General features: G+C 43.8%; 4 protein-coding genes across 9 annotated transcripts; 2 read left to right on the forward strand and 2 right to left on the reverse strand.

Moving 5' to 3' along the window:
• The first annotated feature begins 5,715 nt into the window (after positions 1-5,715).
• On the forward strand, positions 5,716-61,940 carry WIPF3 (WAS/WASL interacting protein family member 3). 5 transcript variants are annotated; one of them, XM_077268838.1, is made up of 9 exons: positions 5,716-5,733; positions 5,866-5,900; positions 24,368-24,460; positions 42,724-42,862; positions 48,107-48,223; positions 51,342-52,100; positions 53,079-53,237; positions 53,878-53,979; positions 55,763-60,777. In XM_077268838.1, the coding sequence occupies exons 3-9, from the start codon at positions 24,392-24,394 to the stop codon at positions 55,801-55,803; spliced, it is 1,386 nt and encodes a 461-aa protein (XP_077124953.1). In that variant the 5' UTR covers positions 5,716-5,733; positions 5,866-5,900; positions 24,368-24,391; the 3' UTR covers positions 55,804-60,777. The 5 variants fall into 5 exon arrangements, with proteins under 5 accessions (XP_077124953.1, XP_077124956.1, XP_077124954.1 ...); XM_077268839.1 differs by lacking the exons at positions 5,716-5,733; positions 5,866-5,900 and adding exons at positions 5,966-6,162; positions 19,830-19,910; XM_077268841.1 differs by lacking the exons at positions 5,716-5,733; positions 5,866-5,900 and adding an exon at positions 5,964-6,162 and having other exon boundaries at positions 53,881-53,979; positions 55,763-61,940.
• Positions 61,941-66,635: 4,695 nt separating this feature from the next.
• On the reverse strand, positions 66,636-143,499 carry SCRN1 (secernin 1). Its single transcript, XM_077268843.1, has 10 exons — positions 143,342-143,499; positions 97,697-97,856; positions 97,197-97,378; positions 95,576-95,772; positions 93,788-93,979; positions 91,876-92,041; positions 84,311-84,473; positions 80,153-80,312; positions 73,805-75,036; positions 66,636-67,431 (listed from the first exon to the last, which is right to left on the reverse strand). Exons 2-8 carry the CDS (start codon positions 97,853-97,855, stop codon positions 80,154-80,156), a joined length of 1,218 nt encoding a protein of 405 aa, XP_077124958.1. The 5' UTR covers position 97,856; positions 143,342-143,499; the 3' UTR covers positions 66,636-67,431; positions 73,805-75,036; position 80,153.
• A 10,896-nt stretch (positions 143,500-154,395) lies between these two features.
• FKBP14 (FKBP prolyl isomerase 14) lies at positions 154,396-164,785 on the reverse strand. Its single transcript, XM_077268846.1, has 4 exons — positions 164,489-164,785; positions 161,633-161,784; positions 158,119-158,246; positions 154,396-155,639 (listed from the first exon to the last, which is right to left on the reverse strand). Exons 1-4 carry the CDS (start codon positions 164,674-164,676, stop codon positions 155,481-155,483), a joined length of 627 nt encoding a protein of 208 aa, XP_077124961.1. The 5' UTR covers positions 164,677-164,785; the 3' UTR covers positions 154,396-155,480.
• A 130-nt stretch (positions 164,786-164,915) lies between these two features.
• Positions 164,916-237,492, forward strand: PLEKHA8 (pleckstrin homology domain containing A8). 2 transcript variants are annotated; one of them, XM_077268844.1, is made up of 14 exons: positions 164,916-165,174; positions 170,998-171,114; positions 172,344-172,499; positions 176,429-176,553; positions 177,085-177,243; positions 179,002-179,042; positions 179,371-179,519; positions 185,851-186,040; positions 189,064-189,149; positions 197,229-197,287; positions 197,731-197,861; positions 200,089-200,159; positions 203,574-203,635; positions 206,932-207,711. In XM_077268844.1, exons 1-14 carry the CDS (start codon positions 165,099-165,101, stop codon positions 207,127-207,129), a joined length of 1,620 nt encoding a protein of 539 aa, XP_077124959.1. In that variant the 5' UTR covers positions 164,916-165,098; the 3' UTR covers positions 207,130-207,711. The 2 variants fall into 2 exon arrangements, with proteins under 2 accessions (XP_077124959.1, XP_077124960.1); XM_077268845.1 differs by lacking the exon at positions 206,932-207,711 and adding an exon at positions 237,276-237,492 and having other exon boundaries at positions 164,952-165,174.
• The last annotated feature ends 13,404 nt before the right edge of the window (positions 237,493-250,896 follow it).

Below are 250,896 nucleotides of genomic sequence, written 5' to 3' on the forward strand. Positions count from 1 at the left end.
TCCCATTTCTCGTGTTGTTGACTGCTCGCGAATGGTGGAAGCTATCTAGCGCCCAACAGTGCTATCTTCACACTAAGCACACGTTGCAGTGCCTGTCTCTATGGCACTGTGCGCCATCAGTGCGCTCTCCTGACAACCGTCAGTAAAGGGTGGGTATTCCCGCTTGGTCTGTGCATCTGACTCGGGGCGTCCTCAGGCGCGGGCTCAAAAGCCGAGGGTCAGAGCCAGTTCAATCACCAGATTAGTGGGGGTGATTCTTAGGGATCCCACTAGTGTCTTGCAGCTGCACCCTGTGACTGCTAACAGGGTGCAGCGTATTGGGCGACTATGTGAAGCAACAGAGCTCGCTACCATTTCACACGGGGTGAAGTCTAACCCACGTGTGAGCTAAGTGTCCACAGCAGCAGGTACCACCTCTGCACGGTGGACCCCGGGCTGCGAACGCACTTCATATTAATCTCTTTATTATTTTGTGTATTTCGCTCACCCCCCCCCTGGCGTTTTTAAGTAAAAGAGCCACTTTGTGCAGCACTAAGGCTGCATTCTGTCAAGGTGGCTCTTCTTTTTGTGCTCCCTTTTAACGCTGCAATATTAATTTTTATAATTTATTTAATTTAACCTCCTCCCAGCCACCAGTCAGCCCCTCACTGCACCGGGCACCGCCTCCTCTATCCTCAGTCACGTAACCGTTTGCGCTGCCCTTTGACTCAAAACACCTGATGTATTCATCACGCTCCTGTGTGTTCCCGAGGCCCGAGATCCCGACCCTCAGTGTGTTCTTATTCACCCGGCGCACTGAGGGGCTGACTGATGGCTTGGAGGCAGTGGTATCCGGGGGAAAAGACCTGTCCCCCAGACAGACTAACGGTATGGTGCGAAAATTATAAAAATTAATATTGCAGCGTTAGAAGGGAGCACAAAAAGAAGAGCCACCTTGACAGAATGCAGCCTTAGTGCTGCACAAGGTGGCTCTTTTACTTAAAAACGCCAGGGGGGTGACAGGTTCCCTTTAACCTTGTGATGTGTACAACTCTGAACATCGTCAGGAACATCCAGCTCAAAAAGATGCTAATTATGGCACAGAATAGGTTTGTGAGGAGGCCATGTGGCAGTGTTTTCCTTATTTAGAGGTTTTTGGGAATGTTTACAGATTGTTTCTGAAATTTCATGAACCATGATAAATCTTTAAAGGAATTGTCTGATATAAACCAAACGTGAAAATGGCAAAGATGTTTTAAAAAACGGAGGCACGTTGAGGCTGAAATGATGGTGTCCCTTTCTTCAGTCACTTGATCAAATACACTGTGTGCAGAATTATTAGGCAACTTGTATTTTGATCACATGATACTTTTTATACATGTTGTCCTACTCCAAGCTGTTCAGGCTTGAGAGCCAACTACCAATTAAGTAAATCAGGCGATTTACATATCTGTAATGAGGAGGGGTGTTGTCTAATGACATCAAAACCCTATATAAGGTGTGCTTAATTATTAGACAACTTCCTTTACTTTGGCAAAATGGGTCAGAAGAGAGATTTGACAGGCTCTGAAAAGTCCAAATTGTGAGATGTCTTGCAGAGGGATGCGGCAGTCTTGAAATTGCCAAACTTTTGAAGTGTGATCACTGAACAATCAAGCGTTTCATGGCAAATAGCCAACAGGGTCGCAAGAAGCGTGTTGGGCAAAAAAGGCACAAAATAACTGCCCATGAATTGAGGAAAGTCAAGCGTGAAGCTGCCAAGATGCCATTTGCCACCAGTTTTGCCATATTTCAGAGCTGCAACGTTACTGAAGTAACAAAAAGCACAAGGTGTGCGATACTCAGGGACATGGCCAAGGTAAGGAAGGCTGAAAAACAACCACCTTTGAACAAGAAACATAAGATAAAACGTCAAGACTGGGCCAAGAAATATCTTAAGACTGACTTTTCAACGTTTTTATGGACTAATGAAATGAGAGTGACTCTTGATGGGCCAAAGGCTGGATCAGTAAAGGGCAGAGAGCTCCACTCCGACTCAGATGCCAGCAAGGTGGAGGTGGGGTACTAGTATGGGCTGGTATAGTCAAAGATGAATTTGAGGGACCTTTTTGGGTTGAGGATGGAGTGAAGCTCAACTCCCAGACCTACTGCCAGTTTCTGGAAGACAACTTCTTCAAGCAGCGGTACAGGAAGAAGTCAGTATCGTTTAAGAAAAACATGATTTTCATGCTCCACCATCACATCCATCGCATTCACAATGCTCCATCACCTGCCTCCAACTACTCCACAGCGTGGCTGGCCAGTAAAGGTCTCAAAGAAGAAAAAATAATTACATGGCCCCTTGTTCATCTGATCTGAACCCCATAGAGAACCTGTGGTCCCTCATAAAATGTGAGATCTACAGGGAGGGAAAACATGCCACCTCTTGGAACAGTGTCTGGGAGGCTGTGGTGGCTGCTGCACGCAATGTTGATTGTAAACAGATCAAGCAACTGACAGAATCTATGGATGGAAGGCTGTTGAGTGTCATCATAAAGAAAGGTGACTACATTGGTCACTATTTTGGGGGGGTTTTGTTTTTGCATGTCAGAAATCTTGATTTCTAAATTTTGTGCAGTTATATTGGTTTACCTGGTGAAAACAAACAAGTGAGATGGGACTATATTTAGTTTTTATTAAGTTGCCTAATAATTCTGCACAGTAATAGTTACCTGCACAAACAGATATCCTCCCAAGATAGCAAAATCTAAAAAAAAAAACACTCCAACTTCCAAAAATATTAAGCTTTGATATTTATGAGTCTTTTGGGTTGATTGAGAACGTAGTTGTTGATCAATAATAAAAATAATCCTCTAAAATACAACTTGCCTAATAATTCTGCACACAGTGTAGTGCAAAGCTGCAGAGGTTAGGTAACTGGAATGGCGCATTATAGGATGTGCCCCTGAGGTTGCGCCATTCACCAGACATGTGCAGCCAATCTCAGGCCATCGCTCCCATTTCTGGCTCAGAACACTAGAGCACCCAGCACTGGATCTATGGAGGTGAGGGTGGGTGACTAAGGCCTCTTTCACACTAGCATCGTGCACTGCACGTCGCAATGCGTCGTTGTGGATAAAAAACGCATCCTTCAAAGTTGTCTGCAGGATGCAAAGTCTGCAGACAAAGTATGCAGTCAAAGTTGTCTGCAGGATGCGTTTTTTCCCCATAGACTTTAATTAGCGACGCATTGCGACACAGTGCCACACGTCGCAACCATCGTGCGACGGTTGCGCCGTGTTTTGGCGCACCGCCGCCACAAAAAAAGTTACATGTAACTTTTTTTGTGCGTCGGGACCGCCATTTTCGACCGTGCATGCGTGGCCGAAACTCCGCCCCCTCCTCCCCGTACCTTACAATGAAGCAGCGGAAGCGTCTTAAGACTGCTTCCGCTGCCAACGTCGGGCATTTTCTTCACAGTATGCGTCGGTACGTCGGGCCGACGCAGCGCGACGGCCCCGTACTGACGCTAGTGTGAAAGTAGCCTAAGCTTCAATTTGTTGTTTCAAAACCATCTCCAGAATTTTATTTTATTTTTATAATGTTGAACAATCCCTTTAAGGCTATAAGCAATATATGTCTGCAGTTTAGAACACTGATATGATGACATCAGCAGCAGTTATGTAAAATTAGAATCACAACAATCTATGCAAACTCCTGCAACTTAAAAAATCATACGTATTATTTTTTTTATAGACACAGGAAAGTAGTGACATATTTTTACAAATTGTCCAGAATTATCTAAACAGTTAACAATACAGTGTGAGACTCCTGTATACCGAGAACTTTGCTCAACCAGATGGTAACTAGAGAGCTACAGAATGCTGATTGTAGGGCACTTTGTGGCTGATTGTCTATTGTAGCACTTGCCACCTGAACGCCTTACAGATTCTTTGTTATCGGGGCATATTCTAGCTGTAACTGTCCTTTGGTTTTGTTAGTTATCTATGGCTCACATTGGTAATGGGGCACACCATCCAGGGGCAGACATATCATTGGTGCCACCTGTGCAGCCACACAGGGGCACAAAAGGTAAGGGGGCCGCAAACACCTTCAAAGCAACAACCAGCTTCTATCGCACACCCAAAGAGGGGCCATATAGTGTTCTTACAAAGGGGCCACTTCAGTTTGTGTCCTCTCCTGATCACTGTTACCGGTGAGGCACTCACATCGTTTATAAGGATAGTCCCGACCCTACCTCATACACTGGAGTGGGGGCACTCTCTTGTACTGTTTGTGAGAGCTGCCACTATTCACTGGTTGTGCTAACTCTACATGCCTGGTCATTGGCAGAGTGTAGATTATTTTTTTTACCACATCAGTTCTTATGGGGGACACTCTTTTCTTCCTCTAGCTGTTTATGTGGGCACTCTCTTCTTTTTGTAGCTGTTTATGTGGGCAATCTCTTCTTATGTCACCAATTATGTGGGCACTCACTATTCATAAAGACACTCTGTTCCTGACACTAATGTCACACCCCTGCCTGCCACTCTAAGGAGGCACGTTTTATGGCACAGTTTACAGCTGCCACCACTAGCAGTTACGGTAGTCCTCTCTGCCTGACCTCCGGACATTTCTACTGGGGACTGTCTTGTTTACTTAGGGCACTGTAACGTGGGCACTCTTCGGTTAGCCGGGGCACTGTAACCTGGGCACTCTTACTGGTGACTGTCTCGGTTAGCCGGGGCACTGTAACCTGGGCACTTACTGGTGACTGTCGCGGTTAGCCGGGGCACTGTAACCTGGGCACTTACTGGTGACTGTCTCGGTTAGCCGGGGCACTGTAACCTGGGCACTCTTACTGGTGACTGTCGCGGTTAGCCGGGGCACTGTAACCTGGGCACTCTTACTGGTGACTGTCGCGGTTAGCCGGGGCACTGTAACCTGGGCACTTACTGGTGACTGTCTCGGTTATCTGAGGCACTGTAACCTGGGCACTCTTACTGGTGACTGTCGCGGTTAGCCGGGGCACTGTAACCTGGGCACTCTTACTGGTGACTGTCTCGGTTAGCCGGGGCACTGTAACCTGGGCACTTACTGGTGACTGTCGCGGTTAGCCGGGGCACTGTAACCTGGGCACTCTTACTGGTGACTGTCTCGGTTATCTGGGGCACTGTAACCTGGGCACTCTTACTGGTGACTGTCGCGGTTAGCCGGGGCACTGTAACCTGGGCACTCTTACTGGTGACTGTCTCAGTTATCTGGGGCACTGTAACCTGGGCACTCTTACTGGTGACTGTCTCGGTTATCTGGGGCACTGTAACCTGGGCACTCTTACTGGTGACTGTCGCGGTTATTTGGGGCACTGTAACCTGGGCACTCTTACTGGTGACTGTCGCGGTTATCTGGGGCACTGTAACCTGGGCACTCTTACTGGTGACTGTCGCGGTTATCTGGGGCACTGTAACCTGGGCACTTACTGGTGACTGTCTCGGTTATCTGGGGCACTGTAACCTGGGCACTTACTGGTGACTGTCTCGGTTATCTGAGGCACTGTAACCTGGGCACTCTTACTGGTGACTGTCTCGGTTATCTGAGGCACTATAACCTGGGCACTCTTACTGGTGACTGTCTCGGTTAGCCGGGGCACTGTAACGTGGGCATTCTGGTGACTGTGTCGGTTAGCCGGGGCACTGTAACGTGGGCATTCTGGTGACTGTCTCGGTCAGCCGTGGCACTGTAACGTGGGCATTCTGGTGACTGTCTCGGTTAGCCGGGCACTGTAACGTGGGCATTCTGGTGACTGTCTCGGTCAGCCGGGGCACTGTAACGTGGGCATTCTGGTGACTGTCTCGGTCAGCCGGGGCACTGTAACGTGGGCATTCTGGTGACTGTCTCGGTCAGCCGGGGCACTGTAACGTGGGCCCTCTCTGGCACATGAGGTAAGATCCTGTACGCTATGTCACTCCTGCCCGTGTGACAGTCATAGAGGAGGGAAGGTGCAGCTGGCGTGTCACTCTCTGCTGTCCCTGTGCTGTGGCAGGGAGTGACCGCGCCGCCATACAGCAGGTGTCCCGTCCCCTCCCCCGGAGAGAGGAGTTATCCCCGCCCTGTCCCGGAGCTCGGCCAGCGCCGCCCGGGAGCTCGTCCTGCAGGTGACCGTGCGCGGAGAGCCGGACAGTGCGGAGAGGAGCCGTGTGGCCGGTGAGTTCTGGGCTTATTGCCGGGCACGTCCTGTCCTCATGCTGTGCTGATAACAAGGGCAGGACATGGCACGAAGTCCCCATGACAAGCCCCGGCAGCACACATGATGTGGTCGCGACACAGCTGACACTTGACGACTGTGTTTCTGGCAGCGATTGTTACACTGGTAACTTCAGGGGCTGCAGGGATCTGCGCCATTCACAGTAATGGGGGCTCCCGGCTTGGAAAGAACTCATTCCTGCACCTCCTCAATGACCTTTTTTGTGTTTTACTTTATTATTTTCAATTTGTGGTTTTTTTGTTTGTTTTATTTTTGTTTGTGGCAAGGTTTGTTACATGGAGCGTCCCCGAGAGGTTTTACCAGGACGTGCACGCGTTATCATTTTATAATTTGTAATTTTACATTGAACCCATGGCACTGACCTGACCTGTGACCATTAAGATGAGCTGGGTTTGTTAAGACCAAGCAACTCTGCTATGTCAGGAGGGCGCCCGGCAATCAGGAGATGCTGCGTCCATTACAGCCTTAGCTATCTTTCCACGGTCAGGAAACGCTGCGGACTGGATGCTGTGTACAGCCGCAGCCTGCAACCCGCAGCGTTCAGATGTTACAGCATAGTGGAGGGCATTTTATGAAATCCCATCTCCACACTGCATACAAAGACGCAGGTGGCAGACTTGTGTATACGCACATGCGGCCCGTCTTTATAGACTGCAGCATGTCTGTTTATCTTGCGGAGATGCTCAGTCTCCACAAGATAAATTACACAGTCTATGTATAGGATGCGCTGATTCCGCATGGTTCAATGAGCACAAGCGGGATCACCGTGCGTACAAAAGCCGGGTATCTGCTGCGTCCAAAGTGCTGCCATGACCGCCTTATGTAGGACAGAGAAGACCGCAGAGATGTGATCAGCTCCTCTGATCTGCGAGTCCTGTGTCTCTGACAGCCGGGCATCCCACCTGCTCCTCCTACGTTGTGTGGTGGAAACCTTAGGGTACGTGCCCACAATCAGGAATATCAGCGTTTTGGACTCCGTGCACTTGCGCTGCTTTTGAAACGCTGCATTGTACAGTACAAGCACAGTGGATGGGATTTATAAAAATCCCATGCCCACTGTGCTTCTATGTACCGCTGCAGAAACTCACCCGTGGCGCGGGTTTACGAGCCACAGCATGTCAATTTCTGTTGTGGAGACGTTAAGCTCTGCAACAGAAATTTCCACAATAGAATGTATTGGATGCGGTAAAACTGCACGGTTCAGTGACCACATGTGGATTTACCTGCGTGATTAGAATGCAGCGCTTTGGACGCAGCAACAATACACTGTGTCCAAAGCACTGCTACTTCCTGATCGTGAGAACGTAGCCTTAGGGCGAGACAGACGGCCGTATTTCTCATGCGAGAATCGCATCGTAAGCCTCGTACTGGCTGTCGGCTCTCCTGACCTGAGCTTGACAGCTGCATAGAAATACATCATACTGTCTCGCTCAGGTCAGGAGAGGTGCCAGGCCAGTGCGTGCAGTGCGATGCGATTCTCGCACGGGAAATACGGCAGTCTGGCTCTGCCCTTAGATCCATGTCTGCCAGACAATCCTTGTGTTTTGGGTCTAGAGCTTTATGATCACGTGGTCCTGAACAGGTTACATGGAGCGCCAACCGTTCCCTAGTTCTCACTGGTCTTACATCAGAGCTGAAATGATTTATCATCCAGCCAAATAATGGAGACAGACAAGTAACAGAGACAGATAAATAACCGCAACATATAAGTAACAGCGACAAATAAACAATGGAAATGGATAAATAACAAAGATGGATAAATTACGAAGATGGATAAATAATGTAGACAAATAAATAACAGAGACAGATAAATAACGGAGACAGATAAATAATGGAGTTGGTGACAGCCGACCTCACTGACATACCCTCTGTGGCCTAGGATTGCGCACCATGTGGGAAGAGACATAGTCGGTAACCAGGACTGTTGTGCAGCTGTAGTGTTTCCTTATAGTAAAAATAGTCACAACTGGGAAATATTTAAGTTGTCATATGTTGAACTGCTTTTACTGTGGTATTGAGACCAAGAAGTCGCAGTAGTCTTAATAATTCATACAATAATGCACCTGTATGTCATATTAACAGATATTGGCATCTATAGGCCGCAGCTCCAAAAATGTTCTGCAATCGTGCAGTCAAGAGTCACCATAGAGTCACCACCTTAAAGGGAACCTGTCATCAGAAACAACGCTATTAACCTGAAGATATGGGGTTAATGTGCAGGTTAATAGCATTATACTGCTACCCTGAAAAAATGAACTTCATTCCCTACGGCAGCGATCCCGTTTCAGTCACGGGGCGGCACCAGCGCTGATTCAGTCACTGCTTGGAGAATACAGCTGTAACCGCCCCCCGCCGCTGACTGACAGGCGACCCAATACAGAGCCAGTGTCAGTCAGGGCTGGGGGTGAGGTTTCAGTCACGGGGGGCGGCACCAGCGCTGCTTCAGTCACTGCTCGGAGAATTCAGATCGGCTGTAACCGCGCCCTTGGCCCTAATGTTGGGGGTATGGATACAGACTCCTCGCTGTACACTCAGAGTGGTGACTGAACCAGTACTGGAGACGCCCCTGTAACTGAAACCTCACCCCCAGCCCAGACTGACACTCCCTCTGCATTAGGGGCAGCTGTCAATCAGCATTAGGGGCAGCTGTCAATCAGGGCCGGGGGAGCCGTTACAGTGGCCGCTCTGATTGAACTCGCGCAGGCATTGCCCCCATGACTGAAACCTGAACGCTGCCAGGGAGAATAAAGTTCATTTTCTCCCTGGAGCGTTCGGCTACATCAGGGGTGGGGAATCTTTTTTTCTGCCAAGGGCTATTTGGATATTTATACCATCCTTCGGGGGCCGTACAAACTCCGCCCACAAAGTGCATCCTGACTGTGGCACTGGTGTCAGGACGTAATCTTCCATTGCATGCCCTTCAGTGTCCAGTAGTGAACACTGTATGTGTGTGCTAACAGAGCAAGAAGAAATTAATGAGCTGGTTGTAATCAAAATACAGCTCCCTGCCAAAGCACTGTGGTCCCTGAGAATCTGCCCGATAGCTGGATAAAAGGTCATCGAGGGCCGTAAATGGCTCGTGGGCCTGAGGTTCCCCACTCCTGGGCTACATGCAAGTGCCGGGCAGCATTATACCCATATCTGCAGAATAATAGCGTTTGTTTTGGTGACACGTTTTCTGTAAATAGTGTGTAGTCAACTAGCCATAGACATGGGATTTTTCTCCTCACACATGGCCTCCTAACCACAAGGGAAAATGAGGGTCAGGACTCCATGCTATCCTATTGTTTATCCAATGATTGCACTTCATCATAGAACATTCATGCATGTTCCCCTTAATCCAGTCTGGTACGTTTGTGGGGAAAGTGAATGTGTTTACGGATGAGCACCTTGGTACAATTTATATCAAGACTTCAACATATGCCGATAATGGGAAATGAAAGTTAATAAGAATCTCTTTCTCCAGACCTATCGTCCTCTCTAAACAGACCTGCAAACAGCCGACGAACAAGCAAAATGCTCCTTTGTCGGATGTGATTATTTTTAAGCAGGTTTAAAAATGTTTTGCTTTTGCCAACAGCACATTGTGACTTGTAAACAGGTGATGTACTGCCGATAACATGCCATTCTATGGGCACCGAACAATCAAATTAATGATCGTTATGTGCACAAAGTTTCACAGTATTAAGGTTGAAGGTAGACATAGTCCATCGAGTACAATACAACCTAAAACCTAAGATGCTGATACAGAGGAAGGAAAAATCCCATGAGGAAGATGCTAGGTGGCCCATGGTATTGGAAGTGTGGTCAGCCAGTCTACCGGCTATTAAACGACCACAGAGCGGCTTACCTGTAGCCGATTGGTGTTCGTGATCGGCTTTAGAAGTAGCTACTAAAACGTTTAGCTTTTACTGATCCGGAGATGCGACCTATGTTATATTGCGGAGCTGTATGCACAATGTTGGAAATAGCCAGAAAGCTTGTTATCTCTACAGCTTAGATGAGCTCTTGCAACACACAAGATCAGATAGAGAGGGCAGTTTTGTCTCTTATTTCTTACCTGCTGTTCCCCTGAGAATTCTATTACAGAGATCTGGGCCTTTTATTAACTGCTAATCTTTGGTCTTTACCAAGGGGGCATTGCTCATAGGATTCTCTGGGGGCTCCTCTGCATAACTACACCATTGAGCAACACCCCCTTAGTAAAGACCATAAAAATCAGCACCTTGTATGTTGCCGTCTTGTATTAAATCGCCTGTCTAAATGGACTTTTAGTTTCCTGGGGTAAAGTGCAAAATTGTCACAACTAGCTCTGCGCAGGAAACCATGGAAAATTATTCTGGGAGATTTCAGCTCTGAGGTGTACAGACTTCTGAATGTATCTCTGGGCTATAATACGAGATATAACTGAGGAGCAAAGGAACGCTTGTGGTTACATTTTTACTGGGGTTTCAGAACTCAAGTTTAAAAACACCACGAATTTTTAATAATATTCTCAAAAATTTCATAGAGAGAATTTATGCCACACTGCTGTATGTGGAACAATTGTCCATATTTTACTATAGGATAAACTAGTATCTGCCTCCAAAGTTTTTGACAATCCCTCTCCCTCCAAAAAAGGAAACAAAAAATAATCAAAGAAAAAATAGTGTATGTATATTACAGAAGCTTGTGTAGGAAACACCCTGTTTGATTTTAGACTGCTTTATAGAGATTCATTTTGGTAGCAGAACCAGTGATAGTAATTTATGTAACACATCCATGTTACTATACATGATGTATGGCCAAATATGCGATGGGCACAGACGAATAATACTTATAGTGATCTCCAGATTCTGTAGAACCTGAATACCGTACATAGTGCATATATTGTTTATCAGCGCTGTCGCTCATTTATGGCATTTGAGTCACCGTCTAAGTCGTCATTCAGGGTGATATAGAGGGATCACTGATGTACTTTGTGCCTTACACTGTTGTTCATTCTGCTGTTTCCAAAGATTACATTATTACTGTGTTGTAGTTATAGATTGTCTGATCGGATTGTTTATTAGTGGTTGGTGCAGATATTTTGAGCTTCAATGGGGTTTTCCAGACTTCTAATATTGAGGATCCTTAAGCAGAGATCCTTTAACACTGTAACTGTATCTGTTAGGCTGCCGTCTCACTATTAGTATTTGGTCAGTATTTTACATCAGTATTTGTAAGCCAAAACCAGGAGTGGAGCAGAGGAAAAGTATAATAGAAACATATGCACCACTTCTGCATTTATCACCCAGTCCTGGTTTTGGCTTACACATCTTGATGTAAAATACTGACCAAATACTGCTAGTTTAACATTTATAAGGAGTTTATGTTCTGGGGGGTTTCCACTGGGTACCCTTCTGTCCCTCTTGTGAACACATTTTTGAACTGATAACCCCTTTGCTAGACTTGGCTGAAGCTCGTAGGAAAGGCTGAATATTCTCAATGGAAGACACCTGCCGTGCAGATAGTAAATCTCTGGGACATGTAGTCCGCTGTGCATTGTGCAGTCATCCTAGCACTTGCTCTATGCCTGCCCAGTTTTGCTGCGAGTAGAAACAATCATCTATTAGGATTTTTACAAGTTTGTGGTGAAACCCTTTAATAGGGGTCATGCCACAATGGATATTTATCACCTATCCTTAACTCTAGAGCCCCCTCCTCAAATACACGTGTGCCCCGTAGTTTGAATTGATCATGCACTGTGCTGCTCTATTCAATGTCTATGGCACTGATGGAAGCTGTGGAGAGCAAGGCTCTGCCGCCCATAGACATTCAATAAAGTAGCAGATTATTCTACTGTATACACAGTATATTTATCAGTATACAAAATATAGAACAAACAATAAAATGTGGCCACTGGGCAGTTATTGTAATAAAGTTATGATCAAGCATAATAATTGCCCAAGGAAATTATCTAATGGACCAATGGTAATTATTTATTTCCGCGGTGATTTGCATACATTAGATTGTGCCGAGCTGAGCATTATTAGCTTTGGCAGCGCATATTGATATGTACAATACATGTGCCAGCCGAGTGCATTGATCTCTCAAAGGCAAATGTGCCAATCAGAGAATACACTGTAATAGCCGTTGTGTAATTATCCGGATGATTATGACACAGTAGAGTCTATGAGACACTGTAATGTGATGCAACGGGTAAGTATTCTGGCCTGCTGGTGCCATCAGTCATTGCTCTGTATGGAGTCAGTGCGGCCTCCCTGCAGGGCAGCCTTTCAGTGTGCAGGGACGAAGTAGATATTACTGGAGTAGTAAGTTATATCAAGCTTTGCTATGTACTGATGCATTGTTATAGTGAGTTGCTATACCCTCCCCCATGCTGCTTTCTCATAGATTGTACAATCTGGGCCTATACTCGACCTCTGCTCACTTCAGCGCTTGGTAATTCCATTCTTTAGCAACATCATAGGAGCAGAATAATTAACCTAACAGAAAAGATGGACACTAGCGCTACTCGATGGATCCCTTTGACTATAGTTGGGCCTGTCTATCTCAAAGCCACCAATTCTCGTAAAAAAATAGCCTTAGCTAGATATTCCTCCCAACCCCCCAAAACACCTCCATACGCAGTTTCATGGAGTGTGTGTGTGTTCTCAATAGAGAAGGCAGGGGATAGGATAGAGGATACTGATCGAGTGGGGGATCATTCCTGGGACCCCCACCGCATAGGACAGAGGTTGAGCATTCGCTCCTCCTCTCCATTCATTCTATATGGGACTGACGGCGATTAGATACAAATGACCGCTAGCTGCTCATCTATGATATAGTTCTCTATAGTGCCGCCTGTGAACTTTTTTTCACTTAGGGCTCACACCAGCGAGAAACTCAGATGAGTCTCGCATGTTAATACCCGGCACTCAGGAGCGGAGAGTGCGGCCGCATAGGAATACATGGAACCGCACGCTCCGCTCCTGAGTGCCGGCAGCAGCGCCGAGTATTGACGTGCGAGACTCATCCGAGTTTCTCGCAGGGGAGTATGAGCCCAAACCTGTGTATATGTGCATGCACTGTAGTGTCAGTGTGTTAATATACTCACCTACCGCTGCCTTCTCCGAGATCCAGCGACGTCCCGCTCCTCTTCTCAGTGACATCACCACACTTCAGTCTCTGCGGATCACTCTAGACACTATGCGTGAGCCGGAAGTCTCTTTTACAATGTAAGGAGCCTCGTGTGATCGGCCACTTCTGGGTCACACAGAGCGCAGTGTGACCTGAGGAGTCTGAAGAGCGGTGACGTTACATTTTCTGGTTAGACAGCATATCTTTCATCTGTGGAGTCAATGCTCCAGGGTTACATGTAGGCACCATACTAGTGTAATAAAGCCTGCCCTGTGCACTTAGTAGAGAAAGTGCAGAGTGGGATTACACAAGTCTGTTGCTTCTCATGCAGACGCATACTGTATGTTAATTACATTTGCCGTTCATCATGCACCAACACGTTTTACCTAAAGCATACAGTGCTGTGCAAATTAATTGGGACAAAGCAAAAAAATAAAATGTTATAATGCACTGTTACATACTAATTCTAAAAATTACCTTTTTCCACTGGCTAGTTGACCAAGATTTATTATATATGAAAACTGGTTTGAATCACTGACTGTAACCAACTTACGATTTTACTTAAAAAATGCTTTGTCCCAATTAATTTGCACAGCACTGTATGTAAGAACAACATTAATTGGCTTAACCCAAGAAAGTGGAAAAGAAGACCAGTTATCGTCGTACCATGTACCTCCCAAACATTGCAGTTATCATTATGTGGATGAAGCTTTACCGGACCTGACCATGGAGTGACTAGTTTGTGCTAGATCATACAGGTCACAATCGCTAACGAAGTTGTAGTCATGCCGTGACTTCACCTGGACAGTCTTCACCCCTGGCTGCAAGCTTTACACATGGTGACGTTGTCTAAACATTATCTGTGTGCATTGCAATGGGTGAAATCCGTGCTGACAGTCACTGCTGAAGGTCTAAATCGTCATCTCCAGCCAGTTTATACTGTAGATTCTCTCTGCAGCGTGAAAATGTGATTTTGTGAAATCTAATTCACAATGCTGCTACTGTAGTACAAAGCAGATTTTCGGCTTGTGAACCGCCATCGGAAAATCCTCTGCATATTTGTCCCGTGGGAGCTTAGCCGAAAAGTTCTGGACAATTTCTTTAATTAAAGTTGGTTGACAAGTGATACGGCTCACGTTACAGCTGTAACATTGGTTGTCATTCACACTTTCTGAATCCTAAACATCAAAGTTCTACATATAGAGTAACGATTTCCTTCAGATGATCATACTATACAGTGTGCTGTCCTTAGTTATATCGGATAGCACGCTGGCCTATGTTATTCAGTAGGGGTGTGAAGAGGAACACGAACCAAGTGTCCGTGAGAAAAAATGGCCGCATGCGCCATTCTCTTCTGTATTTTGGATGAGACTCGCCCATTAAAATCAATGAATGACAAATAAAATGGATCCCATATTCATTAAGTGTATAGCATCTGATAGACATGGATATATTGCCATTTTTAACATGGTAAACTGTATCTGATCATGTACAATATGATGAATGTAAAAAACAGACACACAGATGCGATACGGATCTAACAATGGACACACAGAACAAATATACCTGGAATACACATGACAATATGAATGAAAATCGTCCAGGTTTTCGGACTGAAAATCAAGTGATTTTTCATATGCTCACCTGGACCTGGACCCGTGTTGTTCAGTATGGCTGTGCAGATGACCAAATGTCCATGTGAAAAAAAAAATGCAGAATGCGACGTCTTCTCCATATTTCAAATGAGAGTTGACTGTTCAAGTCTGTGTGTGCACAAGAAAATCATATCCCACACCGATCAGCCACATAGCATCCTATTCTTACAGATAAATTGCAATTGTTACCATGGGAAACTGTATTTGGTCTTGGAAATTTAACAGCTGATGTATAAAAATGAATTCCACATGCATGCCATACGGATGATGATGCAGATTATAAATAGTCCTTTTTTCTTTATGAAAATTGGATAATTTTTTTATATGCCCATGTGAACTATAGATTTTTCAGTTGATTGGCCTACAGAAAAGCATAATGCTGGTGGCATAAGAGCATATTTGCTGTCTGAGTGCTATCCAACAAAACATAAGATTGCACTCGGAACGATGTTAGCATTTGGGGTCACGCACATGTCTGATTTTTTTTTTCCTCGGACTGAGATTGTCTGAGAAAAAAAAGGCCACGTGCTCGAGTTTGATCCAATATTCGGATCGCACTTGGTCATGCAAGTGAATTAGTGCTTGGCCGTCTGCATCTACCCTTAGACTCACATGGAAACAGCCAAGTATAATGCATAATTAAATCTTCCAAACTTTTGAATACGGGGGACACCGGGAAAATGGCGGCATCTGCATTCTTTGTGTAGATTCTGCAATTAATAGTTGCAGATTTTGCTAATAAATATTCAATGTCTCTGAGCTGTGGGACAATGTGTGTGTATAGATATACAAATTGGCTACAGAAATCAATGGTGAAATTAAAAATGTTCACACTGAGTTTTTCATCTGGCTGTCAAAAACTAGTGCAAACTGCTTCAGTTCATCAGTCTTGTCCAATTGAAAACCTCACATGAGAAATCTGGTTTTCTATTGGAGGAGACTGATGGGCCGGCCTGGTCACATGTGGCCGTTGTATGGACCGGAGAAGCTGTGCAGTTTGTTAGGAAAGCTGCACTAACAAATGCTGGAGGAGAACATGTCATACCTATATTCTAGTAAGTGCCGCAAATCATGTCCCCAACACATCTGTTGAAATAAATTAATGTGGCCAACCTCGTTAACTCATTCTGCAACCACCACTAGACAATGTATTACAGAGGCTATGGTAAACGAAACGTGCAAAATGTTTAATGAAATCCAACTGAAACTATTTTAGCCCCAATTCCATGCAGTTACATAAGAAAAAAATATATTTATTTAAATATTGTGTTCACATCACAATTGGCTAAAACAATAAAGTTAGCACTGTGTTTAATAAAAGAACTCAAATGCAGGAAGAAAACATCCCGAGTGCCTGATATTGTAATGAAGTCATGGGTGTCCCAACTTCCACATGGAATAGGAGGAGGGTGCACTGCGTGTCCTCAACATTCCTCTGTAGGGAGATCCTTGCCAAAAGTGATGTAATGTCCAGCATCTATTAGATTACACTTCTCTATGATCAACATGACTGCTGGGAGAGAAAAATAGCTAGATGTAAAAAATAATATATATACAGGTCCTTCTCAAAAAATTAGCATATAGTGTTAAATTTCATTATTTACCATAATGTAATGATTACAATTAAACTTTCATATACTATAGATTCATTATCCACCAACTGAAATTTGTCAGGTCTTTTATTGTTTTAATACTGATGATTTTGGCATACAACTCCTGATAACCCAAAAAACCTGTCTCAATAAATTAGCATATTTCACCCGACCAATCAAATAAAAGTGTTTTTTAATACCAAACAAAAAAACCATCAAATAATAATGTTCAGTTATGCACTCAATACTTGGTCGGGAATCCTTTGGCAGAAATGACTGCTTCAATGCGGCGTGGCATGGAGGCAATCAGCCTGTGACACTGCTGAGATGTTATGGAGGCCCAGGATGCTTCAATAGCGGCCTTAAGCTCATCCAGAGTGTTGGGTCTTGCGTCTCTCAACTTTCTCTTCACAATATCCCACAGATTCTCTATGGGGTTCAGGTCAGGAGAGTTGGCAGGCCAATTGAGCACAGTAATACCATGGTCAGTAAACCATTTACCAGTGGTTTTGGCACTGTGAGCAGGTGCCAGGTCGTGCTGAAAAATGAAATCTTCATCTCCATAAAGCATTTCAGCCGATGGAAGCATGAAGTGCTCCAAAATCTCCTGATAGCTAGCTGCATTGACCCTGCCCTTGATGAAACACAGTGGACCAACACCAGCAGCTGACATGGCACCCCACACCATCACTGACTGTGGGTACTTGACACTGGACTTCAGGCATTTTGGCATTTCCTTCTCCCCAGTCTTCCTCCAGACTCTGGCACCTTGATTTCCGAATGACATGCAAAATTTGCTTTCATCAGAAAAAAGTACTTGGGACCACTTAGCAACAGTCCAGTGCTGCTTCTCTGTAGCCCAGGTCAGGCGCTTCTGCCGCTGTTTATGGTTCAAAAGTGGCTTTACCTGGGGAATGCGGCACCTGTAGCCCATTTCCTGCACACGCCTGTGCACGGTGGCTCTGGATGTTTCCACACCAGACTCAGTCCACTGCTTCCTCAGGTTCCGGTCACCTCTTCTCGTTGTACAGCGTTTTCTGCCACATTGTTTCCTTCCAACAGACTTACCATTGAGGTGCCTTGATACAGCACTCTGGGAACAGCCTATTTGTTGAGAAATTTCTTTCTGGGTCTTACCCTCTTGCTTGAGGGTGTCAATGATGGCCTTCTTGACATCTGTCAGGTCGCTAGTCTTACCCATGATGGGGGTTTTGAGTAATGAACCAGGCAGGGAGTTTTTAAAAGCCTCAGGTATCTTTTGCATGTGTTTAGAGTTAATTAGTTGATTCAGAAGATTAGGGTAATAGGTCATTTAGAGAACCTTTTCTTGATATGCTAATTTATTGAGACAGGTTTTTTGGGTTATCAGGAGTTGTATGCCAAAATCATCAGTATTAAAACAATAAAAGACCTGACAAATTTCAGTTGGTGGATAATGAATCTATAGTATATGAAAGTTTAATTGTAATCATTACATTATGGTAAATAATGAAATTTAACACTATATGCTAATTTTTTGAGAAGGACCTGTATATACCGTACATATTAATATTTAAGATATATAAAGACATAATTCTAGAAGCTTAATAAGTAATGAGTGTCAATTATTGAATAGAGTAACCATGTTCATTATCACTGCAAATAGCAGAATGATGGGATATTACAATTCTGGGGCTCCAACTGTAAAACATTTTTGTGTTTACACACATAGTTGTGTGAAAAAGTGTTTGCCCCCTGCCTTCCTGATTTCATATTGTTTTGCATGTTTGTCACACTTAAATGTTTGATATTACCAAACAAATTTAAATATTACACATACCACAAGTAAACACAAAATGCAGTTTTTAAATGAAGGTCTTTATTATTAAGGGAAAAAAATCCAAATCCACACCGGGCCCTGTGTGAAAAAGTGATTTCTCCCAATCTTAAAACATAAATTAACTGTGGTTTATCACATCTTTGGGAAGCTGAGTTCAAATTCCCTACCCACACCCAGGCCTGATTACTGCCACACCTGTTCTCAATCAAGAAATGACTTAAATACCGTAGGACCTGCCTGACAAAGTGAAGTAGACCAAAAGGTACTCAAAAGCTAGACATCATGCCAAGATCTCAAAAAATTCTGGAAGAAATGAAAAACAAAGTAAGTGATTAGGCTGAAAACTTTTATAAAGCCATTTCTAAAGCTTTAGGACTCCAGCGAACCAAAGTGAGAGCTATTATCCACAAATGGCGAAAACATGAAACAGTGGTGATCCTTCCCAGGAGTGGCTGGCCGACCAAAATAACCCCAAGAGTGCAGCGATGACTTATCCCAGAGGCCACCAAAGACCCCTCGGCAGAGTTGCAATACGAAAACCACTGAGCAATTTTGCCAGGAAGCATCTAGATGATACCCAAGACTTTTGGGAGAATACTCTGTGTTACTGCCATTACACCTGGCTTAAAAGTAGCACATTATTTTAGAAAAGGAACATCATACCAACAGTAAAATATGATGGTAGTGTGATGGTCTGGGGCTGTTTTGCTGCTTCAGGAGCTGGAAAGCTTGCTGTGGTAAATGGAATCATGAATTCTGCTGAATCGTAAAGGAGAATAGTCAGCCATCTATTCGTGACCTCAAGATGAAGCGCACTTGGGTTATGCGGCAGGACAAGGATCCAAAACACGCCTGCAAGTCCACCTCTGAATGGCTTAAGAAAAACAAAATTAAGACTTTGGAGTGGCCTAGTCAATGTCTTGATCGTAATCCAATTGATTTGCTGGGGCATGACCTTAAGAAGGCGGTTCATGCTTGGAAACCTTCCAGTGTGGCTGAATTACAACAATTCTGCAAAGATGAGTGGACCAAAATTCCTCCAGAGCGTTGTAAAAGACTCATTGCCAGTTATCACAAATGCTTGAGTGCTGTTGTTGCTGCTAAGGGTGGTCCATCTAGTTTTTAGGTTTAGGTGTAAATCACTATTTCCCACAGGACCCTGTAAGTTTGGATTTATTTTTCCCTTAATAAAGACCTTCATTTAAAAACTGTATTTTGTGTTTACTTATGTTATCTCTGTCTAATATTTACATTTGTTGGGTGATCTGAAACATTTTAGTGACAAACATGCAAAAGAATAGAAAATGAGGAAGGGGCAAACACTTTTTCACACAAATATATATATAGATACAGTCTGATTGTTTGATGCTAGGAATATATATTGCGTTTGGAATCTACCTAAATATCTGCACTAAAACTAATTTATGTACAAATTCCAGTGACATGGGTGCAGTGATTCGATTGACATGGGTGCAGTGATTTGGTTTTCACCCTTGTGTCTCTACGTCTGCCAATGACAGGTGCGTTATGCTGCTTTTCTGTATATTCAGCTGCTCCATATGACAGGACACATAAACAACAGATGTAAATTTACAGATGTAAATGTAACTCTGTAGCAACTGCAAACATTTGCATATTGGCCAGTAGATTCTAAAAAAAAAGCCCTAACAAGTTTAACCCCTTGGTGACCACCAATCACCCTTTTCATATAAGTCATGTTTTCTACACCGACATATTTTTTATGCTGCTCAAGAATAATCGCTGCGTGGGTGTCCATTATGTATTTTGTAATAGACTGTTTATCTCCAACAGTTTAAAACGATAATCAAATAGCACAGTTTATGTAATAGGGCTGAGAGCATGTTAAAGTACTGCTCTCACCACACGCAAGAGGGTAAAATCATAGTAGTGGAGTACCTCAAAACGTTCAACACCAAAGGGAAAATGGAGTAAGCCATGACCCACCGCAAGGAGGGCTACAGTGGTCCAGACTTATTATGGGAAAGCAGATGTGATTTTATGGCAGCTCATGCATTTGGTGATATGGTGCACTCTATAACTAGTAGCTGAGACCTAGTAATGTTCTGGGGAAACTCACTCGTCGCTATTTAGGTGCTGCCCTCATATGTCCTGGTGACTCTCCTGATTTTGGTTTCCATTGTCCTATAGGACCACTATCCTCTCCTTGCCTACTTGTCTCCTCCACAGTTTCTGATTTTTCTCATTTATTTTGTATTCAGTATATTTTTAATGTAAAGTTCCAATAAAATGTATCTTTATATATATAGCATTTTCTGGTGGTTCATGGCTTACTCCATTTTCTCTTTGGTGTTGTATCTCCAACAGTTGTTTACACAGTGCATGGAGCAGTGTAATGAATGGGCAGACACTACTCCATTTTAAGAGGCATTTCAGTGGCATGTTCCTGAGATTAGTGGGGGTCCCAGGAGTTGGAACTCCAGGGTCGTCACAATCCTATAGATAACATGCCAAAATGGAACAAGCCCTTTAAACAGCCATGTACTTGATGTGATTGGGCAAATGTGACTTCAGTGTCTGTCCAGCTTTCGACAGAAGCGATCATAATACTCAGTATGAATATCCTGCATTGTTCCTAAGTATCGACCCCTTCACATGATTGTACAAATCACAGCAGTTGTTAATTAATTGGTGTCTCCTGGAAAGGACATCAGATAATGCAGGAAGAATCGTGGGGCAAATGGGGTTGGTAGGTTTGTGCCGATAGCTCAGGACACTTCACAGACAAAGGAACGCCTGGCCTAGTGATTACTTAGTATCTAGTTCATTTTCCCAGGTAAGCTTGATTCAGTGTATAACCTGTGGATATTTACCCCCCGATATAAAACAGAGCCCACTACAGGTTTGTATGTGAGGCCTAAAGCAATGAGCTGATGACATTGCCCCCTGACCAACCAGGCTGTGCAATCATGGTAAATGGCTATTGGAATCAAATCTTATGTACGGTAGTTTGTGTCCTACTGCACTGATATCTATAATATGAACCCTGCATATACATACCGTAAATCATTTAGCCTTGAATGAACAACATAAAAATGTTTTTCACAATGTGCAAATGACAGCAATTATAGGCAAACATATAATTTATCTTAATTACTGCAAACAGCACAGTAATTTCTGCTAATCATGCCCTGACATTGCCGGCCGCTCACATGTAGGTTCATACTTTTCAATATGTAATTAATAACGAGGAATAATTAGCGAAACCTATGTTTAGTAGAATGAAAAGTTATGACAATGATTTGTATAAAGAGCTCATTTATAGGTGATATATTTACTTTCTCTGAAATATGCACATAGTGCAAGATATACATCGAGAGTACACATATTTGTTGGAAATTGGAAATATGGTGTAAAATTTTAGCAGGAATTCCGCCAGATAATACCTTAGCAAATTTATAACAAATTGTGCAGATTTTGGAGAAGATTTGACTGTGCTTTTGCTGCTTTGTTCGTGGTAAAATGACGGTAAAACACCAAACTCACCTCTTATACTGGCCTCCCATGATGACGACTTGTCCCATGTGGCCATGGCAGTATGTAACTGAGGTGAGACATCCAGGCAAAGGAGCCACGGGAACGCCAGGTGAGATGAGCATATAGGTTTTTATTTTATTTTTAATTTTAAACTTTGTGGCGTTTTTTTTCCCTGGAGTTGCAGATTTTGCTGTGGACTTGTAGGTAATCTGCAGTAATATTCATAACTGATGGAGTATGTTGCAGATTGTGAGTACTCATTAAAGGGAAACACAGGCAACATGAATCAAGAGACTATCAGAGCTAATACATCCATGTACAAGTGCTTCTCACAAAATTAAAATATCATCAGAAAGTTAATTTACTTCAGTCCTTCAATACAAAAAGTGAAACTCATATATTATATAGAGTCATTACAAACAGAGTGATCTATTTCAAGTGGTTATTTCTGTTAATGTTGATGATTATGTCTTACAGCCAATGAAAACCCAAAAGCCCTTGTCTCAGTAAATTAGAATAATTAGTAAAAAACACCTGCAAAGGCTTCCTAATGTAGAGCATGCTGCTGTGCTCTATGGGTGACACATGCCAAAGTGTCATATTGGCATATTTTTGTGCCAATTGTAGGACAATGCTTTTATGCTGGGCAACGACGTAGAGATTTTCACTAAAAAAGTAAATGCTTAAGATAAATATATTTTAGAATAAACGTTAGTGAGGTTATTTACATACAATGCTGTGATAGGAAACACAATTTTTGCCCCTGGTGAAGGGAAGTAAGTAATGTTTGTTCTGTAGGAGCAGCTTATCATATAGCTGTTGATATAGTCATTGACTCCTATAACTGGTAACTAATGAGACCGTTAAAACGTCTGCTACTGTTAGGCCCCTTTCACACACCAGTTTTTTGCCTACAGTCGAATTTTGAAAAAAAAAACGGATCCGGCGACTGATGCTGCCGGATCCATTTTTTTCTCATAGACTTGTACTAGCGACGGATTTTGTCGAATGGCCTCACGTTTAATCCGTCGTTCGCCGGATCCGTCGAAAATTGTTTGTCCGGCGGCCGGAGACAATGGACAAAGTACAGTTTTTTGTGTACGTTGAAAAATCGGACAGCGACAAATCCATTGCCGTCCGTCATTTGCTCGAATGGAAGCCTATGGGCGCCGGATCCATCAAATGACGGAATCCAGCGACGGATTCCGTTTTTTTTAAACTGAGCATGCTCCGATTTATTTAGGATCCAATTAGCCAGATCCGCTAGTTGGATCCGTCGAAAAAACGAATCCGTTGCATCAGTTTTTCACAATCTGCGATGGATCCGTCGAGCCAACAGATTGTGACTGACGGCAAAAAACTGATGTGTGAAAGGGGCCTTAGACTGCTTCATTTGTTACACCACATGGACTATTGGACAGATTGTTCCTGCAAATGGCATGACCTTGAAATTCCCTTGGTGACATTTTTATGGTTTGTACATTGTTTTAAGTTCCTTTCCCCAGACAGTGGCACCATGGTAAATGCTCTCTAATGTCTCCATCACGTATTGTGTATACTTTACGGTGTTACTTGGCCTTTGAAACAACAGTCGTGCTTCAAAGCAGACTTAACTAATGCATACATTTCACAGAATATTGGCAGCGGGAAGTAACAGTTCATGTGACAGATGGGTGCGCACAGCACATCAGGCGGAAGGTAACACTAATAACGTAGAGATGATGTACTGCAACATCTGGGAAGACTGAACATTGCATTAGGCATCAGCAGTGACACAGGAGCCCTGTGTATAATAGGGGCAATAAGAATGGACTTCAAAAAATACAAGCCTGTTACTGATTGCCTGGGGTAGCACCAATGTTTGTTTCTGGCATTATAGAGAGTCTGCCAGCACAAAACGAATGTTCAAAACAAGCACAGGCGCTCAGTGTACCCTTGGCTAAACAGTTCAATACAACATCCCACCTACTTGTTTTCTATCTACCTTGATCCCGCACGATCTCCTGTAAAGTCAGACCTTTCAGTCAAGGAAGAAATAGATGCATAACAAGTAGGGTATGGTGCACTAAACTGCTTGGCCACACCAAGGATACACCGAGTGCCTGTGCTTGGTTTGAACAGTCATTTTGTGCTGACAAACTCCTCTTATATGCTTGTACATATTACACAAACATTTTTTTGTTTAAAGCAAGGTATACACCCCAACCCTCACCCCCATCGCTGCAGTGCAGGCCGTTCTAGGGATCTCAGAGACATGGAGTGATGACGATCCATTCATTGGTCACCTGACCACTGTAGCTTGTGATTGGTGCCACGATCAGGTGACTAACTTTATGGGAATCGCCATTAATCCCATAGTATATCACATACACAGTTTCCTCTGTCATTGCCCCATAGAAGATGTACACGATATTCTGACATTACACTTTGTAATAATAAATGCTCTTATGTTATCTTCTAGGAGTGACAAGAAGTATCGTGAACCATGCCAGTCCCTCCTCCACCTCCAGCACCGCCGCCACCTGCACCCCCTCCGCCACTTGCTTCCTCCCAGGTATTGCTTTTCCATCAAATGTAGACTATATTCACATTCCTGTGTTATCATTAGAGGGGTTTTCTGTAATTGATCCTGCAATAACATAGTATTATATATTTGTGGCTGGTCCTCCAACATGAGAGAAGTTTGTTATAATGTCTAATGGAGGGATAACCCTTTCTATGATATCCACAGGCTCTAGTGTTTCTGCAGGACACCACTCTTATGTGGATACAGGGCCGGTGTTAGGGGCAGGCAGTCCAGGCAGCTGTGTAGAGCCTCTGTTCCTCCAGGGGCCCCCAGCTGAGCCAGTGGACAATAATAATAGTACTATTATATATATACTATAATATATACTACTATAATAATAATACTAATAGTGGCACACCACTCGTCCGCTGAAGGGCCTGGCACTGCCCCCCCACCACACTGCGGATTCAACGCTGCTGTGCCAGCAGTGGAGCCGATGAGACCGAAGCAGAAGAGCCTGGAGCAGTGCGGGGAGCAAGGAGGAGGGGTGAGTATTGTGCAAGTGTGTGTGTATGCATTGTTGTGTGTGTGACTGCACTATACTATGTGTTGGGGGGAGCTGCACTATACTGTGGGTTGGGGGAGCTGCACTATACTGTGTGTTGGGAGGTGCACTATACTGTGTGTTGGGAGGTGCACTATACTGTGTGTTTGGGGAGATGCACTATACTGTGTGTGGAGTGGGGCTGCATTATACCAAAAATAAAAGGAACAAGTATAACCTCCCAGAAACGCAAACAGTCTGCAGGAATACAGCTGGAGTTTACGAAGCAAGGTAAACCCTTTAGCTGAAGAGCTGGAACTCTTGAACACAAATCCACCAAGAGGTATAGCCAGCAAGGAAGTGCAGTGAGTGTGAACATATAAAATCCCACACAGAATGTGATAAGGCAAACTAAAAACGGGAAAATGAGGAACAATAGGAGAGGATCAAACCAAGAAAGGAAAACAACGACAATGGAAACCATCAGCATTTGGATAGGGAAGAAAGGGCAGAAGCTCAGCAGATAGAGGAACCGACCAAGCAGCAACAGGCAACGGGATCAGATCCCCAAACTGGGCCATGACACTATCCTTCCCTACTCCTCCATACACATAAGTGCTTAAGTGTTCATGTGTTTTCAGTGGGGAGGGAGGAAAGAGCAGCTGACAGAGCTTATCTTACCCTGAAAACAATAAAAGATCGGAATCGAAAGTTCAGCTGACTGATCCTTTCTCCCCCCAGTCACCACAATTATGCCTATTGTGCTCAGGGCAATTTGTAATCGTTCTGCAGTGAGTTCAGAGCAGAAGTATCCCACAACAGACAGACTGTTCCTATGTGATATAATGACAGCTCCAATCTCTACAAGATGCGTGAGCACAACCGATATAAGTGTGATTACACCTCACACTGAGAAACCTGCTCTAACCTATTGTGGGAGCATGCTCTTTTTCTGCTGTGCCTTGCTGCCTGCTTTTCATAGGTAAGCTCATATAAGAAGAAGTACACACCCCCAATGAAATCTGTCGTATAACACCAACTCGGACTTTAAAAAAAGTTATCTCATTGGGTGCCAAATACTTTGATTGCTAATAACCATGCAGCAGGCGAAAAAACCTCCGCCCAAAAAATAACCATTTTATTCCACTGTACAGCCACTATTACATCCTGTGTCCAGTTCAACGTGGAAAATTTAGTGGAAAGTCCTCTTGAAACGGAACAACTTCTTGAAATAACACTGAAAAATAACATATGACCTTTCATGATCTTGGAAATTACTTTTCCATCAGAGGCAGTTGCTGCAGTTAGTAAAAACAATGACTTTAGCACAGGGCGTCTTGTGTAACAGAGGAATGTGACAGCTGGGTTTGTTCCTGCTCCAGTTGTCTTCTGCTGTGATGGCCTGAGAGCAGATTTACTACTTCTTGCTGTATTATTGGTGCATACAATGCACAGCTGTCCACAAGACCATATGGAAGACTAATTTAGACCATAAGTCTCGTTATGGCATTTAGATCTAATGGATTGTAAAGGAGCGTGTCATCTGGTGGCTCTTTCACTAATAATAGTACCATTTCTACTTGGGTCCATGTTAGAAAATGTACAAGAAAAGAAGAAAACTGTAGCTTTCATGTTGAAAACTGGACCAATAAAAAGTTCCTTTTTAGTTGATAAAATGTAGTGTAAAATCCTTCATTGTAAAGTCTTGTTAATGTTCCCTTCAGCGCAATGCCAATCTAGTGTGGGTCAGTGTCAATCTGTAGCATCATGTGTTTTAGTTTGATATGATTATTGTTAGGATTTTACGTTACACTCCAGACAAAAAGATCCAAACTGAAATGTAGAATTTATCTTTCCTTACACTTATGGCATAAAATTACTAATATTTATTTTTAAAATTGGCAGATACTCCAGTGCAGTCCATCATGTGGTCCTCTGCCTATATCTGTGCATTACTGCAGTAATGTCAGCAATTACATGACCTACATCCTGACTTCACCACTGCAGCTAGTGATTGGTTTCAGTGGTCAGATAGAAGAAAAGCAGGTTGGGTGTCCATCTTCAGGCTACAATTGTGGAAGTCTGTGCCGCCTCCTAACTGCTCCCTTGGAGTTCCTTATTGGCAGGCCTGCAGCAGTGACTTCCCGTATAAAGCACGTGACCGCTGCAGCCAATCCCTGACCCTGAGTTTTGTGGTGTCTTTCTCCGCGTCATCGCCAATTTGGCCTAAACATAAGCAGCCCATCTAAGACCCGTAGCATTGTCTCATTATGGCAGCCGTTATCTGGATGTCTTGTTATGGCATCTGGATATCATTGGTTATTTGTCAGAATGGACAGCTGCTCAATTTCATTTTAGAGGAGCTTGGCTTTTAATTGAGCACATTTATAGACTTTTATTCACTACTGCTTTTTGTTTTAGATTGACTAGTCATGAGAAAAATGAAGTACACCATCTTTGAATTCTATTGTTTTGTGTATCAGGATGTAATAAAAGACATCTGGTCCTTATAAGGTCTACAAATAAGAACAAACTTAAAACAATCTCAGATGAACAACACAATAGAAATTTCACTGTCATTTATTTATCAAAAAGTAGGACAAAATAGAGAAACAGTGGGGGAAAAATTAAGTGCACCCCATGAATCAATAGTCTGTAGAACCACCATTAGCAGCAATAAGTTGAAGTAATAATTTTCTTTGTGATTTTATCAGTCTCTGGGGACTTCTCGGTCATTCTAGGGGATGCTTTTCCCACTCTTCTTTAGAATGTTGCTTGAGTTTACAGAGGATTGTGGGCTTTGGTCTACAGTATGCACAGCTTCCCCTGCCACACCATTTTAATTGGGCTGAGGTCTGGACTGGACCATTGCAACACCTTGATTCTGTTCTTTTTTAGTCATTCTGATACTGATTTGCTGTTTGCTTGCAGTTGCATCCAGTTGCATTACCCATTTTCAAACAAGCTTTAGATTTTGGATAGATGGCCTTACTTTTGCATCTGGAATGCTTTGGTATACAGAGGAGGTAATTGCCGATTCTATAACTACAAGGTGCTCAGGTCCCGTGGCTTTAAAACAAGCTCAAATCATCTCCCCTCAACCACCACGCAAAGCAGTTGGTATGAGGTGTTTGTGCCGATATTCTGTATTTAGTTTTCATCCAAATGTGGTGCAGATCCTTGTGGCCAAACATCTCCACTTTGACCTCATGTGTCCACAGGACATTGTACCACAAGTTTTGTGGTTTGTTTAGATAAAATTTTGCAAGCTTTAACCCTGCTGCCATTTTTATTTTAAACAAGAGGTTTTATACTAACAACTCGTCCAAACAAGCCATACCTGTCAAGAGTTTTTCTAATTATACTGCCTTGGTAACTGAAGCCTTTTGAGTCTGATCTGTACCTTTTTTGAGTTTTTTGCACTCTGGGGTGAATTTGCTGGGAAGTCCACAGCTGAGAAAATGATCAAATGTCTTTTAAAGGGGTTGTTCATTAATAGGACAACTTCTTCTTAAACTAAATGTTCGGCCTCGATAAAATAATAGTCTATACTCAACTCCCGTGTCGGCGCCGTTCCCACGGTGTCGTCACTCGCTCTCCCCGGGGCTGTGATACGCGCTGGCATCACTGTCTCCACCTTCAGACAAACTGAACATGAAGTGGAAGCCAGGAATCCGCTAGTGCCGGCACCGTTGGAATGGAGCTGGCATTGGAGGCGAGTATAGGCTTTATTATGTTATCGGGGCAGAACATGTAGTTTAACAATGAGTTGTCCTAGTAGTGGACAACCCGTTTAAATGTTTTCCACTTTCTCACTGTAGAATGATAGACTCAAAATAGTTTGGAAATGGCTTTTAGCCTTGTCAGAGTGATGTCCAGCAATGATAGCTTCTCTAAGATCATTGTTTGTGATTTTCATCCTTGGCAGTGTGGTAGCGCATATCTATTGGCCCCAGACCAGCATTCTGCATTTTCTCCTATGCTTCATTGGGGGACACAGGATCATGGGTGTTATGCTGCTTGCCACTAGGAGGACACTAAGTAAACACATAAAAAATTAACTCCTCCTCTGCAGTATACACTTCCTCTCTGGCCAGTAATGACCCAGTTCTTGCTTAGTGTCTGTAGGAGGCACTTGGGTCTGTTTTCAGACCCCAACGCTTTTTTTCCCCATTTTTTATTCTTATTTTTCTTTAACGGAGTGAAGGGGGCGACGGATTCCTTTTAGGGTCCGCTCTCCCCCGAAACATCAACAGGCGAGATCGTGGAGTATACCTCCCCGTATCCTCTCCTGCGACGCACGGGGCACGCTCCCCATTCCTGTATCACGGCGAACACATGTTGGCCCAACTTCATGTTCATCTCCGGGGCCACGACAGCTGAGGATGGACTGCTTATGGTGTTACAGTCTTGGACGCAGGACGCACAGCAGCGCAGGCCCACCAATGGTGTCAATAGCCCCACTATTGCAGAGGGTACTCTCCATCTTCCGCTTAGGGACGATGGATTGGGCATTTACCCTCAGGATCCAGAGCGCACAGCAGCGGCAGCGTCCGTGAGTATGAAGCCATGCGCTCCTGCCGTTCGTGTCCCCGTGCTATGGAGGTGCGGGTCCTGGTCCCTGGGGAGAAGTAGCCGCTGGCTTGTTACCAGCGGCGGTTGGCCGGCGCATGTCCGCTGCACGGGAGGCGCCGCTCGTTACTCACTTTCAGCCGGCGCCCATCGCCGGCAGGGTCCAGGAAATTTAGCCCCCGGCTTTCTGCCGGACTAGGCCCTATTTCCTTGGCACCGCCAGAGATCCGCCCACGCTCCTGGCGCTTCTCGGCCTGAACGAGAGGCGCCACTGGTAATCTCGGGGGACATATTGCCTGCCAGCATCTGCAGTGGACTCACAGCTAAAAAAGCCTCTCCTAGTGGTCTTCCTTCTGCAGCCCCTCATCTATTACAGAAGTGCCAAGCCTAGCCTTTTTCTTCCCTTGGGACACAGGCACAAAACCGTGGGTAAGCTGCTTCACCGCTAGTAAAAAGCTTAACCGCTTCTCTGCACTCATAGCCCGGCTATCGCAGTTTATTGGAGAGAATAGACATACACTATGTCTCAATCTAAGGAGGCAAAAAGGAGCAACAAAAAACACACTGTGTTTTTTACTTCATGTGCCACTTGCAATTCTACTTTGCCACGTGCCCACAATACTCCTTTGTGCACGAACTGTGACCCGGCCTGAGCGCAGCCACCTTCCGCCACCACCTCCAATGTCCCCCCCGACCCCGCCAAGCCTATCCCTCCGGAGTGGGCCGCTTCCTTGTCACGATCTATGGATTCCTTGGCTGAGGCATTTGACTCTCTCTGGGGATCCTCCCTAAGTAAGATCCCCCCCCGTCGACCGCGGCGGAATCTGGCGCCGATACGGAGCCGTCCAACCACAGGAGGCGTACTACATCACGGGAGGCTCGGGGTTCCAGGAAAAGAACCCATGCCTCGCCCCCGTACACGCTCGAGCTTTGGCATCTGCGAGCTCAACCTCTCACTCCTCTTCCCCTGAGGGTCGCAGCGCACATGACTCGGAATACGAGTCGGAGGAATCCTTAACCCAAGCCTCCTCGATCGGTCAGGAGATGCTTGACTCCCTTATTGAGGCAGTCAACAAGACGCTGATGGTGGACGAGGAATCCGTATCCACTCAGGAACACGTCGTGTCTTTTAAGAAGACTAAACGCATCCAAAAGATATTTGCCAATCACCCTGAGTTTAAGGACATTGTCCAAAAACACAGGGAACACCCAGATAAGCGATTTACGGCTCAAAAACTACGGAAGCCAAATATCCTTTCGCCATGGACCTAATGAAGGAGTTGCTGCACTCTCCTTCTGTGGATCCTGCCGTATCGCGACTCGCATCCAAAACAATCCTGTCTTTGTCCGACGGTTCATCAGCCAAAAACCCTACTGACCGTCAAATTGACTACCTGGCTCGCTCACTCTTTGAGGCCTCAGGAGCAGCACTCCTTCCATGTTTCGCCGCTACCTGGGTGGCTAAGTCAATGGTTGCCTGGGCAGAGGTGTTAACCTCTACCGTCCATGACAGTAATCTTCCCCCGGAAGCAGCCAGATTCGCTAACCAGATAGCTCAGGCCGGGGACTTTGTAGTTAACGCTTCCGTAGATGCGGCTAATTGCGCAACGCAAGTGGCCGCAAACGCAGTCTCCATCAGGAGCGCCCTGTGGCTCCGGGATTGGCGAGCAGATTCTGCTTCTAAGAAGTCGCTGACTTCTTTACCTTACCAAGCTGGTCGTTTATTTGAAGAGAAACTAGACCAAATCATTTCTGACGCTACCGGAGGGAAGAGTAAATTTCTTCCCCAGCAAAGACCTACCTGGCCTTTTCGGAATCAACAACAGTCTCGATTCCGGCCCTTTCGTAACAACTCTAGTTGGTCCTCCACTTCCTTTGCTTCCGGTTCGGGACAGCGGGGAGACAGAATCTCCCAGGTGTCATACAGACCTAACCGTTCCTGGAAACCCAGACCGAGGCCTTCTGTCCCTAAGGGACCCAGATCCCTTAAACTTTCTACGCAGTGACTCATCGATGTGTCCGGCGGACACTGACACAGTAGGTGGACGTCTTTTTTCGTTCCGTCAAGCTTGGCTCTCGGTCGTTCACGACGAGTGGGTCAGAGAGCTCGTGTCCTCCGGATACAAGATCGAGTTTTCTTCCCTTCCCCCCACACATTTCTTCCAGTCCTCTCCCCCCAAATCAAGGGCATCAGGTTTTCTTCAGGCCATACAGGCGCTTCGAAGGGACGGTGTTATTATTCCGGTCCCTCAAGACCAAAGGTTCAGGGGGTTTACTCGAACCTATTCGTGGTTCCAAAGAAGGAAGTGACTCTACGGCCCATACTAGACCTCAAGCTGTTAAACAAGTTCGTACGGGTTCGACACTTCAGGATGGACTCGCTCTGTTCCCTTGTCGCGTTCCTGGAAAAAGGAGAGTTCATAGCATCCATAGACATCAAGGATGCTTATCTCCACATCCCGATTTTTCCCTCTCATCAGTAGTTCCTGCGCTTCGCATTCCGGGATGAACACTTGCAGTTTGTGGCCTTGCCCTTCGGCCTCGCCACCGCCCCCAGAGTTTTCACCAAGGTCATGGCAGCTGTCATGGCCATTCTTCACGCTCGGGGAGTGGTAGTTATTCCGTATCTGGACGACCTATTAATCAAAGGTCCGTCCCATTCTGCCTACGAGGAGTCTGTAAGTATCACCGTGGATTCTCTTTCTCGCCTGGGCTAGAAAATCAACTTCGAGAAATCATCTCCAGTGCCGACTCAGCAAATTTCCTTCCTGGGCATGATCCTGGACTCTTCCCGCGGTTAGTCGTTCTCCCTCCAGAGAAGATCTTGTCCTTACAACAGGGAGCGCGCAGGCTCTCCTGCCCAGTCCCTCACTCCATTCGTTTCACTATGCGCATCCTCAGGAAAATGGTTGCAGCGATGGAAGCCTTTCCATTTACGCAGTTCCATCTCCGTCCCTTGCAACAGGCCCTGCTGTTGGCCTGGGACAGGAGCCCGTTCTCACAATTCAGGCAGACCCTCAGGTGGTGGACGCTGAAAGCTTCTCTGAACCATGGGAAATCCTTCCTCCCGGTGCGCTAGTTAGTGGTGACCACCGATGCCAGCCTTTTGGGCTGGGGCGCAGTTTTCAACCACCACACGGCACAGGGTCGTTGGTCCACACGAGAGTCGCGTCTCCCAATCAATGTCTTGGAAATTCGAGCGATCCGATTTGCCTTACGCAATTTTCACCACCTTCTCGCAGGCTATCCCATTAGGATCCAATCCGACCACGCCACATCGGTGGCGTACATCAACCGGCATGGGGGAACCCGCAGCAGGGCGGCCAGGCGCGAAGTCTGTCACATCCTACATTGGGCTGAGACCAACCATTCGCTCTTCTCGACGATCCACATACCAGGTGTGGAGAATTGGGTGGCGGACTTCCTCAGTTGCCAAGGTCTCGCCGCGGGCGAGTGGTCCCTCCATCCTGAAGTCTTCCAGCAAATTTGCCTTCGATGGGGGACTCCGGATGTGGATCTCATGGCCTCAAGGCTTAACAACCAGGTTCCCCAGTTCATTGCTCGATCCCGCGATCCACGCACCATCGGAGCAGATGCTTTGGTTCTGTCATGGCATCGGTTCCAGATGCCGTACATCTTTCCTCCTCTTCCCCTGCTCCCGAGGGTCATCAAGAAGATCAGGGCAAATGGGGTTACCGGTGATCCTTGTTGCGCCGGACTGGCCGCGCCGAGCATGGTACGCAGAACTCATCCAAATGGTCGCCGACACCCCCCGGCGGCTTACAGATCGCATGGATCTTCTCTCACAGGGCCCGATTTACCACCAGAACTCCGGGGCCCTGTCTTTGACGGCGTGGCCATTGAATCCTGGATTTTAGCCCAAGCCGGATTCTCTCCAGGGGTGTCTTCTACCATGATTAGTGCTAGGTTCTATTCCAGCAAAAAATCGCTTCCAGACTGCAGGTTAAGACGTTCATTCAAGGAGTCTCCCGGGTGGCTCCTCCCTACAGAATGCCATTGGCTTCATGGGATCTGAACTTAGTTCTCGGAGTTCTTCAAGAGGCCCCTTTCAAACCATTGCAGGAAATCTCGCTGACCCTTCTTTCATGGAAAGTGGTCTTTCTAGTGGCGATTACGTCAATTAGGCGAGTGTCGGAGTTTGCGGCACTCTCCTGCCGACCCCCTTTTCTGATTTTTCACCCAGACAAGACAGTTTTGAGGACTTCCCCCTCTTTCCTGCCTAAAGTTGTTTCCTCTTTTCACCTAAATGAGGACATTGTCTTGCCTTCATTCTGCCCGGCACCAACCCATCGTATCGAGAAAGCTCTCCATACTCTTGATGCAGTTAGGGCTCTTCGGCGGTACATATCTCGGACAGCTCCCTTCCGTAAGTCGGACGTCCTCTTCGTGCTCCGGAGGGACATAGGAAAGGTCTAGCTGCCTCCAAGGCCACTCTAGCCAAGTGGATTCGCTCAGCTATCCAGGAATCCCACTGCGACAGGAACACTCCTGTCCCAGCGGGGATTAAGGCGCATTCGACTCGGTCAGTGGGCATCTCTTGGGCCATTCTTGGGCCATTTGACACCAGGCGTCAGCACAACAGCTTTGCAAAGCTGCGACTTTGTCCAGTCTGCATACTTTTACGAAGCACTATCACATTCATACCCAATCTTTGGCAGACGCCGCCGTTGGCAGGCGCATTCTTGCAGCTGGCGGTATCTCAGTAAGCCAGTGGTACTTGGGGTTTTAGCAGTTCAATTGCTCCCCACCAAGGGACTGCTTTAGGACGTCCCATGGTCCTGTGTCCCCCAATGAGGCGTAGGAGAAAAGGAGATTTTTGTTTACTCACCGTAAAATCTTTTTCTCCGAGCCAATCATTGGGGGACACAGCACCCCACCCTGTTAGCCTATTGGCTTGTTGCTTGTTCTTTAAGTTTTGACATAGTTTATTTGTCTTGGTTTTTCAAACTCCTACTGCTTTGCTACCGAATTGGGTCATTACTGGCCAGAGAGGTGTATACTGCAGAGGAGGAGTTAATTTTTTATGTGTTTACTTAGTGTCCTCCTAGTGGCAAGCAGCATAACACCCATGGTCCTGTGTCCCCTAATGAGGCGTAGGAGAAAATGCAGAATGCTGGTCTGGGGCCAATAGATATGCGCTACCACACTGCCAAGGAAGAAAATCACAAGCAATGATCTTAGAGAAGCTATCATTTCTGGACATCACTCTGACAAGGCTAATAAAGCCATTTCCAAACTATTTGGAGTCTATCATTCTACAGTGAGAAAGTGGAAAACATTTAAACGGGTTGTCCACTATTAGGACAACTCATTGTTAAACTACATGTTCTGCCCCGATAACATAATAAAGCCTATACTCACCTCCAATGCCAGCTCCATTCCAACTGTGCCAACACTAGCGGATTCCTGGCTTCCACTTCATGTTCAGTTTGTCCGAAGGTGGAGACAGTGATGCCAGCGCGTGTCACAGCCCCGGGGAGAGCGTGTGACGACACCGTGGGAACGGCGCCGACACGGGAGTTGAGTATAGACTATTATTTTATCGGGGCCAAACATTTAGTTTAAGAAGAAGTTGTCCTATTAATGAACAACCCCTTTAAAAGACATTTGATCATTTTCTCAGCTGTGGACTTCCCAGCAAATTCACCCCAGAGTGCAAAAAACTCAAAAAAGGTACAGATCATTGGCTCGGAGAAAAAGATTTTAAGGTGAGTACACAAAAATCTCCTTTTTGTCTAGTTTTTGTTAAATAAATAATGACGCAGTGTAATTTATCTTGTTGTTCATCAAAGGTTGCATTCACCTAATTTTAAGATTTCTTTAATTATGTCCTGATTAGTGTTGAGCATTCCGATGCTGCAAGTATCGGGTATCGGCCGATACTTGCTGTATCGGAATTCCGATACCGGGATTCCGATACTCTTGTGGTATCGGGTATCGGGTATCGCAACAACATTAATGTTAAAATGTGTAAAAGAGAGAATTAAAATAAATATCGCTATACTCACCTCTCCGACGCAGCCGGGACTTCAGCGAGGGAACCGGCAGCGTTGTTTGTTTAAAATTCGCGCTATTACTTGGTTACGTGAATTCCCGGCTTGTGATTGGTCAGGTCGGCCACGTTGCCGGGACGCGGACCAATCACAGCAAGCCGTGACGAAATTACGTCACGGCTTGCTGTGATTGGTCCGCGTCCCGGCAATATGGCCGCCCTGACCAATCACAAGCCGTGACGTCACGGGAGGCTGGACACGCGCCCATTTTAAAATGAGCGCGTCCAGCCTCCCGGCTTGTGATTGGTTGACCGCGGCGCAACCAATCACAAGCCGTGACGTCACGGGAGGCTGGACACGCGCCCATTTTAAAATGAGCGCGTCCAGCCTCCCGGCTTGTGATTGGTTGACCGCGGCGCAACCAATCACAAGCCGTGACGTCACGGGAGGCTGGACACGCGCCCATTTTAAAATGAGCGCGTCCAGCCTCCCGGCTTGTGATTGGTTGACCGCGGCGCAACCAATCACAAGCCGTGACGTCACGGGAGGCTGGACACGCGCCAATTTTAAAGTGAGCGCGTGTCCAGCCTCCCGTGACGTCACGGCTTGTGATTGGTCAGGGCGGCCATATTGCCGGGACGCGGACCAATCACAGCAAGCCGTGACGTAATTTCGTCACGGCTTGCTGTGATTGGTCCGCGTCCCGGCAACATGGCCGACCTGACCAATCACAAGCCGGGAATTCACGTAACCAAGTAATAGCGCGAATTTTAAACAAACAACGCTGCCGGTTCCCTCGCTGAAGTCCCGGCTGCGTCGGAGAGGTGAGTATAGCGATATTTTTTATTTTAATTCTTTCTTTTACACATTTATATGGTTCCCAGGGCCTGAAGGAGAGTTTCCTCTCCTTCAGACCCTGGGAACCATCAGGAATACCGTCCGATACTTGAGTCCCATTGACTTGTATTGGTATCGGGTATCGGTATCGGATTGGATCCGATATTTTGCCGGTATCGGCCGATACTTTCCGATACCGATACTTTCAAGTATCGGACGGTATCGCTCAACACTAGTCCTGATAAGTAAAATCATAGAATTTTAAAGTTTTAGGTTATAGGTGTTTCTCATGATTATACTAGTCATGATTGGCCGCAGACAATCAAGCTTTGGTCTAGTAATCCTGTTTTTGCAGGAAAAGCCTCCTCTGGTTTTATCGGCATTAAACATGACCTAATTTCTCATTTTTTCACTTACTGATCAGTAACTAGCATTGATTTATCCTCATTCTCTGTTTGAACATGCACTTGCTTTACAGTGAAGACAAAAGTACTATTTTTGGAACAAGAACTGGCAAAGGCTTTGTCCCATGATAGCTATGCAGCGCTTATCTCTGCGGGAACAGCAAGGGAAGAGGAAGAGTGATGGTCTAATAGTATAATAGTGGAATCTATTGCTGAGCAGGGACTATGGGGAAGTCCAAAGTGTGAAAAGGTCAAATCCTGATGTTTTTTCCATGCTTATTTTCCGCATATCATTTATCTGTACACAGTATAACAATACCAGTTCAGAGTTTACTCTCTCATTATGTTGTCAGCATATCTGTAACTATGAAACACACTTTAGTATGCAGTGGTAGTTATTTCTTTTATGTGCAGGCCTGAGTGCTCTCTAATACTGAGAAAAGCCCAGAGCCCCTGCACTTACATGGTTTGCTATGCGGTGGGCTACGGGAAAATGGCTGCCGGGGGCGGCGCATGTGCAGATGCAGGTCTCTGCACCAAGATCTTGAACAGTGGAGGTTAAGATAAGGTCTGGAAGACCAAATTTCAGTGAGGGCTGCTCAAAGGATTGCTAGAGAGGAAAATCAGAACCCCGCTTGACTGCAAAACACCTTCAGACAGATTTAGCAGACTCTGGAGTTGTAGTACATTGATCTACTATCCAGAGACACCTGCACAGATAATGCTCTTCATGGAAAAGTCATCAAAAGAAGATCTCTCTTCTCATGCTCACCATAAAATTCAGCATCAGAAGTATGCAAAAGAACATTTAAATAAGCCTGATGCATTTTTTTGGAAACAAGTCCTGTGGGCCAATGAGGTTAAAATAGAACTCTTTGGCCACAATGATCAAAGGTATGTGCAGAGAAAAAAGGACACAGAATTTCATCTCGCCAACCATTAAGCATAGGAGTGGATCAATCATGCTTTGGGATTGTGCTGCAGCCAATGGCACAGGGAACATTTCACGGGTAGAGGGAAGAAAGGATTCAATGAAATTTCAACAAATTCTTGATGCAAACATAACATAATCTGTTAAAAACCTGATGTTGAAAAGAGAATGGCTTCTACAATTGGATAATGATATTAAACACACATCAAAATCCACAATAGATGCAAGCTGAAGGTTTTACAATGGCCCTCACAGTCCCCTGATCTGAACAACATTGAAAGATGACCCAGGAATCCCACAGAACTGGAAGAATTTTTCAAGGAAGAATGGATGAAAATCACTCAAACAATATTTGAAAGACTTTTGGCTGGCTACAATGATCCTAAACACACGCCAAAATCCACGATAGACTACCTCAAAAGCCACAAGCTGAAGGTTTTACAATGGCCCTCACAGTCCCCTGGTCTGAACATCATTGAAAATCAGTGGCAAGACCTCAAAATAGCAGTGCATGCAAGATGCCCCAGGAATCTCACAGAATTGGAACAATTTTCTAAGGAAGAATGAATGAAAATCCCTCAAACAAGAATTGAAAGTCCTTTAGTTGGCTTCAAAAAGCATTTACAAGCTGCGATACTTGCAAAAGGGGATACTACAAAGTACTAACGATGCAGGCTAAAATACAAAATGTGTCATCTTTAACTTAAGGCCTTTTAGAGACCATTTTATTTTAAACTTGCTTAACTGTTCACAATAACAGTAATTTTGACCAGGGGTGCCCAAACTTTTACATACCACTGTATATTATCGCTACTTTTTTGTCTCTCATGTAAATAATGCAACCACTGCCCAGGCCATGCATTTAGCCCCCTTCTCTGTACCGCAGGAGGTCACTTGGCTGCTAGCAATAATAGTTTTAGTAATAGTACAAATATATATGACAAGGAGGTGTCGCTGTACAGAGTGTACGGAGATAAAAGAGGGAGGCAATGTACAGGTTGAGCTGCGGGAGCATTGGCGGCAGCCCAGGAGTTTATAAAGACAGAAGCCTAGACATCTCCTTTAAGTGTGTATCTTATTGATAGCACAACCATTATGTACCACCACCCTTCTGAATCATAAGGCGTCTTCACCTTTGCTCCCTGCTGCAGGTTAGTTACAAGCGGAGCACATTAGTCACCTCCTCACGTATGCAGCGCTGCACATATACCAGGAGATATAGCAGGGAGCATGTATTATTTATTTGTGGATCTGTTTCCGCGCAGAACATGAGCTGTGTAATCAGACTGTTCTTCTCCTTCCTCCCACCATTCTCAGTTGACATTCCTTGTCATGCCCCCACTCTTTGTCAGCGGAAATGTGCTGGCACTGTCCCTCATAACACATACATGCTGCCATGAAAACCGCCAGTCCTTAAAGGGGAATGTACCCATATCCTCACATTACTGGATGTGTGCAATTCTCAGCAAATAATAATACTGTTATAGTACAAAGAGAAGATGGTTATCTGCATTAAGACTGCTACTTTCTACTCTGGTACTTGTAGTTCCACATAACACAGTTTTTTTCAAGTAAGTGTTTATAATTTTATACATCAGGTAGCTATGTACACACACTAGTCTGTATATTGTTCCCAAGAGATCTCAGGTTGTATTTGTTAACATCGGGTGTGTATGCGTGCGTGGATGGCAGTTTCCATGTCAATGACCATAGGACATACATGGTGTACACAGTCCCATTTACATGTTCAGATTTCTGAATATTGATAATATAATTGGTCATTTAAAGGGAATCTATCAGCAGGCTTTTGCTATGTAATCTGAGGGCAGACTGAGGTAGAGGCCGAGACAGAGATTTCAGAGATGTGTCACTTATTAGGCTGCGCGCTGTTGTTTCCATACAATTAATATTTTATCATCTGGAGATTATCGATGCAGCACTAGGTGCCCACATGCCAAGTGGTTCACTCACACTCTTTTCTTGGCTATATTACTTTTTTTTTCTGTAAAACATGTTTTCATTGCGTAAAAGTAAAAACTTAAATCGTAACCGTATTTTAAAAATCAGTACTACACATGAAAATAAGTAACTTTGTAATATATGTTATCAGAGAAAACGGCTTCTTTCTTTGCCAGAGTTGATCAGTCATTATCAAAATGCTCAATTTTTGTGTAAAATCTGTATTCAGGTAAGACTTTCCCATTACTGAGAGAGGAGATGGCGGCTGCTCCTGGGGAGAGTCTATGTAGAAGGAGGAGGGAGGAGCTAGAGGCAGATTTTACACAAGAATTGAGAATTTTGATTAATGACTGATCAAAAAAAGTTACCAATTTTCATATATACTATGGATTTCTGTAATAAAAATTAAAACAACGGTAACACTTTTTAAAAAAAAAATAGAAAATTCAGTAAATGGTGACATAAAAATGCTGGGCACAGTGGGTGAATGGTGGGTTATTGTTGCATAAAACCCAAAATATTAATAAAAGCTAATACATATGTACCACAAAATGCTGCTATTAAAAAATAACTCATCCTACAAGGCAAAACTATTTTCAGTGAAGTGAGTGACAGAAGACTTGGTAGATAACAGAAAAACTGTACTATCACAAGTATGGAATATATTAAAAAGTTAAAGGGAGTCTGTCACCCCCGAATTGCAAACTGAGCTAATTACACAGTTATGTGGGGGACTTAGCCTATATAAAAATCATATTAGCAGTATACATTTCACTTGTCGTTAGTTTGAAAACTGTTTCTATGCCATATGTAAATGAGGGGCTCTGCTGCACCCTTGGTGTGGCCACAAGCTCGGTGCACCATTAGGCCACCCTCAGTTTGCATACTGAGCAGCTCCCTGACTCTGATTGGCACACTATCATATAGTACTATCTATGAAGCATCTTCCATTGTGTTCAGTGCTGCCATCTTGTGGATTAATTAAGTCATTTAGTAAATATAATTTTGTTCAATTTACTTATCTAATGTATTTCTGGGTGTTTTAGGTTATTTTATAATTAAAGGGGTTTTCCACATTCATCTTTTTACTAATTCATTGAAACAGTGTTAAAAATAATCAAATCATCCGTACTCACCCTCCCCAGGTCCAGATCTGTGTCTACACATCTACTCTGGTGAATATTTACCAGCAACAACACTGCAGCCAATCACTGGGCTGACACAAAACGCTGAGCTGAGTGATTGGCTGCAGCACTGCTGATGTGATGTCACTGCTAGAGCCAGTAAACAATCACTTGAGAGGAGTTAAATAAAAACAGCGTTATATACTGAACTACTTAATGCCAAACTAAGGCATTTCTGGATCCATCAGGATGTGTCTGGTTTTTATTAGCCAGGATGGTAGCAAATACTTGTCGTATTAAAGAGGTTAAAAAAACAGTCCTATTGGTCCTTGTGACATGTCCTGCAGCAATGATATCCTGACCATGTGTATGTGACTGCTACAGCCAATCACTGGTCATATTCTGGCAATGTTATCATAACCACTGAGGCCAGTGATTGGCTGCAGCGGTCATATGGTAAACACACAAGGCCCGATTCATTAAGACTGGTCTTGTGCTCGCCAGTCTTATTGTAGGAAGCGCTGGCGTAAAACACTTTGAATTCATTAGGTGGCGCTCACCACTTAGACACGTGTTACATCTGCCGAACTCGGCTATGTTACTTCCAAAAGAGTCTGACGTTCATTTCTGGCATAATTTACGCCATTAAAATGGCGTAAAATGTGATGAATTTTTCGGGCGTGCTACGTCGCGCCCCTGGTCCATTACACTCCTGTGTATGGGAAAATAGGCTGAGATGGCTGGTGGCGGACTGGTCGGTCGAAGCACCGTTTGCCTGACAGCCATCTACTGTGTATGGCCACCTTTAAACTTCTTAAAAATCTGATAAAAACAGGTTTCACTCACCCCGTCCATTTTAGGGACTTACTAGGGTTCAGTCAAATAGCTTTTTCATTTGGTTTCCCACTGCAAACAAAGCAGAGACTCACGGATATACTAAGACCAACAGATCTAATGCCAGTCTAAATAAAAGAAGTATCGTTTCTCCTTGTGGAGATCGACATGCTAAGCATGACGAGATGAGGAGACTTAAAGCCGCAATGCTCCTCTGGGTAATATGCTAATTATGCAAATTGTATCTTTTGAGAGGAAGAGAGCTAGAACTCTAGTGCCACCTATTGGAAGGTAGCAATCCTACAAGCCAATGCTGACCCTTTAACGAGCCTTGTCACATGACTTAGGATAATAGCCAAACCAGAATCTCAGTTTGCAGACACTGTGTTTCGGGGTACTGCCCCTCGTCAGTGCAAAGTGGAGATCTGGTTTGGCTGTGTGAGAGGCATCAGACCGTTATCCAAGAAGTATCGTTTCTCTTTGCGGAGATTGACATGCTAAGCATGCCGAGATGCGGAGACTTAAAGCCGCAATGCTCCTCTGGGTAATATGCTAATTATGCATTGACTTGTAGGATTGCTACCTTCCAGTAGGCGGCACTAGAGTTCTAGCTCTCTTCCTCTCTGAACAGTCTAAATAAAAACATACTGATTTGTGCCAAATTTGATAAAAGTCGCACACTCCAGCTAATTGGGAAAATCACATTTACACCTGATCTGAGCTCCGTATAGTTTCACCATCTTCAGTCTTTTCCTTAATAAATGCGACTAAAACTTCGTCTTACAGACCTCGCCACTTTTCAGTTTTGTCAAGTGCAGAGAAGTGCTGCCAATTTGTTTCAGATAATCATTTGTGACTTATGAGCACCGTTGATGCCAAAAATGTATGTGCACTGCTTGAATGGTTTGTGTAAACTGAGGGCAGGGAAAACTGGGGTGGATTACAATATGGGTCAGAGAAAAGGATATCAGATACTTCTGTCCCATTTAATGTTATAAACTACTGAAAATAAGATAACTTTTCAATGTTAATAAAAATAAGTACAATTATATAATTTACATCTGTGATTTTAATTTTTTTTTTATATGACAGGGCCGATCAGCGCCTCCAAAACTGAAACAGGAGACCGGAGGAGGAGGAGGGAGATCTGCATTACTATCAGACATTCAGAAAGGGGCGCGCTTAAAGAAAGTCACGGAAGTCAATGACCGGAGTGCTCCAGTAATAGAGAGTGAGTGCTTTCATCCCACTCCATTATGGCAGAGGATTTCAGTTTTTATGTATCTCTAATGCACACTCCTATCTATCAGATCAGCACAATGTGCCACTTATCTGGCCAAAATTAGCTAATACGCTTTGCTAAAAGCTGCTTTACTTGAAAATCTGGATTTCAGCTACAGAGAGCAGGGTTTACAGCATGACTGAGCAAATACAGCTGATCTGTAAAATATTTATTTTTGTTTATTATGATGGGAAAGAAAAAAAACCCCTACAACTTTTTTTTATAGGCGTGAATAAAAAGCTGTCTGACTAAAGTGAAAACATTATAATAGATGAATGTGGATAAAATCCGCGCTGCTGTGACAAATAATGGATCCAGATATAGTTGTAAGGTGTTCGGGTGGTTTATTCAAAGCGTTTCGAAGCTCATGGCTTCTTCTTCAGGAAGTTTCCACACAAAGATATCTTTGTGTGGAAACTTCCTGAAGAAGAAGCCATGAGCTTCGAAACGCGTTGAATAAACCACCCGAACACCTTACAACTATATCTGGATCCATTATTTGTCACAGCAGCGCGGATTTTATCCACATTCATCTATTATAACGTCTCTAAGAGGTCGCAGCGCCGACCTGTGGATCTGCAGCAGCTGACAAACTACACGCCTTTACTTTGTGCCACCAGGTGAGCAGTTCTCTCATAATTGATTAGAAGCAATCCTGAGGATAAGACCCTATTTGCGCTTTTTTTGTCTCCTATTCTTCTATACTAGTAAAGTGAAAACATGATTGTGGTTAGTACATGGATTTGTTGAGTAATACACCACAGAAATACAGGCATGGGGAAAACAAAAGGAGATTCTGTCTGGTCCGATAGAGGAAATTCATTCTGTAAAATCAGAACTTTAGACCTTTGACGGGTCTACTAAACTGCACAATACCTTCTTCATCTTACGTCAAAGGGGTGGTCTGAAACTAACATTGATTTAATCCTAACTGATCTATTTAATGTAATAATCTAAAAGCTTTTCTAATATACCTTGATTGAAAAGTCCATCTCTGCTCTATGTAACTGCTTTATTTATTTTTTCTTTACTAACTTCCGGTATGATGACATTTCGTTTGAGAATCCCCAGTGGATGCTGGGACACTCAAACAAGATATCATTGCCTCTGTCCCCACCCTGAAATGAAGGATGCCAGTGACATGTTTCAGTGGCTGGGCTAGTCCCATCTCTACGGAGCATGCGTTGCTTGTCAATTCTTAGTACAAGCTCCCTTTTCACTGTGTGATATCCTTTTTAATGCACAGTGACAGTGCGCTCTCTTGCCGACTCTGCTGAATAGTAATAAGCATTGCAAGGAGAGCAGAGACCAGCCAAACGTCCAAAAGTGACGTCACTTTCAGGGGCAGGACTGGTGTCTGCTGTTCCTGCTCGCTGGGTTCTCTTCGGCACAGTGACAAAGGAGCTCATACTGCACATATTTTGGAATTCACTACCAATAGAGCTAGGACTAGCCCAGCAACTGATAACACTTCATTTCAAGATGGGGGACAGAGGCTGAGATTATTACATTAAATTGATAAACATTTAGAATTAAAATTAAGGTTAGTTTTGGACCACCGCTTTAATGCTCTATAAATAGAGGTGAATAATAGCAACTGGTCAATATATTTACTAGAACTTGTCAATCTATGAATTAACGTCTTAAGACTAAAAAGGGCTGCCATTACTTTACAAGTCCCTTTTATGTGAGCTGCCACCAATAAGCTCTTTTGCAAATACATTGCTTTCCCAAATCCTTCTGTAACGTGGTCACATGATTTCTGGCTGAAAATCATCTGACTTCCTGTGATGTCACATCAGATTTTCCCTGACTTCCGGGTTTTGGGATCTGGCATGACATCAGTGTCATGTGAGGTTCATGCTATGTAGGTGGCCGGGGCTCTGTTCAGCAGAGCCCACTCACTACGTCTCTGCATAAGGCTACAGACACAGCTCTCCCATCTCTGCACTTTTCTCCCACCAGAGCTCTCTTGTATCTCGGACAGCACATTATACTGAAGCTGTGTGTTTAGGCAGAATTACAATGGGGTGCTCACTGGTGGCTTGTAGCCCTGCACAAGGAATGATGGGACTTGTAGTCAGAAGAGACAAGAGGACTTTGAAAAGGAAGTGATGCCAGGGCACAGGAAGTGAAACAGAAAGGCAAAAACATGAAAATTGTCAGAAAAGTATGGCAAAACCAGTAATTGAGTTAGAGTAGCGGACATCTTCTTACATATGTACAGGAGAGTCAAAAAGTAACGCACTCCGGTTATATTAAAACCTATGTTGGCCGCACTTATCAGCAATTTCTGTACAATGTGGCTGACTCCCCAGTCAATGCTGTGCAAGTTTGAACATATTATGTCAGTTCATTTTTGACTGAGGTGCAAGAAACAATGTCTGACCCCCTGTGATATGCATGTGTGCAGTGATTTGTTTTTGTGGTCTGAGGGTGTGTATTTATCGAAGTCTTTGTGTACAGTATGCAGAAAGTGTTTTGTTATGAAGAAGTGTATATTAAAAGGAACCAGTCAGCAGGATTGTGCACAGTATCTGCACACAATGTCAGGTCGGCACCGTTATATTGATTAAAATGATACCTTGGTTAATGAAATCCGTCTTGTGGTTGTTTAATCTTTATTTTCAGTTTGTAGATAATGATATGCTCGTGCAGCGGGGCCGCCTGTGGGGGTCTGCATGTGGTGTTCTGATTAGGTATTCATAATGCAGACTGCTGACAGGTCAATTATCCCTCACTGACCTGCCCCCTAGTTTACATAATTAATATTCTATATATATTTTGAAAAAAAAAAAACCCTTCTGTAGGAAGGCACCAGTGGTGGCGCCTGCGCTGCAGCATGATCGCATATATAAAGTGTATGTAATCCTTTTTTTTTTTCAGGTTATCCATAAATTCTTAAAAAAAAAACTAAATCAGTTTGAAAATGGCACCAGCCGCGCCTGCTCAGTAGCAGCTATCGGCAATCCGATAGTTGCTGCTGTGCAGGCGCCGGCTGTGCCATCTCACTAGAGAAAAAAAATAGTCTCCACTAAAATGGCGTTGCCTGTGCCGTAGCAGCTATCGGCGATCCAATAGATGCTACTGCCAGCTGCACCATGTTGCTAGAGGGAAAAAACAAATTGCTTCCTCCAAGATGGCGGCGCCTGTGCAGTAGCATCTATCGGATCACCGACAGCTGCTACTGCGTAGGTGCCGATGGCGCCATCTTAGGCGAGATAATTTTTTTCTCTAACAAGACGGCGCCGCCTATGCAGTACCATCTGTTGGATCGCCAATAGCTGCTACTGCGCAGGCACGTCCAGCGCCATTTTCAAACTTTGTTTGTTTTTTTTTATAGCAATTTATGGATAACCTGAAAGAAAAGAATTACATACACAGTATATATGCGATTAATCTGCATTGAATCTGTTTGAAGCACAGAGAGCATCATGAAGACCAAGGAACACAACAGGCAGGTCCGTGATACTGTTGTGGAGAAATTTAAAGCTGGATTTGGATACAAAATGATTTCCAAAACTTTAAACATCCCAAGGAGCACTGTGCAAGCGATCATATTGAAATGGAAGGAGTATCATACCACTGCAAATTTACCAAGACCCGACCGTCCCTCTAAACTTTCATCTCAAACAAGGAGAAGACTGATCAGAGAAGCAGCCAAGAGGCCCATGATCACTCTGGATGAACTGCAGAGATCTACAGCTGAGGTGGAACAGTCTGTCCATAGAACAACAATCAGTCGTACACTGCACAAATCTGGCCTTTATGGAAGAGTGGCAAGAAGAAAGCCATTTCTCAAAGATATCCATAAAAAGTGTTGTTTAAAGTTTGCAACAAGCCACCTGGGAGACACACCAAACATGTGGAAGAAGGTGCTCTGGTCAGATGAAACCAAAATCGAACTTTTTGGCAACAATGCCAAACGGTATGTTTGGCATAAAGGCAACACAGCTCATCACCCTGAACACACCATCCCCATTGTCAAACATGGTGGTGGCAGCATCATGGTTTGGGCCTGCTTTTCTTCAGCAGGGACAGGGAAGATGGTTAAAATTGGTGGGAAGATGGATGGAGCCAAATACAGGACCATTCTTGAAGAAAACCTGTTGAGGAGTCTGCAAAAGACCTGAGACTGGGATGGAGATTTGTCTTCCAAGGAGACAATGATCAAAAACATGAAGCAAAATCTACAATGGAATGGTTCACAAATAAACGTATCCAGGTGTTAGAATGGCCAAGTCAAAGTCCAGACCTCAATCCAATCGAGAATCTGTGGAAAGAGCTGAAAACTGCTGTTCACAAACGATCTCCATCAAACCTCACTGAGCTCGAGCTGTTTGCCAAGGAAGAATGAGCAAGAATTTCAGTCTCTCGATGTACAAAACTGATAGAGACATACACCAAGTGACTTGCAGCTGTAATTGCAGCAAAAGGTGGCACAACAAAACTATTAAGTTAAAGGGGCCGAATAATATTGTACGCCCCACTTTTCAGTTTTTGAATTTCCACAAAAATTTAAAATAACCAATAAATTTCGTTCAACTTCACAATTGTGTTCCACTTGTTGTTGATTCTTCACCAAAAATTTACATTTGGTATCTTTATGTTTGAAGCGTGATATGTGGGAATACTTTCGAAGGCACTGTATCTTTGGAGTGTGGGCGAAAGCTGGAGAACCCTGAGGAAGCCCACGCAAACACGGGAAGAACATATAAACTCCTTGCAGATGTCATCAATGCTAACCACTGAGCCACCGTGTTGCCCCTTAATGCACATGAACTGATTCTGTTGAATATACGAGATACAGTGGATTATGTGGCAAATCATTTCCAAATCAGTTTCACATCTGATAAAGAGATGAAGACAGCGGTGCATTTGTGGGTCGCAACCTAAAATATCCTTTAATGAGAGACTACAAAAGCTTGCTGACAGATGGACAAAGTATATTGAAAAGCAAGGAGATTATGTCTAAAAGTTATATTTTTTCTGAAAGCTGAATAAAATAGATTCCACAGCGAGGGTACAGATAATTTTTGACTCACCTTTGGATTTTTGAACTTGCAATTTGCAGTATCAAGTGATCTGGTGTAATGATATAACACTGCATGAGGGCTATATTAGCTGCTTGGGAATAATCTAATTCACATAGTGTGGTTATGAATATTTAATTGTATTTTCTTTTTTGTACAGATGCCAAGAAAAATGGTGGCACAGGAAATAATAGGAGTGCAGTGGCTCCACCTACTGGCGGTCTTTTTGCTGGAGGATTTCCAGTTCTTAAGCCTTCAAACCAAAGGGATGCAACAGGTAACAAGACAAATATATACGGTAATATTAACTTAACTTAGGGGTTGTCCTCTTTGAAAAATATTTACTTCATTAAAAGAACCTGTCACCAGCTTCTCAGTAAACTAAAAGCACTACCTTTAAGCCCTCTAACATAGCAGTCCAACAACATGTGTATAAACCCACAGACACCCTGCTCATCAAAGAAGAAACCATATATAATTCCCCTGCGGTTGTATGGATTTCAGTCCAATGGGCGTCACTAGTCTGTTCTCGGTGCTTCCTCTTTCTCCAGAATAGCTGGCCTTCCTGCTTTTAGTTCTTTTTAAGGGCTATGACCATATTTGCACTGAAAATGTTTTTTTGTACATTTCCTTCTTTTATGTAAGTTTAAGGACCTTTCTTATGAGTCTTCATTAACAATTAACTACAATTTTTCTATTTTAGACTCTGTGCAACCCTTTCACATAATTGGTTATCCTGCTACTTGTGACATAGATTTAGTATTCAAGATATCACTAGGGAGAAGGAGGAGGTTATAAATGACAGAAGGGAAAGAAAAACTTCAGGGTTCATAGATCACACAAACTGAACATTAGAAATCTACACCATGTTCCAAATTATTATGCAAATGACATTTTTATCGGATCTTCCTAAATGGCTGGTGCAAATGAAGGTCAGTCTAATAAAAGTCATCACCCGTTAGAGTATACATCGAATTTTATTGAAGAAACCTCCCAATGATAACAGTATAATCTCCAAAATGAATAAAAAATCAAAATGCACTGTTCCAAATTATTAGGCACAGTAGAATTTCTAAACATTTGATATGTTTTAAAGAACTGAAAATGCTAATTTGTGGAATTTGTAGCATTAGGAGGTCACATTCACTGAACAAAAAAGCTATTTAACTCCAAAACATCCTAACAGGCCAAGTTACATGTTAACATAGGACCCCTTCTTTGATACCACCTTCACAATTCTTGGATCCATTGAACGTGTGAGTTTTTGGAGAGTTTCTGCTTTTATTTCTTTGCATGAAGTCAGAATAGCCTCCCAGAGCTGCTGTTTTGATGTGAACTGCCTCCCACCATCATAGATCTTTTGCTTGATGATACTCCAAAGGTTCTCTATAGGGTTGAGGTCAGGGGAAGATGGTGGCCACACCATGAGTTTATCTCCTTTTATGCCCATAGCAGTCAATGACTCAGAGGTATTCTTCGCTGCATGAGATGGTGCATTGTCATGCATGAAGATGATTTTGCTCCTGAAGGCACGTTTCTGCTTTTTTATACCATGTTAGAAAGTTGTCAGTCAGAAACTCTATATACTTTGCAGAGGTCATTTTCACACTTTCAGGAACCTTAAAGCACCCTACCAGCTGTTTCCCCATGATTCTGGCCCAAAACATGACTCCTCCACCTCCTTGCTGATGTCACAGCCTTGTTGGGATATGATTGCCATCCATCAGCCATCCACTAATCCATCCATCTGGACCATCCAGGGTTGATCGACACTCATCAGTAAACAAGACAGTTTACAAATTAGTCTTCATGTATGTCTGGGCCCACAGCAACTGTTTCTGCTTTGTGAACACTGTTTAGGGGTGGGCGAATAGTGAGTTTATGAATCAAAGCAAGACTTTGAAGGATCCTACACCTTGAGGTTCGAGGGACTCCAGAGGCACCAGCAGCTTCAAATATCTGTTTGCTAGTTTGTAATGGCTTTTTAGCAGCTGCTCTCTTAATCCGATGAACTTGCCTGGCAGAAACCTTCCTCATTATGCCTTTATCAGCACGAACACGTCTGTGCTCAAATTGAGCCACAAATCTCTTAACAGTACGATGTTCACGCTTAAGTTTTCGGAAAATATCTAATGTTTTCATTCCTTGACCAAGGAATTGCACTATTTGATACTTTTTGGCAGCAGAGAGATCCTTTTTCTTTCCCATGTTACTTAAAAACTGTGGCCTGCTTAATAATGTGGAACATCATTTTTAAGTAGTTTTACTTTAATTAGAATCACCTGAAAAACTAATTATCCCATGTGATTAAGATTGATTTCAGTGATCCATTGAGCCCTGAGACACAATATCATCCATGAGTTTATTTGAAAAACAAAACAATTAAATCTTTATGACACTTAAATCCAATTTGCATAATAATTTGGAACACGGTGTAGATAGGAAGTCTGCAGTGGTATCTCGCAGGCTATCAGGAGAGTACCGGTACTTGACTTTGCCAAAGAAGGGAGAGGGAATCATATAGCAGTGCTCAGCATTATTGCTTTTTAGTATAAGGAATCCCTTATGGGACATAGAAGCAAAAATCAATACAGTAATGAAGCTGCACTTACGATAGCTAGTTTGCAGCATCTTGGAAACACAGACCTTACATCAAGCATATCTTATTAGGAGGGACACATCCAGACTAGAAAAGTCAATTAGGAGCAGGTTGCAGGTTCTTGGGATCTGTGTGCAAAAAAAGAAAGGGAATTGCAGCCTGAAATTTAAGCTGCATTTACACTACAATGGTGCCTCATTCTGTGTAAATATTGCACTTCCGAGAACTATGGCAGCCTATGCAGATTGAGGGATCTAGTTTAGATTGCTTGGTGCATATCGTTTAATTTTGTCTACTTGTGTAAACAGGCATGTACATGACCGCCAATCGGTAAAATGTGCCAACAATCGTTGTATAACCTTTAAGTCCATGTAAATGGACCTTATAGGGGTATTCCCATCTCCAAGGTCCTATCCCAATATGTAGTAGGTGTAATAATAATAATAGCAAATACCTCCAATTAGAAATGTAGGATAGTTTTTCTGATTCACTATGTGTTTTTCCTCATGTGCAGGCATTGCAGCACTGTAGGTATCCATGGGTATGACCATTAGCAACTGGCTAACTAACTGTCACTATATCAGTCGTCATACCCATGGATACCTAAGGTCCTGCAATGCCTGCACATGAGGAAAGATACATAGCTAATCAGAAAAACTCTAGTACATTTCTAATTGGAGGTATTTGCTAATATTATTATTATTACACCTACTACATATTGGGATGGGATCTTGGAGATGGGAATACACCTTTAGAATAGCTCAGATTTTTTACACTGTTGATATTGTACTTTCAGGTAACAAAAGCGCTTTACAGCTTCCGGGAATGAAAGGAAGTGTTCCTAAACTACCAGATCAAGTACCTCCTAAAACTGATCACCCCAAGCCTATTCCACACACAGTGGCAGCTAGACCTCCTCCACCACGTCCAACTATCCTTGGCCGTTTATCACCAGTGCCTCCTCCAATACCACAAGCACCTCCTCCAATACCACAAGTGCCTCCTCCAATACCACCATCAAGCAGCAAACCTCAGCTGATGCCATCTTCACCTATTCCCTCTACTTTTAAAGAGAGACCTGCAAAACCAACTGGAGGATCAAATGGTCCACCATCGCCAGTGAATTCTCAAGACAAGTCTAAACTTCAAAGACCTCAATCCCAGTTTTTTCCATCTACTCCACCACCACCACTTCCTCCTTATCCTCCACCTACATTACCACCAGGCTATCCTGGTAGGAGAAGCCCTTCCCCTTCAGTACCAGATGGCAGGGATCATTCAGGACTTCCACCCCCTCCTTTACCATCTGTGCCATCCCGGTTAGAAGACTTCATCCCACCACCACCTGATATAAGGGATCTTCCTCCTCCTCCACCACCTCCTCCCCTTCATCCAATGTCAATGTCTACCAAGCGCAGATTATCTGAGCCATTGCCACCTCCACCTGTATTTGGTAATGAATGCACTAATGTTCCACCACGACCACAAAAGGGGCCTTCTGGACGACCTGCGGTTCCACCAGTACCTGTATATGGAAGGCCTAACAAACCTGCTGGTAAGATTTTATTTGTATGACAAGCTTTGGTTGATTTAATACATCGGCTATCACAGTCATTATTCCTTTTTTATAAATATCCCTCAATTATAAATGATGCTTTATCATGTGTTTACTCCACTATATTTTGTGAATCCGCAATGTCTTAAGTCTTCTCTGCAGGAGACTGTGCCATTTATTCTTTTATAATTGCATTAAGTTTGCAAAATGTGATGTTTATTTTTTGCCCATGAGTGCAGGACTTCTGACAACATTCTGACTAGACATGTCTAGGTCTCGCTCAGTTCAGTTGTCTAGTTGGCACATGACTGCATGTATGCAAATCACATACTTGCGATCACACGCCCCTCTGCTGCTGGTACCAGAAAATTCTGACAGCACGCACTGTGAGGATTCACAAGACTTAAGCCCAAAACCTGGAAAACCCCTTAACTAGTGGGTTCACATTACAGCTCCAGAGTAGTTATACTGTTCCTATGAACCCCAAGTCTGGACAACCCCTTTAAAAAATATCAATTAAGAATCCTAAGGGTAAGTGTCCACGGTCTGTAATCACGGCGCTTTGGACGGAGCGGAAAACCCGCTCCGCCCAAAGCACCGCCCCCTATGTACGTGCGGTGATCCGGATGTGCTCATAGATACACACATACATAAGGACCCTGTGATTTACCTTGCGGCGACGGAGCGTCGCTGCAAGCTAAACAGACATGCTGCGGTCTAAAGAGATGCGCCGCATGTCCATTAACGCAGGGCTGCCGGATGCGTCTTCGCACGCATAGTGGAGACGGGATTTCATAAAATCCCCTCCACTATGCTGTAACATCTGGACGCTGCGGGTTGAACGCTGCAGTTGTACGCAGCGTTTAATCCGCAGCTAATCCAGATGTAATACTGAACGTGGACACATACCCTTACAATGAAAATTATTTAAATTAAAAACCAACAATCTTAACGCCGATTAACTTTTTTTTCACTCAGGGAACAATGGAGGCCGATTGGCTCCTCCACCACCGCCTCCTGCACGATCACCATCTACAGAGCTTTCTAGCAGGCAGCCGGGTAATCAGCAAGCTCCAAACCGAAGCTCAGCACAGCCGGGATATCGCCCTCCTAGTCCAAGAAATGTGCACTCATTAGGTAATGTTTTCACATTTAAGGCCTAATTTGTCAAAATTCGCTAACAGAAAATGTGTCCTTTTTGCCCATAACAACCAATCAAAACGCAGTTTACATTTTCCCTATGCATTTTACAAAATGAAAGCTGAGCTGTGAATGGCTGTTATGGTCAACAACCAAATTTTCCTACTAGACAGTTTGGTAAATTAGGCCTTTACTCTTCATATGTATAAAATATTCATGGCAGCCACAAAACTGTTTTGTGGACCCAGATTAGTCTTGGTTACTTAAAAAAAACAATCAGGCCAAAATAGACAATGTTATTGGCGAGGAGATGTTTTATTGGGGCATGGACACGGTTGAGCTAGAAGAGTAGCATGCCATGTGAGCTCCCCACAGCTTGAGAAACTTCTCCGGAATTTGACATTGATGGTCTACCCTTTGGATCGATGGGGTCTACTACCTAAGATAAAGAAGGGACCATTCACTGCCATAGTGCTGTGTATCTGTGCCTGGCACTGCAGATCTGCTATATTTCAGTGGCCAGACACATAGACAAGAGCAGTGCTCTGATAATACTACACTCATAGTTAGGTCAGTAATGATTAATATTAAAAGCCAATTTTCTGCAATACCTGACTGTTCTTCTATTTTTTTGCAGAAGACTTTGAATCTAAATTCCCCTTTCATCCAGTAGAAGACTTGCCTCCACCAGAAGTGTATGAACCATTTGAAAAGGTGTACCCCAGCAAATGCAATTACGGTACGTCCTTCACTGCAAATATACATTGAAGGATAGAGGCAATTATTTATGTACTTCTGCTTATGAACCCAGTGTACATCCGAATTCTAGCTTGGGGGTCGTGAAAACGAAACTTCATGTGTCTTGCGTTTTGTATCTATATTGAAGCTTATTGCATCCTCCTTACAAGACCCTGTTCACACCTTTGTTGTTGAATTCAGTTTCCAAGTTCCGTTTTAGGAATGTAAGAAATGGAATTAACTGCCTCAGACCAGATTAATGTCCATTATTTTACCGAAACAAATAGTGCAACATTGTGATGCTGCCTTGCTGTTGTTTGGTCACCATATAATAAATAATAATAATAATCTTTATATAGCGCTAACATATTCCGCAGTGCTTTACAGGTTGCACACTTTATCCTCGCTGTCCCCGTTGGGGCTCACAATCTAGGTTTCCTATCAGTATGTCTTTGGAATGTGGGAGGAAACCGGAGAACCCGGAGGAAACCCACGCAAACACTGGAAAAACATACAAACTCTTTGCAGATGTTGCCCTTGGTGGGGTGTGAACCCAGGACTCCAGCACTGCAAGGCTGCTGTGCTAACCACTGCGCCACCGTGCTGCCATATATTTTAGAGGGAACCTGTCAGGTCATCCTAGCCTCTTTAAATGTTTTTTAATAGTTTCAGGCTACAGTAAGATGGCCGTAGATTCTCTCATTTGAGAAATGTAGCACGCTGTGAGGAGAAGATGGAGAACAATATTTCTCCATCTTCTCCATTCTGTGAAATCAGAGAAATCAGACTGCATTTGGATGTCATCTGAGTGCAGCTCGATGTTTCCCACGCATCTATAGACTTGAATGGGTGAGTGGCATCCGTTTTCACTTTGTAGTGTGCTGCGGTTTTTTCATTGACAGATTCTGAAATGTAGATAGAATTCGCATAGCCCTCATCCAGTGTATTTACTGGTGTGAGCGAGCCCTTAAAGGGTTTATTCTCCCTCTAAATGCAAATTAAGCTAATTAAACAGTTAGCTCCTAAACAAATCATATTTGCAGTATATACTTCATTGCTGTAATTACTTTTAAAACTTGTTTTATGCGGGTCCGCTGCAGTTTCCCATGCGTTTACAGTACAATGTAAACCTATGGGAAACGCAATCCGCAGTGCACATGGTGCGGAAAAAAACGCGCGGAAACGCAGCGGTTTACATTCTTCAGCATGTCAATTCTTTGTGCAGAATCCGCAGTGGTTTTACACCTGCTCCATAATAGAAAACCGCAGGTGTAAAACCGCAGTGGTTTCCGCACAAAAACCGCGGTAATTCTGCGGTAATTCCGCAGGTAAAACGCAGCACCTTTTACCTGCAGTTTTCACAAATCTGCTGCTGAAAAATCCGCAGACCTCAAGAATACGTGTGCACGTACCCTCACTGTCCCTTTGCATACTGAGCAGTACCGACTCTGCGCTCGCTTGGTCAGAGCAGGCACTACCTGACCCCTAACCGCGGTGCTGTGCGTGCACACTGACTGTAAGGGGGTCACCGTACAGGGGTCCCCCCTTTCATCATTGCCTCCCGACAGCGACCACTGCGTCCTACACCCTGAAGTGTAGCGAGCGGCTTCAGAAGAGGAGAGGATTAGTGATGTGCTTCAATACAACAGAGAATCAGGCGATATCAGCGCTGATTCATGCAAGTGATTCATCTTCTATAATCCAATCCTTTACTGTATATGGCATGTCTTGCGTTTCTCATACAATCCCTTTAAGTGTTAATGCTACATTTTATATCTTGTTAGCACCCTCCGCACCGAAGCTCCAGTTTCCACAGATGAGATGAGAAAATTTTCATTACAACTGAAGCACAAAAAGGACTTACTGAAGATTGAAGCTTTCCTGAAAATAAATGCTATAAATGGACATAAAGCACAGAGTAGACAATATTTATGTATTTTTGAAAGCTACGATGAAGAAATCTGCATAGACTGGATGAAAATGTATCCGCCAGACCCTTTGAACGGGGCATCAACATCACTGTGACGCTGCCTATATCATATATGTCATATGGATGCCACTTATTCTAGAGCTTTATCTGGGCAGCGAGGGTTGATGCGAGACGAGTGCCTTGTTAATGGTTTCACTGGGAACGCTTTGGGCCAGACTCAAAGCTTTTAGTATAAATTGGTTTTTAAAGTCACAAAGTTTTTGCACAACATGGAATTACACCAGAAATTTAGGGATTTTTGACGCTAAGTTTTGCCCAGATCCGCCGCAAAGTGTGGCAACACCCGCTTATCAAATTCATGATGAGCAGCAGCGTTTACTACATCACAACTCTTTCTTCAGTCCCCGACTTAAGGCCGGAGTCCCACACAACGTATAAAAAATCGGTCCATTTTACATGGACCAGAATCGCATACTGTAAATGTTCCCTGAACAGTGATCCGTATGTCATCCGTGTGCAATGCGAGGATGAGATTTTCTCTCATGTAAGCATCCGTATGGTGAGATTTTCTCGCCGGCTTGCAAAATGGACATATAATGGATCCATGGGCTCAAATATTCGTGAAAACATATATACAGTCTATATATACAGTATATCTATATGTATATGTCAGTGACACACATATATATAACTTTATATTTCATACAGAGCTAGGCAGCAGAATAGCCGATAATTCAATTGTCGGCATCTGTAAAATCATTACAGAACCCTACAGGATATAAGACATGGTTTACATACAGTAAACCATTTCCGTTAGTTTTTTATATGTCCCTCACTAATAATGTTAGTCGTGTGTGTGTGAGTAAAATTTTGGAGCTGTGTTAAATTAAAGGATTAATTCACGGAAAAAACTGGCGTGGGCTCCCGTGCAATTTTCTCCGCCAGAGTGGGAAAGCCAGTGACTGAGGGCAGATATTAATAGCCAGGAGAGGGTCCATGGTTATTGGCCGTCCCCTGGCTAAAAACATCTGCCCCCAGCCACCCCAGAAAAGGCGCATCTGTAAGTGGTGCAGTACTAATGCTACCGGCCGGGCTGTAAACCATGGAGGAAAAGCTGCCTACGCAGCCTCCCCGGACATGAACTCATTAGCGTGGGAAAGTTTCGGAACATTTTCCCACGCTGTCACGTTCACCGCGTCAGGCAGGGAGTCTGTGCAGCCTAAGTGACATATAGGTAAATGTACCTATACTATGTGTAGACATTTATTTTATCTATTCTATTCTAACCTGTCAGTGTGATTTTACTGTACACCGCACTGAATTGCCGGCTTTTCTAAAGGACACCGGTGCGTATTTCTCGCAAGTCACACTGATGGTCCGTGTGGTGTGCGAGTTTTTCTCGCACCCATAGACTTTCATTGGCGAGTTTCTTGGCGGATATACAGTGCAAATCGCAGCATGCTCAGATTTCCCTTGCACATATAATGCGGACGAGAAAACAACGGATGATGGGAGCTGGCCAATAGAGTAACATTGGTCTGATTTTTTTATCGCATAGCACTCATCCGTATTACGCTCTAGTATGACTCCGGCCTAAGTAAGATTATGGCGATGCGTACGCCACTTAACGCCTCAACTTATTCATTGAAAGGCATGCGCCTCTTAATGACTCGGGAGCCTTGCACTCCACTACGCTCCCTTGGCAAGTCCGGAGTGAAAGATGCTCCGCTTGACTAATCGCGGCATTTGTCTTTTATGTATTATTATCACATTCTTGCTCCTTGAGAAGGAAAAAGAGCTGAGCTGCCCCATGTAATGTGAGTGGATATCCTGCGTTTGCTGACCTTCCTGTATTATACCTCTGTTATGCTAGGGTCTCAAGATCGTTTTTCTCTTATCCAAGAGCTAACCACACTTTGATAAAACTTTTATAAGAGTTTGATCAGTGTGGGATCTGATTTTTTTTTGGGAGGTGGATAATAAAAAAATTCTCCACCTTCTCCATTCTGTCTGTGAAAATTGGGCCGCACTAAGATGTCATCCGAGTGTAGTCTGATTTATTTCTACAGATATGAGTGGCCAAGTGTGATCCGATGAGATGCAACTCTTGCATGCTGCAATTTTTTTTCCTCGGACCACTCAGTCCGAGCAAAAAAATGTGACATGTGCATGGCTCCATAGAATAAACATGGGGGTGAGTGGTATCTGTCAAAACAATGGATCGCACTCGTCTGACTTTTACAGTCGTCTGCACGAGCCCATACTCTGTTATATCCAGGGAGAACTTATACATATATACAAAATGTACAATATAGCAAATATTAGGATCAAGTAGCAAAGCGTAACTCAAAATTTATCAAATAGATAAAAGTTTAAACCCATTTTTAGCTCTGCCTCTAAAAAGTAGAGTCAAAGATCTCTGCCTACCTTCCCTATATTATAAATATAGAAACAGTGCCATGACTGTGCATGGTTGTGTCAGGTATTGCAGGTCATCTCATTTCAAGTAAATGGAGCTGAACCGCAATTATTATTTTGGAAAACCCCATTATTATGGTTACATAATATTTTTCCCACAAAAATAATGTTTGTTATTTATTGCTGTAGATTTGTGTCTATAATCATATTTATCAGCTAAATATTATTATAATTGTAGCAAAATTCATCGGTTTGATCCCCTTGATTTCCTAGTAATTGATATCTGATGATGTAATTAATATGGGTTCCATATTTACGTTGACATCAATCAGCTTGAGCCCTGTTCACTTTATGTTATGGATCCACACTTGGGGTCCGATTCATCATTTGCATTTTTTTAAGTCACTTTTCTTTTTTAATTTGTGGTTTTCTCTGACTTTTTTTGTGTCAAATTCATTAAAATGGCACACGCGATTCATGAATTTTGCAGAAAACCCCAAAATTGTCTTTTTTTTCCCTGTCTTTAACTGGTTTGTTTTGCAACCTTTTAACTGGAAAAGTGGCATGTTTCGCAAAATGTCAAAAACAAATGCGCCAAAATACTTGGTATACATAAAATCACTCCAAAGGGACTGGAGAAGAGTTGCGTTAAATTTTATGACTTTTTTAATGTAAAAAGTTGCATTTCATGTATCTGTCTAAATCATCTGGAAAAGCCACACTGACATAAAAATCAGAAAACTAACCAAATCACAAAAGACAACTTGGAAAAAAGACACAAATCGATTGATGAATTTGTGGCAGATCAAAAAGTCACTAAGGCCGGATTCACACGTCAGTGTCTCCAGTACATGTAGTGAGAGTTTTCTCACGTACCGGAGACACTGACACATGTAGACCCATTCAAATGAATGGGTCTATGCACATGTCAGCGTGTTTTCACAGACCGCGTGTCCGTGTGCAAAACACGCTGACCAGTCCGTTTTTGAGCAACAGCACTGATCACACAGACCCATACAAGTCAATGGGTCAGTGTAAACACGTACTGCACACGGATGCCATAGGGTTAAAATTGAAACACATTATTTCAGTACATGGAGACAGATACACGGACAGCACATGGATGCTACACGGATGGGACAAACGGACACGGATATCTCCGGTACCGGAAATATCAGGACGTGTGAAACCGGCCTAATTGAGAGTTATTCACGCCAATAAACTGGCGGAAATGCAATGATGAATAGGGACCCTTAGTGTGTATGTCAGGGGGCATCCATCCATAGGGCTCAATGCACCCAACAGATCTGCAGGAATAGTGGGCTCTGCTATTTCATACATACATACACAGTACAATATTTATACTGTTTTAGGTAACCCTAAAGGTTTTCCCAACATATTCATCAAGCAATGACTGAAAACATAATGCAAGCATAGCATTAAATACATTTTCTGTCATGTCAAATTTTTTTTCTCTAAAATCCTACAATACATGATTGACAACTTTCTCCCTAGACTATACATAAGGAGGTAATTATTAATCAGTGGCGGGTGGGGCAGAGAAGCCACATCTCATGGACACTGGCTGTATGAGCACATAGAAGGACGTCAGCATGGTGGCAGATAACTGGAGACGTCATGGAAATGACCGGCAAGAATAAAAGTAAGGAATATAGCGCTGGAATTAGGGTCTCTGTCCCTATGTAATGCTCTGCTCATACAGGACAGCATAATAATAGTGACAGATTTCCTTCAAGGTAGCAGATGTATGTTGGCTAAGTCCTCCGATTTTGCCAGGAATGGCCAACCATTTGGTGCTTATGGTGTTGTCCCAACACTTCACCGATGACAAATCTCGGGGGAAAGAGGGATCAGGCATGTGGAATTTTAACATGTCTGATCCTTATGCTCTTAAGTGAAATTAACTGAAGTCACAGATGTCCGACAGCCACATATTTCCCTTTCTATTCTGAACAAAGATATAAGGGAAAAACAAGATGACACCTATTTTTCCTCTTTGAGAGCTCGGAGAGAGGGTTGCAAGCCACATGCAGAGTCCACCCAAGTAGTGACATCCAGCTCGCACCACCCCCCCATATTAGTAACACCCAGAACCCCAATTATCAGTATAATGACAGGTAAAGCTTCCTCGCAGGAATAACACTGAGGCAGTATACTTTCATCCAGGGGTCCCCCCCTTACCCCCATTAGGTACTCTCGCATCAAGCACTCCCATCACATTATTACATGCAGCCTCAATCACCTTCTCTATCTGGCGACATCATCATATCTCTGGCTCAGTATTTACTTAATTTATCTCACCAATACCAAAATATGCTTATCCAGATCTGCTATCATTTGAGGGCTACTCACAAAAGTCACTATATGGAAAGCTACTCTTCATAGCTGTGGTATAAAGAAGAAGTCCAGCACTCCTTGGTCACAGTAGGCGCTCGGATAGGACCCTAAACCAAATAGCAAAAGAAATCCAGCACTCGTAGGTATGGTGAAAAAAAGTCAATTTTAACAATGTGGTCCACAGAACAGTGTAATGTTTCGGTGAAAACCTTTATCAAGCGTACACATGTAGGATAGACCATTTGAGAAAAGGTACAGGAAAGGCTGCGCTTAGGGAGACGTGACTGCGTTGCTCAGTGCTTTACCTCTCAGCGGTGTAGTTGCGTTTCCCCAAGCACAGCCTCTTTTATCTTTTCTTAGGTAGTCTTCCCTACATATGTATGTTTGATAAAGGTCGGTTTTCATAGAAACATGCACACTGCGGACCACATTAAAAATCAACTTTTTTCAACATACTTAACTTACCTTTGAGTGCCGGATTTCTTATGCTATTTGCTCTTCATAGCTGCTTGCTAAACGTAGTGCTAATGCACCAAGCTGGAAGACAGCCACGAGCCACATATCATGGGTTTGTGAGCCACATAAGGCTACCGAGCCATAGATTTGGGATCCCTGGTCCAGAGACTGGCAAAGGGGAATGAAGCTTCATGGGAATCTAAACATTGAAGTGCGAATAGGAGAAACTCTGGGACACCCAGCCTTGTTTTATTGTTTGTCTTCTAGAATGTGAGATGACCACTGTGAAGAGCCAATAATCGAGGAGATTTCACCAATTTGGCTTGTGTGGATCTTCAGGAACTTGTGTAAAACATGCAGGCATTCACTCGATGAACAACCAAAACATTCATCGTGTGACTGTAACAATGTTGGCACTAAAATAGTTTTCACCTTCACATCGTTCTACCTAAACAGGAGATCTTGCCAGCCTCTCGCTTGTATCTAGCCCATAGGCGATCATTTAACAACCATGGTTGGAAGCAATGATAGATCTTTTTTTAGTTACTGTCCACTTAATTTTTTACCAGAAGAAATCTTGTATCATCCAACTATTTGTTAAAAAGTAAATTTTTGTCTTCGATAATATCTGATGAATAAACACAATAATACACTTATCAGGTAAACTGATAAAACCTGGAACTTGGTTACTCCATTGTGTATAGTTTTGTAAATTGTTTTCTAAAAATCTCAATTTCCATTGTCATAAATCTGTATGTAACTATAATTTTTTAATAATAAATTCTAACACTTCCGTACAAGGCACCGTGAATGTGCTGTATCATTTACACATTAATCCCTCATTTGCTGATCAAATGACTCGAAGGATATATAGCTGACAGAAATAAGACATGAAGGCTCTATGGGGGGAGATATTATTTTTTGCTTTTTAGTATTTATCATTGATGTAGCCACTAGATTAGTAATTTATTCCTAAACAGACCATAAATTATTGTATTCATGTTCAGATAAAAGTTGTTGTCCACTACTTATACACTGATGGCTTATCGTTTGGGGTAGAGTTCGTGAAGGTCCAACACCCCCCACCTATCAGCAATTTGCAGCTTCGGCCGGAGGTAAGCAGAATACAGAGCTGGGATACTGTTTAGTTTAGGCTAGATGATCAATATGTGGATGGTAAAGAAGCCCTTTAAACTTTTTATGCCTGTAAGGTCACTTTCAAGTGGCCAAAGTTTCCAACCAGCATCATCATCCAAGAGAGTTGTTTGGAAATGTCAGTGTCCAGACTCCACATGGAAGAACCAGATGCAGTTGTGGAGAATTTTTAAATGATGTGATTAAGACTTTATTAAATAACCAACAGTCTAATACACAATTCAGGAGAAAAAATATACTAAAATATTTAACGATGCTGTATGCAGATTATATTATTTTAGCATGAAAAGTATAATACTATCTGATAATCTTGCCTACTCTGATCACTTAGGTGTTGAACAATCAAAACTTCTTCTTGGAAGCTGAAGTCAATTCAAAGTATGGAAGCATGACTGCTAAGCTGCTTTACAGTGGATACGGAAAGTATTCATACCCCTTTAACTTTTTCACTCTTTGCTTCATTGCAGCCATTTGGTAAATTCAAAAAAGTTCATTTTTTTCTCAGTAATACACTCTGCATGCCATCTTGACTGAACAAAAAAAGAAATGTAGAATTTTTTGCATATGTATTAAAAAAGAAAAACTGAAATATCACATGGTCCTAAGTATTCAGACCCTTTGCTCAGACACTCATATTTAAGTCACATGCTGTCCATTTCCTTGTGATCCTCCTTGAGATGGTTCTACTCCTACATTGGAGTCCAGCTGCGTTTAATTAAACTGATAGGACTTGATTTGTAAAGGCACACACCTGTCTATATAAGACCTCACAGCTCACAGTGCATGTCAGACCAAATGAGAATCATGAGGTCAAAGGAACTGGCCAAGGAGCTCAGAGACAGAATTGTGGCAAGGCACAGATCTGGCCAAGGTTACAATAGAATTTCTGCAGTACTCAAGGTTTCTAAGAGCACAGTGGCCTCCATAATCCTTAAATTGAAGAAGTTTCCTAGACCTGGTCGTCCAGCCAAACTAAGCAATCGTGGGAGAAGAGCCTTGATGAGAGGTAAAGAAGAACCCCAAGACCACTGTGGCTGAGCTCCAGAGATGCAATAGGGAGATAGGAGAAAGTTCCACAAAGTCAACTATCACTGCAGCCCTCCACCAGTTGTGCCTTTATGGCATAGTGGCTTGACGGAAGCCTCTCCTCAGTGCAAGACATATGAAAGCCTGCACAGAGTTTGCTAAAAATACATGAAGGACTCCCAGACTATGAGAAATGAGATTCTCTGGTCTGATGAGACAAAGATAGACCTTTTTGGTGATAATTCTAAGCGGCATGTGTGGAGAAAACCAGGCACTGCTCATCACCTGCCCAATACAATCCCAACAGTGAAACATAGTGCATCATGCTGGGGGGGGGGTGTTTTCCAGCTGCAGGGACAGGACGACTGGTTGTCATTGAAGGAAGCATGAATGCGGCCAAGTATTGAGATATCCTGAATGAAAACCTTTTCCAGAGTGCTCTGGACCTCAGACTTGGCTGAAGGTTCACGTCCAATAAGACAATGACCCTAAGCACACAACTAAAATAACAAAGGAGTGGTTTCAGAACAACTCTGTGACCATTCTTGACTGCCCCAGCCTGAGCCCTGACCTAAACCCAATGGAGCATCTCTGGAGAGACCTGAAAATGGCTGTTCACCAACGTTCACCATCCAACCTGACGAAACTGAAGAGGATCTGCAAGGAAGAATGGCAGAGGATCCCCAAATCCCAGGTGTGAAAAATCTTGTTGCATCATTCCCAAGAAGACTCATGGCTGTACTAGTTCAAAAGGGTGCTTCTACTCAATACTGAGCAAAGGGTCTGAATACTGATGACCATGTGATATTTCAGTTTTTCTTTTTTAATAAATTTGCAAAAATGTCTACATTTGTTTTTTTTTCAGTCAAGATGTGGTGCAGAGTGTATATTAAAGTGAAAAAATAAACTTTTTTGAATTTACCAAATGGCTGCATGAAACAAAAAGTGAAAAATTTAAAGGGGCCTGAATACTTTCCGTACGCACTGTATATGTGCAGCTTCCTAATATACTTAGGCCCCGATTCATCAACGGTTTTACACTAGAGTTCTGGTGTAACAAGCTTTTAAAAGTTTAAAAAATGTTGATGCAACGAGAGGCTGCACTAAAATTTTGCAACTTTTGGCAGTCTCACACCATTTTTGCTCAGCTCCGACAAAGTGTGCAGAACGTTGACAAGTCAACCACCACTCGTCAAATTTATGACAAGTGGCAGTGTTCCTTACACCACAAATCTTACTCCAGTCCCCAAGTAGAGTAAGATTTGTGACAAGGTGCAGACAAAAAAGTACACCACTTTTCAGATGTGCCAGATTTATTTTAAGAGGCATGCGTTTCTTAATGAATCAAGATCATCTGTTTCCAGCACATGTCTCATTCAGGACCAACATGAAAAACACTGTTCTTAATGAATTAGGGTATTTGTACTTTAATTCAACATTTTCCACATCTCCGCTTACTGTTGCTGAATTGGAGAGCCCCATAACCATGCAGCAGCAGAAGCAAATATCCAGTTCTGATATTTACCATCATGGTTCAGCTTAGCTGTAATGTGGGATCCAGAGTGCAGGTGGTTTACAGTCCAGAGCGGGTAGATGTAGCAGACTCTCACATGTGAAGGCTGATTGTAAGCATCTGTATTTAGAAGGAATATTTCCATCTTCCAACAGCAGACATGTTGAAAAAGAAAGTTTCTATAAAGACTGTCTTTGATACTTGTCTATAATATCAACAATCACCATAATTTATGGACCAAGTACCGTATTTTCCGGCGTATAAGACGACTTTTTAACCCCTCAAAATCTTCTTAATAGTCGGGGGTCGTCTTATACGCCGGGTACAGATAAAATGTGCATATGGTGGGTGGGGGGGGAGTGGTCCCGATAACTAAGACAGGGGGCGTCTCACAGTAAAGTGTGAGTGGAGTATATCCCCCTATTACCTCATTGCGGCAGCGTGGGGGTCTCTGTGCTGGGAGCGGCAGCTCCTCTTCGTGCCGTGGGTGCTCTGTGCTGTGGGGCGGCGGCGCATCTTCGTGCCGTGGGTGCTGTGGGGCGGCGGCGGCGACGCATCTTCTTGCAGCGTCGGGGCTTCTCCGGCATCTCCTCCAGGCCCGGAGGCACCGCCAGCCCCATTGCTTTGATGCGGTGGCCTCTGGGAAAATGGCCGCTGCTCAGATTCAGATCTCGTCTCCCGAGGTCTCAGGAGACGAGATCTGAATCTGAGCATGCGCCGCCCTCAGCGGCCATTTTCCCGGAGGCCACCGCATCGCAGCCTCTGGGAAAATGGCCGCTGCTCAGATTCAGATCTCGTCTCCCGAGATATCGGGAGACGAGATCTGAATCTGAGCAGCGGCCATTTTCCCGGAGGCCACCGCATCACAGCAATGGGGCTGCCAGACTGCCTCCGGGCCTGGAGGAGATGCCGGAGAAGCCCCGACGCTGCAAGAAGATGCGCCGCCGCCCCACAGCACAGAGCACCCACGGCACAGAGCACCCACGGCACGAAGAGGAGCTGCCGCTCCCAGCACAGAGACCCCCACGCTGCCGCATTGAGGTAATAGGGGGATATACTCCACTCACACTTTAATGTGAGACGCCCCCTGTCTTAGTCATCGGGACCACTCCCCACGCCAAAAGGCACATATTCACCGGCCCTATAAGATGACATACGGTGTATAAGAAGACGCCTGACTTTTAAGAAGATTTTATATTTTAACTGGAAAAGTTGGGGGGTCGTCTTATACGCCCAGTCGTCTTATATGCCGGAAAATACGGTAATACTAGGATTGTACTAAGCACTATGTAAAAGAAATTAAGTGTTTAAAACGTACAGATCCAGACCCATGAAAAGGCAACAGACCAGACCACATGGCCCCGAAAGAAAAAACCTACACTTACATAATGAGTAAGATAATGACACAACACATTCACAAACCTCTTACTTCCAGGGATATAGTACTCAATGTGACTGTGGACCTCTACAAAAACGTAAAAATGACATTTAAATAGTATCTTTGCCCCTCAAGATTGCACTTAATTTTCAACAATGTATCTGAGATGTGTTGGCGTTGGCGCTGTGGAACAGCGGGACAGAGGGACAACATCTCACATTTGGTGGCATTGCCCTAGAATTCAGCCTTTTTGGAGTACAGATTTTCAGGTTAGAATCTCTCTTAGACAGTGCCAAAAACTCCCAAAATTGCCCTACTTTCCATTTTCCCAGGATCTATTAAGGCTTAGAAAAATATACCATAAAAGAAGATGTGGATTTCATATGCGCTGCTGATTCCAAAAAAGATCTGAAGACGTGTTTTGAAGAATCGTGGTTTATTGTCAACGTGTTTCAAAGTCAAACTGACTCCTTCCTCAGATCAGCCACCTGTACTTGTAGTATATCCTTCACACATCCATGGATGATGCAGAAGCTGACAATTGTGCAATAATAGTGGTGGTGTCACACACTCACAGCCGTATCAGGTGAGCAATTTACCATTACTCACCAACTATTACTTGGATAAGACCCTATTGCGCTTTGCAATCCCTTTCAAGGCTTAGCAAAAACATTTTGAGAAACCGTCTTATGGCTGCCAGGAAACTTATCCCATTGTCATTTCTCTATTGGATGGAAAAGCTATAGGCTGAGAACCCCTGGTGATTATGATCATCCGTGGAAGAAATTTAAAGATTCTGATAATTTTCATATTCTTAAAGAGGTATTCCCAACTCCAAGATTCTAACCCAATATGTAATAGGTGTAATAATAATATGAAAAAGAAAAAAAAATAATATTAATATTAGCAAATACCTCCAATTAGAAATGTAGTATAGGTTTTCTGATTTCGCCATCTCTCTTTCCTCATGTGCAGGTCCTGCAGTTCCTGCACATGAGGAAAGAGACATAGTGAATCAGAAAAACTATACATTTCTAATTGATGGTATCTGCTAATATTAATAATATTATTACACCTATTACATATCGGGATAGGATCTTGAAGATCGGAATACCCCTATACGATAAGATTTTATGTGTGCTATTGTGGCCCCGACCCCTTTTTTTTCTTCTTCTTCCCTTCTTCTTCCATTCTGCCTTCTTTCTCTCTTTTCCTCTTTCTTAATATTCTGACTCATGGATATGTAGAACGCAGTGGTGCCTGGATAGACCTATTCTTTTGGGCGCTTCCGTATTGACCTGTACTCACGTTCATACCGATTTATCAGATAGCTTAACTCAGCCACGTTCTCATGTAAGAAGACTCCAGGAAAAGAGGATTGCTTTAACCGAAATTCTTGTATTATGATGAAAGTAGCAGGTAAAAAGGAATATTCAACAGAGGACATGTAGAAGATGCATACAGATATGGTGATGATGACAAAATGGAGAATAAGGGCGTGAACAAACATACATCACAGGACTACAGTGAGAGAGTTGGGACAAAATAAAGGGAAAGGCAAACTTCTGCCTAGAAAGAAAGGATGGAACACAAACAATGCAAACATTAAATGATTTCTCAAGTCGTGGGACATGACACTCCCCGTCTGAAATCCTTGGATTTCACGATGTCCGTAATTTTTCGAAGTCGTTCGAACCTGAAAAAACAAGAGGAAGAAAACATGCATGCAATAATAAACATAAAAGATTTTTAAGTCCAACTCGTTGTTGTTGACCCGTAGATCACACCGAAAGATAAGTTCAAGTATATAAAACCCATCTTCAGATTGAGGAAGCCGCAAACATGCAAACTCTTCCACCAACCCAGAATCCAATGGGAATGTTAAGGGTTCAATCCAATGGAAAATGTCAACATTCAATAAACTGAGGAATGAGGAGGAATGCTCCCCGCCGTGAACAACGTCCAGTAGCATGTTCAGTTCATGTGATGTCCTCCTTTCGTAGAAGCAACACGAGTTCAGTGACCGGGCGGAAGAAGGTTCGGGTAGAGCCCCCTTTTGTCACCTTAACTTCTATCTTACGAGTCTTTCCGTCCTCACTGGGTAGGACCTTGGTGATAAGTCCCATTGGCCAGTCATTACGATGAGCCTCTGTATCCTTTAAGAGAACAAGGTCTCCTTCTTGGAGATTGGGTCTGGGCGTCTGCCATTTGTGACGGTTTTGAAGCAAGTGTAAATATTTGGTCTTCCATCGATGCCAAAACACGTTAGCCAGGTGTTGTACTTGCCTCCACTGACGTCTGTAAATGTCCTTATTATCGAAGTTCCCAGGCGGAACTGTAGCAGCTCCAATCTTCTGTGTGAGAAGTGTGGCTGGAGAAACATCAGAACCCAAGTTGAGGTCCTTTAGGTTTGTGGCGTGGTCCTCAGATGGAAACGCGTTCATTACGTCTTGTACAACTTCAGCAATTTCTACTGCCAATACCGCAGCGCAAAGCTCGAGTCTGGGTACAGAGTGTGCAGGCTTTGGAGTTAACTTGGCTTTACCCAGGATGAAACCACAGTGTACCTTGTTAGCTCCTAAGGTCATCAGATAAGCTACTGCGGCTATGGCTTCTGTAGATGCGTCAGAGAAAATATGAACTTCTCTTCTGATTGCAGTCAAAGGTGATCTTGGAGAATAACAACGTGGGACTTGGAGTTGCTCTAAGAACTTCAGAGACTTCTTCCACGCCTCCCACCTTTGCTGTTTCTGAGTTGGGAGCGGGGTGTCCCAATCCGTGTTCTCGGCCGTAAGCTGTCTTAACAGTATCTTGCCTTGAATAGTGATGGGTGCTACGAACCCGAGAGGATCATAGATGCTATTTATGACAGATAGGACTCCTCGTTTGGTAAAGGGTTTGTCATAGGGTGACACTTGGAAAGTGAAGGTGTCCCGTTTGATATCCCACAGTAGACCAAGGCTGCGCTGTGTTGGAGGAACATCGGAACCCAAGTTGAGGTCCTTTAGGTTTGTGGCATGGTCCTCAGATGGAAACGCGTTCATTACCTCTTGACTGTTAGAGATAATCTTGTGGAGTCTGAGGTTTGATGTGGATAGCATTTCCTGTGTTCTGGAGAGTAGGTCAATTGCATCTTCGCTTGTGGGCAAGGACTTGAGCCCATCGTCCACGTAGAAGTTCTTCTCTACAAATTGCCGAGCATCGGAACCGTACTCTCTCTCACCTTCCTGGGCTGTCCGTCTCAGTCCATAGATCGCCACAGCAGGTGAGGGACTGTTGCCGAAGACATGGACCTTCATCCGGTAGTCTATGACCTGATTGTTGACGTTGTTGTCCTTGTGCCATAGGAACCTAAGATAGTTTCTGTTGTCTTCTTTCACAATGAAGCAATGAAACATCTGCTGAATGTCGGCCATTATGGCAACAGGTTCTTGTCTGAAGCGGATCAATACTCCAAGGAGGCTGTTGTTCAGGTTGGGCCCAGTTAGGAGCAGGTTATTGAGAGAGAGGCCTTCAAACTGAGCACTGGAGTCAAACACCACTCTGATCTGATTAGGCTTGCGAGGGTGATAGACACCAAAGGATGGAAGATACCAACATTCTTCTCCCTCCCTCAGTGGTGGCGCAGGTTCAGCATGATTTCTGTCAAAGATGTTCTGCATAAAGTCAATGAAATGCTTCTCCATCTCTGGTTTCCTCTTTAGGGTACGCTTTAAGGATGAGAACCTTGCAGTTGCTTGCTGCAGGTTGTTCGGCAACCTCACTCTTGGGAAACGAAAGGGTAAAGGAGCTACCCAACTGTTGGAGTCGTCTTGAACAAATTCTTTATCCATAACCTTTATAAATTCTTTATCTTCCCTTGTGGGTGCCAACTTGTTGTCATTACTTGTGGAATCGAACACTGATGACCCGAGGTTTTCTTCCCAGGACTGGAGTGTGTTCATGTTGTTGAAGGATTCCTGTTGCCACTTGGTGTTGCTCACTTTCTCTTTCACCCAGTAGTGATGTGGGCATGGTTGGAAATGGGTGCTGCGACCATTTGACAAAATGTGTGTCTTGTAAGAGGAGATGTTGTTAGGTCTCTTCATCTTGTGTATGCAAACATTGCCTATGATTACCCAGCCTAGATCTAAGCGTTGGGCAAATGGTGCATCGTGTGGTCCATTAATTTGCTGACGCACCTTGTGCAGCCGGAGGATGTCTCTGCCTAGCAGAATCAGGATATCTGCACTGTTGTTGAGGGCTGGTATCTTGTTTGCTATCCCCTTGAGATGTTGGTGATGAAGAGCAGCCTCTGGCGTTGGGATCTCTTCTCGATTGGATGGAATCTGGTTGCACTCGACCAGTGTAGGTAACGGTATCTCGACGGTGTTCTCGAGAGATGTCGCTGTAAGACCACTGGCCCTTCTCCCATAAACCTCTGTAACACCACTGCAGGTACCTAAGGTGTAAGGGTAGGCATTTCCCTTTAAGTTAAACATATCAAAGAGTTCTGACCTTGCAAGTGATCGGTTGCTCTGATCATCCAGAAGGACGTACACCTTCACGGCTTTCTCTGGGTGACCGTTGGGATATACGTTCACCAGGCAAATCTTCGCACAGGACTTGTCCCAGAGGTCTTCTCCGCAGACTTCTGTGCATGAAGAAGATATTGTGGTATGGCTTGCAGTTTGAGCTGCGTCCTCCCCGCCATGGCTCGTGGTGGGGGAAGGAGTAAGTGTAGAGTCAGGACGGAATGGGTGGAGTGCTTGTACGTGGTCCTCACTGTCACACTCCATGCACTTAATTGTAGTTTTACAGTCTTTAGCAAGGTGTTCAGTAGAAGCACAACATCTGTAGCATACCCCGAACCTCTTTAGAAGCTCCTTGCGTTCCTGGAGCGGTTTCTTCCTGAAGCCGATGCACTTTTTTAAGGGATGTGGCTTCTTGTGGATGGGACATTCACGATTTGGGTTCTCTATCTTTTCACCTTTGTTACTCTTGTCTGGGGCTGGTGTTGGTAAGGGAAGAATATCCGTCTTCTTCACTGACACTGGACCTCTGCGGTTTCTGTCGTTCGAGCGTGCGCTGACGTATTTAGAAGGAGGTGAAGCTGGGCCACTGGATTCTTGGTAAGAAAAGCTTGGGTCGTTCTTGCGCTCTGCCACGTCTTTTATAAACTCACAGAAGTAGGAGAATGGAGGAAATGACACTTGATGGTCTTTCTTGTATTTTGACCCTAGTGTAGTCCACCTTTCTTGCACGTTGTACGGTAGCTTGGAGATAATGGGATTTACTCCACGAGCAGTGTCCAGGTAGCTGAGGCCAGGTAGGTGGGTGTCTGCCTTGGCCAGCTGGAGCTCTAACAGCAAGTCACTGAGCTCTAGGAACTTTGAACTGTCCTTGCTTGCTATCTTTGGAAAACTCTGTAGACGCTTGAACAGTGCATCCTCTATGGCTTCTGGACTGCCAAAGTTTTTCTCTAGTCTTTCCCATGCAGCCATGAGACCAGCCATTGGATTACTGATATGTACAGACCTGAGTCTCTTGACACGCTCTGTGGATTGTGGTCCTAGCCATCTGATTAGCAGGTCCAGCTCTTCGGCAGCAGTGATGCCGAGGTCACTAGTTACGGTTCTAAAGGCATTTTTCCAACCTCTGTAATTTTCAGGTTAGTCGTCAAACCTTGTGAGACCGGTTTTAGTAAGTTCGCGGCGAATCATGTACCTTGCGAAGTCAGACATGTCTGTTCTTTCTGACTTAGGATGCACGAATGTGGGCTGAGCGGTGTTGTACATAGGAGTGGAGACGTCTTGGCCTTGAAACGTGGGTAAGTATGGAGTGGCATATGCATTTAGTCCAGCAACCGGTTTGGTGGGTATAGTCTCTGCTACATGCGGAGCTGGCACTATGCGGTTGTCGAGAGTATAATGACCTGCCGGTATATTGGGTTGCGTGTAGATAATAGCCTGTGGAGTTTGATGAGATGCAGGGTCTTGGCGCATACCGGAATACGAAGGAAGTTCAAGTTCGGGAGCATTGTACTGACCTTGAGTGTAGGGTTCTGTAAGTGGATAGGCATCCTGGTGCCCTGGAGAAGCATGAACGCCATCAGGAGTGTTAGTGATGATCTGCGGTTCGCCATTTTGGCTTAGCACGTAGTCTCTTGTGCGTTCAATAGGGTCCTCTGCCTCCACTTCACACAAACTGATGCTGTCTCTTTGACTCCCACTGATAGCTCGCTCCAGGATCCTTAACTCCGCCATGGCTGTTGCGTGCTCACATTCCTTCTCCAGAGCTTCCTTGCGTGCTGCATCCGCATCCATGTCTGCTCTCCTTTGTGCTGCATCCATTTCTGCTCTCTTTTGTGCTGCATCCATTTCTGCTCTCTTTTGTGCTGTGGCTGCGTCCATATCTGCTCTCCTTTGCGCAAAGGCTGCTTGTATCTTAGACGTTTCTGCCTTAGCACGTGCCCTTATAAGCTGCTGGCTGAGAGTGGAATATTTTGATGAACTTGACCTAGATGAGCGTTTTGAGTGCTTAGACGATTTGGATGAGCGAGATGATGCATCTGGTGTCCGTGCAATTTTAGCCTCTATCTTTGTCTTAATGTCGCGTACGGTGTAGTCCCTTTCAGAATTAAGTTGCTGGAAACTTTGCAATTCTTTTAAAGTCTCTGGCAGATTCAGTTTTTTCAGGAGAGTAATGTATTGGTCAGTCTTCTCCATATACCTTTGGTATGCTGTGCATAATTGTTCTAGGACTCCCTCTAGTGGTAACTCATGAGAAGCAGGCCTTGATACAGTGTCTATGTGACTCAGCACTTTCTCCCATAGTGAAGACACATCACGATATACAACACCTTTTTCAGTCTCTAAATTCTCCATGACTTTCCATGTAGGTTTAACTGTACGTTTTCCCCTTTCACTAGCTGGTGGATGGGGATCTAGGTCTCTTTCCTGTGTCTGTAAGTCTGGTAGGGACATTGTATTCCTTGCTTCAGACATGATTTGCTTGCAGGCAGGAAGAGTGGATGATGAGGGTTATACTTCTCACTGTTTATCTGCAGTGTGTGCTTCTATGCACGCTGGGGTCTGGCTGGGAACTGGGTTACTGTGTATCTGGGAAATGTCCTTTTCCACTGAGGTTCAGCACAGACCTTGAGTTACTGTCTCTGAAGGCAGGATATTCCTTTTTACTATTCTGACTCATGGGTATGTAGAACGCAGTGGTGCCTGGATAGACCTATTCTTTTGGGCGCTTCCGTATTGACCTGTACTCACGTTCATACCGATTTATCAGATAGCTTAACTCAGCCACGTTCTCATGTAAGAAGACTCCAGGAAAAGAGGATTGCTTTAACCGAAATTCTTGTATTATGATGAAAGTAGCAGGTAAAAAGGAATATTCAACAGAGGACATGTAGAAGATGCATACAGATATGGTGATGATGACAAAATGGAGAATAAGGGCGTGAACAAACATACATCACAGGACTACAGTGAGAGAGTTGGGACAAAATAAAGGGAAAGGCAAACTTCTGCCTAGAAAGAAAGGATGGAACACAAACAATGCAAACATTAAATGATTTCTCAAGTCGTGGGACATGACACTTAACTTCCATTGTCTTCCCCTCTTCTTTTCTTATTTTTCAGGTTTAGACATGCAACAACCTTTGTACAAATTATTGGATTTGCAACTGTACTGGGACATAATCTATGTTCTTGTTTTATTGTGTGTAGATTTTAATTGTCCCGCGTGACCAATAAATGTTTGTTTATGTTTTCAAAAACTTAATAAAAATCAATTCAGCATACATTTTGGATATTTATTGAGTAGAATAACAAATTAATGTAAAATGTATGGACTTTCAAAAATTAAATTGGTTCCCCATCTCATAAAGCAATAGGACATCGCTATACCATCACTTTGTCGGAGCTGTACAACTCAATGGTTGATATCGCCATTGTGTAGGTAAAGTTTAGATGGAAATATGGCGCTACATAAATATTATGTCCCAGAGGTCGACCCCCGATGTTCATAAAGCGATGGCATCTCCTTGTGATTTATTATCATTACTTTCTGAGATGGCAAAACCACTAATATGTCAAAAACTAGTATTAATATGTGAACTTCACAACAATAAAACCTGATATAATGGAATAGTGCATGTGCAGGAGGTGGCTATATATTGTTTTTATATTTTATGAGGCCCTGAACTGATAAAGCGGGAATTGTCCAGTAGTGGACCACCCCTTTAAGGAGGTCATCCAGCACCACTCACTTCTACATTAGGAAGTGAAAATTAGTGCTAATGTGGTATCTGTCAGCAGCCGGGCAAGTACCCTGCACCTGCACAAGTGATTAGAATTAGACGCATGCACAATATAGAAGGATGCCGACAGATGTCAAATCAGCACTGTTTCTCACCTGAAGAGGCGCAGGTGAGAGGCGCAGGAGAATCCCTTTAAATTTTTTCCAATAACATTGTCTAGGTGATGGCGCGGGCTAATTCCTTTCTGGATGCCTAGGGTCATACTAATACTCTACAAACGTCTGACAATATTCTACTCATATAAGTTGCCCCTCTGTGTAGATGTTCTAATGACAGCACCTTTACCGCCTATGATCGTCTAATGTGGTCTAGTGTATGTTAGAACATGGTCGTTTCTGTAATCTACATGCACAGGGCCTCTGGAGCCGAATCTGTGCCCTGTACATACATACAACATCACGGCGAAACACGGAGCTAAACAGGGCGCAGAAAATCATCAGGTAGCCACATGGAGAGGTCTTGATAGCCACATGCTCTTATTTCTTGGGAGCAATATATCTTCCATGGTTTCTAAAAGAAATAAGTTGAAGGGATTTTGTCAGAATTTATTTGGTCATATTGTGCTTTGGAAGATAATGTCATCCACACATTTACTTATACAATCCGACTGAAAAAAAAGTTGAAATTCATATGCAAATGAGGCTTAAGTGCTATGGAGGTGGCAAAGCACTTCCCAAACTTCTGCCTCCCCGGATCTATTTCCCGCCCATCCCCACCATACTCTCCTGTACAGAGAGCTCACTGGCTATGTAATGAAGGCATCTGAAGCTGCAAAACATCCTTAGGCCGAGTGCTATTTGTCCTCTCTGCTTTTATCCCTACATTGCACATTGGATATCATTAAGCCAAGGATTTTTTATCATCTGATGAGTGCCGTGACTCTACCTCTGTGCTTGGACTACTGTGGACAGCTGGTTACAGGGCACCACCATGCCATTCAGCATCTGCTGCGCTGCACCCCCGAGTTGCTGGTACCAAGGAGTAGTGCCCACCATTTGTCTTGATCCTTTTGCTTCTGAGGATAGGCTTTAGGGTACGGCATCAGGAAAAGAGATTTATTTCCAGAAATTGGCGTAAAATATAGTGCACATTTATGCCTCATGGCAGACATAGATTTTGATGCAAGACACGACAAATTTGATAAAAGTTTTGAGCTTTTTTGGGCATCTTACTCCAGGGTAAATGAGTTAAAAAATGTTTTCCAGAAATAATTTTTCCTCTCCCCATCAGCTTTCACTACGATAAAATAATAAAGTCAGGCGCTATTTTACTCCGTCCGGGAGCAGCACTGCATCTCCACTGCTGCATCGGGCATAGCTGAAAGGCTACAAGTGATGTAATGATGAAAGCACACGGGACCAATACAGCCAGTTACTGGGCTAAGTGGCTCTGTGGATGTAGACAACAAGGGCTGTTAAGTGCAGATGTCACTGCTGCAGTCAGTCACAGAAGACTGGTGCAGGGGTACAGTTATTATTTTAACACTTACTGGAAGCTGATGGAAATGGAAAAGTTTTTACTGGAAAACTTCTTTAACAGTGACATTTAGAAATGCCAGTATACAACCCCTGGCAAAAATTATGGAATCACCGGCCTTGGAGGATGTTCATTCAGTTGTTTAATTTTGTAGAAAAAAAGCAGATCACAGACATGGCACAAAACTAAAGTCATTTCAAATGGCAACTTTCTGGCTTTAAGAAACACTAAAAGAAATCAAGAACAAAAAATGTGGTAGTCAGTAATGGTTACTTTTTTTAACCAACCATAGGGTAAAAATTATGGAGTCATGAAAAACAAACAAGCAAAAAAAACACTCCAAAACATCACTAGTATTTTGTTGCACCACCTCTGGCTTTTATAACAGCTTAACAGCACTTTAGGCTTTTTACTTCTGGCTTTTAGGGAGTGTGGTGTGTATGCCATACTATTCATTTACTGAGTGACATGTCTTTTGACAATTACCATATACCTTAGCCATTTACATATGGTTTTTATGAGACCTTTTTCCTACAGTATATTCAGACATGTGTGGTTATTTAACTTAATATTTTGATTGGGAATTTTTTTGGTCTACCAGTATGTTTGCCTTTAACAACCTTCCCATGTTGTTTGTATTTGGTCCAGATTTTAGACACAGCTGACTGTGAACAACCAACATCTTTTGCAACATTGCGTGATGATTTACCCTCTTTTAAGAGTTTGATAATCCTCTCCTTTGTTTCAATTGACATCTCTCCTGCTGGAGCCATGATTCATGTCAGTCCACTTGGTGCAACAGCTCTCCAAGGTGTGATCACTCCTTTTTAGATGCAAACTAACGAGCAGATCTAATTTGATGCAGGTGTTAGTTTTGGGAATTAAAATTTACAGGGTGATTCCACAATTTTTTCTTTCTTCTATGCTTGGTTAAAAAAAGTAACCATTACTGACTACCACATTTTTTGTTCTTGATTTCTTTTAGTGTTTCTTAAAGCCAGAAAGTTGCCATTTGAAATGACTTTAGTTTTATGCCATGTCTGTGATCTGCTTTCTTTCTACAAAATTAAACAACTGAATGAACATCCTCCAAGGCCGGTGATTCCATAATTTTTGCCAGGGGTTGTAAGTAACGCTCCCTCAGAGTCTATATATGAGCTTTACATTTATTTTTTCCAATGTTAACTTGTATTTTTACATGTAAATGCAAATCACACATTGTAACACAACTGTGAATGTTTGCACAACTTTTAAAAAGTGACAAGAATTTTCTTTTGGGTATACTGATCAGCTACTGGTATGCAGTAACTCAGGAGCTGGCTTATGTGGCTGTCCTAGGGGATGTTTACATCTACTTTCAAACCACCTCCCAATTAATGGGAAAAGTACACGTTCCACTATGGAACTGATATTCGTGTAGTAGAAGACAACAGTCACCTATTGTTGCGATTTAAGTGCAGGCTTTATGGATTGAGCTATGGAGGCTAAAATCTGCACCAAATCTACAATGAAATATGCAGGTAAACTTGTAGATTTGTGATGTGGATTTTCCTTAAAGTGGTATCTGGGACCAAAAAACAAAAATGTTTCTAAGCACTAACAGGCAGATAATTGCTCCTTACCTGCCTGTTGTGCACGGAGCCGTTGTCCCTGGCACAGATCAGTCACAGACACTCCTGCCGGGGATTCTGCTGCCTCTGCTGATGTCACGTCTACAGACTGGAGGCTTCTTTCCCAGTCTGCTGTGCAGCCGGGGTGGGACTTCCAAGGTCAATCTGATTGACAGCCAGATCCTCACTGCCTAACTGGATGATCCGGCTGTCAGACTCAGAATGACGTCAGAAGTCCCGCCCGGTCACGTCAGCAGATGCAGCTGAATCCCCAGCAGGAGCGTCTGTGCCTGCTGTGTGCCGGGGACGAACAGCGCCGTGCACAACAGGCAGGTAGGTTGCAATTTCCTGCCTGTTAGTGCTTAGGTACATTTTTTTGTAATGTCCCATATATCCTTTAAAGAGAATCTGTCAGCAAGTTTTTATTCCAGCGATATGTCACTTAGTTTACTGGGTGCAGCAGTTGTGATAGAAGGCTGAGCTGTATATAAACCGATTCACATGACTGACTGGCATAATTCTCTGCACAACGAATATTGATAGAATGCTGCAAATTAGTGGTGGGGTCGGAGTTACACAGGAGGCACAAGACATCTAGTCCTGTAGTGATAATCTCCTGCTGATAAAACATTGATATTATTGAAACAGAAAAGCACAGCCTAGTAAGTGACACATTGCTGGAATCATAAAATGAAAAAGCAAATGGATAGTTCTGCGCTGCCAAGAAAGAATGAAGGATTCATTCCTTTTAATATTGCTACCCAGATAAGACCCTATTTTGTGCTTTGGCTCTTTCCAGTGCCTCCTTTAGTATTTACATTGCTGGAATCGGTGTCTCTGCCCCTTTATCATGCAGATGTCACAACACAAGAGTAAAACCATACTGGCAGATTAATTTTAAAATCCATATTGGATATTTCTGCCTCTAGATTTTGTTGTGTGTTCATAACCTAAGTCCAGTTTACTTTACAATTCCTTTGTAGTCAGCCGGGCACCTTAGATATACACTGCACTAAGCATTTCCTTAATGCAAACTGTTACGCACATACTGAATGCTAGCACACATGTGTGGTGTCATGAGGTTTTCAATATATGGTGTGGAAATTTCCACCTCAGATCTGTCCCAAAATGCACATTGAAATCTGAATGTACTACATGCAAATTTTGTGATGGATTTTTCTACAGATTTCGTCTTACCGTATTACCAAGCATTTCATATTGTGAGATACGTGGTGACAATCCACACAAGAATAAGCATGCTGCAGATTTGTAAATCCCCAGCATTGCTCATATTTTCAAACATGAAAAGACTGACAGTCACTTCCAAACAGAAAACAGGTGTGAACAGGTGCATTCTAAGAGTAGCCATCTGCTTACATAACTAACAAAGTTGGACTCTGTAGCGATAGAGCATGAATATATCAAATATATGAAATTTGAATTGCATTACTGCTCCAGAAAATAGGAAAAAAACAAGAAACTTAGCACATAATTTGGCCAATTCATGCGTGTCCAGCAGCAAAGGTAAGGTGATCTTCATTGCTGGGAACCTATCCTAATGTGAATTATTTATATACATAGGCGCTCTGAGTGAGAATTCCACCCATCAGCCCGTGGCGGTTTTAATTATAGCAGGATCCTACCTACCCATACAAATGTAGGCATCAACCTAGGAGAGGATTCACATTAGTCAGGTTCCCAGCAATTTAGATCACCTTGTCGCGGCTGCTAGGCACGCATGAATTGAACAAATTATGTGCTAAGTATCTTCATTTTTCCTATGTTCTAGAGGAGGAATGCAATTCATATTTCCTATATTTCATGTTTAGGCTGCTTTCACACTAGCGTCGGCACGGAGCCGTTGCTATGCGTCGGCCCGACGTGCCAACGTGCGTTGTGAAAGAAATGCCCGATGTGGGCAGCGGAAGCAGTCTTACGAAGCTTCCGCTGCCCCATTGTAGGGTCCGGGGAGGAGGGGGCGGAGTTTCGGCCACGCATGCGCGGTCGAAAATGGAGGACTCGACGCACAAAAAAAGTTACATGTAACTTTTTTGTGCCGAAGGTCCGCCAAAACACGACGCAACGTCGCACGGCGGTTGCGACGTGTGGCCATACGTCACAATGCGTCGCTAATGTTAGTCTATGGGGAAAAAACGCATCGTGCGGGCAACTTTGCAGGATGCGTTTTTTCTCCTAAACGACGCATTGCGACGTACAGCCAACAACGCTAGTGTGAAAGTAGCCTTACATGCTATAGCGCTACAGAGAGCAACTTATTTGTGAGTTGCTCATATTCTCAGGCACATTTCATCTGCATTGAAAACCTCACTCACTTACATTGTACTGTAAATTGGTGTAGGTCTGCTGGGCAGAGTCCACAGCAAAAATCCACAGCAAATCCTGAAGGGGTAAATACGTGCCAAGTAAAAAAGTTTCATTGATAGTATGGAAATAATGAATTCAAGTTTTCCTTCTTGTATATGTAATACTGTACACTGTAATTCCTTTTGCATTTTACAAGCATGACAAGGACAATTTACCTCACTTGTAGAATTTAATTTCAGTATCAACACAGTCATAGAAAAGGTCCACTACTACAGCAGGGTCTAGTGGATTTGAGCTACTGAGTAAATCTTCCATAGCATCCAAGCCTTGTTTCTCCAGATCTAATAATATGGTAAGAAGTTGGTCTCCTTCCTCCTACACAGAAATAGTAAAGAAGAAAAGTGTTATCTTGTTACAGGGAATCTGTGTTTGCTGCCCCATCTATGAGCGGCATGATGTAGGGCAGAGACCCTAATGCAGTTTTTGATAAAATCACTGATTATTCTGACGCAGATCTACCAATTCTCTGAACCCCGCCCACACCACTGATTGGCAGCTTTCCGTGTACACTGTGGTGGGGGCGGGGTTAGGCACAGCTCATGAATATGGAGGACTACCTGTCAGCAGGATTACTAGTCCTTTAGTGATAATCTACTGCTAAAACTGTGATTTTATCAAAAGAACTGCAAGCAGCTCAGTAATTGACACATCACCGGAATCAGACCTTCTGTCTCTATATTATGCTGCTCTCAGATTGGGTAGCACAATCTTGTGACAGATTCCCTTCCTTTAAAGGGAATCTCCAGCAGTCAGATGAAATCACCCCTATAACCCACAAACCTAGGCCACATTATAACTCTCCAACACCATCTCTAACCTGCTTTTAGAATAGAATAATCAAGCTCATGCCCGCCATCCTAACCGCAGGTAACCACATGCCCCACTAATCCCTATCAGAGCATCATGTAGTCAGATAAAGCCAGATAACAGCTACAAGAACTACTGCTTCTCTGCACTGTCTTCATAAGTCATATCTGACCTAGCAAACAAATGTGTATGTCCTTTCTCTTGGCTTTCCTCTTAAACTCCAAAAGTATGCTGCACGGTTAGTTTCTTTCCTGTAAAGGTGGTCCTTGTCTGTGTGAGTTTTAGATGGGACAGGCACTGGCCTAAACAATAAGAATCGCTGTACAGTACTGCAGAACATGTTGGTGATATAAAAGCAGCTTTACATCTTGTATAGGTAACAGAAAGCAGCCTCAAGGACACTCAGTATGTACGACATATTGTGACCTTTTATTTTTCAAAAACCTCTAGTAGACCAATGACACCAGACATTGTGATTCCAGTTGTGAAATTCAAAGACTTAAAAAAAAAAAAGAAACTCTGTACAGCTGGGTACAAATGAACATTTTACTTTTCTTTTATTATATTTAACACTATACATTATATTTTCAAAATAAAGACTTCTAGCTAAAGATTAGATAGCTGTTCGACTGATAGGTATCTCTCCTGACTTCCCCGTACACAGGGACGCACAGCTTGGCCTTGAGCTCCTTAGTTCTGTATGAGACTCCTCACCAAGGCCAAGGATAGTCCCCTGTAATTCAGGATAGAAATGACCACCCCTCCGAGAGACATCATCATCTGTCGGAGATAGTCAGTAGACCCCATACACATTAGACTGTTAGACAATCCCGACGATATCAGCTGGCTCAGACAACATTAATTCAACAGGTATTCGAGCCGTAAAGTGTAGTTTTTATTTAATAAATAATAGTAAACATAAACGTAAGAAAACTTTATCATATATCTTATCAGAGAAATGTGCTTCTTTCTCAGTCAGGGATGATCAATCATTTTCAGAAGTCTCAATTCACAGGTGAAATCTGTATTCAATGAAGACAGAGTGTTACATCATTGCTAGAGAATCATTATCAGTAGAACCTGCCATCGCCTATGTAGAATGGGAGGGAGAAGAGGAGGGAGAAGCCCTGCCTCTATTGCTCCCTCCAACATACAATCCTATCAGAATACACAGAATATTACAGTGGCATGTAAAAGTTTGGGCACCCCTGGTCAAATTTACTGTCATTTCAACAGTTAAAAATGAAATAATCTCTAAAAGGCCTAAAGTTAAATATATATGTTTTTATCTTTTGCATTTTAAAAATTACAAAAAGGAAAAATGGGACGATGCAAAAGTTTGGCCACTCATGGAGATTTGTGTGCTCAGATAACTTTGACCAAGGTTTCAGACTTTAATTAGCCTGCTAGGGTTATGGCTTGTTCACTATCATCGTTAGGAAAGGCCAGCTGATTTAAATTTCCCAGCTTTATAAAAACCAAGAGTATGCAAAAGAACATCTAAACAAGCCTGATGCATTTTGGAAACAAGTCCTGTGGACCGATGAGGCTAAAATAGAACTCTTTGGCCACAAAGATCAAAGGGAACGTGTGGAGAAAAAGGGCACAGAATTTCAGGAAAAGAACATCTTGCCAACCGTTAAGCATGGGGGTGAATCAATCAAGATTTGGGGTTGTGTTGCAGCTAATGGCACAGGGAACATTTCACGGGTAGAGGGAAGAATGTGTTCAGTGAAATTTCAACAAATTCTTGATGCAAATGCAGCGCCCCAGAGTCCTGGTCGTTGCAGTACTGTGGCTCCGCCACTAAGGGGGGCTATGGTACGTCTGATGGCACTGAAGGAGTTCATCTGACCAGGTATCACAGATACCAATACATTTCACAGTCTGGCCTCCAGGGGGAGCTAAGGGCACTATTCATTAGGCCACTCCTCACAGTCTGGTAAAACTGGGGGTTAGGCAGGAAGTTAGAAGAGAAAGCTGACTGGGTTGGAACCAGGCAACACCTTGTGGCAGGGGGTGTTGTAGGGGAAGATTCAGAGGGGTCCCTGTCAGGGGTGGGATCCTGACAGAGGCCTAGCGAACAGAGAGAACGTTACGGGACCGCGCCTGCACGAAATAGCGGCGGTACCCCAAGAAAGGATAAGAAGCGAAGTTTATTGTGCTGAGTGAGAAACGAGATCAACGCAACAAGGAGAATACCAGTAGGAGTCATGCTGTAAGACGAGGCAACATCCTATTGAGGCGCATAACCGGTGGCCGGAACGCCGAGGAAGTATAGAGCTCCAAGCCAAACTTCAGACCTACGGCAGGACAGTCAGTTACAGGTGGGCTGTCTCACCCAGACCCAGGAAGACACAGGGGGGTAACAACAGGAGTGGGGCGACGCTGGAGTCCCGGAAAAGCTCCGAGCCTCCCCGTCATACGGGTGCGTCCTAACCGTAAGATCAGGGGGACGTAGAGGGAGAACATCAGAATCGAGTTGTGAGGGAACACGAGAAACAGACACAACAGTTGTGGGTACTATCCCGTAAGCACAGCAGGGGAGGACCACAACACACAAGCGCAGGAAGGTAGGCACAGATTTCCACCTGCAAAGGGAACTCTGGAGGTGCCATCGGACCGACCGGACTTGCGCAGCCCTGTTAACCGTATTCCGGATTGAGGACTCAGAAGCCTTCAGTAAAGAGGTAAAGAGACTGCAACCTGGTGTCCTCGTTATTTACTGCACTGCACCTCCACCACCATCCACATCTATTATTGTACGCCCCTCAGCAGGGTCACGGACCGGGTCTAGCCACCGTGACAACCCCAGAGCAGAGACTCAGAAGCCCGGTACCGGGTACCCCTCGGCCCTGCGGCAGTGGGGGCGCTACACAAACTTTACACCATCTGTAAAAAAGCTGAAGTTAAAAAGAGAAATGGCTTCAACAAATGGATAATGATATTAAATACATGTCAAAATTCACAATGGACGCAAGCTGAAGGTTTTACAATGGCCCTCACAGTCCCCTGATCTCAACAACATTGAAAGAAGACACCAGAATCTCACACAACTGGAAGAATTTTCCAAGGAAGAATGGATGGCAATCACTCAAACAAGATTTGAAAGACTCTTGGCTGGCTACAAAAAGCATTTACAAGCTGTGATATTTGCAAATGGGGGTGCTACTAGGTAACATGCAGGCTTCCCAAACTTTTCCATTGGCCCATTTTCCTTTTTGCAATTTTTAAACTATAAAAAATGAAAATATATATACATTTTGCCTAAAATACAAAGGAAATGTGTCATCTTTAACTTTAGCCCTTTTAAAGATCATTTCATCTTCAACTTGCTTAACTGTTCACAATAACAGATATTTTGACCAGGGGTGCCCAAACATTTACATGCCACTCTACTGCAAAGTTTATTATTTTCATGTGTAGTATTGATTTAAGAAGTAAAATTTAAAATGATGGTTACTCTTTAAGAATTAACATAATGAGCTCTGAAAGATGCCACTCACCTTATCTTTATCCATTAAGGAGAGCGCACATTGATGGGCTTCATAGAGCTCATGTTTCCATTGTGAATGATCATGTTCACAAGTATTATCTCTTACACAAGAGGACTGCACCATAGGGACAGCTTTTATATCTTCCACAAAGATAAAGGGTTTAAATATAGACCTAAAAAATAAAACAACCAAGTTATAGCAAGGATAAAAAAAGATAACTGGCCTGCGCCATCCTAACCAATGTGTACACTTATGTCTTCTAGTCAGCATGGTGTAGTTCAGGAACTATACATCATTAACACTTTAAGATTACAACTGGTAGTGCTGTATATCGGTACTATAAAAGTACTACATGGCACCGTTATTGGTTTGTATAGGGCTAATTCTAGTTTCTATATTACTCTATTTAGAAAAAAATGGACCTCGACAAATTCTGATCCAATCGTGTGCAGAATGTATAAAAAAAACATTAGAGACCACAGTATTTTAGAGGTAGTACGGTATATTGTGGCCTCTCTATGGCCAGTATGGCGTTTGTGATCCATGCTAAGTTTAGCCCAAACAAATGCCGCAGCTTCCCATGTGTATGTTTCTGTCTTCAGTCAGAGTATGTCCACACGGCGTTTTTTCAGGTGGATTCCGCCTGAACAAGCGTTTCAAAAAGTGAAAATAATGCAAAGGGACGTCAAAACTATCTTTAAACCGTGAAGTGGTTTAAAGAAGTAGCATAGTTACTCTATAGGCGGCTTCCGCTAAAAAAACCTCAGCATGTGCGCCGGTGTCGTAAAAAGGAGATTTTTGTGTACTCACCGTAAAATCCTTTTCTCCGAGCCAATCATTGGGGGACACAGGACCATGGGGTGTTATGCTGCTGCCACTAGGAGGACACTAAGTAAACACAAAAAGAATAGCTCCTCCCCTGCAGTATACACCCTCCTGCTGGCTCTCAGTGAACCAGTTCGGTAACAAAGCAGTAGGAGCTTAATATTTAACAAGGATGAACTATGTCAAAAACCAAGTTAACTCAACAAAAACCAAAGCCAATAGGCTAACAGGGTGGGTTCTGTGTCCCCCAATGATTGGCTCGGAGAAAAGGATTTTACGGTGAGTACACAAAAATCTCCTTTTCTCCTACGCCTTATTGGGGGGACACAGGACCATGGGACGTCCTAAAGCAGTCCCTGGGTGGGAAACAATTAACTGCAATTGCTACTTGCACCCACAAGTTACAGATGCGGCACAGCCGCCTGCAAAATTCGTCTGCCGACGGTCGCATCTGCCGAGGCCTGAGAGTGAATATGGTAATGTTTTGTAAAGGTATGCAGGCTGGACCAAGTCGCAGCCTTACAAATGTGTGCTGCCGAAGCTTGGTTCCGGATGGCCCAAGACGCACCCACTGACCGAGTGGAGTGAGCCTTAATCCCTGCTGGGACAGGAAGACCTCTGACTCGGTAGGACTCCTGAATAGCCAAACGGATCCATTTGGCTATTGTCGCCTTGGAAGCGGGAAACCCTTTCCTCGGTCCTTCCGGGAGCACGAATAGGGCACCTGACTTGCGGAAAGACGCTGTCCGCGAGATATATCTCCTAAGAGCTCTCACTAAATCCAGTGTGTGAAGGGCCTTCTCGATGCGATGGACTGGTGCCGGACAGAGTGAGGGTAAGACAATCTCCTCATTGAGATGAAAAGAGGATACAACTTTAGCTAGAAAAGATGGGGATGTCCTCAAAACCACCTTATCGTGATGAAAATTCAGGAACGGAACTTGAGAGGACAGAGCCGCCAGCTCAGAGACTCGTCTTATAGAGGTGACCGCAACTAGAAAAGCAACTTTCCATGAAAGAAGAGACAGGGAAACCTCCTGTAGAGGTTCGAAAGGAGTCCGTTGCAAAACTCTGAGGACCAGATTAAGATCCCATGGTTCCAACGGCATCCTACAGGGGGCGCCCGATGGGAGACTCCCTGAATAAACGTCTTGACCTGTAATCTGTTGGCAATCCTGTGTTGGAAGAGAACAGACAGGGCTGAGATCTGTCCCTTGAGAGAACTAAGGGCGAGACCCAAGTCCAAACCCGTTTGTAAGAACTCGAGAATGGAAGGGATGGAAAAATGTAGAGGAGAACGTCCTCGGTCGCTACACCATGAAAAGAAAGTCTTCCAAGTGCGATGATAGATACGCATAGACGTAGGCTTTCTAGCGCTGATCATGGTAGCTATGACTTCTGGAGAGAAACCTGCCTGGGTTAGCACCCAGGTCTCAACGGCCATGCCGTCAAACACAAGGCCTCTGAGTTCTGGTGGTAAAAGGGGCCTTGAGATAGCAGATCTGCGAGAATCGTTAATCGCCAGGGAACGTTGGCAACTATTTGAACTAGTTCCGCGTACCACGCCCGGCGCGGCCAATCTGGCGCAATCAGGATTACCGGTACCCTCTCCGCTCATTTTCTTGATGACACTCGGCAGGAGAGGAAGCGGGGGAAATATGTACGGAAGCCGAAAATGATGCCACGGGAGTACAAGAGCGTCTGCCCCGATGGCTGCCGGATCGTGGGATCGAGCCATGAGGTCGGGAACCTTGGAATTCAGCCGTGAGGCCATCAGATCCACGTCCGGGGTTCCCCAACGACAGCAGATCTGGTGAAAGATCTCCGGATGGAGAGACCACTCCCCGGAGTCGAGGCATTGCCGACTGAGGAAGTCTGCCTCCCAATTGTCCACTCCCCGGATGTGAACCGCAGAGATCATTGAGCGGTTTTCCTCGGCCCATCGGAGGATGTGGCCTACTTCTGACATGGCCGCCCTGCTGTGGGTTCCCCCTTGGTGGTTGATGTTTGCCACTGCAGTGGCATTGTCGGACTGAATCCTGATTGGGCGACCTGCTAGGAAGGGACGAAACTGGAGAAGTGCCAGCCTGATCGCCCGGGTTTCCAAGATGTTGATCGGAAGGTGTGATTCCTGGGGGGACCAGCGGCCCTGAGCAGTGTGATGAAGGAACACCGCTCCCCAGCCTAGAAGACTGGCGTCTGTCGTCACAACCAGCCAGTGTACTGGAAGAAAAGACTTCCCTTGATTCAGGGAGGATTTCAATGTCCACCACCTGAGAGACTGTCTGACTCGCTGGGGAAGGAGGAACCGACGGTCTAGGGAGAACGGGTTCCTGTCCCAAACAGCCAGGAGGGCAAGCTGTAGAGGACGGAGGTGTAGTTGGGCAAATGGAACCGCCTCCATAGCTGCTACCATCCTGCTGAGGACTCTCATACTGAAGCGCAGAGAGTGAGAGTGAGGCTGAGAGAGCTTCTGAGCTTCTCGCTGTAAGACTGAGATCTTTTCCGGGGGAAGAAGAACCAACCCCCGAGACGAGTCGAGTATCATTCCTAGAAAGGAAATTCACTGAGCCGGCACTGGGGAAGATTTTTTGAAGTTTATCTTCCAACACAGGTGAGAAAGGGTATCTATTGTGATGGGCACGGCTTCCATGCAGGAGCGGAAAGAGGGGCCTTTGATGAGGATATCGTCTAAATACGGGAGCGCCACCACTCCTCGGGTCGGTGGCGAGGCCGAAGGGCAGAGCAACGAATTGGAAGTGATCTTCCTGAACTGCGAAGTGAAGAAACCTTTGGTGAGAAGGTAAAACAGGAATGTGGAGGTATGCGTCCTGGATGTCTATAGACACCAGGAACTCACCTTTTTCCATGTAGGCGATGACAGAACAAAGCGATTCCATCTGGAACCGTCGTACCCTGACGAACTTGTTCAGCAGTTTTAGGTCCGGTATGGGCCGTACTGTACCGTCCTTCTTTGGAACAATGAAGATGTTTGAATAAAAACCTTGAAACTTTTCGCTTTGAGGGACCGGAATAATAACTCCGTCTTTTCTCGGAGAGCTTATAGCTTTGAAGAACTCTGATGCCTTTGCCTTTGTAGGAGAAGACAGGAAAAAACGGTTTGGAGGACGAGATAAGAGATCTATCTTGTATCCGGAGGACACTAGATCGCGGACCCACTCGTCGAGAACGACCGAGAGCCACGCGGCACTGAAGGAAAGCAGGCGGCCGCCTACTTTGAGGGTGTCCCCTGGATACCGCAGAGTCATTGTGTGGAAGGTCTGCCCGTTCTGGTGCCTCTGGATCCCGGCTGCCTTGGCCTGCCTCTCCAGGAAGGGGAAGGCTTAAAAGAGGCCTGTGAACCTCTGTCTCCACGTTGTGCCCGGCCGGAACCGAGAGATGTGGAAGTAGAGGACCAGTTTGAGTTATAACGGAAAAATCGGGACCGAGCCTGTGGTTGCAGGTTCCAAAAAGGCCGAGAGGGTCTCTGTTGTGGAAGAAATTTACTCTTCCCTCCAGTGGCGTCAGAAATTAACTGGTCGAGCTTTTCGCCAAAAAGGCGACCGCTCTGATATGGGAGAGAAGTCAATGACTTTTTGGAAGTAGAATCCGCACGCCAGTCCCTGAGCCATAAGGACCTCCGGATGGTGATGGCATTTGCTGCTGCTTGAGAAGCACAGTCAGCGACATCCAGGGATGCGGTCACTACAAAATCTCCAGCTCTGGCTATCTGAGTAGCGAGGTCTGCTATCTCGGGGGGAAGATTGGTATCCAGTACTGCTGAAGACAAGACCTCAGCCCAGTGGGTCATAGCCTTAGCCACCCACGTAGCGGCAAAAGATGGAAAGAGTGCAGCCGCTGAGGCTTCAAAAGTTGAACGCGCCATATTGTCGATCTGACGATCAGTTGGATTTTTAATAGAGGCGCCCTCCGAGGAGGACAAAACAGTTTTCGTAGCCAGGCGCGATACCGGAGGATCTACTGGGGGAGATTGTGACCAATCTTTTCTTAGATCCTGGGCAAAGGGATATTTGGACTCCATGGGCTTCTGCCCTGTGAATCGTTTATCTGGACAGATCCTGTGAGATTCAACAATTTGCTTAAACTCGGGATGAGTGGCGAACACTCTGTGAGCTCTTTTGGTCCTCTTAAAGGACACGGCATGATCCATTTTAGATAAAGGTTCCTCCTCAAGTCTCAAAGCCTTATTCACTGACTCAATTAGAGAGTCGAGAGTCTCCTGATCGTGATGAAATTCCTGATTCAGGGACGTGTCAGAATCATCCTCTGAAACAGGTTCTCTACTAGCCCCGATGGAAGGGGAGTGAGAAATGGAGCTCTCAGAACCCGAAAACCGTTGACGGTCTGGGGATATGGCATGAGTCCTTTTCCTGGAAGAGTGAGAACTCCTTGGCAAGGTACGACCCCTGGAGTACGAGGGGTTCTGACCATCTGAAGCGTCGTCCGTATTAGTGCCCTGGTTAGAGGAAGGGTCTCGGAACGAGTCTAACGCTTTTGCCAGGGATGCCATAGACCGGGAAAGGGAGGTAGCCCACTCAGGGGGACTAGGCTCACTGGGTTCAGTATCAGCAACAGGTGGTTCCTGAGCCGTCACCGGTTCACAAGCTGTGCATAATGCAGTATTGTGAGCCCGGGGTAATGATACCTTACAAGAGGTACATGAGGCGAAAAATACAGAGTGGGTTTTCCCAGACTTTTTGTGAGGCTTTGGTTGAGACATAGTAAAGCCTGGAGGCAAGCGCTTACTAGCAGGGGAAGGGTTAAGCTATGTTTCTGGAGCTTACCCATGGTCCTGTGTCTTGAGTCCCCAGGGGAGGTCCGCAGTGTGATGCCACGGGAGCTATGCACAGGAATCGCTAATCCTGAAGGCTGTGATTGAAAAGGCTGGAGCAGCGCTGCAGCATCAGCCCTGTGGGTGTACCAAGATGGCCGCCGAGATCAGGAAGTGAGAGTGTCTCTCAGAGAACGAGAAGCACCAGAAAGAGTGGGCGGCGGTAACTGCCGGTGGGCGTGGCCAAAACTCCGGCCTGTATGAAAGGGAAAAGTCGGGGGCTAAATTTTAAACCTGCGGTTGCGGCCTGCAGCGCCGCGACCGCTATTAGCGCCATTCTTAAGCCACACTCTCTGAAGAATTGTCACACTGCAGACCACCCATGGACCCGGGCTTTAAGGTGCGGACCTCCCATACCCCGGGGACCAGGACCCCCCAAGCGCCACGGCCCCGCAGTGTACTCACGGTAGATGCAGTGGGCCGATGCTCAATCCACCGTCGCCATAGTCAGGGAGAGGGTGGAGAGCTTCTGCCGCCATGCATCATCCACTATATCAGTGGTGATGCAGAGGGGGGGCTGCACGGACGCCATATATATCATGTCCGGCTATGCACCTGGCTCCAGGAGAGGTAGATGGAGGGCTACTCCATGTGGTCGCCTGCTATGGAGGGGGGGGGGAGATCGGAACGCGAAGGAACCGTCGCCCACAAGATGAGCTCAGGGCTGGCATCCAACGTTGCAGGAAAGGATAAGGGAGGGACGCTCCACGTACTTGCCTGTTGATGGTTCGGGGGAGATCGGAGCCTAGAAAGGATCCGTTGCCCCCATTCGCTCTGTTAAAGGAAAAAATAGAACAAAAAATTAAAAATTAAAATAAAAACGGTGGGGTCTGAAACAGACCCAAGTGCCTCCTACAGACACTAAGCAAGAACTGGTTCACTGAGAGCCAGCAGGAGGGTGTATACTGTAGGGGAGGAGCTATTCTTTCTGTGTTTACTTAGTGTCCTCCTAGTGGCAGCAGCATAACACCCCATGGTCCTGTGACCCCCAATGATTGCCTCGGAGAAAAGGATTTTACGGTGAGTACACAAAAATCTCCTTTTTACGACACCGGCGCACATGCTGAGGTTTTTTTTAGCGGAAGCCGCCTATAGAGTAACTACGCTTTCAAGAGGCTTCCTACTGATTTCAATGGTAAAACAAGCCGATAGTGTGCATGGCGCTGTTTTTTTCTCACATTTCTTGTGTAGAAAGAAGCTGCAAGTCAATTTATGAGCTGTTTCTGCTTGAAAAAAACACTCAGACTTTGACAACTGAATCAACAGACGCAGGAAAAAAATATATCTGTGGCTCTTTAGAGTATGTGCACACATTGCGGATTCCATTGCGGATTTTTCAGCGCGGATTCTGCAGAATCCGCAGGTAAAACGCTCTGCGTTTTACCTACGGGTTTTCTGCGGATTTGGTGCAGATTTTGTGCGGAACTCGCCTGCGTTTTCACACCTGCGGATTCCTATTGTGGAACAGGTGTAAAACGCTGCGGAATCTGCACAAAGAATTGACATGCTGCGGAAAATAAACCGCTGCGTTTCTGCGTGGAATTTTCCGCAGCATGTGCACTGCGGATTTGGTTTTCCATAGGTTTACATGGTACTGTACAACGCATTGAAAACTGCTGCGGATCCGCAGGGTCAAATCCGCTGCGGATCTGCAGCCAATCCGCAACGTGTGCACATACTCTTAGGGGCATCATCTTTAAGTATTTATGGCAACACCAGTAACTGGTACAGGGTTGTGGACAACCTCTTAAATCTTTCTGACATATCAGTTTGTTTCATTGGTTTTTCCTGTCTAATTTCTTCTTCTTTTCTCCCATGTAGCAAATGCATGTAATGATCTGGAATAAGATTGTCACACCTGACTACGGCAGCATGTTACATAGTAAACGTGTCTGACCTTGATGGATCTGGCGTGCCTGTGACAAAGTGAATGCAGGGCCATTTGTCATCCTTCGGCAGGACAGACACTGCACTCGCTGTAGTGAGGAAGACGTCAGTGTCCACACAGATTCCACTACTTTTATTACGAAGAACATTTATCATTGATTCCACGGCAATCAGTTCTGATAGTGAAGACAGATAGAGAAAGCATGGTTACTGAAATCCTGGTTACTGTAGTCCAAGTATTACACAGGCCACATTTCAGTAAAGGGCTAGAAGGAAATAAAAAGCACAATAGGGTCTTATCTGGGTATAAGGAGATACTGTACATTCTATTCAAATTTACTCACCAGATCGAGCCCTAACACAGGCTCAAAAAGACGTAAGCTGCTGCAGATCTACCGGTCTCCTCGTGACCAACCAAAGATTAAAAAATGGGATATAGAGGTAGATTCTTCTCTGCGCAGCTTATAAAATTAGAAGTCCAATTAAGTAATCCAATGAAAAAGTGGCCTTATTCCATGCGTTTCGGAGCACCACGGCTCCTTCATCAGGATACCACATAGAATGTACATGAAGGAGCCGTGGTGCTCCGAAACGCATGGAATAAGGCCACTTTTTCATTGGATTACTTAATTGGACTTCTAATTTTATAAGCGGCGCAGAGAAGAATCTACCTCTATATCCCATTTTATTTTATCTTTGACAGGCCACATTTGTCAGATTAGGGCTCAGGCTGGAGGGCTGCACTATATCAGGATCCAATATCAATGGTCTCTGTCATTTCAATAAACTTAATCTCATCTGATGGTGAAGGCAATGACTAAGAAATGACTTAGAAAAATACTTTATTTACCCAGAATGACAATTGTAGCTTGAATAATCACTCCAAAGTGCCAGTCACTATCTCTGTTCTGTCTAAATTGTTGTCTGCTGGTTGCTACCAAATGTAATCCACAGCAGATTCAAACATGGATTACATGAAGTGGCGGGGGGTCTTTGGTGCTCTGCTCCTGCTCTCCTCTATCAAACTGCACATAGGCATAACAGAGTGTGAGAAGGTCTCTGGTAAAATATTGGAGGGGTGATACATGTCACTCAGGATGTTAGCCTCAGTGATATGAACCTGGAAAAATGCTCCAGCATACTAACTGCATTGCCCAATCGGCAATGTCTATTTATTTTCTTTGCACTGGTTTATGAAGCCTGTTTTAATAAACCAGTTGAAAATTAAAACGGAAAGCATTTCTGTGACTTTGCTGTTAAGCAGCCGAGTCATAACAGATTATTCTTTTTGTGGGATACACTATTTCTCTGCCTGTTTTTAAAAGAAATGATTTACCTAAAAGAATGATTTGCAATCCCATGCTGTGCTATCTGTACACTCCTTTCATTCCTCCCCTGACCAGGAGCTGTGGTATGATCAGACCATGTTCCTGCACGGTCAGACACGGCCATTATCAGAACAGTACACAGTAGGGGGACATTTATAAGATTATCTCAGCACAGGAATGTTTTATTTAAACAAATCCAATTGTGGGAATTATTATTATTCCAAGATTTACTGATTAAAATCAACTTTTGTTAGTGGAAAAAACCCATTAAAAATAAAGAAGTCATAGCCAAACGTGGCTGTGCTTCCAATGAGTTAGGTACATAACGAATTTCTTGTGCAATGGATGCTGCTTATTTTGTCGACTCTTTTAATTCATAGTACGGTAAGTTTTAAATATTTTTTTGAAAAACTTCAATCCTTTTTCTTTTTATATTGTAGTTAGTCATATTTTAGACAATTATAGTTATCACCTCTCAAAATTTTCAGATAAATTGATATACTAAGTTTTTTCTATTTTATATACATATATACTTGACTTGACTTTTAAATGGATCATGAGGTATAACACACAATAGAGGACTAGATTAGTTACCTTCCTTATTTTCCATAGCCAGTTTCTCCAAGCAATCATTTCCATGATTATGTTCTGAAAAAACATCCGAGAAGTTAAACTCTTCATCTTCATTCCACCAACCCTGGTTCTGTGCATGACTCCGCAGCTCCCGATGCTCCAGGTCTATGTGTGTTTTTAGAGATAAATGATTACAGATACATCTTATGCCACCTATAGTGGAGGAAAATATGGAAAGGAAGAAGTTACAAGAAAGTAGTTTACCTAAAACATACACTAGACTGAAAGTATAAATACACTCAGCACTGACAGCACTAAGAAGAAAAAGTTGTGCCATTAGGCCGGGATCACACACAGAGAGATACGGCCGAGTCTCGCAGGTTAAAACCAAGCTCTGGCACCGGCACTCCAGCGTGCGGCCGCATAGCAATACATGGAGCCGCACGCTCCGCTCCGAAGTGCCGGTGCCAAAGCTTGTTTTTAACCTGCGAGACTCGGCCGTATCTCGCTGTAGTGTGACTCCTGCCTTATGGAAATTATGGGTTTGATAAAGATGTCAATGATATACAAATGATGAAAAAAGTGAAATTAAAGTTTTCAAAACATTTTGATTTATTCAGTATTGAGTATGAGTGCGCCATGTGCAGAAATTCTGGCACTTACACACCATGGATGCTATGAGTGAGGTTATTAATGGTTGGCTGAGGAACGTTTTGCCACACTGAATGCACTTGAGCAAATCATCAAGATCCTCTGCTGGGACTATACAATTTGCGGAGCTGTGCTGTGCCGCTCTGTATCTTAGCTGTTACAGTCACGGCCGACACTGAGAACATCTAATCGATGGGGGTGCCGTGTGTTGCACCCCTACAAATTAGACATTGATAACTTATCCTAAGGACAGGTCATCAATGTTAAATTCGTGGACAACCGTATTTATAGAAGCCAAGGCGTTGTAAGTGTGTGTATTTCAGCGTATGCCTCTCATATTCAATACTGAATTAATCGGGATGTTTTGAAAATTTTACTTCTATTTTTTATCATTCGCATATAATTAACATGCTTATTCATCCTATAATTTACATAATTTCATGATTTTTCCTTCCCGGTGTTGTAATTTTAATGTTGTGGGGTTAAGCAAGCATGGGGGAGCACGGTGGCGCAGTGGCACAGTGGATAGCACAGCAGCCTTGCAGCGCTTGAGTCCTGGGTTCAAACCCCAACAAGGACAACATCTGCAAAGAGTTTGTATGTTCTCTCTGTGTTTGCGTGGGTTTCCTCCAGTTTCCTCCCACATTCAAAAAGACATACTGATAGGGAATTTAGATTGTGAGCCCCAAACTGATTTGAAAACAGCGCGGAGGAGGCGGCGCCCAGCGCCGAAGAAGCCTTGAGTGACGGCAGTGTGGCATGTGCAGCAGGGGGGTTAAGACCTGCCTCCAGGGCTAAAGACAGGTATTTTTGCGAAATTGTAAAACGCTTTATTTCTGCTTTGACTGCACCAATAACTAAAAAAGCCACCTAGTCAGAATGCAGCATTACTGCTGCACAAGGTGGCTCTTTTAGTTTCTAACGGCTGGAGGGGGAGACAGAGTCCCTTTAAACCTCTAGGAGTCGTTTCCTAACTTTCCTTTCATTCACTATGAAAAGCAGGGATTATCTGCTGACTTACACATAAAGCTACTCTAGACAGAGCATTGTGCATAGGACAGACAATAAAGTCAAAGCAGACAAGTTTGTGAACCTCTTACAGAGACTGTATGAGCCAGTTAATTTGGTACTTCAGTGACCCACCTGATCAGCACTAACCTGTGATTCTTTCAGCAGCCCATAATTTGCCTACGGTTTCCAGGATCCATGCCTCCACTCTGTCAACTATCAGGAAGGCACTGTGGAAACCTTGACTGTCTGTCTGAAAATTGTTCCCTCCTTGGCCATGTTTTTCTAATAAAGAGGTGATAACATCAACGGCTTCTTTGGCACTTGTTCCCCGCTCAAGACCAAGTCTAGAAGAACATATACCAGGGTCATACAGAGTATATGAAAAGTATTTAAACTTTACCCTCCTAGTATTATAGAGAACAAATGTGTTTAGTCTGAAACCTTGCTCAAAATGACATTATTAGGAAGGTGCGGAGTAGTGTAAGCCATACCCCCTAATAAAGAGCTGCTGAAAGGGGGAGAAGAATACTGGACAGCATCAGGTCTTACCGGGGATCTTCAAACCATGTTTTCTTTGAAACACCAGAGCGTTACAAAGAAATATATACCTCTCCACAATTGTGCAGCCAGTCTGGGATTCATGTTGCCTGTGATTCTGGCAGCATGATTCTAGTGACCGGTTCCCTGTAATATACAATGGCTTAGGATATAGTAGTTCCTTTGCATAAACACAGTAGTAACATATTTCGCTCACACTAGCTTATAAAAAAATAATAATTAAAAAAAAATCGGTACAATTTTCATCCTTTTTCTCACTTGTCATCTGTGTGCTGTCCATGTGCAATCCACTTTTTTTTACTCAGCAGCTATTAATCTTACAGGACCATTTACAGTTTCCTACTACAGAATTCCAATAAGTATCTTTCTCCTTGCGGAGATTGACATGCTAAGCATGCCGAGAAGAGGAGCCTTAAACCGGCAATGCTCCTCTGAGAAATATGCTAATTATGCAAATTGTCTCTTCAGAGAGGAAGAGAAATAGAACTCTAGTGCCACCTATTGATCGACATTAACTTGTAGGTTTGCTACCTTTCAACAAGTGGCACTAGAGTTCTATTTCTCTTCCTCTCTGAAGAGACGATTTGCATAATTAGAATATTTCTCAGAGGAGCATTGCGGCTTTAAGTCTCCTCAACTCGGCATGCTTAGCATGTCAATCTCCGCAAGGAGAAACAATACTTCTTGGATATCAGCTGGACGCCTCTTACACAGTCAAACCAGATCTCCACTTTGCACTGACGAGGGGCCGTACCCAGAAACAGTGTCTGCAAATTGAGATTCTGGTTTGGCAATTATCCTAAGTCATGTGACAAGGCTCGTTAAAGAGTTGACATTTACTTGTAGGTTTGCTACCTTCCAATAGGTGGCACTAGAGTTCTAGTTCTCTTCCTCTCTGGAGAGACAATTTGCATAATTAGCCTACTACAGAATTGTAATGTATCAGTAAACATTATATCAGATGTCATACTGATAGTCCATATGGCATGACATTTTTTTCTTGCATTATCCAATTTTATAGTGAAATCACAGCATGCTGCAATTTTTTTCTCATGCCGAATACGGCGGAGAAAAAAATACGCAGATCTGCACTGCCTCACTGAATAACATTGGTATGAGTGCAATCCGATTTTTTTATTGTACTGCAGTGATCCAATTTATATGCCAGTGTGAGCGAGTCCTAGTAACAATTTTTTATGAACCCACTTACCTGACCAGATCTGTCCCTAGTAATAAGGTGCCGTCATCAGCAGCTTGCTTTGTAACGATATCTGTGTTACCGATGCACACCCCATACTCATTGGCTCCCATCTCAGCTCCCCACATCCAGGCTGGTTTACTGAGTATCACAGAATGAGTCTTCATAACTTGGTCAATGGCCAGGTAAGTACACTGGAAAACCATATGAATATTTCCTGCATTATATAGTGAAGGTAACACTGTATAATCTGATGAAATAGCAGTTTGTGCAGTTTTATGGCTGTGACCGCAGGAGGGGGCATTAATACTACACTACTGTGTAATAACTTTTACTGGCTACAAACATTTGACTGGAAATAAAAAATAGAATAGGCAAAAGTAACAAACATTTCTAAAGCAAGAAGCAAGCTGTTCTGGACTGTTTTCTGCCCACTAATTCTGTGTGCTTATTCTTCACTCTATAGGCTAAAAATGACACCTACAGAGATGGAAATCCAGTATTAACCTCACCTGAACTTCGCTCCCAGCCTCATGACTGCTAGCCGGCACATGTAGAACTTCTTGAACTTCATCTCTTGGGCGTGCCGAGTTCTTTCCAAAGAATATATGACCTTTTGTGGTTGGGGGTGGGAGGACAACAAAACAGTAGCTTGGAGGGGCACCAGTCATCCTATGGTAAGAGCAAAATGTATCAAAACACTACAAGTGGATATCTAATGTGTCTAAGAAGCAAATCATACTTGCATAAGAAGCTCATTAATATTAGACTACACTGTGCGCACATTAGGCAATTTGTAATTTTGATGATTAATTTTATTATTTAACTACTACAGTGCTGTTGATCAATCCAAAAGGTTAATAAACCCGAATATCCTCTTCAGCCCCCAAGCCTGTCTTCACCTTCATGACCAGGCCAAATCGTACAATTCTGACCAGTGTCACTTTATCTAATTCCGTCCGTTACACTATCACCAGGAAGTGAACAGAAATGCACAAATTCCCAAAATTATAATAAAATCTTTTTATTAAATATTCTTTAAGATATCGAACAAACTGCAATACAATAATTATAAACCAATGAACCTCTGATGCGAGGGACTACTAGGCTACTGGCCTCATTAATCACACTGTAGACACCATTATACAAGTAACTAAATATAGTTACCAATCAAAATTCAGATTATCAACACTTATGCAAATAATTAACAGTTATCATAAGTCACCACAACAAAGTCTTAAGGAATTATTACCATCTACTGGGAGTGCACGAGCAGTCAATATACGGCGTGAAGAAGTGTGGATGAAACGCACGTTGGGGTAGAGGGACACTGCACCAGCCTCACACGCTGTAAGTAGCTTTCAAAATCATGTTGGTATCACATGTCTAGTGTTTATAGCAGTATCATAGGGATCGCAAGGGGAGCTTATGCATATATATGGTGACATGAGAAATTTTGTATATTGACTGCTCATGCACTCCCTATAGATGGTAATTATCCCTTAAGACTTTGCTGTCGTCACTTATGATAACTGTTAATTATTTGCATAAGTGTTGATAATCTGAATTTTGATTGGTAACTATATTTAGTTACTTGTATAATGGTGTCTACAGTGTGATTAATGAGGCCAGTAGCCTGGTAGTCCCTCGCATCAGAGGTTCATTGGTTTATAATTATTGTATTGCAGTTTGTTCGACATCTTAAAGAATATTTAATAAAAAGATTTTATTATAATTTTTGAAATTTGTGCATTTCTGTTCACTTCCTGGTTGGACTAGATCAGGGATCCCCAACCTGTAGCTCGGGAGCCACATGTGGCTCGCGGTTCCATGAATTGTGGCTCGCGGCTGTTTGCCAGCTTGGTGCATTAGCTCCAGATCTAACAAACAGGTATGAAGATCACATTTTAAAATTATGAATGTTGTGAGCAGCCCTGCACAGAAGAGCAGATGTGGATGCACATATACTGGTCTTTCGTTTAGATATAGTTTAAGTATGGTAAGCTGAGAACTGGATGATACTACCTGGGAGAGGAGGTGCTTGAAGCTATATGCAACCATGTTTTGGGAGTGATTGATGGGAGAATACTGAAGGGGTATTGTGATAACCCCTGGATCTTGGTATTATGCTTTGGGGTGATTTATGTGGAAAAGCTTTGATTATCATCATACCCATAATGGCGGCTTTGGTTGCCATTATTGTAAGGGAGTCGAGACTTGGATGTGGCTCGTGACCTTCTCCCAGAGCTGAATGTGGCTCGCGACCCTCTCTCAGAACTGAATGTGGCTCTCAAGGTCAGAAAGGTTGGGGACCATTGCTGTATGGGCTGCAGTCAGGACATGGAAGGAGTCCATACAGTCTAGGCTCAACGGAAGATGGATGGAGGAGGAGCTGCACAGCCGTCAAGGTAAGATGGCCGTGCCCAGCTCTGAGAAAGCTCCCGGGCCCCAGCGCTGACGTGTGCACCGTAGCGCGCACCACTTTGCTGCACGATGGGGCCCGATGAACAGTAGCACATAAGTGGGGCCCCGGACCTGTGGGCCCCTCTGTGTACTGCTGTTCACTGGGCCCCATACAGCAGTAAGGCCAGGATTCCCGGTAGGATGCAATATCACTCAACATGGGACATCGGTCTTGATGTTACAAGGCTGCAAATGCAATGATTTATAAGTAGCCTGCGGACAATGCTGGATTGATGTAAATCCCTAGCTGTAATCTTGCAAATATTCTCTTACTTTTAGTAACTCAATGGCTGCACTATAATAACACCTGCTAGTTCAGGCATCTATTCATGGGACAGCAACTTAATGCCTCAAAGCCGCAAACATGGTCAAAAGATTCAGCAGTCGTTCAGGCAAAACACAATAAAAGGGATGAAATGTGATCTCCATGAAATGATTTGGTGGCAGACGGGTGGTTTTTAGCATCTCAGGAAAGGCTGATGTCAGGGGCGGACATACCGCCGGTTCAACCGGTACAACCGCACCGGGGCCCAGAGAGGGAGGGGTCCCCCGACGGCGACGGACATACACGGCATTGTTGTGATACACTGTGTGGATCCTGTAATAAGCGGTACCCAGTGACCGCTGGTGAAGAAGCTGCCGTGCCCGGAGTCTGCGGAGACCATCTGTCCACAGTCCGGGAGAAGGAGCCAAGGATGCCGGGAGCAGGTGAGTATCATATTTACCTGTCCACGATCCACCCGCCGGGCGCCGCTCAGTCTTCCGCGTCCTCTGCTGTGACTGTGCAGGTCAGAGGGTTCGATGACGTATAGTGTGTGCGCCGCCATCTGCCTGAACAGTCAGTGCGGAGAGACCGGGACGGTGAGGACCAGCGGGCAGAGACGAGAGGTGAGTATGTCATTGGAGCGCCCCCACTGCCGCAGGGCCGAAGGGTACCCGGTACTGGGCCTCTCTGTCTCGGTTCTGGGATTGTCACGGTGGCTAGACGGGTCCGTGACCCTGCTGAGGGGTGTCCAGTGAAAGTGGAGAGTGATGATGGTGTGGTGCAGATCGCGATGAATAACGAGGACACCAGGTTGCAGTCTCTTTACCTCTTTGCTGAAGGCTTCAGGATCCTCAATCCGAAGTACGGTTAACAGGGCTGGCTGAGACCGGCCGGTCCGATGGCACCTCCAGAGTTCCCTTTGCAGGTGGAAATCTGTGCCTACCTTCTAGCGCTTGTGTGTTGTAGTCCTTCCCTGCTTAGCACCACGGGATAGTCCTCACAACTGTTGTGTCTGTTTCTGAAGTTCCCTCACAACTGATTCTGATGTTCTTCTCCGTCCCCCCAGATGATATGGCTAGGACGCACCCGTATGACGGGTAGGCCTGGAGGTCTCACGGGACCCTAGAGTCGCCCCTCTCCAACTGTTGCCCCCTATGTCTGCTTAGGTGATTTTGGGTGAGACAGCCCGCCTATAACTGACTGTCCTGCCGTAGGTTTGAAGTAAGGCCTGGAGCTCAATACTTCCTCGGCATTCCGGCCACCGGCTAGGCGCCTCAGTAGGATGTTGCCTCGTCTTACAGCACGACTCCTACTGGTGTTTTCTCCTTGTTGCGTTGATCTTGTTTCTCACTCTTCACAATAAACCTCGCTTCTTGTCCTTTCTTGGGGTACCGCCGCAATGAAGTGCAGGCGCGGTCCCGTAACGTTCTTTCTGTTCGCTAGGCCTCTGTCAGGATCCCACCCCTGACAGGGACCCCCCTGAATCTTCCCCTGCAACACCCTCTGCCACAGGATGTTGCCTGGTTCCAACCCAGTCAGCTTCTGTCTAACTTCCTATCTAACCCCCAGTTTTACCAGATGTGAGGAGTGGCCTAATACATAGTACCCTTAGCTCCCCCTGGAGGCCAGACTGTGAAGTGTATTGGTGTCTGTGATACCTGGTCAGGTGAACTCCTTCAGTGCCATCAGACGTACCAACACCCCCCTTAGCGGCGGAGCATCAGTACTGCAACGACCAGGACTCTGGGGCGCTGCATCATTTTTTTTTATTGCTCAGCAGCATTTATATGTGGCACAGCGTTATATGGAGCATCTATGGGGCCATAATGAATTGTATGGAGCATTATATGTGGCGGCACAGCTTTATATGGAGCATCTATGGGGCAATATTCAATAATGAATTGTATGGAGCATTATATGTGGCACAGCTTAATATGGAGCAACTATGGGGCAATAATGAATTGTATAGAGCATTATATGTGGCACAGCTTTATATGGAGCAACTATGGGGCAATAATGAATTGTATGGAGCATTATATGTGGCACAGCTTTATATGGAGCATTTATGGGGCCATAATGAACAGTATGGAGCATTATATGGGGCTCCTGATTCAATATGGATATTCAAAAACACTTAACCTTCTGATGTCTCAATTAATTTTACTTTTATTGGTATCTATTTTTATTTTTGACATTTACCGGTAGCTGCTGTATTTTCCACCCTAGGCTTATACTCGAGTCAATACGTTTTCCCAGTTTTTTGTTGCAAAATTAGGGGGGGTCAGCTTATACTCGGGTCGGCTTATACTCGAGTATATACGGTAGTTTAAGAAGGGGTTGTCTAGTAGAGGACAACCCTTTTAAGCACCTACATGCATCTGACATACCTGTTGATATGTTGTGGTGTTTATGCCCCTTTTTATTGTTTATAATACAATAATATATCTGTTAAATAGTCTGTAATGTTAACTGAACACATAGTGAACAACTGAACATACATTTATGTTCATTTTTTTTAGAATGGCATCTGGCCAAAAACCTAAAAGCGGAGCTCAAAAGTGCAGACTAAGGAAAGAAGAGTTAGCACAGACAGCTACATTACCCAAAATTATTTCTATGCTGTCAATTGAAAATGACCGTGCTAGAAAGATTAACTTAAATAAAATGATTGATGAATTTGCTGAAAAGAAGGCCAGGAGAATGAGTTTTAAGTAAATTGTTCACACCTCCACACAGTTTTACTGTTTGAAATACATTTTTCAGTGAACATTTCTAAATTCAAACATTTGAATGGCTGACTAAAGCCTAGTTATCTTGATTTGATTTAGTAAATTTAGTAAAATGGTTTTTAGTATCTATCAATAAAGGGTACAGTTGTTTACTAATTATTATTAAATGGGTTGTCTAAAACCATTATATTTTTTACTATAGGCCTAAGCTCTAACAGGCAGGTAGTTACTAACTAACTGCCTGTCCTGCCCAGTGCAGACCTGTGCCAGCTCAGGGTAGTCACAGACCACTACTGCTGCTTCCTCTGACATCACATCAACAGAACAGCAGCTTCTCTTCTAGTCTGTTGAAGGGCTGTGACTGCCAGCTTTATGCTGATTGACAGCCATCTCCCCATTGCATCACTACAGGGAGCCGGCTATTGAACAGCATGAGGTCGGCAGTCATGCCCCATAAACAGAGCAGCCCAGAACATGAAAAGCTGCTCTATTGACATGAAGCAGCAGGATCTGCGGCAGGAGCAGTCCTTGACCGCTCTAGGCCAGCACAGAACAGGTGGGTAGTTAGCAACTACCTGCCTATCAGTTCATAGGTTCATAGTTAAATAATAAAACAGTCCTGGACAACCCATTTACGTTTTGAAAAAAATCAAATCCTCCTCACTACAGTATTATTTCCTCCAGTTTATAAAGTAATAACAGTCTGTGCTGCTTGATAAGTCATAGGCCACAATAAGCACATCCAGATTTGCCAGATATGACATCAATTGCATGACTGCTTTGTGTTATATTCAGTTGTTAAATATTGAACTTAAATTTATTATTTAGAGTTGATAGTTGTGTTCTAAACAGATAATAAATATTACAACCTATAAGTTTACATAACTTTGTTGCGGTATGGGGGGGGCAGGAAGATTTCTTGCACAGGGGCCCTCTGCAGTCTGTGTCCGCCCCTGGCTGACGTCCTAGGAATCTCATTCATAACTACGCTTACAGTGTGGTGTGCAAAATGTATTATTCAACGCCAGCTATGTGGGTTGTTGTGAATTCTGCTTTTGGGCTCCCTCCGGTGGTTGTAGGTGGTAATGCAGTTGCCCCTGAGTTGCAGTCCTGGTCAGGTGTATCTGCTGATTGCAGTTCTGACTGGGGTATTTAGGCGTGCAGGATTCATTAGTCCTTGCCAGTTGTCAATTGTTGTTGGGAGGTGTAGGACCTCTGCCTGGTTCCTCCTGCCTTTCTGCCAAATCAGCAAAGATAAGTGTCTGTTTTTTTTTTCCTGTGGCACACATGCTGTGTGCTTCACAATTCAGTGCTATTCTTGTGTTTTCTTGTCCAGGTTAGATTGTGTCAGTATTTTCTCAGTCTTGTTGGATTCTCTGGAGTGGCAGATATACATTCCATGTCTTTAGTTAGATTGTGGAAGTTTTTGTATTATCTGCTGTGGATATTTTTGGAAGGGTTTTAATACTGACCGCCTAGTATTCTGTCCTATCCTTTCCTATTTAGCTAGAGTGGCCTCTTTTGCTAAATCCTGTTTTCTACCTGCGTGTGTCTATTCTTCTCCTACTCACAGTCATTATTCGCGGGGGGCTGCCTATCCTTTGGGGGTCTGCTCTGAGGCAAGGTAGCATTCCTATTTCCATCTATAGGGGTATTTAGTCCTCCGGCTGTGTCGAGGTGTCTAGGGTTTGTTAGGCACACCCCACGGATACTTCTAGTTGCGGTGTTAGTTCAGGATTTGCAGTCAGTACAGGTTCCACCGACTCCAGAGAAAGTTTCATGCGGCTCCAAGGTCACCAGATCATAACAGTGGGTGTAAGATGCCACATTAATGATGGAAGTCAGATGAGAATGGCTCATGGTGATAAAACCATGTGTTACATCTGTGGAATACAGAGGAGCATCTCTTAATACATGGCACATTGACCAATGAAGAGAATGGACTACAGCAGCAGAATTCCACACCAGGTCCTCTAAGATATGCGCAGTTACACATTGAAGGACAAAGAAAGACTAACAATCTGTCAATCTGTATGACTTATTACAGATTCACTGGGCACAGGTCTGTTGATGATTGAATGTTTATGTCAGCACAATCTGTCCGTAGGATCAACCCTCCTAAGCCGTCTATATGAACATGTAGGCCATAGAAAGTTGAATAAAATGATATCTCGATAGCTCGGGACAAGATCTGAATCTGAGCATGTGCCGCCCCCAGCGGCCATTTTCCCGGAGGCCACCGCATCGCAGCAATGGAGCTGCCGGTGCCTCCAGGCTGTGAGGAAATGCTGGCGGAGCCCCGACGCTGCACGAATATACGCCGCCGCCGCCGCCTCACAGCACAGAGCACCCACGCGGCACAAAGAGGATCCGCCGCCGCTCACCAGCACAGAAACCCCACGCTGCCACAATGAGGTAATAGGGGGATACTCCACTCACACTTTCCTGTGAGACACCCCCTCTCTCCCCCCACCCACCATATGCACATTGGTCTGCACCCGGTGTATAAGACGACGCTCGACTTTTAAGAAGATTTTCAGGGGTTAAAAGGTCGTCTTATACGCCAGAAAATACGGTATATATATATATATATATATATATATATATATATATATATATATTTATATTTCATACAGAGCTAGATAGCAGAAAAGTCGGTAATTCAATTGCCGGCTTTTGCCATCTCTTTACCAAACCCGACAGGATATGAGACATATGAGACATGGTTTACATACATTAAACCATTTCATATCCGTTATATTTTTACATAGTCCTCACAATAATGTTAGTAGTGTGTGTGTGCAGAATTTGGGAGCTCCCGTGCAATTTTCTCCGTCAGAGTGGGATAGCCAGTGACTGAGGGCAGATATTAATAGCCTAGAGAGGGACCATGGTTATAGGACCCCCCCTGGCTAAACACATCTGCCCCCAGCCACCCCAGAAAAGGCACATCTGTATGCACCTATTCTGGCACTTAGCCTCTCTCTTCCCACTCTCTTCCTATTGGCTAGCGGCTTTTCACTATTCTTGTGCAGGCCCGCACGGCTATAGAGTTTAACTGAACCTGCATCTCGGTCTCAGGTTCAGTTACTGCACTGGCAGAAGCGCGCCGCTGAGGCCCGATGAACAGAAGAGACGGGACCCATTGTGGGCCCCTTCTGCTCATCGGGCCCCATTCTCCAGTCAAGGCAGTAATGCCCTGATGGTAGCTCTGCCTAAGCCTAATATTTATTGAACATGCCTCTCCTAGGTGACAGCACTTCTATTCTTATTGTAAATTACACAATAAAAACTCCCTTGAGCAATCCAACTAGATAATAAGATATCATGACCTCACAAAATACAGTGAAGTAGAAGCAATTACAGGGTTTTTGGTAAACGATGACATATTGCTAGGACCCAATTCCTGGGACCCGCACCAATCCTTAGAACAAATGGGACACTGGTCCTTCATATCATTTACCTGCATATTATTGCGCCTATCATCCGTGCAGGGAATTACAACACATCTCCATGTGCTTAAATGGTGTCAAAGGGGAGTTACATATAGTAAAATCCACTATAGTGCAATAATACCGTCATGTCCCTTTAAATTATCAGTGACTTCTGTCACCATGGCAATAAACAACCAGTAGGATTGTTAGATTTAAATTTGAAAAAGCACAAACGTCAGTTATTTTCAGTCTGTTCTATCTCAGCGGAGAGTGAAGACGGACACCTGCAGCCACTGCGACATTTCAGGTATAAACCTGTAATATAATATAAGTGATGGCTGATTTATCTCATCACATATTCATACAGAATAACCCGAGATGTTCTGTTACTAATTGTTCATATTTACCCCAACACTTCACATACAGACATGTACATGATGAGGAGCCGGCGGCTGATACTCCGCTGTCTCCACTTCTCACATCTTATTGGATGGGTCCAATATTTAACATCAGCTCCGTCCTCCATAGAGAACGGCGCCTGCAGAGCGGAGAACGGACCGAAGTCGTTTATTCCGAATATTCCTCCATTAAATAAAGTGCTCCATATACAGCACAGAATAATGGGGATGGGCAGATATTGGATGTATAACAGTCATATCCTGCACATTGCCCAATGTTGCCTTTGCCCCGGCAATGCCTCCTAAACACACAGACGGTGTTTCCCAAAGTTTCCAGTAACAGCACACCCTAGTCAATGGCATCTGCCCAAATGGCCAAAACCTATTCTGACTGTTCTGCTATTTTACAGGATTTTGATAGATTTTGACACGAGTGAAGACCACAGCGAGACCATGTGGACCGGACCTTCATCCTGCGCTGGATCAGGTGAGATTCCTCACACTGTTAGGCGAACATTCTCTGTCCTGTGGTCAGATGGCTCCCAACGGCTTCACCTTTCTTTATCTTTGGGAGGTGTCAGGTTTCCAGTAATTTGGGGGGTAACTATAGAACTGCAGATATTTGCTGTAAAAAATACCAGAAAGCTAAACTGATTCCCAACAGAGGTTGACATCGCCGGTCTGAGTAGAACGTGAGCTTCATAGGTAGACAGGGGAATCCTATCACTGGCCATGAAGGCTACAGAATGATTGCATCTTCCATGTACAAAACACATTTTTCTATCTTCTTACTGACAATTCTGTTCCTAGAATTTAGCGGGATGGTTAGCAATATGGCGATCAGTAGTGCCGCTCTGTCACATCATCTCTGTATGGGTATGGGTGATCCTAATATTTGGTTCTTTTCTCTTCAGTTGATATCACACCGGAGGAGGCATTCAGAAGACTGGCCTTCTGTATGAAGTTTCTGCCGTCACCCCATAAAAATGTAAAAGTAATAATAGTAGTTATAACAGCAGGTTTGATCTAGCAGTAAGTAACATAGGGACCTTATTATTGGTAGCGGCGTAGCATTCATAATAATTAATAACAATATAAACAATTAGTTACAGTAGTATAAATAAGATATAGAGAAGTAGTTGTCATAACAAGGTAGCCAGCTATACACATTTTAATAGAATTAGGCGGCTTGATCCAGGGTTCTAGGACTGATCGCCTTTTCCCGGGGTCAAGAAGGAATTTTTCCCTTCAGACACAGATTGGCTGAAAGTGTCTAAGGGTTTTTGCCTTCTTCTGGATCAAAAGCATATACATAGTATAGTAGTAATATTTATAGTAGAAAAGGTACAATAGTCTTTTTATAGTTATAACAAAATAACGATTAAAGCTGCAATGGTAGAATATTTATAATAAGGAAGAAGAAGGACAAAAAGCAGTTATTAAATTAGTATTTTAATAATAAGCATATAGTAATGATTTTAGTTTTAATATTAGAATAAACATTACTTAGAATAGAAACAATAATAATAATAATAAATAAATAAATAACAATAGATAATGTGGGAGGATAATAATAACCATAGTATTAATGGTAGGGTTTGATCCAGGGTTCTAGGACTGATCGCCTTTTCCCGGGGTCAAGAAGGATTTTTTTCCCTGAGTCACAAATTGGCTGAGTGTGTCCAGGGTTTTTTGCCTTCTTCTGGATCAACAACTTTAGACATAGGAGCTTTATTTATACCGGTTAGTGTAGTGTTAGTGTAGGTCCCATCTGAAGAGGTCGCCTTGTCGTTGGCAGATGGGCTCGCACAATTTGATCAAAATGTGCGCTAAGAACCTCACATTTCTAGGAGCTGTGTAATAAATATGGCCGTTTACATATTTGCGCTGGCAGCATTTTGTTGCCTCTTTTCTTTCTTGCTTTCGCATTGCAACTACAGCAGCTGTTCCTGCACATTTATTTCAGTTTGTTTGTGTTAGTTTACTTTCTTTCTGGAGTAACACCTTTAGACATTATGATCTTACAACTAGTTAGTAATAATTTAAGGACGGATGTAGGGTAAAATTAGTGATAATTTCAGATACTGAGAGAAATTATACTACAATTTGTGTTATTTATTTATTTTTTTAAGAAAACCACATTCACACGTTTCCTTTATGCTTCCAAGTTTGATATCAAAGACACCATATAAACATTTATATTCATTTTCAGCTTTTGATTCTTAGCTAGGTCTGCCTGATCCCTACAGACAGCGCTGCCACTAGGAATTTTGGGGTTGCATACTGGCAAAATTTTCGGGCCACCTTGAGACTCCGCCCAGGCTCCACCCCAGCTCCGCCTCTACCATCCCATCGCCCACTCTTGGAAAAACTCAACTTCACCACGTCCTCATCAATCAGAAATTAACAGTTCCCATCAAACACCAGATCACATACATAGCCAGCAGCTTTTGTTCTGGCCAAAAGAATTTTTAAGCCGCCACCATGACATGGTAGACTCCTTTGGCTGCACCCTACTCTACTCTAACCTATTAAATATAAATATATTTCTATGTATTTTTCTTTAAGGGAATGAGTCACATACATTTTTTTAAAATGACCATTAATACAACATACAAGGGACAAATGCCGTCACACCATGACCAGACCACATATTACCACCACATAGTGACCAAATAATATCACATAGAAGGAACAAATACCACCACACCATGGCCAGACCACATATTACCATCACATAGTGACTGAACACTAACATACTGATCATTACTAAAAAAAAAACAAAAAACACAATACCAAGTGGCATTATACACAGGGACTCTGTATTTACTGTCAGTGTACAGATAATGCAGTGATCACCAGTAACATTATACACAAAAGCTCTGTACATAGTATACAATGTCAGTGTACATGTAATACAGTGATCACTGGTGACATTATACACAGGAGCTCTGTATATAGTGTCAGTATACAGGTAATACAGTGATCACTGGTGACATTATACACAGGAGCTCTGTATATAGTGAAGAGGAAATACAGTGATCACCATTAACATTATACACAGGACCTCTGTATACAGTGTCTGTGTACAGATAATACAGTGATCACTGGTGACATTATACACATGAGCTCTGTACAGAGTATACAGTGTATAGTGTCAGCGTACAGTTAACACACTGACTCACAAGTGACATCTCTAGCTGAAGTCCTTCATCTTTGCTTTTCTTTTTCATGCAGCGCAGACTGCCATCACTTCTTCCAGCCAGGACTCATCTCTGCATAAAATAACAGTTATCTAGAGCACCGCTTCCAGAGCACATTCCCCTCTTTTTCCCTTTCTTCTACACTGCACATCTGAATACAGAGGTGCGCCCTCAATCAATATATAATTGGTTATTATGCAACCCATCATTACAAATATAAATTATAATACACCACTGAGCCCCTCCTAGCTATACATAGCCACTTTCCTCACCTAATATATAAATTAATTAGCACCTGTACTCTTTCCCCCAATTCAATACCAGTCACTGCATACTCAGCGCCCCCCACTATGTACCTCCTTCTCCCCCGACTCATGATATTTACATGCCCCTTCCGCCCCAATTCATTGTTGTCTTCTCTCTCCCACACTCTATTCATTATCAACAGCTCTACCTCCACATTCAATACATCATTTACTACCCCACCCTCAAAATTCATCACTATTTGCTCACTCCCAGTCATCATTTGCTCTCCCCACCTCACCTTCAAATCAATTGTTGTCCCTCTTCCCTCACTCTCAATTCATCATTTGCAGTCTCCCGTCCCCTCACTCACTTCATCATGTGCAGTCCCCTTTACCCCATGTCATCCTTTGCAGTTCCTTTTAACTCCCCACTTCATGTGCAGTCCTTTAACCCCCTCCCACATCATGTGCAGTCCCCCTTTAACCCCCTTCCCACATCATCATGTGCAGTCCTCTTTTAACCCCCCACATCATCTTGTGCAATCCCCCTTTCTCCCCCACATCATCATGTGCAGTCCCTATTTAACCCCCCTCCCCACATCATCATGTGCAATCCCCCTTTTTGCCCCCCTCCCCACATCATGTGCAGTTCCCTTTAACCTTCCTCCCCACATCATCATGTGCAGTCCCCCTTTATCCCCCCATCATGTGCAGTCCCCCTTTATCCCCACACATCATCATGTGCAGTCCCCCTTTAGTCACCTCCCGCACATCATCTGCAGTCCCCCTTTATCCCCCCACATCATCATGTGCAGTCCCCTTTTTTACCCCATGTCATCCTTTGCAGTTCCTTTTAACCTCCCAATTCATGTGCAGTCCCCCTTTGACCCCCTCCCCACATCATGTGCAGTACCCCTTTAACCCTCCACATCATCATGTGCAGTCCTCCTTTACCCCCCACATCATCATGTGCAGTCCCCCTTTAACCCCCTCCCAACATCATGTGCAGTCCCCCTTTAACCCCCCTCCCCACATCATCATGTGCAGTCCCGCTTTAACCCCTTCCCCACATAATGTGCAGTCCCCTTTTAAGCCCCCTCCCATCATGTGCAGTCCAATTTAACCCCCTCCCCACATCATCATGTGCAGTACCCCTTTATCCCCCCACATCATGTGAAGTCCCCTTTAACTCACCTCCCCACATCATGTGCTATCCCCTTTATTCCCCAACATCAACATGTGCATTACCCCTTTATCCCCCCACATCATCATGTGCAGTCCCTTTTTAAACCCCCTCCCCACATCATCATGTGCAGTCCCCCTTACTCCTTCCCCTGTCATGTGCAATTTCTCCTCCTCCCAGCTCACCCATTTAATTCATTTTGTACAGAAAACAAAAAAGTTTTGTATACTTACCTCACAGTTGCTCCACAGCAGGGCGCCTCTGCCTCCAGGGTAAATGCTAGATTGTATGAGCTCCCTCCAGGTAGGATGTCATTTTCGGGAGCGTGTGTCATACTGGGGGGGCGTGTTCTTGTAGCGCCCCCACTGCCGCTGGGCCGAGGGGTACCCGGTACCGGGCCTCTGAGTCTCTGCTCTGGGGTTGTCACGGTGGCTAGACCCGGTCCGTGACCCTGCCGAGGGGCGTACAGTAAACGATATGATGGATGTGGATGGTGGTAGTGGTGCGGTGTAGTGCCGGTCACAGTAAATAACGAGGACACCAGGTTGCAGTCTCTTTACCTCTTTACTGAAGGTCTCTGGGTCCTCAGTCCGGATTCCGGATAACCAGGCTGCACAAGTCCGGCCGGTCCAATGGCACCTCCAGAGTTCTCTTTGCAGGTGGAAATCTGTGCCTACCTGCTAGCGCTATGTGTTGCGGTCTTTCCCTGCTGTGCTTACGGAAAGTCCCCACAACTGTTGTGTCTGTTTCTTAAGTTCCCTCACAACTCGATTAGATGATGTTCTGCTAATCCTCCTTCCCTCCCTGATGTTACGGTTCGGAGCTCTTTCGGGACCCTAGAGTCGCCCCTCTCCACAAGTTGCCCCCCAAGACTGCATAGGTGATTTAGGTGAGACAGCCCGCCTGAGACTGACTGTCCTGCCGTAGGTTTGAAGTATTGCCTGAAGCTGTATATAGAAATACTTCCTCGGCGTTCCGGCCACCGGTTGTTTGCGCCTCAGTAGGATGTTGCCTCGGTCTTACAGCACGACTCCTACTGGTATTCTCCTTCTTGCTTTGATCTCGTTTCTCACTCAGCACAATCTATCTCGCTTCTGATCCTTCCTTAGGGCACCGCTGCTATGCTGAGCAGGCACGGTCCCTTGATGTTCCTTCCTGTAGCCAGGCCTCTGTCAGGATCCCACCCCTGACAGGGACCCTACCGAATCTTCCCCCACAACACCCTCTGCCACAAGGTGTTGCCTGGTTCCAACCTAGTCAGCTTTCTTCCTAACTTCCTGCCTGACCCCCAGTTTTACCAGTATGTGAGGAGTGGCCTAATGAATAGAACCCTTAGCTCCCCCTGGAGGCCCGGCTGTGAAATATATTGGTGTCTGTGATACCTGGTCAGATGAACTCCTTCAGTGCCATCAGACGTACCATGGCTCCCCTTAGTGGCGGAGCCACAGTACTGCAACGACCAGGACTCTGGGGCGCTGCACTCCCCCCGGTTAAATCCAGTACTCCTGGACTGGGAAGAAAACAACAATACAGGTTAGCAAAAAGACATACAATTTTGTTGAGTGCAATAACAATAAGTATACTTGAACAGAGCTTCCCTTTATGGGAGGTGAGGACACTTGAACGTTACAAACATGGTTAAATATTATAAATTACAGGCTATAAACAACTCCTGTTACCCAACCGGGTATTCTACTTAGTGCAAATTCTTGAACAATAATTTAACATCGCCTTTAAGGACGTACACTCTGAATCCACTAAAGACCTTCTTATAACACATTATAAGGCTTGAGCAACTGTGCTACATTCTCCTTCGTTATATCTGCAGGACCGCCTGTCCTAACGGCACCAGACCTACTGCCTCTCCTTTCTTACAGGACCGCTCCTTTCAGCCCGAGCCTTCTGTCTTTTCAACTACTATACATAGTATAGAACATAACATACTTTCAGTTTAAGAGCACTGAGCCATCTCTATATGGCTCCTAGGAGGACTCACCACTAACCCCTACGGGTTCACTTGCTGTCCTCTATTTGTAACACATTATTAAACACTTTCTTTACAATAGACCAGTTTTCTACTTTTAACTTCTTCATGCCTACATTATTATTTTCTTTCAAGTAAGCATCATCATCACTTTCTCTTTTAAGACGTTATTGCTATCTCTCAGTCTTAAAGCAATACCATTCTTTAAATGCGACAAGTGGATGTCCCCTTTAAGAAGGGACCAAGTCTTTATGAGGTAGCACGTCTTCTCAAGCTACCAGTCCATACTCAGCAAAGGCTCCAGTGCGGTATCTTCACAAAGAGTCTTTCTTTAAGTAAAACCAGTAGGGAGCACCTTTAAGAAGGTGCAAACTATTTACAAGCAGTTTGTATCATGCACTGTTCATGATTGCGGCAGTTCTGGAAACTTGTGCAAAACTTAGAAGAAGTAAACAAAACAATAGGGATCCCGGGTCAACAAAGGGATCCCTTTAAGAGTTAACCCTGGACGGGTTTAGCAGCAAAACAGTAGAACAATTAACTATTTACATTTCCATGGTATCGAGGTTTATTCTCATAGTAGATCACAAGGCATCAGTTGGTAGCGAACACTCCCTGGCCTGGGAAGATCTGTATTCGCCTTCTCATCCGATGCGGCATCGAGGTCACTAGTCGGTCTTTCAGGTATAATCTGGGTTCGAATGTCAATTTTGGTAGTAAGTTCAGTGGTAGAGATAATGCACTCTGTAGTAGTAGTGCTGGGACTCGTCGGTTCAGAGGTAGTCTTAGTCAGAGCAGCAGGTAGCGCTGCTGCAAGATCAGTCACTGGAACGGAGTCAGCAGCTGTGGCACTAGCAGTCACGGGAGTGGGGTCAGTCATCAGGGCAGGGTCGTCCTTCATACCTGCTTCAGATGCGTTCCCTCCGGTGCCGGTCTGCTCTTCCTCCGCTGGGGTCTGGAATGCTGGCTGCAGGGCCTCGTGCTGCGACGTTGTCATCTCTGCTTGCAGCATCTCGCTTTCCGGCAGAGCCTTGCTTTCTGGCTTCGGAGCGCTGGAACTTCTTTCTTGCTCCGGACCAGATGAGGCTGCCGACAGATGTCTGGTGAGGCTCCCGATGATGGTCTTCTTCCACCCGGCCTCAGTGCTCAGCTGCGTCTGCAGGAGATGGCGGATCAGCTCGTCCGCTCCGGTCTGCAGGAGGTCAGCGTCAACTGTGGAGGTCTGGCTGCGGTGCCTCTCCGGGTAGCTGGGGGAGTCCTCGGCTCCGACCCCACGCTCCGGCTTCGAGCGGCTGGCCATGGCGTCCTCCATATCGCTGACTTCTTCTTCCTGATCCTTTTCCCGCTCTCTCCTCCGTGGGCGGTTTCGTTTTCTCTGTCTCCGCCCACCATTGAGAATCAGGAGGCGGATCTCGGCTGCTGACGGACACGTCCTCAAGGGGCTGACATATTTAGACTGGGCGGCCATTGTCTTTCGCGCTCTTCAGCTTGTTCACGCCCACTCCACGCCCCTCTTCTTCTCCTGCGCTCTCCTTAGCGCTGTAATGGCGGCGGTTTTGGCGGGAACTTCTGGCGGCAAGTGGCAATACACAGTCTTTGTAATAAAGCACAGTCCAAGCACAGTAAATCACAGTTCCAAGGCACACATGACCTGATTCTTCAGGCTTAAGTAGATCCTGTTCGTGACGCCAAGTTTTGTAGCGCCCCCACTGCCGCAGAGCCGAGGGGTACCCGGTACCGGGCCTCTGAGTCTCTGCTCTGGGGTTGTCACGGTGGCTAGACCCGGTCCGTGACCCTGCCGAGGGGCGTACAGTAAACGATATGATGGATGTGGATGGTGGTAGTGGTGCGGTGTAGTGCTGGTCGCAGTAAATAACGAGGACACCAGGTTGCAGTCTCTTTACCTCTTTACTGAAGGTCTCTGGGTCCTCAGTCCGGATTCCGGATAACCAGGCTGCACAAGTCCAGCCGGTCCAATGGCACCTCCAGAGTTCTCTTTGCAGGTGGAAATCTGTGCCTACCTGCTAGCGCTATGTGTTGCGGTCCTTCCCTGCTGTGCTTACGGAAAGTCCCCACAACTGTTGTGTCTGTTTCTTAAGTTCCCTCACAACTCGATTAGATGATGTTCTGCTAATCCTCCGTCCCTCCCTGATGTTACGGTTAGGACGGCACCTGTTTGACGGGTAGGCTCGGAGCTCTTCCGGGACCCTAGAGTCGCCCCTCTCCACAAGTTGCCCCCCAAGACTGCATAGGTGATTTAGGTGAGACAGCCCGCCTGAGACTGACTGTCCTGCCGTAGGTTTGAAGTATTGCCTGAAGCTGTATATAGAAATACTTCCTCGGCGTTCCGGCCACCGGTTGTTTGCGCCTCAGTAGGATGTTGCCTCGGTCTTACAGCACGACTCCTACTGGTATTCTCCTTCTTGCTTTGATCTCGTTTCTCACTCAGCACAATCTATCTCGCTTCTGATCCTTCCTTAGGGCACCGCCGCTATGCTGAGCAGGCACGGTCCCTTGACGTTCCTTCCTGTAGCCAGGCCTCTGTCAGGATCCCACCCCTGACAGGGACCCTTCCGAATCTTCCCCCACAACACCCTCTGCCACAAGGTGTTGCCTGGTTCCAACCCAGTCAGCTTTCTTCCTAACTTCCTGCCGGACCCCCAGTTTTACCAGTATGTGAGGAGTGGCCTAATGAATAGAACCCTTAGCTCCCCCTGGAGGCCCGGCTGTGAAATATATTGGTGTCTGTGATACCTGGTCAGATGAACTCCTTCAGTGCCATCAGACGTACCATGGCTCCCCTTAGTGGCGGAGCCACAGTACTGCAACGACCAGGACTCTGGGGCGCTGCATTCTGACTTAGCAAAGGCAGGAAGAGAAGCTGCCATCTTCAGTAGTGAGCCTGCTAGACTGTATGGGCTGCAGTCAGGACATGGAAGGAGTCCATACAGTCTAGGCTCAACCGAAGATGGATGGAGGAGGAGCTGCACAGCCGTCAAGGTAAGATGGCCGTGCACAGCTCTGGGAAAGCTCCCGGGCCCCAGCGCCGACGTGTGCACCGTAGCGCGCACCACTTTGCTGCACGATGGGGCCCGATGAACAGTAGCACATAAGTGGGGCCCCGGACTTGTGGGCCCCTCTGTGTACTGCTGTTCACTGGGCCCCATACAGCAGTAAGGCCAGGATTCCCGGTAGGATGCAATATCACTCAACATGGGACATCGGTCTTGATGTTACAAGGCTGCAAATGCAATGATTTATAAGTAGCCTGACGACAATGCTGGATTGATGTAAATCCCTAGCTGTAATCTTGCAAATATTCGCTTACTTTTAGTAACTCAATGGCTGCACTATAATAACACCTGCTAGTTCAGGCATCTATTCATGGGACAGCAACTTAATGCCTCAAAGCCGCAAACATGGTCAAAAGATTCAGCAGTCGTTCAGGCAAAACACAATAAAAGGGATGAAATGTGATCTCCATGAAATGATTTGGTGGCAGACGGGTGGTTTTTAGCATCTCAGGAAAGGCTGATGTCAGGGGCGGACATACCGCCGGTTCAACCGGTGCAACCGCACCGGGGCCCAGAGCGGGAGGGGGCCCCCGACGGCGACGGACATACACGGCATTGTTGTGATACACTGTGTGGATCCTGTAATTAGCGGTACCCAGTGACCGCTGGTGAAGAAGCTGCCGTGCCCGGAGTCTGCAGAGACCATCTGTCCACAGTCCGGGAGAAGGAGCCAGGGATGCCGGGAGCAGGTGAGTATCATATTTACCTGTCCACGATCCACCCGCCGGGCGCCGCTCAGTCTTTCGCGTCCTCGGCTGTGACTGTGCAGGTCAGAGGGCTCGATGACGTATAGTGTGCGCGCCGCCCTCTGCCTGAACAGTCAGTGCAGAGAGACCGGGACGGTGAGGACCAGCGGGCAGAGACGAGAGGTGAGTATGTCATTGGAGCGCCCCCACTGCTGCAGGGCCGAAGGGTACCCGGTACCGGGCCTCTCTGTCTCGGTTCTGGGATTGTCACGGTGGCTAGACCGGTCCGTGACCCTGCTGAGGGGCATCCAGTGAAAGTGGAGAGTGATGATGGTGTGGTGCAGATCGCGATGAATAACGAGGACACCAGGTTGCAGTCTCTTTACCTCTTTACTGAAGGCTTCAGGATCCTCAATCCGAAGTACGGTTAACAGGGCTGGCTGAGACCGGCCGGTCCGATAGCACCTCCAGAGTTCCCTTTGCAGGTGGAAATCTGTGCCTACCTTCTAGCGCTTGTGTGTTGTAGTCCTTCCCTGCTTAGCACCACGGGATAGTCCTCACAACTGTTGTGTCTGTTTCTGAAGTTCCCTCACAACTGATTCTGATGTTCTTCTCCGTCCCCCCAGATGATATGGCTAGGACGCACCCGTATGACGGGTAGGCCTGGAGGTCTTCCGGGACCCTAGAGTCGCCCCTCTCCAAATGTTGCCCCCTATGTCTGCTTAGGTGATTTTGGGTGAGACAGCCCGCCTATAACTGACTGTCCTGCCGTAGGTATGAAGTAAGGCCTGGAGCTCAATACTTCCTCGGCGTTTCCGGCCATCGGCTATGCGCCTCAGTAGGATGTTGCCTCGGTCTTACAGCACGACTCCTACTGGTGTTTTCTCCTTGTTGCGTTGATCTCGTTTCTCACTCTTCACAATAAACCTCGCTTCTTGTCCTTTCTTGAGATACCGCCACAATGAAGTGCAGGCGAGGTCCCGTAACGTTCTTTCTGTTCGCTAGGCCTCTGTCAGGATCCCACCCCTGACAGGGACCCCCCTGAATCTTCCCCTGCAACACCCTCTGCCACAGGATGTTGCCTGGTTCCAACCCAGTCAGCTTTCTGTCTAACTTCCTATCTAACCCCCAGTTTTACCAGATTGTGAGGAGTGGCCTAATACATAGCACCCTTAGCTCCCCCTGGAGGCCAGACTGTGAAGTGTATTGGTGTCTGTGATACCTGGTCAGGTGAACTCCTTCAGTGCCATCAGACGTACCAACACCCCCCTTAGCGGCGGAGCATCAGTACTGCAACGACCAGGACTCTGGGGCGCTGCATCATTTTTTAATTTTTTTATTGCAGCAACAGCATTTATATGTGGCACAGCGTTATATGGAGCATCTATGGGGCCATAATGAATTGTATGGAGCATTATATGTGGCGGCACAGCTTAATATGGAGCAACTATGGGGCAATAATGAATTGTATAGAGCATTATATGAGGCACAGCTTTATATGGAGCAACTATGGGGCAATAATGAATTGTATGGAGCATTATATGTGGCACAGCTTTATATGGAGCATTTATGGGGCCATAATGAACAGTATGGAGCATTATATGGGGCTCCTGATTCAATATGGATATTCAAAAACACTTAACCTTCTGATGTCTCAATTAATTTTACTTTTATTGGTATCTATTTTTATTTTTCACATTTACCGGTAGCTGCTGTATTTTCCACCCTAGGCTTATACTCGAGTCAATAAGTTTTCCCAGTTTTTTGTTGCAAAATTAGGGGGGGGGTCAGCTTATACTCGGGTCGGCTTATACTCAAGTATATACGGTAGTTTAAGAAGGGGTTGTCTAGTAGAGGACAACCCTTTTAAGCACCTACATGCATCTGACATACCTGTTGATATGTTGTGGTGTTTATGCCCCTTTTTATTGTTTATAATACAATAATATATCTGTTAAATAGTCTGTAATGTTAACTGAACACATAGTGAACAACTGAACATACATTTATGTTCATTTTTTTTAGAATGGCATCTGGCCAAAAACCTAAAAGCGGAGCTCAAAAGCGCAGACTAAGAAAAGAAGAGTTAGCACAGACAGCTACATTACCCAAAATTATTTCTATGCTGTCAATTGAAAATGACCGTGCTAGAAAGATTAACTTAAATAAAATTATTGATGAATTTGCTGAAAAGAAGGCTAGGAGAATGAGTTTTAAGTAAATTGTTCACACCTCCACACAGTTTTACTGTTTGAAATATATTTTTCAGTGAACATTTCTAAATTCAAACATTTGAATGGCTGACTAAAGCCTAGTTATCTTGATTTGATTTAGTAAATTTAGTAAAATGGTTTTTAGTATTTAGCAATAAAGGGTACAGTTGTTTACTAATTATTATGAAATGGGTTGTCTAAAACCATTATATTTTTTTACTATAGGCCTAAGCTCTAACAGGCAGGTAGTTACTAACTAACTGCCTGTCCTGCCCAGTGCAGACCTGTGCCAGCTCAGGGTAGTCACAGACCACTACTGCTGCTTCCTCTGACATCACATCAACAGAACAGCAGCTTCTCTTCTAGTCTGTTGAAGGGCTGTGACTGCCAGCTTTATGCTGATTGACAGCCATCTCCCCATTGCATCACTACAGGGAGCCGGCTATTGAACAGCATGAGGTCGGCAGTCATGCCCCATAAACAGAGCAGCCCAGAACATGAAAAGCTGCTCTATTGACATGAAGCAGCAGGATCTGTGGCAGGAGCAGTCCTTGACCGCTCTAGGCCAGCACAGAACAGGTGGGTAGTTAGCAACTACCTGCCTATCAGTTCATAGGTTCATAGTTAAATAATAAAACAGTCCTGGACAACCCATTTACGTTTTGAAAAAAATCAAATCCTCCTCACTACAGTATTATTTCCTCCAGTTTATAAAGTAATAACAGTCTGTGCTGCTTGATAAGTCATAGGCCACAATAAGCACATCCAGATTTGCCAGATATGACATCAATTGCATGACTGCTTTGTGTTATATTCAGTTGTTAAATATTGAACTTAAATTTATTATTTAGAGTTGATAGTTGTGTTCTAAACAGATAATAAATATTACACCCTATATGTTTACATAACTTTCTTGCGGTATGGGGGGGGGCAGGAAGATTTCTTGCACAGGGGCCATCTGCAGTCTGTGTCCGCCCCTGGCTGACGTCCTAGGAATCTCATTCATAACTAAGCTTACAGTGTGGTGTGCAAAATGTATTATTCAACGCCTGCTATGTGGGTGTAAGATGCCACATTAATGATGGAAGTCAGATGAGAATGGCTCATGGTGATAAAACCATGTGTTACATCTGTGGAATACAGAGGAGCATCTCTTAATACACGGCACATCAACCAATGAAGTGAATGGACTACAGCAGCAGAATTCCACACCAGGTCCTCTAAGATATGCGCAGTTACACATTGAAGGACAAAGAAAGACTAACAATCTGTCAATCTGTATGACTTATTACAGATTCACTGGGCACAGGTCTGTTGATGATTGAATGTTTATGTCAGCACCATCTGTCCGTAGGATCAACCCTCCTAAGCCGTCTATATGAACATGTAGGCCATAGAAAGTTGAATAAAATGATATCTCGATAGCTCGGGACGAGATCTGAATCTGAGCATGTGCCGCCCCCACCGGCCATTTTCCCGGAGGCCACCGCATCGCAGCAATGGAGCTGCCGGTGCCTCCAGGCTGTGAGGAAATGCCGGCGGAGCCCCGACGCTGCACGAATATACGCCGCCGCCGCCTCACAGCACAGAGCACCCACGCGGCACAAAGAGGATCCGCCGCCGCTCACCAGCACAGAAACCCCACGCTGCCACAATGAGGTAATAGGGGGATACTCCACTCACACTTTCCTGTGAGACACCCCCTCTCTTCGTCATAGGGACCACTCTCCCCCCACCCACCATATGCACATTGGTCTGCACCCGGTGTGTAAGACGACGCTCGACTTTTAAGAAGATTTTCAGGGGTTAAAAGGTCGTCTTATACGCCAGAAAATACGGTATATATATATATATATATATATATATATATATATATATATATATATATATACACTCACCGGCCACTTTATTAGGTACACCATGCTAGTAACGGGTTGGACCCCCTTTTGCCTTCAGAACTGCCTCAATTCTTCGTGGCATAGATTCAACAAGGTGCTGGAAGCATTCCTCAGAGATTTTGGTCCATATTGACATGATGGCATCACACAGTTGCCGCAGATTTGTCGGCTGCACATCCCAAAGATGCTCCATACAAGGCAGGATGGATCCATGCTTTCATGTTGTTTACGCCAAATTCTGACCCTACCATCCGAATGTCGCAGCAGAAATCGAGACTCATCAGACCAAGCAACGTTTTTCCAATCTTCTACTGTCCAATTTCGATGAGCTTGTACAAATTGTAGCCTCAGTTTCCTGTTTTTAGCTGAAAGGAGTGGTACCCGGTGTGGTCTTCTGCTGCTGTAGCCCATCTGCCTCAAAGTTCGACGCACTGTGCGTTCAGAGATGCTCTTAGGCCTACCTTGGTTGTAACGGGTGGCGATTTGAGTCACTGTTGCCTTTCTATCAGCTCGAACCAGTCTGCCCATTCTCCTCTGACCTCTGGCATCAACAAGGCATTTCCGCCCACAGAACTGCCGCTCACTGGATTTTTTTTCTTTTTCGGACCATTCGCTGTAAACCCTAGAGATGGTTGTGCGTGAAAATCCCAGTAGATCAGCAGTTTCTGAAATACTCAGACCAGCCCTTCTGGCACCAACAACCATGCCACGTTCAAAGGCACTCAAATCACCTTTCTTCCCCATACTGATGCTCGGTTTGAACTGCAGGAGATTGTCTTGACCATGTCTACATGCCTAAATGCACTGAGTTGCCGCCATGTGATTGGCTGATTAGAAATTAAGTGTTAACAAGAAGTTGGACAGGTGTACCTAATAAAGTGGCCGGTGAGTGTGTATATATATATATATATATATATATATATATATATATACAATCGTGTTCAAAAGTCCTGCATAGGCGTGAAGAAAACTATATGTTTCATACTTCTGCATCTCTACAGTGAAACTGGTGGAACATATGTGTTTTTGTAATCCCTCATTGTATGCCATACTCATTTTTGAATGTCCCAAGTGTATAAATTGTTATGGTATTCGCATTTTTGATAATTTTTTTTACAGCATAACCATACCTACACCAGTACAATGTGTAGAATAGTGAACAGGTTTCTAAGTTCATTAACTTCCAATGCAAGTTCACACAGACTTAAATTTTACTTTTTAAGATTTATTATTTTTTATTTAATTCAGACTCCTGAAAAGGGCCTTTTGAGTGCATCTTTAGCGTCTAATACTTTATTGGCCAGCCTTTGCTCTTGAGCACCAGCTTGCATCTCTGTGGCATTGAGTGAACAAGCTTCTGCAGATGTTCACGAGTGATGATGTGGTTCCAGGCCTGTATCAGAGCCTCAATCAACTCACTCTTGGTCCTTGGCTGTTTTCTAGATATCTCTAATGATATCTTGTGCCACAAATTTTCAATTGGATTGAGGTCCAGGGACTGAGTTGACCAGTCAATAGTAGCCACCTTGTTCTTCCAACACCATTGGCTGCCATACAGCCCCAGACCATTACTTTCATCGGATGTTTCACAGAGAAGCTCAAACACTCTGGCTTGTACTCTTCATGTGGGAACCTTCTCACATAAGACTTGCCATCATTTCCTAAAATGCAAAAAGTGCTTTCATCACTAAATAGCACTTTTTTCCACTCCTCCTTCCTCCATTTTAAATATTTCAATGCCCACAGTTTTCGCCTTTGTCTTTGTATGGCTGTCATCAATGGCTTCTTTCGGGCCTTGCACCCTCTCAATCCTGCTTCCAAACATCTCTTCCTAACAGTTGATGTTGCTACCTCAATATTGCACTTTTCTTGCCATTCTCACAGAAGCTGAGGAGAGGTGAGCTTTCGATTGGCAAGGGATGTTCTTATCAGTACTCTATCCTCCCTTTTAGTTGACTTTCTGGGCCGACCAGATCTGGGCCTGTCCTTGGTAATTCCAAGCTACTTATGTTTCTGCAAAATTCTTACGACTATACTCTGATTACAGCTGACCTTCCTTGCGATCTGGGGGCTAGTATAACCCTCTTCATGTAGCACCACAACTCGCACACGATCCTCCGCTGACAAAAATCTGAAGGCTCCCATCATAAAACTCTACAGTATGATTCACTAGATAGACCAACAGATAAAACAAACAAAGCAGCAGATGTGATGCAATGTAATGCAATGTGATTGGCTGCCATATCCAGGTTATGATTGGTCACAAGAACCTCATCTGTGATTGGCTAATTTTGGATCTGAAGCTGTACAATATTAAGTTGTGCTTTCAATTCCCATATTGTTGCAATAATTTCAGGCAAAACTGCTTCAAAAGCTAAAAATATTACAGGGAGAGAATGCAAAATTGCATTCTGAACAAAACCATATATAATATGTCATATTAGCATCGAAGATATTCGACAGAAAACATTTAAAACTTGAAAATCAATTTATCCTATGCAGGACTTTTGAACACCACTGTATATATATTTATATTTCATACAGAGCTAGATAGCACAAAAGCCGGTAATTCAATTGCCGGCTTTTGCCATCTCTTTACCAAACCCGACAGGATATGAGACATATGAGACAAGGTTTACATACATTAAACCATTTCATATCCGTTATATTTTTACATAGTCCTCACTAATGTTAGTAGTGTGTGTGTGCAGAATTTGGGAGCTCCCGTGCAATTTTCTCCGTCAGAGTGGGATAGCCAGTGACTGAGGGCAGATATTAATAGCCTAGAGAGGGACCATGGTTATAGGATCCCCCCCGGCTAAACACATCTGCCCCCAGCCACCCCAGAAAAGGCACATCTGTATGCGCCTATTCTGGCACTTAGCCTCTCTCTTCCCACTATCTTCCTATTGGCTAGCGGCTTTTCACTATTCTTGTGCAGGCCCGCACGGCTATAGAGTTTAACTGAACCTGCATCTCGGTCTCAGGTTCAGTTACTGCACTGGCAGAAGCGCGCCGCTGAGGCCCGATGAACAGAAGAGACGGGACCCATTGTGGGCCCCTTCTGCTCATCGGGCCCCATTCTCCAGTCAAGGCAGTAATGCCCTGATGGTAGCTCTGCCTAAGCCTAATATTTATTGAACATGCCTCTCCTAGGTGACAACACTTCTATTCTTATTGTAAATTACACAATAAAAACTCCCTTGAGCAATCCAACTAGATAATAAGATATCATGACCTCAGAAAATACAGTGAAGTAGAAGCAATTACAGGGTTTTTGGTAAACGATGACATATTGCTAGGACCCAATTCCTGGGACCCGCACCAATCCTTAGAACAAATGGGACACTGGTCCTTCATATCATTTACCTGCATATTATTGCGCCTATCATCTGTGCAGGGAATTACAACACATCTCCATGTGATTAAATGGTGTCAAAGGGGAGTTACATATAGTAAAATTCACTATAGTGCAATAATACCGTCATGTCCCTTTAAATTATCAGTGACTTCTGTCACCATGGCAATAAACAACCAGTAGGATTGTTAGATTTAAATTTGAAAAAGCACAAACGTCAGTTATTCTCAGTCTGTTCTATCTCAGCGGAGAGTGAAGACGGACACCTGCAGCCACTGCGACATTTCAGGTATAAACCTGTAATATAATATAAGTGATGGCTGATTTATCTCATCACATATTCATACAGAATAACCCGAGATGTTCTGTTACTAATTGTTCATATTTACCCCAACACTTCACATACAGACATGTACATGATGAGGAGCCGGCTGCTGATACTCTGCTGTCTCCACTTCTCACATCTTATTGGATGGGTCCAATATTTAACATCAGCTCCGTCCTCCATAGAGAACGGCGCCTGCAGAGCGGAGAACGGACCGAAGTCGTTTATTCCGAATATTCCTCCATTAAATAAAGTGCTCCATATACAGCACAGAATAATGGGGATGGGCAGATATTGGATGTATAACAGTCATATCCTGCACATTGCCCAATGTTGCCTTTGCCCCGGCAATGCCTCCTAAACACACAGACGGTGTTTCCCAAAGTTTCCAGTAACAGCACACCCTAGTCAATGGCATCTGCCCAAATGGCCAAAACCTATTCTGACTGTTCTGCTATTTTACAGGATTTTGATAGATTTCGACACGAGTGAAGACCACAGCGAGACCATGTGGACCGGACCTTCATCCTGCGCTGGATCAGGTGAGATTCCTCACACTGTTAGGCGAACATTCTCTGTCCTGTGGTCAGACGGCTCCCAACGGCTTCACCTTTCTTTATCTTTGGGAGGTGTCAGGTTTCCAGTAATTTGGGGGGTAACTATAGAACTGCAGATATTTGCTGTAAAAAATACCAGAAAGCTAAACTGATTCCCAACAGAGGTTGACATCGCCGGTCTGAGTAGAACGTGAGCTTCATAGGTAGACAGGGGAATCCTATCACTGGCCATGAAGGCTACAGAATGATTGCATCTTCCATGTACAAAACACATTTTTCTATCTTCTTCTTACTGACAATTCTGTTCCTAGAATTTAGCGGGATGGTTAGCAATATGGCGATCAGTAGTGCCGCTCTGTCACATCATCTCTGTATGGGTATGGGTGATCCTAATATTTGGTTCTTTTCTCTTCAGTTGATATCACACCGGAGGAGGCATTCAGAAGACTGGCCTTCTGTATGAAGTTTCTGCCGTCACCCCTCTACAAGATGGAGGTTAGTGAGAAGACGACTATACCGCTGTCTTTAATTTTACTAGGGTGTATAGGAATGTCTTATTACTGTACATGAGTAACTTAATCTGCTGTCTTCTTAGCGCCTCATGCCGACCAGTCCAGAAGCCCAGAAGAAATTTACAGCAAAGCATGAATATGAAGAACAGCCTGCACCATCCATGAAGACCCAGATCACAGAACAAGAAGCAAGGGCAATGCGGGCTAAAATACTGTGTATGGACCTGGATGAAGAGCAGAGAACCCCAAAAGAAGAAAGGAAGAAAAAAGAGGTCAAAATCACAATTAAGATCGGCGCCGGAAGAAAGACCACAACAGAGGCAAGAAGAAGCAGCAGGACAGAGGCCAGAAGAAGCAGCAGGACAGAGGCCAGAAGAAGCAGCAGGACCACGCAGTGCCACATCCTCCAATATGTTAACCAGTATTTGAGAGGAAAGAAGAACATCATCTGGACAATCCTGCTAGGACCTCTCAGCCGATAACATCATATACGGCAAATACTGGGAGGTAAGTATAAAAAAAGAATAGTAATAAGAGCAGTAAAATATTAGAGCAGCAGTATATTAATAGTAGTAGGCAAAACTTTAATATTAGCTATTCACAGTAGTAACAAAAAGTAGTAAAAATAGTAAAAAATAGTAGGAATAAAAATGTAAAAGTAATAATAGTAGTTATAACAGCAGGTTTGATCTAGCAGTAAGTAACATAGGGACCTTATTATTGGTAGCGGCGTAGCATTCATAATAATTAATAACAATATAAACAATTAGTTACAGTAGTATAAATAAGATATAGAGAAGTAGTTGTCATAACAAGGTAGCCAGCTATACACATTTTAATAGAATTAGGCGGCTTGATCCAGGGTTCTAGGACTGATCGCCTTTTCCCGGGGTCAAGAAGGAATTTTTCCCTTCAGACACAGATTGGCTGAAAGTGTCTAAGGGTTTTTGCCTTCTTCTGGATCAAAAGCATATACATAGTATAGTAGTAATATTTATAGTAGAAAAGGTACAATAGTCTTTTTATAGTTATAACAAAATAATGATTAAAGCTGCAATGGTAGAATATTTATAATAAGGAAGAAAAAGGACAAAAAGCAGTTATTAAATTAGTATTTTAATAATAAGCATATAGTAATGATTTTAGTTTTAATATTAGAATAAACATTACTTAGAATAGAAACAATAATAATAATACATAAATAACAATAGATAATGTGGGAGGATAATAATAACCATAGTATTAGTAGTAGGGTTTGATCCAGGGTTCTAGGACTGATCGCCTTTTCCCGGGGTCAAGAAGGAATTTTTTCCCTGAGTCACAAATTGGCTGAGTGTGTCCAGGGTTTTTTGCCTTCTTCTGGATCAACAACTTTAGACATAGGAGCTTTATTTATACCGGTTAGTGTAGTGTTAGTGTAGGTCCCATCTGAAGAGGTCGCCTTGTCGTTGGCAGATGGGCTCGCACAATTTGATCAAAATGTGCGCTAAGAACCTCACATTTCTAGGAGCTGTGTAATAAATATGGCCGTTTACATATTTGCGCTGGCAGCATTTTGTTGCCTCTTTTCTTTCTTGCTTTCGCATTGCAACTACAGCAGCTGTTCCTGCACATTTATTTCAGTTTGTTTGTGTTAGTTTACTTTCTTTCTGGAGTAACACCTTTAGACATTATGATCTTACAACTAGTTAGTAATAATTTAAGTACGGATGTAGGGTAAAATTAGTGATAATTTCAGATACTGAGAGAAATTATACTACAATTTGTGTTATTTATTTATTTTTTTTTAAGAAAACCAGATTCACACGTTTCCTTTATGCTTCCAAGTTTGATATCAAAGGCACCATATAAACATTTATATTCATTTTCAGCTTTTGATTCTTAGCTAGGTCTTCCTGATCCCTACAGACAGGGCTGCCACTAGGAATTTTGGGGTCTCATACTGGCAAAATTTTCGGGCCACCTTGAGACTCCGCCCAGGCTCCACCCCAGCTCCGCCTCCACCATCCCATCGCCCACTCTTGGAAAAACTCAACTTCACCACGTCCTCATCAATCAGAAATTAACAGTTCCCATCAAACACCAGATCACATACATAGCCAGCAGCTTTTGTTCTGGCCAAAAGAATTTTTAAGCCGCCACCATGACATGGTAGACTCCTTTGGCTGGACCCTACTCTATTCTAACCTATTAAATATAAATATATTTCTATGTATTTTTCTTTAAGGGAATGAGTCACATACATTTTTTTTAAATGACCATTAATACAACATACAAGGGACAAATGCCGTCACACCATGACCAGACCACATATTACCACCACATAGTGACCAAATAATATCACATAGAAGGAACAAATACCACCACACCATGGCCAGACCACATATTACCATCACATAGTGACTGAACACTAACATACTGATCATTACTAAAAAAAAAAAAACAACACAATACCAAGTGGCATTATACACAGGGACTCTGTATTTACTGTCAGTGTACAGATAATGCAGTGATCACCAGTAACATTATACACAAAAGCTCTGTACATAGTATACAGTGTCAGTGTACATGTAATACAGTGATCACTGGTGATATTATACACAGGAGCTCTGTATATAGTGTCAGTATACAGGTAATACAGTGATCACTGGTGACATTATACACAGGAGCTCTGTATATAGTGTACAGGAAATACAGTGATCACCATTAACATTATACACAGGACCTCTGTATACAGTGTCTGTGTACAGATAATATAGTGATCACTGGTGACATTATACACATGAGCTCTGTACAGAGTATACAGTGTATAGTGTCAGCGTACAGTTAACACACTGACTCACAAGTGACGTCTCTAGCTGAAGTCCTTCATCTTTGCTTTTCTTTTTCATGCAGCGCAGACTGCCATCACTTCTTCCAGCCAGGACTCATCTCTGCATAAAATAACACAGTTATCTAGAGCACCGCTTCCAGAGCACATTCCCCTCTTTTTCCCTTTCTTCTACACTGCACATCTGAATACAGAGGTGCACCCACAATAAATATATAATTGGTTATTATGCAACCCATCATTACAAATATAAATTATAATCCACCACTGAGCCCCTTCTAGCTATACATAGCCACTTTCCCCACCTAATATATAAATTAATTAGCACCTGTACTCTTTCCCCCAATTCAATACCAGTCACTGCATACTCAGCGCCCCCCACTATGTACCTCCCTCTCCCCCGACTCATTATATTTACATGCCCCTTCTGCCCCAATTCATTGTTATGTCTTCTCTCTCCCACACTCTATTCATTATCAACAGCTCTACCTCCACATTCAATACATCATTTACTCCCCCACCCTCAAAATTCATCACTATGTGCTCTCTCCCAGTCATCATTTGCTCTCCCCACCTCACCTTCAAATCAATTGCTGTCCCTCTTCCCTCACTCTCAATTCATCATTTGCAGTCTCCCGTCCCCTTACTCACTTCATCATGTGAAGTCCCCCTACCCCCACTTCATCATGTGCAGTCCTCTTTACCCCCATGTCATCCTTTGCAGTTCCTTTTAACTCCCCACTTCATGTGCAGTCCTTTAACCCCCTCCCACATCATGTGCAGTCCCCCTTTAACCCCCTTCCCACATCATCATGTGCAGTCCTCTTTTAACCCCCCCACATCATCTTGTGCAATCCCCCTTTATCCCCCCACATCATCATGTGCAGTCCCTATTTAACCCCCCTCCCCACATCATCATGTGCAGTCCCCCTTTTTGCCCCCCTCCCCACATCATGTGCTGTTCCCTTTAACCTTCCTCCCCACATCATCATGTGCAGTCCCCCTTTATCCCCCCACATTATGTGCAGTCCCCCTTTATCCCCACACATCATGTGCAGTCCCCCTTTAATCACCTCCCCACATCATCTGCAGTCCCCCTTTATCCCCCCACATCATCATGTGCAGTCCCCTTTTTTACCCCATGTCATCCTTTGCAGTTCCTTTTAACCTCCCACTTTATGTGCAGTCCCCCTTTGACCCCCTCCCCACATCATGTGCAGTACCCCTTTAACCCTCCACATCATCATGTGCAGTCCTCCTTTACCCCCCCACATCATCATGTGCAGTCCCCCTTTAACCCCCTCCCAACATCATGTGCAGTCCCCCTTTAACCCCCCTCCCCACATCATCATTTGCAGTCCCCCTTTATCCCCCACATCATGTGCAGTCCCCCTTTAACCCCTTCCCCACATAATGTGCAGTCCCCTTTTAAGCCCCCTCCCCACATCATGTGCAGTCCAATTTAACCCCCTCCCCACATCATCATGTGCAGTACCCCTTTATCCCCCCACATCATGTGCAGTCCCCTTTAACCCACCTCCCCACATCATGTGCTATCCCCTTTATTCCCCAACATCAACATGTGCAGTACCCCTTTATCCCCCCACATCATCATGTGCAGTCCCTTTTTCAACCCCCTCCCCACATCATCATGTGCAGTCCCCCTTACTCCTTCCCCTGTCATGTGCAATTTCTCCTCCTCCCCGCTCACCCATTTAATTCATTTTGTACAGAAAACAAAAAAGTTTTGTATACTTACCTCACAGTTGCTCCACAGCAGCGCGGCTCTGCCTCCAGGGTAAATGCTAGATTGTATGGGCTCCCTCCAGGTAGGATGTCATTTTCGGGAGCGTGTGTCATACTGGGGGGGCGTGTTCTGACTTAGCAAAGGCAGGAAGAGAAGCTGCCATCTTCAGTAGTGAGCCTGCTAGACTGTATGGCAGGGATCCCCAACTTGTAGCTCGGGAGCCACATGTGGCTCGCGGTCCCATGAATTGTGGCTCGCGGCTGTCTGCCAGCTTGGTGCATTAGCTCCAGATCTAACAAACAGGTATGAAGATCACATTTTAAAATTATGAATGTTGTGAGCAGCCCTGCATAGAAGAGCAGATGTGGATGCACATATACTGGTCTTTCGTTTAGATATAGTTTAAGTATGGTAAGCTGAGAACTGGATGATACTACCTGGGAGAGGAGGTGCTTGAAGCTATATGCAACCATGTTTTGGGAGTGATTGATGGGAGAATACTGAAAGGGTATTGTGATAACCCCTGGATCTTGGTATTATGCTTTGGGGTGATTTATGTGGAAAAGCTTTGATTATCATCATACCCATAATGGGGGCTTTGGTTGCCATTATTGTAAGGGAGTCGAGACTTGGATGTGGCTCGCGACCCTCTCCCAGAGCTGAATGTGGCTCGCGACCCTCTCTCAGAACTGAATGTGGCTCTCAAGGTCAGAAAGGTTGGGGACCATTGGACTAGATAGTGTAAAGGACGGAATTAGATGTTATGTGAAGCACATTATTATTGCTGGATCATTTGTCACTTTATGCGGTAATAATTCTAGAAAGTTTCAACTGATCCCACTGATTCTGATAAATAACATTTCTCACATGTCTACTTTAGAGCTACCATTTTTGAAACATGCAGTAATTTTTCTTTGTTTGGAAGTTAGAAGGGTTAAAAGTGTATCAGCGATTTCTCATTTTTACAACAAAATCTACAAAACCATTTTTTTTTAGGGACCGCATCAATTTTGAAGTGCCTTTGAGGAGTCTATATGACATAAAATATCCTAAAGCGTCACCATTCTAAAAACAGCATCCCTCAAAACCACATTCAAGAAATGTATTAACCCTTCTGGTGCTTCACAGGAATCAATGGAATTTGGGAGGAAAAAATTTAAATTTTCCTTTTTTACATCTAAATTTTACTTTAGCTCCAAACTTTTGATTTTCACAAGTGTAACAGGAGAAAATGCACTGTACAATTTGTCATGCATTTTCTCCTGAGTACCCAATATGTGGAGGAAAACTACTGTTTGGATGCACAAAAGGGTTGAAAGGGAAGTAGCACCATTTGACTTTTTAAATTCAAGATTTGCTGAAATCTTTAGTGGACCCCATGTCCCGCTTCGAGAGCCCCTGACTTGCATAAACAGTGAAAAGCCCCCCATAAGTGACCCCATTTTGGAAACTAGACCCCTCAATGGATGCATCTAGATCTGTGATGGACTAGAGAGAAATAGACCAACAAATGGTGTGCACACTTGGTACAATACAAAAATTACAACTGTCCCCTGGGCTTTCTATGCCTATCATGGCCTCATGTGGTGGCTTGAAGCTGTTCTTGAGTATCTGAGGTAGCTTTGTCTACAGGTATCTCTCTGTAGATCCATTAGATTACATTTTTTTTCTCAATATTTTTTTTTTTCACAGGGCTTCTTGCCCCTATGTGCCATCATCTCTTTCACGCGGCCCCCCTGTTCCCTTTGTGACCTCTATACCATGCATCTCCATGTCCTCTGTGTCTCTACCATGCTTTGGAACTTCTTTATCTGGCCCTGTGAGACATGATCACCTTGTCCCTAGGGCTCACAACTCATGGACAGGAGCTTTCCAGGCTCTCATTCTTTGTGTCAGGGGACTGCTACAAGGGACCTAGGGGAATTTCGGCTGTATTTTGTATTACATATTCTCATGTTACCTCTAAAATAGGGTTCTGCATTAAGTGGCTTACCCTTGGCCAAGGGACACTAACCTGTTACTGGTGTTTTGCTACTTTCTTACAGGTCCACATCTGTGTGACCTTATATTTCCTCATTAGTGATACTCTTACTCTGCCGAGGTATTATTGTATGCCCACATTCTGCCATATGTATATATCATTCAGGGGTGTTGGATGATTAGTATGCTATCCATTTGTTTTTAGGTGTTTTTAATGTTTTTGTACGTCCTTGATATCCATATGAAAAAATAAAAAAAATTCACGCAAAAAAATGTTGGTTTTTCCCCAAATTTTTCATTTTCACAAGGGTAGCAGGAGCAAAATAGACCATACAATTTGTTGTGCAATTTGTTGCCCAAGTATGCCTATACCCCATATGTGGGGAAAAACTACTTTTGAGGCACAGTGCAAAGCTCAGAAGGGAAGAAGCGCCATATTGGAGTTCAGATTTTGCTGTAAAGGTATGAGGGTGCCATGTCACATTGGCAGAGTCCATGGGGTGCCATAACATAAGTGACCTCATTTTACAAACTACACCTCAATAAATTCATCTAGGGGTAAAATGATCATATTCACACCACATGTGCCTCACAGAAATTTATACCAATGGGCGGTTGAGACAGAATAAGTAAATTTGTTGTTTTAGCCCCACATTTTTAATTTTTATAAATGGCTAATAGGAAAAAATGGATAGCCCAGTTTGTTGAACAATTTCTTCCGACTGCGACAAGACCCTACATATGATCGTGACTACTACTTTTGAGGCACTGTACAAAGCTCAGAAAGCAAGAAGCACTATATTATAGTGCAGATTTTACTGTTATTGTTTGTGGGTGCCATAACCCAATGGGAGAGACCTGAGGTGCCAGAACAGCAAACCCCCCACATAAGTGACCCCATTTTACAAACTACACCTCTCAATGAAATCATCTAAGGGTGCAGTGATAATATTGACACCTGGAGTGTGTCATAAAATTTTATACCATTAGACAGTGAAGAAAAAAGAATTATTACCACAAAAATTTAGTTTTAGCTCCAAATTTTACATTTTCACACATGGAAATGGGTAAAAATGGTCACTCAATTTCTGCTGAATGTGGCAATACCTCATATGTCACCATACAGTATTGCTTAGCCACACTACAAGACTCAAGAGGGACAGAGAACTATTTGCCTCCTGGAGCGCATAATTTCCTAGAATAGTTTGCAGGCTCCATATGCAGATCTCCAAAGTGCTAGAAGAGCAGAATAACCCCCTCAAGTGACCCCATTTTGGATATTATACCCCTTTCAGAATCTACAGGTGTAGTGATGTTTTGGCTCCATGAGTGTTTTCCAGAAACTAGAAGAAGTGGATGTGCTGAGTAAAAATTGCAAATATGCTATTGTAGTGCCCAGACATTGTAGTGCCCAGTACGTTATAGTCACCAGTATGTTGTAGTGCCCAGTACATTATAGTCACCAGTATGTTGTAGTGCCCAGTACGTTACGCGCAGCTTGTGCTCCTGGAGACATACATCCCAAATAAGATGAGCTCTCATCGCTACAGAAATGCCAGACATGGACTCTAAATGTGGATTAGGCACACCGATTGCAGAATTCAGGGGGTCAAACTGCCGGGAGCGGTGCGAGCACCATTCCTGGCAGTGAAAGTCAGGTCTCAGCTGTCATGTAAGCTGAACACCTGGCGGTTATTGCGCGCATAGCTCCTGTGTGCGCAAAATCACCAGGATGTATCCATACGTCCAAGGTCGGGATTTTCTCATCTCAATTGTCTATTTTCATCTGTTAAAGTGAGATATTAACCAAACAACTCAAAATGTACAAAAACACAGTTCTGACATTTCAACAGTGGTTCCGAGGGGTGTACTCTTTTCCTTAACTGTAAGGGTTCGCTTACACGAGCATATAAATTGGATGAGTGCACTGCGAGAAAAAAAGGTAGTCTATCTTCAACCCAAAATGGTCCAACTAGCTCATCTTTAATACCATCCCATAGCAGGACTCCACTTTGCTAGCGACTGAGTGGAAGTCCCATTACTGATCCAGACACGGCCCAACAATTTGGTCGGTCAAGTCACTCATCTCATCCGTCCATAAAACCTTTGAATAATCTATCTATTTCTTAGCCCAATCTTAACATTTCCACTTCTGTGTCTTGTTCAGTTGTTGACTAGTTGCAACAAAGCGTTTGATGGTTTTGATCACACCCCAATAACTTAGCAATTTCAACATGGCAAAAGTGGCTTCATTCTGAGTTCCTTGCACTTTACACTGTTTTAAACCATTTTCCACCTGTTCATATCCAGGCATATGTATTTTTTTCTTATGTGTGGTTTTAAAAAAAAAGTTTTCGTTCAGTTACGCAAATCATTTTTGCCTAATTTTTTGTAATACATCAGACCTAATTGTTATGTTCATGTAATATATATAATTTTTGCTCATATCATGAGAAAATGTAGATTAAAAAAAGGAACGAGAAGTCTATTTTTCACAAGATCATAAGGGCCACTAAATTATATTTTAAATTGTGTTGCTCTTTCTGTAAAAATTTTTTATATATCGGACTTAAAGGGATCATCCAGTACTAGGACAACCCCTTCTCGATCTGAATGTTTGGTGCTGATAAAATAAGAACACTTATACTCACCTCCCGTGCCAGTGCTGTTCCAGCAGTGTCTGCCCTTGTGGGCTCGGGGCTCTCATGCAGTTGTTAGAGCACTTTAGTCTGGCACCCAATCAGTACTGGTGTCACTGTTCCCGTCTTCGTACAAATTGAACATCAAGAGGAAGTCGGAGATCAGCTGCAGCCCTGATTTCCTGTTGATGTTCAATTTGTCTGAAGGCAGGTACAGTGACACCTGCGCTGATTGGGCACAAGGGTCATAGCAACCGCACGAGAGTTCCGAAACCGTGGGTCCCAACAAAGCTGGAACAATGCCAACATGGGAGGTGAGGATAGGTGTTTTTATTTTATTTAATTTTACTAGTAGTGGACAACTCCTTTAAGGATTTTTTTTGCAGGGTGATTAATTCAGACAGTGATTTTCTGTTTTTTTAAATATTGTATTATTTTTTTTTGCTTGTCCTTCCTTTCTTTTTATTTATTTTACACATTATGCCTTTAGAGGCATTTCAACATATAAATACATTTAATTGTTTAATTCTCCTGTATAAGCCCCATTTACAAAGCAAATTCAGCCTCCTGCCTGCACTTCAGAAACATAAAGCAACCAATGTCCCTGCAAAGTATTCATGGAAAGGGCAAATGGATGAAGCCTAGTAACACAGCGCTGTCTGTGTGTGGAACAATAAGTCTGTGTGCAGCAGATGGGATGGAGGGCTGTACATGAGAATGGATGGGGAGCGCAGCTGTAGAGGTTTATAGTCTGTACCTCTCAAATCTTACACAGGAGCACACAGGTTACCTTTGTGGGATTCTGTGTGAATCCAACAGACAATGTATTATAAAAGGTATTCTCCTCGAATAGCAATGTTCCCAGAGAAAATAGAAGTGAATATGGCCAGCAGGTTATTTATTCTGAAGCATTGCTTCTAGGAAAAAATATCTCCACAATACAGTGTTGTACGTAGGCGCCGAACAAGGGCAACTGGAGCTCCGAGCACTACGTACAGAGCAAAGAGAACCATACACCCACACACAATATTTTACTCCCTGGCTCTAAGAGTCCCTTCGTAATAAATGTTAGTTATTAAAAGAATATGCTCAGAGACCACAACGTTCTCCTAATGTCACCTAACGTCTCCTAAAACATGGTCTTTTGGATACACCAAATGGATATTTACATATACAGTGGGAAAAATAAGTATTTGATACACCGATTTTGCAAGTTTGTAATTTTTACCGTAGATACACTTCCACTGTGAGAGACCGGATCTAAAATTAAAAAAAAAAAAAAAGAAAATCCCATTGTATGATTTGTACATAATTACTTTGCATTTTATTGCATGAAATAAGTATTTGATACAATAGAGAAACAGAACTTAATATTTGGTACGGAAACCTTTGTTTGCAATTACAGAGGTCAGACGTTTCCTGTAGTTCTTGACCAAGTTTGCACACACTGCATCAGGGATTTTGGCTCACTCCTCCATACAGATCTTCTCCAGTTCTTTTAGGTTTTGGGCTGTCGCTGGGCAACATTGAGTTTCAGCTCCCTTCAAAGGTTTTCTATAGGGTTCAGGTCTGGAGACTGGCTAGGCCTCTCTAGGACCTTGAAATGCTGGTTACGGAGACACTCCTTAGTTGCCCAGGCTGTGTGTTTTGGGTGAGAAAACCCAGCCATGACCCATCTTAAATGCTCTTACTGAGGGAAAGAGGTTGCTTGCTAAAACCTCATGATACAGACCCCATCCATCCTCCCTTCAATACGATGTGGTCGTCTGGTCTCCTTTGCAGAAAAGCACCCCAAAATTATGCAGATTCCCCCACCATGCTTCACAGTTGGACGGTGTTCTTGGGATTGTACTCAACCTTCTTCTTCCTCCAAACACGGCGAGTGGAGTTGATACCAAAAAAGTTCTATTTTGGTCTCATCTGACCACATGACCTTCTCTCATGCCTCCTCTGGATCATATAGATGATCACTGGCGAACTTCAAATGAGGCTGGACATGTGCTGGCATGAGCAGAGGGATCTTGCGTGCCCTGCAGGACTTTAATCCATGACAGTGTAGTCTGTTACTAATGGTAATGTTTTAGACTGTGGTCTCAGCACCCTTCAGGTCATTGACCAGGTCCTCCTGTGTAGTTTTGGGCTGCTTCCTGACCTTTCTCAGAATCATCCCTACCCCATGAGGCGAGATCTTGGAGCCCAGACCAAGAAAGATTGACAGTCATCTTGGGTTTTTTCCATTTTCTAGTAATTGTGTGCCAACAGTTGTTGCTGTCTCACCAAGCTGCTTGCCTATTGTACTGTAGCCCATCCCAGCATTGTGCAGCTCTACAATTTTGTCTCTGCTGTAGATGGTTCTTTGATCTCGGCCATGTTGGAGAGGTAGGAGTGTGATTGCTTATATGTGGACAGGTGTCTTTTATACAGGTAACAAGTTCAAAAAGGTGTAAGTAATACAGGTAATGAGTGCAGAGTATGAGGGCTTCTTAAAGAAAAAGATTTCACAGGTCTGTGAGAGCCAGAATTCTTGCTGACTCGTAAGCGATCAAGTACTTATTTCTTGCAATAAAATGCAATTTAATTATTTAAAAATCATACAATGTCATTTTCAGTTTTTTTTTTGTTTGTTTGTTTTTTAGATTCAGTCTATCACAGTTGAAGTGTACCTACAATAAAAATTACAGACCTCTCCATTCTTTGTAGGTGGAAAAACTTGCAAAATTGGCAGTGTATGAAATACTTGTTTTCACTGCTGTAGTGCTTTACTGGATTTGTAATCCATGATATACAGTATGTAATCTGTATAAGAGGGGGATCACTGTGGGTTATGCATCCAAATAAAACAGAAACAGCATCATGGATAAGATTTTTTTGAATCTCATCCAAATGAATAATCTGCAGCATAAATTGACCTGTCAATTTAGGCAGCGGATTTTCAAAGTAGATTACACCCTTTGCAAACAGTGACAGCTGCAGCTTTTCCAAAACAAAAATTCCATAATTTTGTGTGCCAATTTTTGCAGGGGATGTCCCATGTGAAAATATCCTTACGTCTGAGGGTATGTGCACGCGTATTCTTGTCCACTGCGGATTTTTCCGCAGCAGATTTGATAAATCTGCAGGGCAAAAACGCTATGTTTTTGCTGCAGATTTACCGCGGATTTACCGCGGTTTTCACTGCGGTTTTACAACTGCGGTTTTCCATAGGAGTAGCTGTAAAACCGCTGTGGAATCCGCAGAAAGAAGTGACATGCTGCGGAATATAAACCGCTGCGTTTCTGCGCTGTTTTTTCCGCAGCATGTGCACAGTGTTTTTGGTTTCCCATAGGTTTACATTGAACTGTAAATTCATGGGAAACTGCTGCGGACCCGCAGCTGCAGAAACGCTGCGGATCCGCAGCATTTTCCGCAACGTGTGAACATACCCTTAAAGGTCTTTACAGGTCAGACATGGCAGTGCCAATGGTTTATAGGTAACAGGTTCAATAAATCACCTTGTGTCCTTTTGGCTGTCAAAGTTGACCACACACCTTAGATCACTGTCAGCCAGATTACCGTCTGGTTGACAGCTCTATCCTGACTCCACCATAAACTGGAATGCTAGAACCAAATGTTACTTTTAGTCACCGTTTTGAGCAGATTAATGTACAACAGTTTACAGGTGTAAATACATAGGGAAATATGGACCCAGATTCATCATTAATGACATCTTGCAATCTTGATGAAGGGTGTGAGGGGTGCACAAAATCCATTAAAGGGACTCTGTCACCCCCTCCAGCCGTTAGAAACTAAAAGAGCCATCTTGTGCAGCAGTAATGCTGCATTCTGACAAGGTGGCTCTTTTAGTTATTGGTGCAGTCAAAGCAAAAATAAAGCGTTTTATAATTTCGCAAAAATACCTGTCTTTAGCCCTGGAGGCAGGTCTTAACCCCCCTGCTGCACACGCCACACTGCCGTCACTCAAGGCTTCTTCGGCGCCGGGCGGCGCCCCCTCCGCGCTGTTTTCAAATCAAATCCGGCGCCTGCGTTCTTTTGTTCTGCCTGGGGCAGGCACAGTGAGTGCTGCCCGTCTGACCTCAGATGCAGTCTCGCAGACTGCGCCTGTGCGGCCATCCAGCTTGTGAATCCCAGCCCCGCAGTGTGTTATGCATTATGCACAGTGGGGGACTGGGATTCACAAGCTGGGTGGCCGCACAGGTACAGTCTGCGAGACTGCATCTGAGGTCAGACGGGCAGCGCTCACTGCGCCTGCCCCAGGCAGAACAAAACAGCGCAGGCGCCGGATTTGATCTGAAAACAGCGCGGAGGGGGCGGCGCCCGGCGCCGAAGAAGCCTTGAGTGACGGGGGTTAAGACCTGCCTCCAGGGCTAAAGACAGGTATTTTTGCGAAATTATAAAACTCTTTATTTCTGCTTTGACTGCACCAATAACTAAAAGAGCCACCTTGTCAGAATGCGGCATTACTGCTGCACAAGGTGGCTCTTTTAGTTTATAACGGCTGGAGGGGAGACAGAGTCCCTTTAAGAGGCTTGTCCAGTGTAAGAAATATGCTCCAGTCATGGCGTGGAGTAAATCTCGGTCGCAGCTGGCCAGACGTGTTGTAAAAACATCAAAAGGCACAAAGTATTTACAGGACTATGATTTACACAAACATTTTGTAACATTTCAAATGGTTTTATGCCAGAATTCTGGTGAAAACCAATGAATTGTGGCCACTGTGTTTAGGTTTTAAGAAGACAATTGCTGACCTTTAGCAGACTCGTCTGAATCAGGGTTCACAACTTGATTTTTTTTTCCTGGACAGCTTATCAAAAAACACACTGAAAAACCATCTACGATATAATTGTCTAAGGTTCACTTCCGTCTTTCTGTCTGTCTGTCTTTCTTGTCTGTCACGGATATTCATTGGTCGCGGCCTCTGTCTGTCATGGAATCCAAGTCGCTGATTGGTCGTGGCAAAACAGCCACGACCAATCAGCGACGGCCACAGTCCGGCGGAAAAATGGCCGCTCCTTCCTCCCCGCAGTCAGCGCCCGCTCCGTACTCCCCTCCAGTCTGCCCTCACACAATTAATGGCAGCGGTAACGGACCGCGTTATGCCGCGGTGTAATGCACTCCGTTACCACTGCTAGTAACCCTGTGTGACCAACTTTTTACTATTCATGCAGCCTATGCAGCATGAATAGTAAAACGATCTAATGTTAAAAATAATACAAAAAATAAAAAATCGTTATATACTCACCGTCCGTCGGCCCCTCGGATCCGGAACCGGCCTTTCCCGCTCGCGACGCTCGGGTAACCGGTCCATGCTGCGATCTCGCGAGATGATGACGTAGCGGTCTCGCGAGACCGCTACGTCATCATCTCGCGAGACCGCAATGCACTCTTGGGAGCGCGCGAGGAGCATCGGTACAGGCTTCGCTTGGATCTGGGGGCTCCGGAAGGTGAGTATATAACTATTTTTTACTTTATTTCTTTTTTTTAACAGGGATATGATGCCCACATTGCTATATACTACGTGGGCTGTGCTATATACTACGTGGCTGTGCAATATACTACATGGGCTGTGCTATATACTACGTGGCTGGGCAATATACTACATGGGCTGTGCTATATACTACGTGGCTGGGCAATATACTACATGGGCTGTGCTATATACTACGTGGCTGGGCAATATACTACGTGACTATACAACGTTGGCTGCGCAATATACATATGGGCTGCACAATAAACTACGTGGACTGCGCAATATGCAACGTGGGCTGCGCAATGTACTACGTGGGCTGCGCAATGTACTACGTGGGCTGCGCAATATACTATGTGAGCTGTGCAATATACTACGTGGGCTGCGCAATGTACAACGTGGGCTGCGCAATGTACAGCGTGGGCTGCGCAATGTACTACGTGGGCTGCGCAATGTACTGCGTGGGCTGCGCAATATACTACGTGGGCTGCGCAATATACTACGTGGGCTGCGCAATATACTACGTGGGCTGCGCAATGTACAATGTGGTCTGTGCAATGTACTACGTGGGCTGCGCAATATACAATGTGGGCTGCGCAATGTACCACGTGGGCTGCGCAATGTACCGCGTGGGCTGCGCAATGTACTGTGTGGGCTGCGCAATGTACTGCGTGGGCTGCGCAGTGTACTGCGTGGGCTGCGCAATGTACTGCATGGGCTGCGCAATGTACTGCGTGGGCTGCGCAATGTACTTCGTGGGCTGCGCAATGTACTGCGTGGGCTGCGCAATGTACTGCGTGGGCTGCGCAATGTACTGCGTGGCTGTTCAATATACTACGTGGGCTGTGCTATACACTATGCATACATATTCTAGAATACCCGATGCGTTAGAATCGGGCCACCATCTAGTAATAAATAAAGAGTTTGGTTGATACAAGTCTACGGCCCGTAATTCTGATAAGAAGACATTTGCTCCATTCACTGGGAAGTGGGAACAGAAAAATGATGATAAAAGCTTGTGCACAGACTGATTTTCTCATCAGTGCTATCTGTTTTCATTGTCAGCACTTGTACCCATCATATTCTACGGGGCCGCGCACAGTGGTCCGATGAAAAAATCTGAGACATGTCCGATTTTGAGTGTCGGATGAAAATAGGCAATGCAGTCTGTTTTTCAAAGACTGATATAATGGATAAGATGGAGAAACTTTTTTTCTCAATGAAAAAATCAGATATATGCACAGCCCCATAAAATACCAAGCTGTCCCAACCACGGATAGCACTCATCCGATTTATACAGTCATGTGCTTGAAACCTTACACTCATACACGCTGAGTGGTCTGAGATAATTGCATGCGCAATTTGCCTCTGAGAACTGAATGCTACTCCCCTCTTCAAATCTATGAGTCCGTGAAAAAATTGGACCGCAAGCGGATATGGCTACTTTCACACATCCGTCTTTCGCCGTCAGGCTCAATCCGGCAAATTTTGAAAAAACGGGATCCGGTGAAAGATGTCGCCGGATCCGTTTTTTTCCCATAGACTTGTATTAGCGCCGGATTGCCTCACGTTTTGTCCAGTTTTCGCCAGATCCGGCAAAAATGTTGTTTCCGGCATGTGGAAAAAAACGTACATAGTAAAGTTTTTTGTCTCCGGCGAAAAAGCCAGAAGCGCCAGATCTGGCGCTTCTGGTTTTTTGCTACAATGGAAGCCTATGGGAGCTGGAAGGTGCCGGATCAGGAAAATGACGGATTCCGGCGCCGGATTCCATTTTTTTAAACTGAGCATGCTCCAATTTTTTTTTAACCCAATTATCTGGATATGCTAGTCGGATCCATCGAAAAAACGGATCCGTCGCATCAGTTTTTCACAATCTGTGACAACATTTGACGGATTGTGCCTGACGGCACAAACCTGATGTGGAAAGTAGCCTAAGGTCCAAGTATGGTCCAGTTTTCACAGACTGAGGGCATGGAGAAGGTGGAGACATTTTCTTCTCTCTACCTCTAAGAAAATTGGATCCCGGTCTCCTCAGAGTCTGATTAGTTTATTTGGACCAATTTTCTTGGATGGAGAGAAAATGGTCGTCTGCACCTGCCCTGAGCTATACAAGTTTCTCCAGCTTCCAAAAAATAACAGAAAAATGTTATGGATGTGGGAACCCATTGCCCTGTGTTCCCAGACTGTCCCCACTCCTGGTCTGGATGTAGCCGTTACGTGTGGACCAGTACAGCGCTGGCTGAGCGGGGCGGACACTGGTGCTCGCTCCGGATACTTGGTTTTATAGACTGTGGCACAAACAGCGTTATTTCCTAAACTCTAACTAATGGCAAATAGAAATAAACTTTTTCTGTATTTTGAACCTTATTTTTCACATTTTCCTTGTAACTTGATTTATTCTGCATTATATACCAAGTAATGGTCTCCGATGTCACCGTAACAGGGGTAATAATCGCTATATAACCTGGCGGGGGGCTGGTTTTGTGGGGTCTTTTCCTCACCATTTCTAATGACTGACCACAAATATCTATGACAATTAAAAAAAAAAGACAAAACAGAAACAATGTTCTAATTTATATAATAACTAATGATAAACGGGAAAACACAGACTGGCTATAATGGCGCTACGTGCCCTATAATCTGCGGTCAGGGCTTTGTTGCTGCAGATTATGGGATTTCTGTACACTGCTGTATATAGAGGTGTATACAGTGAGAGGCATGGAGGACACACGGAGGACGAGCCCCCAGCACCACAGACCCCTCACAGCAGACTGTAGTAGTACCCGACCGGGCAGCATCCATATATGTGCACATACATTCCCGGATGTACCATCTGTCACTGGGGGGAGCGCACGTACTGCCCGCAAGCCTCGGTCACACATCCATCCCGGGCTGTGTACAATTTATCTCGTAGAGTCCCCCCCCCACACGGTGACTTTCCCGCGTCCTGCCCCCCACACAGCCGGTACTCACCTGCATCCAGGCCGGACACCGAGCGCACAGCACAGGGATGGCGAGACTCCGGTGACCGAGCTGCAGGCGCCGCCCCGCAGTCACAGATGTGCGGGGCTCTGGCGGCCGGCCCGGTAATGCGCCTACTGGACTGGGCTGCGGCCACCGGAGTCACGTCCTGGTGCTGGGCAGATGTGCTCCGTGGGGGTTACTATGTTTTTAGCCCTGTCGACCCCATAACACAAATTACATGAACACAAAATGGTGCTCGGTGTATATCAGGCAGATATATACAAAAGGGACTTGGCCCCTATAGTACTTATACCAGTAATATACATTGTAGTGGCTGTGTAATAGACTTTAATCCGTATACACATGAGGGGACCTGTACAATGTGCCTGTAATGAAGAAAAATACAATGCCGCATTCAAGAACTGAAAAGTCTCCTATACTTCACGGTAGCCATTGCTGCTGCCTCCAGTGCTAAAGGTTGGGAGTTCGAATCCCAGAAAGATCAGACTGCAACAAAAGGGAAGAATAGGGTCATTCAACCAATGTGAGTCTGTACAGAGAAGAGAACACTGACCGATGTATTACAATGAGGCTGCGCAGAGAAACATTTCTTTTCTCAAACTGATTCGGTGTGAGAAATAAATCATATCATAATGCGATTTGGCTCTGCAATTGAATGAGACTCAACCATTCAAGTCTATGGGTGGGAGAAAAAAAATTGGAAACCTCAGTATAGCATACGATATTTACGGTTCCATTACAATTCTGTAACATAGGAAACTGTAAATGATCCTGTAATTGATTAATAACTGCTGAGAAAAAAACTGACTGCAAACGGACGACAAGTAAGAAAAAAATCGTCCCACTCTCCTGCGTGGTCTGAGGGGATTCACAAGTCTGCAGTCACACAGAGTGACACACAGTGAGCGCAGACAGTATTGTCCTCCATACAGTATTATGGCCACCACATAGTCCTCCATAGAGTATTATGGGCACATAGTGCTCCATACAGTACTATTATTATTATTTATTTATATAGCACCATTGATTCCATGGTGCTGTACATGAGAAGGGGTTACATACACATTACAGATATCACTTACAGTAAACAAGCTAACAATGACAGACTGATACAGAGGGGCGAGGACCCTGCCCTTGCGGGCTTACATTCTACAGGATGGTGGGGAAGGAGACAATAGGTTCGGGGTTGTAGGAGCTCCGGTGTTGGTGAGGCAGTATCTCCGGTAGTGATGAGGAGGCAGCAGGGTCAGTGCAGGCTGTAGGCTTTCCTGAAGAGGTTGGTTTTCAGGTTCCGTCTGAAGGATCCGAATGTGGTTGATAGTCGGACGTGTTGGGGCAAAGAATTCCAGAGGATTGGGGATATTCGGGAGAAGTCTTGGAGGCGGTTGGGTGAGGAGCGGATAAGTGTGGAGGAGAGAAGGAGGTCTTGGGAGGACTGGAGATTACGTGAGAGAAGATATCGGGAGATTAGTTCAGAGATATATGGAGGAGACTGGTTATGGATGGCTTTGTAGGTCAGTATTAGTAATTTGAACTGGATACGCTGAGGGAATGGGAGCCAGTGTAGAGATTTGCAGAGGGGGAAGAGGAGGAGTAGCGAGGAGAGATTAATTAGTCGGGCAGCAGAGTTAAGGATGCTCTGAAGAGGTGCAAGGGTGTTACCAGGGAGGCAACAGAAAAGGATGTTGCAGTAGTCAAGGCGGGAGATGAGGGCATGCACAAGCATTTTAGTAGATTGACGGTTGAGGAAAGGACGGATTCTGGAGGAGGCAACAGGAGGTGGAGAGAGCTTGGATTTGCAGTTTGAAGGACAGGGCACAGTCAAAGGTTACTCCGAGGCAGCGGACATCCGGTACGGGGGAAAGCGTGATGTTGGTAATTGCGATAGGTCAGGTAAGGAAGATCTATGGGATGGAGGAAAGATGATGAGTTCAGATTTGTCCACATTGAGTTTGAGGAAGCGAGAGGAGAAGAAGGAAGATATGGCTGATAGACACTCCGGGATTCTGGACAGCAGAGCGGTGACGTCTGGGCCAGAAAGGTAGATATGAGTGTCATCAGCATAAAGGTGGTACTTGAAACCATGAGACTTTATGAGTTGTCCTTGGCCAAGTGTATAGATTGAGAAGAGTAGGGGTCCTAGAACAGAGCCTTGGGGGACTCCAACAGAGAGAGGGTGGGATGAGGAGGTAGTGTGCGAGTGGGAGACGCTGAATGTGCGGTTGGAAAGGTACGAGGAGATCCAGGATAGGGCAAGGTCTTTGATGCCAAAAGAGGAGAGGATCTGTAGTAGGAGGTAGTGGTCAACTGTGTCGAAAGCAGAGGACAGGTCTAGAAGGAGGAGTACAGAGTATTGTCCGTTAGCTTTGGCTGTAAGTAGGTCGTTAGTGATTTTGGTCAGGGCTGTCTCAGTTGAGTGATGGGGGCGGAAATCAGATTGTAGATTGTCAAAGAGCAAGTTAGATGAGAGGTAGGAGGAAAGTTCAGCGTGGACGTGCTGCTCCAGGAGATTGGAAGCGAATGGGAGCAGCGATATTGGGCGATAGCTGGACATAGCAGTTGGATCTAGGGTTGGCTTTTTAAGGATAGGCATGATTGTGGCATGTTTGAAAGCAGAAGGGAAGGTGCCAGAAGTTAGTGATAGGTTGAAGAGGTGGGTTAGGGATGGGATAAGTGTGTTGGTGAGGAGGTGGGATGGGGTCAAGCGCACAGGTGGTGAGGTGCGATTTGGAGAGGAGACAATTAAGCCCCCCTTCAGTGATGTTGGATAGGGAGGTTATGGGGTTTGGGCATTGGTCTGGTATACAAAGGGGTTGTGGTGGCTGAACAATGAAGACTTGCCTTGTTTGGTCGATCTTATTTTTAAAGTGTGTGGCAAAGTCCTCAGCAGAGATGAGGGAGGTTGGAGGAGGCAGTAGGGGGCGCAGGAGGGAGTTAAAGGTTTTGAATAACTGTTTGGGGTTGTAGGATAGGGAAGATGCGAGGGTTGTGAATTAGGCCTGTTTAGCAGAGATGAGAGCAGATTTAAAAGTGAGTGTTGCCTGTTTGAATGCAGTGAAGTCATCTCGCGAGTGTGTTTTCTTCCAATGCCGCTCTGCAACCCTGGACACTTGCCGGAGCTTTTTAGTGGTGTTATTGTGCCAAGGTTGTCTATTGATACGTCGCACTCTGCCATGAACAAGAGGGGCAACCGTGTCAATAGCTGATGTGAGAGTGGCATTGTAGAAAGCAGCGGCACTGTGTCGTGGAGTGAGGATATGGATGCCAGTGGTAGGATAGAGTCAGAGAGTGTGTGGGTGTCTAGGTGTGAAAGGTTTCTGCGGGGGTGAGCATGTTGCTGGACATGGGTGTCCAGTGAGGACAGGGATGAGAAAGTGAGCAGATGGTGGTCGGATAGAGGGAGAGGGGAGGTGGTGAAGTTAGATAGAGAGCAGAGACGGGTGAAGACCAGGTCTAGTGTATATCTGTCTGTGTGGGTGGCTGCGGAGGACCACTGAGTAAGTCCAAAAGATGAAGTAAGGGACAGAAGTTTGGAGGCTGTTGAGTGAGGGGTATCAGTGGGGATGTTGGAGTCACCCATGATGATGGTGGGAATGTCAGCAGAGAGAAAGTGAAGAAGCCAGGTGAAGAATGGGTCAATAAAGGCAGTGGCCGGGCCTGGATGTCTGTATATGACAGCCACTTGGAGGTTGGAGGGAGAGTAGATGCGGACAGAGTGGACTTCAAAAGGGGGGATAAGGGAGGGTAGAGGTGTGATTGGGTTAAAGGTGCAGTTTGAAGAAAGTAGAAGACCCACTCCTCCACCATGTCTGTTGCCAGGGCAAGGTGGGTGGGTGAAGAGGCCGGCGTAACACAGCGCAGCAGGGAAGGCGGTGTCAGAGGGTCTTAGCCATGTTTTTGTGAGGCCGAGGAAGGCAAGCTTGTGAGAGAGAAAAAGGTCATGAATCACATGAAGCTTATTGCAGATTGAGCGGGCATTCCAGAGTGCTCCAGAGAGAGGGAGCAGAGGGGTGGGCTTCAGGGGCACGGGTTTTATGTTGGAAAGATTGCGGTAGTTCATATTAGATAGGGAGCATAGGAGGAGGGGGTAGTCATGGGAGGTATGAGCTGTGGGGGTCCACATGTCTGAATACATGTGATGATTTCCTAACAAACAGGCAACCCCCACATGTATTCAGGCTGTCCAGCAGCCGCAAATCATGCAGCTGTGTCGACAAAAACTAAATCTCCGAGCACGCCAAAATACTCGGAGGACACCCGAGCATAATCGGGAAAATCTGAGCAACGAGTACACTTGCTCATCACAACTGCCCACTCTTCTTGGCAATAACCCTCCTGTTCCTGTAAATTCCTGAGCTGTCTAACATGAACTGCGGGGTTGAGATCTCCCCAGAGTGGCTCAATGATATTGAGGTCAGGAGACTGAGATGGCCACCCCAGAACCTTCACTTTGTTCTGCTATAGCCAATGACAGGTCGACCTGGCCTTGTGTTTTGTATCGTTGTCATGTTGGAATGTCCAAGTATGTCCCATACACAGCTTCCGGGCTAATAAGTGCAAATTTGTCTCCAGTATTTGTTGATAACGTGCTGCATTCATATTTCCTGCAACTTTGACCAAGTTTCCTGTGCCTTTGTAGCTCACACATCCCCAAAACATCAGCGATCCACCTCTGTGATTTACAGTAGGGATGGTGTTCCTTTCATCATAGGCCTTGTTGACCTCTCTCCAAATGTGACGTTTATGGTTCTAGCCAAAAAGTTCAATTTTGGTCTCATCACTCCAAATTACCTTGTTCCAGAAGTTTTGAGGCTTGTCTCTATGCCGTTTTGCGTATTGTGGGAAAGATACTTTGTGGCATTTGTGCAGTAATGGCTTTCTTCTGGCGAAAGCCAGTTCAAACTGTGATTAACAAATAGAAAACCAGGGGCTCTGTAAAAACAAAACCACGGTCAGGTAGACCAACAAAAATGTCATCCACAAGTGCCAGGAAAATTGTTCAGGAAGCAATGAAAAACCCACAAATAACATCAACTGAAATGCAGGACTCTGAATACTAGCGGTGTGGCTGTTTCAAGATGCACAATAAGGAGGCACTTGAAGAAAAATAGGCTGCATGATCGAGTCACCAGAAGAAAGCCATTACTGCGTAAATGCCACTAAGGATCTTGCCTACAATACGCAAAACAGAACAAAGACAAACCTCAAAACTTCTGGGACAAGGTAATTTGAAGCGATGAGACCAAAATTAAACTTTCTGGCCACAACCATAAATGTTACATTTGGAGAGAGGTCAACAAGGCCTATGATGAACGGAACTGTATTCCTACTGTAAAGCACAGAGGAGGATCGCTGATGTTTTGGGGATGTGTGAGCTACAAAGGCACAGGAAACCTGGTCAAATTTGAAGGATAGATGAATGCAGGACATCAGCAAATACTGGAGGCAAATTTACACTCACCAGCCCGGAAGCTGCACATGGGACGTACTTGGATGTTCCAACATGACAACTATCCAAAACCCAAGGCCAAGTCGACTTGTCATTGGCTACAGCAGAACAAAGCAAAAGTTCTGGAGTGGCCCTCTCAGTCTCCTGACCTCAATATCATTGAGCCACTCTGGGGAGATCTTCAGCGCGCAGTTCATGCTAGATAGCCCAGGAATTTACAGGAACTGGATGCTTTTTGCCAAGAAGAGTGGGCAGCTTTACAATCTGAGAAAATAAAGAACCTCATCCACAATTACGACAAAAGACTTAAAGCTGTCATTGATGTTAAAAGGGGCAATACACGGTATTAAGAAATGGGGTATGTAAACTTTTGATCAGGATCATTTGGATGTTTTGGGTTGTCATTATGATTTAAAAAGAGAAAACACAGTAGTTTGACAATAAATGGCTTCAACCAACCTCTAACCACGAGTGGAGAAAAAGTTTTGGTGTTATTCATATTCTCTGAAAAAAGGCCAAAAAAAAAGCAAAAATTCTGCAGGGGTATGTGAACTTTTGAGCACAACTGTATAAACTTAGTGTGTACAGTCATTTACATATGTTCAAGTCATGCACCACTCCACTACTTTTGCCATATACAGCTACTACTAGCCTCCTTTATTCGAGGAGAGACCACTCTCCAGAACCATTCTCTGGCATCTGCCATTACACTAGCTGATCAGTGTGCACCCTTGGTGTCACTGACAGGACCCCATTTGATTCTACAGGTATTTTGGGTGGGTGTTATGCCTCTCTGATTTCTTTGGGCCTGCGATCACACCCTGCTGTTTGTACTAAACTGCTTTGGTGCTGCTCTATGCCTTCCTTTACCTGCTCCCATGGTGAGGTATTCAGACTCTGCTATATTAGCCCAGCTAGTTAATTTTTGGCCCGAATGTTAGTTCGGATCAGGACTTTACCTATTAGCTAACCCATTGGTTTTTCAAACTGGTTAATGGACTCTACACCTGGATCCTGACCTCAGTGAACTCCTGATAACACTGATGCCTTACCCTTTGGACACTTTGCGTGGAACTTGTTCTTTTCCTGTATCTGACTACTGGCTTTGACACTTTAGGGTATGTGCAGACGACATATTTTTTAGCTAGGTATGCTCCATGACACGCTTGAAAAAGCGTTAAAGAAACGCTGAAAAGAATGAACATCTGCACTGCAATGTAAAAAAACAACTTGCTTTGAACATGTTCTGTCTTTGGACGTTTTTCAAAGATGCAAAGCAGTACAATAAACAGTAAAAAAAAGTACACGTAACAGTATGTAAGGAAAAAAAAAACGCCGGCTGCAAAGATATTGCAAATACAACTGAAAAGAGGCTTCAGGAAAAAATACGCCAGTATTTCCTGAAGCATCTTCTGCTAGAAAAATTCAGGGGCACATAAAAGATGTCGTGTGAACATACCCTGCCTGAGTCCATCTCACAATGATTCTGTCCTGTGGCCACACTAATGTCCTGTGCTCTATAACGGCCTGTGTCTTGATGCCACTGCTGCATCCATCTGATAATTAGCGTGTAATAATGAGGGTATGTGCACACGAATCTGTGAGGGCTGCGGATTTTTCCGCAGCGGATTTGATAAATCCGCAGGGCAAAACCGCTGCGTTTTTTTCTGCGGATTTATCGCGGTTTCTATTGCGGATTCCGCTGCGGGTTTACACCTGCAGTTTTCTATTGGAGCAGGTGTAAACCCGCAGCAGAATCTGCACAAAGAATTGACATGCTGCAGAATGTAAACCGCTGCGTTTCCGCGCGTTTTTTCCGCAGCATGTGCACTGCGGATTTCATTTCCCATAGGTTTACATTATACTGTAAACACATGGGAAACTGCTGCGGATCCGCAGCGTGTGCACATACCCTCAAGCTATTGTGGTGGCACAGCATTTAATCTGAATTATCCAGACATATGTTTTCAGTAGTCCCAGGGACATGATGAAGGACTTGATCCGAAACGCACGTTGGGGCGTGTTCCTGCATTCACCTATGTGACCACATAGGTAACCGCCTCACTTTAGTTGCTCTAACTTATCTGCTCATATTTGTGCCTACCACTTATGTTTCTGCCTTCCCATGTGGTTCTGGGAAAGGCTGTCTTCATTCATGTTTGTAATACTTGGCATTTCCATGCAGTACACGCCGTACTCATAGTCCGTTTTGTGGGATTACAGGTGTGACTGATCACCCTGTATCCCTCCGGAAAATCTGAAAAGGAACGACGCACACGGAGGTAGATAAGGGTCTAATGAAAGACCCGGGTCCACCTCCTACTGACACTAAGCTAAACTGAATATCCTACTTCCTGTCGGTGGGGTGTACGCTGCAGAGGAGGAGCTAACTTTTTTATTTGCATAGTGTCAGCCTCCTAGTGGCAGCAGCATACACCCATGGTTCCTGTGTCCCCCAATGAGAGGCGATAGAGAAATAGGACTTTATAGAGCCCCTTTATACCCATTGTGGCCTTATACCTGTACTTGCACCATATCCTCAATTTTTAGATTTTCTCTGTGCCATTTTCTTATGCCATCTCTACCTTATTTACTTGACACCATGTGTCCTTGTGCAACCTCTTGGCCATTTTTTCTATACCACCTCCTGTGTACAGGCACATCCTAAACGGTTACCTCCCATTAACCATTGATTTTACTGTTTTTGTAATCCCTCCTTTGCTTGAGCATATACCACACCTTTCCTTTTATATACCTTGCACTTTCTCTTGACATAGTTATGTGTACTTTTTCTTGGATAGACCTGATTGTCTTACCCCTTACATATCTGTATATTTATTTATGTGTTTGGTACTTCACTACTTGGTCTATTGCCTCTTTTGCTTGATTCATGCAATTACTATCATTAGTGTATGTGGTCACACTTGTGTTTGCAGGCACTCTCTGAATGTTGTTAGTGCCATTTTTTACCCATTCTTATTTTTTTCTCTATAAAAATAGTGCTATATTCTTCACAACCGTTGTCCTATCATCCTTTGTGACCTTATTCGTTTTTTTCCTCATTGACATGTCTCATATCCGAATGGTCTGTGGTCTGCCATTTTTCCTTATAAGCAAGTATATCTGTACATTCAATACTAAATCTACTTTCTGATACTACATCGTGAGTGAGTCCTGGTGGCCATAAGACTGTAGGACTGTGGGGCTGAATTATATTCTGTATGGGGAAGCTACATTATATTGTATGTGGAGCTGCATTATATTCTGTGTGTGGGGGCTGCATTATACCATATTAGGAGGGCTGCATTATACTCTGAGGGGGCTGCATTACTCCCTATGAAGGGCTGCATTATACTCTTTGAGGGGGCTACATTCTATTATATGAGGGGGGCTACCCCAACCCCTGCTATATCATTAAGACATGTACTACCTTATATTATACCCTGATATTAGCGTGTTTCATCGCACAATTGGTGGTCTTTTATTTATTTCTATGTAGATACATAGTGGGCCCAAGGTGCTCCAGTCTCACGCTGGACATCGGTGCACATTCCACCCTCTGATTTACATATCGAGCACTTTTCTAGAGGGAGCGCTGTCTGAACAAAATTTGTTTTCCTAGGTTTACCACTGACACTGGGGGCTTGAGCGAGGTGGATACTGTGTACGGGGGCACGGTGACCCGGGCTCATGTCTGCTCAGTGTGACTGCAGGCATGCTCTGACCCCTGGCTTCTTTTACATGTATAAATCGGACAAGTGCAATTGGCGAAAAAAAATCACATTGTACACTGACCAATGTTATTCAGTGAGGCAGTGCTCATCTGGGAGTTCTACCTGTGCTTTAATCGGGCTGAGAAAACTATTGCAGACTTACATTGCCCTCATCCAACTTTTCAGGATGAACATCGCAGCGATTTTATATTCGTAATGTAAGTGAATCCTTAGGCTGCGGTCAGACAGCCTTATGGTCTCATGGGAGAGAATCGGGATGGTTATGCTAATGACACTCAGCTCTAACTGTTAGTGTCATCTGAGTGTGATCTGATTCATTCATACATGAGAGAATCCGATCACAGGTGTGGAGAAGACAATTTTACTTCTCCGTCCGAGTAAAGCAGACAGCACTCAGATGACATCCGCGTGCAGTTCGATGTTTCACAAGCTACCATAGACTTGTATGGGTGCACATTGTGCAATTACCAAATACGACCACAGCAGGCAGCGATTATTAAAACAGAAAATAATCACAGATCTGCACTACCCCATAGTATAACCCTGGGCCGAGTGCTATGTGATAAACATCCGTTTTATCAGATCGCACTCGGCCAGGTTACACGCTTGTGTGAGCGAACCCTTACTCACAGTATTGGTATGGGCACGCTCGGACCCAGGCCCCTGTCTGCTCACAGTGTGGGTATGAGCACGCTCAGATACTTGCCCGACTCCTGTTTGCAAACAGTATGGGTACAGGCACACTCTGACCCGTAGCTCCTTTTTTCTCACATTGTGGGTGCCACCATGCTCTGATACCTGGCTCCTGCCTGCTCACAGTGTGGGTGCAGCCAGTGCTGTGCGTAGTGTCAGTGCACACAGGAAAAACCGGAGCAGAGTAACAGGGGAATAGGAGCATGGTGATTTATTTATATGTACGCATATGTGGGCTTATAGTGTATATAGGTGCCTGTTTGTGGGCTCACTGTATACAGGGAGCTCATACTGTGTATAGCGGGTGCTGTTTGTGGAATCATACAGTAGAGAGGGGGCTCAAAGTGATAGAGTGGGCCTGTATGTGGACTCACTGTATATAGGGGCTGTGTGTGCGCTCATATTGTATATAGTGGGTGCTATATGTGGAGGCTCATGCTGTATATAGTAAGGCTGTGCATGGGGCTCATACTGTACATACAGAGCCATTTCTGGGCTCGTACAGTGTATAGTGGGTATCAGCATTCTTAAAGGGAACCTGTCACCCCCAAAATCGAAGATGAGCTAAGCCCACCGGCATCAGGGGCTTATCTACAGCATTCTGGAATGCTGTAGATAAGCCCCCAATATAACCTGAAAGATGAGAAAAAGAGGCTAGGTTATACTTACCCAGGGGGGGGGGGGGGCGGTCCGATTGACGTCGCGGTCCAGTCCGGGGCCTCCCATCTTCTTACGATGACGTCCTCTTCCGGTCTTCATGCTGCGGCTCCGGCGCAGGGGTACTTTGTCTGCCCTGTTGAGCGCAGAGCAAAGTACTGCAGTGCGCAGGCGCCGGGCCTCTCTGATCTTTCCTGGCGCCTGCGCACTGCAGTTCTTTGCTCTGCGCTCAACAGGGCAGACAAAGTATACCTGCGCCGGAGCCGCAGCGCGAAGACAAGAAGAGGACGTCATCGTAAGAAGATGGGAGGCCCCGGACCGCCCCTCCCAGGTGAATATAATCCAACCTCTTTCTCATCTTTCAGGATACATTGGGGGCTTATCTCCAACATTACAGAATGCTGTAGATAAGCCCCTGATGCTGGTGGGCTTAGCTCATCTTCGATTGTCGGGGTGACAGGTTCCCTTTAATTCTACATAACAGAACTAAAATATGTGATCAGTTGAGGGCAGACATTAATGCTCAAGTTTTATTTTGTCTTTTCCAATTCAGTTAACCAATACATATAAGATGGCTTCGGAAACAAAGTATTAAAAAACAAACAAAGTATCAGTGACACATACAACTCGCGCTCTATTTCAAAAGTTATATTTAGTGTAAGAACTTGGACATGACTACTACATAAAAAGAAAAGGAAAAAAAAAAAAAAAAAGTGAGCTCCCTATAAACTTATTCCTCAAGTGCCCAATGTGGGCTATGCAGTATAGGGAAGAGGTGCACATTGCTGTCCTATTTCTAAATACTGGAGTGATAGCTTTTGTCTGAGCCACGGATTTTTGTTTGTTTGTTTGTGTTGTTTCTTTTACAAGAAATCAACTTGGCTACCAAAGTAGCAGGGAAGAGGGAATTCAGCCTTGTTATAGATGATCCATACCAGCTATTAGTGTCTGGAATCCACTGAGCATTAGTACAGCTTTCTGGAAGTACACCAAGTCTAGGATTAATCTGAAATGTAACCATCGCAGTTCTGCCATAAATGCACACTAAGGCTGTGTGCACACGTTCAGGATTTTTCACATTTTTTCGCTATAAAAATGCATACATATGCATCCCATCATTTATAATGCATTCTGCAATTTTTGTGCATATGTTGCGGTTTTTTTTTTTCTAGAAAAAAAAAAAACCGCATTGCGGTAAAAAACGCAGCATGTTCATTAATTTTGCGGATTTCCCACTATATTATTGCATTGGGAACCTCCGGGGAAAAAAACCGCAAAAAATCAGCGCGAAAAAAAAACCGCATGCGGATTTCTTGCAGAAAATGTCCGGTTTTGTTCAGGAAATTTCTGCAAGAAATCCTGACGTGTGCACATAGCCTGAAAACAGTTAAAGAACATCTTTTTTACAGCCAGTGTAGCCTCTACTCGTCTGCCTTTGAATTAATCAGCCATATTAGTAACGACAGCAGAGGAGATTTATAAAAAAAAAAACCAAAAAAAAAACATTGCTTCAACCCCCTAATATAAGGTGTGAACTGTTTTCTTTAACCGTATACCGTGCATTTATAACAAAACAATCATTGAAAATTGCATTTTAAAGCTCATCATGTATATATGTAAATTCTCTGGCAGAAATAAATCCATCACTGTCTTCATCTTCTTTTTCAAATATACTGGAAACGAGGACATCATGATGACTTTCATTCACGGGGTTACCATGCTTCATAAACTCCGCCTTAAGATAAGCTCTTACCTGGATATTAAAGAGTGAAAAAATAATATGTATGAACGGTGTACCTTAAGTAGCAAGATAAGCAAAAACAAACCAGAGACAGAATACCATCATGGCAACATACCGTATATTTTTTAATAGTTGATCGGATACAAAATGTTCAACGGTTATACAAATGAATTACTACAACAGTTCAGAAATGCAGGAATTGCCAAACGGTATTATTAGGGATTAGCGATGAGCAAATATACTTGTTGCTCAGGTTTTCCTGCGCATGCTCGGGTGATCTCTGAGTATTTATGACTGCTCGGAGATTTAATTTTCCTTGCCTCAGCTGGATGATTTACAGCTACTAGCCAGGCTGAGTACATGTGGGGGTTGCCTGGTTGCTAGGGAATCCCCAGATGTAATCAAGCTGTCTAGTAGCTGCAAATCATACAGCTGCGGCAAGGAAAACTAAATCTCCGCACAGTCACAAATACTCGGAGACCACCCGAGCGTGCTCAGGAAAACCCGAGCAACAAGTATATTTGCTCATCACTATTAGGGTGATCACTATTTTTCATGAAGTTGTTGCATGGACTTCTGTGTAAGGGACGAGTCAGGCGGCTGTAGAACTCGGGACGAGGATCGCAATGCAATGCTCGGACTGGTCATCAACTCTCCCAACCTGAGAGTGCAGAGAAGTACATTATGGCAGGCTCTGGATGGGAGAGTCGAAAGACATTCAAGCATTGCAATCCTCATTCGAGTTATACGGCTGTCAGACTCGGTCCCCAAGAAAAAGAAACACATACAAAACGGGTAGCAAAAAAGCAACACACAAAAAAACAAACAATCAAACAAAAACATGCACATAGAGGATGGGCTGTTGGGGTTGATTTGTTCTACTGCTTTCTTACAATGTTGAAGTTGGTTTCTTATTCGTCCAGTTTCTTATTCAGGACTGAAGTTGGTTTCTTATTCAGTCATTTCTTTTCTCAGTTTTTTACTGGTTTAAAGATAAAAACTATAAAATGACAAAATACAATGCAGCAATGTGCCCTGATGTGAATACGCTTAAAAAGAGCTACAAAAGTTATAAAACTGGCACAAAAATGGGTATCAAAGTGGCCAGGAAAGGGCGTTATTGAAAGGGTTAAATGACTTTGGGCCAGTGATTTCAGAGCAGCATTACATACACAGTGATGGCCCTCATCAAATTCAGGTCACTCCAGCCTGACCCAAATGTGTTCTGGGCACTAGAACGGGCATCAAAGTGGGCAAATACATTTTCATAGATTTAAATAAGTAACTAGTGTGTTTTTTAGAGGTTAAATGACTTTGGGCCACTGATCTCACACCACCATTACATACATAGTGATGGCTCGCATAAAATTAAAGTCCCTCCAGCATGATCCAAATGTATTCTGGGGATGAGCACTGCCCACTTTGATGCCAGTTTTCATGCTCAGGACATATTTGGGCCAGGCTGGAGTGACCCGAATTTGATGTGAGGCACCACTATGTAATGGTGGTGTGGGATCAGTGGCCCAAAGTCATTTAACCTCAGAACACCACTGGTTACTTATTCAAATCTGTGAAAATTGGCTATTTCCCCCTTTGATTCCAGCTCTGATGTCCAGAACACATTTGGGCCAGGCTGGAGAGACAGGAATTTGATGTGGTAATCTGCAGTGTGAGATCAGTGGCCCAAAGTCATTTAACTCTTTCAATAATGACATCAGTGCCCGCTTTAATGCCCATTTTTGTCCCAGTTTTATAACTTTTGTAGACGCTTTTAAGCGTATTCCCATCTGGACACCTCGCTGCATTGTATTTTTTAATTTTTGTCATTAAACAGAAAAAATAAAAATAAAAATAAGAAACCAACTTCAGCATCGATGCTTTCTTAAACTAGTGAAGCTAGATAAAAATATATAAAAAACACGACACTGTATGGGTATGAGCACACAGTCTTTTTTCAGCTAGCTTCTGCCCTGAATCCACCTGAGAAGTGCCCCATAAAATGAACAATGGTGCACAGTGATGTAGTAATAATACTGGGGTGCACATGTTCCGTCTTTTCGGAAACCCTGTAGCGGTTAAAAGAAGTGACATACTCAATCTTTGGGCGGCTTCCTCTCGGAAGCCACCTGCTTTCAATATATAGAAGTATAAGGATTTTCTGCATCCAACTCAGTTATATAGGGAAATTCTGCGCATAAAACTGTGCACCCAGACAACAAATTGACATGTTGCAGATTTCAAAAATCTAACCGTCAGTCAAAGAAAAAAAGAAAAAAAAACAAAACAAAAAAAAAAAACAGTGGGCATGAGAGTTCTAAAAATCCCATCCACTTTGCTGTAACTGTAATACGCTGTGTTACTTGTGCAGCGAAAATACCCAGCGCATCATCCTAAGTTCAGAATATAAAGTCAACTCAATTCTAAGGAGTCATACGCTTCCATGCTAAACAAGAAAAGGCCCTGAAGACAGAATTCCCCCCCTTTAGTTTACCTCTTCTTTAGACAGTTTCCAGTCATCATTCAGATCCATTTCTTGGAATGACTCATGGGACCTCGGTCCATTTCGGATATCCATCAGGCTAATGTTAAAGATTAATGTACTGTCTGGAGGAATTTTTCCTAGAACAAAAACATTATTCAGAGAAGACATGAAAAACGCTACTGCGCTAATAGATCAGTAAAAATGGCACAGTCATGCAAATATAAAAAACCTGACCATAAATCCAGCTTTTGCTCAGAATGTAGGCACCCAACCCTCCTCTAAAGGGTCAGATGTGGCTGAGGGGTGCATGTAGCAGGACGAAGGACTTGTTCCGAAACGCGAGTCAGGGCGCGTGCATACTGGACCTATTAACCCCCTAAAGGTATACAAGTCTCTCTTTAGACCCATTATACTCTATCACTTGCTCTTATGCTGCACTATTTTCACTTTATGGCTTATAAAGAGAGCGCTGAGTTATATTAGGGACTGCTTGTCCTTCACATTACTTTTGTTGTTTCACATTGCACTGTTTTTATACAGTTAATACTGTTTTCATATCTAATTATCCTTTAATTCACTACTTCATGTAATTATTAATTTCCCTGTTTTTTTTCCGTCACTTTCACTTTTTATACAAACTAAATGGGTTTTAAGCTATATAATGACTTTTTAGGGGTTATTAAATAATTATTTATGCACATATTTTCTGGCATACCTTTTATATGCTGGTCCAGCATACGTGAGCATTGTTTGTATGATTTTATTTATGGAATATTGTTTGCCACATTTTAATATAACCAATAAATATACGGTAAATATTTTTTCACCTACTTTCTTGCCTGGGTTCCATTTTTTTCCCCATTGCTCTGTATCGGTTGTTGTACACATATATTGGAGTGGTCTCCACTTTGTCTTCTTAAGCACTATAATTGATCTATTATGTATGTGTGTGTGCGTGTGCGTGCGTTGTTTTTCTAAGATATGTATACAGGTGGTATCTGTCAGAGTTATCCTGCCCCTGAAGATAACGAGTCTGCTGAAATTATGGTACAGTGGAGTGTTAAAAAAAATAAATAAATTGTGCTTTAAATACAAAAACCTGTTTCATTGCCTTTAGGTAGAACCTTAGAGACACATCATGCCGTGTGACTGGCTTACCGGTTATAGTAAAGGCATTGGCAAAAGGGAGGAGGATCCACATGCATTAGTTCTGTGAAGACAAAGGTGTTTTCCAAGGGAGAATATTCATGCAAAACCAGACCACACCAAGTACTACACAAACAGAAGATGTTAGTAAATGTTAAGAAACAGCGAGCATATAATAGATAACACATACACAATTGTAAGCTTTGAATAATTAAAAAAAAAAAAAAAAAAGACAGATCTCTTTTACATTAAGGGGGTATTCCCATCTCCAAGATCGTATTATCCCATTACGTATTTGCTAATATTATTATTGCACTCACGTTCAATTAGAAATGTAATATAGTTCTTCTGATTGGCCAGGTCGCTTTCCCCATGTGTAGGGCATTGCAGTAGCTTTGGAATCCATGGTCATGACCACTCATAGTGCCAGTTAGTTAACTATTAGTGGTTATAACCATGGACTCCTAAGCTACTGCAATGCCCTACAGATGGGTAACCAACAAGGAGAATCAGAAGAACTATACTACATTTGTAACCGGAGGCATTTCCTAATATTACTATTACACCTGCTATATATTGGGATAGAATCTTGGAGATGGGAACATCCTTTCAATGTGACTATACTCTACATAAGCTGTGAAAATGACAACTAAAAGGTGGAGCGACTACAAACAAGAGACTATCTTCTATCTACAGCTACAAGACTGCCCTTGTTGATTACATTGTGGCCCTGTAAAATGACACTTTCAAATACCATTTCTTAGTTTATTGTACAAAGAATAAGTGAACAGAAGTGCTAAATTACACTTGTACTGTTCCTGGGTACCCGCCAAAATGACAGTCGGGAGCTGGAATTACAATTCATCAGTCTTCAGAGCTAAAATCTCCCAGCATTCCTAAGTCTCAGCACTTGCACATAAGATTACATTTTTCAAAATTCAAATTAATAAGGTTTTTGTTTTTAGAAAACCCTTGACGTGCAAAACAGGTTTTTATTTAATCCATCCTCCCTGGGCCTAGCGCGGAGTGTCTGTTGCTGTCCCCAGTGTCTGCTATTGTCGCAGCTCAGCTCTTTCATTGGCTGCAGTGCTGTCACCGTGATGTCAGTGCTACAGACAAACAGAGGTGTAGGACCCAGGGAGGATGAGCGAAAAAAAAAAATATATATATTATATATACACAAGCGATTTTTTTTTTTTGCAGCCAGGAAACAGACATTACACAAAATCAGAACACCAGGTTTTAACATTGTGTTGTACCCTGATTGTATGGTATCCTGTTGTAGTAAAAATTCTGGATCTGTCATCTACAAGATTTGAAAAATCATGTTCACCCTCTACTAAACTTATAGTAATGGAATTGAAAGCCTCCTAATCCATTACAGGGGTCAGAAAAAGTCATAGAAGGGGGTCTTCCACTCTGAAGCCTGTAGGCCAGCGAAAAACAATATGGATCTATACAAAAATAATTAACTGTTCACCGGGAGTGGAAATCTGGGCTATCAGCCCATTCTAAAGGTACCTTCACACGAAACGACATCGCTAGCGATCCGTGACGTTGCAGCGTCCTCGCTAGCGATATCGTTTCGTTTGACACGCAGCAGCGATCAGGATCCTGCTGTGATGTCGCTGGTCGCTGAATAAAGTCCAGAACTTTATTTGGTCGTCCGATCGCTGTGTATCGTTGTGTTTGAAAGCAAAAGCAACTATACCAGCGATGTTTTACACTGGTAACCAGGGTAAACATCGGGTTACCAAGCACAGGGCCGCGCTTAGTAACCCGATGTTTACCCTGGTTACCAGCGTAAAAGTAAAAAAAAACAAACAGTACATGCTCACCTGCGCGTCCCCCAGCGTCTGCTTCCTGACACTTACTGAGCGCCGGCCCTAAAGTGAAAGCACAGCGGTGACGTCACCGCTGTGCTGTTAGGGCCGGAGCTCAGTCAGTGTCAGGAAGCAGACGCTGGGAGACGCGCAGGTGAGCATGTACTGTTTGTTTTTTTTACTTTTACGCTGGTAACCAGGGTAAACATCGGGTTACTAAGCGCGGCCCTGCGCTTAGCACCCCGATGTTTACCCTGGTTACCCGGGGACCTCGGCATCGTTGGTCGCTGGAGAGCGGTCTGTGTGACAGCTCTCCAGCGATCAAACAGCGACGCTGCAGCGATCGGCATCGTTGTCGCTATCGCTGCAGCGTCGCTTCGTGTGAAGGTACCTTTAGAGGGGCTGACTGATGAGACAACCCCTTTCAGTGGTCAGAAGGCCTGTTGCAGACATTTTGACATACTGCAATGGAAAAGTCAGTACGCCCAGTTAGTTTTTACTATTTAATAAATACTATGCCTCCAAAGTGACACTAAAAAATACGGAAGACTTACCTTTTCCTTCTTTCCCATATGCCAGAGCAGGAGGGACAGTGATCTTCCGCTTCTCTCCCACACACATGTCTTGGAGGCCTTTGTCCCAGCCTTTAATAACTTCTCGAATACCAAGTGTAAACCATACAGGCTGACCATTGTTCTCTACATACCTGCGAGGTAGATAACAAGTTAGCACATAGGACCCTCTGTTGGACGGCTGCCATTACATAGCACATGAGCCACATTTGCTCATCAGGGGGCGGGCTCAGCTCCTGAGCTCGCTCCATAATCGTCCACTGTGACGTACAGATACATCTGGGTGCGTGAAGAGGAAGAAAAATCCCTCCGGTCTTGAGAACATAAATAAAATAATAAGCATGTTTCCAGCTCCATCATTGATGATCAGGAGTACAGTCTTTTAAAGGTGATTTAGAGAATACAGTTGTGACTTTTCCAGATCTTTGAATTCTGACAGCATTGTAAATATATTGATTACCGTAGTTAAAAAAAGGACTGAGCGGAGCCACCGTCCGTGCATTTTATATCCAACACAGATGATGTGCACTCAGCGATCTAGAATGGATGGTCTGGTGTAAACAGAGGTCTAAGGGGTAAGGTTTCTCCTTGTAAGATCGCTACTTCAAGAAGGTGGCGCTATAGAGTTCAAGTCCTCTTTATCTCTGAAGAGGCAATTTGCATACTGAGGTTGTAACCATGGATACCTAAGGTCCTGCAATGCCTGCACGTTAGGGAAGGGACATAGTGAATCAGAAAAACTATACTACATTTCTAAGTGGAGAGATTTGCTATTATTATTACTACCACACCTACTACATATTGGGATAGGATCTTTGAGATGGGAATAGCCCTTCAATTCCTGTGAAGCACCTGAAGGGTTAATAAACATCTTGAATGTAGTTTTGAGCACCTTGAGGGGTGCAGTTTTTAGAATGGTGTCATATAGACAGCAAAGTCACTTCCAATGTGATGTGGCCCCTAAAAAAAAAATGGGTAAGTGACTTGTGTTGAAATAAAATGAGAAATCGCTGGACATGTAACTCTTCTAACTTCCTAAAAAAAAAAAATAAAAAAAAAGATATTTCAAAAGTTGTGCTGACATAAAGCAGAAATGTGAGAAACGTCATTTAGTAACTATTTTGTGTGACATGGCTCTCTGATTTAAGGGCAAAACAAAAATGAAAAGTTTGAAAATTGTACAATTGGTGCCAAATTTCCTTTTTTTTCATAAATAAACGCAAGTCCTATTGAAGAAATTTTTACCACTATCCTGAAGTGCAACATGTCACCAGAAAAAAACCTGTCAGAATCAGCGGGAGCCGGTGAAGCGTTCCAGAGCAATTAACCTCATAGAGTGATAGTGGTCGGAATTGTAAAAATAGTCCTGATCAGGAAGGGGAACACAGGCCTGGGGGTGAAGGGGTTAAAGTAAAAAAAAACCTAAACGCCACCACCAGCGGTGAGACTATGAGACCAGGCCTGCACTATGGGGCCCGCACTGAGGCCCGCACTATAGACCTGCACTATGGGGCCCGCACTATAGACCTGCACTATGGGGCCCGCACTATAGACCTGCACTATGGGGCCCGCACTATAGACCTGCACTATGGGGCCCGCACTATAGACCTGCACTATGGGGCCCGCACTATAGACCTGCACTATGGGGCCCGCACTATAGACCTGCACTATGGGGCCCGCACTATAGACCTGCACTATGGGGCCCGCACTATGAGGCCCGCGCTATGAGGCCCGCACTATAGACCTGCACTATGGGGCCCGCACTATGAGGCCCGCACTATGGGGCCCGCACTATACGCCTGCACTATGAGGCCCGCACTATAGACCTGCACTATGGGGCCCGCACTATGAGGCCTGCACTATGGGGTCCGCACTATGGGCCCGCACTATACGCCTGCACTATGAGGCCCGCACTATAGACCTGCACTATGGGGCCCGCACTATGGGGCCCACACTATACGCCTGCACTATGAGGCCCGCACTATGGGGTCCGCACTATACGCCTGCACTATGAGGCCCGCACTATGGGGTCCGCACTATGGGCCCGCACTATGGGGCCCGCACTATAGACCTGCACTATGGGCCCGCACTATGAGGCCCGCACTATGGGGCCCGCACTATAGACCTGCACTATGGGCCCCGCACTATGGGGCCCGCACTATGGGGCCCGCACTATGGGCCCCGCACTATGGGCCCCGCACTATGAGGCCCACACTATGAGGCCCACACTATACGCCTGCACTATGAGGCCCGCACTATGGGCCCCGCACTATAGACCTGCACTATGGGGCCCGCACTATAGACCTGCACTATGGGCCCGCACTATGAGGCCCGCACTATGGGGCCCGCACTATAGACCTGCACTATGGGCCCCGCACTATGGGGCCCGCACTATGGGGCCCGCACTATGGGCCCCGCACTATGGGCCCCGCACTATGAGGCCCACACTATGAGGCCCACACTATACGCCTGCACTATGAGGCCCGCACTATGGGCCCCGCACTATAGACCTGCACTATGGGGCCCGCACTATAGACCTGCACTATGGGCCCCGCACTATAGACCTGCACTATGGGCCCCGCACTATGAGGCCCACACTATACGCCTGCACTATGAGGCCCGCACTATGAGGCCCGCACTATGAGGCCCGCACTATGGGGCCCGCACTATGGGCCCTGCACTATGAGGCCCGCACTATAGACCTGCACTATGGGCCCCGCACTATGAGGCCCGCACTATACGCCCGCACTATGAGGCCCGCACTATGAGGCCCGCACTATGAGGCCCGCACTATGGGCCTCGCACTATAGGCCACGTCTCTGGGCTCACAGCACTCACGTTGAATAGAACCGCGTCCCGTTGGCCTCCAGGACGCCGTCGGAGTGCACCAGCAGCATGTCCCCGCTCTTGGTCTTCCTCTTGCACAGGAAGGGTTTCTCCAGGACCTGGATGTGCACCTCGGGCTCGGGGATAAGCGCGGCGCCCGCACAGGCCAGCAGAGCGGCGGCCACCAGCAGCCACATCATGCGCCCAGTCCTGTCAGCCTCCGGCGCTCAGCCCCGCTCTCTCTCCCCTGGAGCCCGCAGACGTGGCACAACTTTCTGCCGCTATACATTCAACTACACGGCGGCCCAGGCCATAGGCTGAAAGAGTGGGCGCGGCCACAGCGGGAATACCTCATTGGTCAATAATAGAAATCAGCTGATAGGGATCTGAGCGGTGATTGGTGAAGAGTTCTCCCAGGAAGCTGCGGATGGGTGGGAACAATGGCATGTTTGTGCTCTGGTGATGGAGACGTAGAGGGGCGGGGCCGTGACGCCTGCGCTGTCCTGACCAGTGCTGTCTGCGCCGGAGCCGCCGCTTGTTGCTATTCACAACGGAAATGCGCTGCGGCCGCCTGTCACTGTGCGCAGTGTGACCTGCGCCGGGGCGTAATCCCGGGGGGGAGATGCCAGAGTTCGGCCCATGTGCGCCCCCCAGCGACATGGAAGGGATCCTGTACAAGTGGACGAATTACCTGAGTGGTAGGTGCTGTGACCCTGAGCGGCTCCGCCGGATGTGTGAGGTGATGGCGTCACTGACGCGAAGATTTGTTAGTTGTTTCATCACTACTATACAAAAGGCAGAATGTAGTGTTTGTTTAATGGGCGTGTAATGCTGCTGTTCTGCTCCTCGGTCATCCCTCCTGGCAGCGGAAGGATACACCGACCCCTCCGCTCTAGAGTCCCTGCCTGGAGGGAGATATTGTAAGGAGGCCCCCAGCCGGTGAGGACCCCCGTGTGGATGAGGGGCCCAACATAGAGTGTGAGGGGCCATCCTGTCAGATCAGCGTCTGCTGTTATAGAGAAACCCCCATGTACCTATCTCACCCTCCCCGGGTCCAGGCAGCGCGGACATCATGTAGACATCAGCCTATTACCGAGCTTAGCAGCTCTGCCTGTGTAGAGGGAACCCCCTCCCAGAGCCACCGAGATCACTGATTGGCTGCGGTGCTGGGGGTAGGGTCACAGACTCCGTGCTGGACCTGGGGAGCGTGAGTATAGAACAGTTTATGCTTTCATAATAATCTACAGCAGCGAACCCAGATGTTCTGAAAGAGAACAGTCCCTTTAAAGGGAACCTGTCACCCCAAAAATCGAAGATGAGCTAAGCCCACCAGCATCAGGGGCTTATCTACAGCATTCTGGAATGATAAGCCCTCGATGTAACCTGAAAGATGAGAAAAAGAGGGTAGATTATACTCACCAAGGGGCGGTCCGATCCGATGGGCATCACAGGTCCAGTCCGGGGCTTCCTATCTTCTTACGATGACGTCCTCTTCTTTTCTTCCTGCCGCGGCTCCGGCGTACTTTATCTACCCTGTTGAGGCAGAGCAAAGTACTGCAGTGCGCAGGCGCCAGTAAGGTCAGAGAGGCCCGGCACCAGCGCACTGCAGTACTTTGCTCTGCCCTCAACAGGGTAGATAAAGTACGCCGGAGCCGCGGCAGGAAGAAAATAAGAGGACGTCATCGTAAGAAGATGGGAGGCCCCGGACCGCAGCGGGACCGCCCCTGGGTGAGTATAATCTAACCTTTTTTCCTCATCTTTCAGGATACATCGGAGGCTTATCTACAGCATTACAGAATGCTGTAGATAAGCCCCTGTTGCTGGTGGGCTTAGCTCATCTTCGATTTTGGGGGTGACAGGTTCCCTTTAAAGGTCGTGTACTGGTGTGGATTTCAAGTGTGGCTTTCTAGACTGAAATCAGACGAGTTTCGCTCGCTCCATAAAGGTTTGTTTCCACAGCAGAAGTCGACAAGCTACGGCTATAAAACACAACAGCTGGACCTGTAAACTGCTGCACGTTTTACGTGTGGAAAATCATCACCGATCACATAATGTGTGAACCCGGCCTGACAGAAAGATATTCCAGGATTGGTTTATTATGATGAATGTAAGGATCTATGGAAACAGACCTGGAAGGAGAGGAGCAGGGTCTCCAGGACCCATGGGGTAAAGCAGGGTGCTGGTCACAGTAGGGCCCCCGAACCTGACGAGGCGATAGTGGAGGCAGTGGTGTCACTTCAGCGCCGTGGGCCCCAATACCAAATATTCATAAAGGCCCCCAACTAGCATGAGACTGTAATAGTCTTCATCTTCTTTTCATCCAGGGCCCAGTGTGATACTATAATAAGGCCCCTGAGTGCAGGTGTAAATGGCACATGATTAAACGACCAATGATTGGCGGCTACATGTATGTTGGTTGGCGCTTATTTAATGTCTTATTTATACAGTGTAACCGCGCTTCTGATGTCCACGGAATGTCAGTAATAGACTGTTTCCTGCACATAGACTAAAAGTTCTCGGCAGCTCATTGTGCTCGTTGTGCTGCCGAGAGCCATGATTTTTTTTTTTACAAGTAAGCTTAAAAATCATTTCACCCAGTAAGGCTATGTGCCCACGGTGCAGAAATGCTGCGGAAATGTCCGCAGCATTTCCACAACTCCCTGCCGCGAGTAAAATGCATGTGGAATTCGCATGCGCTTTCCCGCAAAACACAAGCTTTTTACAAGCGCTTTTAGCTTGCAGAATGCTTGCGCTTTTACAAGCGATTTGAAGCATCACTTGGAAAAGTGATTGACAGGTTGGTCACACAAGCATAGTGCTTGACAAGTGTGACCAACTTTTTACTATTGATGCTGCCTATACAGCATCAATAGTAAAAAGATAGAACATTAAAAATAATAATAAAAAAAAAAATATGGTTATTCTCACCTTCCGACGGCCCCCGATCTCCTCAGCGGCGCTGCCGGTATGTTCCGTTCCCAGGGATGCTTTGCGCGAAGGACCTTTGTGACTTCACGGTCGCGTCCCAGGTCCTTTGCGCAATGTATCCCTGGGAACCGAAGCCGCCGCGTGCACCGCTGAGAGGCGGGAGGACTCCGGGAGCCATCAGGAGGTGAGTAGATCATTATTTTTCATTTTAATTTTTTTTTTTTTTTTACAGGAATATGGTTCCCAAGGGCCTGGAGGAGACTCTCCTCTCCTCCAGACCCGGGTACCATCCGCACATGAAGCTCTCACTTTACTCATCGTGGGTATAGCCACATGCGTAAAGTGAGCGTTTCAATGCAATCCTATGGCTGCAGAATCGCCGCGATTCCACAGAAATAATGAACATGCTGCGGATTTTACCACTATGCGATTCCACAGTGGGAAAATCCGCAGCATGGGCACAGCAACTGCGGAATCCCATAGGATTGCATGGGAATGCGGTTTTTAAAGCGTTTTTATGCATTTCCGCTGCGGCAAAAAACGCTTCAGAAACGCATAAAAAACGCAACGTGGGCACACAGCCTAACACTGGCACAGACCCCTGGTACGAGCCTTTATGTTCTCTTTTTGACAGCAGCAATTATTCGTGGGAAACTGTTTACTTACAGTGTGCTCATCAGCGTACCAGCATAGTTGTCTCACGTTGTGTGGAGTGGCATAACCCAGTCACCCTGGCCATACCGCGGTCACCCTGGCCGTACCGCGGTCACCCTGGCCGTACCGCGGTCACCCTGGCCGTACCTCGGTCACCCTGGCCGTACCGCGGTCACCCTGGCCTTACCGCGGTCACCCTGGCCTTACCGCGGTCACCCTGGCCGTACCGCGGTCACCCTGGCCGTACCGTGGTCACCCTGGCCTTACCTCGGTCACCCTGGCCTTACCTCGGTCACCCTGGCCTTACCTCGGTCACCCTGGCCGTACCTCGGTCACCCTGGCCGTACCGCGGTCACCCTGGCCGTACCTCGGTCACCCTGGCCGTACCTCGGTCACCCTGGCCGTACCGCGGTCACCCTGGCCGTACCGCGGTCACCCTGGCCGTACCGCGGTCACCCTGGCCTTACCGCGGTCACCCTGGCCTTACCGCGGTCACCCTGGCCTTACCTCGGTCACCCTGGCCATACCTCGGTCACCCTGGCCATACCGCGGTCACCCTGGCGCACACTGCATAGTATACAGCTGTTGACAAATGCTCCCTGAGACTGTAGAGCGTGGAGTAACCTGCCGGGCGGGCTGCGTGCTCTCCCAGGAGGGTGGTGCCGTCTGTCCTCACCCTATTTCCATTGTAGCTGGGTTTCATGAGGTTATTGCTGAGATTTTAGGGCAAGGACTTGTAAATTGTTTTCATTGCCTGACATAAACCTGTGAGTAAGCCGTCAGCCATGCTGCGCTGCGAGCACATAGCAGCCCATGGCAAAGCTTCTTGTTCTTCTTCTTACTTTGCGACTAAACAAACATTGATACAATATAATAAATACATCAAAGTGAACCTGTCGGCTTGGAAATGCTGCACAATCTACAGCAGCGAGTTATAGAGCAGATTGCTATATGGGTGGCGGCAAATCATTCACTGTCACTTGTGTTTTGGGCATCGTTCACATAAGTTTTCTCTGCCAGTACATAAATCCACCTGAATTTACAAAAATCATTATCCAGCATTCCCTCGATGTAGTTATTGACTTCAGTGAGGCACTGTCTCTCTGGTGATGTCCGTCTGTCAGACACAATAGCGTAGTCTACGGTAGGAACCTCGAGATTTGGGGCATTATGTCTTAGATTAGCGCCCTACATTGTGGTGTTCTGTCCCTGGAGTATACTGCTGTCCTCCTCACGCTTATCTACTCAAGGATTTAAAATATTCATATTTTCTATCATTCTCAATGATTTGCTATATTCATGTGTGTATATTATAACTTATTCCCCATATAATGAATGCTGTTGACGGAACCGCCAACACTCCACTGCTAACACCAGGGGGCGCTGTCGACACAACCATTGGTGTGAAGATAAGGCCTTGTTCAGATGTCCAGTTTTTACGCGTGTGTTCTATTCGTGGGTTTTGTTTTTTGTTTTTTTTTAAATAGATCAAGAACCAATTGTGGTCTATGAGCACACTCATGTGTCTATAATTTTTTTTTTTCCAGTCCAATTTTCCACAAAAAAAAGTACCAGTAGATGTGTTTTTGATTTTTTAATTTGATTTGCAAAGTGAATGGCTCTGTCAAAAAATGACTTGCAGTTCTTTGTTACCAGTGTTTCATTCATGTGTGTGTTTTTTTTTTTTTGTGTGTGTCTTAATGGGTCCGAAAAAGAAAAAAACTTACAATAATTGCCAAAGGCACAAAGCCAAAGATGGCTACAGTATAGGGGGAATATTCATTAATAAATCTGTAATAATGATTACATATACCACATGTTTAAATCAACAATATCTTTAGTTACATTATATGCATTTAATAATAATACATAGAAGTGGTGAAGATCGTAAAAAACATGAAGTATGCAAAGATTCAGCAGTTGGTACTGAAATCCAGTGTGTCTGGTAGTAAGTTAATAGGATCACAAAGTGCAAGAGGGGAAACAAGTCCCCACAACTAGATCAACTACTAAATAGATGACTTCTGGCAATATTTCCAATAGTGGTTAAACTGTAAAGCGCTGCGGAATATGTTGGCGCTATATAAATAAAGATTATTATTATTATTATTACTACATACATCCATAAAATAAATATAGCTTATAAATCACTAGCCAGTCAGTAGCAAAAACTAGAAACATAATAGATTAGAATTAAATAAAACCCATCTCCTCCTGTATTACCAGCCTGCACGTGTTTCGCTGTCGCTTCCTCAAGGGGCTTATCACAGAAGTGACAGCGAAGTGCGTGTCAGATGTGGTTTATATGAATAAATTATAACACTGCAATTTTATTACTGAAACATGCATTTAAGAAAAAATAAGACTCGGAAGGTGTCCATGTCCTTTAAGACTAGGGCTGCACTGTGAATTTGCGGCGGCACAGGTCACATGACCAAAGATCACGATGTGCCGCTGCTACATCACAGTGTAAGGCAGGAGAATTGGGTTGCATTGGGTTTGTACCCAGATTTTATTTACTGATCACAGTGGAAGTGTTCTAGGGGTCACTGGGACTTGTATTATGTTGTGACGTTCCAGTGGTACATAGCGTCTTTTGGCCACATGACCTGAGACACCACCAAAATCGTAGCCTCAGCATAAAGGTATATACTGGTAAGTAGTAATAGACATACATTCTGCGCCATGTATAGGAAGCCATGTCAGAGGGACATATGTGGAGGCACAATCTTCTGATTGTGGACCACCTGCTCATGGATACGTAGGGATCGGTATATGGAACATATATAATCCCCACCCCACACTCTTGCTGCTGTGGTTCCTGAGCTTCACCTGTCTGTTCTGCATTGTTTTAGTGATTTATGCCTAATACTAGGATATTATTTTCTAGTTTCCTCCCTTTTATATTAATGCCATGTCTTTCTCGTGATTTCTTGCAGGGTGGCAGCCAAGATGGTTTCTTCTGTGTGGTGGAATTCTTTCCTATTATGACTCGAGGGAAGACGCCTGGAAGGGCTGTAAGGGAAGCATCCAGATGGCGGTCTGTGAAATTCAAGGTGCGTTTCTGGAAATGGACAATAATGTAAAATTGCTGAATTTTACCAGCAAGTCAACCAGAAAGCATTCACGTAATACATGAAGGACGTGTGTCCTCCTGAGCAGGGGCCATTGTTGCAGAGCAGTTCTCTATTCTGGCTCGTTAGTGGAAGACCCCTCTCTATTGTCCATATGTTCCTAACAGGGTTTGGCTCCGCAAATCTTTATTACTTATAATGTTAGGATTATTCTACAGCCAAGGAGACCGGAGACTCCATATCCAGCTATTCAAGATAACGTTACTTAGGAGTGGGGGAAAAGTCCGCTGTCAGACACCCTTGATGGCGGATTACCTCCCATGAGAGGAGAAGGATTGGGAATGTTTTAATCCATCTGCTCGACATCTAGTATCGGGAGGCGCCATCAGTCTATGGGTTTGACCATTTAATCATCTATAGTAGCCTTTAATTTCAGAAGAATGTGCCTCTGCCATTTTATTCTTCTCTCGCCATTTTTCAAAATCGATGAGATAAGTAGGCAGGGTTAGTTTAAGGAGAGCTGCGGAGCGTTCCTTGAATAGACAGGTTTGCCATAAATTATGCCAGAGATTGGAGTAAATTATCATTACTTGTATGCCTGCTCATGTCGCCATAAGGGGTAAATCAGAGCGACCACTGCAGAGGAAATGTTACTTAGCTGTTACCAGATGGATAGTCCTTACACGTTCCCCGTAGTCAAAGCTGCTCCTGTAGATCAGGTCTCCAGTCTGATATGTTGTCTCACAAGTATTCGTAGCTAAAATAAAAGAAAAGCATCCTGAACATAGTTGCAAGGAACGTTGTCGTCATTACTGGGGTCTCATCTCTTTCCTACACTCTTGTAAGGCACATCTGATGAGTTAGACTATGTGCACACGGAGTCTTTTTGAAAACTTTTCCAAGTAGAATCTGAAAAGTTTTGAGATTTGGTGGTTTTCTGCTCAGTTTATTCTCAAAAATCTTCATGGGCACTTATCCTTATACAGTAATTGTCCCTAACCCCACGGTATAACCTAAGACATTTGTTGGTCAGGTCTGTAGAAGATCTGAGTGACATCCTTATAGTAGTTGTAATATCCATCACATTGGTTTTATCAAATGCTTTCTTACACTCCTAGCGGACAGTCAGGTCATGTCTAGTGTGTTTTTATTTTTGTAATCTTCACAATGTCTTCATTATATATGATGTATATACATTTCTGCATTGACAGTACACGCCACAGATAACACTCGGATGGACCTAGCAATTCCAGGGGAGCAGTACTTCTACCTGAAAGCCAGATCGGCAGCAGAACGACAGCAGTGGCTTGTTGCATTGGGTTCTGCTAAAGCCTGTATAACCGACATCAGAACCAAGAAAGAGAAAGGTATGGCTTTCCTGTAATCTAGTATTATCTCAAATATATATATTTGTTTCATTTAGATTTAGGCTATCCTTACTTAAATTGAATAAAATAAATAAATAAAATGCGCTGTTCCAGCTAAATAGGCGCTATGTTACTCTGCAGTTGTATCTCATGAACGCTGCAGCCTATCAGCCTGCCTGTTTGACCGAGGGCTACTGTTCGTCAGCAGCCATTAATAGACTGCAGCGTTCCTGTCAGCACCAGGAGACTACATTACTGGAATGGTGCTGATACAGAAGTATGTGGTTTGTTGTTTTTTATTGGGCATTTAATAACGAACAACCCCTTTAATTCATTGATACAGCCTGCAAAACCAAAATTATGTTTCAAATGTATGCATTTTTGGGGGCATCTAGATAGCCCATTAACTTTTAGCTAATGAGTGACTGTTTTAGGGCACAGTCAGACGTTGTATTACTCGAGCGAGGATTGCATCCCATTCCTCAGACTGGCTGTCGGCTCTCATGACCTGAACATGACGGCTGCATAGAAATACATTGCAGTCTCAGGTCAGGAGAACAGACTGACTGCACCCTTAATCATATAACCTCCTTCTCTTTCTGGGATTTCCAGTCCAGTAGGCGGTCCTACCGGTGACTGACAGCTTTCTTTGTATATACGTGCATAGAGAGATCGCTGTCAGTCACTGATAGGACCGCCCACTGGACCAAATAAGAGCAGAGGATTATATGATGAAAACACAGGTTTACTGAATCTTTTCTCACAAATCTATGTATCAATCTACTCCGCTCCTCCTGCTCTTATTACATGGTGCCTGCAGATTGGACTACATTTTCAAAATGACAGGTTTCCTTTTAAAGAATAAAAAAAAGCCCTGAAAAGGGTCCAAATATCATGACTTGGGCAACAGTCATACAAGTGATGTTTCACACTTTGATTCGGGTGTCATTTTACTGTGATCCGATTCTCTCGGCTGAGAGACTCACATCACAGGAGCGGAGAAGACAGAGAATTTAATTTCTCTATGTTCTCCATTGTCTTTGTGCACGTAAATGGGACTGTACATGTTTTTCATGCACCCACAGACTTGAATGGGTGCTCGTGATCCGATTTGCAGAGCTATTCGCAGCGTGTTGCAATTTTCTTTTTATTATTATTATTTCTTCCACAGACCGATTCGGCGCTACACTGCCCCATAGTATAAGATTGGTCCGAGTGCTGTCCGATAAAACATCGGACAGGACTCGTCCTAGTTATACACTCATATGAGCGATCTCTTACTATGAAATACTGCAGCTTTTCAGCAAACACAACTTAACTTTAAAAAGATTCGGGCGCAAAGGGAGTTGTCTGCTGCTATTCGCTATCTCTAAGCCCTGGTCTAAAGTATTTTGCCATAGTGGCACTGTGATGATTCTCTGTTGCTGGTGCCAGGAGCAGGCGAGTGCTTTGCATTCTTCCGGCCACATTACTACTAGATGTGTCCACGAGCGAAGGCTGCACACGTCTAGTCGGCACATGACTGCATGTATGCAAATCACATACTTGCGGTCACCGGAGAATCCTCACAGCACACAGTGCGCGCAATGTGAGGATTCACAAGTCTGCAGTAACATAGAGTGACTTCAGACTTGTAGCTTAAGGCCGGACAACCCCTTTAAATGATAAATACATTACACTAGTATTCGTTTCATAGTTTATTTCTTGTGTTTTACATAACACACAGGGGAAGCACAGGATTCCTCTTGTCGACTGTCACATCTGTTGAACTGCAGATTATATATTTTAATCAGAAGCTTAAATCTCTGTATTGGTGACCTGCCATCTCCTCAAATCTTGTGATTCAGACAGGATAATAAACTGCAGTAACGCATCATTCTGCAGCCGCATATTAGACTGGAGACCTGATCTACAGCCGTATTTCATTCTTTGTCTCTACTTTTCGTGATGTACGATAAAGCATTTTATTATGGTCCTGGGTTAGCCAGAAAATCCATGTAAGTACTATAAAGTTAAAAAAAGATAAAAGTATTCTGGGTGTGATAAAATTATTCTGGTTGGCCAATAGCACCATTTCCAACCTTTCGAGCCCAGAAGGCCCTTCATCAGGCCAATTTACAAATGAATGACTGCGACAAAGATGTTGCGGCAAGACATTTGTACATTAGCTATATGGGTTCAGGTTTATCTTTGTCAGAAGGGCAAATCACGCCATCCATGCAATGTAACTGTCTGGCTGTAAAGTCTTTTAAACCCTGCCAGACGTGGGGTGTGCTATTACTTTCCCTGTCGGGTCCACATTTATGGAGCAGGCTCAGAAGCTGTGTTACACAGCCGGCATGTTATGGCACGGTCAGCGTTGGCTTCCGCGGCTGCTGTTTAACTGTATAAATTCATCTGTCAATCACTGACCACAGACCATTTTAATGAAGCGATTGAGCGAGGTCAAGCCCACTAGACGGGAGTATATACGACTCCTGGGTCAGAAACCAGAGTGACTTCAGACTTCTCGATTTGGACCGGGCAACCAATTAAAATCACTACCATATGTATATATGCTTCTGTATCGGCATTCTGTATATTAGATGAGTTAAAGGACAAATCCATCCTATCCCTGAATTATCCACTCAAGGGAAAAATATTTTTAAGCTGTGAATGTTTGCATGTAACACTAGAATACTACATTTATCTTTTTTTGTACATTTGGTTACCACTTTCATGTATGCGTTATACAATGATTGCATTATAGTTGCTGCATTTGTAAGCGGTGAGGTGGTTGTTCAGGACCAGAGTATTTTTCATCTATCTATAATATAGAATCTATATATAATATAGAATATATACTACAGGGAGACAAAAGGAATGGGAACAACTTGAATCAGAGAAGAAGTCACCTATAAGGTACCGGGATGCAAACATTTATTTGTGATACTCTCTGTGTCTCTTCAGTGCTGTGGTTCCTGTATGGGCCGCAGTCTGATGATGGCTGGTAACAACTCCCAGCATCTCCTACCATTGTTAAGGACATACTGGGAATTGTAAGTTCAAGCAATACAATTCTAGCTGAGGCTGACCTAACATTACAATTGATCGCTGTACTAAGCTTGGTGCTGTATACATTTACTGTGTTTGATTCTGGCTCTGCATTCATGTACTGATAGTGATTCTTGTGCCGCATACTGTACATGCGCTGACAGTGGTTCTGTTCTTGTACACATAGCTATGTTAAAACGTAAAAATCCTCAAAAGTTAGAGATTTGAGATTATGAGGAGGATTTGTTGAGTTTCTGCTGCAAAAACTCAGTTTAAGGTAGTGTCTATTCATAATGATTTTTTTTTTGGAGCAGAAACTTTCCATATCCTCCTCAAATAAAGGAAACTTGGCTCTGGTGATGTAGTGATGGTGGTTCTAGTGATGTATTCATGTAAGTACTAGTGATGATTTAGTTTTCATCACGGCAGCTGAATGATTTACCGCTACTAGCTAGGCAGAGTACATGTGGGGGTTGCCTGGTTGCTAGGTAATCCCCACATGTAATCAAGCTGGGTAATAGCTGTAAATCATGCTGCTGAGGTGATGAAAACTTAATCTCCGAGCAGTCATAAATACTCGGAGACCACCCGAGCGTGCTCGGGAAAACCCGAGCAACGAGTACACCCGCTCATCACTAGTAAGTACCCCTTTACATTTATTTGTGGCCCTTGGGGTTGGTTCAGTATGGCATTGTGGCCCTTGGACAAAAAAATGTTGTGCACCCCTGATATAGATTTATCAATATCAGATCATAGGGGTCCGACACTCACACCAAATAGCTATCTGCTGGAACACCACAGCAACCACAACAACCACCATTGTCTAGTGGCCAAACTTAAGTACTGCATCTTATCTGCCATTTACTTACTTTCTTTTTTTTTTTATACATACATAGAGTTTAGTGACAGCACGGAAACTCTTAAAACTAAGATGTCTGAACTAAGGCTGTACTGTGACATCTTGGTCCAGCAAGTGAATAAGACGAAAGACACATCTAGTATTGGTTCATCTGAATCTCAGGTAGGTGACTCTGGGAGCTTATTTTATTTGTTCATGAAAACTATGAGTGGAGGAAGTTTACGATCTGACTCCTGTTAGGGCAGCTGTGACTGTGTGCTGCTAATAAGTTACTGCTGCTGGAGGAGAAAACTCCTAAACCTGTGTCTCAGATAAGTCCCGGCAGTGCTGTGACCCAAGTGGGTGAGCAGCATCCAACTTTTCCCCAGTTTCTTCATTGGAGATATTCGCGATCTCTATGTAAAGAGAACAGATCTCTCAAAGGTTGCCATGAAGATCCTCATTCCTTAAAGAGGTCCTGCATCAGCTTGAGTAATTAAAGCATAATTAATTTATTGTAAGAGATAATCACTAATAATGACAAGGCACCTGAGTGTTCCTGTATCTTCTGACAACGTTGAAGCTCTCTTTAAAGCCTTTTTTAAATGACCTTATGATATCTGAAGACGTCATGAGACATAATGACATAGTGGCACACACATGGTTATGGAGAACCACTCTGTAACAGGAGCTGTGCTTTTGCTGTTCTCTTAGGATGAACTTGATATGGGCGCTCTTTTGAAGTCGACATGCAATACGTTCCTGAAAACCCTGGAGGAGTGTATGCAGATTGCAAATACCACCTTCACGTCTCGCCCGATGTACGCCACTCCGCCAGGATCTCCACATCTCTCTGCCCTTAGACCGAGCAAGGTACTGTTTGACAACTAACACACACCTGCATTAGAGATATGCTGCACGGATGACGTCTTGTGAGTGCTCCAAAGGCAAGGTCATCAGCGTCCCACTGTGTACATTGCTATAGTGTATGATTGCACTTCATTCCCTGTGCGTAGAATAACCTTAAAGCACCACACCAGAGGGGTTTTTTTTCCCCCCGACACTCCGGTAAGATCAGAAGTCTGCGACTGGTAAGTATTTTGCTTGGAACAGGAAACATGTATTAGTGATACTACTCGGAGATGAAATAAAAGTAAAAAAACTGCAGAATTAGGGTTTAAAGGGAATCTGTCAGCAAGTTTTTGCTATGTAATCTGACAGCAGCAAGACATAAGGACAGAAACTCTAGTTTCAGCGATGTATCACTTTGTTTGCTGAGTGCTGCAGTTGTGATTTAATCACAGTTTTCTCTGCTGCAGACCTATGCTGAGCTGTGTATAACCTGCCCACACCACTGTCAGCTTTCTGAGTACAATGTATAGTGATAGAAAGCTGCTAATCAAAGGTGGGAGCATGGTTGAACTAGCAGGCATGAAACAGTTTGTCTTGTAATGATCATCTCTTGCTGATAAAACACTGATTATGTTGAAATGGCAAAACACAGCTGTTTACGGGCTCAGCCGCTGCGTCATGTGCTCTTGGATTACATGTTAAAACTCTGCTGACAGATTCCCTATAAGTATTTCTTGTCAGGATAACACTGCTCTAAAAGAATCGCCTCATCATCCCTCCTAGTTGATGTTCATAACATCATCTAAGATGGAGTATGAAGAAATCTGAGATGTGGGTAACCTGCGCTGCTGGTAGTGTCAACAAATCATTCCAATATGTGGTAGGAGGTCACAGTGAGGTTTATATTTATCACTTTTTGAAGTTCTCAAACGTCTTCTTCAGGAACACCATATTGTGAGAACTTTCGAAACGCGTTGAGATAAACCTCCCTGTGACCTTCTACCACATATTGGAATTATTTGTGGACACATTACTGCCAGCAGCGCAGGTTACCCACATCTCTGATTACACCACGTTGGATCTGCCAACCTGTGGAGCTGGAAAACCTCTCATTTGAGACATTACTATTGTTTTATCTCACACAGCTATACTAGGTGAGCAGCTAGCCCTTTAATCTGTACATTATGTGAATAAACCCTATTGCGCTCCAGTTGTCCCCACATCATTTTCTTGAGGTGCAGTATGTAAGTACTTTTGGTCCCATTTGTCCCAGCTCTTAGGATATCTGTAAGAATCTCTGGATACGTCGCTCTCTCCCCATATGGCTTCACCAGAGGCTGACAATTTGTAAAGTGCAAAAAAAATAATTGAAGGCTCTGATGACAGATGCAGACAGTCCTGTTACCTGATGAGATGTATCCAGCAAAGTTAGGAATTCAGACCTCGACTGGAGCAGCACCGTTAATGCTCACGCAGCGCTCTTGTCAAACTCCTGCTCACGGAGTTCAGGCAGTGAGGACGATAGGGGGCTCGTGCCCCTCACTCTGTTCTTTGGTGTGGGTCTCGGTGATTTTACCCAATGCTGCAGATAGCTGGTAAATGCCAGTTGTGGGAATACTCTTTAATATTTTCGGTACATGTAAATTTTGGCACTTTGATGCATCATCCTAGCCACTGTATAAATAGAGGTCATGGGGTTCCTAATACTGACCAAACAGTGTTTTGTTTTTTAATTTCACAAATTTTTCATTTAAAATTTTTTTTTTTCTATCATTTTAGGTACGCCGGTCTACGATGTCCAGTCAGAATTCAGCACAAAGGTAAGTGCGCATAAAATAATCTCTAGCATTGGTAATTTAATATATTTTTGGCTTTGTTTCTCATTTTCAAATTCATCAAATGATCCAGATGTAAATGTGACCTGATGGTACTCATTCGTGGCTTCCAGTGCCCCATTCACTCTCCAAAGCTGTGCCCCTGCGTCTCTGTAGTCCTGGCGTGTCCTTACAATATCTGTAAGGGGCAAATACTTTGCCATATGTCATTAATTCTGTTTCCTCATGGGGCTCTTTTATATTATGTATGTACACTTGTTTTATCATTATCTAGCAATACATTGCTGCTGTATAATCATTTCAAATCCTTTAGGAAAATGGAGCTAAATAATAACCTTGAAAACGAGGAGACCAATCACTACGATCATTCCAGAGTTGAAAATATTCGTGTTCTTGGTATGGAAATTTCCAAGACTGTTCCTGTGCCTTCCCGGGAGAAAGAAAAATCAAACGATTCAGGAGGTAAAGAAAATGTGCTCATTTACTTATCGCCTTTCCACTAGGGTCTCACTGCTAGGTCCTCCATCAGTCTCGAAAGCAGGCCTCTCGAATACATTGACTGCCACCGCCCTATTCATTTATTGGCTGTGGTAACGCCATTGATGGGGCCCTCCCTCAGCATGGTGATAACTTTCCATATTGGGAATTGGAAAATGTGGCCGCTTTCTTTTAGAAACAGATTAACCACTGGCCAAAGATTGTGCATGGCAGTGCAGTGCAGCTCCTGTCACCTTGGGGATGGCACTGTTTCTGAAAGAAAGCATCCATACGTTTCTAATCCTGGACATCCTCTTTGTGTATGGGGATAAGAGCTTGTACACCCTGCCAAGAGAAGGCTCTAGTTTGCTTTTGATGCCATAATAATGTAAAAAAAATTGAAAAGTCTTAAAAAAAATTAAATAGGAATTAACAATTGTTTTTCATTTTTAGAAAACCTCTGTCACCCGACTTTAGTTTGTTTAAAAAAAATAAATGAATAAAATTTCCTTTACTCACCCTCCCCAAGTTGAGGGCTGAGTCTCTACCACTGCTCTTCTTCGCCTGTTATGTCTGCAGCACTAGCATCATGTGTACAGTGCCACAGACCGTAACTGGGGTAAGAAGCTCTTCTTGAGTTTATGGACCGAGCCACTGAATCCAGTTATTGGCTCTTGACGTTACATCAGCACTGCAGAATATAATAGGCACCAGGGGCAGTGGTCGGGACTCCGTGCTCGACCCGGGGAGGGTAAGTGAAGTAAATTTTGTTTATTCCTGTCACCCATGACCGCATCAATGAGAGAGGGGATCCACCCTTCAAGGACAACAAACCTTCAAACTAAAAAAGGTGGCTCCTTTCTCCGCATCAGTGGTTTCCTGTCCTTGACAGGGGAACCTTCAGTCCTGCACGGCAGCCGAAGAAAGATCAAGTTCCCAGACCTAGACCGGTCGGTTGGGGCAGGGCACCGTCTCTGCTGCGGCCGGCGCCGGGATTGCAAGTGCCGCGGGGGGCCTGATCGGGTCTCATCCGTCGGTCAGGCAGAGGTCTGCGGTGCTATCACCGCATGGTAACCTGGCAGTCACGCGTCCCGGCGCTGTCACGGAGCGCAGCCGGAAACCGGTAGTCGTGCTCTGATGACGTGGCCGGGACCTTTCACCTGGAGCACTTCCGGGAGCGGGTACTGGAAGCTGCAGGAGCGCACCAGCCGGCAGATCCCCTGCAGTACAGTACTTGAAAGTGATCACCGGCCAGGCGGGGGAACCAGTGCAGATATAGATGCACAGCAGCCCTCTCCACAGCGGCAGCAGCAGGTGGTGCTGCAGCCACAGCAGCCTTTGGAGCCAGATCAGCCACAATGACCCCAGTGTCAGGTCTATCCACAGGAATGACCACACCAGGTTAGGAGCATCGGGCGCTCCAGCGGGGCATGCTGGTCCAAAGATTCCAGGACAAGTCGGCACAGCTCTGTCAGAATGGAGGATTCTGCAGTCTCTAGGGGAGACCTTTCGGACAACATTCTGCCTCCTATTCCGGTACCCTTCAATTTACTGTTGATTGGTGAATGAGTTATGAGAATGTCATTTTAATAATGCGAATCTCTCCCTCTAGCCTTCTGTCCTCTTGCTTTTCTGGTAGGAATCCCCTTGAAAATGCACAGCGAAATCGAAGCACAGAGCCTGTGCTCTGTGCTTTCAGGGTCTATCTAGTACATGGCCCAAGAAATTGTGCCAATCATGTATCAATGACACAATCGCAAATGAGACCCCAGATTTCTCCTCCACCTTAAAAACTCTCATCAGGACAGAGGTAGAAAATTAATTAAGATCCTGGTCCCTCTCAGAGGAAGCACCCCGCAGAGACAGGGCTAAAATATCTCCCATGTCATTGGCTATAGACTCAGACGATGGGGTTCTACAGGATTCTTCAGAGTCCTCCTCATCGGAAGATGACTCGGGAGCTGGCTATTGCTTAACCCTTGAGGAACTGGACAATTTAGTTAAAGACGTAGGTCCACAATGGGTCTAGTCAACCAAAAGGCCAAAAAAATCTGTCCAGGATGTAATGTTTGGGATTCGGGAGCGTAGATCCTTCCCTATTAATGAGAAAGTGCTTGATCTCATTAATAAAGAGAGGGAAAGGCCAGACAAGAAGGGCCCTCTGCCCAGCCTCCTTTAAAAGAAAATACCCCTTTGAGGAAGAGGTTACGTCATCCTGAAATAAAGCGCAAAAATTGTATGTCGCTATATCCAAAGCCTCAAGAAGATCATCCCTTCCCTTTGAGGATGCAGGCTTACTGAGAGACCCCCCCCTTGATAGAGAGGTTGACATCTTTCTCAAAGGTACCTGTGAGTCATCGGCAGGTGCTCTGATGCCAGCCATTGCGGCAACCTGTACAGCATGGTCTCTTAAGATCTGGCTGAATAGGTTGGAAAACCTGCTGAGGGAAAATTCACCCAGAGACTCCATTCTGGCCACAGTCCCAGTAATCAAGGGAGTGGTAGCCTTCTTATCGGATGACTTGGCCAGACTAGCTGCAAGAACTGCCGCATTATCCAACGTAGGCCGGAGAGCAGTCTGGTTAAAAGGCTGCCTGGGGGACGTGCAATCAAAAGGAAAACTGTGTTCTCTCCCTTGTGAAGGTCAGTATTTATTCAGTTCAGCTTGGATGACATCCTGGAAAAAGCTGCAGATAAGAAGAAAGTGTTTCCAAAACCTCCCTTCTCCTTCAGGCAGTCCTTTTGAAACAGAAAGAGACCAGCCACAGAACACAGTAGATGGGATGACCCAGGAAAGGCAAGGGGTACCTGTTTGGCAATCCTTCCCAGGATAGTAGGAAACCCTCCAAATGACTCATTCCCCCAGTTGGGAGGAAGACTCTTTTTTTTCCTTCCAGCCTAGGAGAAAATCTCCTTCAGCACTTGGATTCTCAGCCTGGTAAGATCAGGATTAAGGCTGGAGTTCCTGAGATATCCCTGAGAAAGGGTTATCATAACGGCTCCATGGACATCCATCTTGGAGCAAGTAGCCCTGGAATCGGAGATACTAAGCCTCCTAGAAAAGAACGTTCTGCAGGAATTTCCTTCAGGAGAAAAAGGGAAAGGCTTTTATTTTCCCCTGTTTCTGATAAAGAAGCCGGACAGCTCATACAAGAACAATTATCAACCTGACAAGCTTGAATAAATTCTTAAAGGGAGTCTGTCACCCCAAAAATTGTATATGAGATAAGGCCACCGGCATCAGGGACTTATCTATAGCATTCTGTAATGCTGTAGATAAGCCCCCGATGTAACCTGAAAGGTAAGAAAAACAGGTTATATTATACTCACCCAGGGGCGGTCCCGCTGCGGTCCAGTCCGATGGGCATTGCGGTCCGGGTCCAGCGCCTCCCATCTTCATACGATCACGTCCTCTTGTCCTCCTGCCGCGGCTCCGGCGCAGGCGTACTTTGTCTGCCCTGTTGAGGGCAGAGCAAAGTACTGCAGTGCGCAGGCGCCGGGCCTCTCTGACCTTTCCCTGCGCACTGCAGTACTTTGCTCTGCCCTCAACAGGGCAGACAAAGCACGCCTGGGCCGAGCCGCGGCAGGAAGACAAGAAGAGGACGTGATTGTATGAAGATGGGAGGCGCTGGACCCGGACCGGACCGCCCAGGCCCACTCAAGGGAGTTGCAGTGGCACGTGTTGGAAAGCCAACGTTCCTTACGGGGTTATCTGGAAGGTATACTGACATTGCCTCGGGAAGTAATACACTCACTCCACTGGTGGTTAAAAATATAATTCTTATGGGAGAGAGTCTCTTGGTTTCCTCACATCAGTATTAACCACAGATGCCAGTCCCAGGGGGTGGGGAGCTCATCTGGACAACCATCTGGTCCAGGGAACAAAGTCGGGGGTAGAAAAGGAAGGCTCCTCAAAAATGTGGGAGCTCTTGGCAGTAGAGAATGCTTTACACAGTCTCCTACCCTTCCTATGAGGCCACCATATAAAGATGCTTTCGGACAACCAAGTCACAGTCGCATCATTCATCAGGGGAGCACACAATCCCGATCCCTAATGCAGATTATGAAGCGGATTTTCGGCCTCACAGAGGCGAACATCGTTTCCTTATCCGCTCTTTACTTGAGAGGGAGGGACAATATCATGGCAGATTTTCAAAATCTCAATATTCAGGCAGATAGTGTCCACGTGGGTGTGTCCGGAGATCGACCTTTTTGCTACTCGGCAGAACAGCAAGGTAGAAAGCTTCAGCTCCCTGGACCCAAAAGAAAATCCTCAAGCAGTGGACACCTTTTGGATCAGATGGGACTTCAATCTGGCCTACGCCTTTCCCCCAGTTTGTCTGATTCCAGCGGTTCTCAGGAAGATCAGACAGGACAGGGCAAGAGTAGTGCTCATAGCCTCCTTTTGGCCCAAGAGACCTTGGTTCTTTTAGCTAAGAAACATGTCAGTCACAGAACAATGGGTCCTTCCAGAGATCCCAGACCTTCTAGCTCAGGGGCCTATATTCCATCCTCAGGTGACTGGGCTGCACTTAACAGCCTGGAACTTAAGGGGTCAGTGTTAGAAAATAAAGGGTTTTCTCCCAACCTGGTCTCTACCTTGCTTTGTAGTAGGAAACCAATCACTATAAAAATTTATGGTAGGACTTGGAAAAAATTCCAGTCATCCACAGGATGTACTTTGGGAGGAAGGGTGCCCCTAGGAGAAATCCTTGAGTTCCTTCAGAGAGGGCATGAGCAAGGCCTGGCTGTTAGCACCTTAAAAGTCCAGATTTCGGCCTTAGGTGCTCTATATAATTTCAACCTCGTGGGTAATCAGTGGGTGCTCAAGTTTAAGGCATGTGTTCGATCCAAACCAGTCCCGGTAGCCAGGGCTCCTCCATGGGATTTAAGCTTTGGTTCTGAATGCTTTAACAGAAGCCCACTTTGAGCCTCTGAGTGCAGGGTCCATAAAATCAATTACCCTGAAGACTATACTATTAGTAGTCCTAACACCAGCTCGTAGGGTGAGTGATACACAGGCTTTGTCAGCAGACCCTCCCTTTACTCTGGTTATGGACCATAGGCAGGGTCAAGTTTTAAGACTACTCTATCTACCTAAAGTAGTATCTAAGTTCCATAGGTCACAGAAGATAACTTTGCCTTCCTTCTGTCCTGACCTTAGGAGTATTAATGAAGAGAAGTTTTACACCCTAAATGTTAGGAGGTGCCTTTTTCACTATTTATCTGCGAAAAAACTGTGGAGGAAGGATAGGGCTCTTTTTATCCCCTTTCATGACTCTAGGAAAGGAATGAGAGTCTCGAAGGGTAACTTATCCAGGTTGATAGGCTATGAAATTGGCCTATACAGGCAAAGGAAGACCAGTCCCTGAGGGCCCACTCTACGAGAGCGTTGGCAACGTCCTGGGCAGAAACAGCAGACGATTCCATAGAGCAGATCTGCAAGGCAGCTATGTGGTCATTATCTTCCACCTTTTATAGCCACAATAGACTAGATCTCTAGTCTATCTGTTTTGAACTGTGATTTCTGTTATGCTGTAATGTCTATTGTCTGTATAAGTCCCCTCTATAAGTTGTAAAGCGCTGCGGAATATGTTGGCGCTATATAAATAAAATTATTATTATTATTAGATCTGTCTGCCTCTTCTGATCTCATGTTTGGGAAGAGGGTTCTACAGACTGTGGTCCCTTCCTTAAATGAGTAATTCTCTATAATTCTCTCGTTCGTGCTGTCATGGGTGACTGGAAAACATGTATATTACTTTTTAAGTGATGAAACATAAAACATTCATATATTTAATATTCTCTTATTTATTACAACCCGTATAGAAAATGTAAAACATAATGTCTGGGAAAATTATAGCTAGAAAAACAGAATCATTTTTGGCATGCTTTGCTTAAAAATAAAATCAAAATATTGCAAACAAAAACATAATAATCAAGATAATTCACTGGAATGGATTGAGGCCCAAAAGGTAAAAGGTGTAATAGTGTGCTGCTACTACAAAAAAACATATAATTTTAGATTAAAAAAAAAAAAAAAGCAAAACACTAATGCATAAACTGCAAGGTTTATGGCAATAAATGTATCTTCTTTTTCATACAAGTACAGATTTTAGAGAAAAGGCCCTTCCACATTACAATGCACAGTACATGCTGCAGGACTCCTAGTGGTGGCTGCAGCCACGTGAATGGTTTTTATAATTGGTCTATCTCTGTAAGGACACTTGCGGACATTTGGCTAGGGGTTATCTGAAACTGGAGAACTTTTTTGATATTTTGATGTTTATAGCCACTGGCAATTACTTTCTTACAGGAGCTGAAAGTGATATTGACATTGCGCCACCAAATACACGTGACGGTGACCTACACAATGATGTGAATGACACTGGTGAAGATTTACATGCAGTGATCTTACAGCAAGATGAAGGAGGAGGGCGTGTGGATGACGGTGGGGGCAAATGTAGAGATCTGCCCCCAACATTTTTCAGCACAATGACTCATAGGTATGAATGACTATATTAGGCCACTTTCCCTATGTATATGTCTGACAGAGTGCTCCATAAGGCTGGGTTCACATTGCGTTAACAGCATCCCGTTCAACACATGCATTAGCGGGCTGCTGTTTAACGCAAGTGCCGACATGTCATCGCGCTAGATAGAGCATCTGCTAGCTCTATCTGCACTAGCAGTGACGGACCCGGAAACACTGCAGCCCGCGTCCCAGGGTCCGTCACTCAATGATGGCACATCGCTAGGGCACGCCCATTGTGGGCGTGCGCTAGCGATGCGTCCGACATAGGACATAATGGCGGCGTTAAAGGACTGCGTTACACCGCGTTATGCCGCGGTGTAAAGTAGTTACATAGTTACATAGTTATTAAGGTTGAAGGAAGACTGTAAGTCCATCTAGTTCAACCCATAGCCTAACCTAACATGCCCTAACATGTTGATCCCTAACGTAATGTGAACCTAGCCTTATTTCCCCCGGCATGTGTATACATTGGCATACGTGACCCTTAATGTATGTATATGTATATATATATATATATATATATATATATATATATATATATATATATATATATATATATATATATATATATATATATATATATTACAGACCAAATGTTTGGATACATCTTCTCATTTAAAGATTTTTCTGTATTTTCATGACTATGGAAATTGTAAACTCACACTGAAGGCATCAAAACTATGAATTAACACATGTGGAATTGTATACTTAACAAAAAAAGTGTGAAACAACTGAAATTATGTCTTATATTCTAGGTTCTTCAAAGTAGCCAACTTTTGCTTTGATGACTGCTTTGCACACTCTTGGCATTCTCTTGATGAGCTTCAAGAGGTAGTCACCGGGAATGGTTTTCACTTCACAGGTGTGCCCTGACAGGTTTAATAAGTGGGATTTCTTGCCTTATAAATGGGGTTGGGACCATCAGTTGTGTTGTGCAGAAGTCTGGTGGATGCACAGCTGATTGTCCTACTGAATAGACTGTTAGAATTTGTATTATGGCAAGAAAAAAGCAGCTAAGTAAAGAAAAACGAGTGGCCATCATTACTTTAAGAAATGAAGGTCAGTCAGTCCGAAAAATTGGGCAAACTTTGAAAGTGTCCCCAAGTGCAGTGGCAAAAACCATCAAGCGCTACAAAGAAACTGGCTCACATGAGGACCGCACCAGGAAAGGAAGACCAAGAGTCACCTCTGCTTCTGAGGATAAGCTGAAGAGACTTGTTTGGGCTAAAGAACACAAGGAATGGACATTAGACCAATGCAAATCTGTGCTTTGGTCTGACAAGTCCAAATTTGAGATCTTTGGTTCCAACCACCGTGTCTTTGTGCGACGCAGAAAAGGTGAACGGATGGACTCTACATGCCTGGTTCCCACCGTGAAGCATGGAGGAGGAGGTGTGATGGTATGGGGGTGCTTTGCTGGTGACACTGTTAGGGATTTATTCAAAATTGAAGGCCTACTGAACCAGCATGGCTACCACAGCATCTTGCAGCGGCATGCTATTCCATCCGGTTTGCGTTTAGTTGGACCATCATTTATTTTTCAACAGGACAATGACCCCAAACACACCTCCAGGCTGTGTAAGGGCTATTTGACCAAGAAGGAGAGTGATGGGGTGCTACGCCAGATGACCTGGCCTCCACAGTCACCAGACATGAACCCAATCGAGATGGTTTGGGGTGAGCTGGACCGCAGAGTGAAGGCAAAAGGGCCAACAAGTGCTAAGCATCTCTGGGAACTCCTTCAACATTGTTGGAAGACCATTCCCGGTGACTACCTCTTGAAGCTCATCAAGAGAATGCCAAGAGTGTGCAAAGCAGTCATCAATGCAAAAGGTGGCTACTTTGAAGAACATAGAACATAAGACATATTTTCAGTTGTTTCACACTTTTTTGTTAAGTATATAATTCCACATGTGTTAATTCCGTTTTGATGCCTTCAGTGTGAATGTACAATTTTCATAGTCTTGAAAATACAGAAAAATCTTTAAATGAGAAGGTGTGTCCAAACTTTTGGTCTGTACTGTATTTATGCCATTTGGTCACCGAAAGGACTATCTTGAGGGATTTATGGATATATTCGAGCACAGCAGCTCAGTGGTTAGCACAGTCCCTGGCAACGCTGGGGTCCAAGATTCAAATCCCACCTAGGACAACACCCGCCGATAAATAGTGTATAAGGCTCCTCCTAACATCTTAGGTGTGAAACTGCAAGGAGTATGCATGTTCTCCCTGTGCTTGCGTGGCTTTCTTCCGGGTTATATGGTTTACTCCCACACTCCAAAGACATACTGGTAGGGATCTAGATTGTGAGCCCCAATGGGGACAGTGATGTCAATTAGTGATGAGCAAGTATACTCGTTGCTCAGGTTTTCCCGAGCATGCTAGGGTGGACTCCGAGTATTTGTTAGTGCTTGGAGATTTAGTTTTTGTCCACACAGCTGCATGATTTGCGATTGCTAGACAGGCTGAATACATGTAAAGATTTTCTAGCAACCTGGCAACCCCCACATGTATTCAGCCTGTCCAGCAGTCATAAATCATGCAGCTGAGGCAAAGAAAACTAAATCTCTGAGCACTAACAAATACCCGGAGATCACTGATCACATTAACTGTGAGAAGAGCCTACAGATGGCCTACATATTTGTAGAAATTTACACTAATTTCAGTAGTCATCATTTCAAATCCCCATTAGTGAAAAAAAATGTCCATGTTGCCAGTAGCAGCCAATAAAGACACATTTTTATTCCAAAACTTTTCTTTGAAAACCAAAAACTGAACTCGTGCTAGATAAGATATGTAACATTTAATCACAATGGAGCAGGTTATAAGACAGACTTCTAATTCCTAAAACCAGTGTGATAGGGACCATTGGGTGTCTGGATTCAGAAAACCAGAAAATTAAATATTTATTCCAATTGTAATGAAATATGAATATGCATCCAAATATTAATTATATGATCTATGAGTATAATGGTGGATCATTTGTCTTCTCAGATTTAGCGATCTTGTGTATGAAGATGAAGAAGGCATACCCTCAGAATATTTCTTGGACTCCTGCTATGCGATAGTCCCAGTTTTGGGTATGTGCCCTGTGTACAGTAGTTTATTGGTTACTGTGTTGCCTGTACAGATCAGGGCTTACATAAGGCCGTCATTCTTTAGGTCCATTTAACATTGCTTTTTTGTATTTGCTAAAGAGGGGACAAAATATGTAGGAAACATTCTTTCATTATACCTGATTGCTACAAATGAATAAAGTGGGAAAGTGTGATACCTCTACTTTCCCTGTCTAGGTGACATGTCAGAAGACAGATATTTAAAAGGAATCTCATACTACCTAATCTGAGAGCAGCATAATGTAGAGACCGAGACCCTGATTGATCTGTCACTTACTGGGCTGCTTGCTGTAGTTTTATTGCAATCACTGTTTATGAGCAGTGGATTATCACTAGAGGACTAGTAACCTGCTGCCAGGCTGTCCTTCGAGCTCTGTATAATCCCATCCCCATCACTTATTGAAGTGTTCAGACTGTGCACCGTGTACACAGAAAGCTGCCAAAAGCAGTGTGGGCAAATTATACAGAGCTCAGTATTAGAGTACTGCTAGATTATTATTAATATTATTTATTTATATAGCACCATTGATTCCATGGTGCTGTACATGAGAAGGGGTTACATACACATTACAGATATCATTTACAGTAAGCAAACTAACAATGACAGACTGATACAGAGGGGCGAGGACCCTGCCCTTGCGGGCTTACATTCTACCGGATGATGGGGAAGGAGATAATAGGTTGAGGGTTGCAGGAGCTCCGGTGTTGGTGAGGCTGTAGCTTCGGTAGTGGTGAGGAGGCAGCGGGGTCAGTGCAGACTGTAGGCTTTCCTGAAGAGGTGGGTTTTCAGGTTCCGTCTGAAGGATCCGAATGTGGTTGATAGTCGGACTTGTTGGGGCAAAGAATTCCAGAGGATGGGGGATATTCGGGAGAAGTCTTGGAGGCGGTTGGGTGAGGAGCAGATAAGTGTGGAGGAGAGAAGGATGTCTTGGGAGGACCGGAGATTACGTGAGGGAAGATATAGGGAGATTAGCAGAGATGTATGGAGGAGACAGGTTATGGATGGTTTTGTAGGTCAGTATTAGTAATTTGAACTGGATAAGCTGAGGAAATGGGAGCCAGTGAAGAGATTGTGTTGTAGCGAGAATGGGAGCCAGTGAAGAGAAGCGGAGGAGCAGCGAGGAGAGAGATGAATTAGTCAGGCAGCAGAGTTAAAGGGAACCTGTCACCCGCAAAATCGAAGATGAGCTAAGCCCACCGCCATCAGGGGCTTATCTACAGCATTCTGTAATGCTGTAGATAAGCCCCCAATGTATCCTAAAAGATGAGAAAAAGAGGTTAGATTATACTCACCCAGGGGCGGTCCTGCTGCGGTCCGGGTCCGATGGGCCTCTTGTCTTCCTGCCGCGACTTCGGCGCAGGCGTACTTTATCTGCCCTGTTGAGGGTAGAGCAAAGTACTGCGGTGCGCAGGCGCCGGAAAAGGTCAGAGAGGCCCTGCGCACTGCAGTACTTTGCTCTGCCGCAGCATGAAGACAAGAAGAGGATGTCATCGCATGAAGATGGGAGGCCGCGGAGCCGACTGCGACGTCCATCGGACCTGGACCGCCCCTGGTGAGTATAATATAACCTCTTTTTCTCTGATCGCCCATGACGGCACCACGGAGAGAGGGGATCCGCCCACCAAGGACAGGAAACCTACGGATAAAAAGGCGGTACCACTCTCCTGCATCAGTTGGTTTCCTGTCCTTGATGGGAGACCTACGGACTTACCGAATCGACGTGGGAATTCCGGGGCCATCCAGTCCGGTTCAGGCAGCTGGGGTCCCTCTGCCTCGGCTGAGGTGGTAACCCGAAGCGCCACCGCGGGGGGCTAGTGGGCCTCTAGGGTGTGCGGGGGAGGTGACAAGGAGTTCGCGGTCACCTCCCCAGGTAAGATGCAGCAGGCAACATCCAGGGGGGTCCCTCTGTGGTTGCGGGAGGTGCGGCGCGGCCCTCCCCAAAAACATGCGTCAGTCTGCACACTGCACCGCCATCGGGCGTGCAGAGCCGCGCGGTAGGGACTGCATAGGACCGGGGGCGCCGGTCAGCAGCGCCATATCTGCACTCCCGGCGCCATCTTGCAAGTTCAGCGCATGCCCGGGATTAAGCTGGTCTCGCGAGGCGCCGGCGGGGCGCTCGTGCGGATACACGCTTCTGCGCAGGCGCCGCTGAAGCCCGACTGCGCAGGCGCCGGCGTTCAGCGCTCCTCGCCATCAGCTGGGCGCTACTGCGCAGGCGCGGATATAAAAAAAAAAAAAGCGGCGCGAAGGCTTTAAATGAGGAAAGTTACTTCCTCCTAGCGGCTCTGCAATATATCAGCAGGAGCCTCAAAAAAAGCTACTTACGACTACACCAGAGTGCTGTCAAAGCAAGTGACCGCAGACCAGCAGCAATATGAGCGACCCGGCATCTCCCTTGCCAGAATCACCTCCACCTATAGCATCGCCACAGCAGCAGCAGCAGCAAAAAAGGCGACAGCAGCGCCAGGACACCAGCAAAGAACGCCAGAGGTCCCAACACAGTAAGGGGTCCAGTACGGCGTCGGGGAAAAAGCCAGAGGCGGAGAATCCCCAACTGGTATTTATGGGTCCTGGAGGTGGTAAGTGGATCTTCGTGAAAGTCAGAGACAGTAAGGTTATTATTTGTCTCTTTTAGGGGAGGAAGAGCGTAGGCAAAACAAAGCATAAAATTTGTGCCATCTGTAGAGAAGATCTTCCACCTGCCTGGGAGAAGACGCTGTGTAACACTTGCAGACAGTATCTGAAAGTCTGCCAGGGTTTGCAACCGACTTAAAAAACCCGATTAAGGAGCAAGTGGAAGACACCCTTAAATCCCTAAAGAGGGGGGAAAAACGGAGAAAGACCAGGGATAGGTCTCCGTCTCCGGTGTCAAAATCTGACAGCGACAGTGCGGGTTCAGTATCCTCCGACTCCTCCTCCTCCTCCTCATCTGCATCATCCACTTCTTCCTCGGGGGGGCACAACTGTTTCCCACTAGAGGACACCGATGGCCTCATAAAGGCGGTGAGAAGTACTATGGGGTTAGTAGACTCCCACCCCAAAAAATCGGTACAAGACATCATGTTCGGGGGCCTAGAACAAAAAAAGAGGAGAGCTTTTCCACTTAATGATGCAATTGCAGCTTTAATTAAAAAAGAATGGAAAAAGCCCATGAAAAAGTCTCTCTTAACTCCCAAAAGGAAATACCCTTTTGAGGATGAATCCTGCTCCTTTTGGGAAAAAGCCCCCAAATTAGATGTGGCAATAGCTAAAGCATCAAAAAAATTCGCACTCCCGTTTGAAGACATGGGGGTACTAAAAGACCCTATGGACAAGAAGGCGGACGCCTTCCTCAAAGGCTCTTGGGAGGCAGCAGGGGGGGGCTTAAAACCTGCAGTAGAAGCGGCGTGTACATCTCGCTCCCTAATGATTTGGCTAAATCAACTAGAGGGTCAATTAAAAGGGAAGACTTCCCGAGACTCGATACTGAATACTTTACCAGTAATGAGGGGAGCTGCGGCTTTCCTGGCTGACGCCTCGGCCGACTCAATCAGATTAGCCGCTAGGTCAGCAGCACTGGCTAATGCGGCCAGGCGCGCCCTCTGGCTTAAGAACTGGCCAGGCGACCTCCAAACTAAAACAAGACTGTGTACCATCCCCTGTGAAGGAGAATTCTTGTTTGGTTCCACTTTAGACGACATTTTAGAAAAAGCTGGGGACAAGAAAAAGTCCTTTCCTTCTCTGGGTCTCCCCTCTTACCGGAAGCCCTTTCGGAACAAGAGGTTTTTCCGCAAAAACCCGGGGAGAGGCCAAGGGAAATGGGAGGATAAGAGGAACAAAAACAAGGGGTTTATCTTTAATAAAAACCCCAATGATAACAAGAAACCTCTGCAATGAAGGTTCGCCCCAGGTGGGAGGGAGGCTGTCTCTCTTTCTCCCAGCCTGGGAAAAGATTACCTCCAGTCAATGGATACTGAACATTATAGAATCAGGACTGAGGTTAACATTCAAAAGATACCCTCGTCCCTCTTTTACGATATCTACAAGGTCTTCGGCAGAAGAGCAACTGGCACTAGAAAAAGAAGTCATCGGGTTAGTAGAAAAGAGTTCTCCTGGAGGTTCCCCCTCAAGAAAGAGGACAAGGATACTATTCCCCTCTATTTCTGAGAAGAAAACCAGACGGGTCTTTCAGAACCATCATAAATCTGAAAAGTCTAAACAACTACTTAGAGGTTCAGGCATTCAAAATGGAAACGATAAAGTCGTCTATCAAAATGCTGTTTCCTCAATGCTTCATGGTGGTCCTAGACCTAAAGGACGCATATTATCACGTCCCAATACACAAAGATCACCAAAGATTCCTCAGGATGGCGGTTCACATCAGGGGAGTCCTAAGTCACTTCCAGTTCTCAGCTCTGCCTTTTGGTCTAGCCATAGCCCCGAGGATTTTCACAAAACTGATTGCGGAGGTAATGGCTCACCTCAGGGAAGAAAATACCTTGATCGTACCATATCTGGACGATTTTTTGGTAATAGGCTCCTCCCCGCAGCATTGCGAGAATCAACTGGCAATTGTGATTCATTCCCTAAAAGAACTGGGCTGGCTAATAAACATAGAAAAATCCAGACTAATACCTTCTCAAGTTCAGGAGTACCTAGGTCTCACCCTAGACTCCATAAAAATGGAATGTCGGCTCCCGGATAGCAAAATACAAAAACTAAAAAGTTTGGTATCAAGGGTTCAATCTCTCCCCTCCATAACACTCCGTCAGGGTATGTCCCTCCTAGGCTCCATGACCTCTTGCATCCCCGCAGTCCAGTGGGCCCAATTACATTCGAGAGACCTCCAATGGCAGATATTGTCAGAACAAACCCATCTAGGAGGGCATTTAGACGGGTGGTTAATTCTATCTCCTCGTACCAGCCACTCTCTGACATGGTGGAAGTCGCAGTGGGTAATTCAGATCTCAAAAGTCCTAACTACGGACGCAAGCCCCTCAGGGTGGGGAGCTCATCTGGGCGATCTGGTAGCCCAGGGCACCTGGTCTCCGTCCCTAGCAGACAAATCCTCCAATATGAAGGAACTTCTTGCGGTCAAATTTGCCCTTCAGGAATTCTTGGAAGTCCTTCACTCTCATCACGTAAGAGTGATGTCGGACAACCGGGTGGTAGTATCTTACCTAAATCACCAGGGGGGCAAAAATCTAATGGAAGTGACCAACTCAATCCTGCAAATAGCCGAGAGCAGCCTCCTATCCCTAACAAGCCTACACATAAAAGGGGTAGACAACTACAAAGCGGACTTCCTCAGTCGGTCCAGCCTAAAACAGGGAGAATGGGAACTGAATCAGGCAATATTTACCCAGATCACAGAGAAATGGGGGGTTCCCAAAATAGATCTCTTTGCAAGCCATCTAAACAAAAAAGTAGCCTCCTTTTGCTCCCTATCGTCTCTGGGGAACCCAGTAGTTGTGGACGCTTTCCTGATGTTCTTGGGGTCATCATCTGCTCTATGCCTTTCCTCCTCTCATTCTGATTCCAGCAGTGCTGAGGAAGATTCGGGAGGACGGGGCGCTGGTTATCTTAATTGCCCCGTTCTGGCCGAAGAGACCTTGGTTCTCATGGATGAGGAAGATGTCAATATCCGACCCCTGGGTATTACCAGACCTTCAGGATCTATTGTCGCAGGGCCCAGTCTGTCATCCACGGGTCAAGAACTTGCACTTGACAGCTTGGCTCTTGAAAGGAAGCTGCTAAAAGACAGGGGGTTCTCCCCAGGGTTAATCTCAACCTTGTTACAAAGTAGGAAGCCAGTTACAACGAAACAATATGGCAAGATATGGAAAAAGTTTCTGTCTTCATCAGGTGCAAAAATAGGGAAAGAAATTCCCCTTAATTCCATATTAGAGTTCCTACAGAAAGGGTTGGAGATGGGGCTGGCCACTAGTACCCTGAAAGTTCACGTGGCAGCATTGGGAGCCCTATTCAATTTTGATTTAGCTTCAAATAGGTGGGTCGCTAGATTCATAAGAGCAGCAGGAAGATCAAGGCCTCTTCCGGTAAAAATCGTTCCTCAATGGGACTTAAACTTAGTCCTTAAAGCCCTGACCAGTCCACCATTCGAACCATTACACGAAGCTTCAATAAAAAACCTATCTCTCAAAACCGCTCTGTTAGTCGCCCTCACTTCTGCCCGTAGGGTCAGCGACTTACAGGCTCTTTCGGCTAACCCTCCTTACACACAATTTCTAGAGGATAGGGTCATTTTAAAAACAGACCCAGCATATCTCCCGAAAGTGGCATCAAAGTTCCACAGGTCTCAAGAGATTTCTCTCCCTTCCTTCTGTCCCAACCCTGTAAACAAGAAGGAACAAACATTACATACACTAGATGTACGAAGATGTCTCTTACGCTACCTAGAAGTCACTAAGGAGAGTAGGGAGGATGCCTCTCTGTGTGTTTCCAGGGTCCCCGGAAGGGGAAAAAAGCATCGAAAGCCACCATAGCAAGATGGATTACGGATGCCATCAGTCTTTCATACTCGGCAAGTGGGATGTCCGTTCCCGGGGAGGTTAAGGCTCACTCGACAAGGGCAGTGGCATCTTCCTGGGCGGAGAAGGCCGGAGTTCCCATAGACCAGATATGTAGAGCTGCTACCTGGTCCTCACCATCTACATTCTATAGGCACTATAGATTGGACCTAATCTCCTCTTCGGACCTTACCTTCGGTAAAAGGGTTCTGGAAGCGGTGGTCCCTCCCTGAATGTACTATCTATGCAATTCTCTCCGTGGTGCCGTCATGGGCGATCAGAGAAAAATATAGTTCTTACCGATAACGGTATTTCTCTGAGCCCATGACGGCACCCGTACATTCCCTCCCTTCACTTATGGGTGCTCACATTAAATAGTGCCATAGTTTATTCATAGTTTGTTCATAGTTTTTAAAAATCACGCGGTATCTCGTTATGCTAAACAGTTAAAACTAACAAATGTTTTAGTAGTCTCCCATCATTCTCTATGTAAAACAACTGATGCAGGAGAGTGGTACCGCCTTTTTATCCGTAGGTTTCCTGTCCTTGGTGGGCGGATCCCCTCTCTCCGTGGTGCCGTCATGGGCTCAGAGAAATACCGTTATTGGTAAGAACTATATTTTTCTCATCTTTCAGGATACATTGGGGGCTTATCTACAGCATTACAGAATGCTGTAGATAAGCCCCTGATGACAGTGGGCTTAGCTCACCTTCGATTTTGGGGGTGACAGGTTCCCTTTAAGGTTGGACTGGAGAGGTGCGTGGGTGTTAGCAGGGAGGCCACAGAAAAGGATGTTGCAGTAGTCGAGGCGGGAGATGATGGGGGCATGCACAAGCATTTTAGTAGATTGAGGGTTGAGGAAAGGATGGATTCTGGAGAGATCTGCAGCAGATAATAGTGATTGTATTAAAATGAGAGCAAGCAGCCCAGTAAGTGGCTCAACGCTGGAATCTGGGTATCTGCCCCTATATCATGCAGCTCTCAAATGGGATAGCAAAAATCTGGTCATAGATTCCCTTTTAAAAGGGCTCCTTCCTTTTAATGTCATCTAAGGTACAAGAACAGTTTATAACACCATCGCCACGTGTAGTGCACCATTTTAGTAGCCTACAGAATACTGACAACTTATTCTCCGTATTCTCTCCTCATTCATTTAAGCCAAACACTGTTAGAATTAATCTGCTACCTCTCAGTTGTAGGAAGGATAACCCTTTTTCATCTGATGCACCTAATACGGCTCTACTATAGGTTGTGGACATGGGCAGGGTATTCAGAGACCATGCACCACACTTCATTGTGGTGTCAACAGAGCCCTTAAACTTTTGTATATGGGTACATACTTTTCATTTGGTTAAAATAAAGATGGTTTTAAGGAGCTATCCAGCCAAATTTAAATTGCTGGCTTATCCAAACTTATATTTAAATCGCACACATTTTAAAAGGCTGGATAACCCCTTTAAGGTGTTGGTTATTGAGCTGCTGGGAGGGAAATTTGGACAAAATTGTTAATCTCATTCTTTCTGTCTCCATAGACAAGCTTGGACCGACTGTATTTGCACCAGTAAAAATGGATTTTGTAGGGAACATAAAGGTGAGTTATGCCTGAATCTCCAGAATTCATCACTATCCTTCGTTACGGTTGCAGCATTACCAACATTTGTCTGCAAATAATCTTTTCTCAGATGTTGAAATAAGAAATAATTTTAGTACAGTGGTGAATATCGTGGGTAGATGGATTGCCAGAGGTGTGGGCCTGGATGGCACGTGACTACAGTATTGGGCACAACCCTGTGTACTCAGGAGCCACTGTGAAATGACAAGCATGCAGCAGTCTCAGGATTGCCCCGCTCTCGTCATTGTGCTGGTCCTCGGGGGTCCCATAGGTCAGACTACCACTGATCACACATTGGTGGCCTATCAAAGAAAAATTAATGTGGTCCTTTCTGTTCCACACTAATGGATGGGAGGGAGGGAGGGTGTTCCCCCTACATTATCGTTGCTCAAGTCTGATCTGTTTTTGTTTTAATTTTTCAGAAAATAAATCAGAAATTCATAACCAATAAAGAAGAATTGACGACCCTTCAGAAGATTGTTCTCCATGAAATTAACAATAATCTGGCACAGGTTCGCAATTCTGCAACTGAAGCCCTTTTGTGGCTGAAAAGGTAACAAGTGTGTGGAGCTGATACTGGTGACGGCAGAATGGGATAATCGGGGATTTCTTACCTACTGTGTGTGAGATCCTGTAAGCTGCGACTGAGATGGTAACTCTTGCACATAAGTATAGTGGACTCGATGCTATGACGGCATGCGGTCTACCTGCACATTCACATTATAGCGTGTGGTCTACCTGCAGATTAATAATATAGTGTGCGGTCTACCTGCAGATTAGCAATATAGTGTGCAGCCTAGTTGCACATTAACACTGGCGCGCACGGTCTACCTGCACATTAACATGTGTGCGATCTATCTACCTGCACATTAACATTATAGCGTGCGGTCTACCTGCACATTAACCCCTTTCCGACATCAGGCGTAATAGTACGGTGTTGGACTACCTCCCGTTGATGTGGACTCCGGTGCGGAACCCACATCTTTTCCAGCTCATGTCAGCTGTTTTGAACAGCTCACATGTGCCTCTAACAGCCGCGGATGGAATCGCAATCCACCCGCAGTTGTTAACTAGTTAAATGCCACTGTCCAACTCTGACAGCGGCATTTAACTTGCGCTTCCAGCAAGCACACCGTAAATTCCGCCCATCGGTGAACCCGTCACGTGACCGCGGGTCACCGATGTGTTGGCATGACAACCAAAGGTCTCCAGCAGACCTCTATGGTTGTCATAGCCGGATTGCTATGAGCGCCGCCCAGTGGTCGGCGCTCATAGCAAGTGAGCATTTCTGCAACATGCAGGTGATCTGATCATCACTCGTATGTAGCAGAGCTGATTGGATAAGTGCAGCTTCTAGAAGCATGTAAAAACAAAATGTTTTTAAAAAATATAAAAAAAATATAAAAGTTCAAATCACCCGCTTTCGCCCCATTCAAATTAAAGCAATAAAAAAAAAATCAAACATATGTATCTGCACCAAAATGGTATCATTAAACACGTCCGCCCGGCACGCAAGAAATAAGTACTCGCCCAACCCGAGATCACGAAAAATGGAGACACTATGGGTATTGGAAAATGACGCAATTTTTTAATTTTTTTTTCCACCACTTAAATAAAAATGAACCTAGACATGTTTGGTGTCTATAAACTCATAATGGCCTGAAGAATCTAATGACAGGCCAGTTTTAGCATTTAGTTAACATGGTAAAAAAAACAAAGCCACTGTGGGATTGCACCTTTTTTGCAATTTCACTGCACTTTGAATTTTTTTCCCATTTTCCAGTACACGATATTTTAAAACCAATGGTGTCGTTCAAAAGTAAAACTCGTCCTCCAAAAAACAAGCCCTCACATGGACATCTTGACAAAAAAAAAAATTAAAAAGTTATGGCTATGGGAAGAATGGGAGCAAAAAATGAAAATGCAAAATCAAAAATACCTCTGGTCGTTAAGGAGTAAACATTATAGTGTGCGGTCTACCTGCACATTAACATTATAGTGTGCAGTCTACCTGCACATTAACTCTTGAGTGCGTGGTCTACCTGCATTAAAGCATGCACAATAAGAAGCTGTTACACTACGGGGACCTGTAGTGACTCTGGAGAATGAATGTACAGCTGGGTCATGTGAGCGGCTCACCCTACAGCTAATGGACGCCGTGGCTCCTGCAGTTGTAGTAGACACTATGGCAGTAACTTTTGTATTTTTGAGAAAAAATCACACACCTTGCAAAAATGAATTTGGTAATGGGAGGAAAAGCACATTGAATCCGAGGTCACACTTGCAAGTGTGATTCAAGAGCTTCGCGCAAGTCTCTCGCCTCAATACCTGGCACTCCTGCCCGCACTCGGACCGGAGTGTGCGGCTGCATGTATTTCTATGCAGTCTCACACTCCGGTCCTGAGTGCTGGCAGGAGTGCCGAGTATTGAGAGAGACTTGCGCAAGTTTCTTGAATCACACTCGCAAGTGTGACCCCGGCCTAAGTGTTAGGCTCCTGACTTTTATGTACTTTCCTCCGTCTTCTCACTCTTATTACTCTGAGAAGGAGAATAATGGCTAGTGATCACCATTTTAATGTCTACAATAGATGTGCGATAATCGTAGAATAAAACTGAGGTTTTTCTTAAGACATAACCAGGGCTGTGGAGTCGGTAAGCCAAACCTCCGACTCCTCAATTTCCATTACTCCGACTCCACGACTCCGACTCCACAACCCTGGACATAAGCAGAATTGTCTCAGAAAAGCCACAAAATCCTACCTTTCGTTTTCTTCCTGCAGAGGGTTGAAGTTCCTATTTCAATTTCTCACCGAAGTGAAAAATGGTGAAAATAACATGCAGACTGCATTAAGTAAGTACAAAACCTTTAACGTTTGTGATGTGACTTATGAGGTTTTAGATTTCCACAGCGTGTGACTATGGTGGTAGGGTGATGGGGTATTCTGGGGAGAGACACTCATGGCATATACCTAGGCTGTGCCATAGTTGTCTGACATGGTGTCCCCCTTCTGTTACAGGATCCTGTAGTAAGATGTATCCTTTCAGCCCAAACCATAATGGTCTATGTGTGATGGACGCCATTGTATGGTTTCCTTTAAATGAGTGCCATTTTATAATGCCATTATGTCCTGTGGATGAAATTCCTGTGACATTTGTCCACGATGGCGCCGTCACCCCTAGACTGTCATGGTACCACTTTTATACGGATGCTGTAATAGCCTATGGCTGATGGCTACCACTGCTGGACATCTGTCGTAGCCTCTTTTAATATATACGTCTGGAGATGTTTCCAGCGTACAGTTAAGTGGGCGCCTGTAATGGGGTATTCCGGTTGCAAGAAGTAATCATCTATCCACGATGAGCACTTTTAGATTGGTGGTAGTCCTACCAATGGGGCTACACCAATCAGGAAAACTGGGCACTTTTATCCTCGTTAAAATGCAGCAGCAGTGTGTATAATTGATCACCAGTCCATGCATTACCTTTGGGGATGCCAGATCGTTGCACTTAGCTTTTTCTTGCACCCTCATAGACTGAATCCGTTCTAAGGCTGAGTGCATACCAAGCGTATAAAAAATCGTCAGTCTCATCCAGAAAACTCTACCAATTACTTTTTTTTTTTCACTAGTCAACCTAATTAGCGATGAGCGAAGAATGTGCTCGGCTAAGGTGTTATCCAAGCATGCTCGAGTTCTAACCGAGTATCTTCGGCGTGTTCGAATATGTTCGAGTCCCCGCAGCTGCATGTTTCGCAGCTGTTCGACAGCCTCAACATATGTATGGATTGCCTAACAAACAGGCTGCCACGAGACATGCAGCCGCGGGGACTCAAACATATTTTTCGAGCACGCCGGAGACTCTCGGTTAGCACACGAGCATGGTCGGATAACACTTTATCCGAGCACGTTCGCCCATCGCTAACCCTAATGCAGTCTGTCTTTTTACAGCATTTATTACAAGCCTAAATACAGTGTCATATACTATGGCTCTCTATTTAATGCGATTTTTGCACACCTAGACTTGAATGGGCAAGTCTCATCCAACACAAAAACTAATGCGTGCTGTGATTTTTTTTTCGTTTTGTTTATTTTAAACACCTATTCGGTCACTGGGAAAAAAACAAAAAACGCTCATGTGCACTGCCCCATAGAATAACATTGGTCTTATTACTATCTGTTTTTGACGGACCGAAATTACACTAGTATGAACCTACACTGATGGGGATAAAAATGCTCTGTGCTGCTGATCAGTGGGTGTCCAAGCAGATGGCCTCCACCCAGCTAGAAGATGATTCATTCTAGTTGCAATCGACCTTTTTAATCCCGTTTTTACAGGATCTGGTTGGACTATTAGTGGGGCTCCCCCGGTGGGCTATTGGTGGGGCTCCCCGGGTGGGCTATAGGTGGGGCTCCCCAGGTCGGCTATTGGTGGGGCTTCCTGAGTCGGCCTCCCACCAGATATTGATCCTGATGTACGGTGCAGACCAAAAGTTTGGACACACCTTCTCAGTTAAAGATTTTTCTGTATTTTCATGACTATTGTGAATTCACACTGAAGGCTTCAAAACTATGAATTAACACATGTGGAATGATATACTTAAAGTGTGAAACAACTGAAATTATGTCTTATATTCTAGGTTCTTCAAAGTACCCACCTTTTGCTTTGATGACTGCTTTGCACACTCTGGGCATTCTCTTGATGAGCTCCAAGAGGTAGTCACCGGAAATGGTTTTCACTTCACAGGTGTGCCCTGTCAGGTTTAATAAGTGGGATTTCTTGCCTTATAAATGGGGTTGGGACCATCAGTTGTGTTGTGCAGAAGTCTGGTGGATAACTTTGAAAGTGTCCCCAAGTGCAGTGGCAAAAACCATCAAGCGCTACAAAGAAACTGGCTCACATGAGGACCGCCCCAGGAAAGGAAGCCCCAAGAGTCACCTCTGCTTCTGAGGATAAGTTTATCTAAGTCACCAGCCTCAGAAATCGCAGGTTAACAGCAGCTCAGATTAGAGACCAGGTCAATGCCACACAGAGTTCTAGCAGCAGACACATCTCTACAACAACTGTTAAGAGGAGACTTTGTGCAGCAGGCCTCCATGGTAAAATAGCTGATAGGAAACCACTGCTAAGGACAGGCGACAAGCAGAAAAGACTTGTTTGGGCTAAAGAACACAAGGAATGGACATTAGACCAGTGGAAATCTGTACTTTGGTCTAATGAGTCCAAATTTGAGATCTTTGGTTCCAACCACCGTGTCTTTGTGCGACGCAGAAAAGGTGAACGGACTCTACATGCCTGGTTCCCACTGTGAAGCATGGAGGAGGAGGTGTGATGGTGTGGGGGTGCTTTGCTGGTGACACTGTTGGGGATTTATTAAAAATTGAAGGCATACTGAGCCAGCATGGCTACCACAACATCTTGCAGCGGCATGCTATTCCATCCGGTTTGCGTTTAGTTGGACCATCATTTATTTTTCAACAGGACAATGACCCCAAACACACCTCCAGGCTGTGTAAGGGCTATTTGACCAAGAAGGAGAGTGATGGGGTGCTACGCCAGATGACCTGGCCTCCACAGTCACCAGACCTGAACCCAATCGAGATGGTTTGGGGTGAGCTGGACCACAGAGTGAAGGCAAAAGGGCCAACAAGTGCTAAGCATCTCTGGGAACTCCTTCAACATTGTTGGAAGACCATTTCCGGTGACTACCTCTTGAAGCTCATCAAGAGAATGCCAAGAGTGTGCAAAGCAGTCATCAAAGCAAAAGGTGGCTACTTTGAAGAACATAGAACATAAGACATATTTTCAGTTGTTTCACACTTTTTTGTTAAGTATATAATTCCACATGTGTTAATTCATAGTTTTGATGCCTTCAGTGTGAATGTACAATTTTCATAGTCATGAAAACACAGAAAAATCTTTACATGAAAACGTGTGTCCAAACTTTTGGTCTGTACTGTTTGAAGGAACGTTTCTCTTGCACTACAGGAGCTTTTGTATGCTGCTTTATTTTGGTCTGACTCCTGATGAGAGTACACTGAGCTTTCTACCAAGGGCATACACAAAATTTCAGCGACAAGTCCAAACAGGATGACATCTGTGATCTTAGCAAAATCTAGTTTGGTGACATTCCTACACGTCACCATTATCTACATTCTGCCTCCTTTTGCTTTTCTGTCTTTTGTAGTTTTTAGCAAACTGCTGGCATCTTGCCCTGCATCTGGGGAAATGGTAATATTATGTAACTGTATATCTCTGCTGTTTTTAGGTAATGCATACGGTAAAACACTACGTCAGTATCATGGCTGGGTGGTTAGAGGGGTATTTGCGGTAAGTGTGTTATCTGTATAATCTGTTAATAATGTGTACTAGTGTAGATTATCTACTAGTTATTCATTGTGATCTAGGATTTCTCATGCCCCAGGTTTTGAAAACAAACAGCCTAGTTCAAGAGGGGAATATACGTCTTCAGCCTATAGATGGCGGCATTGATCTAGGGGTTTTTTGTTTGCTTTAATTATTCCTGTAAAACTGATGATTCATTAACCTCATAGTGATCAGTCCAAATTTTTGAAATCTGATCAGTGTCACTTTACGTGGTAATAACTCTGGAACGCTTCAACAGATCCCAGTGATTCGGTTAGTGGTTTTTCAAGACATACTGTACTTGATTTGATATTAGTGGTACATTTTGGTTGATGTGATTTGTGTATTTGTAAATTTGTATGCCCTTAAATTGGATAGTTATACCTCCCATTTGAAAGGATTTTGAGGGCCCTTTATGCAAGAAAATACCCATAAGTGACACCATTCTAAAAACTGCACCCATCAATGTGCTCAAAACCACATTCAAGAAGTTTAACCCTTCAGATACATCACGAGAATTAATGGAATATGGAAGGAAAAAAAAATAATATATTTTTTCACAAAAGTGTGGCTTTAGGCCCAAATTTTTTACTTTCATAAGGATAACAGGAGAAAATGGGCCCCTAAATTTGTTGTGAAATTTCTCCTGAGCAGGTCGATACCCCATATGTGGGGGAAAACTACTGTTTGGGCGAACAGCAGGGCTTGGAAGGGAAGTAGCACAGTTTGACTTTTTAAATGCAAAAATGGCCAGAATCGATAGCGGATGCCATGTCGAGATGGGAGAGTCACTAATGTGCCTAAACAGTGGAAAACCCCACAAGTGACCCCATTTTGGGAACTAATCCCCTCATGGATTTTATCCAGAAGGTACTACACAGAATTTGATAACATTAGGCCCTCATATTGAACATATCGTCATTAGTGTTGAGCGCAAATGCTTGCTGCTCGAGTGTGCATCGGGGTACTCCAGTATACACCAAGTATTATGGGTACTCAAGCGACCCCGATGCAAACTCGAGTAGTGTCATATCGTCATTTTCTTTTTTTTTTTTTTTTACTTTTGAAAAAACCCTAACCCCCCCAATTCTAATCCTAATGGCAAAGAATGAAAGAAATAATAATTATAAAATAAAAAAAATGTAATCTTGGTAAGCGAATGACACAGGGGAGGATGACATACTAATTAATGGCTTTTAATCACTGTGATTGGGTCTACCACGGTGATCAAAATGAACCAACAGGAAAAATCTCTGTTGTTGCCAGGTGCCAGCTGGCAGATCTCAGCAGGTGCCCTGCACATGCGACCGGCATTTTTTTTTTCAGTAAGGGAAAGTGGAGGATCCAGGAGATGGCGGAGGCATCGGGGCGGCTTGGGGACCTCATCTCTCTCTCCTCTGACATGGATATCAGCTCGGCCCCATTGAGGAAAAAAAACAAAACCACATCATATGTCCAACATATAAAAATCATTTCAACGGGGAATTTATTATAAAGGATATTAAAAAATTACGGTACAACATTTAGACCCCACGTATCACTAACAAATGGAAGCCAAAATAGTTTGATATTGAAATTGAACATTTTTTACAGCATGTATGAAAGCAAAAAATCTGACATGGATATCATGTCAGAAGAGAGAGAAATGTTTTTAATAGCTGGCACCCTTTATTTTTTATTTTTTATTTATTTTTTACATGATAGGTGTTATTCAGAAAGACTGACCCTGATCGTGTTCTTAAGGGTCTCAGTTACCCCCAATGCTGGGGGGTACTATAACCTTATTCCTGATCGCCGTTTTAAAATGGCCGCCGTTTTAATGCGTATCGGCGGGCATTAAGGGGTTAAGTACCAAACTAGCCTGTGTCCTTAAGAGGTTAAAAATAAGGCCACTTCCTCTAATTCCTGAGCGGTCAATTTTGTTTGCTTTCATACATGCTGCAAAAAATATTCAATATCAAACTATTTTGGCTTCCATTTCTTTGTGGTACGTGGGGCCTAAATGTTGGAATTTTTTTTAAATTACCTTTGTAATAAATTCCCCATAGAAATTATTTTTATATGTTGGACAAATGATGTTTTTTTAATTTTTTTATTTATTTATTTTCTCAATGGGGCTAAGCTGTAAATAGCGATCTGGATGTTTTACTTTTTGTTTAATACATATATTTTTTTCCGTCCTTTATTTCACACATTGCGCCCCCATATAAGGTCATAAATTATTACCTTTGGGAATCATTTCAGCATTCACGTATGTTTTTATATTGCTGATTTTCCTTGTAGCTTGGGATTCCGTATTGACCCCAGTTTCAGGGCAAATTCAGTCTCCAGCTTGAACTGCAGAGCTGATCTGGGTCTGCTAGGACCCAGCAGCGCCTGCTCCTTATCTGCACTCGACGATCACATGATTGCTGGATCCGGAGGAGAAAACGAGGTTAGCGCTTCTTATACTGTACAGCATTTGTTCAGTGCTTGTATACAGTGATCAGGAAGGCAGAGATGGTGCTAAACCATCTCTGCCTTCTCCATGGGGAGTCTGGCTGTGTCTGACTTATTTGAGGACTGCTCATGTAATGCTTCTATATTTCAGTGCTGCATTGACAGGAAGCCTGGTATTACCACATGTAAATGGAGAGGCCTTTAGTTAGGTCAGGCTACCATGGAAACATCAGCACGCGGTGGTCAAGTGACATTAGGGTGACAGAGTGGCCTCTTTCCCTCTGTCTTACCGCTCAGTGGCCAGCATTGATGGCTTCCAAGTGGTGACACATGGGATTGAAAATGGCTCTGACCCCTGCCGTTAGACCAGGATATTGGCTGCACCATACAAGTGACAATGCTCTTTAAAGGGGTTGTCTGAAGTCTGGAAGTTATCCCTTATATTTATGGGAATAATATACTGATCGCTGTGATCCCCACTGATCCTGAGTTTGGGGTCATTAATGGGACAGCTGGAGATGGATGTTCAGCTTGTCTTCAGCACTGCCATTAAGAATGAATGTGGTAGTGATTAATCACCCTTCTTTCACACATGGCTCTTAAGAGCCCCAGTTCCCAGGATCAGTGGGGGTCCCACCAGTCTCACTCCCAGCGATCGGAAAGCTACTTCCTATCCAAAGGATAAGGGATAACGTCTAAACTTGAGAATACCCCTAAGTAAAACTAGTTAACTGTAAATTTGTTTTCAAAAGTTGTTTGTTATGTAAATGAGGAATAAACTTCTAATTCTTAAGTAGTAATGTCTTGCACAATTCTTACAGCTGGCCCTAAGAGCAGCCCCAACGTATGAGGGATTCGTGGCTGCGCTGGCCGTTCGGGAAGGAGATCAGAAGGATGAATTGTTCACTGACGCCATGATGAGGGATCTTAACATTTATCTGCCAGCTATGGAGAAACAGCTAAATATTTTGGACACTTTGTATGATGAGCATGGTCTAGAGTCAGATGAAGTTGTATGACCAGTCACATCATGTCCAGGGATATGACCTGCTCCCCAGCACTAGATGGGAGGTGAATGGATGGTATCGTGGGTGACTATATATCCACATGGACAGAAGTTGCCTCCAGAACTCACTCTTCTATAATTCACAACCAGGTTTTGTATCTATGAATCGTTTCTTGTTGGAGGTGCCTGAGATGCCACCACCGTTCACCATTGTGCTTCAGGATCTGTTCCTTGTTAGCTTGAAAGCTTTTTATTTATGGACTTGATTCTAATTAACAAGGTGCAACTTTTTCTAATGACGTTTTTAAGTACATAAAAATGTTTGTGTATCAGGTCCCACGTTGACTTGTCACTATAGACTATTGGATCACGGTGCAAATTGTGGCTCGTCTTAAAGAGACTTCTCCAACAATTCTCTGCAGCCTGCAAGTTTTACTTTGGCTTGCCTACCTCTTATGGAAACTTGCCTCAACATGGTCCTCTATGTAATCACAACTCTCAGGACATTCCAGCTTTGTCGGCTATAGCATGGGCTGTAGCTCTTTGCTTTTATAAAGGGTATTTAATGAATGGGAATATAGAATTTTTTAATTGTCACCATGCCTATTGATATTTTCTGCTTCTTTTCTTGTATCCTTTTCAGTCTTGTTATAGTCATTTAAATGTGTTGTCTCAACATTGCAAACACTTTTATACATTGAAGCCAACTTGGCAGATCTGACTACATCAGTGTTTCCCAAACTGCCATCCTCATGGCCCCCAACAGATAAATTTTTCAGGATTTCCTTAGTATTGCACAGGTGTTTTGGGGGCTGTGAGGACTGGAGTCTGGGAAACATTGGACTATATGAACCTGGGTTGAAAAGCTGCTGCTATCCATGTTCCAGAAGAAAAATATGTAACACATGGTGATCTTTCTGGCTTAATAGCAAAGTGTTCTGAGCAGGGAACCTTCATAGTTGAAATCAGTATGCCCTGATGGGTATATGGGTTGGGGTTATTATAAGGGATGGTCTGACGTTGCTCAATTTCACATTCTAATGAGCAGCTCATGTGCACCGTACTGGCCGATCATGCACTGGTCCCAGCAGGTATGTATGTAAGATTGGATTGTCAACCTGTATGCAGAATGCCAAGGCTTATTTGCTAGGAAAGAAAAATCAGGCTTCATACAATGCCCATCATCTTTGCCATAGTCATAGTGCCTTAGGTTATTCTGTGTATATATGATTAATCTTCCTTATTTTTGCCTCTTCTCAAACAGCTCCTTCAGGCTATTCAGCTGCCACACGATGCCTGGGAGAGGCTGTAACTCAAGTTTAGCAGGGTGTTGTATACTTATACTGGTAGGCCAATATCGGGTTACTGTAGAGGGATTGTACGTGTGCTGCTGAGAAGACCGTGCAGGCCTCAGCCAGACGATGAACCACTTCTCAGTTGCAGGAAGGAGTCCGGGTACCAGCTGTTGAGCAAAACCAAGTGGAAAACTATGACCTATAGGAAACTATGTACGGTATGTCTACTCTAGGAGGCCTAGAGACGAGCTGATAATATTAACACCACGGGAACAGATGCTAAATCAGTTGAAATAATTTAAGATGAAATTCACACCCGTCACTGTTTTTTCACAAAGATCAATGATGGCTTTTGTTGTTTTTATAGTTCTCATTACGACGCTCATTAGACAGAATATCTCCAAATAAATAATACTTCTATTATTTCTATCTGCTGTATCAGACCCTGGCGATTCTGTAGACCCTAGAATGTGTAAATCTCTGTATGGCACAAAACAAAAATGCCAGAAGCAACAACGGCTTAGCGAAAATTGTGTGTCTGTGTCATCAACATACTCCTGTTGTCCTATTCCAGAATGGTTCTGTATCAGTACAGTATAAAATATGATGCTTATACAGAGTAAACTGTCCGTACAGATCTATATACTGTGCCCAGATCAGCTTGTTCAGGCTCTCGAGGGATTTTATGTCCTGGCAAAAAAAAAACAAAAAAACATGTAGCATATATGTAATTACGCTAGAGGTCCATGGAAAACGCCATTAGATAACTTTTGTGCTATATTATAAATTTACACATTGGTATGGAGCTGTGTCTATCATCTGTCCATCCATCCATTCACATTGGGTATAAAAAGTCTACACACCCGTTTAAAAAAAAAAAACCAAAAAAAAAACATGCCTATCAAGAAGAATAATTTCAGAACTTTTTCTATCTTAAATGTCACCCATGATCTACACAAATCTATTGAGAAACAAATAATTGTGATGGGTAAAATAAAAATCATGTGGATGCATAAGTGTGAACATCCTCTTATAATTTACGATGTTGTGTTCAGAATTGGCTAAACATAAGTAAACGCACGTGAAATAGTAGTCAGTACACTGCTGCCATCATTTACTGTGATTTTGAGCTACCCCATATAAAGTTTAGCTGCTCTAGGAGGATTTTCCTGCCATTTTCTTAGTTGCATTTTACAGCAAAATCCAGGAACAACTTAGAATACAGCAAAGGGATCTCATTTTGAAAGTTATCTGAAGGGTACAAAAACATTCATTTCCAAGGCATTTGCTATACCATGGAACGCGGTGAAGACTGTCATCAAGAAGTGGCTTAAATTTGGCACAACAGTGAAGTTAGCTAGAACTGGGCGTCCCTCAAAAATTGATGAAAAGATAGGAAACAAATTGGTCTGTGAGGCTGTCAAGAGGACTACAGCAACATTAAAGGAGCTGCAGGAATTTCTGGCAAGTGCTGGTTGTGTATTGCATGTGACAATAATCTCCGGTGTTCTTTATATATTTGGCCTTTGGGGTAGGATGGAAAGATAGAAGCATCCAGGCCCAACTATGTTATGCCAAAACCTGCATTGTCTGTCAAAAAGTATGTGGGAAAGATTTGTTATGGTTTGTCGAGACAAAAGTTGAACTTTTTGGTCGTGATTAGTGTTGAGCGATACCGTCCGATACTTGAAAGTATCGGTATCGGAAAGTATCGGCCGATACCGTCACAGTATCGGAATCCAATCCGATACCGATACCCGATACCAATACAAGTCAATGGGACTCAAGTATCGGACGGTATTCCTGATGGTTCCCAGGGTCTGAAGGAGAGGAAACTCTCCTTCAGGCCCTGGGAACCATATAAATGTGTAAAAGAAAGAATTAAAATAAAAAATATCGCTATACTCACCTGTCCGACGCAGCCGGGACTTCAGCGAGGGAACCGGCAGCGTTGTTTGTTTAAAAATCGCGCTATTACTTGGTTACGTGAATTCCCGGCTTGTGATTGGTCAGGTCGGCCATGTTGCCGGGACGCGGACCAATCACAGCAAGCCGTGACGAAATTACGTCACGGCTTGCTGTGATTGGTCCGCGTCCCGGCAATATGGCCGCCCTGACCAATCACAAGCCGGGACGTCACGGGAGGCTGGACACGCGCTCATTTTAAAATGGGCGCGTGTCCAGCCTCCCGTGACGTCACGGCTTGTGATTGGTTGCGCCGCGATCAACCAATCACAAGCCGGGAGGCTGGACGCGCTCATTTTGAAATGGGCGCGTGTCCAGCCTCCCGTGACGTCACGGCTTGTGATTGGTTGCGCCGCGATCAACCAATCACAAGCCGGGAGGCTGGACGCGCTCATTTTGAAATGGGCGCGTGTCCAGCCTCCCGGCTTGTGATTGGTTGACCGCGACGCAACCAATCACAAGCCGTGACGTCACGGGAGGCTGGACACGCGCCCTTTTTAAAATGAGCGCGTTTCCAGCCTCCCGTGACGTCACGGCTTGTGATTGGTCCGCGTCCCGGCAACATGGCCGCCATTAACCAATCACAAGCCGTGACGTCACGGGAGGCTGGAAACGCGCTCATTTTAAAAAGGGCGCGTGTCCAGCCTCCCGTGACGTCACGGCTTGTGATTGGTTGCGTCGCGGTCAACCAATCACAAGCCGGGAGGCTGGACACGCGCCCATTTCAAAATGAGCGCGTCCAGCCTCCCGGCTTGTGATTGGTTGATCGCGGCGCAACCAATCACAAGCCGTGACGTCACGGGAGGCTGGACACGCGCCCTTTTTAAAATGAGCGCGTTTCCAGCCTCCCGTGACGTCACGGCTTGTGATTGGTTAATGGCGGCCATGTTGCCGGGACGCGGACCAATCACAGCAAGCCGTGACGTATTTTCGTCACGGCTTGCTGTGATTGGTCCGCGGCCCGGCAACATGGCCGCCCTGACCAATCACAAGCCGGGACTTCGCGTAACCATGTAAAAGCGGGAATTTTAAACAAACAACGCTGCCGGTTCCTGCGCTGAGGTCCCGGCTGCGTCGGACAGGTGAGTATAGCGATATTTTTTATTTTAATTCTCTATTTTACACATTTTAACATTAATGTTGTTCCGATACCCGATACCACAAGAGTATCGGAATCCCGGTATCGGAATTCCGATACAGCAAGTATCGGCCGATACCCGATACTTGCAGCATCGGAATGCTCAACACTAGTCGTGATTCAAAAAGGGACAGGTAACATAGCCTTGTAACCTAGCTTATCTGTCCCTGTTGGGTGCACTTATATAGTGTTGGGCAGCCTAATCTTATAGTTTATAGTATATGGATGTCACAAATAGGCTGTAACCAGAAACTATAAGTGATTGGTGGGATATACAAGCCTTATTCCTGAGCATTTTAATACTAAGCAACACCCTCTCCATGGACTGGTAGGTTCATGAGTGGTTGTTTCCTTAGTATTTTGCACCAGTGTTGCCTCTGCCTTTATCATGGAGACTTGTTGCATCTTGTAAATGCGTTAGTATTGTGACCTGTGTTGGTAAATATGGCTGCCTTTTTCTGCTATATTTTTTCCAAAAGGTATGTTTGATGCAAAGTCAACACCAACCACTTCATCACCTAAAGAACACCATACCCACAGTGAATCATGGTGGAGGCTGCATTATGCTTTTGGGCTGTTTTTTGCTAGCTGGAACCTGAGGCTGTAGTCAAGGTGGAGGGAATTATGAACAGTTCCAAATATCAGTCAATTTTGCATACAAATCTTCATGCCTCTGCTAAAAAGCTGAAGATAAAGAGGAATTTCACCTTTCAGCACAACAACGACCCTAAGCATATCTCCAAATCAGCAAAGTAATGTTTTGCCAGAAGGTCAAAGTTTTGAAACGGCCCAGACCTGAATCCAATGGAAAATCTGTGAGTGACCTGAAGAGGGTACTTTACGCAGGAAATGCCATCACAATATGACAGATTTGGATCGCTACTACAGGGAAGAGAGGGGAAAGACTGGCAATTCTAGATGTGCCATGATGATAGACACCTACCCTTAGAGACTGAATGCTGTTATAAATTCAAAAGGTACTTCAACAAAGTATTACTGTAAGGGTGTGCATATTTATGCAACCACAGTATTTGTTATTTTTCTTTTTCAGCCTGAAAAGATTTCACTATGGTAGGCATGCCTGTGTATAACAAATCAGATATGTAAACCACTTATATGTTAAAATAATGCGTCATGCACTCAAATTGACATAAATCATCCACAAAAAAACAGTGCAAAAAAAGACTTAATAAAATTATTATTTTATTAGAATTCATACATATAAAAAACTAAATTTGATCAAATAAAGCTGATATACAGAAACACAAATGTAATGGTAAAATTAGACGCCACCCAAACAACATACATTAATAACATTAATAATCCTCCACAATGGTATAAAATAAACCAGCACTAATTTCCACAAAAATAGGACAATATATAAAAATAAATTGAGCAGAAAATGAAATAAATATTAATTTAAAAAAACAAAATACGTGTAAAAAAGTATATATATATATATGTGATGTGCATATAATCAAAGTGCAATGTGCTATATAAAGTGCCAAAGTATTCACACCTGGGCCTATAAAACACAGGCCCATAAAACTATTATGCACTACCAAACAAGAATAAGTGCAATGTGCTGAATAAAGTGCCCAAAATACTTCTCAAAATATTTATATTTCAACTAGGCCTATATTGCACAAGCCCATACAAAATGTGCAAATGTGCTAAATAAAGTGGCTACACAGTATATATTGCACTACATATAATCACAAAAGCACAAAGGATAACGCTATATAGATCATAAAGTACTCAGTGCTAAAGTGCAAACAGTGCTGGACAGATAAAATCAATTACCATACAAGCATACCAGGGAGGATAATGTTAAATAAATATAGTGGCTCATAATACCTACATGTGTACAATCCCTACGCGCGTTTCGGCGCCTGCCTTCTTCCGGGGGGTGTATACAATAAGCACAAACAAAGAGCTTTTATAGGGTGCTAATTGGATGAGTCACTCCGTGCTGGCCAGTTTTAAACGGCGCATGCGCGGCCGCCCGGCCAATGGCCGCATCCATCCAGCATCACCCCGGCAACGCCAAACTACAACAACGCCGCCCACGTATCACGTGGACGGAGAGGCGGAGGCAGCGCTAACAGGGATAAGAGACGCCGGAATGAATGAAACCAGAGACCTGGAAAGACCGCGCACGCGCACAACCGCCAGAACAGGACTCAGAAATTTTTTTTATTATTATTATCTAATATATAAAGCTGAATGTGTGTGTGTGTGTATGTATGTATGTATGTATGTATGTCCGGGATTGGCATCTGAACCGTAGCAGCTACAGCCACAAAATTTTGCACAGTCACACGTCTGGACCCCGAGAGCGTCATAGGCTATGTTGTGAGGTGAAATTTTAACCCCGCGCTTTCCAATTCACCAAACAATTTTGCCCCTATCTACATAATGGGGAAAAAGTGAAAGGAAAAGTGTTGGAGGCGTCGCAGCTACAGGCACAAAATTTTGCACAGTCACACGTCTGGACCCTGAGAGCGTCAAAGCTATATTGTGAGGTGAAATTTTAACCCCGCGCTTTCCAAGTCACCAAACAATTTTGCCCCTATCTACATAATGGGGAAAAAATGAAAGGAAAAGTGTTGGAGGCAAATTAACAGCTGCCAGATGTGAACAAGGGGGACTTAAAGAATGACAGCGATGGCACCAAAGAGTATATACTGTACAGTTGCTAAGGTGGGGCCCCAACATGGGATAATCACACCACCACGGGGATATGAACACACACACAAAATGCGCCACACACTACCACGTGCTCGAACACATATACCACCCTCAGTGCACATTTCACCACACATACACCAACCTCGCCACATAAAAGTAGAAACACAAAAGTCGCCGCTCAAAACTCGCCACGCGCAAAACTCTTCACATGCAAAACTCGCCACACGTGCAAAACTCGCCACACGCAAAACTTGCACACGCAGAAAAATTGCCACACGCAGAAAAATTGCCACATGCACAAAAGTTGCAACACATGCAAAAGTTGCCTCACACAAAACTTGCACATACTCAAAAGGCACCACACATAAAACTCGCCACGCGCAAAACTCGCCATGCGCAAAACTTGCTGCACACAACTTGCTACACTAACCTGTCACATGCAACTCGACACACAAAAAGTTGCTACACGCATGTCGCCACACAAAACTCATCTCACAAAAGTCCCTACATGCATGTCGCCACACGCAACTCAACACACACAACTTGACACACGAAACTCGCCCTAAAACACACACAAGTCTGGTATCCTTCAAAAATAAAAATCTGATTAATAAGCAGACAAACTACAAGAGCAACAAATGTACCATATAGGAATCCGGCAGCTGTCAGTCACATGACCAGTCTATTATGTGTATGTGTGAGCTAATATATACTGCCAGGGGGTGGGCTTACTGTTGGCTGGGGATTTATCAGGCTGCCATTTTAGCTTACAAATACTGAGGTAAAAATACTGACCAAATAACGTGTGAACGAGGGCTAATACAGGAGGAGATGGCATACAGCTATATACTATATACAGGAGATGACACACAGGTATATACTATTTACAGGGGAGATGACACACAGGTATATACTATATACAGGAGGAGATGACACACAGATATATACTATATACAGGAGAGATGACACACAGGTATATACTATATAGAGGAGGAGATGACATACAGGTACATACTACATACAGGAGGAGATGACATACAGGTATATACTATATACAGGAGGAGATGACACACAGGTATATACTATATACAGGAGCAGATTACCTACAGGTATATAGTATATACAGGAGGAGATGACACAGGTATATGCTATGTATAGGAGGAGATGACATACAGGTATATACTATATACAGGAGATGACACACAGATATATACTATATATAGGTGAGATGACACACAGGTATATACTATATACAGGAGATTACATACAGGTATATCTAATATATAAAGCTGAATGTGTGTATGTATGTATGTGTGTATGTCCGGGATTGGCATCTGTACCGTCGCAGCTACAGCCACAAAATTTTGCACAGTCACACGTCTGGACCCCGAGAGCGTCATAGGCTATGTTGTGAGGTGAAATTTTAACCCCGCGCGTTCCAATTCACCAAACAATTTTGCCCCTATCTACATAATGGGGAAAAAGTGAAGGGAAAAGTGTTGGAGGAAAATTGACAGCTGCCAGATGTGAACAATGAGGACTTAAAGAATGAGAGCGATGGCGACAAAGAGTATATACCGTACAGTTGCTAAGGTGGGGCCCCGACATGGGATACTCACCACACACGGGGATATGAACACAAACACAAAATGCGCCACACACTACCACGTGCTTGAACACATATACCACCCTCAGCACACATTTCACCACACACACACACCAACCTCGCCACATAAAAGTCGAAACACAAAAGTCACCACTCAAAACTCGCTACATGCAAAACTCGCCATATGCAAAACTAGGCTCACGCAAAACTCGCCACACGTGCAAAACTCACCTCATGGAAAACTCACCTCATGCAAAACTTGCACACACAGAAAAATTGCCACATGTACAAAAGTTGCACCACATGCAAAAGTTGCCTCACACAAAACTTGCACATACTCAAAATGCACCACACATAAAACTCGCCACGCGCAAAACTCGCCATGCACAAATCTTGCTGCACACAACTTGCTACACTAACCTGTCACATGCAACTCAACACACAAAATGTTGCTACACGCATGTCGCCACACAAAACTCATCTCACAAAAGTCGCTACATGCATGTCGCCACACGCAACTCAACACACACAACTTGACACATAAAACTCGCCCTAAAACACACACAAGTCTGGTATTGTCCTTCAAAAATAAAAATCTGATTAATAAGCAAACTACAAGAGCAACAAATGTACCATATAGGAAATACGGCAGCTGTCAGTCACATGACCTGTCTATTATGTGTATGTGTGAGCTAATATATACTGCCAGGGGGGAGGGCTTCCTGTTGGCTGGGGATTTATCAGGCTGCCAATAGCAACCAATCACAGCTCAGCTTCTATTTTGCTACAGTTAATTAACCTGAGCTCTGATTGGTTAATATAGGCAACAAAGACATTCTCAGTATAACAAAGCTAATATATGTTGTGAAATGCTTCTATTTGCTTAGTTTTTGCCTTTTAATAATTACATTTCTATCTATTTGTTTTGTGGTTTTTGTGTGCAGAATAAATTTTTGTTAACACATTCTATTTTGCTAACAGCAGTCATTAACCCGGGCGAAGCCGGGTAGTACAGCTAGTTATTATATATAAGACAGACTAATACGATTAAATAAGTTAAACTAACAACTATATTACATAATAACAATTAATCATAAGTGAATACCAATAATAGGCACTATACTTTTTAAACAGTTAGTATGAAATACAAAAATACAAAAATTATACAAATATTACTATACATACTAAATAATGAAATAAATAATAAATTAAATTAATTGATTAATTAATTAATAAATTAATCAAATATAAATATACATACTATAATGATAATGCCATTGCAGACAATTAATAAATAAATTAATAGCACACAAAGTGTCAACAGCCAAATACTATTTGAATTGATATTCATAGTCCATAGAGGGATACTCCATCCAAAAGTATTTATTCTCTTCAATACGAGATTCCAAAATGCACGTAGTTGATCCCATAGTTCAATATAATATAATATAAAATGGACCACAAACTAGAATAAATGAATAATATAGAATAGTTAGTATATACATAATATAAATATATTAAAATTATGAACATGTTAAAATATTAATTTAATATTTAAAAACACCTAAAAATAAACAACACCTAAAAAATTGATCAGAGAAAGGATGAATAACTCAAAGACTCATTTAAACCCAGAGGGTGGAGTGTACGGAGAGTCCATATCCATCTACTCTCTTTCTGGGCTAGTCTACGACTCACATTACCACCACGTAAATCACTAATTATTCTATCTATACCGATCACACGAAGACCAATTGGATCACAATTATGGTGGATCTTGAAATGTCGTGGCAACGTCTTCAAATGTTCCACAGATGTTTCCTTTGCTGCTGCTAAAATGTCCCTCACGTGTTCCCGCACACGCGTTTTCAAACATCTGGTTGTCAACCCGATGTAAATCTTGGAACAGGGACATGTCGCATGATATATTACAGCTTTTGTATTGCATGTAATTTTCTGCGTAATTTTGTAAGTTTTATTATCTGATCCAACAAAATTAATAGCACAATCAATATTGGGACACGCAATACAATTCCCACATGGGGCACAGCCCCACTTCTCAATAGGTTTCGAAATAAGAGAAGGAAACAACAAGGATTGATTATTAATGGGATAAAAACTTCTTGTAAGATGATCCTTCAGATTACGTGCACGACGTGCTGTAACACATGGTCGATCAGGTAAATAGTGTTTTAAAATAGGATCACTGGTAAGTATGGACCAATTCTTTGCAAGAATATCACGCATAAGATCCCAATGAGAATGATATTCAGTGATTAATCTGGTTTTAACATCTTTCTGTGGCCTATGTGTCGGAAAAAATTAAACTCTCACGTTCAGATCTCAAGGCCCGATAATAGGCTTTCTTGACACATCTGTGGCTGTAACCACGATCCATAAATCTCTGTTTCATTTCATCCGCCCTTATTTTAAAATCTTCCAAAGATGAACACACGCGTCTCAACCTCAAAAATTGTCCAACAGGTATAGCATTTATAACATGTTTAGGGTGTGATGAAGAGGCATGCAAAACTGAATTTACCCGATCCATGGCATCAGTAGAAAAAAGCTCCCTCTCCCACAGCCCCAGGAACAGGTTGGCGTAAGAGGGCGCACAGGCTGCGCCCATCGCTGTTCCCTGGAGCTGCAGGAAAAAGGAGCCATTAAATGTAAAAAAATTATGAGTTAAAACAAATTTTAAAAGTAGAATAATAAAATCAATTTCTTCACCTTTAAAATTTAACATGCTTAAAAAATATCTTGATGCCTTTAAACCATCCTCATGTTTTATACTGGTATATAATGCCTCAACATCACACGTGACAAGTAGCATGTCATCATCAATCACCATGGATTCAATTTTACGAAGGAGATCAGTGGTGTCACAACCTGTTCCTGGGGCTGTGGGAGAGGGAGCTTTTTTCTACTGATGCCATGGATCGGGTAGTTTTTTGGACCCGTTTTATTGATGACATATTTTTTATCTGGCGTGGCAATTCAATTGATCTTTTAAAATTTATTGAATTTTTAAATACAAATCTTTTAAATATTAAGTTAACATGCCATTTTGATGCGTCCTCTGTTGATTTTTTAGATGTCACCATAAAACGGGACAATTTTGGGATTTTGCAGACTGATCTATATCGTAAAAAGACAGCTGTAAATTCAGTTTTGCATGCCTCTTCATCACACCCTAAACATGTTATAAATGCTATACCTGTTGGACAATTTTTGAGGTTGAGACGCGTGTGTTCATCTTTGGAAGATTTTAAAATAAGGGCGGATGAAATGAAACAGAGATTTATGGATCGTGGTTACAGCCACAGATGTGTCAAGAAAGCCTATTATCGGGCCTTGAGATCTGAACGTGAGAGTTTAATTTTTCCGACACATAGGCCTCAGAAAGATGTTAAAACCAGATTAATCACTGAATATCATTCTCATTGGGATCTTATGCGTGATATTCTTGCAAAGAATTGGTCCATACTTACCAGTGATCCTATTTTAAAACACTATTTACCTGATCGACCATGTGTTACAGCACGTCGTGCACGTAATCTGAAGGATCATCTTACAAGAAGTTTTTATCCCATTAATAATCAATCCTTGTTGTTTCCTTCTCTTATTTCGAAACCTATTGAGAAGTGGGGCTGTGCCCCATGTGGGAATTGTATTGCGTGTCCCAATATTGATTGTGCTATTAATTTTGTTGGATCAGATAATAAAACTTACAAAATTACGCAGAAAATTACATGCAATACAAAAGCTGTAATATATCATGCGACATGTCCCTGTTCCAAGATTTACATCGGGTTGACAACCAGATGTTTGAAAACGCGTGTGCGGGAACACGTGAGGGACATTTTAGCAGCAGCAAAGGAAACATCTGTGGAACATTTGAAGACGTTGCCACGACATTTCAAGATCCACCATAATTGTGATCCAATTGGTCTTCGTGTGATCGGTATAGATAGAATAATTAGTGATTTACGTGGTGGTAATGTGAGTCGTAGACTAGCCCAGAAAGAGAGTAGATGGATATGGACTCTCCGTACACTCCACCCTCTGGGTTTAAATGAGTCTTTGAGTTATTCATCCTTTCTCTGATCAATTTTTTAGGTGTTGTTTATTTTTAGGTGTTTTTAAATATTAAATTAATATTTTAACATGTTCATAATTTTAATATATTTATATTATGTATATACTAACTATTCTATATTATTCATTTATTCTAGTTTGTGGTCCATTTTATATTATATTATATTGAACTATGGGATCAACTACGTGCATTTTGGAATCTCGTATTGAAGAGAATAAATACTTTTGGATGGAGTATCCCTCTATGGACTATGAATATCAATTCAAATAGTATTTGGCTGTTGACACTTTGTGTGCTATTAATTTATTTATTAATTGTCTGCAATGGCATTATCATTATAGTATGTATATTTATATTTGATTAATTTATTAATTAATTAATCAATTAATTTAATTTATTATTTATTTCATTATTTAGTATGTATAGTAATATTTGTATAATTTTTGTATTTTTGTATTTCATACTAAGTGTTTAAAAAGTATAGTGCCTATTATTGGTATTCACTTATGATTAATTGTTATTATGTAATATAGTTGTTAGTTTAACTTATTTAATCGTATTAGTCTGTCTTATATATAATAATAATAATAATAAAAAAAATTTCTGAGTCCTGTTCTGGCGGTTGTGCGCGTGCGCGGTCTTTCCAGGTCTCTGGTTTCATTCATTCCGGCGTCTCTTATCCCTGTTAGCGCTGCCTCCGCCTCTCCGTCCACGTGATACGTGGGCGGCGTTGTTGTAGTTTGGCGTTGCCGGGGTGATGCTGGATGGATGCGGCCATTGGCCGGGCGGCCGCGCATGCGCCGTTTAAAACTGGCCAGCACGGAGTGACTCATCCAATTAGCACCCTATAAAAGCTCTTTGTTTGTGCTTATTGTATACACCCCCCGGAAGAAGGCAGGCGCCGAAACGCGCGTAGGGATTGTACACATGTAGGTATTATGAGCCACTATATTTATTTAACATTATCCTCCCTGGTATGCTTGTATGGTAATTGATTTTATCTGTCCAGCACTGTTTGCACTTTAGCACTGAGTACTTTATGATCTATATAGCGTTATCCTTTGTGCTTTTGTGATTATATGTAGTGCAATATATACTGTGTAGCCACTTTATTTAGCACATTTGCACATTTTGTATGGGCTTGTGCAATATAGGCCTAGTTGAAATATAAATATTTTGAGAAGTATTTTGGGCACTTTATTCAGCACATTGCACTTATTCTTGTTTGGTAGTGCATAATAGTTTTATGGGCCTGTGTTTTATAGGCCCAGGTGTGAATACTTTGGCACTTTATATAGCACATTGCACTTTGATTATATGCACATCACATATATATATATATATATACTTTTTTACACGTATTTTGTTTTTTTAAATTAATATTTATTTCATTTTCTGCTCAATTTATTTTTATATATTGTCCTATTTTTGTGGAAATTAGTGCTGGTTTATTTTATACCATTGTGGAGGATTATTAATGTTATTAATGTATGTTGTTTGGGTGGCGTCTAATTTTACCATTACATTTGTGTTTCTGTATATCAGCTTTATTTGATCAAATTTAGTTTTTTATATGTATGAATTCTAATAAAATAATAATTTTATTAAGTCTTTTTTTGCACTGTTTTTTGTGGATGATTTATGCCTGTGTATAACAGTCTATTTTCTGGATGTTCAACCAGTCCTCTTCTCGTTCTACTGGAGTTGACCTGTATGATTGATATTATTACGATACACCCATCCGAATGAGACTTGACACTACAATTACTATATTAGTCTTTGTCCTACTCCATCACCCCAATTCATCATGACGGTTTCTCTACTTTTCTGGAATAGTTTGCTCTTCTTTAGTGACTTTATTATTTGCACCTTATTCTCTAAGTTTTGTGCAACTTTTCAAGTTATTTATTTTTCTTTTATTTATCCAGATGTATCCAGACTCATACAGACTCATGAAATTTGACTTTTTTGGGCATAGATCAGTTTGGTCCCTGCCCTGAGTATGTTTTCATGTGAAGTTCATAATCTGGTGCATTTTTAAACGTACATGTGACTTTTTGCACTAAAAAGCCCCCAAAACAACAAATACAAAAATAAAGAGCGCTTTGTACTTTGTGCCAAATTCATGAACCCGATGTGCCATTTTGAAGAATTTGGCACACAACATGTCAGGGAATATAAGACAAAAAAAAAAAAAGAAAAGCGACTTCAATGAATGGCAAATGCTGAATTTATTTAGTCCAGCAGAGGGCGCATACATTCTGAGTAAGACTTCAAGAGGGGAGGTTAGAAAAACATTAGTGAGTTTAATCCCTAATCTTCCCCTGTGGTAAAGGATTTGTAAGTAAGTACTAAAAATAGTATGTAGGAAATTTAATAAAGTATACCAGTTGTGTTATAACTCCAGATAAGTCAAGATTTATGTACGGCTCTAACTACAATCCAACACCGGCCGAGCGTAGTCTGTAATCCTGGTGATCACAACATGGCCTATGCTTCAATGTTATCTGTAGAAAGGTGCCAAATATCTGACTTATCCTACATGGTGTCGTACTGCAGTCAGGTGGGCAGGGACAATTTTAGATAAAGTGGGGTTCTGGGCAAAATGTTCATGGTTTATTTGCACACTGAATTCATTGCATCAGTCTGAGTGCCACATTTTCATCCACATACATATCATGTTGTCAGCAGCACATCTCCACAGCTTACTATGTACATTGTCTATTGACAGCTACTAATCCGAGGAGTGGACGTGGTCACACCAGGGCTCATGTGCACTGTGGTCCCAGCCACTGCGGGGATTTCCTGCCAAACGCGGCAATCCCCACATGTTTTGAGGCTGTCTACTAGCCATGAAAATGAGGTGGCATGGACTAAAACATTCCACTCGTACCCGGAAAACTCAAGTAACTAGCACTTGCGCTCATTCACTAGTTACAAGTGCCATGTGGCTCTGGCAGTAATTTACTTCAGTCAGTGACTGGAATACATTTCTGAAGTAAGTTATAACTTTTCATGAATTTGACAGGATGGTTTAGCAACACATGTCCCGCCATATTGGAGTAACTAGCCAATGCTGTTGTGAAATCTCCATGCTTGGGCTCTCAATAGAAGAAGCAGCAGTGTTCTGGCAGGATGAGAGTATTTAGTATGGAAGTATTGCCCATGTTCTCAACCAATCCTGTCTCCTTCCTATTCAATACCTCTTATAGGTGCTTGGAACGGCCTCCGAGCAATCAGTGCAACCAGCAGCGATCCTTACTTATGACAGCTGGCTGACCGATCGCTGCTGCTTCTGAACTGGCCATGAAAAAGAGTGCAGGGGTTTCCCAATAAAACCCCAGGGGTTGGTAGTTGGCTGCACGGGGGTTGATTGATACAGTGCCTTGCGAATGTATTCGGCTCCCTGGAGCTTTTCAAGCTTTTCCCACATATCATGCTTCAAACATGAAGATACCAAATGTACATTTTTGGTGAAGAATCAACAAGTGGAACATAATTGTGCAGTTGAACTAAATTTATTGGTTATTTAAATTTTTTTGTGGAAAATCAGAAACTGAAAAGTGGGGCGTGCAATATTATTCGGCCCCTTTACTTTCAGTGCAGCAAACTCACTCCAGAAGTTCATTGTGGGTCGCGGAATGATCCAATGTTGTCCTACATGCCTAATGATGATAAATATAATCCACCTGTGTGTAATCAAGTCTCCGTATAAATGCACCTGCTCTGTGATAGTCTCAGGGTTCTGTTTGAAGCACAGAGAGCATCATGAATACCAAGGAACACAACAGGCAGGTCCGTGATACTGTTGTAGAGAAGTTTAAAGCTGGATTTGGATACAAAATGATTTCCAAAACTTTAAACATCCCAAGGAGCACTGTGCAAGCAATCATATTGAAATGGAAGGAGTATCATACCACTGCAAATCTACCAAGACCTGGCTGTCCCTCTAATCTTTCATCTCAAACAAGGAGAAGACTGATCAGAGAAGCAGCCAAGAGGCCCATGATCACTCTGGATGAACTGCAGAGATCTACAGCTGAGGTGGGACAGTCTGTCCATAGGACAACAATCAGTCGTACGCTGCACAAATCTGGCCTTTATGGAAGAGTGGCAAGAAGAAAGCAATTTCTCAAAGATATCCATAAAAAGTGTCATTTTAAAGTTTGCAACAATCCACCTGGGAGACACACCAAAGATGTGGAAAAAGGTGCTCTGGTCAGATGAAACCAAAATCAAACTTTTTGGCAACAATGCCAAACGATATGGCCATCCCCACTGTCAAACATGGTGGCGGCAGCATCATGGTTTGGGCCTGCTTTTCTTTAGCAGGGACAGGGAAGATGGTTAAAATTGATGGGAAGATGGATGGAGCCAAATACAGGACCATTCTTGAAGAAAACCTGTTGGAGTCTGCAAAAGACCTGAGACTGGGACCGAGATTTGTCTTCCAACAACACAATGATCCCAAATATAAAGCAAAAACTACAATGGAATGGTTCACAAATAAACATATCCAGGTGTTAGAATGGCCAAGTCAAAGTCCAGACCTCAATCCAATCGAGAACCTGTGGAAAGAGCTGAAAACTGCTGTTCACGAACGATCTCCATCAAACCTCACTGAGCTCGAGCTGTTTGCCAAGGAAGAATGGGCAAGAAATTCAGTCTCTCGATGTACAAAACTGATAGAGACATACGCCAAGCGACTTGCAGCTGTAATCGCAGCAAAAGGTGGCACAACAAAGTATTAAGTTAAAGGGGGCAAATAATATTGCACACCCCACTTTTCAGTTTTTTATTTTCCACAAAAATGTAAAATAACCAATAAATGTTGTTCAACTTCACAATTGTGTTCCACTGGTTGTTGATTCTTCACCAAAAGTTTACATTTGGTAACTTTATGTTTGAAGCATGATATGTGGGAAAAGGTTGAAAAGTTTGCAAGGCACTGCATATTAGCCAATGTCAACATTGGTCAGTCACCTATCAAAGGTAAGAAGATGTGGTGGATGCATTGACTGCTCGGAGGCTGTTCCAAACAGCTGTAAGAGGTTGGAAGGACACAAGATTGGCTGAGAATTTTAGATCAGGTCAGTAGTTTTCATGGACAGCCGAAGTCCACCAGTTGGAATCTGAGGCTGGAGCACCGCCAGAGGAACAACACATGTAAGGAAGCATACATATTCTTATCTGTGTCTGTATAAGCATACTTGTATCCGCCTGTGTATATGTACCTGTGAATACAGTGTAATATATACAGTACAGACCAAAAGTTTGGACACACCTTCTCATTTATAGATTTTTCTGTATTTTCATGACTATGAAAATTGCACATTCACACTGAAGGCATCAAAACTATGAATTAACACATGTGGAATTATATACTTAAAGGGTATCTGTCACCCCCAAAATCGCGGGTGAGGTAAGCCCTCTGGCATTAGGGGCTTATCTACAGCATTCTGGAATGCTGTGGATAAGCCCCCGATGTATCCTAAAAGATGAGAAAAAGACGTTAGATTATACTCACCCAGTGGCGGTCCCGCTGCTGGTCTGGGTCTGGCGCCTCCCATCTTCATCAGATCACGTTCTCTTCTGGTCTTCACGCTGCGGCTCCTGCGCAGGCGTACTTTGCTCTGTTGAGGGCAGAGCAAAGTACTGCAGTGCGCAGGTGCTGGGCCTCTCTGACCTTTCCCGGTGCCTGCGCACTGCCGTACTTTGCTCTGCCCTCAACAGGGCAGACAAAGTACGCCTGCGCAGGAGCCGCAGCGTGAAGACCAGAAGAGGACGTCATCTGATGAAGATGGGAGGACCCGGACCAGCAGCGGGCCGCCCCTGGGTGAGTATATTCTAACATCTTTTTCTCATCTTTTAGGATACATCGGTGGTTTATCCACAGCATTCTAGAATGCTGTAGATAAGCCCCTGATGCCGGTGGGCTTACCTCACCCGCGATTTTGGGGGTGACAGGTTCCCTTTAACAAAACAGTGTGAAACAACTGAAATTATGTCTTATATTCTAGGTTCTTCAAAGTAGCCACCTTTTGCTTTGATGACTGCTTCGCACACTCTTGGCATTCTCTTGATGAGCTTCAAGAGGTAGTCACCGGGAATGGTCTTCCAACAATCTTGAAGGAGTTCCCAGAGATGCTTAGCACTTGTTGGTCCTTTTGCCTTCACTCTGCGGTCCAGCTCACCCCAAACCATTGGGTTCAGGTCTGGTAACTGTGGAGGCCAGGTCATCTGGCGTAGCACCCCATCTCTCTCCTTCTTGATCAAATAGCCCTTACACAGCCTGGAGGTGTGTTTGGGGTCATTGTCCTGTTGAAAAATAAATGATGGTCCAACTAAGCGCAAACCGGATGGAATAGTATGCCGCTGCAAGATGCTGTGGTAGCCATGCTGGTTCAGTATGCCTTCAATTTTGAATAAATCCCCAACAGTGTCACCAGCAAAGCACCCCCACACCATTACACCTCCTCCTCCATGCTTCACGGTGGGAACCAGGCATGTAGAGTCCATCTGTTCTCCTTTTCTGCGTCACGCAAAGACACGGTGGTTGGAACCAAAGATCTCAAATTTGGACTTATCAGACCAAAGCACAGATTTCCGCTGGTCTAATGTCCATTCCTTGTGTTCTTTAGCCCAAACAAGTATCTTTTGTTTGTTGCCTGTCCTTAGCAGTGGTTTCCTAGAAGCTATTTTACCATGAAGGCCTACTGCACAAAGTCTCCTCTTAACAGTTGTAGAGATGTGTCTGCTGCTAGAACTCTGTGTGGCATTGACCTGGTCTCTAATCTGAGCTGCTGTTAACCTGTGATTTCTGACGCTGGTGACTCGGATAAACTTATCCTCAGAAGCAGAGGTGACTCTTGGTCTTCCTTTCCTGGGACAGTCCTCATGTGAGCCAGTTTCTTTGTAGCGCTTGATGGTTTTTGCCACTGCACTTGGGGACACTTTCAAAGTTTTCCCAATTTTTCGGACTGACTGACCTTCATTTCTTAAAGTAATGATGGCCACTCGTTTTTTTTTTACTTTGCTGCTTTTTTTCTTGCCATAAAACAAATTCTAACAGTCTATTCAGTAGGACTATCAGCTGTGTATCCACCAGACTTCTGCACAACACAACTGGTGGTCCCAACCCCATTTATAAGGCAAGAAATCCCACTTATTAAACCTGACAGGGCACACCTGTGAAGTGGAAACCATTCCTGGTGACTACCTCTTGAAGCTCATAAAGAGAATGCCAAGAGTGTGCAAAGCAGTCATCAAAGCAAAAGGTGGCTACTTTGAAGAACCTAGAATATAAGACATAATTTCAGTTGTTTCACATTTTTTTTAAGTATATAATTCCACATGTGTTAATTCATAGTTTTGATGCCTTCAGTGTGAATGAACAATTTTCATAATCATGAAAATACAGAAAATTTTTTAAATGAGGTGGGTCCAAACTTTTGGTCTGTACTGTATGCATGTGTGTAATAAATATATATATATATATATATATATATATATATATATATATATAATGAGTGAACAGTGTTCCGTCTGGGCCACTGTTGTCTTTTAGTGGTATAGGTGTTTCAATGTCTACTACGGAACTGCCCTGCTCTTTGTGAGTGGTACAGTGATAAGCCCCTACTACTTGAATAACATCTTTTATCCAGTCAATGTGTCTCTGCACGGACAACACAAGCCTAATTTCATCTTCATGGACAACAATGTTCCAGCTCATCGAGGTCACATCATTGGGGAACAGCTGCTGGAAACTGGGGTACCTCAAATGAAGGAGCCTTCACTTTCTCTAGACCTGAATCCCATAGAAAACCTATGCGGTCAGCTGAGTCGCTGTGTAGAAACTCATAACTCTGCACCCCAGAACCTCAATGACGTGAGGGCGTCCTTCAAGAAGAGTGGGATGCCATGCTTCAGCAGACAATAACTCGACATGTGAACAGCATGAAATGTTGTTATGCTGTAATTGCTGCTCAAGGCCCCATGACAACTTATTGAGACACTGGCATTTTTTGTGAAGTATACCCACCACTGTTGTTGATTTATGATTCAATACATTGCTTGAGATGAAGAAATACTCATTGCTGCTTCTACTTAATTGCCTTACTTTCATGATAAAATATCACTGTAGCATGAACTTTTTACTTTTTCCATAAATGTTGCCCAAAAGCCAGATATCCCTTTTTGTGGGTACCGAGTAAAAGTTTAACAATGTTTTGAACCTTTGACTTTAAGGCTCCATATCTTATTATCCACTTCTGCTTTGAACGCGAGACTACCATCATTTTATAGACAATCATCTTGGCTCTCTCATGCATAAATTTGACTTGAAACTATTTAGCATATGATTAGTTATTCAGATCTTGTCATGTCACTGCATTGTTACGGTTTTGCTCCTAAAAATCGACATTTTAATTATTTTGTAAATCCACCTTTGGCTTTCACCACTGCCTGAATCCTTCTGGGCATGCTGTCGATCAGATTCAAGCATGTATCGAACGAAATCTGATCCCAGGGTCTTTTCTACATGTTCTCAAAGTTGGTGCATACTGGTGGACTCACTTGGATCTGTACAGTGCCTTGCGAAAGTATTCGGCCCCCTGGAACTTTTCAACCTTTTCCCACATATGATGATTCAAACATAAAGATACCAAATGTAAATTTTTGGTGAAGAATCAACAACAAGTGGAACACAATTGTGAAGTTGAATGAAATGTATTGGTTATTTTAAATTTTTGTGGAAATTCAAAAACTGAAAAGTGGGGCGTGCAATATTATTCGGCCCCTTTAACTTAATACTTTGTTGCGCCACCTTTTGCTGCACTTACAGCTGCAAGTCGCTTGGGGTATGTCTATCAGTTTTGTACATCGAGAGACTGAAATTCTTGCCCCTTCTTCCTTGGCAAACAGCTCGAGCTCAGTGAGGTTTGATGGAGATCGTTTGTGAACAGAAGTTTTCAGCTCTTTCCACAGATTCTCGATTGGATTGAGGTCTGGACTTTGACTTGGCCATTTTAACACCTGGATACGTTTATTTGTGAACCATTCCATTGTAGATTTTGCTTTATGTTTGGGATCATTGTCTTGTTCGAAGACAAATCTCCGTCCCAGTCTCAGGTCTTTTGCAGACTCCAACAGGTTTTCTTCAAGAATGGTCCTGTATTTGGCTCCATCCATTTTACCATCAATTTTAACCATCTTCCCTGTCCCTGCTGAAGAAAAGCAGGCCCAAACCATGATGCTGCCACCACCATGTTTGACAGTGGGGATGGTGTGTTCAGGGTGATGAGCTGTGTTGCCTTTACGCCAAGCATATCGTTTGGAATTGTTGCCAAAAAGTTTGATTTTGGTTTCATCTGACCAGAGCACCTTCTTCCACATGTTTGGGGTGTCTCCCAGGTGGCTTGTTGCAAACTTTAAACAACACTTTTTATGGATATCTTTGAGAAATGGCTTTGTTCTTGCCACTCTTCCATAAAGGCCAGATTTGTGCAGTGTACGACTGATTGTTGTCCTATGGACAGACTGTCCCACCTCAGCTGTAGATCTCTGCAGTTCATCCAGAGTGCCCATGGGCCTCTTGTCTGCATCTCTGATTAGTCTTCTCCTTGTTTGAGATGAAAGTTTAGAGGGACGGCCTGGTCTTGGTATATTTGCAGTGGTATGATACTCCTTCCATTTCAATATGATCGCTTACACAGTGCTCCTTGGCATGTTTAAAGTTTTGGAAATCATTTTGTATCCAAATCCAGCTTTAAACTTCTCCACAACAGTATCACAGACCTGCCTGTTGTGTTCCTTGGTCTTCATGATGCTCTCTGTGCTTCAAACAGAACCCTGAGACTATCACAGAGCAGGTGCATTTATACGGAAACTTGATTACACACAGGTGGATTATATTTATCATCATTAGGCATTTAAATGACTGAGTAAACCTCCCACCACAGTTGTCTAGCCATCAAAATGAGTCTCTTGTCAAAGTCACTCAGATCATCACATCTTCCCCAAATTTTTGGCTTCTAATATATCATTTTCTGAAGATAGTAAACTTTACTTTTTCACATTTTCTATAAAACTCACGAAAGTGAGAGAGCGCTGTGGGAAAAAAGCTGGATTTTCAAGTTGCTGTATCATTAAAGAAGGACTTCTCCCTCAAAATTTTTATCCTCTTAATATATTGTAGTTATCATATTATATAGCACTGTATACTTACAATTGCTAATTTTGCCTTTCTACCCAGCTAATTCTTCTCATTTACATTAGGTCTAGAGTTGAGCGAATTTGTTCGGATTTGGTTCCGAATACGATCGGCAGCGAATATTGTTTTTGCAAACATTGTCGAACATAGCCGAACATCATTAGAGTCAATGGGAGTAGAAATTACCGAATATATTCAGAGCCAATCATCAAACATACATTCGGCACGAATAGGGTACCAATATTGCACGAATATGGCAAATTCAGATTCGGCGACCGAATCCGAACAAATTCACTCAACTCTAGTTAGGTCTATGACATCACATGATTAAACACTCACTAGCTGAATCCTTCTAAGCTCTATGTAGTAACAGGAGGTCAATTGTCCCTGAGTCATAAGTCACTGCAAATGTCCCTGGCCGGGTGGAGGAGGGAACAGCTGGGTCAGGATTCCAAGAAGGGAATGATAAATGGAGGGACAAGAGACTTCCTGTTTCTACATAGAGCAGAGAAAAAAGAAGAATTAGCTGGGTAGAAAGACAAAATGAGCAATTGTAAGTACACAGTGCTATATAATGTGATGACTGCAATATATTAAGAGGATAAAAACTTTGATGGGAGGAGGAGTGATTCTTTATGTTATTCTTCCTCACCATCCAGCAATAATGGAGTTAATGTCTTTTTGCAGGGCACATTGAAAAGTATGGGAGCATCAGAAATGTCTAATTAGTTTAATGTAAGAGTGCTTTCCTCTAACATCATTTAGACGGGCTGTTGTTCTCTGCATATTGACTGCTGATCACTCTCCGCATCCCAGGAACTGCAGATGTAATGACAATGCAGCAAACTTGCTCTCGCTTTGGCCTACTAGACTCTGGCCTTCAGCCAGATGTCAATACATAAATGAAAAGACAAGAATTATTCCTTGGAGGATAGATCCATAACCAACTGCTGTTTATATATCATCCACATAATGTCAGTGGGGTAGAAGCGCTGCCCATTTTTTTTTTTACTATTGAATGCAGAATTACTTACCTGTTTGTAGCTTGTGCATCAGTATTTTGTTACAGATCTTCTATTTTTCTAATATCATTAAGGTTTGTGTTTCAGTGAATTATCTTGCATCACCAGTAGTAGTGCCATAAACCTGCCAAAGAGCAGATAAGTCAGTACAACATAACTCGGTGTCATTAGCATAATTGAATGGATCTATGGGAACTGCACAATCACTTTATATAATGAGTCTAGAGAAGTGCTGTCACTGCTTTAATTTCTCATAGAAGTATTGAGCAGCATTAGAAACATAGCTTACACCAAGAGTTAATTTACTGGAGCGGAGCCATTGGGATCATAATGTAGCTCTCATACGGTATTACTAGGACTGCTGTAATTTAATGGTGGAACAACATCTTGTCATTGGCCCCAAAGTGATGCTAAAATGCTGTGCGTCAAGTCAAAGCATGAAACCAAAGTCATCCAACACCTATATTCCCCACAGGAAAAAGTAAATGCATCTTAAAGTTGTAGCTAACAGAATATTACACCATCTTTTGCAACTGTGGCCCATATTTAGTTAGTAGTCTATGCCAAGATGGGTAAAAATGGAAACTTTTCTCAACACTTTTGAAAATTTACCAGAAAGGTGGGCATGGCCTCTAAAGAGAAACTGCATATGAAAGAGAAGTAGAAAATAAGGTTCAGTAGTGGATTCTTCTTGTCCGAAAAGGGCACTAAATTTATTAAGAGGCATGCCCATTTTAGTGAATGTAGTGCAATTGACCAAATATCTGTCATTTTAATAATTATTTCATAAATCAATAGTACACATGAAAATGAGAAACTCTGTAATATATGTTATCAGAGAGATTGTTTTTTTTCTCCTCCAGGACTGATCATTAGAGATGAGCAAACATTTCAAGGTTTGGTTCAGCAAACGTTCCGATGTTTGCCGTACATGTTCGGCGAACATACCTGAACCTCATTGAATTCAATGGGAGGCTAAACCAAACCCATAGACAACACCTTAACACCTTTCTGACATCCAACGTACTATCCCGTCCATGTTGGCTGGGCCCGTATGACCATGGACTGGATAGTACGTTGAAGCCGATCAGCTGCGCACATGGGTGGTGTGCGGCTGATCAGGGCTGAGTGTCAACTGATTCTCACAGCTGACACCTGGCACTAAGTGCCAGGAGCGATCACGGACCGCTCCCAGCACTTTAACCCCCGGAACACTGTGATCAAACAAGATCGCAGCGTGACGGTGGCATAGAGAAGCATCGCGCAGGGAGGGGGCTCCCTGTGTGCTTCCCTCAGACCCTCAGAACAACACGATCACATCGCGTTCACCCTGCCTGCAGACCCCTGGATCCAAGATGGCCTCGGGGTCCTTCCGGGTCCTGCAGGGATGTGGCTTATTAGTGCCTGCTGAGAGCAGGACCTGAGAAGCCACAGTGCTGTGCAAAGTGTCAGATCAGTGATCTGACTTTATACAGTGATGTCCCACCCTGGGACAACGTAAAAAAGTTAAAAAAATATTATACTGTGTAAAAATATATTTTTTTTAAATTAAATTCCTAAATAAAGAAAAAAATAAATAAATATTGTTCCAATAAATACATTTCATGTAAATTAAAAAAAACCAATAAAAGTACAGATATTTAGTATCGCTGCATCCGTAACAACCCGACCTATAAAACTGTCCCACTAGTTAATCCCTTCAATGAACACTGTAAAAAAAATAAAATACAAAAGGGGCAAAAAATAATGCTTTATCATCATACCACTGAACAAAAAGTGGAATAACACGCGATCAAAAAGACGGATGGAAATAAACATGGTACCGCTGAAAACGTCATCTTGTCCCGCAAAAACGAGCCGCCATGCAGCATCATCAGCAAAAAAACTAAAAAGTTATAGCCCTCAGAGTAAAGCCATGCAAAAACAATTATTTTTTATATAAAATAGTTTTTATTGTATAAAAGCACCAAAACCTAAAAAAATGATATAAATGAGGTATCGCTGTAATCGTACTGACCTGAAGAATAAAACTGCTTTATCAATTTTACCACACGTGGAACCGGTATAAACGCCCCACCCAAAAGAAATTCATTAATTGCTGGTTTTTGTTCATTCTGCCTCCCAAAAATCGCAATAAAAAGCGATCAAAAAATGTCATGTGCCCGAAAATGGTACCAATAGAAATGTCAACTCGTCCCACAAAAAACAAGACCTCACATGACTCTGTGGGCCAAAATATGGAATATTATAGCTCTCAAAATGTGGTGATGCAAAAACTATTTTTTGCAATAAAAAGCGTCTTTTAGCGTGTGACAGCTGCCAAACATAAAAACCCACTATAAATAGTAAATCAAACCCCCCTTTATTACCCTCTGAGTTAGGGAAAAATAATAAAATAAAAAATGCATTTATTTCCATTTTCCCAATAGGGTTAAGGCTAAAGTTAGGGTTATGGTTGGGGCTAAAGTTAGGGTTTGGATTAGGGTTAGGGTCGGGATTAGGGTTAGGGGTGTGATTAGGGTTATGGTTAAGGTTGGAATGAGAGTTAGTGGTGTGTTGGAGTTAGGGGTGTGTTGGGCTTAGGGTTGTGATTAGGGTTAGGGGTGTGTTCGGGTTAGGGGAGTGGTTAGGGTTATGGTTGGGTTTAGGCGCATCAGGGGCTCTCCAAATGCGACATGGCATCCAATCTCAATTCCAGCCAATTCTATGTTGAAAAAGTCAAACAATGGTCCTTCCCTTCCGACCTCTTCCCAAACAGTGGTTTACCCCCACATATGGGGTATCAGCATACTCAGGACAAATTGGACAACAACTTTTGCATTCCAATTTCTCCTGTTACCCTTGTGAAAATAAAAATTTGGGGGATAAAAAATAATTTTTGTGGGACAAAAAAAGATTTTTTATTTTCACGGCTTTGCGTTATAAACTTTAGTGAAATACTTGGAGAAAAAACAGCAAAAAGGCAGAGATGCTTACCTGCCTAGGCCTCCAAACAAATGCACTGGTGGAAGGTCTGCATCTAAAACCATGTGCGACTGCTGTCCCCACAGTCACAGAGGATGCACTTGATGGGGCAGACGGTGGTTGGCCCGGCCCACTAGGCCGCATTGTAGCACAGTGAGCTTCCCACTGCAACTTATGCCTCATATCCATGTGACGGTTCATGCATGAAGTACTCAAACTATTCATTTTTTGGCCTCTACTGAGGTTTTGGTGACAAATCTTACAGACAACATGAGTTGGGTCATCCTTGGCGATCTCAAAAAATGCCCAAGCTATGCAAGGCTTAGAGCCCATGCGACCTGAAGAGCCACCACGACTTGTGCTCAGAGGCACAGTTGTGGTTGAGGATGCAGTTGTTGACGTGCTTCCAGTACTCCGCCTCTGTCCAGGAAGGCGTAACCTAACCTCGTCATCACTAGCATCCACCTCCACCTCCTCTGCTGACCTCATGGACTGGCGGACTATGGGTTGACAGTAAGTGGGGTCTCCAACCTCGTCATCATCACCCTGTGTGTTCTCACACCCGTCGTCCTCAGCCAACCTCTTCCTGCCCTGACCGAAAAGTCAAGTTTTCATTCCAATCAGGTATCTCAGTCTCATCATCATCTTCCTCATTGTCTCCACCAACAGGAGTTACAGTTTGGGAACAAGGGTCTACATTATGCTCAGAACCTTCTTCATCTAGGCCTGGATCCGACTCACAAAGATTCTGGGCATCAGTGCAGATCATTTCCTTGTCTGGATTCACAGAAGCTCTGGAGCAGATCTCTGATTCCCAGGCTATAGTATAAGTAGAAAAAAACGAAATTTCCAGCTTGCTCTTGATAAAATGTAAATCTTTAATCCAAATGGTTAAAATGGCGATACATGCTCCCTGGACCCACCATAACCCCGTGAGGGAGAGCGACGCGTTTCGACTGACAAGCAGTCTTTATCCAAGCTAATCTATCCCACACAAACACCCGTATATAAGGACCCAGCAGCCAATAAAATTGCTATGTACAGATCACATGATATACACAATGCAAAGGTCCTGAAAAATGTTGCAATAAAACGTGTCAAAATACAAAAATACATAAATAAATATGTACAAATATATACAAAATATGCTGCAAAATAGCGAACATTAGTAATGGAACATAATTTCGTTTCTACGATTGAGTCCATCAGGGAACCTTGTGCCCAGCATGAAGATCCAATACGCTTCACGGGTAAGTAAAGTTCTATGTAAATCACCCCCGCGGTGAGGTTTATTCACCCTTTCAATGCCGGAAACTCTGAAAGATGAAATGTCACGTGAATGATGGTCTATGAAATGTTTGGCTGCGGAAGAAATATTGCGGTTAGAGTTTCTCTCATTGGAAATATCATGCAGGTTCTCTGTGACGCGATTTTTTAATTTACGAATAGTACAACCTACATAGGATTTGTTACAAGCGACACAATCGATCTTATATACTACAAAACGGGTATTGCAATTAATAAATCTTTTTATATGAAAAATGTTAGAGTCCGTATGATCGGTAAAAGATTTGGTAGTGATCGTATGTCTGCAGGTGGAACAATTACGGACATTGCATTTATAACTACCTTTGCAGCTTAGCCATGTTGGTTGCGGTTTCTCTGAAACAAACAAACTAAGTGATAAAATATTTCCGAGAGTAGGTGCTCTCCTAGCCACAACATTGCATCCCCCTTGTAAAATTTTAAAAAGAATTGGATCTTCATATAAGATTGGAATAAATTTATTAATAAGGGCCTTAATGTCATTGAATTGTGGACTATATTGTAAACAAACAAATGGTTTGTCAAATTGTTGATTGGTAGCTAAATTAATATTTATATCAGATTTAATTTTATTTTTATTTTTGTTTATAATACTTTTTGAATTGCCAGTTGCAGCAGAATTCACATGAACATTTGGGGATACAATGTTGAGGGCTCTGTTGAGCATCCAATTAGGATAACCCCGTTTATTAAATTTAATACAAGATTTGACCAGATCTTGTTTGAGAAAATCATTATTATTACAATTTCTCTTCAACCTGGTGAATTCCCCAACTGGAACCGAGCGAACAGTATGTCTAGGATGGCTGCTGTTCGCATGCAAGATAGAATTCCCTGCCAGTGGTTTAAAGTAGGTTTGAGTAGATATCAATTCATTGGCCACACCTGTAAGTTCTAAATCAAGAAACGAAATTTTGGATTTATCATGGACAAAAGTAAATGTAATATTGAACTCATTGCTGTTAATGTAAGAAAAAAAATCCTGTATGGCAGATACATCGCCCCTCCAAATGATGAGTGTATCGTCGATGTATCTGCCATACCAAAAAATGTGAGAAGAGAAATTATTAGAATCAGAAAATAAGAAATGATATTCCCAATACGCCATTACCAAATTTGCTAAAGAGGGTGAAAACTTAGCCCCCATTGCCACACCGGTACACTGCAAATAATAAGCAGAATTAAAAGAAAAAAAATTATGAGTCAACAGAAAAAAAGTGACCTGTAACATATATTGAATCAAATCCTGTGAATAGCAACTGTATGAACGTAAATGAAATTCCAACGCTTCAAGTGCTAAATTATGAGGAATGCAAGTGTACAAAGAAACTACATCGCAACTAAGCCATGAAAAATCAGGCAACCATGTTTTATGTGCCATAACATCGATTATATCCTTAGTATCTCTAATGTGCCCTGGTAGTCTCAAAACTAATGGCTGTAGTAAAGAGTCCAACCACTGACCCATGCGTTCATTTGTAGATCCTATACTTGATATTATTGGACGCATTGGAGGAAATTCACTGATCTTATGGATTTTGGGCAAACCGTGCATTATTGGAGTCACAGGGTGTAAAATTGTCAAAAAATCCGCCTGTTTTTTAGAAATAACACCTAAAGAAAGACCATCTTGTATTACATCATCAATTTTCTTTTTGAAACTGATGGTGGGATCGGATCTTAATTTCTTGTATGTGGTGTTGTCAGATAATAAATCCATAATGGCATTCTCATATTGCAGAGAGTCCATTATAACAACCACTCCTCCCTTATCACTCATCTTTATAATAATATCTTTCATATCTTGTATCTGTTTAATGATACATCTTTGTTTTCTTGTCAGGATTTGTTGTATTTAACACCGGTTCACCAAATTTAAGTTGTTTAAGTTCCCGTTCAAGAACCTCCTGGAAGCGATTCATGCAATCTGCTCTGGATTGAATTGGGTAGAAAAAAGGATTTTTTAATTTCAACTGATTAGATTGATTAATAGGAGGATGAGAAAAAATATCGTGGTCCTGCAAATCTTGCAATGTCAGTAAAGTTGTTTGTTCCTGAAAGTCTAGCGAATGAAACTCATTGTTTGTAGTCACGCTTTGATTATCACAGATGTCAGATTCCTCAGCCCAAAAATGTTTTTTTACCGTTAAATTACGGACAAATTTGTTAATGTCCAACAAAGTTGAAAATAAATTAAAATTGTGATCTGGAACAAAATTAAGTCCATAAGACAGTAATTTTAATTGTTCATCCGAAAAATTTCGGGATGAAAGATTTAAGACATTATTGGGGCTTATTTCAAATTCATTTCCTTCATTACCCCATATCCCACCGCTACACGGGAATGGGAAGAGAGTGGCCAAGTGCCAGAATAGGCGGATCTTCCAGATGTGCCTTTTCTGGGGTGGCCGGGGGCAGATGTTTTTAGCCACGGGGGGGGGGCCAATAACCATGGACCCTCTCTAGGCTATTAATATCTGCCGTCAGTCACTGGCTTTACCACTCTGGTGGAGAAAATTGCGCGGGAGCCCACGCCAATTTTTTCCGCCATTTAACCCTTTATTTTAGCAGCTACAGCGCTGAAATTTTGCACATACACACTACTAACATTAGTAGTGTGGCATATGCAAAAAAAAAAGGGGATATGAGATGGTTTACTGTATGTAAACCATGTCTCATATCATGTCGGGTTTAGGCAGGAGAAATGAAAAGCCGGCAATTGAATTACCGACTTTTCACTAACACCGCTGCGTATTTCTCGCAAGTCACACTGCTGGTCCATGTGGAATCCATATTTTTCTCGCCCCCATAGACTTTCATTGGCGATTTTTTTTGCGCAATACGCTGACAAACGCAGCATGCTGCGATTTTGTACGGCTGTAGAAAGCCGTATAATACTGAACCGTAATATACGGCTGATAGGAGCTGCCCCATTGAGAATAATTGTGCCGTTTATTTTGCGAGTTTTACGGACGTATTTTCTGCGCTCTTACGTCCGTAAAACTCGCCAGTGTGACGCCGGCCTTAGATACACAGGTGGTGTAGCTAGCTTCACAGGCGGGCTACTCAGATGACTACCAGACAATGCTACTAGCCCAAAAGGATTGGCTGAGCTAGATTACACCAAATGCTGTGACAAACACTTGCACATCACTGGCACAGACCTGCCTGGCAAAAAGTGCTATGAACTGCTGTAACCTACCCTCAAAAAGGGCTGATATTACAACTAGTCCCGACTCCCTAAACCTATCTCTCTCTATCTAACTGCAAATTCGCTCGCATTTCACACTCTTATACTGTATAGCACCCACAGCAGCAGCGGTGCCATCTAACACTAAGCTGCAGCAGTGAGGAAATGGTGGCGACGGAGAAAATAGCTGGTTCTTATAGGGCAAAGACATGTGACATACACAGCCAATGACACATGCCCTTGCTTGTGTGCCTCACATGCACTTTGCTGTGTGTGTGTGTGCACTGCTGATAGGCTGAGACTGCACCGCCCCACTGTAAATGCGGGAAAGAAAAAAAAAATGGAGATCGGCATTATTTCAGCACAGATCTACTCCCCCACACACACACACACTATACACTGAAGCAGTCTATTAACATTGATAAACAGTTTTAATGTGAAAATCAAGTTAGGCTTTTGGTGAACGAAAGGTTATCAAACAAACTCGAACAGCTGAATTTTAAGCAAATTGTTTGAGTTCGTCAAACGACTCGAACACCGCCCAAAACAGCTCGAATTTGAAATTGGCGAACAGTTCGACTCGAACACCGCTCATCTCTAGTTGACAGTTTTCTTAGAGAAGTAATGGCAACTGGGCAACTGGTACTGTGGTACTGCGACGGCCTTCAGCTTTCGGAAACCGTCTGTATCCAACAGGCGGAAAGGCAGCATTTCCATGGCGAACAGATTGGAGATGGTGGAGTTCAAGCTCTTAGCTTTGGCATGTGTAGGAGTAAACATTCTTTTACGTGACCACAACTGTGGGACTGAGGGATGGCTGCTGTGCTGATAGAAGGTGGAGTAGGGTGAACATGACAAACTGCTCGATTGTGAGTGTGGTGCAGGCAGAGATGTTATGGTGGATTGAGAAAGATGTGGTGTGCTCAATGAAGCATAAACAGCAGGCATCTCCACTTCCGCATCAGCTGACGGGCTCTCACTCACCCCAACTGTAGGGGGTAAACAAGTAGAGGTTCTGCAGCTGGAGACCTGTGTGAGAACACTTGCCATGGTGACGGAGAAGGAAGCAGCTGCAGATGCAATTGATGGGACTGCTGCTGGCTGGCGGAACTCGCTAGTTCGCATTTTTGCACAGTGAAATTCCCAGACTGTGCTGGTTAATGCATATAGTAGTCAAATTATTGCAATTTTTGCCTCTCCAGAGTCATTTTTTTGCAAAGTTAGCAGATAACATAAGTTGTCATCCTTTGTGGTCTCAAAATAGGCCCAGGCTGGGCAACCTTTGCCATCCTTGCAAACTGCAGACTCACGACTGCTGCTGGCCATGGTCAGAGTTGTTACTGAGGATGCAGTGCTTGTTGTGGTTGCATCACTGTGTGTTTGTACAGGATGACGCACTGTAACCTCCTCATCTTCTTCCTCTTCCATCTCCTCTGCTGAGCTCATCAGCTGTGTGCCTCTAGGTTCACACCAAGTGGGATCTTCAACCTCATCGTCAACCTCTCTGTTCTCCCACTCCTCTCCCTGAGAGTTACCCTTCTCAGCTTCCTGCCCTGACAGATACCTGAAGCACACGCGGACTGTACTGTTCTGAGTCTCATCAGGATTGCGTCTACCCCTGGGGTTAACATCTGGTGGTGAGGGTCTGGATTGTGCTCGGACCCTACAGTGCCTACAAGTAGTATTCAACCCCCTGCAGATTTAGCAGGTTTACACATTTGGAATTAACTTGGCATTGTGACATTTGGACTGTAGATCAGCCTGGAAGTGTGAAATGCACTGCAGCAAAAAAGAATGTTATTTCTTTGTTTATTTATTTTTTTAAATTGTGAAGTTTTTTCAGAGGGTCATTTATTATTCAACCCCTCAACCCACCAGAATTCTGTTTGGTTCCCCTAAAGTATTAAGAAGTAGTTCAGGCACAAAGAACAATGAGCTTCACATGTTTATATTAATTATCTCTTTTTCCAGCCTTTTCTGACTATTTAAGACCCTCCCCAAACTTGTGAACAGCACTCATACATGGTCAACATGGGAAAGACAAAGGAGCATTCCAAAGCCATCAGAGACAAGATTGTGGAGGGTCACAAGGCTGGCAAGGGGTACAAATCCCTTTCCAAGGAGTTGGGCCTACCTGTCTCCACTGTTGGGAGCATCATCCGGAAGTGGAAGGCTTATGGAACTACTGTTAGCCTTCCACGGCCTGGACAGCCTTTGAAAGTTTCCTCCCGTGCCGAGGCCAGGCTTGTCCGAAGAGTCAAGGCTAACCCAAGGACAACAAGGAAGGAGCTCTGGGAAGATCTCATGGCAGTGGGGACATTGGTTTCAGTCAATACCATAAGTAACGTACTCCACCGCAATGGTCTCCGTTCCAGACGAGCCCGTAAGGTACCTTTACTTTCAAAGCGTCATGTCAAGGCTCGTCTACAGTTTGCTCATGATCACTTGGAGGACTCTGAGACTGACTGGTTCAAGGTTCTCTGGTCTGATGAGACCAAGATCGAGATCTTTGGTGCCAACCACACACGTGACGTTTGGAGACTGGATGGCACTGCATACGACCCCAAGAATACCATCCCTAGAGTCAAGCATGGTGGTGGCAGCATCATGCTGTGGGGCTGTTTCTCAGCCAAGGGGCCTGGCCATCTGGTCCGCATCCATGGGAAGATGGATAGCACGGCCTACCTGGAGATTTTGGCCAAGAACCTCCGCTCCTCCATCAAGGATCTTAAGATGGGTCGTCATTTCATCTTCCAACAAGACAACGACCCAAAGCACACAGCCAAGAAAACCAAGGCCTGGTTCAAGAGGCAAAAAATCAAGGTGTTGCAGTGGCCTAGTCAGTCTCCTGACCTTAACCCAATTGAAAACTTGTGGAAGGAGCTCAAGATTAAAGTCCACATGAGACACCCAAAGAACCTAGATAACTTGGAGAAGATCTGCATGGAGGAGTGGGCCAAGATAACTCCAGAGACCTGTGCTGGCCTGATCAGGTCTTATAAAAGACGATTATTAGCTGTAATTGCAAACAAAGGTTATTCCACAAAATATTAAACCTAGGGGTTGAATAATAATTGACCCACACTTTTATGTTTAAAATTTATAAAAATTTAACTGAGCAACAAAACTTTTTTGGTTTGTAAGATTTATGCATCTGTTAATAAATCCTGCTCTTGTTTGAAGTTTGAAGGCTCTAACTTATTTGCATCTTATTAAACCTGCTAAATCTGCAGGGGGTTGAATACTACTTTTAGGCACTGTACTTTGTCAGACCGCAGATCCAACAGGAAAAAATTTGTCCATCTGTGAATGTGAATCCTCCTCAGGATTCTGTGAATGTTGGGAGCAGACCTTTGATTCCTTTGGAATAGAATGCGTGAACAGCTCTGCAGTCTCACTCATCTGTGGTTCACCACAGTCAGTTGGTCAGTTGGAGACTTGTGACGATATTTGACTTTGACAAAACTTTATTAATACAGTTATATGCAGATTACCTGCGGTTTTAGTGTATTTCTACAGTGGAATTGCACTGAAAACTTGTTTGCGTTTTTACCCTCAGATTTTCCATATATAATGCCATTCTATCTGCAAAATCTGAGAGTCAGAATATATGAAAGCACTTCTGTACAGAGAAATAAGATATTTCATCAGTCTTTAAAAAAACTGCTATCAAATTTTAGGGTGCTGGCAATAATTGCTGCTTGCAGTCATTTAACCAGAAAAAAAAATACTGTATAGCTAAGTTACTTTATCACTCATCTTATAAGTGTCACTGGTCACAAGATACCACCACAGCCAGTAATTTGACAACCTACATCATTGCCTGAGTCAGGTAAATAGAGACTGGCAAAAACCAGGGTATCAGCTCAAGACTCAAGTGAAACGGGATATAGGCAATTTCAGCATTTAGCCTTTTTATTTTAACCATTGGCAATTTTATTAAGGATTTAATGGGAATGGAAAAGCCCTTTAAATGGACTTCAGTTACAACTATGGCTGGCTGATATATTGAAATATTTCAGAAATTCATGCTGACTCTACATCTGAATGGAGTTTGCTTTGGTGACTAGCATTTTGGGAAGTATCATATTGACATCAGACATTATGCATTAATCTGATTAAATGCATTTGAGTGCATTGCATTGAGCTATTACTAATGGGGATACAGCAGGCAGAGACTGCAGGGAAAATTAGCATTAAACAGAGCACATTTGTGTATAAAGAAAGCCCTGCACTACTTGATTATGTTGAGTCTTCTCTTTATTATAAAGGAGATTTTAAATGGCCGACCCACTCTATATTATCTAGTAACAGGTTATACAGTCTCTAGTGACATTACTATAATTGGTGCAGGAGTTGCAATCACACTTGGGCCTTAGAGCCAGGTAGGACTAAAAGGTCCCTTTGGCCCATATTAGAAGACTAATACTACCAAAGACTCATGATTTGAATAGGAGGTGGATGTGCAGTACACTGGTGTGGCCACTATCAGAAGATGGAGCAGCTCCGCAAATGAGCAGTATCGGCTGGCGGCCGCCGACGCCGAGACCAGCATATCGGCGGGATTGCCTGGTGTCGGAACCCTACCGATCAGACATTGCTGACCTATGATAATATAATAATATACAAATTATCATTTTCTTGATATTACACCTTGTCTTGCTAACCCTGTAAATAGTAAATCAATAGCTTGTTTTATCATAGCACTGAGTCTGTGTTCTCTGTGTGGCTGCATTCTCGCACACTATCGAAGAAAGGCCCTATGCCAACATGCAAATTGGCCTATTAAGATGTTTTTGGTTGAAAAAGCTTTTGATTTCAATAAACGTGACCTCTTAATGCTCCAAATTCAACAAATAACCATTTAAAATTCTTTACAACCTCTAAAATGTTTGGAAACTCTTTTGTGCATAATCATTTGGAGCATTTTAAGTTTTAAAAATAATGTTATCATTGGGAGATTTGTGTAAAATAGGATTCATACTCCAAAGGTTGGCATTATTCTGACTCATTTGCATCAACCATTTAGGAAAATCAGAGAAAAATAGCATTTGCATAATAATTTGGATCATATCCTCCATTTTCTTCAAGACAAATCTGATAAGCGTCTCAAACTAAATACATTAAAGGCTCATTTTCATATGTTAAAGGGAACTTGCCTGTTATGAGAAATTTGAAGGGCTCACTGGGTGAGGTGGATCTACTAAGACCAAGGTACAGGTGGGCACAAGGGCCACAGGTGTCGGTGCAGCAGGTTGGTGAGTAAAAGGACTGGAAACTGTAGGTGGACAGGTGAAGTGCAGGAAACCGTAGGCAGGCGAAGAACATCAGTAAACCGCAGCCTGGTAGTGCTATGATGGAAACCTCAGGCAGGTAGCAGATAACACTCCAGAGTAATGAGGAAGTCTGCAACCAAAGAAGCCGCACACAGCCAGGAAAACGTCCTGAAAACCACAGTCAGATACAGATAAGAGGTCCAGAAGACCAGGGGAGAGATAGCCAACGGAACTCTGGAGTCACTAGATACCACAGACAATTAAGAACAGGCACTAGAAGCTGCTGGTCTACAGGAGATGTCCTACAGCCCGGCTGCTGTGCACATACAAACTGCAAGTCTAGTCTCAGAGTCAATACCAAGGCTGGGTGTGTGTCTTAGAAGCCCTTAAATAGGCCCAGGCAGTTTATCACACGGAAGCACGCCAGGCCACCTGCAAAAGAAAGTTTAACGGACCAGGGCAGATGGAGCACAGCAAAGACCGGGGACGGGTGTGTGATATTGTTAATAGGTTAATAGCGTTTCAAAGCTGCCCAGAAACTGAACTGACGGAGGAAATTAACTTTATACTTCCCGGCAGCCATGATCTTTCAGGCACAGATGCGCGGCCAGCAATCTTCAGTCACTGTTCAGTACATAATGAGTGGCATGCCCCGGCACTGACTGACAGCTGCTTCTGCATCTTTGGAATGCTTTTAACTTGCAGATTAACTCCATATTTACTGGTTCATGGCATTTTAGTACATTACAGGTTTCCTTTCATGCTTTATTTGTTAAGTTGGTTGTTATATCATCCTCTAATACGGTTATACACCCATTCTTCAGGGCACCTAATATTTAACTTTCATGCATTTGTATCTTCTTGTTATTTATCTCTCGTCCTAAGAAGTTATGTCTCCACAGTTTGAACTGGCTGAGCAAACGCCCGTCACATATTTAAGGCTCAAAACTCGGAGATCTTCAAACGTTATCCTCTAAAGAATCTTTATTTGAAAAATTCTTCTGAGCACTTATTTAATAGTTGATGCCTGGTTTCCTGATCAAGGTCAATTTATCGGTCAATGTTAATCAAGATATTTGTTTTCTTGTATTCAGTCCCAATCAGCACTTTAAGGAGCAAGAAAACTTATATCTGGATGTTAGAAGAATAGTTCAAACCAGTAACTTAGCTACTGTGCGGTCAGGTGGTGTGGTCACCCCAAGCCCCGCACTCATAGAGGTCAACCCAGAGCTACGCTACAGTTAACTGTTAATCTGAACTAATTATCTTTCCTCCATCTCGCATACCCTCCCTACCTGATCTATCCATCACAATAAATGAATTCACACTTTCCCCTGTCCTGGTAATCCGCTGCCTTGGAGTAACCCTTGACTCTGCCCTGTCCTTCAAACTGCACATCCAAGCTGTCGCCACCTCCTGTCGCCTCCAGCTCAAAAATATTTCCAGAATCCGTCCTTTCCTCAACCCTCACTCTACCAAAATGCTTGTGCATGCCCTAATGATCTCCCGCCTCGACTATTGCAACATCCTCCTCTGTGGCTTACCTTCTAACACTCTCGCACCTCTCCAGTCCGTCCTTAACTCTGCTGCCTGACTAATTTATCTCCTCGCTACACTCCTGCTTCCCCTCTTTGTAAATCCCTTCACTGGCTCCCAATTTCCCAGCGTATCCAGTTTAAACTACTAACACTGACCTACAAAGCCACCCATAACCTTTCTCCTCCGTACATTTCCGAACTAATCTCTCAATACCTTCCTTCACGTAATCTCCGGTCCTCCCAAGACCTCCTTCTCTCCTCCACGCTTATTCGCTCCTCACCCAATCGCTTCCAAGACTTCTCCCGAATATCCCCCAGCATCTGGAATTCTGTGCCCCAAAACGTCCGGTTATCCACCACATTTGGATCCTTCAAACGGTACCTGAAAAACCATCTCTTCAAAGAAGCTTACAACCTGTAAAGACCACACGGCCACCTCAACACCATTGGAGCTACTGCAACCCCCAACCTACTGTCTCCTTTCCCATAATCCTGTAGAATGTAAGCCTGCAAAGGCAGGGTCCCCTTCCCTCTGTATCAGTATCCCATTGTTAGTTTTGTTTACTGTAAGTGATATTTGTATTTTGATGCAACCCTGTCTAATGTACAGCACCATTGAATTAATGGTGCTATATAAATAAATAATAATAATATCAGGGTGTGCAGCACACCAATACTTTTAAGCTCTGCGGTAGAGTGGGGAGAGACAATCTCCCTGTGCTACCATTCTCAGACACAACAGGATAATACAATGGCTGATGCAGGCACTGGAAGGTCAGAGTCCCAACATAGTGATGTCACCATCACCACGCTGTGTCAGGACTCTGACGTCCTGTGAGTATGCTGGGGCCTTGGCCATTGCATTATCCTGCTGTGACTGACAGCAGTAGTGTAGGGACATCAATTTGTTGGTCTTCCAGGTGGACTTGTCAGGATTCTGGATTAGGAGAGTGTATGATGTTTTTATTTTGAAACTTTTTGTGTGACTGTGGGTGAATAATACATTAAGGGAGACCCTCATATACTGGGGAGGGGTGGCTTTCATACATTTTAGGGGTTGCTGTGGGGTGCCCCTTCAGTGAACATCGTAGAAAAAATAAATAAAGACGTGGCAAAAAAACTATGGTTTTTCCCCATACCAACAAAATTATGTGGAATAAAACGCAATCAAAATGGCGAATGTAAATAAAAATAGCATAGCTAAAAATGCCATCTTGTCCTTCAAAAAATCAAGCAGCCAACAGCTCCATCAGTGGTGAAATAAAAAGTTATAGTTCTCAGAATATAGATATGCAAAAACAATTCTTGTTCCTGTAAAATAGTTTTTATTGTGTAAAAACGGCAAAACATAAAAAATTCGATAAACATGGTATCGCTGTAATCGCATTGATTTGAAGAATAGAGCTGCCTTATCACTTTCAAAACATGTGAATGGCATACAAAAAAAATAAAATTCCTCAATTGCTGTTTTTTGTTTATTCTGCCTCCCAAAAATCGGAATAAAAAGTGATCAAAAAGATATCGGCATTTGCACTAGACAAGACCAAATCTTTCAATACATCTCCTAACACTGATCATATTATCACAACCTTCATAAATTGTGATGCACGATATGTAGTATATTGCATTAAATGTTTTTCATGTGAGGTGTTATACATTGGTTGCACCATCCGTAAACTAAAACATGTGTCTAACATAAAAAGCATGAACGGCTCCTATTCAGGATCATCTAAGCACTTTGTGAATGTTCACAAAGGGGAATTGACACATTTTGCATTTTTTGGCTTGGAATAGGTCTGTTGCCCTGAACAAGGTGGAAATCGGCATAAACTCCTTACTATCAGAAAAGCATTTTGGATATTGAAATTAGATACAAAACACATTAAGTGGATGAACTTCAGATATGATTTATTTTGTATTGTTTGAGTTTCTAGTTCCATTTATTTTTGCTTGTCTCGTATTCCTTTTTCTGCCCATGTCTACAGGTCTATTTATATGTATTTTTTTTTCTTTTTCCCTTCCCCCCTTTCCCCTTCCTTTTTCCATTTCATTTTCCTTTTTCTTCTATTGTATAATTAATTTGGTTTGTCGGTGTGTCGCACACATGGTGCATGGATAATCTTATCATCACATGTCCTTTTGATTGGACAGCAATTGATATATATACTAACCTACATGACCAATCGATATGCCTATGATTAGGGGTGCAATTCCATGACAGAAACGTGTCAGGTGTTTTTAATCCACTTCCCTGGCTTTACTTGGCACTTCATGCCTGAATAAAGTATATTTTCACTCACCTTGTTGGTGTGCCGGAGAGATCCCTTTTTTTCTTCAACTGTTCACGGCTGTGTTCACCAGCAGGATCGGCACCCACCTGGTCTCATTACTTTCAGCCTCAGTCTACAGCATTCAACGCCACGGTGAAGCTCCCTGACCTCCACAAATGCATGTAATTATTCTATCTTCACCACCCAATGGTATAAAGTTCTGTGAGGCACATGTGTTGTCAACATGCTCACTGTACCCCTAGATTAAATCATTAGGGCTGTAGTTTGCAAAATTGGGTAATTTATAGAGGGGTTCTGCTGTTCTAACACTTCAGGGACTCTGCCCATGTGACATGGCACCCTCAAATCTGAACTCCAATATGGCACTCCTTCACTTCTGAGCTTTCCCTCAAAAGTAGATTTCAAGCATGTATGTGGTATTTGTGCACTCAGGACAAATTGCGTAACAAATTGTATAGTTCATTTTCTCCTTTTACCCCTTTCGAAAATTAAAAACTTGGGACCAAAACAACATTTTAGGGAAAACAATTGTAATTCTCCATTTACTCAGCCAAATGTTATACATTTCTGTGAATCACCTGAGGGTGAAAAATTCTTACTACACACCTAGGTGAATTCCTCCAGAGATGTAGTTTCCAAAATGGGGTCACTTGTGGGGGTTTCTGTTGTTTTGGCTTGTCAAGGGCTCTTCAAAGTTGACAAGGCATCTGCAATCTATTCCAGCCAAAATTTCTTTTTGCACTCCTGAATTCAACTGGAGCTCCTTCCCTTTGAAGCCCTGCCATGTGCCCAACCAGTAGATTTCTACCACATATGGATGAAATGAACATCAAAACATCAAAACTTTTGATAACAAGTACAGTGGGGCAAAAAAGTATTTAGTCAGTCAGCAATAGTGCAAGTTCCACCACTTAAAAAGATGAGAGGCGTCTGTAATTTACATCATAGGTAGACCTCAACTATGGGAGACAAACTGAGAAAAAAAAAATCCAGAAAATCACATTGTCTGTTTTTTTATCATTTTATTTGTATATTATGGTGGAAAATAAGTATTTGGTCAGAAACAAAATTTCATCTCAATACTTTGTAATATATCCTTTGTTGGCAATGACAGAGGTCAAACGTTTTCTGTAAGTCTTCACAAGGTTGCCAAACACTGTTGTTGGTATGTTGGCCCATTCCTCCATGCAGATCTCCTCTAGAGCAGTGATGTTTTTGGCTTTTCGCTTGGCAACACGGACTTTCAACTCCCTCCAAAGGTTTTCTATAGGGTTGAGATCTGGAGACTGGCTAGGCCACTCCAGGACCTTGAAATGCTTCTTACGAAGCCACTCCTTCGTTGCCCTGGCGGTGTGCTTTGGATCATTGTCATGTTGAAAGACCCAGCCATGTTTCATCTTCAATGCCCTTGCTGATGGAAGGAGGTTTGCACTCAAAATCTCACGATACATGGCCCCATTCATTCTTTCATGTACCCGGATCAGTCGTCCTGGCCCCTTTGCAGAGAAACAGCCCCAAAGCATGATGTTTCCACCACCATGCTTTACAGTAGGTATGGTGTTTGATGGATGCAACTCAGTATTCTTTTTCCTCCAAACACGACAAGTTGTGTTTCTACCAAACAGTTCCAGTTTGGTTTCATCAGACCATAGGACATTCTCCCAAAACTCCTCTGGAGCATCCAAATGCTCTCTAGCAAACTTCAGACGGGCCCGGACATGTACTGGCTTAAGCAGTGGGACACGTCTGGCACTGCAGGATCTGAGTCCATGGTGGCGTAGTGTGTTACTTATGGTAGGCCTTGTTACATTGGTCCCAGCTCTCTGCAGTTCATTCACTAGGTCCCCCCGCGTGGTTCTGGGATTTTTGCTCACCGTTCTTGTGATCATTCTGACCCCACGGGGTGGGATTTTGCGTGGAGCCCCAGATCGAGGGAGATTATCAGTGGTCTTGTATGTCTTCCATTTTCTAATTATTGCTCCCACTGTTGATTTCTTCACTCCAAGCTGGTCGGCTATTGCAGATTCAGTCTTCCCAGCCTGGTGCAGGGCTACAATTTTGTTTCTGGTGTCCTTTGACAGCTCTTTGGTCTTCACCATAGTGGAGTTTGGAGTCAGACTGTTTGAGGGTGTGCACAGGTGTCTTTTTATACTGATAACAAGTTTAAACAGGTGCCATTACTACAGGTAATGAGTGGAGGAAAGAGGAGACTCTTAAAGAAGAAGTTACAGGTCTGTGAGAGCCAGAAATCTTGATTGTTTGTTTCTGACCAAATACTTATTTTCCACCATAATATGCAAATAAAATGATAAAAAAAAACATACAATGTGATTTTCTGGATTTTTTTTTCTCAGTTTGTTTCCCATAGTTGAGGTCTACCTATGATGTAAATTACAGACGCCTCTCATCTTTTTAAGTGGTGGAACTTGCACTATTGTTGACTGACTAAATACTTTTTTGCCCCACTGTATATACAATTAATTTGCAACAGGAGCAAAGATATCAATCCAAGATATCCTAAAGTTGGATTAATAGTAGGGAATTATAGGGCATTATTTGAGCATATCACAAATGGATAAAGGCGGGTAGGGCAGGATAATACATAGTGAGATTATGATTTTCTAAACAAATATGTTAAGGGGGCACCACGGTCCAAAAAGTGGGATCTCATCCATGACCAACAAGTGTGTATGTCAAGAAACAACAGAGAAAAAGCGAAGGTCATACAAACGGGGATCACCACACAATGGATTTAGCAAAAATGAACAAAGCCTTTATTAATGTATATTAACAAACATGAAACATGCATAAGAAAAGCACACACAATTTGTTAAAAACAATTAAAAAGGTAACATACTTGTTCCTTCTAAACACAGCCCATAAAAAGGCTTACACCTGTGCCAGGAAAAACAGGCCAATACCCTATAAAGGGGTGCCTATATGGAGACCACTGTACATGCACAAAAATTAACAGGGCAAACCCATAGATGAATCTCTAGAGGTGGACAGAATAAAAAGCAGTCCTACCAAAGCATAACGTAATGCAGTTTACACTCCCAGTGCTCCTATCAATACAACCAATAGCACTCCCCCTAGTACCGGAATGACCCTAATAGGCGTACACAGGAGTAATGCTCTTAATTCACATCACCAAATAAGGCTAAATGTG

Source organism: Ranitomeya variabilis, chromosome 6, assembly GCF_051348905.1.
Source record: "Ranitomeya variabilis isolate aRanVar5 chromosome 6, aRanVar5.hap1, whole genome shotgun sequence".
Classification (NCBI taxonomy): Eukaryota; Metazoa; Chordata; class Amphibia; order Anura; family Dendrobatidae; genus Ranitomeya; species Ranitomeya variabilis.

Bases quoted from the DNA above. Each gene is read 5' to 3' on its own strand.
- WIPF3 (XM_077268838.1), top strand. From the start codon at position 24,392: ATGCCAGTCCCTCCTCCACCTCCAGCACCGCCGCCACCTGCACCCCCT. The intron at 24,461-42,723 runs GTATTGCTTTTC...TTTATATGACAG, and splicing joins CGCCACTTGCTTCCTCCCAG to GGCCGATCAGCGCCTCCAAA. The intron at 52,101-53,078 runs GTAAGATTTTAT...TTTTTCACTCAG, and splicing joins AAGGCCTAACAAACCTGCTG to GGAACAATGGAGGCCGATTG.
- SCRN1 (XM_077268843.1), bottom strand. From the start codon at position 97,855: ATGACTGGTGCCCCTCCAAGCTACTGTTTTGTTGTCCTCCCACCCCCA. The intron at 95,773-97,196 runs GTAAGTGGGTTC...ATGTTCTTCTAG, and splicing joins CTAGGGACAGATCTGGTCAG to ACTTGGTCTTGAGCGGGGAA. The intron at 84,474-91,875 runs GTCAGACACGTT...TTTATTTTTTAG, and splicing joins GGCACGCCAGATCCATCAAG to GTCTATATTTAAACCCTTTA.
- FKBP14 (XM_077268846.1), bottom strand. From the start codon at position 164,676: ATGATGTGGCTGCTGGTGGCCGCCGCTCTGCTGGCCTGTGCGGGCGCC. The intron at 161,785-164,488 runs GTGAGTGCTGTG...TCTACCTCGCAG, and splicing joins GGGACGCGGTTCTATTCAAC to GTATGTAGAGAACAATGGTC. The intron at 158,247-161,632 runs GTAAGTCTTCCG...TTTTTGTTCTAG, and splicing joins ATATGGGAAAGAAGGAAAAG to GAAAAATTCCTCCAGACAGT.
- PLEKHA8 (XM_077268844.1), top strand. From the start codon at position 165,099: ATGCCAGAGTTCGGCCCATGTGCGCCCCCCAGCGACATGGAAGGGATC. The intron at 179,520-185,850 runs GTAAAGAAAATG...ACTTTCTTACAG, and splicing joins AAAATCAAACGATTCAGGAG to GAGCTGAAAGTGATATTGAC. The intron at 203,636-206,931 runs GTAAGTGTGTTA...CAATTCTTACAG, and splicing joins TGGTTAGAGGGGTATTTGCG to CTGGCCCTAAGAGCAGCCCC.